Source organism: Oncorhynchus masou, chromosome 21 (genome assembly GCF_036934945.1).
Source record: "Oncorhynchus masou masou isolate Uvic2021 chromosome 21, UVic_Omas_1.1, whole genome shotgun sequence".
NCBI classification, from domain to species: Eukaryota; Metazoa; Chordata; class Actinopteri; order Salmoniformes; family Salmonidae; genus Oncorhynchus; species Oncorhynchus masou.
In genome coordinates, this window is record NC_088232.1 from 38,244,711 (window position 1) to 38,533,068 (window position 288,358).

Sequence of the window (288,358 nt, forward strand, 5' to 3'; positions counted from 1 at the left end):
CACAAAAACAATCTAAGCCATTGGGAACATCAGTTAATACAGACATTACATTCATATGTTTCGTAAAACCGACATGACCTTGTAGTACATGGTTCCGTCCTGCCTTTGCAGTATTTAATTTTTTTCCACGTCTCCTTTTTCCACTCTGTTCAAACTCATCATCAGCTCATCAGCTACTTGACAGTAATACAACACAAACAAGACTGTTTCTCAGTTAGAGAAGAGAAACACTATTTATAAATAGATATAAACTGGGAAAAGTAGGGAGAAATTTTGTTTCTCTTTCTTTGGAAAGAGTACATCATGAAAGCCCTCTCATTTCTCATGAACTCAATATCCCGTGCTGCAGCAGACACAGCGGTACCTGCATTCAAAACCCATTCGAGCTTATTCTGGAGCTGCTGACCTCTACTCCCAGAACTCGTGAGAAGTGGCAAGCGGGCTAGAACCAGTTTGATTTGGGTGCTTAGTACGACCGGGTCTATTTTCTAACTGGACTGCTGGTGGGAAAAGCGTCTGCCGTCCAAAATCAAGGTTCCCACAGATCGACCAAGAACGGTAAGGGCCTAGGGTTCTGGCCAGAGTCGTGATGCATCCCTTCTCACACTGAGGACCATGATTAACTCAATGACAAAGAGGGACAGAGTGAGAGAGGGGGGAAACAGATATCTAGGAGAGAAAAACAGGAAGAGAGAGAGAGAGATGGAAGAGAGAGATATGGAAGCGAGATGGGAAAAGAAAGATGTGATGGATAGAGAGAAAGAGAGTGAGAGAGGAAGGGAAGGGAAGAAGGAGAGGCAGAAGAAAAGTGAGTGAGAGTCTCCCAGTTAAGGTAGTTTCTCATACAGTGTAACTCTTCAGAGACTGTTCTCTGTTTCTCCACACACCATCCAGTTCCCACAGCGGAGGAACTCTCTGTGGAGCCAAACCTCTGTTACAACAGAGACCCATGAGGATCAGTGACGAAGGACCGACTCAGAAAATAATCACAGAAACACTCTATCAGATAACTATATAACTCTATCAGATATCTAGATATCTTTTTTGGGGGACAATATGTTTTTGATTGTTTTTCTACAGAACTCAGTCATGTTTAATCTCACACAGTGTCAATATACACCACAAATCCACATACATTCATTCTCACAGAGGGATCCACGAACAAAACACTAAGACAAAAAATCGATCCAAAACAAACTGACAGTCACAAACAAACAAAAATGATTGTAATTGATTGAATGACACTAGAGATCCATCCTAGTAGACATGGTCAAAATTCATGATGCCACTTTGTAACCATGACCTAAAGATGTTATCAAACGTTGGAGGTAAGGTGGGGCTATTCCTGGTGATATTGGTTCTTTCCACCTCATGAATTTAAAATACAAATGGAATTGAAAATCAGTGGATTGTCCGTTTTTGTCTTCAATGCCTTGGACCTGAAGTAGTGAATATATTGTAGATTATACGGTATTACATTTGTGGCTTCGATAGTCCTCCATGCAGTTGTGCAGCCCAGTAATACATCTTCATATGAGGTAGTCCAAGACCTCCAGCTCTATAGGGTAATCATCTAGACACATACACTTAATGCCCTTGTGCGAAGAGACCAAGTATAAGTGCTTAGTTTGAAACAAAATGCTTGGAATTGTATGGAAATCCTGCTCTCATCTTTGAACGGACAATCCAGTCCTTGTGGTATATTGTGAAGTGCAGGTGAATAATTATGTTTGGTAATTGCATGCACTTCTCAATTTTGAACTTTTATATTGAAGCACTCTACTTCACACTACGTGTGTCATCAACTGCACAACTGAGTCAGGATCACATAGGCTTAAATGAATTTGAGTTGAGGAGAAAAATAAATTAGTAATCCAAGAAAGATGTTAATAAGTTAATTAGAAGCAGCACTATTTTATGGACAAAAAAAGCTTCTCCCTTACCAGCAAGACTACTGCAGGACAGACAGTCAGACCGTAAGTTTCATAACCAAGACCATGGTCATGGGGTTTACTGACCAAGACCACAACAACATCTAAACTCTTCATTCTGACCATTAAATGGGTTGGAGTTGTTCTTTGTGGATTCTTTCGTTACATCATGTCCACATAGCTTCATATTTTCTTACCAAATTACCCTTAATTTGATTAGGCCACTTTCATTGAGAAATTTCAGAAAATAGAACACTTGAATCAGAGTGAAAAGCACATCTGTGTCAGTGCATTTCACAACACAACACTGACACACTGTATTAGGTTCTTGCATGAGTTTGATTTTTGATGTTTGATTCTTTATTTTTCAACTTGATATATTTGTGCATAATCGGTGACATGGGACATTAACTGAATAGAGAGGAAGAGAAAGAAGACGTTTCCCAGAAATGTATTGGAAAAAATAACGTCCACGCGGTGGAATAGTTTTTTTCCCTGAGAACCGATACACGACACTGTCCTCTTTCTCACACAGTAAACTCTGAATAACAATCACATGTCCATGATCACTGTCCATGATCACATGTCCATGCGAAAAACTAGTGCTTCCTTCATACTACAGGAAATGAACACACACTCCTAGTCTGTGCTAGGCTCTTCTCGGGCCTCCCTCCCTACATTACCCTGGAGTCTAGAGTAGAGTGGGGGCAAATGAGGCGAAAAGGGGAAACGGGGATCCCTACGGATCAGGTCTCTTTTCACTTCCTGCATGAGAATTGAACATGCTCACTCTTTAGTTCACATACACAATCTCTCTTTCTTTTTCTTTCTTTCTTATTTCTTTCTTTCTTTTTCACATCTGTGTGCACAGGCAGTGAGTACAATTATGATGTCTGTTTTGAGTCACATGGGAAGACAAAGGCTTGTTAAAACTGGAGCTTTCCTCCTTTCAATAATGCTTCCCAGTGGAACTGCTATACAGAGGCCATTTCAATTTCAAATATCGTACTGTATGTTTACTGTTTTTTGTGCATAACCTTTTCGTAGCTGTCTATTTACCACTAAAAAAACAATGCTGGTACAAAGACTGCACTCAACGAACTGTATAGGGCCATAAGCAAACAAGAAAATGCACATCCAGAGGCGGCGCTTCTTGTGTCCGGTGATTTTAATGCAAGGAAACTGAAATCCATTCAACATCATTTTTACCAGCATGTCACCTGTGCATTAGAAGTAACAAAACTCTAGGTTACCTTTACTCCACACACAGAAACGCAAGGCTCTCCCTCGCCCTTCCTTTGGCAAATCTGACAATAACTCTATCCTTCCACCGACTTCATTAATAAGTGCATTGACGACGTCGTCCCCACAGTGACCGTACGTACATATCCCAACCAGAAGCCACTGATTACAGACAATATCCACACTAAGCTAAAGGCTAGTGCTGCCGCTTTCAATCCAGATGTTTATAAGAAATCCCGTTACGACTTCTGACAAGCCATCAAACAAGCAAAGCGTCAATGCAGGACTAAAATCGAATCCTACTACGCAGGCTCTAAAACTATCCCGGATTATAAAGGGAAAACAGCTGTGAGCTACCCAGTGATGCAAGCCTACTAGGCGAGCTAAATGCCTTCTATGCTCGCTTCAACACTGAACCATACATGAGAGCACCAGCTGTTCCGGACAACTGTGTGATCTCGCTCTCTGTAGTTGTTATCAGACCTTTAAACAGGTAAACATTCAGAAGCCTGCGGGGCCAGAAGGATTAACATGACGCATACTCAGAGCTTGCGTTGACCAGCCGGCAAGTGTCTTAACAACTTCAACCTCTCTCTGACCCCGTCTGTATTTTACCTACCTGTTTCAAGCAGACCACCATAGTCCCTGTGTCCAAGAACGGCAAGATAGCCTGTGTAGCACTTTCCTGCAGTCAATGGCCAAAAGCAAATGTTATTAATATTTTTCATAATTTCATAACAGTTTTTTATATTTCAGTGGTGAGTAGTAGTGTAAAATTTGTGTAAAATTGGGATACAAACTGAATTTAATAAATGTCAACTCTATACCTGACATGTTTCAGATGTCTTCGTTTTTAAGCCCATAACCATGTGTGTGAGGTGTATACTTTTGTTTCAAAGTAGATTTGTTTAACACTACCAAGAATTACTTGACCCTTTGCACTCACATCTATAGCCGTGAAATGATTTGAAAGGCTGGTCCTTGCTCACATCAACACCATCATCCCAGACACCCTGGACCCACTCCAATTCACATACCGCCCCAACAGATCCACAGATGATGCACTCTCTATTGAACCCCACACTGCCCTCTCCCACCTGGACAAGAGGATAAATAGCTATGTGAGGATGCTGTTCATTGACTGTAGTTCAGTGTTCAACACCATTGTGCCCTCCAAGCTCATCACTAAGCTCAGGACCCTGGGACTGAACACATCCCTTTGCAACTGAACCATTGACTTTCTGAAGGACTGCCCCCAGGTGGTGAGGGTAGGCAACAACACATCTGCCACGCTGACACTCAACACAGGTGCCCCTCAGAGGTGGAACTCCAAGTTCCTCTGTGTCCATATCACTAAAGAATTAACATGGTCCACACACACCAACACAGTCGTGATGAAGGCACGACAACCCCTTTTCACCCTGAGAAGGCTGAAAAGATTTCCATGGGCCCTCAGATCCTCAAAAAGTTCTACAACTGCACCATTGAGAGCATCTTGACTGGCTGCATCATCGCTTGGTATGGCAACTGCATGGCATCCGACTGCAAGCTACTGACCACAACTACTGACCACAACTAATGACCAAAACTACTGACGTGATCCGTAGTTATATGGTTGTCGTCAGTAGTTTTGGTCATTAGTTGTGGTCAGTAGTTGTGTGGTTATTGTCATTAGTTGTGTGCTTGTAGTCAATAGTTGTGGTCTGTATTTGTGTGGTAGTGGTCAGTAGTTGTGTGACTCAGTAGTTTTGGGGTCAGTAGTTGTGGTCAGTCGTTGTGTGGTTGTGTTCAGTAGTCTTGGTCAGCAGTTTTGTGGTTTTCGTCAGTAGTTGTGTTCAGTAGTTGAGATCAGTAGTTGTGTGGTTGTGGTTAGTAGTTGTGGTCTGTATTTGGGTGGTTGGGGTCAGTAGTTGTGTTCAGTAGTTGTGTGGTTGTAGTCCATAGTTGTAGTCAATAGTTGTGGTCAGTAGTTTTGGTCAGTAATTGTGATCCGTAGTTATATGGTTGTCAACTACTGAACACAACTACTGACCAAAACAGCACAACCACTGACCAAAACTACTGATGACAACTACATAACTACTGATCACAACTACTGACCAAAACAACACAACCATGGACCAAAACTACTGACCCCAAATTTACTGAGCCACACAACTACTGACCACAACCACACAAATACAGACCACAGCTATTGGCCACAACCACACAACTACAACTACTAACCAAAACTACAGCCACACAACTATTGACCACAACTACTGAAGCACACAACCACTGACCACACCTACTGACCACACCATCTGACCACAACTACTAACCACAACCACACAACTACAACTACTAACCAAAACTACTGACCACAACTACTAACCACAACTACTGATCACAACTACTGAACACAACTACTGACCAAAACCACACAACCACCGACCAAAACTACTGAACACAACTACTGACCCAAAACTACTGAACCACAAAACTACTGACCAACACTACTGACCAACACTACTGAACACAACCAGACAGCTACTGACCACAACTACTGACCACAAATACTGACCACACAACTACTGAACCACACAATTACTGACCACAACCACATGACTACTGACCAACAATGCTGACACAACCACAAAACTACTGAAAACAAACATACACCTATTGACCACAACTACTGAACTACACAACTACTGATCACAATTATTGACCATAACTACTAACCACAACTACTGACCACACCTACGGACCACAACCAATGACTACAACTACTGACCACAAACACACAACTACTTACCACACAACTACTGCTACTACTTACCACACAACTACTGACCACAACAACACAATTACTTACCACACAATTACTGCCCACAACTACTGGCTACAACCACAACTACTGAACCACACAACTACTGACCTCAACTACTGTCTGCTGACCAACACTACTGACCACACAACTATTGACAACAACTACACAGCTACTGACTACAACCACACGATGACTGACCAAAAACTACTGACCACAATTACACAACAACTGACCACTACTACTCACCACAGCTATTGACAACAACTACTGAGCACAACCTCAAAACGACTTACCGGAACTACTGAACCACGCAACTACTGACCAGAACTACTGACCAACACTACTGCCCGGAACTACTGACCACAGCAACACACCTACTGACCAGAGCTACTGATGAACACTACTGACCACAACACAATAACTGAGCTTATCAACTGACCACAAAACGACTGACCACACCACTACCGAACCACACAACTACTGACCACAACCACTGAAAACAACCACTGACAACAACCACACAAACTGATATACAAAAAACTGCAGACCATAGCGACTTACCACAACTACTGACCACAACCACATGACCAATGATCACCACCACTTCTAACCACAACTGCTGACTACTACTGACCAAAACTACTGACCACAACTACCAATCACATCTACCGACCACAACTACACAACTACTGACCACAACAACCACACAACCGCTGACCACAACAACAGACCACAACTACCGACCACAACCACAACAACTGACCACAACTACTGATCACAACCACACAACTACTGACAGCAACTACTGACTACAACCACAGAGGCCTATAGTATTTTGATGTACGATTTCCTATTCATATGGGAAATACCTTTTCCCTTTTCGATGATTTCCACAACTAGTGACCAAAATTGCTGAACACAACCATCGGCCACAACCATACCACAACTACTGATCACAACCACACAACTACTGCCCACAACAACTGACCACAACTAATCCCCACACACCTACTGACAACTACTGACCACAACCACACAACTACTGACCATAACAGCTGACCACAACCACACAACTGCCGACCACACCACTACTAACCACAACTACTGACCAAATCTACTGACCACAACCACACAACTGCCGACCACAACTACTGACCACAACTACTGGCCACAACCACACAACTAGTGACCACAACAACTGACAACAACCACACAACATCTGACCACAACAGCTGACCACAACCACACAACAACTGACCACAACTACTGATCGCAACACACAACTACTGACCACAACTACTGACAGCAACTACTGACCATAACTTAGAGGCTTATAGTATTTTGATGTACGCTTTCATATTCAATGGGGAATACCTTTTCCCTTTTCAAAACTACAAGTGTAGTTTTGCAAAATCTGAACGGAACTTCAAGTGGAGGCTACCACGATACTTTACAATTCAAAGCCTGCATATTTCAGCTCCTGTCATCCTAATTGTACTTTTTGCAACCTGCAAAAAAAAGGTAGAATTGGACCACTGCAACACAAAGTTTTCTCAAATTGATGCGAGGAAGCGGCACCACTGTCAATAGTGACTGGTGCTTTGTTGTACGATGTATTAAATTACAAATTCCGATTTTGGATGTAGATCTAATGTTGATGATTTCTCACCGAAATACCGCACTGAGCACCTCAGAAACTGGATGGTCGTATTTTTGGGGGTAAATGTATTTTATATTATAAGAAAGTGAAATTTCCTCACTAAATTGCATTTTCTTGCACTATGAGCCTGTGCCTGGGTGGACACCCTATAAAAACAATACATTGCGTAATCATTGCGGAATGGATACACAAACGTGGTTGTTTGAACCTGTTAAGACAGCGATGTGCATGTTCCAATGATCTAATGATCCAACGTGACAGTCTTGACGGGATGAATGGAACAGTAGGAAAAATGTCTGGTGGTGGGCTTGGGAAAAACTTTTTTGTAGGCTATTCTTAGAATGACATGACACCTTTGGAGAGTTGTTCATTACCAATGCCACTGTCTGCTTTCCCAATGTGACAGTGCCATTGTAAAAATGGCCCGCTCTACTGTATAAAATATATGGTAGCCTGACAACATTGAGTTAAAGTAATGATTTTTGACCGTCCACTGGAGGGGCCACTGGTTTTTAGGATAGTCTACAGTATAGCCTGCAATGTGTAAGACATTATCCTATTTCATTTGATACCCTATCATGCACAGTTGCATGATTTCATTAGTAATTGACACAGAGAGCAGAGTCCATCGATATATGCAGCATTGGTCATTCAATGTTTTAGAGAATATCTCCGACCAATGGTGTGCTTGTTATGATCAAATAAGTAATAAGTAATAAGTTTTGCCTATTGTTAATTATTGAATGTGGAATGGCTAATTTGCCCACTCGCTTCGAATACTCCCATTTACTGTTCAGCTAAATATTGGTGCAAAGTTTGTGTTGGTCAGAGAAGACGCACCTTGGAGTGACACCAAATTACCAAAACGATATTTGGTCATGTTTTTAGTGCTGCGAATCACTGTTTAGAGGATCAAATTGGAGCCCAATGACATCTAGCTACAGAATTTTCTAAGGCGTGATCTCTACTGTTAACTGCATTTTACGGACAAGTTGTCAAGCTTGCATGTGTAGTTATGGTGACCTGCATGTGTAGTTATGGTGACACCAGGGGTGATAATAAGGCAGGTGTGTTCAAGACAAGGACGGTTAAACCTGTCGCTTTCCACTTTTAAGGTAGACATCCAAAACACACTTTTCTCTTACTTTAGCTGCTTCGGTGCAGCATTTTGATAACTGTTAAGCCAATTTGGACACAATTTCTGGTGCGGATGCAAGTTGAAAGTGAAATCATATCATGGAACTTTGCTGATACGCAAAGCAATTAAAATGCAATTGAAATATCATGCAACATCCAATCTTGTCCTACATCACATCATGGTTCCATAAATTATTTGTTCATTCAAACATTTGGTAATTGTAACAGAAAATTATGTCTGTACAATATAGCTAGCTAGCCAAAATGTTGCCTATTGCCAACCATGTTTTACTAAGCCAGCTAGCTAGCAAACCAAGCTAACGATGAGCTAAGCTAGCTAGCTGGCTAGATAGTGCAGTTCATATTGGACCATTTCTGTTGAAACTGGACAGAGAAAGGTTTGGGTTCACTTTTAAAATTACATTTGATGTGCCTTCAGAGAGTATTCACAACCCTTGAGTTTTTCCAAATTTTGAATGGATTACATTGAGATTTTCTCTCAGTGGCCTACACACAATATATAATGTCAAAGTAATTAATAAAAAATGAAAAGCTGAAATGGCTTTGGCCAATAAGTATTCAACCCCTTTTTTACAGAAAGCCTAAACAAGTTCAGGAGTAAAAATGAGCTTAACAAGTCAATTAACAAATAATAGTGTTTAACATGATTTTTGAATGACTACCTCATCTCTGTACCCCACACATTCAATTATCTGTAAGGTCCCCTAGTTTAGCAGTGAATTTGAAACACACATTCAACCACAAAGACCAGGGTGATTTTTCAATGCCTCACAAAAAAAGGGTACATATTGGAATATGGGTCAAAATAAAAAAGCAGACATTGAATATCCCTTTGAGCATGGTGACGTTATTAACACTTTGGATTGTGTATCAATACACCCAGTCACTGCAAAGATACAGGCGTCCTTACTAACTCAGTTGCCGGTGAGGAAAGAAACCGCTCAGGGATTTCATCATGAGGCCAATGGTGACTTTAAAACATTTAGAGAGTTTAATGGTTGTGATAGAAGAAAACTGAGGATGGATCAACAACATTGTAGTTACTCCACAATACTAAACTAATTCACAGAGTAAAAAGAAGGAAGCCTGTACAGAATAAAAAATATTCCAAAACATGCATCTTGTTTACAACAAGGCACTAAAGTAATACTGAAGGAAATGTGGTAAAGCAATTCACTTTTTGTCCACAAAGTGTTATGTTTGGAATAAATCCAATACTACACATTACTGAGTACCACTCTACATATTTTCAAGCCTAGCTGCATCACGTTATGGGTATGCTTGTAATAGTTAAGGACTGGGGAGTTTTTCAGGATAAAAAAAGAAAACAGAATGGAGCTAAGAACAGGCAAAATCCTAGAGGAAAATCTGATTCAGTCTGCTTTCCACCAGACACTGGGAGATTAATTCAACTTTCAGCATGACAATAACTTAAAACACAGGGCCAAATCTACACTGGAGTTGCTTACCAAGGAGACAGTGACTGTTTCTGAGTGTCCGAGCTATAGTTTTGACTTAAATCTGCTTGACAATCTATGGCAAGACCTGAAAATGGTTGTCTAGCAAATGATCAACAACCAATTTGACAGAGCTTGAATAATTTAGAAAATAATAACGGGCAAATGTTTCACAATCCAGGTGTGGAAATCTCTTTGAGACTTACCCAGAAAGATTCACAGCTGTAATCACTGCCAAAGGTGATTCTAACATGTACTGACTGAGGGACTCACTTATCTAATCAAGATGTTTAGTGTTTTATTTTTCATGATTTAGTTTTACCCTTAGAATCTTTCTTCCACATTGACACTACAGAGTATTTTGTGTAGATTGTTGACAAAATGTTTTTTTTTTATATAAATCTAAGCATTTAAAGTTGCATTAATCAACATTGGAAGATTTGTTTCAATGGTCACCAATATTTAGTGGAAGATATCTCAAAGATATATGCCTAACTATCTCACTATGTAAACTTCTTTCACAACCACAAATAATAATACTTTCAGCAAGCTGAGCAAGCACATAAAGTTTCTAATGTAACATCCTTTTCTAGTTACTATTATCATCATCATCTTTATCATCATCATGAGCAGCAGTATCACACAAACATCCCAGACAAGAATGGTAACCTTGAGCCTGCGTCTGCAGGTGTGAACATCAGACACTGCTGTGTGGCACTTCTAAACACAGCGGTGTTATTGCATTATAGAGTCCTATCTCATCATGTGGCCGGCGCGCGACTGTGCTCCACTCCCCCTCGTCTGGCAGCCACTGGGCTCAGAAGCAGTTCCCATGGTTCCTCTGTAGTGACGGGGCGCATCCTCAGGGGTCCCCACCCTCTCTTTGTTTTGTTTTCATCCTTAATGTGAGATCACATTACAACAACTCTCTTTCTGCAGCCGGGGAGAGAGCTCTTCAGACACCAGACACCTTTACTTTCCTCCATTTGTTTTGCCCATAAGGCAAAGGAGAGAAAGATGAAGGGAGAAAAAAAATACTTTTGAATAGCTGCGTCTGTTTGAAAGCATTCATATTTAGGGAATAATTGCTTTTAAGTGCTGAGATAAAAAAGCGAAACGGGAGAGGGAACAAAGCCTTCTTATGGGGGGAAAATAAAAATGGTGCATTTACACTCTGGGCTCAGTAATGAGGGGATTTTCCTGAGAGATGACAGCAATGAGGAAGATCAGAGAGAGAGAGAGTGCTAGAAATGTGCTAACGTCCCCGACCAAGGGGGGCAATTACTGCTGATCCCAGACAAGCTTTCTAGCTGTAAAGATCCCCCTCAGATCAACTCACACATATCACATACTCCTCCAAACACATTCATACAGACATACCGCTGGATCAGACACCACTATCACACTCCACATTCCCTCTCACTGCTTAGCCCCACAGGTGTCTGTGTTTTCACAGAGACCCCTCTTTTCCAACCAGGGGTTTAGATCGTGGCCCCTGGAGTGTCCTGGCTACACCCGATGCACTCATTATGAAGAGTGAATTTCTGTCTCTACTCGACACTGGTTCAAATCTCACAGTAGGCAGGGAACAGACAACCTGAGTGGAAAAGCAGCCACGCCTCCTGGTCAGAATCATTATTTAACATCCATCTCTCCCCGAACCTCTGTTTAAATAAAAAACACCTCTGACAAGAACAAATTCACATAATTAATAGCCAAAATAGCTAAACTTTCAATTGTCAAAAGCTAGAATTATGCGAGGCCGGGGAATGCTGTATTAGTAAAGAGTAAGATAAAAGTGCCTTCAACACCATCAACCACAAAGAGTGCCATTCCATATCAGTCCCGATGCCATTCCATATTTTGCCTAGGAGCAGCCCTGGAGTTTTTCTTTATGTGGTTTTTGGAAAAGACCCCACTTTTCCGACCCTGCTCCAATTTTCTTTAAATACGACCTTAATTGGTTTGATTTCCTACCTCCGGCCCTGTGGCGAAGGGGGTGCTGGGGGGTTCTGGTGGCAGGCAGGGTGGGGGTGGAGGGCGGTGGTGAAGGAGACCCAGCCCACTGCAGGCGATTGGCACGCTTGGGTGGCTCTACAGTCTGGGCCTCCATGGCAGCGCTACCAGTCCCCTGTTTAAATGCTGTTTATGAACAGACCTTGGAATCCCATCACTGGAAACTGACATAAATTTACACAGCAACCTCCTCATACACACACATACCCACAAGAACACACACACTTTTACTTTTCCAGTTCTAATTTTGCCAGTCTGGCTAAACCTGTCTGGATGAGACTGAATCACGAATGCAGACATCTTCCACTCTCCCCGCTAATCACTCACTCACACACACACAAAAGCAAACAGATGCACACACACAAACACAAGCAAACACACACATATCACACCCCCTGCCTCCAAAATCAAAACCAGTCACTGACAAAAATCCTTTTCTTTGTAATTTCTCTCACGGACAGACAGACAAGCCTATGAGTGCGCCTGCTGCTTGTGAGGCAGACATGAGTAATCAAAGAGGAAATAAGACGTAGCGTCTGGGCGAAGCCAAGCACAGCTCTACAGATCTGGAGCCAGGCCATTGTTCTGCCCAGCTATTGTTTCCACCACTGCTCTCAGACTGGATACCAGCCCACTGCCCAGCAAACATTATACAGTACTTGTACAGGTCTCAGATTCAGACAGGCTTGCAGTGTAGGCAGAGTACTTGGCTGGGAGGGAGGGAGGTGCTGGCACATCAAAATGACAGTGGAAAGACAGTAAATACTCAAATCAAGTAAAATCTAATTTTATTAGTCACATGCGCCGAATACACCAGATGTAGACCTTACAGTGAAATGCTTACTTATGAGCCCCTAACCAACAACACAGTTTTTTTTTATTATAAGAAGAAGAAATTTTAGTAACAAGTCATTAAAGAGCAGCAGTAAAATAACAATAGCGAGACTATATACAGAGTCAATGTCCGGGGGCAAATGTTAGTCGAGGTAATTGAGGTAATATGTACATGTAGGTAGAGTTATTAAAGTGACTATGCATAGATGATAACAACAGAGAGTAGCAGCGGTGTAAAAGAGTGGGTGGGGGGGTCTAATGCAAATAGTCTGGGTAGCCATTTGATTAGACGTTCAGGAGTCTTATGGCTTAAGCTGTTTAGAAGCCTCTTGGACCCAGACTTGGCATTCCGGTACCACTTGCCATGCGGTAACAGAGATGCGGTAACAGAGACAACAGTCTTTGACAATTTTTAGGGCCTTCCTCTGACACCGCCTGGTATAGACGTCCTAGATGGTAGGGAGCTTTGCCCCAGTGATGTACTGGGCCGACATGCTCAGCATCACGTTTACAGTGAAAACTACAGCCCCCTCTCTCACACACCCTCAGAGGCTGCCGTTACAGACCTTCAGAGGTAGAGGAGAGTTTTGGCAAAGACACTGGCCTTGCTGATGACTGAGCAGACACAGTGCGCGTGGGGAAACCGGATACACACACTGAAATGCCTCAGTCTGGGGCAGGCTAGGTGTTGATTTTACTGTAACCAGCAGCAACCAGGCCAATTGATCTGTTTAATATGGACTGGAGAGAACGGAGGGTGCTCTCCTTTTTATGAACTGTGGAAAAAAAAATAAACATTTCCAACTGATGCTCCATCCCAGGGCATGCGGTTGAGCCGCAGGAGAAATGGACCCGCGGGGCTTCCGTAGCTCTATGATTCTCCTGAGCGCTGGAGCAGAGAGAACACAGGGACTCTTCCAAAAATGGTACACACACACATCCCCGGCAGACGTCTCTGTGGAAAAATGTGGTCACAGAGTGAAAGCCCAGGAGCCAGAGGGAGAGCAGGCCAGAGCAAGAATAGCATGGTGAGTCTCTCTCTCAGGGACAGGCCAGGGTAGGAGACACCGTGCCCAGCTGGGACAGAACCTAGAGGGGCAAACTGGGGCAGGATATCCCAGTTCTCTGAACTCTCTATGGAGGATTTACTGGGCTGGTGAGAGAGGATCAAACCAATACACTGATTTTGTGAGGCTGTCTTTTAGTTCAACTCATATGCACTACATCAAGGAAGTATCATGAAATACATGTGGACTGGTGTGTGTGTGTGTGTGTGTGCACCGAAATGTGTTTCTCTGTGAGTATATGGCTGCGTTCACACATGCTGCCCAATTCTGATATTTTTTTCAGTAATTAGTCTTTTGACAAATCAGATCAGCTCTGAAAAATAACTGATGTGAAAAGATCTGATTTGATTGGTCAAAAGACTAATTAGTGGAAAAGAAAATCAGAATTAGGCACCATGTGTAAACAGCCTAAGTGTCTGAGGCATGGCTGTTGTACCATCAAAGCCACTTACCCAATAATCACTGTGATTTGAAACAGCGTCGGCTACAACATATTTCACTAAAACCGAGAGGGACCTCACTCCTAATAAACAACTTTAACAAAAACAAGATGTCCGCTTTGCCGTCCAGGAAAGCAGAACCAGACACAAGCGAACAACAAAATCGAGCAGGCTCCTCCAACCTACCCTACCTTTAAAGCTACGCCAGTCCTGCGGTCCTGCTCAAGATTCTGGTACCATATAACACTGACTCACTTCAGACCCTGTTACCCATATCGCCCCACCCTCCCTTCCATCATTAAAGGTACAGAACCACACCATTTTTCCACCTCCTATTTTTACTTCAAGAGGTCCCGGGCCCAGCCAAGGCATTTACTGTAACATGTCCGGTGAGATTATCAGCAGACAGGGTTGAGTCTGGCCACAGCTCCCTGCAACAAAGGAGCAGACTAATCTGGGCTTTGTCGAGGTCTTATGTTCAGAGCACGTCTCCTGGTGAACTGACATCCTTCAGGAGTAACACTTGCTGTCTTATTAATGGTTAAAGCATTCCGACAGGCCTTCTGTTACTTACTTAAACCCTGCACTGCCTAATGGATGGCTAAAAGCCATTAGGAGAGACAACCTGCCTCTATTGTCTACTATGGTAAAGCGGCAGGGCAATCGATAGGGCTTTTCCTTCTCCTCCTCCAGTGTTAATTTGAAATGTGATGGCAATATGGCTCCTGGTGAGTAAAGTAGACACCTTGGTTCAGATCAGTGGACTGAGAAACTGGGGGCCGGAGGAGCACCTGCGGTGAGAGGTAAGATCAGAGGTTCAGTTTGGAGAACATCGCACTGATGTCATGCTCCTGTCGTGCTCTACTCTACTAAACCATGTTCTATTGAACTCTATTCCATTCTGTTCTAGTGAACTATAGTCTTCTCCACTCTACTCTTTTCTATTGATCACACGACAACACTTTACTTGACACCCAACGTCATAACACGTTATGACACAGTCATAACCATGTCGCAATATTTCATAACAACTTACATAACTTGTTATAATATGGTGATAACACTGTCATGACACATATTTAGGCCTGCTGTGACATATACTGCATTATTTTATGGCTAGTTATGACACCTAGATAAGAGAGTAAAAACCCACAACACCTACCTCACGAGGCAAAACATTCCTTTACACCATAGCCTATGTGTCAACAGTATGTTTATACTATATCAAATGTTTTGAAATTGACCATATTACATGATCATTGTAATCGTGCACACTTTGATGTCGGACATGCACCTACCCCAATGCTCTGCTGCTGATGACTGGGATGAATGTGGAAGTAGATTTCGTAGCAGGACAAGACACCCTCTTTTTGACTGATGACTGATAAAAGGGCATGTTTGTGATAGGCCTATCTGGCTAATATGTTTATGATGGTCATAACGCTTCATAACAGTGTCAAAGAGTGTATTTTCTTAGTCCAAGTAAAGTGACACAGGGTTGTCATAATGCCTCATGACAGTGTCATTAAGTGTATTTCTACAAGTTATTTAAATTATGATGAAAAAAAAATATGACTGTAAAGAATGAATTCATTATGGGTCATGACCAATGTTCCCTCACATGTTTGGAGGCACTAAGCAAATTTCAGGCCTGCTGAGCACAAAGTTGTGAATGTAGTGAAAATTCTGTACAACGTCCAACACGCGTTGACTGTGAACACCGAGGCTGTACCTGCTTTAAGTTACAGTTTCAAAAGAGGCCAAGTAGGCTACTGTGGCTATTTTATCATATTGTAGGCCTACCAGAGTGGCCTACCATCAAAAACAATGGAAATAGCTGTTCAATAATTCAGCCTACAGTACAGAGGCAGCCAATATGTGGTGTTCAATGCAGGCCTACATACCATGAGACTTGAAGGGCTTGACATTAACCTGTTTATCCGCTTGTCCTTCAGACAAGGAGATAACTGAAAATATTTTTGTGTTGTTTGATGCAGTTTGATGCAAGAAACCAGTTAACAAAATAAAATGAATTATTATTCCCATACCATTATTATAGAGAATCAGACAAATTCTGCAACCCTCTGACTATTGGCTACTTAGTTTATTAAAGCCTGTCTCAAAATACAACACTGCCCATTCAAGACAAAAAAAAGCTCTTTACTTGACTCGCTTTTCAAAGATGTCTATAAATGTACACGTTTTGTGCTCTTGTAGGAAGCAATCACTCCCCTATCGCTGACTACAAATTATCTATAACTGGGCTAATAACTCACTAACTAGCTAAATATGAACAAAATGTGCACACGTGTCTACATGCATTTCTGGCTTTGATCTCAAAACAAAGGCATCTACTCATGACTACAGCTGTAAATACAGTCCAGTTCAATGTAAATGGCACATATCCATATATGGCAAAGGTCTATTTGCATATAGACTTACTGCAGCTCTGATTGGTTATGCTGCACTGGTCTGTGTAGAGTACGGGCTGAGTCTTGTGTGTCAATGCAATAGAATCCTACCTACTCCGACGAAAGAATCAGGAAACACCAGTATGTTGAACAAACAGATAATCCAACGTGTGTGTGTGTCTGGAAGTATGTGTCAGTGTGTGTGTGTGTGTGTGTGTGTCTTTGTACTAAAGTGAACTAGCAGGTTCCCATTTTAGACCCGTGGCACATACAGGGGGATAGAGGTCTTTGAAGTGCTGGGTCTGCCATCCATCTCCAGCTTGCGGGCTTTCATTTCATGCCAGCTTCTGTAGATGACAGGGATATTAAAGAGAAACGCTCACTTGGCCCCTGCCCCTCCCTACCACATCTCCATGGTGAAACTATAACTAGAGTCCGAGGCCACTGACTCAGAGACAGAGTACAGCACAACTGAATGATATGGTGAGGAAATTATTGTATTGTCAGAATGCTTTAGTGTCGGGCAGAACACAATTTAGAGAACTACAGTGAAGTAAATAGAGTATGGTGGAGCACAATATAGTGTGTTCGACAACACTTTACTTGATAAACACATGCAGACAGACTTAAACACACACACAGACACACACACACACACAGCAATATAGTCTGCCACATACCAGACAGATATGCCTTGAGGGCAACTACGACACACTAGCGTAATACATTGCAAGGCAATTCTCATTGTGGGTAGAAAAGGAAGGTGTTACAGAGAAAGTCTTTTATGTCTAATCATTTTTGGTCACAGACATAACAAAACAGACTGCTATTGAAGTCTCATAAAACAACCCACGCAACATGATCAGACATAATAAAACAGACTGCTATTGAAGTCTCATAAAACAACCCACGCAACATGATCAGACATAACAAAACAGACTGCTATTGAAGTCTCATAAAACAACCCACGCAACATGATCAGACATAACAAAACAGACTGCTATTGAAGTCTCATAAAACAACCCACGCAACATGATCAAACATAACAAAACAGACTGCTATTGAAGTCTCATAAAACAACCCACGCAACATGATCAGACATAACAAAACAGACTGCTATTGAAGTCTCATAAAACAACCCACGCAACATGATCAGACATAACAAAACAGACTGCTATTGAAGTCTCATAAAACAACCCACGCAACATGATCAGACAAAACAAAATAGACTGCTATTGAAGTCTCATAAAACAACCCACGCAACATGATCAGACAAAACAAAATAGACTGCTATTGAAGTCTCATAAAACAACCCACGCAACATGATCAGACATAACTGTAATGCTCCGGGTGTCGTGGGTGTGGAGTCAAAAGCAGGAGACAGAGAGTTCAATGCTGTGCGTCTTTAATAGCACCAACGCACCACAGGGTGCTCACAATAGGTACGTTCCCAAACACAGGGAATCAAAATGTACAACGAAAAATACACGACAAAGTACTAACACGTACCTCTACAACAGAGCCGAAGGTTACATTGAAATAATCCCGCACAACAACCAGGCGGGCCGGCTGTCTAATAAAGACAACATAATTAAACATACACAGGTGCTACCACTAAACATACAAGGAGGGGGAGGAAAGACAATCAGTGGCAGCTAATAGGCCGGTGACGACGACCGCCGAGTGCCACCCGCTCGGGAAAGGGAACCACCCTCGGTCAGACTCGTGACAGTACCCCCCCCTGACGCGCGGCTCCCGCAGCGCGCCGACACCGGCCTCGAGGTCGCCCCGGAGGACGAGGTGCAGGGCGATCCGGATGGAGGCGATGGAAATCCCTCAACATGGATGGATCCAAGATGTCCCCCACCACTACCCAGCACCTCTCCTCCGGACCGTACCCCTCCCAGTCCACGAGGTACTGCAGGCCCCTCACCCGGCGTCTTGAGTCCAGAATGGCTCGGATCGTGTACGCCGGGGACCCCTCGATGTCCAGAGGGGGGGGGAGGGACCTCCGGTACCTCACTGTCCTGCAGGGGACCAGCTACCACCGGCCTGAGGAGAGACACATGAAACGAGGGGTTAATACGATAATAGGAAGGGAGTTGTAATTGATAACACACCTTGTTTATTCTCCTCGGGACTTTAAAGGGCCCTACACACTGCGGACCCAGCTTCCGGGTGAAATGGAGGGCCGAATGTACCCCTGTCCCAGCGACTCCGTGACATATGTCTCCATTGCCAACGTCTCCTCCTGGGACAGCGGGTACACGTGACTCTTGGGGAGCGCAGGGTCTACCTGGAGATCTATCCTACAATCCCTCCCGGTCGATAAGGTGGTAATTTAGTCGCTTTCACTTTACTGAAAGCGATTGCCAAATCGGCATACTCGGGGGGAATGCACACCGTGGAACCCTGGTCTGGACTCTCCACCGACGTGGCACCGATGGAAACTCCCAAACACCTTCCAGAACACTCCTCTGACCACCCCTGGAGAACCCCCTGTCTCCACGAAATTTTAGGATTGTGCCGGGCCAGCCAGGGAATCCCTAGCACCACTGGAAACGCAGGCGAATCAATAATAAAGAAACTGATACGCTCCCTATGATTCCCCTGCGTCACCATGTCCAGCGGGACCGTGGTCTCCCTGACCATCCCTGACCCTAATGGCCGGCTATCTAGGGAGTGCACGGGGAAAGGAGAATCTATCGGCACCAGCGGAACCCCTAACTTAAGGGCGAGTCCGCGATCCATAAAGTTCCCAGCTGCGCCTGAATCGACTAGCGCCCCATGCTGGGAAGAGGGAAAAAAGTGAAGGAAAAAGTTAAGACAAACATGTGGCCAACAAGGGGTTCTGGGTGAGTTTGATGCTGACTCACCTGGGGTGACCGAGAAGCGTTCCGCCTGCCATCTCTACTCCCAGACGGATCCCCCCAGCACCGATCAGACGTGTGTCCTCTCCGACCACAGCTGGTGCAGAGGGAGCCTCCTTCTCCGGTACCCCTCGGTGCAGCCCCTCCCAACTCCATCGGAATGGGAGCGGAGGGGCTGGGTGGTGGAACGCACAGGACCCTCTCTGAACGCCCGCGAGCAGCCAGCAGATTATCCAGTCGAATGGACATGTCAATCAGCTGATCCAGTGACAGAGTGGTGTCCCGGCACGCTAACTCCCGGCGGACGTCCTCTCGGAGACTACACCGGTAGTGGTCAATAAGGGCCCTGTCGTTCCACCCGGATCCTGCTGCCATGGTCCGGAACTCCAGCACGTAATCCTGGGCGCTCCTCCTCTCCTGCCTGAGATGAAATAGTCGTTCTCCCACCGCACGGCCGTCTAGAGGGTGATCAAACACGGCACGGAAGCGGCGGGAAAACTCTGGGTAGTGCTCCCGCGCTGAGTCTGGGCCATTCCAGACTGCATTCGCCCACTCCAGAGCACGACCCGTGAGGCAGGAGATGAGGACACTCACCCTCTCTGCTCCTGAGGGAGTGGGTCTGATGGTGGCCAGGTAGAGCTCCAGCTGAAGCAGAAACCCTTGGCAACCCGCCGCCGCTCCATCATAAGCCCTCGGTAGCGTCAGACGGAGGGTGTTGGAGTCGGGAGATGGGGAGTCCAGAACAGTGGGTGCCGAAGGGGAGAGAGGAGACCACTCCTCTCCCATCGGTCCATTCTCTCCATCACTTGATCCATTGCGGATCCGATCCGATGGAGAACGGTGGTGTGGTGGAGAACCCGTTCCTCCATCGATGGGAGAGGGTTGGCTGCTGCTCCTGCTGACTCCATTCAATTTTTAGGTGCGGGATTCTGTAATGCTCCGGGTGTCGTGGGTGTGGAGTCAAAAGCAGGAGACAGAGAGTTCAATGCTGTGCGTCTTTAATAGCACCAACGCACCACAGGGTGCTCACAATAGGTACGTTCCAAAAAACACAGGGAATCAAAATGTACAACGAAAAATACACGACCAAGTACTAACACGTACCTCTACAACAGAGGCGAAGGTTACATTGAAATAATCCCGCACAACAACCAGGCGGGCCGGCTGTCTAATAAAGACAACCTAATTAAACATACACAGGTACTACCACTAAACATACAAGGAGGGGGAGGAAAGACAATCAGTGGCAGCTAATAGGCCGGTGACGACAACCGCCGAGCGCCACCCACTCGGGAAAGGGAACCACCCTCGGTCAGACTCGTGACAATAACAAAACAGACTGCTATTGAAGTCTCATAAAACAACCCACGCAACATGATCAGACAAAACAAAACAGACTGCTATTGAAGTCTCATAAAACAACCCATGCAACATGATCAGACATAACAGACTGCTATTGAAGTCTCATAAAACAACCCACGCAACATGATCAGACATAACAAAACAGACTGCTATTTAAGTCTCATAAAACAACCCACGCAACATGATCAGACAAAACAAAACAGACTGCTATTGAAGTCTCATAAAACAACCCAAGCAACATGATCAGACATAACAAAACAGACTGCTATTGAAGTCTCATAAAACAACCCAAGCAACATGATCAGACATAACAAAACAGACTGCTATTGAAGTCTCATAAAACAACCCACGCAACATGATCAGACATAACAAAACAGACTGCTATTGAAGTCTCATAAAACAACCCACGCAACATGATCAGACATAACAAAACAGACTGCTATTGAAGTCTCATAAAACAACCCACGCAACATGATCAGACATAACAAAACAAGAAGAAGATACTTAACTCAAGTATAAGCAACTTTGCACACACACGTACTTACACACACATACACACACTACCTGAACACATATACACACACTACCTGAAAAAGTGCTGACCATATAGAGGAGATAAGATAAAAGCAGAACAGTTTCTGCAAGGTCAGGAAAACCGATCCCTCCAGGCTGGCTGTGACAGAGTGTCCTCTAGTGGCCAATCTGTTGAATAATACCATAGTGGAGCCTGAGGTGCAGTCTCGCTGTCTCCCCTCCACAGACTGTAATAAGCCCTTCACTAGCAGGCCAGCGCAGAGCCCGCAGTCACCACAGCCCTGCCACGGTGTGTGAGTGAAGGGGCCAGAAGGGGGTGAGACCAGACCACCTCACTGGACAGCTCAAGGGGACCACCACACCGTCCTATCTCCCACCACAGTCTCCACCGAGCCCTCGGGAGAAACCTACCCACTCTCCCACATTTTAATTAACACTAAAACAAACAGTATGCACACAAACCCACCCTGGTTTACTGCAGACCATACGGAGAACGGTTGCTCTGAAAATAATAGAAAAGTCTGGTTTCCAGTTAGACCGCCCTGTTAAGATGGTGGAGGGGTGACACGGCGTCACCTTGTACAGTATGTACATACCCATACTGCTGTTGGCACCCTGTTGTGCCCCAGTTACATCCACTGTGTGTCACTGAGCCACTGGCACATTGTCATCAAAGAGAGACTGCAGGAAAGTCACTCACAGACACTGTCACATTGCCAGAAACTGTCAACCCCTCAGAAGAAACACAACCAATCAGTCAACTGCAGTTAACATCAGATAGTCCTATAATAAAACATTTACTTCTGATATAAACCAAAACACATACAAATCGAAACTTTAAAATACTTCATATTAGCAGAACAGCAGATACAAACAGTAAATAGCCTATACCCCCAACGGGGAACGACCTATATCTCTGTTCTTTATGGTGATTGTTGCTGTATTTAGAGCAGGCTAGGCCTATGCAGTTGATAACAGATAAGGCCTCCGTTAGGACTAACACAGCCCAAAACTAATATGCCTACATATAGGAGCATGATACGTGGTGCTTATGACTTTCATAAAGCCGGATAGAAAAACACACCTTGTTGGAGGATCAACATTTCAAACCCCCGGCGCTTTGGTTTTCGCTAACAAGTCGCAGACGCTGTTTTTTTCTTAAGGGACGTGTCGGATGCCAACGTATTTTCTGCATAAAGCCAACGCTGCTGAAGATGTAAAGCGTAGATAACGTGAATGGAAAGCATTAGGGGACTGCGAGATTTACAGAACTGGTGTCAGGGAGGAATGTTTCTGCCCCGACGCCTTCCAAGAACAACAACACATCGCGTGCCCGCCATGCCAGAAGCGGGCGCATTTTCGCGTCTCGGGTGGGTTGGTGCGTGTGAGGGGTGCGTTAACGTTTTTCAGCAGGGCTGCTTGGGCCTATACAGTGAAAGCTGAACACTGTGCTTTGTATCGTGGCCAGTGGCACAAATCAACGGTGAACAGCTCTTGGCAGCCAAAGTGGCAGAGCAAAAACGATCATGAAATTAATATTTGTCCATAAAAGTTCATTTAACACCCGTCTCCCGTGCCTCTAATATAAAGCGGTCCTTCATCAGGAGTAATGGGATGAGAAAGGCCAGATATTGAGTATGAATGGCATGATGTTACTTCAACACAACAGTTACAATCCACTTTAGACTGTCTGGCTCTATCAAACTAAATTGGACTCAACATAATACACCTCTAATGGGTCTGGAGAAGAGGATGGATTTTGAAGATTGCCTACTCTCCCCCAATGTTGAAAAGACTTAAATAAGATTAGGCCTGACTAAAGACAATCTTATGACAAAACTAAATATTTTACTCCAAGAAAGAGTGAAACAGGTCACATAATGAAGATAAACATGTTGTCCCTCACGAATGATGTGAAATGCTAATTAGCAACAGAAGCCCTCAGCAAGACTACAAATTCCTGCAGGAAGATCCTGAACGTCATCTCTAGCAACAGTGTCAGCTACCATGATGAATCCATGTGCTGTATTGAAATTAATTGAATAAAGTGTTGAACTTCTTACACACCCCTTCACTTTCTTAGCTAGCCACTGACTACACTTTAGCCAGCTAGTTAGAAGAGCAGTAGATACAACAACGTTTTTAGCCTAAATAATTGTTTGTACAGTATGTCGACTATTTGTCTAGTCCAGACCTTATGGCATTTTTCAAGGGTGAGTGTAAGAGCATTTAAAGGGGAGAAGACCACTATGAGTCTGTCAATGTGGAGAAGGGCAGCTACAGCGAGGGGCAACACCCCAGTTTTGTCAGGGCCATGAGGGATAAAGATTATCCCGTGCCGGTGGGTGTAGCTATTAAGTTAAGCTTGAGCATCTTAGAAATACAATGTTTTCTATACAGCGTTCAACATTCTACAAGGACCTTAATCAATTGTATAGTCATTAACCAGTTTACCCTGAATACCAGACTTAGATTAATGATAACTCGGTTCTAGAATGTTGTCATTGATGAGAGTGAATAAAAACATCTATGATATTCAGAATGATTGACTTTGTTAAGGCATCCAGTCTGTATTGTAGTCACATGACCAGAGACTAATCTCAAAGGCAGAGTATTTATTTATTTGGATTGGTACATGCATTCACAGTTTTGATTTATAGTATCCTTCCCACTGTATGATTGATAAAAGTTTGTTTACTTACAGTGCATTCGGAAAGACTTCAGACCCCTTGACTTTGTCCCCATTTTGTTATTTTACAGCCTTATTCTAAAATGGATTAAATAGTTTTTTCCCTCATCAATCTACACACAATAAATACCCCATTATAACAAAGCAAAAACAGGAAAAAAAACTGAAATATCACATTGATATAAGTATTCAGACCCTTTTACTCAGGACTTTGTTGAAGCACCTTCAGCGATTACAGCCTCGAGTCTTCTTGGGTACGACGCTATAAGCTTGGCAAACCTGCACTTGGGAAGTTTCTCCCATTCTTCTCTGCAGATCCTCTCAAGCTTGGTCAGGTTGGATGGGGAGCGTCGCCGCACAGCAATTTTCAGGTCTCTCCAGAGATGTTCAATCGGGTTCAAGTCCGGGCTCCAATCCTGCGTTGTCTTAGCTGTGTGCTTAGGGTAGTTGCCCTGTTGGAAGGTGAACCTTTGCACTAGTCTGAGGTCCTACGTGTTCTGGAGCAAGTTTTCATCAAGTTTCTCTCTGTACTTTGCTCCGTTCATCCTTCCCTCGATCCTGATTAATCTCCCAGTCCCTGCCCCTGAAAAACATCCCCACAGCATGATGCTGCCACCACAATGCTTCACCATAGGGATGGTGCTTGGTTTCCTCCAGACGTGACTCTTGGCATTCAGGCTAAAGAGTTCAAGCTTGGTTTCATCAGACCTGAGAGTCTTTTGGAAAACTCCAAGCGGGCTGTCATGTGCCCTTTACTGAGGCGTGTCTTCCGTCTGGCCACTCTACCAGAAAGGCCTGATTATATTGTCCCATGTCCGTTGGTCTTGTGAGTACCTGTGTTCTGTTGTATCGGCTTTCGTGCTACGTGTTTGTGCACTTGTTAGTACAGGTCTCGTCCCGTGTATTATTTAGAAGTTTACACCTCGCTCTTTTGCTTGGGTTACATCCCTATATATACAGTGGGGCAAAAAAGTATTTAGTCAGCCACCAATTGTGCAAGTTCTCCCACTTAAAAAGATGAGAGAGGCCTGTAATTTTCATCATAGGTACACTTCAACTATGACAGACAAAATGAGAAAAAAAATCCAGAAAATCACAGTAGGATTTTTAATGAATTTATTTGCAAATTATGGTGGAAAATAAGTATTTGGTCAATAACAAAAGTTTCTCAATACTTTGTTACATACCCTTTGTTGGCAATGACAGAGGTCAAACGTTTTCTGTAAGTCTTCACAAGGTTTTCACACACTGTTGCTGGTATTTTGGCCCATTCCTTCATGCAGATCTCTTCTAGAGCAGTGATGTTTTGGGGCTGTTGCTGGGCATCACAGACTTTCAACTCACTCACTTTTCTATGGAGGTGAGATCTGGAGACTGGCTAGGCCACTCCAGGACCTTGAAATGCTTCTTACAAGCCACTCCTTCGTTGCCCGGGCGGTGTGTTTGGGATCATTGTCATGCTGAAAGACCCAGCCACGTTTCATCTTCAATGCCCTTGCTGATGGAAGGAGGTTTTCACTCAAAATCTCACGATACATGGCCCCATTCATTCTTTCCTTTACACGGATCAGTTGTCCTGGTCCCCTTGCAGAAAAACATCCCCAAAGCATGATGTTTCCACCCCCATGCTTCACAGTAGGTATGGTGTTCTTCGGATGCAACTCAGCATTCTTTGTCCTCCAAATACGATGAGTTGAGTTTTTACCAAAAAGTTATATTTTGGTTTCATCTGACCATATGACATTCTCCCAATCTTCTTCTGATTCATCCAAATGCTCTCTAGCAAACTTCAGACGGGCCTGGACATGTACTGGCTTAAGCAGGGGGACACGTCTGGCACTGCACGATTTGAGTCCCTGGCGGCGTAGTGTGTTACTGATGGTAGGCTTTGTTACTTTGGTCCCAGCTCTCTGCAGGTCATTCACTAGGTCCCCCCGTGTGTTTCTGGGATTTTTGCTCACCGTTCTTGTGATCATTTTTACACCACGGGGTGAGATCTTGCGCGGAGCCCCAGATTGAGGGAGATTATCAGTGGTCTTGTATGTTTTCCATTTCCTAATAATTGCTCCCACAGTGGATTTCTTCAAACCAAGCTGCTTACCTATTGCAGAATCAGTCTTCCCAGCCTGGTGCAGGTCTACAATTTTGTTTCTGGTGTCCTTTGACAGCTCTTTGATCTTGGCCATAGTGGAGTTTGGTGTGTGACTGTTTGAGGTTGTGGACAGGTGTCTTTTATCCTGATAACAAGTTCAAACAGGTGCCATTAATACAGGTAACGAGTGGAGGACAGAGGAGCCTCTTAAAGAAGAAGTTACAGGTCTGTGAGAGCCAGAAATCTTGCTTGTTTGTAGATGACCAAATACTTCTTTTCCACCATAATTTGCAAATAAATTCATTAAAAATCCTACAATGTGATTTTCTGGATTTATTTTCCTCATTTTGTCTGTCATAGTTGAAGTGTACCTATGATGAAAGTTACAGGCCTCTCTCATCTTTTTAAGTGGGAGAACTTGCACAATTGGTAGCTGGCTAAATAATTTTTTAGCCCCACTGTGTGTGTGTATATATATATATATATATATAACATATATACATATTCATACACACACACACACACACTTGTTTGTTTTGGGCTTCGTCCCTGTCATGACGTACTTTATTCTGGGTGAAGAAATAAATACCACTATTACGTATTCCTGCGCCTGTCTCTTATCATTATACAGCGTGACAGGGTCTGAATACTTTCCGAATGCAATGTATCCTCGTGAAAATTGCAGTTCATTAAATATTCAACAGCTATAATGTCATCAATCAAATCAAACTATTTCTATAGCACATTTCTTACAATAAATGCATTTCAAGATCAGGCAAATTCAAAGTCAGGCATTGAAAGGCATGTGGCACTTAACATCCTATCTCTTTGTAGGTCACTGTAGGTGACCAGCAGTGGTGGAAAAAGTACCCAATTGTCATACTTGAGTAAAAGTATAGATATCTTAATAGAAAGTTACTCAAGTAAAAGTGAGTCAGTAAAATACTACTTGAGTAAAAGTCTACAATTATTTGGTTTTAAATATACTTAAGTATCACAAGTAAATGTAATTGCTAATTGTGTATTTGACCATTGTCCTGCTAAGCATTCAAAATATAATGAGTACTTATCAGGGAAAATGTGTGGAGTAAAAAGTACAATATTTTCTTTAGGAATGTAGTGAAGAAGTAAAAGTTGTCAAAAATATAAATAGTAAAGTAATGTACAAATACCCCCAAAAACAACTTTAGTTTGTAGTTGTCACGCCCCGAAGTTAGTATTCTTTGTTTTCTTTATTATTTTGGTTAGGTCAGGGTGTGACATGGGTAATGTATGTGTTATTGATCCTGTCTAGGGGTTTTGTATGTCTATGGGTGTTTACTAGTCTAGGTGTTATGTATGTCTGTAGTTGCCTAGATTGGTTCTCAATTAGAGGCAGCTGTTTATCATGTCTCTGATTGGGAACCATATTTAGGCAGCCATATTCCTTGGGTATTTCGTGGGTTATTATCTATGGTTAGTTGCCTGTGTCTGCACTTGTTTATATATAGCGTCACGTTCGTTTTGTTGTTTTGTATAGTTTGTTTAGTGTTTCTTCGTTAATGAATAGAAGAATGTATTCACATCACGCTGCGCTTTGGTCTCATCCATTCAACGAACGTGTCAGAATAACCCACCAAACAAGGACCAAGCAGTGTGAAAAAGAGGAGTGGACATCGTGGACTCGGGAGAAAGAGGAGTGGAGGACATCCTGGACCTGGGAGGAGGTAATGGCAGGGGACAAGACCCTGCCATGGAAGCAGGTAGAGAGAGCACAGGAGGAACGGCGACGATATATGAAGACACGACTAGCACGGAAGCCCGAAAGTCAGCCCCAATAAAAGAAATTGGGGGGGCCACACGAGGAGATTGGCTGAGTCAGGTAGGAGACCTGAGCCAACTCCTCTGCTTACCGTGGGGAGTGTGTAACTGGTCAGGCACGTGTTATGCAGAGATGTGCAAGGTGTCTCCAGTGGCATTTCTAGCCTGGTGCGCTCTATTCCAGCTCCTCGCATTGGCCGGGCTAGAATGAGCATCCAGCCAGGAAGGAGGGTGCCGGCTCAGCGCTCCTGGTCTCCAGTATACCTCCATGGACCAGGATATCCTGCGCCGGCTCTACGTACTGTGAGTCTGCACAAACATCCAACCAGGACAGGTTGTGTCAGCTCTACACTCCAGACCTCCAGTACGCCTCCACAGCCCAGTACGTCCTGTGCCTGCTCCCTGCACTCGCCCTGAGGTGCGTGTCCCCAGCCCAGTACCACCAGTGCCAACACCACGCACCAGGCTTCCTGTGCGTCTCCAGAGCCCTGTACGCCCTGTTCCTGCTCCTCACACTCGCCCTGAGGTGCATGTCCCTAGCCCGGTACCACCAGTGCCGGCACCACGCACCAGGCCTATAGTGCGCCTCGGCAGTCCAATACACCCTGTTCCTCCTCCCCGCATTCGCCCTGAGGTGCGTGTACCCCAGCCCGGTATCACCAGTGCCGGCATCATGCACCAGGCTTATAGTGTGCCTTTGGCAGTCCAGTACCCTGGACAGTACCCAGTCCAGAGCGTCCGGCAACAGTACCCAGTCCAGAGCATCCAGCGACAGTCTACAGACCGGAACCTCCTACGACAGGCCGCAGACCGGAATCTCCTATGATGGGCCGCAGACCGGAACCTCCTACCAGGTGCTGTGTCAGGCTAGTTTGGCACATCTACTAGCCCAGTCTGAAAAATACTAGCCTCGGGCTAGCTTAATTTACATCCCTGCTGACATGTCTAACTGGTTTCACAGGTCATTTGGTTAGACATGTACAACAGATGGACAGATGAACAAAATCGTTTGTGTTTTGTTTGAGGAAAACATTGAGCCCACAAGTCCTTTATGAGCTAACTTGCCAGCTAACTTTAGCTAATGTAGATAACTAGCCAACCAAGGTACCTAACTAGCTAACCCACCAGGCAATATTTAGTGAAATGTAGCTCACCGTTTGTGTAGTCAGACTTTTCTAAGTGGTGTCATGCGCGCTAACCAACTATCCTTGCCATGGTGCCAGCCTAACATTAATTAGCAAGTCTGACTACACGAACAGTGAATTAACGTTAACGAGCTAGCTAAATATCCCTTCTCTGGTGGGCTAACTCTAGCTAGCATGTCACCATGTGAAAAAGTATGACTACACAAACTGTGAGCTAACTTGAACTAGCTGGCTAGCTCTCTAAAGAGATCACAACAGTCATTATGCTGGTTTTCTTTTTACTTGTGAGGAATATGCGTTGTACATTTAACTATAGTCAGGGGTTATTTAGCATCTGTTCATAAGCACCTAGCTAACCACAGATTTTTTGACCTAATAAAAATAGCTTGTTAGCAGCTAGCAAACCTTATCACACGGCTCCAGCCACGCCTCTCGCTTACAGAGGTCGGAAAATGATAAAATGTACATATGCTTATTGGAGTAGTGGTTACAATCCGGTACATAGCACAGAACCATCCTTGCTGCTGATCGACAGAGAGACCTAAGGTTAGCTAGTCAGTTAAAAGGCCAGTGTAATTTAACAAAATCTTGTCATAAAATGCTACGGTAGGTAATTTGAAAGATGCTAAACAATAATACACACAAGAAATACAAAAATTAATTAATTTAAACAAGAAACTACAAAAAGGCTATAATAACCACTAGTTATTCTATTTGACTTTACTTGTTAAGTTCCTTGCAACACTGCCTTGAGTGATGTTAAAGCTTGTGACAGGATGTGTAGTTCTGCATATTAGACTGTAATTACAGTCAAATATATTGATAAGTTGCAGTACCTTGTCCGAGAGAGGTTTACTTGGTTATCAAAACATCAAACCAGGGTAAGCCTACACGAAACACAGACCTTACATGAACTCGTTCTAAAATCCCCTATGGAGAAATGTATTGTGGAAAAACGATTGGAACCATTTCCGTGTTTGACCACTAGGTTTTGTGGGTATTATGACTCATACTGTGGCACTCAATTGCCATCAGCCATTGAGGGAATGCTTCCTTGGAAATCAATGAAAGCTGCTATACGGCCCGCATTGGCTCACGTCCAATGGCAGCGTCCAAGCTCAGGAATCGCCGAGGTTCAATTCTGAAGTTCAAAGATAAACGCTCACGTTCATTCTATCTTATGAATGGAATTAATGAGAAAAAAGTTGATTTCAGTTTGTTTCTGGTGTAGCAGGTAGAAAGTCACATTGACACAATGTTGATGGCAACGCTTAACTTCCTTTCGTGGCCAACGATGCACCAGGCCAGCTAGTTAACATTGTCCTAATATTACTACATCGAGTTACATGTTGAACTTCCATCCTCTCAGGCCAGGGGCACAATGTAAGAACGTATGGTTGGATCAGAATCGCCGCTATAACCATTGGTCAGTGCGGAGAATTAAGTAAAACCACAAGTCCAAATCCCTATCCCCATCCACTGCTAATTTAGGAAAGGGACCATTTTAGCTAGCTAGCTAGCTAGCCACCGGAGGACAATGACACAACGGGATGCAGCAATTCAAGTTCTGTCAATGACCTTTGGCTTGTGATGTGATTGGATTAAGCTTCCGACAAACTGGCATCCCTTGAGACTTTTGTTTTGGTGCCCCAGGACCATTCACAGCTGAGTTTACTCAGCTTAGCTCAAAGCTGATTTGCTATTATTATTATTTATTTTTAAATTCAATGGAGGCCAAATGCTTGCTGACTTCCCTTGAATTCAATGCTACTGGGGGCAACAATGTCATACTATTTTTTACCAGACAGCATAGATGGGCTACACATACAGAGACAGCGGGGCGTTGTTCCATTCGCTTGGATAATCACTCCAGTGAGATACATTCAGCCTCTTGCAAATTGAAGGAAAATTCTGAAACACAAAGATGAAGAAATTATTTTTTTATGTTTTTCTTTTTTGTCTTTTTTGGGGGGAAGTCTGGCTTCCCATGGCATCCGTGAAAACACACGATAGGGTACCAGTTAGTCACTATGATACCAGTCAGTCACTATGATAACAGACATGAATTGGGAATATGGCAAAATATATTGTCTTTATTGGATTTTTATGTGACCACAGATACCAACAAATAAACAAAATATATATTCAGTTCTAAAGAACAAGGGTATTGGCTGAACAATTGTCATATTAGTGCATTTAATATTGTTTGGTTAAAAAATCCTTCCAACCACTTGCTCAAAAACATATTTTATGACCATATAGTAACCAGAGATACACTCATAACATGTCATTGTCTCTCAGGAGATAACATCACATTGACACAATGCTTATGGTTATGGTGACTAGCTCCCCCTGTTGGTGATCTGGCTCCTGCCTTCCTGTTCACGCCCAGAGCAGACTGAAACACAGAAAAGGCTATATGTACACTCCTGACCTGCAAAGCGATATTTAATTTCAGAATTTGTTAACATTAGGTTACAGTTCGGGTTAAGGTCAGTTTTAGAGTTTAGTTGGTCGTTTTACAGGTCAGGAGTGTCCTTATAGCCTCTCCCCTGGAACACAGAAAAGGCTTTACCATATCAGACACACAACCCCTCCTGGTTTCTCCCTCATTACACAATTACCATAATACACCACACTCACCTCACCCCTAATAACTGTGGTCTGACTGAATGATAGCCAGCCTTGTTTTGGTTACACACACACAGCTCCGATCCATCTGTTTATGTCTGGGTGGATTTCCTCTGTGTGGGTTATGAGGAAAGAGAGAGACAGTGTGAAAATGTTGTTTAGCCAGAAGAGAATGTCTGGGAGTGAAACGTGACACTTTAATGATCTGGAGGACACCCCTGCACCTCTTCCTGCTTGCCAGTAGAATTGACTTGTTTGTGCAGTGCAACACGGAAATAGTTCCAATTAGGAGCAGACAGGGTCCAAAACATGATGAAGCAGCTGAAGTCTGAATGTGAAGGCATCTTCAGTTGGAAGAAGGGTGGGCATTCATTCCACTTTAGTGAAAACTACGAGGAGGTCAGTTAATTAACAAACTGAGGGGTATCCACTGAAGCAAGCTAGATCTACTCAGGGTTTCCTAAAGCTAACCAGCATCAGTTAGCTTCACATTCCAGCTCAGGCTTCATCTATACTACAACGGTGGAGATTGCTCGTCAGCCTGCTAATAACTAGCAGGCGTGTAACTTCGCGTGCAAGTCGCACATGGCTAGTCGAACGCTCAACTCTTCATTGAGACAATGCTGAAACGTTATTCCATGGGCGAGTCAATTCCGCATTTAAATTTGTGCCGAAAGAAAAGTTATCGTGCAAATTCAGCAGGCTATAGTTTGAAATAGGCTTTTATTACATATCTTTAACACCGATTTTGGTGTGCTTCTCAATAAATCTTCTCCAACTTTTATCAGAAAAAAATGTCATCATACAAGTGTTTATACTGTGCGTGAAGTTTAAAATGCATTCTGTCATTACTAAATGTGTAATGTCATATTTTAAAAACTTTTTTTTACACAAACAATTGATTAATAAAATATTTAATAAGTAGTCTTCCTCAAATGAAAGGGATGATGACGCAATCTTTGCAAGAGGGAAGGAATCTGATTTCATTGGTCCTCAAATCGTGGCTCAGTCATTTAATTCAGGGTGAGTGAAGTTCAGTGGAGGCTGGTGGGATGAGCTATAGGAGGGCTGGCTTTTAGTAATAATTTGAACGTATCAAACATATGGAAACCATGTTTGACTCAGTTCCATTTATTACATTCCAATGACCCTGTCCTCCTATAGCTCCTCCCACCAGACTCCACTGGTGGAGTTAGCTGTGAGCAGGTTAGTTCTGAAGGATTCGTTGCCATATAAACTTACCTGGCTAAAAGGTGAGCCACTTTCATATGACCCGGTTATCCCGATCAGAGTTGACCAAAGATACCTCTCTAACTCATTAAGAAAGCTAAACTTAGATATGTATTTTTGGTTGTTGAAGCAGTTAACCTTGAAATGGGCATGGTCCATCTTTGTGAAAAAATATAAAGTGATTTCAGAATATTAAGGCAAGTTAGCTGGCTAATGCATTGATCTTGCTTTGGAGTATACTCCCCTCTGCTCTGTCTCCCCTCAATCACCCATAACATAATGACATGTACAGTGACTGTAGGCCCACTCGGTAACTGATTTTAGAACTTATTGATCCTGCGTTCTGGAACAGCCCCTAGCAATCACAGCTACAAACCATAGTGCCAATAAGAGGTTTATTTCAATAAAGTCAATATTGTTTAAAAAAACATCTGGATCTTTTCTTCTGACATTGACATACATGTCATTACAGTGATTTTGGAAAATCTTCTGCGCAGGAGAAAACAAAAAAGGCCAAAGGAGATGTCTTCTAGTATTAAAACCCAAGCAGGTAAAAAATGCCTATTTTCCCCAAAATCAAACCAATAAGTGTACAAAATGTACACATTGAATTCTGGATAATCAAAACAAATATTTACAATGCCTTTTATGAAATGTGTATTACAACAAATGTCTGAAAAGATGGCGGCAAAACACGAGGAGATAAAAAACAATATATATTTTTGCTTTAATCCACACTAAAGCATTTTGGAACTACGAAAGAATACATTCACTACCTTTTGAGAGCATTTGAAATAATGAGAAAATGAAATCCTACATGATATTCATTATATTACCATTCTCCTCTCCCCGATTCCTTTTCTCATAAATATCTTTAGTGTCATCTTCCCTGATGCCTGACTGGACATTACCGTTCCTTTGTATTCTATGTGAGAAAAAGAAAGTGTGTGGTTTTTATACTTCACTAGTTTAGATAGCAGGAGTCATTCAATCCACAGTGAGACCAGAATTAATGTGCCCTTTTTGGTGGCTGAAGTATAATATAAGCTACCACTGCTGCCAGAACAACACAAGCTAAAGACTTCCCTTCATGCTTTACAGGAGAAAATAAAAAACAGATGTTATTTCTGGTAAAATAGAGCTTCACTGCCCAGAGTGTCAGTGTCTATATGGAGCAGTGATGTGAGGCAATGCAGTGATGAAGTCTAAATGGTTGTTTTTTTCTGCTAGATATGATCTAATATTTCATTGCTACATATTTCATTCATCTCAGGTCCTGAGCTGAAAACATCTCATCCAAGCACCTGCTACAGGTACATCTCAGAAAGCCCTGACTGAGCTCAGCATAAGGTCAAGGCGGAAAATGGTATCAGAGCATGGAAAACATGTAGCCTTACTTCTATTATAGTTGTTGCAATTGACTTAAGCAACGCAACAGTAAAATGAAGCATATCGCACCAGTATGTCAAACTCGGTGGTTTGGCCTAGCGTCTGTCTACATGCAGTGAAACCTGCCTTCATTTATCCTCTAGAGCCAAAAACACTGAATCTTTCAACACTGCATAAATCAACTCTGTAGCCAAAACACAAAACACAATTTCAGCCTTGTAATTTTCACTTTCATAAGCAAGCCTAAAAAGCAAATTAATATTGAACAGCTGAACGGAAAAACACAGGTTGTGACCATATTCCCATGAGGATACAGAGGGTCTGATCTGAGAGATCGCCATTCAAATCATCATATCAAAGAGAGAACCTAAAAAAAGTTATAAACAATGGACCGTCAGTAAACTTTCTGAGCTGCTTCATGTACTCAAGAGATCTCCAAAAATAAAAGGGAAAAGTAAGAACAAAGGAGCTCATGCATTGTGTTTGCTCTAAATTAGGAGAAGGAAAGGTAGTCCATAGTTTTCTTTCTCGTGTCTAAACAGACCAGTCCCCGTGTTGGGTGTAAGGGGGGGGGCCTATTTGATCAGCCTCTTGGCCACGTCTTGGTAGGCGATCTCGATCTCTTTGTCACTGGGGCAGGTGTTGGTGAACTCCTCATGTGTGTAGGCATTCTGCAGGTACTGCCAGATACCTATCATGTCCTTGGGGATGTCAAAGCCTCTGTACTTCTTGGTCACCACCTGTGGATGGAGGGGGACATTGACTAATTAATGTAGTCTTAGATAAACTTCTAGAGAAGAGGTCCCTCTGTAGACCGAGGATGGTACAAAATGATTTGGGTAGCAGAATGCATAAATCACTAAGTGCTCTGGGCTTTGCTGTGTCAAGATGTACTCTATTTGTCCAAAATAAGCATTCCAATTTACAATAAGAATTCAACTGTGTGTGTACACTGAGTATACCAAACATTATGAACACCTTCAAAAAATGTGAGTTGCGCATGGACGGGGCATTCGTCGGGGCATGGACTCTACAAGGTATCGAAAGCGTTCCACAGGGATGCTGGCCCATGTTGACTCCAATGCTTTCCAAAGTTGTGTCAAGTTGGCTGGATGTCCTTTGGTCGGTAACCATTCTTGATACACACAAGAAACTGTTGAACATGAAACTCTGCAGCGTTGCAGTTTTTTGACGCAAACCAGAGCACCTGGCACCTACCATCATACTCCGTTCAAATGCACTTAAATCTTTTGTCTTGCTCATTCACCAACTGAATGACACAAATACACACCAATCCACGTCTCAATTGTCTTAAGGCTTCAAAATTATTCTTGTAGTGGATTTAACAGGTGACATCAATAAGGGATCATTGCTTTCACCTGGATTCACCTGGTCAGTCTATCTCATGGAAAGAGCAGTGAGTATGCAATGTTCTGTACACTCAGTGTATAATGTCATGTTTATTGGCCTCTGCTCTTACCTTGACGATGTGCAGCTTGGGAAGAAGGTTGCAGTCAGCCAGTGTCATGTTGTCACCATCAAGGAACTTGCGAGTGGAGGTCTTGACGTCCTCAATGCTGTTGTGGTCGATCTCGTCGGGCAGTGGGGAGCGCAGGTACTCATCCAGCTTCTGCAGGGTCTTCAACAGCCCACGCTCCAGACCTACAGCAAAAAAAGGAACATTTATCATCTCTAACATTTATCATCTCTAACATTTATCATCTCTAACTAAGTGTGTTGGAACCTCTCCAGCTTACTGATACTAAATAATGATTCATTTAAGATTGACTTCAGGTGTCCCTGGTGGTAATTACCACAACACTAGCACAACAACTATAAACTGCATATAGCAATCACAAACCAGCCTGCCTGCATTGTGTTGAGTATTCTAGACCACTTTTCAAACCGACACCACAGGATACACACAGCAGTTCTGTAGTCTGCCACACGAGGGCGGCATTTTATAGAAAGATGGCAGAACTTAAGCTACCTTGCTGAAGTATTTTGAGAGAGTACATTCCTTGATCCCAGTTTTTGGAATTATCTTGAGAGCCCAAATAAGGACTAGTTCATACAACCAAAATAGATAGCTGGGGTTGGACTTTGTGGTTCCCTGAGCAAATTCGACTTATTGGAATGTTATGTATTCAAGCCAGTTGGAGAGTGTGTGACTGGGCATATTGTGTTTTACATTTTACAGTGTGACTGTCCTATAAATAGGGCATGCCTATCATTCAGATATGACTTTCAGCAATAAAGTACTGTTGACATAGCCCTGAAGACATTCAAAGCCAACCATAACTATAGGTCAATATTTCCACAGGGTGGAGAATAGAAAGAAACCACACCATCCAAGATACCAGAGGACATGAACTGATACTGTGTCATAAACATCTTACCCCAGATTAACATGGCATACAGACAGAGAAACAATAGCCAATATGACTGAGGCAAAGCTACAGTATACTGTCATCTGTTGTCTTGTACAAAACATGTCTGTTGGCAATATATTTATAGCTGTGGCATGCCTGTTAAACAAAAGCCAGGGGAGACAAGAGAGTTGCTGTGAGCTCATTTCCAGACCATTACGCTCTGTTGTTTTTACCAGGCTGTTTGGTTGTTTCTTTAGAGAGCCCAGCCAGGTGACATGGGGTACAGGGGGACAGTGGCAGGAATGGTACTGGGGACAGAGAGGCCACTACAGAGAACAAAAGCTCTATGTTGACATGCTAGCCAGCCAGCCCCCCCCCCCCTGCGTTGTCACCCAGCCACCAATGACCTCAGGCTACTGCAGTCACCTAGCAACCACAAAACTGTTGAAGCACATAGGTTTATGTGTGTGCTTGTTAATTCTGTTATAGGGAGTGGAAGCTCACCTTCGTTGGCATTGGGTTTTGAGTTTTTGATGAAGGCTGAGAACTTGGCAAAGATGTCCATCCCAGCTGTGTTGGACTCAGGGTGTCTGGCACTAAGCTTGGTGAACCTAAACACACACACACACACACACGATACACCTGGTTAGATCTCAAACAAGCAGAGTGTATACTGTAACCTAGGTATCTACACTTGGAGGCAGTGTGATGTGCTTAGTGGGCGTGACAAGCTGTTACCACCCAGATGAGATGACTCACTTGGGTGGGCTGAGGACATCCTCCAAGAACTCCTCTATCTTGTTGACGTCTGTCTTGACCTCCCCGTTGAAGGTGATGAAGGGAGGGTGTGTGCCTGGGGCCAGGTTCTGGAGGTCTGCAGGCTTCCTGGGAAGAGGAGAAGACAGGGGATTTAGTGGGCATGTCACAACACACTGGTAAATACCCATATCAGCCAAATACAATGCATACCTTATACTATGTAAAGTCCTTAATGTTGTTGAAATGTCTGTCTCGTTTGTATGGATGACTTTGCCGCAAACCCAAGTTCCCCCTGGGGATAAAGTTGTATACTACTACTATACAACTGAGATGTCACTGATTACTCACTAACCTTTCACTTTATATCCCTATAATCCATCTGGTCTCGGTCTAGTCTTTGACAATCATCAGTGTTATTCTGTTTCTTCCCAGGGCCCAGTTCTATTGCTTTCCCAGGTCATTGGAGGTGGCTGTGGCCCATGGACAGGCCACAATTCCCTGTTCCAGTTCCATGCTGAACTGTTCCAGACTTTTCTAGCCCTCTCTAGCGCTCCCCTCACACACAGAGACCCTGGGATGGAATGTATTTTCAACAGGGTTGTGTACGTGTGTTTGTGCATGTGTGTGTATGCCAAGTTCATTCCTCTGTCCACAGTGCTCAGAGCAGGCTTGTTTTGTTCCAGGTGTCTGGGAGGTGAGATATGATGAGAACACACACAACATAATGAGGATGTGATGAAGGACCTGTCAACAGCACAAAGCCCTTTGTCATGTTTCATAATGACCCACACAAACCAAATCACTAAATTACAAAGCAAAATAAAAACCTTTTTAGGTCATACAGTGTAGAAGTATTAGCATTGCCATGACTGAGTTAATTGACAAAATAATGTGGAGCAAATTAACTTTGATGCAGAGAACAGCCTACCACTGACCTATCCATAGAGTGTTTCACATGCAAGCCAAGTCAAAATGCAGTGTGATGTGCATACGTACAGTGGTTAAGATGTCCCTATAAGGGGAGATGTGAAACACACTCATAGGACCAACAAGTCACAGGGGCACCAAAACAGGAAGTGACCTCAACCCTTTGGAATGAGCACAGGAAGCACACTTGCCCCATGGCAACATTAAGGGGGAGGAGGTAAAAGTGTTCACTCAAGAAGATAAATAAAAAGGCTTTAATCATAGACATGTTAGTCATAGAATTGGGCCAAAAATAGTTTTCCATACCAAGGTTGCAAAATATAAGATTAGAAAACGGAATTCTACATCTTTCCTTACTAAGTGGGCTACTCACAATCACATCAATGTGGAACGGTAGTAAATCAAATGTAATGTCTTTGAGTTCCATATAGTAATAAAAAGGGATAAAATAAGACAAATTATTTTGCAATACTTTGCCTTTCTGTCGACTGGAGAAAAAGTGAAGACTTTAACAGTCCTGGTCTGAACAGCTGAACAAAGACATGTTTGACAGAGGGGGAAACAGACACTGTTAAGTGGGCGGACATCCTCCACTGCCTTTTACAAGACCTCCAGAAGCTTGTTTCCCATTACACACCCTCACCACAGACATAGACGTACATGCGCAAATACATTCACAGACACCGAACAACAACATTCACAGACCCCCACAGACAACATTCACAGACAACTTTCCAGTACCTTCAAAAGTGAAAAGGTTGCTCTTGGTACTACTCAGTCTTGTCTTGTCTAGATTACCCTCAGGACCGACCCTGGCAGAGGTAGCAGTGTTTCTGAGCTCTCTCAGGAGAAGAGATGCAAAGCATCTACGTGGATGAGCTTTCCCCTCTAAAACACTTCATCAGAGAGCCTGCTTTATTCTGGACTGAGAGAGTTCATTTGACCATATCTGAAAATAATCACACATATGCCAGCAGCCTTGGCCTGGGAAGAGGAAAAATAATCAGGTTGACTCATAGAAGGACATAATGGCTGGGTAAGGAGCTGCCAGGCAGCATTACAGTGAACATGGGGAAGAAAGTTTGCTGTAGTTCCAGCCAAGGCTAAATAGTGTTCAAATGACTTTGGGAGGGGAAGATGATCATTTTAGATCCTGTTTTAGAGTAAGAAAAATAACATCTAGGGAGGAAGTGAGCACAACCTCAATAAGCCCCTCCAAAACGTAGCATGTTTATTTTCCAGATTTCTCGGGTTTGGAAAGGTCATGAGAAAACCAAATAAGCAATTAGGGCGGTGTGCCTGTTTGAGGTGTGGCTGGATCAAAGTGTTCTGCTAGGCTACTAAGGTCTTAGTGGAGAGCCCAGAAAAGCTCTGAGAGCCAATGAAAGAGGAGAGCAGAGAGAGAATATTCCCCTGGCTTTCCAGGAGCTAGTTGAGAGCTGGGGGACTGAGCTAGCTAGATAGTGTGACGTGTGTTGGAGGAGTGAACAAGCGAACTAGTGTGATGTCTGGTGGAAGAGTGAGCTAGCTTATGTGACGTGGTGGTCTGGTGTCTCCCTCACCTCTTCAGGTCCACTGTGGTGACGTTGAAGACCACTCCCTTCAGCCACAGGATCATGAAGAGTCTCTGGGAGAACGGGCAGTTCCCAATGCTCTCGCCATCACTTCCCGCCTGAGAGAGAGGGAAAGAGAGGGCGAGAGAGAGAGGAGAAGAAGGTTAGATTAGGTAAGACTACATCAGAATTATTCACGTGGCATTGTTTTCACACAACCACAAAGAAAATGCACCAAGGCTGGAAGGATAGGAGGCAGGGAATCCAACATGGCTGACAAAGATTTAAATGGCTCTTGTAAACTGATCACAATCAAGTTAAGGTTGAGCCTTAAAATGGATAAAAGTCTTGGAACACTGATATTATCAGACCTCTGTTCTACAATCCAATGACCAGTGGTGTTTTACTGCACTGACCTATTTTGAGCAGACTTTCACCCAGATTAGAGACTAACTCCCTGAGTCCCAGAGAGCAGGCTAACCTCTGTCTCAAACCCTTTAGCACACTTCCACAGCCGCCTCCATTCATCCACACTACCAGGCAGCCAAGTGGAACACAAACCCCTGAAGTGACTGTGAGGGACTCTGAGAGGGAGCTGGACAGCTTCTTGTTTCTTTAGACCTAAAGAAAGAGTCTGATGTATTTGACTGGGAGGGGGGATGATACAGTATGTCTGCCAGTGTCTAATCACTGTGCTCAACCATCACCATGACAACATCACTGAAGGTATTTTGATTTGTAACACATGCATATTGATGTGTATTGAATCATGTATACAGGGCCATTCTGTGAGACAATTGGTCTCAGCATGAGTCCCTGTTAAAATAAAGGTTAAATAAAATGTAATTTATAAAATGAACAATCGACTACATGCCATCCAAACAAGAGACATGGACAAACTAGGCAACTGTTCTCAGACAATCTCTGGACGTGGGGAAAAACAAGCAACTACCTACTAGTACAGGCCCACTTTCACGTTGGGGATTTTCCTTACCCAAAATAGATCTGCCACCTTCACCTCCCTTTCATGACAAACTACTACTGTGCATTATGATAGTGTACACAGGCCTCCAGCCCCAGCAGTAAAAACGAGGCAGTGAGAGAGATATTCTAAACACTCTGCAGGCAGACACACCGTCTTATAAACACACCAGAGATCTCTCTAACTACCACTGCCAGCACACTCTCCCTCTCTCACTCCCGCTCATCCTCCTCAAGCTGGTCCATATCAATGATGCTCAGAGTACAAGCAAATCCCAGTTTCCAGCTTAGGTTGTGTGTACAGAAATAGTTGTGGGAGTAAGGAAAAAAACGGTAGATCGAAGAGATGGAGTTTTTGATGCAACTATCCTCCTCTCATGTAACATTAATATGTTACACGTGTGTAGTAATTACTAAATAGGAAAGTGAAATTAAATATTCATGAGTAAAGATCTTGCTTGTGTAAACAAACATACTATAGCTGGAGGAGCCAATCGCCGTTGATTTGACTCCTACTAGTAATTAGTAGGAGATTGACACCCAAACTACACAACACAAATAATTTGACTCCAATGTCTTCTCTAGGCCGTCATTGTAAATAAGAATTTGTTCTTATCTGACTTGCCTAGTTAAATAAAGGTTCAATAAAACAAAACAAAAATGATCTGACATTGGCCCCAATGTCCCAGTTCCTTATGCCTCTTCCTCTTTTAAGAGGATCAACTCAAGCATGGTCTCAGCCCCTTTCACACTGTCAAAATCTTCCCCCGTTCGATTTACAGAACTGGTTATGGAGTGTTCCATAGACGGTGAGCACATAGAAGAAAGCCATTCTTCTCAGTGCCAGTTAATTCTGAAGAATGCCCCGTATTCATTAATTCCGAAGGACAGGGACTGAAGGTAAAAGGAGCATTAAGAAAAGGTATGTATCTTTTCTCACTGTCTATTACTTTAGCTTGGCTCACTGAAAGGTGGCATGCTCATCAATTTGTCTCTCCTTGTCAGTCACTTTGTAGCCTACCCTCCCTTCTACCTAGCCTCCTGTCCATCTCTTTCACTTTCTCATTCCATGTCTCTCCTTCTGGCCAGTGCAGAGGGCATCTTGAGGAAGAGAAAATTTCTCTCTGAGATTCAGGCCCATTCCAATGTCAAATACACTAATTAAAATGGCATACCACAGCCTTTTGAGTAATGGACTGGCGGACCTGTGCAAAGATAGGGCTGGGCTTCATGACACATTTATAAAACATTATTTTTATTCCCATGGAGCTAACGTCCCCCTCTACCACTAGAAATCCGATAAATAATACCTATCCAAAACTTTTTTCAAAAGAGGTACGGCCTGAAGTGATCTTGTGAATGAATAGGGAACTTTGTTTCCAGAATGTTCCTGGCAGTGTGTCCAGCTAACAGCACTCTGCTGGTGTGTACAGACAGTCTGTTTGTCTCTGTGGTGTGGAGGCCCAGTGTGTTCTCTCTGTTTGATCTGCCTGCTGGCTGTCCTACAGGCTGGAGTTGCTGTTCTGTTGTTAGAGCTCAATTCAATAAATCAAAAGGTTATATTAGATCACAGCCTTTGTTCAGTGTCCCCTCCTTATGATTTGATTCCTGTGTATGAAAGGCTTGCCATCAAATCGTATTGCTCTGTTTGGAACCTCAGGCAATTGTTATCTAACAAGAGACCAGTAGCTGATACTCGTGGGACTATAGAGACAACAATGTGTTATTTTCTGCTTTTATCCAGAGATTGTATTCTTGTTGGTTACTATGTGTCAGGGGTAGGAATGACAGCACAACATGGTGACTATTCCCATGATGATCGAGACCAGACTCATAATAAAGAACTGATTATCATTGCACAGAGGTAACCATGTGAATGGCATCTTTCAGAATAAAATGGTACGTAAACATAAAGGACATGGGCCGTGTCTGAAATCTGTCTTGCCTACTACTTACTTAAAGTGCATACTGTGTACTATCAGTACTACGTACTATTTATCACGTACTGTTTGGTAAAAAGTATGCCACAGGCGAAACAGATACTTTTGGTGCTTTCAAGACAACTGGGAACTCTAAAACAACGAGCTCAGACTGGGAAAAATCGGGACATCAGTGATCTTCAGCTCAGAGAAGTCAGAGCATGTTTTTTTCCCAGTTGTCTTGAACGCACCATCTGTTATGGCTTCACATATGAACCAGACAAGATCATTTATAGCCCCACCCAGTGACCTTTCTCCATTGCCTTTCACTAACACCGGAGTGTTGTTTTGGGCTAACATTAGCTAATTAGCTAGCATTTAGAACAACATATTTGGGGTAAAGTTCTGTACCGTAGGTCTATGCAAGTATCAATTGAAGAGTCAACTGAAGCTTAAAAGGAATGGGAGATGAAAAGTGCTATAGAAATATTATCAATTACTATACCAAAAATGGTTTATTTAGAACAAAAAATCTCTGACAAAGGCCAAGAGGCCGAAGCGTAAGCTTCAATAGAAAAAGTGATGCTAGCAAGAGCAGTGTGTAGGTTTATTTTTCATTTCAAGTTATCTAATCCTTACCAGTCACCTGCAACATGATAGCTCAGATGTACGAATGTATTATTGAATGTTGAAAGTAAAGCACACCAACAGTGGATGTACTGGTATCAAATGTTTTACAAACAAGAAACACATTTCAATGAAAAAAAACTGAAATCCCCCAAAAAACGACTTCACCAAAAACATTAGAAAATGAATAGCTAAATTAAATTACATACAAAATACATAACTACTTCATGACCTCTAAAATGGTCATAAGACGTGCTTCCCTGTCAGTCACCTCCTTCTCCAGACTGGGCCTTTCTGGGAGGGAGAGGAGCCCACAGCTGCACCTTGGGAGGATGAGGAGATGATGTTCATGACAGGTGGGGTGATGGAGTGGCAGCCACCCAGCGCCTCATCCATCACCACTTCTAGGATGCAGCTGTAGCCTCCCCTCCCTCAGTGCTGACTCCAGTGGGGGGAGCTTTCAACTCCTGAAAAATGATCACTTTCAGCATCAAACATACTACATGTAAAGCCCTGGTATTATGCCAATTACAGTACATTTATCTGGAATACGTGAACCTTTCTAACATGTTTCTCTTCACACTTATATACATGAATGTGCAGTTGAAGCATAGGAAATATTTTTGGAAAGTTTTGGTGCTCTCAGAGAAAAGTGTAACTTTATTAGCCAAGTACAGCACAGCAATAAATGTCAAGCTAACATACAGTAGCATACTGTGTATTTTTGCTTAAGGTTCTCCCACTTCTTTTTCACCCATGCAGGTAATAGTGGCCCCTCCAGCTCACACTCCTTCACGTAGATCCTGAAAAGACATAAGATCAAGTGCAACATTAACCAAAACATGAGCAAAGTAGAGTTGTGTGAACTTTCTGTAGATAGCCAGACTGCCACATACATTATCAAATTGGAGCGCCAAGGTGAAACAGTAACGAGTGCATGTTACCATTACTTACACCATAACAGGTTATGTGTGCAATGAAACTAGACCCATTCAGGCGGTAACCATTCAGGTATAAACTGATATTGCATGGCATGAACACTACAATCAGCTCAACGCAGATGAATCAACGTCAGGAGAACTAGAAGAGTTGTTGGGACCAGCACCGCTGTGGAAAATAGGAATGTAGCCTACCGCGTTACTAACGTTATAGCTAGTAGCAGCTAGCTAGCTAACATTAAATATGTTAAATAAATATAATATTAATATGTTAAATATCTATGTACGATGAAATAGTTGTGATCATTTTAAGGAGAACAAAAACTACTTACATTTGAACACCACCGTAGAAGCTTTGCTATTCGCCATCTTCCAAGTTATTTACTCAAAACTTGCAACCCCTCCACTTCCAATGCATTGTGTCTGTGAAATTCACAAAAAGTGTGCAGCGAATGCGTCATTGCGTTGTTCCCGCTATTCGTTCATTTCAGTTGAGCATCACCATATCTAATTGACAGCAGATTATCAACTGTCGTCAAATCCGGAATGAGTATGACATCCAGGCATTTCAAGTATATTTGATTTTCAAATTGTCACATACTCAAAAACAGCCTACTTTTTAGGACGAAAGTATTTGGTATTTGGACACCGCCGTGTATTTCAGCCATGTTTAGTATATGAATGGTAAGCAGCAGCTTTAGGAATGAGCTCATCTCCTCTCCTCGGGCTGCAGAGCCAGTGGTCAGAGATGGCCAGCCACAGTGCAGCAGCTGAGAAACCCTTTCTCTGTGTCAGAACATGGCAGGGATGCTGTCTACTGGAGCTACAGCAGCAAAGAACAGACACAGCCCTCTGACATGTGTTTCCGGCAAAGAACCTAGCCCTAGTCTGCTATTTCTACTGAGACTCCCTGCAGCCCTACCTTCTCTGAGACAGAGGAGAGGGGAGGGAGAATGGTGTAGGAGGAGGGAATACAGGAATAGAATAGACTGGTGGAATTAGCATAAACCTAGTTAAGGAGAAAGGGAGACAAAAAGGCTAGATTGAGTGGGTGAGAAGTGTCTAGGGGAAAGAAAGCAGAGCGCAAGCCACACCCTCCTCAGCACTGTGAGCTTCAGAAGCAGCATGCTGCTTGGCACTCCTCTCATCCTTCTTCCACAACCTCTTCAACAAACTCAAACTGTTTTTATGACATAGGAACAGAGTATGTGAGCGGAGTTGAGCGGTTGGAAATCCAGCTCATGAAGTCACTCCATGTCTTTTCCAACTGCTCACTCCACGCTCACAGGAAGAAAAAAAATACAGTTCAATAAAATCACAATTTAACCAACGTTTTTGTGCCTACCTGGACCTGCCATTTGGGTTTGAAGTATTGAAACCAAACCATATGATTTGAATGAAAAGTATTTGAATAAACATTAAGGTGAATGTAAGAAGCGCACATAATTTCAAATAGTCTACATGTCACATTAAATGTCACGCTGTATAAATGATTGGAGAAAGGAGCAGGAATATGTAAGAGGGGATTTTAATACTCGACCCAAAAATACAACATGCCATGAAAGGCACTGGGATGAAGCCCACAACTAACACGTACACAAAAACACAGGGCTGTAACCCAAACAAAAGAGCGAGGTAAAACCTCTAATAAATACACAGGATGAGACCCATAATAACGAGTACACAATACACTCAGCACGAAAACCAAAACCACAGGTACTGACAAGACCCACAAATATGGGAACAATAACCGACAAGACAATTGTGAAAAGAGAGCACATGTATACAATTACTAATCGGGGGAATAGGAATCAGGTGTGCGTAATGAGACAGTTCAGTGTCACTGTAACCCCTGTCTGAAGCCCTTAATTGTCAATGAATCATGGCTTAGTTCTGTCTCTCTGAGTGGTGAAACAGGCTATCTTAACACTGTTCTCTCTCAAGTTTCCATTGCTCTGAGCAGTGTCTCAGAACCATTACATTCACCAGTGTGAATACAGAGGTCCTTGTGGGGAATAACAAGCAGGAATATGGAGGAAAGGCACAGAGCTCTTTTGTTCGTGGACAGTTCTGTGGGTGTCAATGGATAAAAAACAGACCAATAAAATTTGAAGTGAGGCAAGAAATTATTTTGGGCCAGCACCTAATATGGTCATGAGATCACACAGTTTCCAGAAAACAAACCAGAATCTGGGATTCAACAGTAATCGTAATTTCACAAGTTATATGTGGTAAAAAAAAATATCAATCCCACAGTACTTATTTAGAAATATTACTGAACAAGTATCATTCACTACACGAAATAGCCTAGCACTATCCATTTATCTTCTTACTTTTCATGTTAAAATTAGTCAGGAGTTGCTGATGATTGCATCATATTCCACATAAACTTCTCAGAGATTACACATTGTCCCAATGTTCTTTTGGTTTGAATAGGCCCATTTCACTTACAGCAAGCAACACGTGCTTCAACAGCTAGCAATTACCAATGAACGTTAGGCTTTTGATATCAAAGTAATGAGAGAACCTGAATCAACAGAGACACGGATCGACACGTGTATGCACACACACACGCGCACACAAACAGTCACGTCACACACACACACACACACAGCTGTCTGTCCGTTGGAGAGGATGACTCATGCAGAAGTCACAGAATTTCCAGGGACGCCAACCAGCGCACAATGAGACCTCAGTCAGTCCCCCATCTACAGGAGACACACATACTGCCATGTCACCAGTGGAGAGGTCATAGATCATGTTATCATTTCCCCCCTGACACGGTCTGATGGTAGAGCTACTGGTGTAAAGACCATCTTGAGCCATGTCAAGACTGATGGTACAGTAGGTCACAACTATATTGAACAAAAATATAAATGCAACATGTAAAGTGTTGTTCCCATGTTTCATGAGCTGAAATAAAAAGTGCCATCATTTTTCTAATCGCACAAAAAAGCTTATTTCTCTCAAATTTGGTGGACAAATTTGGTTGCATTCCTGTAGTGAGGATTTCTCCTTTGCCAAGTTAATCCATCCACCTGACAGGTGATGCATATCAAGAAGCTGATTAAATAACATGATCATTACACAGGTGCACCTTGTGCTGAGGGCTTATGTTCCCTCTAAGCTGCTTGCGTGTGCAGGCACACAGTGGCCCAAGACTGAGAAAAGCACGAGATTGAACTCAACTCAACTTTCTTGAGTTTTCCCTGTTATTTAACACTATTCATGTTTCCCTTTCTGTGGCAATTGTGATCGAATCAACGCAATATTAGCCACTTTCAATGCAACATACCGAAACAAAGCAAACTACTCTAGTAGCCCGTACTCTACACAGACCAGTGCAGCATAACCAATCAGAGCTGCAGATAGACCTTTGCCATATATGGATATGTGCCATTTACATTGAACTGGACTGTATTTACAGCTGTAGTCATGAGTAGATGCCTTTGTTTTGAGATCAAAGCCAGAGATGCATGTAGACACGTGTGCACATTTTGTTCATATTTTGCTAGTTAGTGAGTTATTAGCCCAGTTATAATTTGTAGTCAGCAATAGGGGAGTGATTGCTTCCTACAAGAGCATAAAACGTGTACATTTATAGACATCTTTGAAAAGCGAGTAAAGTAAAGAGCTTTTTTTTGTCTTGAATGGGCAGTGTTGTATTTTGAGACAGGCTTTAATAAATTAAGTAGCCAATAGTCAGAGGGTAGCAGAATTTGTCTGATTCTCTGTAATAATGGTATGGGAATAATAATGCATTTTATTTTGTTAACTGGTTTCTTGCATCAAACAACACAAAAAAACATGTTCAGTCACCGCCTTGTCTGAAGGACAAGCGGATAAACAGGTTAATGTCAAGCCAAGCATGTTTTTTTCAAATGTTTTTTTATGTAGGCCGACATTGAACATCCCACATTGGCTGCTACTGTAGGCTGAATGACAGAACCGCTATTCCCATGTTAAAATGTTATGGGATACATTTTCTCCATAGTTTTTGATGGTAGGCCACTCTGGTAGGCCTACATTATGACCAAATAGCCACAGTAGCCCACTTGGCCACTGTTAAAACTGACTTAAAGCAGGTACAGCCTCAAGTGTTCACAGTAAATGCGCGTTGGAAGTTGCACAGAATTTTTATAATGTTCAAGTTTGCTCAGTGTTGAAAACAATTTGAGGGAACATTGTTGGGGACAATAAAAGGACACTCTAAAATGTGCAGTTTTGTCACACAGCACAATGCCACAGGTCTCAAGTTTTTAGGGAGCGTGCAATTGGCATGCTAACTGCAGGAATGTCCTCCAGAGCTGTTGCCAGAGAATTGTACCATAGTTTTAGAGAATTTGGCCGTATGTCCAAACGTCCTCATTACCGCAGACCATGTGTAACCACACCATCCCAGGACCTCCACGTCTGGCTTCTTCACATGTGGAATCGTCTGGAAGGGGCACTTAAGTGGGGAAAAACAGATTCTTATTGGCTGGGTCTAGCTACCAAGTGGGTGGGCCTATGCCCTCCCAGGCCCACCTATGGTGGCACCCCTGCCCAGTCATGTAAAATACATAGATTAGGGCCAAAGTATTTCATTTCAATTGACTGATTTCCTTGTTTTTTAGCGAGAATATAGACGACTTTCAAGTAGTAAGACATGTATAAAAACATCAGATACCATTAATAAGAAGGGGCTAGAAGTGTCTTATATGGTGAGCTACTGAGTGGCTAGGAAAGGCAAGCCCCAAACTATTGGAGGACTTAATTCTTCCTGCTGCGGATATGGCTGGGACAATGCTGGGAGAAGAGGCCCAAAAAACTATACAAACAATTTCTTCATCAAACAACACTGTTTCACGACGCATCTGTGACACGGCAGGAGATGTTTTAAAACAATAATTGTTTCGCACACAAGCCAGTGAATTCTATGCATTACAGCTGGATGAGTCAACAGACATGGAGGGCCTGGCACAAGCTCCTGGTATATGTCCATTACGTTTATTGTGGGTCAATTAAAGACGACATCCTCTTCTGCAAACCACTGGAAACCAGGACAAGATGAGAGGATACTTTTAAAGTACTGGACAGCTTTGTGATATAAAATGGACTTTGATGGTATCTGTACTGATGGCGCAAAATCCATTACAGGGAGACATAGTAGAGTGGTAACGCGCGTGCAAGCAGTTGCTCCCGACACAACTTGGGTCCACTGCAGCATACACCGAGAGGCTCTTGCTGCCAAGGGAAAGCCTGACAGCCTGAAAAACGTTTTGGACACGATGGTGAAAATGGCTAACTTTGCAAGGAACTCTCGTGTATTTTCTGCGCTGGTTATCAAGGGGCACGTTTTTTTTAAATTGAGAGACGAGCTTAAAGTTTTATTCATTGACCATAATTTTCACTTGTCTGACCGCTTGCATGATGACGAGTTTCCAACACAACTGGCCTATTTGGGTGACGTTTTTTCTCGCCTAAATGATATGAATCTAGGATTACAGGGACTCTTCTCAACTCTCCTCAAAATTGAGGCTATGATTAAGAAGTGATTTTTTTGTGTGAAAGTGAACGCAAGCTCAATGTCAAATGTAATATAGCAAAGCACCTGAGTGAGCTGGCTGCGTAATTACGTAGGTACATTCCTGAAAAGAATGACACAAACAACTTGATTCTTTATCTCTTTCAAGCCCTGCCTCCAGTCCACTTATCGATAACTGAACAAGAGAGCCTCATCGAAATTGCAACAAGCGGTTCTGTGAAAATTGAAATTAATCAGAAGCCACTGCCAGATTTCTGGATAGGGCTGTGCTCAGAGTTTCTTGCCTTGGCAAATCACGCTAAGACACTGATGCCCTTTGCAACCACGTACCTATGTGAGAGTGGATTCTCGGCACTCACTAGCATGAAAACTAAATACAGGCACAGACTGTGTGTGGAAAATTATTTAAGATATTTAAGATATACAACCAAACATTGCAGAGTTATGTGCATCAAGCACACCCTTCTCAATAACCTGTGGTGAATTATTAACAATTTATATGAACAAATAAGGTTGTATGTGTGTGGCAGGCTTACAATGATGGCAAAAAAACAACATTTGAGAGTGCGCTGACGCTGGGGCTAGAGGGGGTACGCAGCTGGGGGTTGAATGTTTGAAGGGGTATGGGACTATAAAATGTTTGGGAACCACTGCCATAGAGGAACTATGGAGCTCTGTCAGAGTTACCATCGGGTTCTTAGTCATCTCCCTGACCAATGCCGTTCTCCCCCAATTACTTAGTTTGGCCAGGCGGCCAGCTCTAGGAAGAGTCTTGGTGGTTCCAAACTTCTTCCATTTAAGAATGACGGAGGCCACTATGTTCTTGGGGAACGTCAATGCTGCAGACTTTTTTGGTACACTTCTCCAGATCTGTGCCCGACACAATCCTGTCTCAGAGCTCTACGGACAATTCCTTCGACCCCATGTCTTGTTTTTTTCTCTGTCATGCACTGTCAACTGTGGGGCCTTATATACACAGGTGTGTGTTTTTCCAAATCATGTCCAACCAATTGAATTGACCACAGGTGGACCCCAATCAAGTTGTAGAAACATCTCAAGGATGTCTCTGCTGTTTTCAATCAGGATCTCAGCGATCACTGCCTCATTGCCTGTATCCGCTATGGGTCCGCGGTCAAACGACCACCCCTCATCACTGTCAAACGCTCCCTAAAACACTTCTGTGAGCATGCCTTTCTCATCGACCTGGCCCGGGTATCCTGGAAGGATATTGACCTCATCCCATCATTCGAGGAAGCCTGGTCGTTCTTTAAAAGTAATTACCTCCCCATCTAAGATAAGCATGCCCCTTTCAAAAAATGCAGAACTAAGAACAGATATATCCCTTGGTTCACTCCAGACCTGACTGCCCTTGACCAGCACAAAAACATACTGTGGCGGACTGCAATAGCATCGAATAGTCCTCGCGATATGCCACTGTTCAGGGAAGTCAGGAACCAATACATGCAGTCAGTCAGGAAAGCAAAGGCTAGTTTTTCCAAGCAGAAATTTGCATCCTGTAGCTCTAACGCCAAACAATTGGGACACTGTAAAGTCCATGGAGAACAAGAGCACCTCCTCCCAGCTGCCCACTACACTGAGGCTAGGTAACACGGTCACCACCGATAAATCCATGATAATCGAACATTACAATAAGCATTTCTCTATGGCTGGCCATGCTTTCCTCCTGGCTACGCCAACCCCGGCCAACAGCTCCACCCCCCCCCGCAACTACTCGCTCGAGCCTCTCCAACTTCTCCTTCACCCAAATCCAGATAGCAGAGGTTCTGAAAGAGCTGCAAAACCTGGACCCGTACAAATCAGCTGGACTAGACAATCTGGACCCTCTCTTTCTAAAACTATCCGCCGCCATTGTTGCAATCCCTATTACCAGCCTGTTCAACCTCTCTTTCGTATTGTCTGAGATCCCTAAAGATTGTAAAGCTGCCGTGGTCATCCCCCTCTTCAAAGGGGGTAACACTCTAGACCCAAACTGCTATAGGTCTATATCTATCCTGCCCTGCCTCTCTAAAGTCTTCGAAAGCCAAGTTAATAAACAGATCACTGACCATTTTGAATCCCACCGTACCTTTCTGAGCCAGTCACAGGTGCACCTCAGCCACGCTCAAGGTACTAAACGATATCATAACCGCCATCGATAAAAGACAGTACAGTGCAGCCGTCTTCATTGACCTGGCCAAGGCTTTTGACTCTGTCAATCACCGTATTCTTATCGGCAGACTCAATAGCCTTGGTTTCCCTAATGACTGCCGCGCCTGGTTCACCAACTACTTTGCAGACAGAGTTCAGTGTGTCAAATCGGAGGGCCTGTTGTCCGGACCTCTGGCAGTCTCTATGGGGGTACCACAGGGTTCAATCCTCGGGCCGACTCTTTTCTCTGTATATATATCAATGATGTCGCTCTTGCTGCGGGTGATTCCCTGATCCACCTCTACGCAGGCGACACCATTCTGTATACTTCAGGCCCTTCCTTGGACACTGTGCTAACTAACCTTCAAATGATCTTCAATGCCATACAACACTCCTTCCGTGGCCTCTAACTGCTCTTAAACGCTAGTAAAACCAAATGCATGCTTTTCAACAGTTCGCTGCCCGCACCCGCCCGCCCGACTAATATCACCACCCTGGACGGTTCTGACCTAGAATATGTGGACAACTATAAATACCTCGGTGTCTGGCTAGACTGTAAACTCTCCTCCCAGATTCATATTAAATATCTCCAATCCAAAATCAAATCTAGAATCGGCTTTCTATTTTGCAACAAAGCCTCCTTCACTCACACCGCCAAGCTTACCCTCGTAAAACTGACTATCCTACCGATCCTCGACTTCAGCGATGTCATCTACAAAATAGCTTCCAATACTCTACTCAGGAAACGGGATGCAGTCTATCACAGTGCCATCCGTTTTGTTACCAAATCACCTTATACCACCCACCACTGCGACCTGTATGCTCTAGTCGGCTGGCCCTCGCTACATATTCGTCGCCAGACCCACTGTCTCCAGGTCATCTATAAGTCTATGCTAGGTAAAGCTCCGCCTTATCTCAGTTCACTGGTCACGATTATAACACCCACCCGTAGCGCACCTTCCAGCAGGTATATCTCACTGATCATCCCCAAAGCCAACACCTAATTTGGTTGCCTTTCCTTCCAGTTCTCTGCTGCCAGTGACTGGAACGAATTGCAAAAATCGCTGAAGCTGGAGACTTATATTTCCCTCACCAACTTTAAACACCAGCTACAGTATCTGAGCAACTAACCGAACGCTGCAGCTGTACATAGTCCATCTGTAAATAGCCCACCCAATCTACCTACCTCATCCCCATACTGTTTTTATTTACTTTTCTGCTCTTTTGTACACCAGTATCTCTACTTGCACATCATCATCTGCTCATTTATCACTCCAGTGTTAATCTGCTAAATTGCAATTCTTAGCTACTATGGCCTATTCATTGCCTACCTCCTCATGCCTTTTGCACACACTGTATATAGACTTTATATAGACTGTATATAGATCCCACTCCTTTTTTCTACTGTGTCATTGACTTGTTTTGTGTTATTGGCTTGTTTATTGTTTATTCCATGTGTAACTCTGTGTTGTTGTCTGTGTCACACTGCTTTGCTTTATCTTGGCCTGGTCGCAGTTGTAAATGAGAACTTGTTGTCAACTGGCCTGCCTGGTTAAATAAAGGTGAAATAAAAAATAAAAATAAATGATCAATGGAAACAGGATGCACTGGAGCTCAATTTCGAGTATCATAGCAAAAGTTGTGAATTCTTATGTAAATAAGGTATCTGTTTTTTATTTGTAATAAATTATATATTTTTTAAATGTACTAGTTTTGGCTTTGTCATTATGGGGTATTTTGTGTAGATTGATGAGGATTTTAAAAAATGTATAACATTTTAGAATAAGGCTGTAACGTAACAAAATTTGGAAAAAGGGAAGGGGTCTGAATAGTTTCTGAATGCACTGTAGTTAGCTTCAGGATATTTTAATAAACTGGCTACTCAGCCTTTTAACTGGTATACACAAACAGTCTATTTTTCTCACACCCCATAACATTTTATGGCTAGGAACATCAGCAAGAAAATCATGAGATGTCCCACTCCGCCTCCCTCTCTCTCAGCAGCTCACTTTAGGGATTGTATAAATTACCAGTCAGGTCCTTTTCATCAGTGCCTTTGTAATAACGATCATCCACCTAACTTTTTAAAAAGTCCTCATCATTGAGGCCAAAATACTCCACTCAACCAAAGTGGTGGAGATCAAAGCTTTCGACCGGGACTGTTGTTTTTCCTTTGGAGAGTTCTGCCCAGTCTGCTCCAGGCCTAATTTTAGCAAAATGATGGTCATATCCTCCCCTTCACTCACACTTAACATTCTAAATTGGGTGGGCTCAAATTCAAGCCACACTTTTACCAAATATGGAGCTGGCCGGCTGGCCAACAAGTGCTCCGCTGCTCTCCTCTCGTCTCTCTCCCAGTGACACAGGAGGAATTTCCTCTGGGAAGGGAAGGGCCACATCATGTTATGTCACGTCTACTCTGGGCTGGACAAGCATGCAGACTGGGCTGGGCTGGGAGGACTGGGCTGGCTGAAGTTGGGCTTGGTTTGGTGGACTGGTATCGGCAGAGTTGGCTGAGGTGGGCCTGTTACTTGGAAGGGAAGGGCTGGGACAAAGGCGGACTTGGCTATGGCTGGGTGGCTGTGGCTGGGTCTGTGGTCCAAAGGATGAGAGTGTGGAGGAGTCAGACCCTACGGGAAGGAAATGCAACACACCCTGGTGTGCCTCTGAATCATGTGGACGTCATGGAGTGGAAACCAAACATCTCCCAGACAGAACCTAACGTCTCCCAGACAGACAGGCCTACAGAGGTAGTGGAGGTTAGGCTTGCAACATGAAAGGTTAATTGGGACACTGACCGAGGGGTGGAGAGGGATCAAATTTAGCTGACCGAGTTATCAGTAACATGACCCATTACTCTCTCCAGGTTAAGAATAATAACACAGTATGAAATTATAACTGAAAGTCAGGGATGAAGTTGAGTGAAACATGACTCAAGTAAAGTAAGAAGCAAATAATAAGACAGAAACAGGGGAGGGAGAAAAAGAGAGACACGTGCAGGATACGTGAAGATGAAAGCTTTCTGCTCATCTCCCTGTGACTGTCATTTAAAGAGTTTGTTCCAACACAAACACTGAGGTCAGGCTGTGCTGTGACTCTCCACCGCCTTACAAAATAACAGACCCCAGACAGATGACTCAGAGACACACACTGTATTCCTCACCGACCATCCCAGTCCCACTCACTCTGTACACACACATCATTAAAACACTACATGTATTCTTCAACATTAGTGGAGGCTGGGGAGGGGAGGATGGTTCATAATAATGGCTGGAATGGCGTGGTATAAAACAGATGAAAACACTGTGTTTGATACCATTCCATTCCGGCCATTATTATGAGCCATCCTCCCATCAGCAGCCTCCACTGTTCAACATGCATATGATAGAGGCAACATCAATACAAAATATGGTGGTTCCCTGAAAAGATGACTAGTCTAGACTACTTTAAAGAACCACCCTTTGGCTCAAGCATTGTACTATGGGGGTTAGCCAGTTTGACATGGCAGCTAAGCCAGCACTATGGACACACAAACAAACACTAGCCTCATTGCTCATTTTAAGCATTTGGTCCAACTGGCCAGAACACCAGACAACCCACCTTTGACCTACTGTAGCGTTTCATTCTGATCCAGAGTCTGGCACACACACAAAGATGTCCCAAAGCTTATGAGCTCATTCTTACAGTAACAATGCCAAGTACTGTAAGTGGTTGACTTGAGTAGTCCATCCACACGATTGTAAAAGGTGTAGAAGTATAGATTAAATTGTATAATTAACATACTATGGACCTAGTAGCTAGAACAGTTCACCCACTGACACTGAAAACCAAACATGGCTTTAGATGACAGAGAAATTGATGTGGATAGAGTGAAGGAGGGAGTTGGAGGGATGGGTCCGGTTGGTCCCTTCATACTCTATTCTCTGTTTGGATAGCTCACTAAGGGTTATCTACACTAAGCATGGCTCACTGTCGCTCATTTTACTAGTGTGTTGCTGTGAGGATGCAGGCAGCATGTGAAACATGAGCAGAGGGGATCGGGTAGTGACAGATTGGGTTACACTGCCTGCCCCGAGGGTAGATTCCCCTCATTTCTGAGGTTGAGCACTCGAGCACCCTCTTAGCGAAGTTGATGTAACAGAGAGCTAAAAATGTCAGAGGCCATGTCTATTTGTAAACTTGTTTAAATCTGATCTATAAAGTTGTATTTCTGTCCGAATTGTTGCCTGCCCTTTCCCAACACATCCTAAACCCTTTGCTATGTTCCCCCTCTCTTCTCCATTTTCTCACTCCCTATCCATCAGTCTCCCTCATTTCTTGTTGTTCTAAGTCAATCTTGTTTCCTGTCATTGGTCTACAAGAGAAATGCCTCATTAGCAGAGGGCTTGCTTGGGACCAGAAGGATTAAAATGGCAACTTCCTCCCAACAGGCACCAAGCCTTTCCTCTGAACAGGATGGCATGAGCACACAGACACACAGTATCATAAGAAATCCCCCTGATCTTGTGTTGTGGTACATTGCTGGGTCCATTTGGCCAAGGCTCAGTCCTGACAGTTTCAATGATGAAGCATTTTGAAGCCCAGATGCTGGAGGAGCAAGTCCATAGTGCAGAGAAGAGCTACCGCTCACAGTTAACAGCAGCGCTACACAACAACAGACCATTAATCTTTGTCCCCTAACTCATGATGCTGACTGCAGCAGTACAATAGTGCTTGGGGAGAATAAACTGCTATATTGATTTGACTATAAAAACTGGCTACTCTCAATTGGCTTCAAATTGTCACCCCGGGGTAGAAAGAATGTCTTTACGCTGAAAGATTCAAGTAAATATGCAAACAAGGGGCAAATTAAGATTGACAGGCAGCAAAAAAGGTTGAGGGCAAGTTAATACTATAATATACTTGTGAGGCCAAAAAACAGTTCCGTTTATTGATGGTTAACCCAGAGTGTTTTAACTGGATCTTGCATTTTTTGACAATTACAACATAATAACATGAATAAGCAGAGGCAAAGGAGGGCAAAGATTAAACAAAACATATTCAAGCTATTCAAATATGTTCCTAATAATTCTCATGCCAAACTATTATTAACCTTTGATGGAAGATCTCACATTACATGGAGTCACATGTAATGTGCTATTTAACAGTAAACAAATTGACAACATAATTTCAGCATGCTTATAGGGAAGGACACTCAACAAGCACAGCACTTACACAAATGACTGATGATTAGCTGAGAGAAATTGATGACAAAATGATTGTGGGGGCTGTCTTGTTAGACTTCAGTGCAGCTTTTGACATTATCGATCATAGTCTGCTGCTGGGAAAAAATGTATGTGTAATGGCTTTACACCCCCTACTGTAATGTAGATAAAGATTTACTTGTCTAACAGAACACAGAGGGTGTTCTTTAATGGAAGCCTCTCAAATATAATCAAGTTAGAGTCAGGAATTCCCCAGGGTAGCTGTTCAGGCCCCTTGCTTTTATCAATTTTTACTAACGACATACCACTGACTTTGAGTAAAGCCATAGATAGTGTCTATGTATGAGAATGACTCTACACTATACACGTCAGCTACTACAGAGACTGAAATGACTGCAACACTCAACAAAGAGCTGCAGTTAGTTTCAGAGTGGGTGGCAAGGAACAAGTTAGCCCTAAATATTTATAAAACTAAAAACATTGTATTTGGAACAAAACACTCACCAAACCCTAAACCTCAACAAAATCTTGTAATAAATAATGTTGAAATTGAGCAAGTTGAGATGACTAAACTGCTTGGAGTAACCCTAGATTGTAAACTGTCATGGTCAAAACATATTGATGCATTAGTAGCTAAGATGGGGAGAAGTCTGTCTATAATAAAGCGATGATCTGCCTTCTTAACAACACCATCAACAAGGCAGGTCCTACAGGCCCTAGTTTTGTCACACCTTGACTACGGTTCAGTCGTGTGGTCAAGTGCCACAAAAAAGGACTTAAGAAAATTGCAATTGGCTCAGAACAGGGCAGCACGGCTGGCCCTTAGATGCACACAGAGAGCTAATATTAATAATATGCATGTCAATCTCTCCTGGCTGAAAGTGGAGGAGAGATTGACTTCATCACTACTTTTATTTATGAGAGGTACTGACATGTTGAATGCACCGAGCTGTCGGTCTAAACTACTGGCACACAGCTCGGACACCCATGCATACCCCCACAAGAGGTCTCTTCAGAGACCCCAAGTCCAGAACAGACTATGGGAGGCACACAGTACTACATAGAGCCATGACTACTGTAACTGTGTTCCACATCAAGTAACTGACGCGAGCAGTTAAATTCGATTTTTTTTTTAATATTTAAAAAACACCTTATGCTACTGCGGGAACTGTGAAGGAACACAAACATTGGCACAGACACATGAATACACACACACACACGATAACATACACACTATACATACACATGGATTTAGCACTGTAGATACGTTTTAGTGGTGGAGTAGGGGCCCGAGGGCACGCAGTGTGTTGTGAAATCTGTGAATGTATTGCAATGTTTTTAAAATTGTATAAACTGCCTTAATTTTGCTGGACCCCAGGAAGAGTATCTGCTGCTTTGGCAGCAGCTAATGGGAAACCATGAGAAATACAAATAAACTCAGCAAGAAAAGAAATGTCCTCTCACTGTCAACTGCGTTAATTTTCAGCAAACTTAACATGTGTAAATATTTGTATGAACATAACCAGATTCAACAACTGAGACATAAACTGAACAAGTTCCACAGACATGTGACTAACAGAAATTGAACAATGTGTCCCTTAACAAAGGGGGGGTCAAAATCAAAAGTAACAGTCGGTATCTGGTGTGGCCACCAGCTGCATTAAAGTACTGCAGTGCATCTGCTCCTCATGGACTGCACCAGATTTGCCAATTCTTGCTGTGAGATGTTACCGTTACTCTTCCACCAAGGTACCTGCAAGTTTCCGGACATTTCTGGGGGGAATGGCCCTAGCCCTCATCCTCTGATCCAACAGGTCCCAGACGTGCTCAATGGGATTAAAATCTGGGCTCTTTGCTGGCCATGGTAGAACACTGATATTCCTGTCTTGCATGAAATCACGCACAGAATGAGCAGTATGGCTGGTGGCATTGTCATGCTGGAGGGTCATGTCAGGATGAGCCTGCAGGAAGGGTACCACATAAGGGAGGAGGATGTCTTCCCTGTAACGCACAGCGTTGAGATTGCCTGCAATGACAACAAGATCAGTCCGATGATGCTGTGACACACCGCCCCAGACCATGACGGATCCTCCAAATCGATCCCGCTCCAGAGTACAGGCCTCGGTGTAACGCTCATTCCTTTGACGATAAACGAATCCGAGCATCATCCCTGATGAGACAAAACCGCGACTCGTCAGTGAAGAGCACTTTTTGCCAGTCCTGTCTGGTCCAGCGACGGTGGGTTTGTACCCATAGGCAACGTTGTTGCCGGTGATGTTTGGTGAGGACCTGCCTTACAACAAGCCTATAATCCCTCAGTCCTGCCTCTCTCAGCCTATTGCGTACAGTCTGAGCACTGATGGAGGGATTGTGCGTTCCTGGTGTAACTCGGGCAGTTGTTGTTGCCATTCTGTACCTGCCCCGCAGGTGTGATGTTCGGATGTACCGATCCTGTGCAGGTGATGTTACACGTGGTCTGTCACTGCGAGGACGATCAGCTGTCCGTCCTGTCTCCCTGTACGGACATTGCAATTTATTGCCCTGGCCACATCTGCAGTCCTCATGCCTCTTTGCAGCATGACTAAGGCACGTTCACGCGGATGAGCAGGAACCCTGGGCATCTTTCTTTTGGTGTTTTTCAGAGTCAGTAGAAAGGCCTCTTTAGTGTCCTAGGTTTTCATAACTGTGACCTTAATTGACTACCATCTGTAAGCTGTTAGTGTCTTAACGACCATTCCACAGGTGCATGTTCATTAATTGTTCATGGTTCATTGAACAAGCATGGGAAACAGTGTTTAAACCCTTTACAATTAAGATCGGTGAAGTTATTTAGATTTTTACTAATTATCTTTGAAAGACAGGGTCCTGAAAAAGGGACGTTTCTTTTTTTTCTGAGTTTACAAATACAGAGACATATAGACACGGAGACAGTACTGGGAGAGAAGTGCAGGACATGAGCAGCTCTTTCCGTGACATCTCTCTGGTCTGAGACTGAGGGAGAAGTGTGCTGACCTTCAGGATGTTATCCTGGGAAGACATCCCTGCAGGTGTTCTTTAAAAAGCAGTGAATGGTACATTATTGGGCTCTGTTCCCATGGTGTCCGTGTGACTCTCTCCAGGAGCACATAACACAGACAGGGACATAGTAAATTACTTCCGATGTTTATTGTCACTGTTGTCATTATTGATAGGCGGTGAAGTTGTGCCTTTATCCCAGCATGAAACAGCCTTGCCCTTGGCAAACTTGCTGGCAGAGAGACAGCATACAAAGGTAACATACAAACTAAAGATTGAAAGCATGTCATTTCTGGTTTCATCTGTGGAGTCATCTGTATTGCTTCATGTTTCATTCAGTAACTTAGGTATATGGGTGCTGGGTGATTGAGTGGCCATTGTGCATTTGTCTGCCTATAAATGGCCGATGCCCTGAGTCTCGAGATAATATGAGTCATCAAGGAAAAGTGACCACACTTCCCTAGAGGGTAGTCAGGTGGGATGATTCAGCTACCACTATGGTAGGGCTGGATGGGTACAGTAGGGGTCAGATGGGATTTGAGCCATCAAAATGACACCAATGGAGTCTTCAAGCCTTCATTAAAATCTCAGGCTGGGTATCATTCTGCATAACCACTTGCAGTTCAACTTTCTCTTGGCCAGATATCCCAATTACAGTTTGCAAACCAACTGTCTCATATGAGCAAACAGATGGCAGACATTACTAACTACCTATTTGACTGCTATGAGGAGGAATCAAGAGCCAACTGAGATGAACACCATTTACTTAGAATTCACACTCCTCAACATGCCAGCTAGTATTACTGCTCCTTGTATGTGTAGGCCTACTGTAAAACAATAATTCATCTGCAGGGGATCAAGGGTTAAATTGACGCTAGGTTAATTCTGCAATTCCGCATCTATAAAGCCTTGAGGTCTGAACTCACTTCTACAATCCAAACAACAGTAAACAGTGTGAGTAGAAAATCCCGGACACTCAAATTAGCATTTGGATTTTAGTTTACTATGTTTCACACACCTGGACAATGGGGAAAGATCTTGTGTACACAAGTGCAGCAGAGAAAGATCACACAACACAGTTACAGAGGGAGAGGTGCGGGAGAGTGGTTGTAGCCACATGTGTGGCGTCACCAGGGATGATGTAACTGCTCCTGAATGCGAGGGGTGGCTCACTCTGAGGTAGCTAGCTAGCCGTAGCTGGCTGTCGCGAACACCACCCTGTCTTCTGTTATGCAGTGAAAGCCCAGTGGCCAAAGGCAAACAGTCCAGCATTATCAATACAGAACACTCATCCTCCCTCAAGAAAGGCCTCTCTCCTGGACGCTGAAGATCACCTCTGTGTCAGTAGATGAGAACAAAGGAGGATAAAGAGAGAGAAATAGAGAGATTCCATCTGTCTACTGAACCCAAGCACCGAACAGAACTGGGCAAAGAGTTTTTGACCAATCTGTGATAACAATTAGGTCTAGAGTTGTCTCCGTCTCATTTCTCACACAGGCCGATGAAGGCAGACTGCCAGATCCTGTGTCCGCCATAACTGCAGTCATATTGCAAAACGTTAACGATCTGACAGATCGTGAGTCTGTCTATTGCCATTCACCCATTTCATACAGAAAAGAGACACATGTATTAAGTTCTCACTGTCAGCAGCATCATAACCAGTGATGATCATAATCACTAGTGAAACACTGCTTGGAGGGGGGCAGTGAGTTTACATCACCATTAAAGCTTGTTTGCAGGCAAAAGGCCTCTGACGTTTTTTCCCTAATTGAATTCAGGCCCCCAAACCCTCTCACCCCTCCATTCCCCCGGGGTCACACCCCCTCGTCCTGTTTTCCCTCTCCCGCTCGCTTCCCGCTCTGCCAAGCAACTGGCAGAAGAAAATGAAAAGCATTTACAGATCACAAACAGGGTTAATGGGAGTTTATAAAATATTTCAGTCCTATTCTAAGTCAGATATCAGTCTGATGTCCCAAACTTTCTAGTCTAGTTCATGTACCTTTTTTAAAATTAGTAACTTTAGATTGATCGAAATGCAAGTTCAAAGAGCTTCCTCACATACACTACAAGCTGTATTACTTCATCGCTAATGTATGCCAACTAAGTAGGGGGAGGTATCCTCATTCTGGCAGACTTGGTGAGGGAGAATATTGTGGGAGCCAAATGCTTCTTTCCCTTTCCTGTGTAAATTTCAGAAGTTTACTCTCCGACTTCTTATAAACTTGAGGAGGGGAAAGTCTGTTTTGTTGCATTTAATTGCACCACACCACCATCACTATCAGCCTAAGGAGGACCTAATAATAAACATATGACAGTAGTTGTATAGATATTCATTCTCTCTCCAATTGACAAATATCACAAGTTTCATCCCCCTTTCAAGTATGCCTCGACATGACAAAATAACAACTAAGCTCCCAGATATCCCACGACCGGAATCCTGTATTTAAGTCTAGGGCGGCAATTATTTTGACCACAATGCGACCAAACCGTGCTACAATGTATGGTTTATCGATTGATTGAATGCAACAATGTTCCGCTGATTTAAGGGCTATTGCTGAACTTTCAATTACATTTACAATTCAAGCTTATTAATTTAAAAAAATGTGTACCAAATCGAGACACACTTGAAAGGGGAGATGCTTTTTCCTTCCCTCTCCCTCTTATGATGGGAGAAGAGGGCCGTGGTATCCGCCCTACACGTCTGACATAAAACCACATGGCCACACATTGGGAAGTTTCTATAAAAAAATTAACCTACTGAAATTGTGACAAATCTTAAAACGCTTGGGCAAACTTATCACCGTGTTATTTGCAAGACTCGTTGACTTGTGTAGACCTATGTACAGTAAACAACGCTTCTCCAGGCAACCGTTTTTGCAAGCAAATGGCAGCAATATAACTAAAACCAAATGGTACATAAATAAGGACAGCCCACTTTTGTAACTGTCCTACGCACTCCAATAAATACAAGTATATATTTTTCTACTGATAAATCCACAAACTACTAAATATATTTGTCAATTTAGGCTTAATAATAATTATGCTAACTTATTATTCAGAAGAATATCGATCATTAACAAACTAAACTTTTCCCACTGCCGAATGAGACGGCCGAAAGAGAGCCTGCTACTGGACAATCAATTCAGGGACGTACCTTCACAAAGAGCTCGATAACGGGTTCGTTATCCGCCTTGATTCCATTATGGGGTACAGACAGAGACATTGTGAACTAAACTTAAAAATGTTACAAATGGAATATATATTATTTTCCAATAAACTTGTATCTTCGGCCTACTCGCTCTTCTTCGCCACCCTCTTTCCGCGCAGTATTCGGATAACAGCTTTTCCAAGGCTGGTGACCAGCTGGACAATCGCTACAATTCTCACACAAGAGTGCTGAGGTGCTGGGAGGAGAAAGTCGACCACGAATATAGCAATGTGCTATTGGTGCAGCCAGTCTACAAAACTGACCGCTTTCTTCGGTGTTCAGCGATCGTTGAACCCTTTGACTCTTCAGTCTTTTTGATTGCTTGAGTGCTGGAGTAGGATGAAGAGAGGAGGACGGGAGGGAAGAATATTTAAAGGCGTGATGTCCTCTGCAGAGCAAACAATACAAATGTGGGCAGGGTTTCAGAGAGGAGTCTTGATGGAGGAAGGATGCCTGCTGCGCTCTCTGTGCGGCATGCGCCTTTGGGCAAAGTGCGGAGCCTTGCATCCACAGCCGCGGGAAGCAGGGGTGCTGAGTGTGCTTGCATTAAACCAAAATATTTTTTAAATCACAAAAGTAGTGCACTGGGCCTTTACTAGTATTAGCAGACCAATCTAAACAACTGTAGCCAAGCAATTTTGTTCAGCATTTATGCTTTGGCAAGGGTGTGGTATATGGCCAATATACCACGGCTGGGGGTTGTTCTTATGGATGACGCAACACAGAGTGCCTGGATACAGCCTTTAGCTGTGGTATACTGGCCATATACCACAACCCCCTGAGGTGCCTTATTGCTATTCTAAACTGGTTACCAACATAATTAGAGCAGTAAAAATAAATGTGTTGTCATACCCGTGATATACAGTCTGATATACCACCACTGTCAGCCAATCAGCATTCAGGGCTCGACCCACCCAGTTTATAACAGACCGTATATCACGGGTATGACAAAATGTTTATTTTTACTGCTCTAATTACGTTGGAAACCTGTTCATAACAGCAATAAGGCACCTCGGTGATACCATGGCTAAGGGCTGTGTCCAGGCACTCTGTGTTGCGTCACGCATATGAAGAGTCTTTAGCCATTGTATATTGGCCATATACCACACCTCCTCGGGCGTTATTGCTTAAATATACCACTGCTGTCAGCCAATCAGCATTTAGGGCTTGAACCACCCAGTGTATAATTAAGAACAGTATCCTGCAAGAATCAATAGTTTGAATTGTAAGAGTTGTTGCCCTGTCCATTTCTCTGTGATTATCATTCCAATGGAATAACATGGAAAACAACCACTTTTTGTGAAGTATTCATTTACCATTCTTAAGAAACACTTCATGTAAATTACTGCATTGTACACAGGCTGGTCATCTAGGTTTTGTACCCGTAGACTTTCCATCACCATGAAGAAAAATAATGACCAATACAGTAATTGAGTACATTGAGACATTAAGTGGTTTGTGATGATGTGGCTCAGTTGGTAGAGCATGGTGTTTGCAATGCTTGGGTTGTGGGTTTGATTCCCATGGGGGACCAGTACGAAAAGGTATGCACTCACTGCTGTAAGTTGCTCTGGATAAGAGCATCTACTAAAATGGAAAAGAAATGAATAGACCATTTCAGTTTTCACATAGAAATAAGTTGCGTTTGCAAAGTATTATAAAAATAGATTTTTATATTCCACAAGTATTAACAGATTAACTGTTTTGTACAGATAATTATCAGACTCAAGGTACAAATGCTGGTAAACACACAAATGCATTTAATTACATTTTTTTCACAAAAGTAGTGCACTGGGCCTTTGCTAGTCCTTTATTTGCAGACCAATATAGAAATCTGCATCCCCTCAGCACCCCCACCCCAAAACTGCTTCCTGCAGCTATGCTTGCAGAACAAAACAGAATAAATTATAGCCTTCATAAAATGTTATTGCAATTACAATGTGCTGTCCATGATTCCCAAAAATGTTGATACAAAACATGTGAAGAAATAGTGAATGTCCCAGTGGCCTGCATACTCACCAGTGTCACCCATTGAGCATGTTTGGGATGCTCTGGTTCGACGTGTTCAACAGCGTATTCCAGTTCCTGCCAATATCCAGCATCTTCGCACAGCCATTGAAGAGGAGTAGGACAACATTCCGCAGGCCACAATCAACAACCTGACCAACTTAACGTGAAGGAGATGTGTCGTGCTTCATGAGGCAAATGGTGGTCACACCAGATACTGTTTGTTTGTGTGTTTTTTTAGGTATCTGTATTCCAAATCATGTGAAATCAATAGATTAGGGCCTAATTAATTTATTTCAATTGACTGATTTACTTTTAGGAACTGTAACTCAGTAAAATCTTTGAAATTGTTGCATGTTGTGTTCATATCTTTGTTCAGTATATTTATCTCATAATCTGTATAGTGCCTCCAAAACAGTTTGGTTAAGATAGCCTACGGAAAATTGACAGAGATACCCAAGCATATTCAAATCGTTCATATTCAACATTTTTCATACAGAAATCTCAACGAGACTGTGGATGGAGCTGGCTCAACTCCCCCTTTGAGACCTTGTTTTGACTGGCCTCTCTGCATGTTGCCCGTGGCAACAATGCTGATGTAGCAGCTTGTTCAGCAGACACACAGCCTGCGTCGGCCCGCCTCTGGAGCTGGTGTTACAACACCATTATTAACCATAAAGACAACAGGTTGTTGTTTAGTTCCTTTAAAACCTTCACAAGACCTTCACTAGTACATTATATATCAAAAACTTCAGGATAGACTATTTTCAGTCCATTTTTTTAATTCTTCTGACAGATGTTGTCATTAGTGATAGCTGGCAGATGAGATAAAAGGGCACTACAAAGTAATCTGTGTATCACAGCAAATATCTTTCAATTTTGTTTTAGCCAAACTATTAATTAACTGACTTTTTAAAATTATATGGCTGTGGAACAGACAATCAAACAAATAACATATCTATCTCATGGTCTGTACAGTGCCTTCAAATTAGTATGCTAGTTTGGATGGGATAGCCCATGGAAAATAGATAAAGAGCATATTCAAATCATTCATGAAAAGCAGGGATCATAAAGCAATCTCAACGACTGTGGAGCCGGCTCAACTCCCCATCCAGACCTTGTTTTGACTCGCCTCTGCATGTTGCCAATGGCAACGACGCTGATGTAGCACCCTGCTCAATGTGCACACACGGCTGGTGTTGGCCCGCCTCTGGAGCAGGTGTTACAACAAAAGCATTAACCGTAAAGACAATAGGTTGTTCTTCAGTAAATGTAAAACCCTCACAGGACGGATTGCCCTGTTGCTGTGTGAGTGGGACGCCTGTGGCCGGATGGAGAGGTGCCGAAGTGCCCCTGAGGACTAATGGACCAGTAGCCTTGAGGTTAGCACATTGGGTCGCTGGTTCGAATCCAGGAGCTGTGCACTTCAGCAAGGCACTTAACCCCAATGGTGAACCCTCTCCCTGTACGTGTCTAATGGGGAGTTGGGATATGCAAGAAAAACACACCCACCAAATTACTACATACTACCTCGTTATGTGCCCAATAATGTTTGTACCATGTTGTGCTGCTGCCATGTGTTTCCACCATGTTGTTTTCATGTGGTGTTGCTACCATGCTATGTTGTCTTAGGACTCTCTTTATGTAGTGTTGTGGTGTCGCTGTTGTCATGATGTGTTTTGTCCTATATTTTATACTCCCGTCCCTGCAAGAGCCCTTTGCCTTTTCGTAGGCCGTCATTGTAAATAAGAATTTGATCTTAACTGCCTTGCCTAATATAAATATGAATGTAAAGCCATTCAATGCATCTGCACGCTAGCCTTACTTGCAGGTGCTTTCCACCTAGTAATCAGTCATCTAGAGCAGCTGCTCCCATAGGCCCCAAATCTGGCATCCCGAACAACATCACCATACAAGACAATAAAGGACAGGTTGTCACTACTAACACAGTGCATTCTGAAGTTCTCAGACCCTTTGACTTTTTCCACAATTTCTTACATTTCAGCCTTATTCTAAACTTTATTAAATTGTTATTTTCCTCATTCATCTACACACAATACCTCATAATGACAAAGCAAAAACAAGTTTTTTTAGACACGTTTGCAAATATAACATTTACATGTATTCAGACCCTTTACTCAGTACTTAATTTTACAATTACAGCCTCGAGTCTTCTTGGGTACGATTGCTAAAAGCTTGGCACACCTTTATTTGGGAGTTTCTCCCATTCTTCTCTGAAGATCCTCTCAATTCTGTCAGGTTGAATGGGGAGCGTCTCTGCACAGCTATTTTCAGGTTTCTCCAAAGACTCTCGATCGGGTTCAAGTCTGGGCTCTGGCTGGGCTACTCAAGGACATTCAGAGACTTGTCCCAAAACCACTCCTGCATTGTCTTGGCTGTGTGCTTAGGGTCGTTGTCCTGTTGGGAGGTGAACCTTCGCCCCAGTCTGAGGTCCTGAGGGCTCTGGAGCAGATTTGTGTCAAGAATCTCTCTGTACTTGGCTCCGTTCATCTATTCCTCGATCCTGACTAGTCTCCCCCACAGCACAATCAGTCCTTTAAGTGCCTTTTCGCAAACTCCAAGCGGGCTGTCGTGTGCCTCTTACTGAGGAGTGGCTTCCGTCTGGCCACTCTACCATAAAGGCCTGAATGGTGGAGTACTGCAGAGATGGTTGTCCTTCTGGAAGGTTCTCCCATCACCACAGAGGAAATCTAGAGCTCCGTCAGTGACCATCGGGTTCTTGGTCACCTCCCTGACCAAGGCCTTTCTCCCCCAATTTCTCAATTTGGCCGGGCGGCCAGCTCTAGGAAGTTTTGGTGGTTCCAAACTTCTTACATTTATGAATGATGATGAGGTCCGTGGGGACCTGCAATATTTTTTTGGTACCCTTCCCCAGATCTGTGCCTCAAAACAATCATGTCTTGGAGCTGTATGGACAATTCCTTTGATGTCATGGCTTGGTTTTTGCTCTGTCAACTGTGGTACCTTATATAGACAGGTGTGTGCCTTTCCAAATCATGTCCAAACAATTGAATTTACCACAGGTGGACTCCAATCAAGTTGTAGAAATATAAATAATCAATGGAAAAAGGATGTACATGAGCACAATTTCAAATCTCATAGCAAAGGATCTGAATACGTAAGTAAATAAGGTATGTTAAACACTTAATTAGCAAATATTCCTAAAAACCTGATTTCACTTGGTCATTATAGGGTATAGTGTGTACAGTAGAAGTCAGAAGTTGACATACACTTAGGTTGGAATCATCAAAACTTGTTTTTCAACCATTCCACAAGTTTCTTGTTAACAAACTATAGTTTTGGCAAGTCGGTTAGGTTATCTACTTTGTGGATGACACGTAATTTTTCCAACAATTGTTTAGAGATTATTTCACAATTCCAGCGGGTCAGAAGTTTCCTTACACAAAGTTGACAGTGCCTTTAAACAGCTTGTAAAATTCCAGAAAATGTCATGGCTTTAGAAGCTTCTGATAGGCTAATTGACATCATTTGAGTCAATTGGAGGTGTATTTCAAGGCCTACCTTCAAACTCAGTGCCTCTTTGCGTGACATCATGGGAAAATCTAAATAAATCAGCAAAGACCTCCACAAGTCTGGTTCATTCTTGGGAGCAATTTCCAAAACAATAATGCGCAAGTATAAATACCATGGGACCACGCAGCCGTAATACCGGTCAGGAAGGAGACGTGCTGTCTCCTAGAGATAAACGTACTTTGGTGCAAAAAGTGCAAATCAATCCGAGAACAACAGCAAAGGACCATGTGAAGATGCTGGAGGAAACAGGTACAAAAGTATCTAAATCCACAGTAAAATGAGTCCTATATTGACAAACGGAAAGGCCGCTCAGCAAGGAAGAAGCCACTGCTCCAAAACCGCCATAAAAAAAGCCAGACTATGGTTTGCAACTGCACATGGGGACAAAAATTGTACTTTTTGGAGAAATAACCTCTGGTCTTATGAAACAAACAGTACTGTTTGACTAGAATGACCATCTTTATGTTTGGAGGAAAAAGGGGGAGGCTTGCAAGCCGAAGAACATCCCAACCATGAAGCACGGGGGTGGCAGCATCATGTTGTGGGGCTGCTTTGCTGCAGGAGGGACTCTTCACAAAAATAGATGGCATCATGAGGCAGGACAATTATGTGGATATATTGAAGCAACATGAAGACATCAGATAGGAAATTAAAGCTTGGTGGCAAATGGGTCTTCCAAATGGACAATGACCCAAAGCATACTTCCAATGTTGTGGCAAAATGGCTTAAGGAACAAAGTCAGGGTATTGGAGTGGCCATCACAAAAGGCCTGACCTCAATCCTATAGAAAATTTGTAGGCAGAACTGAAAAAGCGTGTGCGAGCAAGGAGGCCTACAAACCTGACAAAGTCACACCAGCTCTGTCAGGAGGAATGGGTCAAAATTCACCCAACTTATTGTGGGAAACTTGTGGAAGGCTAACCGAAACATTTAACCCAAGTTAAACTATTTAAAAGGCAATGCTACCAAATACTAATTGAGTATGTAAACTTGACCCACTGGGAACGTGATGAAAGAAATAAGAGCTGAAATAAATAATCCTCTACTATTATTGACATTCCACATTCTTACAAATAAAAGTGGTGATCTTAATTGACCTAAAACAGGGAATTGTTACCAGGATTAAATGTCAGTTTTTACAATTGAGTTTAAAATGTATTTTGGCTAGTGTATGGAAACCCCCGACTTCAACTGGAGACTGACAAGGAATTAAAATGTTTTTATCCATTTCAGAATAAGGCTGTGCTGTAACAAAAATGTGGAAAAAGTCGAGGGGTCTGAATACTTTCCGAAGGCACTGTACATAGGTGTGGTGCAGGACTATTTGCAATGGGCATCACTATGGTAGTGCCCTTTTTACAAGTTTGATGCTGCACAATTAACTTATGTTTACAAAATTCAGTTTTTATATAAAACATATTTTAATTTTGAAAGGATGACAAATGCAGGAGTTTTTAAATACAAGTCAAATAGCACTTCCACAGCAATGAACGGCTTAATGCAAAAGAGTGGACCAGCGTGAACTCAAAGTATGACTGCATATCAACCCATGTGGGAAATCAAACCCCTGCTCTCTGGTGAGGTCAGAAAAAAAAAAAAAAAAAAGTCTAGTTCTTATTAAATGTGACTTTTTCAAAGCCAGAATTTACTGCAACGTCAAACACCTCTATTACATAAAAAAAGGGAAAATCCGACTGTTATCCATTTTAGAGAGCAAACAGCATTCCCACACCATACAATGCCTGCTGACAAAAGGGACAGATTTAACTGCATTTGCTTTAGTTTACAGTCCATTTCATGCACATCAGAGGAGAGACTCGCTGGCTGCACATGCAAACCTAAATTACCACAGTTGAATATTTTGTATGTTGTAGAACGAGAGACGTAGAACCTTGTACAATACAAGCCTCATAATTAAAAGAATTCCCCTCTATGATCCTATCTTGAAAATTGAGGGATCAAACAAAGATACTTCTACAGTTTGGATATAAGCAATAACACATTTTGGGTCAAAGATATGGGAAAAAATTAAATTAAATTGGAAGATAGCGTGTGACAATTCAAGCGCTTGATAAAAATAGATTAATAGATGAGCAAAACTGTAAAAACAAAACTAAAGAATAAACAATTTGTACATTCTAAAGCTGAATCATGTTAAAGACAAATAAAATAAAGTGTATGGAAGATTGAGGGAGGGGTGTGGCCGGGCTTCAAGACAGTGGCGGGGACAGCTTTCCAGCTTTCCTCATGGAACGCAGTGCCTTCTCTCGCAGGTGCTTCTCCAGGTCGTCCAGACGCTCTTCTACTTCACTGTCTGATTCCTTAAAGAAAGGTAGCATTAATTATATCATATTTCGGTTACGTTGCAAGGTAGGTGTGGTCATGCAGCAGGACGCGTCATCAAAGTAATAGAATAAAGAAAAACATTAGCTGATGACATGCAATAAATGATAGCGGTGCACCATTCAACTTCTACAACCATGTCTAATTTGTTCATTTTGATTGAAATAAATGTGATGCTTAGATGTAGGGCTGGGCGGTAAACCTTATTTACTACAGTGCTAGTCAAAGGTTTTAGAACACCTTCTCATTCAAGGGTTCTTTATTTTGTACTATTTTCCACTGTAGAAAAATAGTGAAGACATCACAACTATAAAATAACACATGGAATCATGTAAACTCAGCAAAAAAAGAAACATCCCAAAATAACTTGAGATTCATTGTAAATGGTTTAAACATTGTTTCCCATGTTTGTTCAATGAACCATGAACAATTAATGATCATGCACCTGTGTAATGGTCGTTAAGACACTAACAGCTTAGAGATGGTAGTCAATTAAGGTCACAGTTATGAAAACCTAGGACACTAAAGAGGCCTTTCTACTGACTCTGAAAAACACCAAAAGAAAGATGCCCAGGGTCCCTGCTCATCCGCATTAACGTGCCTTAGGCATGCTGCAAAGAGGCATGAGGACTGCAGATGTGGCCAGAGCAATAAATTGCAATGTCCGTACTGAGACGCCTAAGACAGCGCTACAGGGAGAAAGGACGGACAGTTGATCGTGTAACAACGGCACAGGATCGGTACATTTGAAAATCACACCTGCTGGACAGGTACAAGATGGCAACAACTGCCCAAGTTCCACCAGGAACATACAATCCCTCTATCAGTGCTCAGACTGTCTGCAATAGGCTGAGAGAGGCTGGACTGTGGGCTTATAGGCTTGTCGTAAGGCAGGTCCTCACCAGACATCACCATCGCCTATGGGCACAAACCCACCGTCGCTGGAACAGACAGGACTGGCAAAAAGTAGTCTTCACTGAGGAGTTACGGTTTTGTCTCACCAGGGGTGATGGTCGGATTCACATTTAATCGCCAAAGGAATGAGCGTTACACCGAGGCGTGTACTCTGTAGTGGGATCGATTTGGAGGGTCCGTCATGGTCTGGGGCGGACTGAGTTCGGTGTCATTGCAAGCAATCAACGCTGTGCGTTACATGGAAGACATCCTCCTCCCTCATGTGGCACCCTGCCTGCAGGCCCATCCTGACATGACCCTCCAGCGTGACAATGCCACCAGCCATACTGCTCGTTCTGTGCAAGACAGGAATGTCTGTTCTGCCATGGCCAGTGAAGAGCCCAGATCTCAATCCCATTGAGCACATCTGGGACTTGTTGGATCAGAGGGTTAGGGCTAGGGCCATTCCCCCCAGAAACTTGCAGGTGCCTTGGTGGAAGAGTGGGGTAATATCTCAATCACCACCTTCCGGAGACACCTGAAACCCCACCTCTTCAAGGAATACCTAGGATAGGATAAAGCAATCCTTCTCACCCCCCCCCCTTAAATGATTTAGATGCACTATTGTAAAGTGGCTGTTCCACTGATGTCAGAAGGTGAATTCACCAATTTGTAAGTCGCTCTGGATAAGAGCGTCTGCTAAATGACTTAAATGTAAATGTAAATCTCACAGCAAGAACTGGCAAATCTGATGCACTCCATGAGGAGATGTACTGCAGTACTTAATGCAGCTGGTGGTAACACCAGATACTGACTTACTTTTGACTCCCCTTTGTTCAGGGACACACTCCATTTCTGCTAGTCACATGTCCGTGGAACTTGTTCAGTTAATGTGTCAGTTGTTGAATCTTATGTTCATACAAATATTTCCACATGTTAAGTTTGCTGAAAATAAACACAGTTGATAGTGAGAGGACATTTATTTTCTTGCTCAGTTTAGTAACCAAAAAGTGTTCAACAAATCAAAATATATTTGATACGAGATTCCTCAAAGCAGGGACACTTCGCCTTGACGACAGCTTTGCACACTCTTGGCATTTTCTCAACCAGCTCCATGAGGTAGTCACCTGGAATGCATTTCAATTAACAGGTGTGCCTTGTTAAAGAGTTCATTTGTGGAATGTTCTTCTTACTGCGTTTGAGCCAATCAGTTGTGTTGTGACAAGGTAGGGGTGGTATAAAGAAGAAAGCACTATTTGGTAAAATACCAAGTCCATGTCAAGAACAGCTCAAATAAGCAAAGAGAAACAGTCCATTACTTTAAGACATGAAGGTCAGTCAACACGGAAGATTCCCAGTATTTTGAAAGTTTCTTCAAGTGCAGTCGTAAAAACTATCAAGCGTTATGAAACTGGCCAACGAGGACCGCCACAGGAAAGGAAGACCCAGAGTTCCCTGCAGCACATAAGTTCATTAGAGTTACCAGCCTCAGAAATTTCAGCTGTTGGAATCGGCTAAACATTGAGATATTAAATAAATGATAGAGACAACGCCTTGAAAAGAAAGTTTGTAAATGGCCAGAAGGCTTTGGAATGTGTTTGATGGAGGAGAGGAGAGCGATGTGTTGATATAGGGAAGACAGATGGGTATCTGTGGATTAGGAGGTGAGGTCAGTTCCCCTTAAGGGAGTAATCAGGGTTGGTATCTGGTTACCTTTCCTGTGGAGCCATAAGACACTCCTCCTTACAGTTTAAGTAGGATGTATATAAACTGTGATGTCTGAAATGTTTTGCTGTCTGATTTCAGCTGTACAAAATCCTTGGGAAGAATCAACTTGGTTAAAGCTTCTCTAGTGTCCGTGGGTTATTTACTCTGAAAAATAAGAACCTAACACAGCCCAAATAAATGCTTCAAAGAGTTCAAGTAACAGACATCAACTGTTCAGAGACTTCGGAAAAAAAAAAAAAAAAAAAAAAGGCCTTTGTGGTCAAATTGCTGCAAAGAAACCACTACTAAAAGGACAACAATAATAAGACAAGACTTGCCTGGGCCAAGAAACACCAGCAATGGATATTAGACTGATGGAAATCTGTCCTTTGGTCTGATATATCCAAATGAGATTTTACATTCCAACCGCCATGTCTTTGTGAGACGCAGAGTAGGTGAAAGGATGATCTCTGCATGTGCGGTTCCCACGGTGAAGCATGAATGTGGTGTGATGGTGCTTAGCTGGTGACACTATCAGTGATTTATTTAGAATTCAAGGAACACTTAACTAGCATGGCTACCCCAGCATTCTGCAGCAATCGTCCCTCTAAGCGCAAACCAGATGGGATGGCATATAATTTTTTCCCCCAACAGGACAATGACCAAAAACACACCTCCAGGCTGTGTAAGGGATATTTGACCAAGGAGAGTGATGGTGCTGCATCAGATGACCTGGCCTCAACCTAATTGAGATGGTTTGTGATGAGTTGGACCGCAGAGTGAAGGAAAAGATGCCAATAAGTGCTCAGAATATGTGGGAACTCCTTTGAGACGGTTAGAAAAGCATTCCAGGTGAAGCTCGTTGAGAGAATGCCAAGAGTGTGCAAAGCTGTCAAGGTAATAGGCCTTGCTACCTTAAAGAATCTCAAATAACATTTTGATATGTAGTAACTTTTGGTTACTACATGATTACGTGTTATTTCATAGTTTGGATGTCTTCACTATTAATCTAATATGTAGAAAATAGTAAAAATAAAGCAAACCCTTGAATGAATAAGTGTCCAAACTTTTGACTGGTACTGTATACACACACACACACACACCGGTACTGATGGACGGACCAGTTTGTATTTTTACTTTACCTTTCTACAAATGGTATATTAATGTATGGTTTATTAAATTTAATAAACTGCTGCTCCAGTTTCAAATGTTCTGCCTTATTATTATTATTCAACCATGCTGGTCATTTATGAACATTTGAACATCTTGGTCATGTTCTGTTATAATCGCCACCCGGCACAGCCAGAAGAGGACTGGCCACCCCACATAACCTAGAGGAACCGGGCTTCTTCCTAGGTTTTGGCCTTTCTCTGGAGTTTTTCCTAGCCACCGTGCTTCTACACCTGCATTGCTTGCTGTTTGGGGTTTTAGGCTGAGTCTCTGTACAGCGCTTTGAGATATCAGCTGATGTACGAAGGGCTATATAAATACATTTGATTAAATGTAATAACCACAGATGAAACAGGTGAAAATATGAAAATTATGGCAATTATTACCGCCAGTAAGTTTAACAGCTGAGAACGGCCAACTTGCTAGCAAGAGCTTTAAATGCAGTCAGACGTTTCTATGAATGCTCGTTCCGTCTTTTTAGTCTAGTCTCTCTCACTCCTCTGTATGTGCACATTCCCACTAACTCACAAACCAAGCCCATGCCACCCACAACAGAGCCCTCTTCTGACAAGCAGTTCCAAATCAATATTTTGGTTTGCTCCAACAGAATCGGTTATATGGATATAAAAAAATAAACAAAAAACTTAGACATTGTATTACTGTAAGAAAATAACCATTATAACGATACCTTGTTTATGTCTCAACTCCAAATTGTGCGCAGAGAAGACACTACTGAAAACAGGAATATCAATGAACATTGATCCTGGAAGATTGCAACGTTTGTCAGCGCGCGGCATGAAGGTACCGCTAGCAGCATTTTAGCCAGTGTTGTGGTAGCTGTTTAGTAAATTTGAAATGAGCATAAAAGCAATTATATAAGGAATTACCAACTTGTTCTCCTTCTGTGAAATAAGCATCTTATCCAGCTATGCCACTTGATTTCAACATTAAAACAAAGGGAGCAGGTTAGAATGCTGTTCAAACAGGTGGAGATAGACAGGAAAGTGATTAGCAGTTCAACTGTTGATAGCTAGCTAATAGATCCAAGTTGGCTAGAATTGAAATATAAACATTATCTGGCTACTCATCAGCACATGGGCCTGTGCTTGGCAGATTGTTTATGAGACCTGTGTTAATTTTCTATAATGCATTCGCCTGCTACAAGAGCTTGGTCATTATTAGTGGCTGTGAATTGTTCTGGTTAAATAAGTAACAAAAGGGGAATTTTCATAGAAAGACTTAAAAGCCAGATCAGTGACTACTGCAAAATGGCAGGTTAAACTATTTTGATAAAATCGTTTATTCATGGGTCCTATGGTTGTGGAAGGCTGACTGCGTGAAATACACCTTATTGACCTTTAATTGTACAAAGGTAATTGAGAAAACATGTAAATTGTTAGGGAAACATTTTTAGGTCTTACTGCCCCGCCCTAATTCAAGTTTGATTTAACATCAAACAATCAGAATGAGACAGACATTAAAACCACTTACAATGTATTTGTTGCCGCTCTAGTGTCATTATTATAGGAAAAACTATACTGTCAAATTTGAAAAAATAAAATGTCCTCATTGCCCACCCCTACTTAGAAACAGTGGAGCTGATATGTGAAGCTGGCTAAACCACCTCAGTAAATCAGAAGAGTAGACTTCACCTTTTTAAGGTCGGAGTCTACATCCTCTTCCATCCCCAGGTTCTCCTGGCCATCCCCAGCAGCCACCAGGACTCCACTCTTCTCACCACTCTTCTCCTTCTTGTGTTTCTTGTGTTTCTTGTGCTTCTTGTCCTTCTTATGTTTCTTCTCCTTCTTATGTTTTTTGTTCTTCTTTCCTCCAGCCTCAGTGTCTGAATTCTGAGATGGAGGACAAAGCAGAATGACTAAGTATTTAATTGGCAGTTGGGCCAAGAAGAGGGTGTGATGACGCACGTCATTGGTTAAACTATTTTACCGTCGACCACCACGTCAAGTCATCATAGTATTAGTACACAAAAACACACCAGCTATTACTCACATGAGAACACTTCCCAAACTAGCCACTTAGTTGAGTCAAACATTTTTAAATCTCACATTGTACTATTAACAGACAGCAGCTTTAAACTCACCTTGTTTGGAGAAGGGCTGCCAGAGCCGCTGCTGGCCTTCTTGGCCAGAGGGGCTGATGGCGAGCCACTGGCCGAGCAGCCCGATGAGGGGAAGCCTGAGGCCGGCCGCTTCAAGGCTCCTGGTTTAGGAGAACCAGACGGTGACCTTGATGACGCTCTCCTCATAGGCTGGGGGCTTTGAGAGGCTCTGATAGGGACAGAAAAAGTGATATCTGGAAAATACATCTAAAAATAGTGGTATGAGTTGTTGCTATGCAGCACCTGCTTTGGCATCAATAAGAACAATTAGAAGCTGCTTACCTCTGGTTCTTGCGGGGCTCTGGTGTCCGGGACACCCTGCGGATTGCCCTGTTGCTGTGTGAGGGGGACACCTGGCGCCTCTGACCAGGTGGAGAGGTGCCCGAGGAGTCAAAGCGCCCCTGAGGACTAGCAGACCCACGCATGGCCCGACCACGGTTGGCAGGGGAGGGGGAGAGGCGGTTACTGTGAACAGCAGGGGGGGAGCGCGTACCCCGGCCTGGCCGGTTGGATGGGAGCATGGGGCTCCTCCTGTGTCGGGGGGGAGAGGTGGGGAGAGGAGGTGTGCGTCTCTTTTGGGGAGGGGGACTCCTGCGCTTCGGGGACCTGGAGGGACGGCGCTTGGGCATCGGGGAAAGGCATTTGGGAGGGGGAGACCCCGATAGCCTTCTCTTCTGTGGGCCCAGGGGAGTAGGGCTGTAGCGCCGCTGGATGGGGGGAGAGTACCGCCTGGGGGAGGGGGAGCGTCTGCGAGGAGGTGGAGAGGGAGACCTGGGGGAACAGAGGAGGACATACGAGCCAAGTTATTATTTGAATCTCAGGTGTGGTACAAAATTTTGGACAATGCTCAGTACTGAGGGAATCTGAGGAAAAAAAAGAAGAGTAGCAAAAGTATTTTTTACCTGCGTCTCGGAGGAGGAGAGGGAGATCTGCGACGGCGTGGGGGAGATCGGCGTCCTCCAGGAGAGAGGGAGCGTCTTTTTCTGTACAGGAAAGCAAACATTTAAATGAGGAACGCATGATGTGGGCAAAACCTCAACTTAAATCATGACATTGAGAGGGATAGGAGAAACAGTCTATAGCTGACCTGGGGGAGCCGTCCCTGTGTCGTCTCCTGGGGGAAGAGGGGGAGCGACTGCGCCTCCTCCTGACATTCCCATTCCTCGCCGCTGGCCCTCCGCCTTGCCTCTTGGACCCCTCGTCCTCTGATGAGGAGGATGATCCAGTATCTGTAACCAATCCAAAAGTAGACAGCACACGTCATTTCCCAGTAGCAACAAAAGGAAAAACACCCAGATGGGGATTTGGGCACAACTTCATGACCCACGAGATGAGGGTGCAAGAAGAAACGGCTAGCAAAAAAGATGGGGTGAGGGACAAATAAAAACAATTTAACCTGAAGATGTCTCACGATTCTGCCTGCGATACTGACGTCGCTGCTGCACAGGATCTGCGGTAGCCCCCTCTGAAAAGCAAAGCAGTGAGACTCCATTCACTGCTTGAGCAAACACAAAGACCCACCCACATCCATTGTGCATCACACCACACAGACAAACGCTAAAAGGCAGACTCACCTGATTCCGATGCCTCAGAATGCCTGGGTTTTGGAACAGGAGACAGTGAATCATTCCTTGATCCTGGTTTCTTCTTTGAACCTAAAAATCAATAAGACGTTTAAAGAGCACAAAGTCTTTCCAGAAAGATTCATTCACAAATACACATGCTTGTATAACACCAGTGGTAGGACTGATACATTCTGGTTTCAGCAGCCCGAAAAGAGGTTTATGATTCAGTAGTTTCCATTAGTCACGGCCTGCGATTAAGCCCCCGCCAAGGACTTCAAGTGTCATACTTCTGTAACCAGGCCTGCCTAGGAATCAAGTAATCCAGGGATTTGAGATAATGAAGAACTCAGTGACCTGGAAATGCATTTAACAGGCATCTTCTGGCTGTATAGACATAGCCACCCCTGGTTGATTTTTTTTTAGAAAAACAGTATATGTGTATCACACTCAGAGACTGATCATGTAACATGATGTCACTGGCAAGGTGAGGGAGTCCCACATCAGATGGTGAGGGAGTTCGATAGGGATGATGGGCCAAGTTCATTACAGCCCTTTGTAAACTCCGATAGTACTTAATGTACATTAGAGCAGGAATGAGAAGGTGGCATGTAGCTATATTTAGAATGGAGAGAAGCAAGAAAAAACAACATACCAGCTGATCTGGACGGGGAAGCTGAGGACCGGCCCTTTCTCGCCCGAGGGGAGGCAGAGCGTCGGGCCTTCCCAGGGGGGCTACCATTGGGGGCTCTTCTCCTGGAGGGGCTGAGGGAGGGATCAGCTGCGTGGCCACGGGGCTGTTTCCTAGGAGGTGTGGTTGACGTTCTCTTCATGGCCTTCTGAGGTGAGCGAGGCACGGAGGAGTTGCTCCCAGAGGATGATGGGGAGCGAGAGCGCCGCCTATTGGACAAGTTGGCTAGTTAATGACAGCTTCAGTAAAGGACACTTCTGCACTCTGCTACACTTGCATGGCCCTCTACTCACCTGCGGACAGGGGAGCGACTGCGCCTGTGTCTGGGGCCTGGGGGGCCACGTCTGGGGGGGCTCCTACGACGAGGGGACATCCGTCTCCTGGGGCTCGGCCTCCGGCGTGGGGAGTAAGATCTGGACCGCGATTTAGGTCGTCTGCGGGAATGGGAGCGAGAGCGGTGGCGGGGCCTGTCCCTCCTGCCCTCCTTCTCCCTGGGCTTGGGCCTCTCCTTTTTAGAAGCCTTACCTGGGGAGGGTTCTTTGACCTTCATCACAGAGTCAGGTACCACAACCACAGTGTGCGGCTTCACCAAGTCACTTGAAAATTAAAAACATACCACAAATTAGATTAAAATATTTTTAAAAATCTAGAACTACCAAATCAGGAAAAATCACATCCCTGAATATTGCCAGATAATAGTCGGTGCCCAAACCAGCATCTTACCTGGTGGAAGAGGCCTCCTGAATGACTGGCTCAGGTACGGCACTCTCAGAGGTGTCTGGCTCTGGCTGGGGCTCCTCAGTGCTCTGGGGCAATGTAACACTGACCAGGGTGACGGCTGGGGCTGTTGGTGGAGGGGAGCTGCTGGGACTGGGCTTACGCCTCGGGGAGCGGGAGTGACTCCGCTTTCTCTCTCTCTTCACTGGAGACCGTCGCCGTGGAGACTGTGATCTTGACTTCCTCCTGTACGACAACAAATGTGATAAGAACAAATGCTACATGAACCATCTTTAAATATTTTGATGGACATTGACTTCAAGGGATTTTACTTAATGTGATTTTCTCCCACCTTCTGGGGCTCTCCCTTTCTCTGTTATCTTTGTTTTCCTTCTCATCAATCTTCTTCTGAGAGGCAAGCTTCTCCTGCTCAATCTGCAACAAATAAATCTTATTGGTCGCATACACATATTTTTCAGATGATATTGCGGGTGAAGCGAAACTCTTGTGTTCCTAGCTCCAACAGTGCAATAGTACCTAAAACTCAAATCTAAAAGTAAAAGAATGGAGCAATGTTGTAGTGGCATCGAGTAAAACACAGTATATACACATTAAATTTGTAAAACAATCATATGTTAATATTATTAACGTGACTAGTGTTCCACAGACAACATGCTAGGCCAAAGCCATAAAACACATACGTGACACCAATGTGGTGATTGTGAGATTGTGTCTGGTTGCTTACCTGTCTCTGTTTGATCTCCTCTTTCTTCTGTTCCAGGAAGGCAGAGGGGATACCGGCAATGTTGTCCTGGGCACTGAGCAGCAGAGGCCACAGGTCCCTCATAAACTCTCTGGCATTCTTCCCATTCAGGAAGCCCGTCAGGTTGATCTGCATCATCTTACTGTCCGGGTGCTGCAACACACACCAAGGGGGAGAGAAAAACAACACACCAATTTAACATGGAGGGAGAACTCGCGAGAGCGAGAAGGGGGGGTCTCACTCAGACAACTGCCTTCCCCTTTGTTTCCTCACTAAGCTACACCTGCCTGCTAAATAATGGCAGCCATCTTCATAACAAAAGACAATAGCTACAGTATATGACCCCTGGGCCCCAAAGCAGACAGTCATTGCAACCTAACAAACTTTTGTTGACTTGAGGCTGTGATTCATTATCTCCACCCCATTAGTTCGGTAATTGAAACCCAAAACTGAGAATAGCTGAGGGGAGACATAAGTGCTACATCATCCATGTAAAGGACACCCACTGCATGCATCAAGGCTGACTTAACCTTCATAAAATATAATCTAATAAATATTTAACTATCCCACCCATCACCATTACTGTCAATACTCTTGATCACAAAATAACTAGCATTCCTGTCCTGTTGTTCTCGGCCTCCCCACAGTCTATTCTTTGAAAGATGAACAGATATCCACAAAACAGAGTGCATCAAAACCCAAAACTGCAAGTACAGTCCCGGTGTCTTCAGTGTGTCCCGCGGGATCAGTGGGTATGGAGCGCCCGTGTCTCCTGCAGAAAGAGACGCTCCCTTGGCTTGCTTCCGCCTCCCTACTGCTTGAGACTCAACCACCTTCAGTTTATTGTTATATCATTTATCTAAATTGCAAGAGACGAACAAGCAATAATGAGTGCACAAGACATTTAAAAAGGGGTTTTATTTCAACATCTAAGTCAAGAATGAAAGTTGGATACCCCTTTATCTAAATAATAATGACTAATAAGGCCTTTTATCAATACTGTGATGTTATAGCATTTAGCCTAATTTCTCTGAAAAAATAAATAAATTCAGAAACAAAAATTGGTAAGGCGTAGTTGAATGTATTTTCCCTCCCAGTATTAGGCTAAGTTCACTAAAACAGATAGTACCTTTACGAGATTCCAGCAACATATGTGTATGAATAAAAATCATCCGAGGATTGCTGTGAGTCATGCACCATTCATAAAAATAAGTTGTTGATTAATTATTAGAGTTAAACATGTCCTTTTTCTACATCCAATGTTTCATCCAGTGTATTATATCAAATTTCCCCTTGAAGTCATGTTTTATAGGCCAAATGCTACTTAAGTGGGAGAAAAATGAAGGCAATTATAATATACAAGTATAATTTCAACCATGCAATTGGACTTCCTAAATTGAGGGGCAATGAAATGTAACAAACTGGAGGGAAAACTTGAACAACAAGTACACTGATGCAACTTATAATTTATGCAGAATAGGGTCCATGTGAATTGCAATGGATAATTTTAAAAGCAACGTTTTCCGACAGCCCAGAAAGAAGATACTACAGATGTCATTATACTCTACACAAATAAAATGGGGATCAATGGCCTAACAATTTCACTGTATCCTCTCAACTTTAACACACTCCAAAGATAGGATACAGAGGAGATATAAAAGACAAACTAGGGGCGCAATTCAAAAGGTATATGGAGAAAATGGCATGGCATTGTCCAATTGTTTCTATCACTAGCATGTTGATCCCTGACCATAACTCACCTCAAACCACACACTGCATCAGGGAGTTGGGCTCAGTGACACTTTGGGCTCAGCAGAGAGCTAATAAGGTGTTGGTGCTATACTTCTGATGCAAGGTATAACATCCATATTGGTTCAGGCCTTTTGAATCATAAATCACATCATCATTAGAAAACTGTGGCACAAAGGCACTTTGTCACATATCACAGCAACAACTTTGTGTCATTCAAATTATGTATTTTTCCTTTACACTGGATACCGGTGGTAGCTCTTTCCCCATCTGCATTTATATTGCGTTTTTTCTAAGCAATACACTTTGTTACATCAATCTATCTTTTCCTCATTAAGTTTATATAACCAACATCTGATGTATGTACAAGAAAAGGAAGGAATTTGAGTCAATAGTATTACCTTTTCTTCTAGCTGGTTAAATATGAATTCTATGACGACGTCATCCTCGAACCCCAGGATCTCTGTCACTCGCTGAGTGATCCAAGGTTTGATGACTTCCAGGTTCACCTTGGTCATATCCACCTAGGGAAGGAAGAATTAATTACTAAAACTTAAACCCCTTCCACACTTAAACAAAAATCTGGCTATACAGAAGCTACTGCCAATACCATATAATTAGTTGTGGGAACACTGAGGATTCAATTAGAAGAGGTGCTAAAAGCAGTGTTGTTTATCATACCTTCTTTTCCAGACATTCTGCAAATTTCAGTTGCTTTAGAAGTTTCTTCTGCTTGTTGCTGAAGCGATTGTCCTGTTCTGCACTTGTGCCCTGTATGAGACAAGTAATAAACAAGTTTACATTACTAGCTATATTAACTATCAGTTATAAAATGTTGGTTCTTTATTATTTGTACTTGTCCCTTTAGCAGAAACTAGCTACCCATGTCACAACATGGTGAAACATAATGTAAGCTTGCTGCAACTTTTGAAACAAGACTTAATTGAATAGGTGTCAGACAAAGTGGAAAATAAGTACCAAGCTAATCAAACCCCTTGTTATGGAGATAAATGTGGGTTTATGTTGCTAGACCTGCCAACTACACTGAACAAAAATATAGGTCCCATGTTTCATGAGCTGAAATAAATAACAAAAATCCCAGAAATGGTCCATACACACCACCTGACAGGTGTGGCATAATCAAGATGATAAAACAGCATGATCATTAAATGCTGACGAGTATTTCTGTCTGTAATGAAGCCATTTTGTGTGTGTGTGTGGGGGGGGGACTCATTCTGATTGGCTGGGCCTATGCCCAACCATGGCTGCACCCCTGCCCAGTCATGTGAAACGGTTTATTTAATTTAAATTGGCTGATTTCCTTATAGGACCTGTAACTCAGTAAAATCTTCGAAATTGTTACATGTTACGTTTATATTTTTGTTCAGTATAGTTGCGCTAATCTCGATGTGAGCTGAGGCCCGAGTAGACATGCCCCGCCTCTTGTCTGGTTAGAATAAGCCAAACCAATTTTTCAACCAACAAGTCTAATACTAGGTAACACATGTAGCTTGTTATCACCTATAGTTACTGTACATCAGTAATTAACAGTTTGAAATTGAAAACCACAACCTACGCAAAATATAAATATATCTAGCTGGGCTAGTTTAATGCAGCCGCCATCTTTACATTAGCTTCTCATTGCAGCGGAATGGCGCACGAGCTCGTCTGTCTATAAAGGCACATATTTACAAACCCAAAAGAATGTGCTATACATTTGTAACACCATTCAACAATTAATAGTAACATTGTAAATATCTTACGCGGAAGAATCCCGCGTCCATGTTATTAGCCGAGAAAGATGTAAAAGCGGTTGATAGCGGAGTCTGGCGAAATACGTACTACCAAACCCCAGCATACAACACGCGACAGAACTCCTCCTTTACAGCAGAACGGAAGAAGTGAATGGACGATGACGAAATCGTTAATTTCTTTTTGCTGTCAAGAGTTTTACTTATCTATTTTTAGTTACTGTTGCCAACTTACATCGACCTATAATTTAAATATCATACATTTTGTCGTGAATAGTATATGTTGCAGCCTGATACCATAGATAGAACAATGAACCATATCTTTCACCGGATGTATAAATGTGAGGCATCCGGTTAGAGTTACCGCTCACTACCAAATATGTGGTTGAGAGGAAGCACGGTAGTGGAATAACGTGGAGCGAGATGAATGTTGGCCGACTTTCTGCAAATTTTCCCATCGATTAAACATTTCATCTCCATACAGTTTTGTTTCCAAAACTAAAATCTGTAACAAACTGAGTGGAATGCGTTTTGAAAAATTAACCTTTGCCAAAGTTTGCCAAAAAAATGGTGTTGTTTAGAAGGAGCGCCAGGGCGATTGGAGTTATTGCACACGCGCACTTCGCAGAGTAGGCGTTCCCCAACGGAAATATGCTAAAACGCGCCAATGTGATCACAGTAGCTCGTGCTTGGCTATGCCCACCCCTTGCTTGTTCTTCCCACTGTGATTCACTTGCTCCCATTGAAAACGACAGGCTCTGGTCTATCTTGAGTTAGTAATACAAATATTTGCTGATACTGTAGGCAACATTCGCTCTCAATCAACTGTAGGCCTATGTATCTTTTGCACAAATTATTTATTTGAATTTCAGTCCAACTTAATTGCTAGATTTATGAAACCCTAATATGTATTTCAGAATGATATAGGACTAGATCTGTTCCGTAACACACAGTAGGTTCACCAGTTAGCCTACTACCATAATAAATAACCTGAAAGCAAATAACAAAACAACAGAATGAGCAAATTAAGAGATTTATTCAATTTATGATCAAAAGTACACTGCAATTTTGTTCATTACACACAAATCTTTTTCTAATTAGTTGTCAATTAAAAAAAGGCTTCAATTCTGAATTTATTTGGTACCCAAAATCACACTGACTGTAAAGAAATGTGGAGATGTTTGAAAATGTACTGAAGTTGTGTTGTAAAGGCAGGCCTTTTGAACTTGTTCTCAACTAGCCTACCTGGTTAAATAAAGGTGAAATAAAAATAAAATAAAAATTGTAAACATTGTGGATTTTCTATTTCTTCTGATAGTTGTCTCTATATCTCTCACTGCTCCTGTGTCATTTCACTGTTCCCTCTATATTACCCTAACGCAGCAGGCCAGGAAGGAAATCACTGTGCCCTCTATACTACCCTAATACAGCAGGAAAGGAGGAACATTTCCTATTAGCACTAACTTTGCTGATAACTTCTTTATTAAGGAAAAATGTACTTACTATGACTGTGATATGTGGTTGTCTCCCCTAGCTATGTTAAGATGAATGCACTAACTGTAAATCGCTCTGGATAAGACTGTCTGCTAAATGACGTACTGTAAAAGTAAAATGTAAATGAAACCCCTTGAGATACTGGAAACTGAAGGTAGGGTTATGACTAACTATATGTAAAATAATTTGCCTGAAGCCTATTTCCCCCAGACGTTTAAGGCCTATGTTAAACCTGCTATGATATTAAAATTCTCTATCACATTTAAAACAGAAACTGAAGACAGTCACAACATAAGAGAATGGTTGACAGTATGGTTCCCTGAAAAGAGTAAAGCTGCTATTATGAGAAGGTGCTTGTTGCCTGTTACTATGTGTGGTGTGTGTGTGTCTGTGGTGTCAGTGTCCACTGTTGTGGAAAGTTGAGTGGTTCTGGCTGAAGATGACAGGTTTGAAATTAGTCCCTGGTTTATTGGTGTAATATTATCCTGGTTTACAGAAGAGTCCTGGTTTGGAGATGATGCTAAGGAAAGAGGGTCTGTTGTGATAGGCAGACCCAGGATGAAGCGGACTTAAGGGAATAGTGATTGGTAAGTCACTCTCTGTGGGCGGGACCTGCTAGCTGACTGGCAGTCCGGCGTTGGTCCTCTTGTCACGGATGGAGCTCAGCATGTCTGAGACGAGCTCCTCAAGCCCATATGTCGACTTCCAGCCCCAATCTCTCCGTGCGTTGGAGTCATCAAACCTCACCGGCCAGCTGTCCGCTGCACATCAGGGGACAATCAAGGTCAAGCGTTTTTACATATCACAACTTAAGACTGTATGATGACATCATTCATGACAGGTGACCGTGTGAAAAATGAACATGCAAGGCTTTCAATATTTAATAATAGTAGAAAAATACAATTTATTTATTTATATCTACTCTATACACTATGAAGGAGAAAACTTTCCATATACTTCCGCTATGGCTTATTTCAAATGATACATCTTGAAGTTCAATAACACTACACAGAACGTCAGACACACTATTAGGCTGAACAATGAACATACCAATTGTCTGGCGGACAGAGTCAGGGTTATAGGTGACCTTGAGGTGGGGCAGGTGCTTGCGGATTTCCGTGGCCACTTCCTCAGGGGTGAAGCTCATGGCATCGATGTTGTATGTGCGCAGCGACAGCTGGCATTCCGGGGCCTGCATGAACTCCACAGTCGCACGGTGGCAGTCACCAACATGCATCATCGGCAGACGTGTGTCAGCACGTAAATAGCACTCGTGGTGACCCGTGCTGAGGGCATCGTGAAAAATCTGGACAGCATAGTCTATTGGAGGGCAAAAATGTACACAATATATTGGAATATATCCCTATAATGGTAACATTAATACTTTAATAAATGATTCAATGATAAATATGGGTTACCTGTTGTTCCTCCCCCAGGCTGTGTGTTAGCTGAGATGACGCCAGGATAGCGTAGGCAGCGGAAGTCCAGTCCATACTTGTGATGAAGATACTAATAGAGAGATTTAACACAATCGAAGGTACAGCAAATAACCAGCAAACGCATACTTCACTTAATCTTAATCTGCCGTATCTGCTGTGTTAATGAATTTACTTACTCTCTCTGAAAAAGATAAATGGCAAACGATCTCGCTTTTCTTTCTAGATTCCTCTGTCTATAAGAGAGGACCAGCAGGTTGTGTGTGTGTGTGTGCATGCGTGCAGGAGTGTGCATTAGACAGCGATGCCGTTGCATTATGACTGCATCTACGATGCGTGGGCATGTACAGTATGTATGTTTGTATATGTGAAAATAACAGGTCACACCTCCCCCATCAGTTCGCCATGCACTTTGGACACCCCATAAATGGTGCGAGGCCTCTGGACACACAGGTCAGGTGCAGGGTCACGGGGAGAAGAAGGGCCAAAGGCTCCGATGGTGCTGGGGACAAAGAGACGTAAACAGCTCTCCAGAGCCAGGTCCAGCACATTATGAAGCCCTAGAAAGCACAGCAAAGAGAGAATCTTTAAACAAAAACATACAAAAAGGGTGGTGCCCTGGATACTGTGGTAGCGTGTGTGTGTGTGAAGCTGACCTGTGATATTGATCTTGCGTGCCAGGGCCACATTTGCCTCTCCCACAACACTGAGTAGAGCGCTGTAATGCACCAGCCAGGTGATGCGGTTATTCACCACCAACTCTCTGAGGTTCTTAAAGTCCAACACGTCAGCATACACAAACGGGCCTGAGGGAGAGGAGAAGAGAGACAAAGAGTTTGATAAGACTTTGAGACTTAAAATAGGATTAGTTATTTTGTAAAGGTGCTCACTAACAGAGAACAAACTGTATAAAAATAAAGACAGTTGTACACTATATTTTTTCCCAAAATTGTAATGGGTAAACCAAACCAACATTTCAGGTTTACCCATTGTTGGATATATATATCTCTATATATCTCTCTCTCTCTCTCTCTCTCTATATATATATATATATATATATATATATATATATATATATATATAGAGAGAGAGTGTACAACTTTATTTTTAATACAGTTTATTCTCCGTATTTTGAGCTGAAATGCTTAGGAAACCTAAGGTAGGAGACATGTTCTTTCATGAGGATTTGATAAGCACAGTATGGAGATGTGCATGGTATAGAGATTAAGAGAGAATTGTTGATCAGTCCAACAAAGAAAACGTACCACTTCTGCACACTTCTGGTGGAGGCTTCTTGATATCCGATAGGATAACGTTTTCTGTTCCGTACTGTTTCCTACACAATGATATTCAATTAATTTCTGCAATTTCAGTTCATTCCTGAATTTTACTGGAGTGAACCCCAGAATCCAAACGTTCTATTTGTAGATGTTAAATGAGAATTCTACAATCTGGGGAAGACTCAGGCTATCAACATCTCTTACCCTTTGAAGAAAAGATTGCTCTTTAGTTTTTTCTCACCTCAGGATTTCTGCAAGCCCCACACCTAACTGTCCAAGGCCACCTTTCCATGAAGAGAAAATAAATAATACAATGCAGAATTAATAAAACACACCATCTCAAATGTTAATTTGTATTTGCTCAAAAGGTCTCAAAATTGAGAATATATGGGTGAAAATGTGTTTCTTGTATACAATATCAGAAAAATTGGTCTGGATGTTTTTTCATATTCTGCTCCAACCAGGCTGTGACCTTTTTTTGTTTTCACCAAAGCTTTATGTAGCCTACAGACAAAAACTGTCCTCAAGCTATTATTCTCTCAGTGGTCACTCGTTGGGGCCTTTTTGTCCCTAGCACAGTCTGCTCACAGCCTATTGTAGTGAGGGAAAGTAGGATTGCCACTTACTAAACAGTGAACACAAATCTAAATGACAAAAACGAGATTGACAACATGCCATTACTGTTAAAACATTTAAACAAATGGTTATATTTTCATAAACAAATCAAATGTATTTATAAAGCCATTTTTACATCAGCAGATGTCACAAAGTGCTTAAACAGAAACCCAGGCTAAAACCCCAAACAGCAAGCTATGCAGATATAGAAGCACGGTGGATAGGAAAAACTCCATAAAAAAGCAGGAACATAGGAAGAAACCTAGAGAGGAACCAGGATCTGAGGGGTGGCCAGTCATCTTCTGGCTGTGTCGATTGGAGATTATGAACACATATAAAGCATATATAGCCTATAGTCCATAAAGTGTTATTTGAGATTTTTTTTTAAATACAATTTAAAAAATGGTTTAACCTGTGATGAGAATTCGTGGGTTCTCCGCAGGAGGTAGGTCAATGGAATCTTGACTGTTCCACCGGCTGATCTTTCGGGGCGACCAACTAAAACCCCGGAATGACAAACTACGTGCCCAGCTGCGACAGCCATGGCACAACGAGCCGAATAGTGCTGCAGCGGAGGGCACACAGACCCGCATACCCGATAGCATGTCGAGCTGCTGCCCCTGAGGAAAAAGTTCGATCAAAGACAAGAGTCTATGTTATCAATGTCATCCGTCAAATCAATCTTTCCCAGTAGGAAATTACACCACGTAGGTTATAGACACTATTCATTCTATGGATTTATGTAAATTGACCATGTTAGGTTTAGGCCAATAAGTTAGTTATGTATCATTGTTGTTTAATTTAAAACATAAACTTTATAGTGTTCGTATTGACTGGAACACCACGTGTTATGTATCAGAAGTATTAATAGAAAACATTTTACCTGTGTGCTGACAAAAACCTGGAATCTGTCTCTGTTGATCGTGCCAACCACTTGTTGACCAAAATGAAGCTTTACAGATCGCACAAGCGCTTCCCACACTAGGCTAATAAACTAATTGATGTAAATTGCGCTGATAAAACGTTTTTCGTGGTATTTAACTCTTAGAATTAAAAGATTAGGCTACCCCCCGATTGGTCACTGAATAAGCGCACCGAGCATCCATTGGGTAACTAAATGGCTGAAGAAAGTCATGCTGGGATACGTGGTTTTCCTCGTTATGATGTAAGAACGCGAGAGGTCACGACTCAATTGTAAATTACTACAATATCCAGCCTGCTACGCTATAGGGCCAACATGTGGGCAAACATGCTGACTACCTGCTCACAGAGGATTTGTATTGTTGCAATGTTGAACAGGGCTGCAGTGTAGAGGCTTACGTCAGAGTCAGAGAGGGGATTTAAAAAAAGTGACAAAACGCATAATGCTACTAGCAGGCAAAGGGGAGGGGGGTAGGCTACATTTAAAAGCACATCACACGAGTCCCAGGGTTCTTGGGGTAGATCATCACACTACAAATGTTGGCAATAAATAAGCTATGCAATAAATTACATTCCTTTTAATAAAACGTTTGCATATTGAGTACCTTGACATGTATCAAATTATTCAAAACAATGCTAAAATGTGAAGTGTTTGTAGGTCGAAAATAAAAATACACAATACATTATTAAATTAAAATGGACTTGCAGTGAAAATGCTATAAAAAGGGTAGATACAAAATATATGCATTTCACCATGAGAGAAAAGTATTTAAGAGTGACGAACTTTCACAGTATGCGATGCAATTTGATATTCTTTGGGATGGATGAATACCTAATACCTATTTTTCATGGCCATAGGAGCATAATTGTACCACAAAAAAAGTATTTATCTGTTCTCTTCCTCAACAGTCAATCAACCAGGATGAGTGTCACTGTGTGTTCCATCAGTCCAGTGTGTCACTGTATTTTTCGACCCCACTGTATCAGTGTTTTCAACTTGCCCCACGGCACTCAATGACAAGGTTCCGCAACTCCTCCTGAGCCTTCTCTAGGTGCACAGCATGTTGGGTCCAACGCAGGAACAGACCTGATACACATCCAGACAGAGGAATCTTGGTTGTAAATAAATGTATTTATTTACATGATCTATCATTTTATTGCTTATTACTCATCAATTAAGAAATGAATGTAATACCTATTAAAATTCACCATTTAGCATACTGTATGTCAGAGGGCTGCAGTAAGGGAGAGCAGACTCAGATCTGCTTGTGTTACTAACTCACCTCTCCAGAGCTGCAGGGACTGTGGCTGAATGGAGGGCCAGATGGCCAGCTCAGTGGGCTCATACAGGGGGTTAGAATAATGCTCCCTCTCACTGGGCTTTAGGAGGAACTGGAACAGACAGTGGGTTCTCTCCTTCACCCCTGCAGCACACCTGATGAGAGCGAAAGAAAGAGGGAGAGAGAGAGATGAAGAGTAAGTGGAAAGGTACAGACAGATTGACAGACAGATGTGGATTTAGTGCCGATACACTAAACTCTTGGACAATGACTGTAGATTTAAGGACAGTCTGGACAACGCATGAATGTCTCACCTCTCCTGGTCACTGTTGCAGAGGAATGTGCCATAGTCTGAGGCGTAGACCTCCATGGCCAGACGCAGCAGCAGAGACTCAGAAAAGCCCATGGCCAGAGGGAACTGTCGGGCCAGCTGCCACACACAGTCCAGCAGCAGCACGAACACTGGAGCCTCCAGCCTCAGACGGGCATGGGAGTAGGCTGAGTGGGCACAGCGCTGCTGGAACGGGTGACCTGCCTGTGGAAAGGGAGTACACACACACACACACACACACACACACACACACACACACACACACACACACACACACCTCAACAGATCAAATAACACACACACTGAGATAAAAACATACACACAGCTTCAGCTAGTATAGCTAGTTAGCCATTAAATGTACACAGGACTAATGTACACATTACCAGCTCTCAATCTACAGTATATGAGAGTTTGAAAATAGTTGTAACATAAGGAGGTAGCGTGTGACTATTTTAGGGGTCTCACCAGTAGCCACTCCCTCTCTAGGAGGCCCAGGAAGCCGGCCAGTGTGCGTGTGTTGGGGTCCAGGATGAGCTGGGCCAAAGAGCTCACCAGAAGGGTGGCATCTGTGCCCTCTGAGCCATGGACTAGAACAGAGTGGCCATCCCTGGCCAGAGCACCATAGAGGATTACATAACATAGAACAATGTTACACGTAAACAAGATATTACACAATACAGGAAACAAAACAGCACATCAGCAATAAAAACAAAAAGCAAAACAACACGCATTATGACTCAGTGTAACACTATGCAGCAGTGTTCAAATAAAATTTTCAAGAATTGTTTCAGAATGCAATGGCATCGGCATTTGATAGTGTGGTATACCAGATCAGGAGAACAAAATGACTTGAGTTCCTGTACGTTACCACAATCACACCACTAGTAGTTAATTATGAAACATACACAAGAGCCTTTCCTTTTCCCAGAGAGTTCTTTTTTCCTGTCCGCACGAGAACCCTGCTGGCTGTATGGACGGGGACAGTATATCCGGAAAGAGCAATGATTCCGTGAAAGAGTATGTTACAAGTCCCTGATGTCTCTCTGGGAGAAGATCCTTGCCCTGAGCATGTTTACTTTATTGTCCAGGGATTGAACATTAGTGAGTAATATACTCAGAAGCGCTGGATGGTATGCACATCTCCTGAGTCGGACTAAAAGCCCACTCCATATTCGTCTTCTAATTCGGCGGCATCTTGGAGCAGCCCGTTACACGATGATGTACGATTATTAAAATAAATAAATAATTAACTTAGCAAGTCAGTTAAGAACAAATTCTTATTTACAATGACGGCCTAGGAGCAGTGTGTTAACTGCCTTGTTCAGGGGCAAAAAGACAGCCTTTTACCTTGTCTGCTCGGGGATTCGATCTACCAACCTTTCGGTTACTGGCCCAACGCTCTAACCACTGGCCTACCTACCGCCCCAACCACTGGGCTACCTACTGTCCCATTCTGAAAACATTACATTTAGGGTTATGAGAGTAGAGTGCACATCTACCTCTCCACACACTCTGCCAGTAGGCCTGCTGTGGCCAGGGCAGTGTGGACGTGAGAGAGCCATTTGGAGTTCTCCAGCTTGCTGAGCCAGCGATCCACACTGTGGGAGTGATCCCCACAAGCCTCCACCAACTTTATCAGACTCTCCTGGAGCACCTTCCCCCTGGGGACACACACACAAACACACAAATATAACTATTCAGCCAACAGGCATAGAGCTCCAAAAAAGGGGTTGGTTAAAGCAGAAACACCCTGGGAACTAGGTTAGACATACGTAGCCACAAACAAATGAAAAAAACTCAGGCAAACACACAGACAGACACCTTTCCAGTTGACGATGCAGTCTCTTCCAGCAACTGTAGCTAGATTTAGATTCAAACCCGCCCCCTGTCATCCTGGCCTGCTGAGCCTGTTGGTTGGAGCGGGTATCAATGATGTAACCCAGCCCAGAGCCGTCAATCACCGCCTGGAGGAGGAGCTCGTCCTCTCTGCAGCGCTTCCTATTGGCTCCTGTCAGGGGTTGGCTGCTGCGCATGATGACCTGGGAAACACAATTTTGCTATTTGATAAAGAAGGGTTCCCGAGTGGCACAGCGTTCTAAGGCACTGCATCTCAGTGCTAGAAGCGTCACTACAGACCCTGGTCTGATCCCAGGCTGTATCACAACCGGCCGTGATCGGGAGTCCCTAAGGGTGGCGCACAATTGGGCCAGCGTCGTCCGGGTTAGGGGAGGGTTTGGCTGGGGTAGGCCATTATTGTAAAATAATAATTTGTTCTTAACTGAATTGCCTAGTTAAATAAATAAAACATTATTTAAAAAAACATCTAATGTCAAACAACATTAATTACTGTACATTGTAGTGACATAAAAGTATTTGTGTGTGTGACTAAGTGCATATGTGTGGATCCATGCGTATCTCACCATGCCATTTTTCCTGTGGTAATAACAGAGGACAGGGAAGCGGCCCCCTTGTCTGAACTTGGCCACCTTCACCAATGTCTCATCGTCTATGGAGTGAGGGACAATAACAGCAGGGGGGTAGGAGGGACACACAGAGTAGTCCTTGTTCACATGACTCAGTCTCCACCTGTCCTGCTGCAGAGAAGGAGAGAAGATAGGAAGACACAACACAGATCAATAGGTACATATTGGTCACTGTTAAAAATAAGGGTGATTTGCAGTTCTACAGTATAAAGAACCCTTTTGAGGGCCATATATGAAGCGAGCCATTGAACCCTTTTTGGTTTTAAATAGTATGATTTCTTATAACAGTGCCCACACCCACTATCTTGATTCTAATAGGGTCTCTTGACATAGCGATCCCCAGGTTATGTGTTTTAGAACTAGAGTAAATTCCCCATGACAAGAGCTCCACAGGAAGCTGACTAATATATATATATATATATATATATGAGCATGGATTCATGTTGTTTCTCACATGTATTGTTCACACAGTCATAATGCAATAAGTGGAACCACATGTAATCGGCTGCAGGGCTGGTATTGCGGCCCCAGCAGGATTGATTTATCTGAATCTTGACCCTTCCGTTTGGTATCCCCAGTGAAAAACCCAGCAGCGTTACAGTTCTTGACACAAACCGGTATGCCTGGCACCTGCTACCATAACCTGTTCAAACGCACTTAAATCTTTTGTCTTGCCCATTCACCCTCTTGAATGGCACACATACACAATCCATGTCTCAATTGTCTCAAGGCTTAAAAATCCTTCTTTAACCTGTCTCCTCCCCTTCATCTACACTGATTGAAGTGGATTTAATAAGTGTCATCAATAACGGATCATAGCGTTCATCTGGATTCACCTGGTCAGTCTATGTCATGGATGTTTTGTATACTCTTAATGTTTGTGACGATTAGCTCTGATTGTTGCATTTACTCTAAAACAACAGGACATCTGTGTGTGTTTGTGCTGCACTCACTAGCTCCTCCATTTGAGCGTAGTTCTGTTCAGGCGATGAGAGGCCCCACTGGTCCTGCAGACTGAGTTTAAGCGGTCTGTAGAAGAATGGATACATATCGGACACAATGTCCAGAGAAGAGAGATACTAGAGAGAGAGAGAGAGAGAGAAAGAGAAAGAGGCAAAAAGTTACTGACTAGTCAAAACAAAAAGCAAAACACTAATTGTAATGTTGTCTAACCTTTATGACTGTAATACTAGTTTTTACATGCTGGGTATGTATGTACAGCCTGTGTGTATTCTACCACCCTGCTACTGTACCTCAATGGAACGGGCAATGTTCAGGCACTCCTCCATGCCTGGAATGTCCAGCTGCAGAATACACAGGTCCTTACACTTGAGGGTGATTGTTCCAGAGGACACGGAAGGCCTTCATATGAAATACACACACATCATTATAGGGCTTCTGTCCAACCCCACATATTACCCTCAACACTCCCCCTCAGGGTTCCATGATCTTGGCTGCCTCCCCTCCAAAAAAACATTCAAAAAAGCAAGTCCAACCCAACCAGCTGGTGGGAGTGGAGATTCTCTCAGAGAAAGGATGTGAGGCCTGCATTTCCCCTCTATATCAAATCTTTGTCTGCACTACACCTCCAAATGTACTGTCTGAACCAAATTCATAACTGTAGTAAATGAGCACCGAAATTCCTGCATTTGGTTCTTCACAGTTCATGACACAAAGCATATGGAGATATTCAAAGAGATGGCATGTGAGACAGAGCTTGAGCGAAGGTGGGATTGGTTATTATTCCTGCAGCATCAGAATCCTGTTATTTTCGCACATTGCTGCACAGGATATGGATAGCAACACACTGCAAAACGCACAAACACACACAGACTCACACGCAAGGTGTCACACTTATGTCCAACCTTTGACTCTGGCCTGTACTAGAGAAGAGACTGGAATAGCCCAACAGGTTTTCCACACTGGGCAAGGAGGGAGAGAGACAGCGAGAAGGATGGAGGGAGAGAGACAGCAAGATGGGTTAGTGAGACATGTTTATTAACAGGCTACACAGGCACCCTGACCCAACATTCAGACTGATGTAGGCTGGGAAAATGTTAACATGATAAACACTTTATTAGTAACTATTAGTTTCCCCCAATGTGACAATTGGCTGTCAGCACATTGACATATGGGGTTCAGGCAATATGGCAGCAGTTCTCTATAAGGCTATATGGTCCATCATTACACCTTTGAATATGACATTTAAATACTTTAGTTGAAAAAGCGGCTACGTATTGCCCTCACTCCGTTTACCTTTTCTCTATGGCATCGATGTTTCTGAGAAGTAACAAGACCATCCGCGAGCTGTCTCCATCTCTGTTAGAGAAGAGCAGGTGGTGGCCAGTGACACATAACGTTCCTTGCATCGGTGGATGAAACGGCCGTCTCAGAACTACATCTTCAACGTTCGCCGTCTTTATGTGCTCTGAAAACTCCATCGCATCAGCGCAAGATGACAAGAAGCGGACGGGAGATCCAAGTCGCGCGCGCCAGAAAAAGTATTCCGTTTATTTTCCTCTTCTAGATTTTGTTTAGGCTACTTATCTGAATTATTGAAATTAAACCACTTATTCTTGTCCCATGGAAAAGGGGCGTGACACGGTCCAAATGTTGACTGTAGCTTGCTGTAACTACAGCTAGGTGAAGTGTTTGTTTGAAGTTAATAACATCTTCATAGCAGTTATTTCCTTTCGTTTTCTCATTAACCCACCCTTCCCGTGGGGACACCTCTTTAAACCATACTTGGCTGCTTTCCAACCAGCCCCTGAAATGTGAAAACATCTTGTGGTTACAAAAGAAGGAAGTGAGCGTTTCCTGAAAGCAGTGGTGAGAGAACACAAAGTCAAAGATCCTATCTATAAAGGGGCAATTCATTTCAAAATGCCTATTAGTGTGTAGCCTAATATTGGGTTTGCATTTTGTAGATAATCTTGCCTAAAAAAGGTCATACAATTCATACTCGGTTCATATTCATACCCAGTTCATGATAAGATAATGGTATCGTCTGCATCTAGTCAGTCATTATAGCGTATCCACAGGGCCCTGGTACCTGCTGGCGCCTGAAGAACTGACCATCTAAAGACAGCAAACCTCACCACTAGACCATTGGAGTTGAGTATGTATATAAATCACATGCTAGATTTTTTTGAGTGAAATCAGCTGCTGACTGATTTCTGTCTCTTTCAAACTGTTGTTGAACCGTACCAGACTAGTTAGTTTACATTACTCATTGATTTGATTTAGTAGCCTCTGCTTCCAACCAAGTAGATGCTACTCTAGTAACTTCAGGTCACTAACCTAAAGCAATACCCTTCTCATTTCCTGTGTGTGACCTGCATTTCCTGTGTGTGACCTAGTCTTTGATTTAAAAAAAATATATATATATATCATCTGGAGATCAAGTAATAGGTGAGTAAATGTTTACACTCACATATTGTCTAAAACATGCAGCATATTGCTATCCCATCCATCTTTCCAGCCCATTATTGGGCAATTGACCAGAAGTGTGTTCGAAAATTAACACTAGATGGAGGCATTGCCTCAAATTAAGACATTCCAATCCCTATTTCCAAGGAGTTTGTCTGTCAGGAAGACCATTAACTAATTACATGATGTTGTGTATAGCTACCTGTACCTGCCCTATTAAACATGGAATGGCCACACCACAGTATTATCTGATCAAATCTAATCAAATAACATATTTTAATCACAAACATTCCATATAAACCCTAAATGTATCGAGGAGCCATCTTATAATGATTCTCAGGTACTTTTGTATACTTTTTAACCAGTAGTTCTGAAAGTAGCACTCAGGATACAAAAGTAGTCCCGAAAATTGCATACTGTGTCACATATGTGCAGATATGTGCACCAGGTCATTGCTCTCACTCGCTTTCTCTCTATGCTGTTTCCACTGAGCCATTGGGCCCACACTGCTACCTTATTGGATAACACTGGACAGGCCTCTCACTAGCTTTCACTCAAATGTGAGGGGCTGAAGCTAATTTCCTAGAACTGGAATTGCTAGGGGCAGGCCCAGGTGGTGGGAAATGTAGGGAAAACAGCTTCAAGATAACAGTTGCTTTCAAACTAGGGATTTTGTGGCTAATTGAGGTAAGACAGTAAGTCTGCTCATAGATAATGCATTTATGAACTACACATCCTGCCCAAAGCGGGAGTTTTCAAAAATACTTTTTTAGTCACTAACGTACAGGAGCATGTCTTTAACATAAAAGGTTTAAGAGATATGGCTAAATCAATTTCATCCCATTGCAATTTAATGTTTAAGGAATTTAGAGGGGACATTATACAAAACCTTTGAACCTGCACCTGTGTGCTGCCATAAGTGGACACAGAAAACTATTTATTTCACCTTAGTGTGGTCAGGTGGATAACATGAGGGAGGCTACTTGCATGAACTACACCTCTTCTCCATAATGGATATGGGAGGCCACTTTTGCTTCTCCTTATCATTCTATAAATAAAGGATCACCAGTACACTCCAATCTACAACTGGCAAGCCCAGTGACAGTACACTTCATGTGCTTCTAGAGGCATCGTGCTCTGTGAATAACTCATTCCAACCTTTTTGCAGCCTCTGAAATGTCTTTTTACGGAGATCCTTTTTAAACATCTAGAGCACTTGCAATGGATTTTAAAGAGCTGGGAGGTGATGATTACCCCGACGGAGATACTGATGGAGAATCTGAGGATTTGAACAATGTGAAAGCACTTACCGAAAAACTAAAGCTACAAACCCGCAGACCATCATACTTTGAATGGCAGGAGCGCTTGCAGAGCCAACCATGGAAGGAGAAACCGAATGGTTCAAAAAATGGCCAAGAGACTGCAGAGAAATATGTGCTCTTGCCTGAAATTATTCGGGATGAGAACTCAGATCTAACCATCCGCAACATCTGTGGCTTCGATACCATTAATGACGCGTTGGAATTTCTTAGGAAAGAGTTGGTGAGCACACATTTTTTTGAATGCCGAAATTTTCTCCAACTCTGACACGGTTATTTGTACATGGACATGTTAGAAATTAATTAGGCTACACTATCTCTGCATTTCCTAGATATGTAGAATACAACGAAAATATTATAGTACATATGCTTAAGCAGTGGTGTGAAGTACTTAAGTAAAAATACTTTAAAGTACTACTTAAGTCGTTTTTGGGGGTATCTGTACTTTACTTTACTATTTATATTTTTGACAACTTTTACTTTTACTCCCCTACATTCCTAAAGAAAATAATGTACTTTTTACTCCATAAATTTCCCCTGACACCTAAAAGTACTTATTACATTTAGAATGCTCAACCAGGACAAAATTAGGACACTCTTATCAATATAACACTTTGTTATCCCTACTGCTGTCACGCCCTGGCCTTAGAGAAGCTTTTATTCTTTATTTTGGTTAGGCCAGGGTGTGACTAGTGTGGGCATTCTATGTTCTATGTTTTCTATGTTTTTGTATTTCTTTGACTTTGGCCGGGTATGGTTCTCAATCAGGGACAGCTGTCTATCGTTGCCTCTGATTGAGAACCATACTTAGGTAGTTCTTGCCCACATGGGTTTTGTGGGTAGTTGTTTTCTGTTTTGTGTCTGCACCAGACAGAACTGTTTTGGTTTCATTTAGTTCTTTTGTTGTTTTTGTCATTCAGTGTTCTGTTCTATTAAATAATCATGAACACTTACCACGCTGCACTTTGGTCCTCACCTTCTTTCACCAACAGCAGTTACAACTGCCTCTGATCTGGCGGACTCACTAAACACAAATACTGTGGTTGTAAATGATGTCTGAGTGTTGGTGTGCCCATGTCTGTCCGTAATTAAAAATTATAGTAAAATCGTGCCTCCTGGTTTTCTTAAAATAAGGAATTGGGTGTATAGCACTTACTTTTACTTTGTACTTTTACTTAAGTACTACGATTGAATACTTTTCCTACCACTGTACTTAAGTGCAAAAAAACAGATACTTTTAGACTTTTACTCAAGTATGACATTTTAGTACTTTTCCACCAGTGTGAATAAGACGCAGTGCAACTATTTGGCAAACGTAACTACCAGGTAGTTACACTGGTTTGGCTTCCTCATGACGCACACGTGCCAGAGCGTAGAGTCTCTGTGCTAGATGCCACTGTTGTGTGACGGAGAGATTTATGGGAAATAATCGTGCTTTCACTGTTTAATTTTGCTTGAATGCTTGTCTGACTCGAGCAGGACTTTGTGCTATCTTTGCATCCAAAATAATGCAAACATGCTTAAACAATAGGGACCTTGTGTTAATTTCAGAGTTGAAAAATCCCCAAATAGAAAGGCAAATATTTTTTCACATAGATCTTGTGTCAGTATCATTACACATCAATAGCACCCACTAAATGCAAAAACCTAATCCTGGGGTCCGATTGCTAGAATTTTATATTTGATGACTGATTTCTCCCCATTCTCTCTCATCTCTCTCCTTTCCGCCTGCCATCCTCAGAGGGAGATGCGGTTCCAGGACAACCGTCTGGCTCGGCAGCTGATCCACCTGCGTGTGGAGATCCACCGGCTGAAGGTGGAGCAGGTGTGTCACCGCCACAAGGAGATGCTGGACGACGCCACCTACGAGCTGAAGGAGTGTGGTGAGGAGTCTGACCTGCTCTGTGACATCCCCATGAAGGCTGCCTTCGCCCTCTCCACCCCCCTCAAACACCTTGGCCTCACCAAGATGAACATCAACTTCCGACGCTTCTCCCTCTGTTAAAACATATTCCACCCTGTGAGGATGGATTTGCTGAATTAACACCTCTGTCTAATCTACGCAGGGTAATCAGGGGTGTTTCACTGCAAAGGTTTCTATTATGACACGAGAGGGAAGACGAATGGCTGGAAGAGTGTGCAGACAGTAATTAGCCAAGTGGGAGGAAATGGAAATGACTCCTTTGATTTGTGCCCCAGCCCTGAATTGAGAGAGATAGATACAGGCCTCCATAGTAAAGCCCTGTAAGGGCAAAACACAAACCCATCCCATAGCAGCACCTTTCTACTGTACCTCAGGGAAGGTGCTGACTGATAGGTCAGAGTAGACAGGGAAGATAGTGATGAGGTGAGGTTCTGGGATGGAGCTGGTGCGAGTCTGGATCGCCATGGTGTCAGATATATTGCACTGTACAAAAGCAATAGTTAAGATGACCCTCTGATAGAATGAATAAGACTGCCATGATGGTGAACACAACTGTAACTAGAGATGTCTCTTGAGAGTTGCAAAGGGGAATTGTCTTTCTTCAGATGAAGAAAAATCTACCACAGCACTAACACACACTAACTTGATTTCCATACTGTAACCCCAGCCCAGGAGCAAGTATATATAAGACACTAGTCACATCACTAGGGACGTTCCCAAACTCTGTTGAAGGCCCCCCACCTCTGTGTTGGCAGAATCCCAGACTGCAGCCCACAGGAAGCTGGAGGTCACATTCCAGCATTCTTTAACCTCTTTAGGGAACAAAAATAAGGACCCCCATGGGGTCATGGCTTCAGTGATATGACATAATTGAATTTCTATGTCCTATGTACTCCATGCATTTTATTTTCCATTAGATGAAGACAGATCACAGTCCAATCTGACAATGTTGTGTCAGATTATCAGGGTTGAGTTTAGATGTGTTTAAAAATATTGTTCTCAGGAAGAGAGATAGGAGGAAAAACTGAAAGTATCTTGGGGAAATTAATAGGGAGTTAAATTTGGTGGGTTTTTATCGATGTTTGCTGAATATTACCCAACAAAGTTGTAATACATTAAAATGTAGATTTGTAAGTGCCTTATGTACAGAGTTTTCACCTATATAATGCAGGAATATGTTATAGTTATCATTTAATCTGGGAGGGAAATATAAATGATTGGAGACAGAGCTGTTCTTTCAAGATGCTTGTTAAAAGTTTTTTTGTTTGCTATAAACTCACATGTAAAAAGGCAACAAACTTGAAATTGAAAATAATGTTTTTTTTATTTGTCTGTCAGTCTGTCTATCCATTAGAGAACTGGTTAAATGACCTCTGTCATTACCTGTGACCTCACTGAGTGCTCATTTAGCTGTAACCTTTCACATCCTGAAATTCCATTAATGCCCAGTTTCATCTTTCAACTGCATCAGGCATTCATCTTTTTAAAAGTATGTGGTATAGGCTTAATTGATCAGAAAACCCCTTCAAGGTCCAATGCAGCCATTTTTTATCTCAATATCAAATCATTTTTGGTTAACAATTAAGTAACAACAATTGGTAGAGCCCCACCAGCCAAACCCTCCCCTAACCCGGACGATGCTGGGCCAATTGTGCGCCATCCTATGAGGCCACTCAGGAAGTCTTTTCAAACAGTTCTTACACCATGAGGGCAGTTGTCATCATTTTCACAATTTCACATTATTATACCAACCTCATAGTGTGAAAACATAACTAAAACACAGAAAATTCACATTTTTGACTGCACTGGGCCTTTAAGGGGTACAAGCATAAATTGATGAGTTCATAACCATGTCAAGTTGTTATCAATTATTGTACAAAATGGGTACATATACAAGCTGTGTGAAGTAGACGTGATATACTAGTTTAAGAGATGACCTCATGTATGACGTGAGAGAGAGGGAGAAAGAGAGAGAACCAGGCCAATTGGAACCATTGTAATGAATGACAGGATAAGTACAGGGTACACAGGGTCTCAGGTAGTACCTTGAGGCCTGGTCCTTCATTGAATATTCTCATGTCATTTCCTGTGTAATGTGGCTTCTATTTCTAGTGTCTCTCACCTATGCTGTTTCCATTTTTTCATAAAGACCAACTGAACTGCAGCTAAGATGGTTTTCTCTGTCCTCACTCCCCTCATATGCACTGTTAATCAACTAATAAACTGATAGCCCTAAGTACGTTATATCTTGACTGTTTCATCATTTTTTTTATCCTCCAGGCTAGGGTAGGCTTACACAAGTTCATTTCCTTTGTCTGCATTCAAATACATGCAGCTTTAACTCCCTCAAGTAACTATAGTGACACTGTATTGTGTGTCTGTAATGAAGACAAATGTCATTTCTGTCTATGTCTGTAGATTAGTTACGATACATAGAATAGTCTCACAGTGCAGCTTGTGAAATATTGTAGTGTTTACTGACTTTATTGTCCCCTTATTGTTCCCTTAGGGAAAATGGGTTTTACTGCACCTAGATAGTTATCACAATGAACCTGCGCAAGAGACGTGATTTCAAACCCACGTTACGAATAAGTGACAATAATCTGTAGTAGAAAAGCGAAGAGGAATCCCCTGACTTAGACAGATGCTAATTGCTGAATAGTTTTTTCATTTCCCGTCAATAGTTTTCACTCATTGTAGCTGCAGTCACTGTGAATGTCATGAGATTCCACATAATCACTTCACCAAGGTGAGGGCCTTACAATAGATTCTGTTCTGTGCCTGCAGAATTGTATTTATATGGGGCTAGTTGAGACATAAAGACAGAAATGTGTGGCATGTGCTTCTCCTAGAGAGTTTCAGGTTTGTGATGCCCGCTGTTTTGTGTGACGTAGACCCGGTGGTGAGTGTGGTGAAACAGAGAAGTCACTGTCAGTCCTTTTTGAGTTTTGAATCAGTCTTACCCGACAAAGTCATGTTAGGATTCAAAACTCAAAAAGGACTGACAGTGACTGCTCTGTTTCACCACCGGGTCTGCGTCACAACAAACAGCGGGCATCACAAACTCCAGGAATCTTCAACTTCAATTACTCCACCTCCACACTTAACTATACCCCAGAAATCACTCCTTTCAATGGTGCCCTTTTCCTAAGAGCAAAGCAGATAACAGATCTTGACCCAAGTTCCGTGACATGGAGCGCCTGCTCCCTCTGGTCAGAAGAAAAACAAACAAATATCTCAAGTCCACTATAGGTTACCTTCCCTGATTCAAGTACACACAACTCCTTCCCACCCACCATGAAACCACAAATGGATCCACCAAAAGGCAAGGATCCACTTTCTCCAAAAATGTCACTACTACTGGACCAGATTCTTCTTTATCATGTCCATTGCTGCCAGGCTCAGGCTCCGAGCTCTTCACCACACCTTTCACCTCACTTAACTCGCCCTCATTCACTTCCATTTCCCCTACAAAACTAGGTCGGATGCAGGGTTTACTCTGTTTTGCACTTGACACCAATCTTCTTCGATACCACATCTCCATTTTTATTGCCCTCTTCCTGAAATTCAAAGCCTCATTCTGTTAGACCTCTTCTTCCTCTTTTTTACCCTCCATTCCTTCTCAGAAATTGACCTTTCTGTGCCCGTGTCCCAATATTCCTCTTCATTGTGGACAAACTCTTTATTGATGGACAGCTATTCTGAGACAGCTCCATTACACCGTGGCTGTACTAAATTCTACAGGCACTTCAGGTTACGAAAAAAAAGAAGGTATGGGAACTGTAAAAAATATCTGAATATTATAAAATGGATATGAACACACACGTACTCAATTACATGCCTGCTTACACATACGGACTTATACATATACACACTGTCACGTTCTGACCTTAGTTCCTTTTTTATGTCTTTGTGTTAGTTTGGTCAGGGTGTGAGTTGGGGTGGGTAGTCTATGTTCTTTTTTCTATGTTGTATTTCTGTGTTTGGCCTGGTATGGTTCTCAATCAGAGGCAGCTGTCGATCGTTGTCTCTGATTGAGAATCATACTTAGGTAGCCTGTTTTCCCCATGTTGGTTGTGGGTGATTCTTTTCCATGTCAGTGTTTGCTCCATACGGGACTGTGTCAGTTTCCATTTATTCTCTTATTCTTTTCATTTCTGTGTTCAGTTATATTTCATTAAAATTATATTATGGACACTTACCATGCTGCGCATTGGTCCGATCCTTCCTACTCCTCCTCAGAAGAGGAAGACGAAAACCGTTACACACACACACCTGATCTAGCTCTCTTCTCTCACACTCTTTTCTCTTCTCTTCTCTCCCTCTATTGTCACGAACTGTTTTATAATTTAATGTGATTATTGTTTGTCTATCTTTTTTATGGATTTGTCTACAAGTTTATATACGTTTACAACAAGCAAGGGGAAGATATCAGAATAGGGGCATTGGGAATAATAACATATTGTACGGAATACATTTGTACTTTAGTGAAGCCGTCTCTAGAGTAATGCAATGTCTCTTTCGTGATCATGTGAAATGTCAATTGCTATGGAAATGCTGAGTTGTGTTTTTCAATTATGTTAAAGGTAATTATGATACAACTATGATGGTGATATGATATGGATTACAATTATCATCATGAATGTTAAGGCTATATGCACTACATGTTACACACAGAAACTCAACCATTAAAATTGTCAGAGTAATTATTTATTTGGATATCACACATTATAGTCTTACTCTTATACAGACATTGTACACCCTCTCACTATATCACATCCAATATCATACACATGAACCTACTCAGATTTGCTACACACATAATATCTTGTCTCAATTTTCTAACATCTGTGGCATTGACAGGCAAGGGAATAAAACAAATATTGCTAGAACCTATTTCTTGAATTCTAAATATCAGACATTTGAAAGCTCTAGTTTTGACCTTCATAATTCCTCTGATGGCAGTAACTTTACAAACACTAATAATGGTAAATTGACTGAAAATAGTATCTAGTTATGGTAAGGGGTGAAATAAGTATAGCCAGTTATAATTGTAACGGTTTAGCAGATCAACCTTTATTTATTTTACTAGGCAAGTCAGTTATGAACAAATTCTTATTTTCAAATGATGGCCTAGGAACAGTGGGTTGTTCAGGGGCAGAACGACAGATTTGTACCTTGTCAGCTCGGGGATTTAAACTTGCAACCTTTCGGTTACTAGTCCAACACTCTAACCACTAGGCTACACTGTACATGGCTTATTAGAAATGGAATATAACATATACTGTTTACAGGAAACTCATTCTACATCCTTAGATGAAGTTGCGTGGAAAAGGGAATGGGGTGGTGAAATAATTTTCTGTCGTGGACAAAGGAACTCAAATGGTGTGATGATATTAATGATCAAATATTTGTATCTGAATTTGCAAATAGTCAGGAATGATTCACAAGGAAGGTGGATCCTTTTAAATATAAAAATGGATGAAAAAGAGATTTGGCTCATTAATCTATATGGTCCAAATCAGGATGATCCACACTGCTTCGAAAACATTTAAACCAATTTGTTGAACTTACAGACAACAAATGATCTAATTGTTATGGTAGGAGACTATAACACAGTGTTAAGTACCTCAATGGACCGTAAAGGTAATCACTCTACCAACTATCATTACCGTGCCCTTAAGGAAATCACAAATATTATGGACACATTAGAAATAGTGGATATTCGGAGAGTGTAAAAAACCCTGACATCGTGAGATATACTTAATCAAGCTAGTTGTCTTGATTACTTTCGTGTCTATTTCTCTCTTGCATCAAAGGTTAAAAAAGTTTTAATAGGAGACAGAATGCGATCAGATCATCATCTAATTGGCATTCACATAACTCTTATTGATTTTCAACATGGACAGGGATATTTAGAAAGTTTACTTGAGGACAACTTATTTTTAACTAAGACAAAATAATTTATGACTGAATTTTTCCAGTAAAATAAAGGTTCAGCAAATTCCCCTATTGTTTGGGATAAATGTACCTTCAGGGGTCATTCAATTCAATATTCATCAATAATAAAAAAGCAGTTTATGGCTAAAGAGACTAGACTAACAAGGGAAATCAATGAACTAATAGTGCAGGTTGATCGCAATAAAAATGACACTACAGAGATACAAAATAAGTTAGAGGAAAAACAAAATGAACTTCAGGAACTAGTTAAAGAACGATCTAATGTAATCTATTACAAAAATAAAGCAAACTGGATGGAATATGGAGAAAAATGCACAAAATTCTTCCTGAATCTCCAATACATGGTGGACGCTAACAACGCTAACAAAAAGAGTTTGCAGAAACTCGTTACTGAAGACGGAGTCATCTATGATTCTCTGAATGATATTTTAAAAGATGAAGCTAATTATTTTAGGCAGATGTTCTCTTTTCCATCTCAACCTTTCCCACTGAATGAAGATTATGGTAAGGAATTATATTCAAATAATAGAAAAATAGAAAATTAACAAATGTACAGAAAGAACAGTGCAAAGGCCAAATTGCAGAGGAAGAACTTTTTGAGGCTATTAAATCCTTTCAGTTTGGAAATCTCCAGGGCTTAATAGCATAACGGTAGAGGTATATCAAGTATTATTTGATATACTAAAAGCTCCATTGTTAGATTGTTTTAACTACTATAGAAATGGTAGTCTGTCAGGTACGCAGCAGGAAGGTCTGATTTCTCTATTATTAAAACAAGACCCAGATGGCAAATATAAAGACCCAGTCTATCTAAAAAACTGGAGGCCCCTTACACTTCAATGTTGTGATGCAAAAATACGAGCAAAATGCATAGCAATCAGAATTAAAAGGGTTTTACCAGGTATTGTTCATCCTGAACAGACAGGTTTTTTACATGGATGATACATTAGAGATAAGGGGCGGCAGTGTAGCCTAGTGGTTAGAGCGTTGGACTAGTAACCGCAAAACGTGCCTATCTATATAATGAAAATGAATTGGGTGGGTTGAGATGATTAAATATGAAAGCACTAAACCTCTCTTAAAAGCTTCACTCATTCAAAAGTTTTATTTTAACCCTAAATTGTTCTCAAGTAGATTACTAAAAAAAGCTTACATTTTAAAATGGCCTTTTTGGCTTTGTGCAGATTGCCATGTCTCATTTTCGATTAATTGAAAATTATACTTTTTTCAAGGTATGCTTCTTTTTCAAACAAGCATTGCAGAGCTGGCCACAATTTCAATTTCATCCACCTGAAAAGATAGAACAAATATTATAACAAATAATTTGGCTGATCTCAAATGTGCTGGTTGATAAAATACTTGTATTTATGGGAAAGATGTTTGAAAAGGGTATTTTGTTCTTCAATGATATTGTAAATTGGAATGGTAGAGTTATGTCCTTCATGGAGTTATCAGAATTGTACAGGAATGTCTGCTCACTCCAAGAGTACAACCAATTGATTACAGCATTGCCCCAAAAATGGAGGAGGTAGGTGGCAGCAGGAGGAGGTAGGGAACTTGTCTTTCTGTCCAATATTAAGGATCAAAACTGGCAGAGGAATAAAAATAGCATAAATAGGAAAGTATACCAGTTTCATTTTAGGACCATTATGTTGACAACTGTGCCATACAGATAGTTGTGAAGAGATTTTTGATGTACCGATTCCATGGTACAGGGTGTATGAGTTGATATATAAAACAACGCAAGATTCAAGACTGCTTTTCAGCTAAAATGATTATATAGAATTCTTGCCACCAACAAAATGGTGAATATTTGGAGCATAAAATCATCAAAGATCTGCAGCTTTTGTTGTGAGGATACAGAATCAATAGACCATTTGTTTTGGTATTGACCTCAGGTAGCCTGTTTCTGGTCTCAGGTTCAGGAATGGCTGAAAATGCATAGCATTGAACTAAAATTGACCCTAGAAATAGTACTGTTAGGAGAGACCGGGTCAGTCAGTTACTAATATACTAATACTCTTAATAAAAGTATTTATCTTCAACTTGCAATCTGTGGATTCTATTCGATTAGACAGATTGAATTTGGAAGTTAAACATCACAGCATAGTTGAAAGATGTGTTGCGTAGAAACCCGAAGTGGGTGGCCAGCAGATAGATGGGATGGGCTGAGGGAAGCTGAGGGTTGGGATGTGGAAATGGAATTGGAGACAAGTGGGAGTGGAGTTGCTGTGTGAGATATAGAATGAAAAAATAAAAGTTGCAAAAAATAAATACTAAAAGTCTGAATAAAATATTATAAAAAGTACATTTGAATGACACTAAGTGGCAGTGTTTTCACAACTGATGCCGGTTTGTCTGAGGCTGATACCGTGCAGGTGTTTGTACACATGTATATACGCACACTCTCATTCAAATAAACACATACAAAAACACACACATACATGTATTAGTGCCAGACATGCACACAAACATATACAGTTGGCATTGCTGTTATGATTTTAGTTGTCCTTGACGTCCTTTGTTCTAAATGTATTATTTATTTATTTATTGGCCTCCCTGACCAGCCCTGACCCTAACGGTCGGCTATCTAAGGAGTGCACGGGGAAGGGTGGGTCTATCGGCACCAACAGAATCCCCAACCTACTGGCGAGTCCACGATCCATAAAACTCCCAGCTGCGCCTGAATCAACTAGCGCCTTATGCTGGAGAGAGGGAAAAAAAACAGGGAAATAAATACATAAAAACATGTGACCAACAGGGAGCTCTGGGTGAGTTTGGTGCCTACTCACCTGGGGTGGCCGAGCAGTGTTCCGCCTGCCATCTCGACTCCCAGACGGACTCCTCCAGCACCGGTCCGAAGTGTGTCCTCTCCGCCCACAGTAGGTGCAAGAGGAGCCTCCTCCTCCGGTCCCCCTCGATGCAGCTCCTCCCAACTCCATCGGAGTTGGAGCAGGAGGGCTGGGTGGTGGAACTGACAGGACCCCCTCTGAACGCCCGCGGGCTGCTAGCAGGTTGTCCAGCCGGATCGACAAGTCTATGAGCTTGTCGAGGGAGAGTGTGGTGTCCCGATAAGCTAGCTCCCTGCGGACGTCCTCCCGGAGGCTGCACCGGTAGTGGTCCATCAGGGCCCTGTCATTCCACCCCGCACCAGCGGCCAAGGCCCGGGACTCCAAGGCGAAGTCTTGCGCACTCCTCGTCTCCTGTCTGAGGTGAAACAGTCGCTCACCCGCCGCTCGGCCCTCAGGAGGGTGGTCCGAAAATGCCCGAAAATGGCGGGTGAACTGCGGGTAGTGGTCCCGAGCAGAGTCTGGGCCGTTCCAGGGCTCTACCCGTCAAGCAGGAGACGAGGAGGCTCACGCTCTCTTCACCCGAGGGAGTCGGACGAATAGTAGCCAGGAATAGCTCAAGCTGGAGCAAAAATCCCTGGCCCCTAGCCGCCGCTCCATCGTACTCCCTCGGGGGCGCGAGACGCAACGCGCTGGGATCAGACGCCACCGGAGGAGGAGTGGGTTGCGTCGTCTGTGGGGGAGCTGGGGTGGATGTCGGGAGACCACTCCTCTCCCATCGCTCCATCCTCTCCATCATAAGGTCCATCGCCGAACCGATCCGATGGAGGACGGCTGTGTGATGGAGGACGTGCTCCTCCATCGATGGAAGAGGGGTGGTCGCTGCTCCTGCTGACTCCATGGTGGGTGCGGGCTTCTGTAACGGCTTCTAGAAGTAGTGGGTGGAGGAGTCAGGCGCAGAGAGCAGGGTAGTTCAAAGGTGGATCTTTTATTTCCATAAACAGAGTGACTGTCAAGCCACACACACAAGGGAGCATAAAGACCCAGTCCAACAAACAGGATGAAACTGTTCGGAAAAATGGAATCCACATAATATTCACACACCATATACAGAAAAACAAGCCCACACAAAAGCTGGCAGGCCTACCAGGTTTAAATAGCCCAGAACAAAACCCAAACAAGAAACAGGTGAACTAATCAGACAAAACTAAATGAAACAGAAAATGGAATCGGTGGCAGCTAGATGACCGCCGAGCGCCGCCCGAACAGGAAGAGGCACCATCTTCGGTGGGATTCGTGACACATTTTAAGAGCATGAGAAGTGGCCTGTCACCAGAATTTTTATCCCAATGGTTGAACTCAACCATCACTATAGCTTTGACTAATTCCCAGAAGTTTGAAGACAAAGCCCCCAGTCTGCAATAGTGTAGTTCTTTATTCAGAGAACGTTCTGAAGTCAAAAATGCAAACACAGTCATTTTATAACCCCCCCCCCCCACACACACACACACACACACACACACACACACACACACACACACACACACACACACACACACACACACACACACACACACACACACACACCAGCCTTGGCAGTTTTTTGCCGTTCCTCTCCTCCCTAGATTAGAGAGACCTTGGATTATAGATTTATGATTCTAATACATTTCACATAGTCTTATAATTCTAATACATTTCACACCGTTAAATATGTTTCAGGGTGGAATTCTTTAGTCATTACTTTAAACATGTAAATTCCCCTATCATGGCCACACAGAAAAACAACCCCCAAACTCAACTCTGTTCTACTCTCTTTGTGCCAGAAAAACCTTCATCTCTTTCTTGGTATACAGCTCAACCTCAGCTCAACACCAGATCCCCAGGATTACTATGCAGGGATCCTGCATTTGGAGAAGTTCCATGGCAGAAATCAGCTGAAGTGGGGTCGGAACCCGGTGTAAATCAGTGACGCCTCACAACACGTCAAACCAATCACATGCCTTGCTTGACTTTTTCCACATTTTGTTAATTTACAGCCTTATTCTAATATTGATTAAATAAATGAAAATCCTCAGCAATCTACACACAATACCCCATAATGACAAATCGAAAACAGGTTTTTAGAAAACAAAATCATGGAAATACCTTATTTACGTAGGTATTCAGTCCCTTTGGTGATGGCAGCATCATGCTGTGGGGAAGTTTTTCAGCGACAGGGACTGGGAGAGTCATCAGGATCGAGAGAAAGATGAACGGAGCAAAGTACAGAGAGATCCTTGATGAAAACTTGCTCCAGAGCGCTCAGGACCTCAGACCGGGGTGAAGGTTTACCTTCCAATAGCTGTGCAGCAAAGCTTCCCATCCAACCTGACAGAGCTTGAGAGGATCTACAGAGAAGAATAGGAGAAACTCCCCATATACAGGTGTGCCAAGCTTGTAGCATCATACCCAAGAAGTCTCGAGGCTGAAATCACTGCCAAAGGTGCTTCAAAAAAGTACTGAGCAAAGGGTATGAATACTTATGTAAATATGATATTTCATTATTATTTTTTGATATATATTTTCAAAAATGTCTAAAAAACAGTTTTTGCTTTGTCATTTTGGGATATTGCATGTAATTTGATGAGGGATTTAAAAAACAAAACAATTTTAAGATAAGGCGTAATAAAATTTGGAAAAAGTCAAGGGGTCTGAATACTTTCCGAATGCACTGTATATAAACTCCCAGTAATGTATTGGGTAAAACACCAATGTTTCGGCATCACTGTGCTTTTTACAAAGTAAAACTATAAAACATTGTTTTCTGGATACATAATACGATTTCTGAGACAAGCTCATGCTTCTTATTAATAGAAAAGGTCTTCAATTAAGTGGTTTAATATGTGAGAATCACACGTGGCAGTCACAGTTGCACATATTTCAGTGCACTTCCTGTACATGTTTGGGCTGACTTCTGTACATGCTCTAGAGTCTAAAGTTGCAGCCTGCCACTGCAACAAAGAGCTATGTGGTCCACAGCGTTGACAACGTTCCCTCACAGAGGCACAGAAGTGAGACCAGAGAGAGGAACTGGGGACCAATGACTCATTTGGCAATTGCAACTAAATGTTGATGACACAAATTTTCCCATAATAACGGTCTCATTGCGATACACAGAAGATCTGAATCAAAATGTCTATCGACTGCCTGAGACTCTCATTTACCAAAATCTTACCCAATTCCCAAATGGCACCGCGGTCTAAAGGCACTGCATCTCAATGCTAGCGGAGTCACGTCAGACCCTGGTTTGATTCCAGGCTGTATCACAACAAACCGTAATTGGGAGTCCCATAGGGCGGCACACAATTGGCCCAGCGTCATCTGGGATCGGGGTTGGCCGAGGTAGGCCATCATTGTAAATAAGAATTTGTTCTTAACTGACTTGCCTAGTTAAATAAAGGTAAAATAAATAAATAATTGTGACTGATGGAACATTTACAAATATCTATTATGTACTTTTTAATATTATATTGGACCCATCCACCCCCCCTCTTCGGAGGACAAAAAAATAAAATAAATTAAAACAGTTTTTATTTAAACAGTTTTTTATTTTGTTGTTTCATGTAAATTATACACACATTTTACATACATGCCACTTCTTTTTTCCAGTAGTTACATAGCAAGAATAAAGTAATTTGATAACTTGATATACACTACATCTAGATAGATATTACTTATACATTATACATCATATTTTCAGTCATAAATATTATAGAGCATTCACAAGTATTCACACACTAGGAGAGAGGTACTGTCTTGACCCATTTCAGAGGAGACTAATGTTCCCTGTGTAACACACAGCTGCATGGGTAGCACCTGTCAGAGCCACTGCAGAACAACCCTCAACCTTTCAACGACAGGAAGCCCTTTGGGCTGCTATATCTCCACTGAGGTGTGTGTGCACGTGTGTGTATGTGTGTGTCTGTGTCTGTGTGTGTCTGTGTGGGTGAGCGAGTGTATGTTTGGATGGCAATGCATGAGTGAGTGATGAGATCTTCACATATAAAACTCCCTGCCTGAAAAACTCACTCAACATCCTATTGTTTCTTACGTTCTCTCCAAAAGTAGTGTTATATTCTTAGTTGCTGTTTTTGATAGGATTACTAAATCCTAGATATCTAGATATAGATATCTAAATCATGGATAAAGCTGCTCTGGCTGTAGACCAGTGAAATCGCTGACATCCTGTTGAAGAACACATTGGGGAAGTTTCATGAGGTACGTCTTCAACCTGATGTGCTATATAATGCACTCATCTATATTGGTGTGTTATCAGATTGAAAGCTTCATTTATCAGGATGATTGTACCACAATGTATAGACTTGTCTTCTACAGTAAATGAGCAGAGTCAGAAATGTTTAGGCTATATTCAATATTGAGAAGATTTTAACTGTACTGAAAAAACAACATTTGGCTTGGCTTAAAAGGTCATACAAAACAACAGGGGAAAAACTGGTCATTTAAGTTGAAACATCTGGTTTGGTGAACGCAATTCTTGTGGTTATTATGCTTTAATTACAAGTTGACACACAATTGTTTAGGGTTTTTGTTTGTCAGGGAGGGATCTGGTGACCAAGAATGACTTTGTGATATAGTATCCATCTTTATAGCAAATCATTACAGCTATAGAGTATCTAATATGCGTATGTAAAATGTGATAATTTCATGAAAGCAACAACATATTTTCAGAGCAGTCTGACAGATCAGTTGATGTACTTATGGAAGGCCATCTTGTCGATGTAATTCATGAATACTGCTCTGTGAAGAGCAATGCAGGTTAGTCATACCACTAGGTAGGCTAAAGAGCAGTGTGTCCAGTCTCCACTTCTGTGTGACCAATGTCCAACCTCCAGTATGACCTTCATCACACCACATAGCATCGCAGAGAGTGGAGGTGAAACAGCCAGAATCAAAAACAATGTCTTGACAAATGCAGCACAACATAATGATAATAAAGCCAACAAACCAAAGGCAGCGCACTGTGAGTCACACAAACCACTCTGGCCTTTGGCCTTGAGAGGAGGGCAGCCCATCAGCAGCTGAATATGATTAAAATACGAAACCAAGAGAGGAATCCCTTCAAATGGAACATTTTGTCTTTTTTTCGATTTATTTCTGTAAGAGGCTGCCAGACAGAAGCAGAAGAGATGTCATCCAAAAACAATCCCTCTCGTCCTCCACCATTCCGTCCCTGAGCATCCCAGTGTAGGGGTAGACTATCGCTACCGGGGTCAGGCATTTCCCAACCCGTCAGATTTTCTCACGGATTTGTGCCCTTGGGAAAGGCGGCGACTCCAACTAGCCCACTGACCCCGTTACATGAGCCGAACAATGGGATAGGAGTGTAGAACGGGCCTGAGAGCACAGGGTCATACTGTACTGCTGAGGGGTAGAGCACTCCATCCGCACTGAGAGCGTGCCACACATGGTTTACCACCGGATAAGTGTGATTTTACATATAATTACATTTTCTATCAAAGAATCCAAACTATGATTAATTCTGAAATGAAGTAAAATAATTATAACACAAAATGTACCTTGTGAAACACTTAGTAGTTTGGCGTCTCAACAAAAAAGGTTTCATTAAATTACACTAAAAAGTATGTGGACATCTGCTCCTCAAACTTCTCATTGCCAATTCATGAGCATTAAAATGGAGTTGGTCCCCCCATTGCTACAATAACAGCCTCCACTCTTCTGGGAAGGCTTTCCACTAGATGTTGGAACATTGCTGTGGGGACTTGCTTCCATTCAACCACAAGAGAATTAGTAAGGTCGGGCACTGATGTTGGGTATTAGGCCTGGCTCACAGTCAGCATTCCAATTCACCCCAAAGGTGTTCGATGGGGTTAAGGTCAGAGTTCTGTGCAAGCCATGGAAAGCCATTTCATGAAGCCCCCGACAAACAGTTATTGTGCTGACATTGCTTCCAGAGACAGTTTGAAACTCGGTAGTGAGTGTTCCACTGAAGACAGAAGTTTTTACGCTCTACGAGCTTCAGCGAATCTGTTCTGTCAGCTTGTTTGGCCTACCACTTCACGGCTCAGTCTTTGTTGCTCTTAGATGTTTCCACTTCACAAAAACAGCACTTACAGTTGATTGGGGCGGCTCTAGCTGGGCAGAAATTTGACAAACTGACTTGCTGGAAAGGTGGCATCCTATGACAGTGCCACGTTCAAAGACACTGAGCTCTTCAGTAAGGCCATTCTACTATGTTTGTCTATGGAGATTGCATGGTTGTGTGCTCGATTTTATAAACCTGTCAGCAACAGGTGTGGCTGAAATAGCCGAATCCACTAATTTGAAGGGGTGTCAACATACTTTTGTATATACAGTATAGTGTATATTATTGGCAAATCTCTTCATTTCATCTGTCACCATCTTAAGTCTATCATATTCCAGCAAACTACATAGTGTATGGATCAGTTTTCAGTTCCATGCAGTTCCTTATCACATTACTATTGGACAAGGCCTATACAGTTTACTAAAGGTGTACATGCCAATGTGTTGTAGTATTTGAAATTTCGATGGGGGATTTTTTAAAATCCTGCTACACTCTGGTTGTTGTGTATTGATGTGAAGCTACACAAAAACAAGAATGTATTTTTAATACCTCCTGATCCATTTCACCTTTTGGTCTGGCCAAGATTATTACTTAATTTTTTCATTCTGCTGATTTAGTCATATCAGGACATCCTGAGTTGTTTGTGCAGGGCTGGGGACTTAAGGGATATTAGATGCTTACATGAATGTTAAAATAAAATACATTCTGGGTAAAAAGTTTTTCTTATTAAAGATTTTGTTTATTTGAAATTTGAACAGCTCTTTACTTTTAAGAGGGTAATATAATAAGCTACAGCTATCTAGTTCACTAAGTCTCTTGGGAACCAAGTCTAACCATTAGGCACTAAGCAACTATATTGTTTAACTCAAGTATTCAAAAATTGTTATTGTACTTTGTCAATCAATCTCTTCTATTATGTGGTGATGTAAACTGACAGAAACACTTGACCATGTTCCAGGTAAAATGGGATGCAACTATAGTTCAGATTATGATGATGACTGGATAGAGAACCTAGACGAAGTGTGTGACCACTGCAACTGCCCAATTCCCCTCAAGTCAGCTAAATTGGTGAGTGTGTTTCGACGGCGGCATAGCGTCTGGACGTGGCTGGGTAACTGGAGTGTAATGTGAAAACACACAAACATCTCCAATATGCATTAAATTGAGGTATCAATGAATATTACCTATGCAACCATGGTCTACCTGAAAGGGTGTTGTGCATGTCAGTGCTTGGGAATTGACAACTTACATCATTTGGGGGGAAGTTGGCTTTTGTGTGGGCAATTCATTTGGACTGTAAACATTCACTAAATTAGATTTTTTTTGGTAACTGATTTTTTTTTGCCAAAACAATTCACTTTTTGTCCCAAATACAAAGTGTTATGTTTGGTGCAAATCCAATACAACATGTTACTGAGTACCACTCTCCATATTTTCAAGCATAGTGGTGGCTGCATCACGTTATGGGTATGCTTGTAATCGTTAAGTACTGGGGAGTTTTTCAGGAAAAAATTAACAGGATGGAGCTAAGCATAGGCAAAATCCTTGAGGAAAACCTGGTTCAATACACTTTCTTCCAGACACTGGGAGATTAATTCACCTTTCAGCAGGAAAATAACCTAAAACACAAGGCCAAATCTACACTGGAGTTGCTTACCAAGAAGACAGTGAATGTTCCTGAGTGGCTGAGTTATAGTTTTGACTTAAATCTGCTTTAAAATCTTTGACAAAACCTGAAAATGGTTGTCTAGCAATGATGAACAACCAATCTGACAGAGCATGAAGCATTTTGAAAAGAATAATGGGCAAATGTTGCACAATTCAGGTATCGAAAGGTCTTGCCCAGATAGATTTACAGCTGTAATCGCTACCAAAGGTGATTCTAGCATGTATTGACTCAGGGGGTTGAATACTTATCTAATCAAGATATGTTAGTGTTTTATGTTTTATGAATTCTTTACAAATGTTCACATTTTTCTTCCACTTCGACATTACAGAGTATTTTGTGTAGATTATTGACCAAAACAAAATGTGTAGAGTTTGTGTAGATTATGTAACACAACAAAATGTGGGAAAAATCAAGTGGTGTGAATACTTTCTGAAGGCACTATAGATTACAGATACAGAAGAAGAGAACATGTGAATGCCATTTTGTTGTGGGCCAGTTTGTTGACACAAAGTAAACATTACGTAAAACCTGTTTAATGAAATTTAATCTTAATCTGGTTAAAATTGAATTGTTTTTTACCATCAATTAAATTGTAAGTGAAAACCCCCCAGACTTTTCTATTTACTGTTCTCATGCAAATAACAACTTGAACTTCCATATTGTTAGTACACTGAATGACAATCTTTGAATTCTCAAGTGGAAACCTAGGTTATTTTACTGAACCTTAACCTGCTTTGCTCTTATCAGTACACAGATCAACTGATCCCATACCCCTCTCATCTCACGCGTCCCTCTTCCCCTCTACCAGGTATGTTCTTATACATGAATATGTGGGTAAATATGTGCCATCTTCTTGTGGGTCAAATCTGATCATTACTGTTTATGTTTTCCTAACCCATGCGGGTTTTTTGTTGTGCAGATAGCCTGGTGGTTGCCATATACAGCTATGAACCCAACCACAGTGATGACCTGGGATTTGAGAAGGGAGACAAGCTGAAGATCCTCAATAAGTAAGAATAGTGGAGGATGTGTGATGATGCCATTTACTTTTTAGAGGATGTGGTATATTTGTGTAGTTATGCAAAAGTGCGTAGTTGTTTGAAGGAGCATGACACATTGCCAAGGCTTGGAAAGTATGATATAGTGAGATGTTAGTTAGAACAGCTATACTACATGTAAGTGTTGTTGTTTTGTGTGCTGTCTAGGGATGACCCGGAGTGGTTCATGGCAGAGTCGCTCATCACAGGCCAGAAGGGCTTCATCCCATACAACTTTGTGGCCCCCCTGAACTCCATGGAGATGGAGACGTAAGTCAATTCAGAAACTCAAATAACTGTATTTAATTTCACTTTAAGTCACGTAGGAAGAACATACATCCCCCAGCAGTGTCTAACTCAACCATCTCCCCATACACAACAGTCAACACCCGTTAAGGGAAAGGGATGTGGTTTTGTTTGAAGTTCTATGCCTGTTTCATGTGTTTCAGATGGTTTTTCAAGAATCTCTCCAGAAATGATGCCATGAGGCTCCTGCTAGCTCCAGGGAACACACAGGGCTCCTTCATGGTCAGAGAGAGTGAGACCACCAAAGGCTCCTTCTCCTTGTCTGTCAGGGAATTTGATCCGAACACGGGAGACACGGTCAAGCACTACCGAATCCGCAACTTGGATACTGGTGGTTTCTACATCACCGCAAAGATATCCTTCAACTCCCTGAAAGAGCTGGTCCAGCATCACTCACGTACGTGCTATGACTCACATCCTGTCTGAACTCCTGGAGCGATGCCTCCAGTCAGAACATAATAATACATCAGCCAAACAATACATATAGCTTTGGTACCAAAAACCATTACCATACCATCCATAGTGCACATACTCATCTGTTTTAAAATGTGAACCGTATAAGGTGGCATTGTTTGACCTTTGACTCTGCCTGTGTTGTATGTGTCTGCAGGTGAGGCGGATGGCCTGTGCACCCGGTTGATGAAGCCCTGCCAGTCCCGCGTGCCCCAGAAACCCTGGTGGCAGGACGAATGGGAGATCCCCCGAGAGTCCCTCAAGATGGAGCGCAGGCTCGGGGCCGGGCAGTTTGGGGAAGTCTGGATGGGTGAGTAAATGAAATGTTGTACTTTTTACTCCATAAATTTTCCTTGACACCCAAAGGTACTCGTTACATTTTGAATGCTTAGCAGGACATGAATAGTCAAATTCACACACATATCAACAGAATATCCCTGGTCATCCATACTGCCTCTGATCTGGCAGACTCACTAAACACGTATGCTTTGTTTGTCAATTATGTCTGAATACTGGAGTGTGTCCCTGGCTTTCCGTAAATTTCAAAAACAAGAAAGTATATTTTAAACCAAATACTTTTAGACTTTTACTCAAGTAGTATTTTACTGGGTGACTTTTACTTGAGTCCTCTTTTCTTAAGGTATCTTTACTTTTACTCAAGTATGACAGTTGGGTACTTTTTCCACCACTGTTCAGGCTATATTCAACCACAGTGGACATTTTCAGAATACAAATGAGTGTGTTGGTTTACATCGATTCCCTAGATATAAAGCAACCAGTTGCTCAATCTGGCTTTGGGCCTGTCTCTCTCTGTGTCTGCCAGAGCAGCTTTAGTTTAGGCTTTAGTTCTGCATTGTGTGTAATTTCCTAAATACTGTCATGACTGCAGGGCTTGTTTGAGCTGGTATAAAGTCTCTTGGGATTGATGTCAGGTGTCAGTTGGATTACGCAAGAGCCAGTGAGCGTTCTAGGTTGAAGATCTAGTCAAAAACCAGTCTGTAGCTAAGTCTCTCTGAAGCTCTTCACATGCCTATATTAGTTCATACATGTGTGTCTATATTACAATATTTACTATTGCCCCTCCCATTGTGACGCTAAAATCAAACATTAGACAAAAAACTCCAATGTTTTGATGGTGAGAATATATTTGTATGTAATCTAAACCCTCCACACTACTTTTCCATTGAAGGTGGAGATTTCCCTATCGTCCATCTTCATGTATGTGAACACAATGCTATATTCAAAACAACCCCCTGTATCAGACCTCAAAATAGCCTGCCATGGAACTTTGTATTAACAACTTCCTCCTGCATGCAATCTTGGCAACATAATTGTTTTTCCTTTCCTCATCCGAACAGCAGCAACTGAATACACCCACATCATTGGGGTGATTGTTGTTTCAGATTAAATGTTTATCCATGCATGTCAGATTGGAAAAAACTTCATCACCATTTTTGTTTTAGATAAAATGTAGAGAAGAATGCTTTCAATAACAAAACAAGTTGATTCTCACCATTACAGCATAGGTTATATAACTCAACTAGTTGAGAGTGACCGATAGTGAACTTGCATGTCCTCAACTGACTCAACTGGCCTACACATCGTATACTACACTACTGAATAATAACACTGTAGTGTGATAGTAGTATTACTATATACTGAATATTTATTTACTGTATCACCAATGGCCTTCCTCTATGCTGCAGGTCTGTACAACAACCACAGACGGGTGGCCATTAAGAACCTGAAGGTGGGCACCATGTCCATGGCTGCTTTCCTGGCCGAGGCCAACCTGATGAAGGAGCTGCAGCACCCGCGCCTGGTCCGCCTCTTCGCCGTGGTTACCCAGGAGCCCATCTACATCATCACAGAGTTCATGGAGAACGGTGGGTGTCACTATCTAGGTTTACATTGTTATGGGGCGGCAGGGTAGCCTAGTGGTTAGCGCGTTAGACTAGTAACCGGAAGGTTGCAAGTTCAAACCCCCGAGCTGATAAGGTCGTTCTGCCCCTGAACAGGCAGTTAACCCACTGTTCCTAGGCCGTCATTGAAAATAAGAATTTGTTCTTAACTGACTTGCCTAGTAAAATAAAGGTAAAATGTAAAAAAAAATAGGCTAATGGTCAATGCTTGTCTTTCAGGGTAAGACTAACTCCCTATACAATAGGTAACCTTGATCCTATTCAGTTCTGTTCTTCTATTTTGATGAACCTGCGGCACTTGCCTTAACTAAAATAATCAAATCGACCAGCCGGGGCCTCTGATGTCTACACACCAAAGGGAAGTCTGTTCTGACTGGAAAAAAGTGATGTCAAATAGGAGAGTGGTGATTCACCGTCTCATTGTTCAGGGATGGGACCTGTGTCAACCCCCATGGGCGCGTGGCTCCATTCCTGTGTCAGTACACAGACCCCCCCCACCCCCTTCAACCCTCATAATCCCCCAGTCAGACGAGGCCTTTCAGCCACTGTCCAGTGACTACTCTCTTTCTCTCCTCACACAACAAAGAGAGAGGCTGCCTGTAAAAGGGTAGCAAACCCAGACCAACAAAAATGTCACCATGGTTACAGGTGCACTGCACCTCACACAGACTGACACTGAAAACGTAACTTCATAGAATAACAACATATTTTGATACCAATATGTTCTCTCCAGTAGCCTCGGTCTTAACCTCTGACTACTGTTAGTATATCACCTGCATGTTTTCACATTGCCCTCAAAGTTTGTTGTTGCCTTTTTGAAGGCCTTACATTGCGATAGACAATAACAACGCACATTGGAAGACACTGTTACTCGTGCATCAACATCTTCAGTATTCAAGTGCTCTGAGCTAGTGAATGTCGGGCCTTTGTATAGTCCTCTATAAACTGTCTCTTTGTTTGTGATTCACGTGTTCACAGACACAATTGTTGCCTCTTTTGTCACTAGAAAGGAAGGCTTGATGTTTCCATCCTCTCAATTTGTCCTTTTTCTAATCACTGAAGATAATACAACTGGGAAATTACAGGCGTGGCACCCTTAACACTTCTTAGGGCTGCAGTCCCGTTAATGGGATGATATGACAACAGCCAGTGAAAATGCAGGGCGCCAAATTCAAAACAACAGAAATCTCATAATTAAAATTCCTCAAAAATAAATGTATTTATACCGTTTTAAAAGGTAATCTTGTTGTTAATCCCACCACAGTGTCCGGTTCCAAATATGCTTTACAGCGAAAGCACCACAAACGATTATGTTAGGTCACCACCAAGCCACAGAAAAACACAGCCATTTTTCCAGCCAAAGAGAGGAGTCACAAAAAGCACAAATAGAGATAAAATGAATCACTAACCTTTGATGATCTTCATCAGATGACACTCATAGGACTTCATGTTACACAATACATGTATGTTTTGTTTGATAAAGTTCATATTTATATTTTAAAAATCTGAGTTTACATTGGCATGTTACATTCACTAGTTCCAAAAACATCCAGTGATTTTGCATAGCCACATCGATTCAACAGAAATACTCATCATAAATGTAGATGATAATACAAGTTATACACATGGAATTATAGATATACCTCTCCTTAATGCAACCGCTGTGTCAGATTTTTTAAAAACTTTACGGAAAAAGCAAACCATGCAATAAGACGGCGCTCAGAAAAATAATCAAATTAGCTGCCATGTTGGAGTCAACATAAACCAGAAATTACATGATAAATATTCCCTTACCTTTGATGATCTTCATCAGAATGCACTCCCAGGAATTGCAGTTCCACAATAAATGCTTGATTTGTTCGATAATGTCCGTTATTTATGTCCAAGTAGCTACTTTTGTTAGGGTTAGGTACACATATCTAAACGCTTGTGCATTACTTCGGACAAAAACTTCAAAAAGTTATATTACAGGTCGAAGAAACATTTCAAACTAAGTATAGAATCAATCATTAGGATGTTTTTATCATAAATCTTCAAAGTTCTAACCGGAGAATTCCTTTGTGTCTAGAGGAGCAACATGTGGATATCATGTGGAATGCGCATGACCAGGAAATGGCTCTCAGCCAGTATCCTGACTCATTCAGCTCTTATTCAGTCCCACAACACAGTAGAAGCCTCATTCAAGTTTCTAAAGACGGTTGACATCTAGTGGAGGCCCTAGGAAGTGCAACTTCCTTCATATCCCAATGTGAATTCAATAGAGCCTGAGTGGAAAATCGACCAACCTCAGATTTCTCACTTCCTGTTTGGATTTCTTCTCAGGTTTTTGACTGTCATATGAGTTCTGTTATACTCACAGACATCATTCAACCAGTTTTAGAAACGTCAGCGTGTTTCCTATCCAATACTAATAATAATATGCATATATTAGCAACTGAGACTGAGGAGCAGGCCGTTTACTCTGGGCTCCTCTGGGCACCTTTCATCCAAGCTACTCAATACTGCCCCTGCAGCCATAAGAAGTTTTAACATCCCCTGCAACCTTGGTTATACCGTGACCTTGGCTTATACTGGACCTTGGCTTATACAGCGACCTTGGCGCACATACATCAAAGGAGTCCCTCTGGACTGAAGCACAGAAGCCTGTTGCCTTTCTTTCCTGGAACAGTCATTCCTCTTTTCTTAAGGCATTTCCTGCTGCTAGCCTTGGCTGGCTGAGGTCCTGTGGCATCGTTCTGTTTTAATCAAACACAACTTAGAGATGGAGGAGCCATTTCCTGTCAAATAGAAGCCATGCATCACATCGACTGATGGTGAACGACCTTTCTGGAAATGTTAATTTTCTCATTTAAAAATCTGTCTGAGACATCTAAATGTAGTTTGAATGGCAGTGTTAAGTGTCATTGATCTTTCCCACAAGGAATTTCACTGAACATAGTTTGAGATAACATTATTTGTATCTTATAATAATTCCACCTACATTTTTTTAGGTCTTGCCAATTCATTGATATTAAAATTATTATTACATTCTAAAATATGTGAGAATAACATGGACATTGCCTGACTAAATAGATTGGATGCATGCATGCTGATTTGTCTGTAGCCTATGTGGCCGACACAGAGACACATAATAAACCCATGAATAGCGTTAGAATTCATCTCAACATTTGAATCTCATCATCACTTTTTATAATGACAGTGACCCAAAAACAGGGCATTTTTTAATGGATGGATTTGTATTGGACGCCAAGTTGAAACCAACATTTGGTGTCGTCCTCATAATAACCGCACTTGGTTTTACCGCAACAGAGTCGTACAACACCCTTTAAATGAAGTGACGGGAAACAAACGAAAGTAGCCACATCGCTCACAAAAACGGATATAAAATGTAATCACGGGTAATTATAAAGGGAGCAGGAGAACTTCTAAATTGTCTAGAATAATTACAATAACTTTTCAAGCACCAAGTAAGGAAATGTCTGATTTTCAAGGCTTGGCCTATTCCAGTACAAATTCACGTTCAATAGGCTAATTCAAGCCACTTGTATTGTTTAAAATTGCAGGTGTACCATGGAAAACAAAATGTATTTGTCATGTTATTTCCTTAACAGATCATGTTGTGAAAAACCCAATAGACGATGTCATTTGTTGTCATTTTATCCAGAATAATTCATATGAATAGCGTTGGGTGTTGCTCAATAGTCTGTCCTATACAAGTGTTCACAATAGACTCGGTGTCCAATCCAAGGTACAAAATCATAAGAAAACATGAACTCATTACCTTGATGATTTCTCTGTTAAACCAAACGAGACCCTGCTGTAAATGAAACAGACAACAACAGACGATTAACCTCAATTCACTCGGGATATTAGATTCAATGTGGATCCAGGCACAATATATATTCTGGACATTCCTCACAAACACCTTTTTTTCCAGCACTTGGGCTGTTGTTGCATCGCTTCCCATATCACAACAGCTGTTCGTCACTTGACTGTCAATCGGAAAATTCCTTCCTGGATCAGATGATGAAGTGTGAAAATATCACAGCCTAACTAACCAATTGGACACCAAATGGCATTCAACAAGTATTATGTATAATTACTGAAGAACCACATTAATGACAGTATCAATTTAGGTTTTAAGTATCAAGGTAAGGTAGCTATTTTGGTTAGATGCACTCGATTTTGCAATGCCTACATTATTTTGGATTTGTGTGCCCATGAAACCAGTTTTCACGCCATACCATAAGGAGACAGACACTAAATGTTATGTAGCTACACTACATTTCTGATATCTCTATACAACAAACTGTCCAACAGCTAGATCCATGATTCTTACAGGGTTCAAGTTCAATGTCTAATTTAACTGATTAATGCTTAATATATGTATAACGACAACTTACACTGCCATAAATGCAAGGATTTTGGACATATCCCTCAAGACACCAACCATGATAAAGGGTTAAACACACATTTTATTGACTATAGCTATGATCCCCTTATATCTTAATGTAATGACATGAAGAAAAAAAATCTGCTGATTATTATCAATGACTTATCAACAGCTGTAGCAAGTTGTCCGGTGTAGGAAATATTCACTTGTACCCTAGCTTATAGAAAGACCCATATCTGTCATTTGAATAACTTGATCACACTTTATTACAGGCGCTCTTGTAGATTTTCTCAAGACGTCTGAGGGATCCAGAATACCCATCAACACCCTCATAGATATGGCATCTCAGGCAAGTCCCCTGCTCTTTACTTCAATCTCAATAGCCCTCTATACACTGTCTCCCAAACTCTGTCTCACTATCCCTTCCATTCTCTCTTTCATTTTCTATTCTCTCTGTATGATCCTCGTCGACAGGAAACAGCCCTTGCTATTATGAGGCTTATACTAATCTCACTGTAACAATGGAGACCCCTGTGTAAGGTTTATTAACAGTAACACCATGACTAGACACATTGACACAAATGTGACTGTGTCACAACCACTGTGTTACTCACCCCTTGAACTTCATAAGATCAAGAAAGCAGCTGTATTGCTGCTTGAGCCTCTCGTATAAGGACAAATTACTTAGGAGTAGTTTGACGGCCAAATATCGGGCCAAAGATCGGAGAACATCTGCTTACACCGACATCTAATTTAATTGGGCTACACTAACATAATGTTATGGTTCAATTATATTAAAAAACACGAGCTGGCGCACACCCAGAATAATAGTTTGTGTGGAGGTGATGACTAACAGCGAATAAACTATAAACAATCAAAATAAAGAAAGTCGCACACTCCATGTATACTCCCAGCAATTTCATGGGTATTTACCAACGTTTCGGCATCACTGTTCATTCTTCAGGGTTCAATTATGTACCTCTCATTTACAATAATGGAAATTGAGCCACATGGAGGTGTAATGGGGTTACAGGGATGTCAACTAGCCAAGCTCAGAGTACTTTCAAAGCCGCCTGTTACAGAGGAAGAGCCTAATCTATGGAAGGTATTATGGAAAAAGACAACGTTCCTGAGCAATAGCTAGAACACTGATGGCATTCAGCATCATAAGTTGCTGTGAGCGCGTAGTGAGTAAGAACCCAACTGCCATGGAATTGGATTTAGAATTCAAATGAGTCCTGTAAGAAATGACTCTGGCCCAACAGTGTAAACTCTGTCTAGTGTATCGTGCTATTGAGAGCAAGGCTGCCTGTTTAGAGCCAGAATATCTTCACATCAACTGAAAGTGAGAGCAGAAGGGCATCTAAGATAGTTAGGGCTAAGGTTAGGGTTACTACCAGGTTAGGGTCGGGGCTTCTTGAAGATGAAGACTTTGTGTTATACTGTGTTTTTTGTGTGTTATGTGATAGACAGTGAAACAACATGAACCCTAGAGCTAGTGAGTGAAAATGTAGACATTTTTGGGCATGATGATGAGGTCAAGTTCATACAACACACGCACCTCTCTGTTTTCTCTCAAGGACCTCGGGCCCCATGACGCCTATCTGTGAGATTATTACGTCTGAAATATGCACCAATGTCTGCCTAAACACACACGTACATGGAGGGGGCGGTGTGAACACACTCCTTGCTACCACAGAAATACTTGCTCACTCAAACCATCATATGTTTCATACTAATTTTTCTCAAACAGGAAATGTTGTGGTTTTACTTGTATTAAATTCATTTAGGGTAAAGACAAATATGATTAGATCAGCCACAATTATAACCTGCCTGTGAAAACTGGGTGGAGCACCAAGGTGAGGAACAGAGATTTGACCTGGGGAAGTGGGAACCTCCCTGTCACAGGAATCTTCCTCTGCCCTGTCTGTCTCTAATACACACACACACACACACACACACACACACACACACACACACACACACACACACACACACACACACACACACACACACACACACACACACACACAGTGTATTCATAAGTCTTTGCCAGGTAAAGCCCTGCCTTATCTCAGCTCACTGGTCACCATAGCAGCACCCACTCATAGCACACGCTCCAGCAGGTATATTTCACTGATCACCCCCAAAGCCAATTCCTCCTTCGGCCGCCTTTCCTTACAGTTCTCTGCTGCCAATGACTGGAACGAACTGCAAAAATCACTGAAGCTGGAGATTCATATCTCCCTCACTAGCTTTAAGCCTCATCCCCATACTGTTATTTATTTTGCTCCTTGCACCCCAGTATCTCTACTTGCACATTTATCTCTCCAGTGTTTAATTGAATTGCTATATTGTAATTATTTAGCCACTACGGCCTATTCATTGCCTTACCTCCCTTATCCTACCTCATTTTCACACACTGTATATAACATTTTTCTATTGTATTATTGACTGTATGTTTGTTATTCCATGTGTAACTCTGTGTTGTTGTTTGGGTCCGCTGCTTTGCTTTATCTTGGCCAGGTCGCAGTTGTAAATGAGAACTTGTTCTCATCGAGCCTACGTGGTAAATTAAGGTGAAAAAATACACCCTTCCTTATGTTGTACTGCCTCCTGCAGGTGGCTGAGGGAATGGCCTACATTGAAGAACAGAACTACATCCATCGGGACCTCCGAGCAGCAAACATCCTGGTGTCTGATGAGCTCATCTGTAAGATTGCTGATTTTGGACTTGCAAGACTCATTGAGGACAACGAGTACACAGCCAGAGAGGGTAGAATGACTTTCCTTAGTTTACACTATAAAAATGGATGTGCTTGAATGTTCTAAGTGCTTTCTGCTATGCCAGAAACTCTCTCTGTACTATAGCCCCACCAAGTGTTCATGTAGAATGCATAGGGTGCTATTGAAATGAACATAACCATAAAGTAAACCTATTTCACTTTTCAGGTGCCAAATTCCCCATTAAATGGACAGCACCTGAAGCTATAAACTACGGAACCTTTTCCATCAAGTCAGATGTGTGGTCTTTTGGGATCCTCTTGACAGAGATAGTGACGTATGGTCGTATCCCATATCCAGGTATTTGACTGAGAATACTCCACACCATTCTCCAAATAGCACCTGTATACAGTAATCCTCAAAAATGACATATTTTGTTCACCAAAATACAACACTTTTCCCATATTATCAGCCAGACTGCATCCCCATCTCTTGTCTTCTCCCACTGTCAGGCATGAGTAACCCGGAGGTGATCCAGAACCTGGAGCGAGGCTACCGGATGCCCCGATCGGAGGACTGCCCTGAAGGTCTGTACAATATTATGAACCTGTGCTGGAATGAGAGCCCAGAGAACCGGCCAACCTTTGAGTACCTGAGGAGCGTTCTGGAGGACTTCTTCACAGCAACAGAGGGGCAGTACCAAGAACAGCCTTGCTAAGGCATACCGACATGGGATAGGAGAGGACATTAACTCCAACTGTTAAAACACAGAGATATAATCCCAGTTTATATGCTTTTGATACTGTCTGTCTGAGAACCTTGCTGGATCTCCTTTCAAAACACACTTTGTAATCTTAGGCTCTGTAGGCAGACAGATATACACCTAATACTTTGAAGAAGGATGCAATGAAAGCATATTTCGTGTAACATTTTAGAGAGCTCAAGGAAGATACCACAGTACTTTTGTATCCTCTAATTTCTTTGACATTTCATGTCATTTGTTCCATTTTGTACTATTTAGATATTGCTATAATCTATTTGTATATTTTGCTATGCGTTTGAAGACTATAAATGGAAGATGACAAGATGTATCTTACAAAAGCACAAATGTTAGGCCTACTCTGTTCATTTACCTGTTAATGCCATTGACAAGAAATTCATATGAAATGTCAATGGTGCTCATTCAATAAAAAGTCAAGTAAAACATAAAAAGGAATGTAAACATTAACAATAAGTGTCAAAAGTTTTTTAATTTTTTAACGATGCCTACCTGAAATCCAAAACCGTACTTGTTGTGGCGGGATGTGTAGCCAAGTGGTTAGAGCGTTGGGACTAGTAACCGGAATGTTGTAAGTTCAAACCCCCGAGCTGCCCCTGAATCGGCAGTTAACCCACTGTTCCTAGGCCGTCATTGAAATAAGAATTTGTTCTTAATTGACTTGCCTAGTTAAATAAATGTGTCTACATTGTAAACTACCACTTGATGCGTTCAAGTGACGTTCTACACAGTAACCGATTGTATACACCCCTTTTCTCAAGTACAGCTGCCGCTTTTCGCCTGTCTGTGATGTAAAATGGCGCTGAGTTCTCAAGGAACAAAGAAAAAAGTGTGCTACTATTACGATGGTAAGTACTACTTTTGTTATACATCGAGTACAATGTGCCATGTTAAAAGTGGTGCAAATGGTCAGATTTGTTGTGGTCAGATTAGCTAGTGCAAACGTGCAGCATCTCTAGCTAGCTAACGTTAGCTTTGTGAAAGAGCGAGGCATTTCCAAATTCTGTACGTTGGTCTTTGAGAAATGTTCACTATTATCAAATATTATTCTCCATTGTGTATTAACGTCAAGTTACCGTTACTTGTCCACAATGTATATTTTCGGTTAACTTGGTAGCTAGCTTGTACAAAGGTAGAACCGATTAGTTAGCCAACTAACGTTAATTAGCTTATGCGAGCATTGGACTCCACAAAAACACTAAGCTAGCGCTACATTAGCTAGCTATACTAGCTAACAACGTTAGCTACTAGCTACCCTATTTCACTCACTTCCTAGACGTAATAACCTTTCGATTTATAGGGATTTTCTGCAAAAAAAAAAATGCATCGTTTCGTTGCATTCGCCAGATTGCTTGCTTAGTGACCGTCCATTCTCCTCAAATGTGCATATGTTGGTCAGAATTGTTACATCTAAAGTGATACTAAGGGATTTTGGATAAAGGCCTCATTTCCAAAATGGTCATATCTAGAACTTTTGTCAGAATTGACTTTTCATAGCAGTTTTAGGAGAATACACGTAGCAGATGAAGGTTTGGAAAAGAGTTGAGGTTAGCTAAAACGCAACAACAAAAAATATTTCAATGTTTGAATGAATTTGACATGCTGGTTCCCGAGTAGATATGACTGCCGTAATTCCGGGTGGTATCTCTTCAATCAATGAAAAAATGGTTTGTTACTGCAAATCACTTTTGGTCCATACACCGTTTAGCAGGTGTTATGGCGGGTGCAGTGAAATGCTGATGTTTATCAATAAATACAGTAAATGTAAAACAAGTACACAGTACACACACAAAAAAATAAAAAATATGACCAGTCAAAGGTTTGGACACTTGTTTAAAAAAAAACTATTTTCTACATTGTAGTAAAATAGTGAAGACACAAACTATGAAATAACACACATGGAATCATGTAGTAACTAAAGTGTAAAACAATTCAAAATATATTTTAGATTCTTCAAAGTAGCCACCCGTTGCCTTGATAGCTTTGCACAGTCTTGGCATTCTCTCAACCAGCTTCACCTGGAATGCTTTTCTAACAGTCTTGAAGGAGTTCCCACAAATGCTGAGTCCCTGTTGGCTGCTTATCTTCCACTCTTTCACCCTGTGATCCAACTTATCCCAAACCATCTCAATTGGGTTGAGGCCAGGTCATCTAATGCAGCACTCCATCACTCTCCTTCTTGGTCAAATAGCCCTTACACAGCCTGGATGTGTGTTGGGTCATTGTCCTGTTGAAAAAAAAATGATAACCCCCACTAAGTGCAAACCAGATGGGAGGTGTTTTGCTGCAGAATGCTGTGGTAGCCATGCTGGTTAAGTGTGCCTTGAATATTAAATAAATCACTGACCGTATCACCAGCAAACACCATCACACCTCCATGCTTCACTGTGGGACCACACACGTGGAGATCATCCGTTTACCTACTCTGCGTCTCACAAAGACACAGCGGTTGGAACCAAAAATCTCAAATTTGGACTCATCAGACCAAAGGACAGATTTCCACCGGTCTAATGTCCATTGTTGTATTTCTTGGCCCAAGCTAGTCACTTCTTATTGGTGTCCTTTAGAAGTGGTTTCTTTGCAGCAATTTGACCATGGAGGCCTGATTCACACAGTCTCCTCTGAAAAGTTGATGTTGAGATGTCTGTTACTTGAACTCTTGTACGACTGCACATGAAGAAACTTTCAAAGTTCTAGAAATGTTCCAGATTGACTGACCTTCATGTCTTAACAAGGCATGCCTGTTAATTGAAATTCATTCCAGATGACTACCTCATGAAGCTGGTTGACAGAATGCCAATAGTGTGCAAAGCTGTCATCCAGGCAAAGGGTGGCTACTTTAAAGAATCTCAAATATAAAATATTTTTATTTGTTAAACTTTTTTTGGTTACCACATGATTCCATATGTGTTATTTAATACTGTTGTCTTCGCTATTATTCTACAATGTTGAAAATAGCAAGAAAGTATGAGCAGGTTTGTCCAAACTTGACTGGTACTGTATATATTTTTAATAATCAAATGAAGTACAACAGTAGATAAAAGGCTATGCTGTACAGAACAATTAGCTAAGATTAATTCATTCTTTCTTCAAAGGTGATGTTGGGAATTACTACTATGGCCAGGGGCATCCCATGAAGCCACACCGTATTCGCATGACACACAACCTCTTGCTGAACTATGGTCTCTACAGAAAGATGGAGATATACGTATGTTGAGAATCCTGGAACTATTCATAAGAGCAGCAGAAAGCCTGCAAACTCAATAGTTCTGAATTGAAAGGTTAATACCTAGGTAGTGAGGTCTCAGTAACTGATCTTCTCCCTGTCGGTCTCAGCGACCTCACAAAGCCAGTGGAGAGGAGATGACCAAGTACCACAGTGACGACTACATCAAGTTTCTGCGTTCCATCCGGCCTGACAACATGTCGGAGTACAGCAAACAGATGCAGAGATGTGAGTTTTAGGCATAGAAGATGTCATGCCTCAATATACCTATACAATTGAGCAGTAGCCCATGAAAAGTCAGAAATAAATACTTTGAAAAGCCTCTCGGCCAGTTTTATCCGGATGTTTTTGAGACTAACACATTTTCTGCAATTCTCACATAGTTAACGTTGGTGAGGATTGCCCTGTGTTTGATGGCCTGTTTGAGTTCTGCCAGCTCTCAACAGGAGGCTCTGTTGGTAAGTTAATATACAGGTGTAGGTCTACTCTTTTAGGTGAGACACATTTTGCCTGGATAGATGGAATATTCTCTGGCTTACTTGGCCTCTTCTGTGACTGTCCATTACAAGAATGTAGCCATAGTTTCATGCTCTCTGATTGGCTTCTCTTCCCCTGTGTTTTAGCTGGAGCTGTGAAGCTGAACAAACAGCAGACAGACATTGCTATTAACTGGGCTGGAGGTCTCCATCACGCCAAGAAGTCTGAGGCGTCAGGTTTCTGCTATGTGAATGACATTGTGCTCGCCATTTTAGAGTTACTGAAGTGAGTACAATCTCTCCATTGCAGTTCATCGAGTTTGTGAAATGTAGGGAATGATATACCCTAACGGATCTCAATAGTAACTTCACTTTGGTACGCCATATTTAGGAGATTTTTATTCAACCTGTTGATGGTAAATCTTCTCTTCCCCCAGATACCACCAGAGAGTTCTGTACATAGACATTGACATTCACCATGGAGATGGAGTGGAGGAAGCGTTCTACACCACAGACCGAGTCATGACCGTGTCCTTCCACAAGTACGGAGAGTACTTCCCCGGCACTGGAGACCTGAGGGTGAGGCTGTCATGTCATCATCGGGGGATTCAATTTGGTGGCATTGTTTATTAAATGATGTCCAAAGGATAGATTTAATTCATACTTAGAAAACTTCACGGCCTGGTGATTGTAGATTCATAATTGCTTTGGTGGTCAGAGCTTGTGTCCACATTTGTAGTTGACTGAGTCTGCTTTGTTATTTCTCAAGGATATTGGCGCAGGGAAAGGCAAGTACTATGCTGTGAATTACCCTCTGAGAGATGGGATAGACGACGAGTCTTACGAAGCCATATTCAAGCCTGTAAGTATACTAACTTCTTATCTTGGCTGTATTTAATCTCTCCTCCCTGTAACTCAAACAGACCCAAGTGTAGATAGACTACATTCTACTTTCCATTTAGCCAACCAAGCTCTTCTCTGTCCTGCTACCCCAATGGTGGAACCAGCTTCCAGAAGCATCTGAAAGGGGGATACCTAGTCAGTTGTACAACTGAATGCATTCAACTGTGTCGTTCTGGGTAAGTGTTTTGGCGAAATGACTAAAATGTTAATTTAATTTATGTCTGTGTGTGTGTGCAGATCATGACTAAAGTGATGGAGATGTACCAGCCTAGTGCAGTGGTTCTTCAGTGTGGAGCCGACTCCCTCTCGGGAGACAGGCTTGGCTGCTTTAACCTCACCATCAAAGGCCATGCTAAGTGTGTGGAGTACATGAAGAGCTTCAACCTGCCCCTGCTGATGCTGGGTGGTGGAGGCTACACCATCCGGAACGTGGCCCGCTGCTGGACCTATGAGACAGCCGTGGCCCTAGACAGCTCCATACCAAACGGTGAGCTGTCCTGCTGCAAGCTATAAAAAATAAATGGTTGCACACACAGTTTGGGGGTTTTACCCAATAAATTACTGGGAGTTTATATATAGTGTGAGACGTCTTAAGTTTTATAGCGTTATAGTTTATTTGCCATTAGCACCTCTACACTAAATACTTTTCTCTGGGTGTGCTCCAGCTCATGTTTTTTATTAGAGCCATCCTGCTGCACTGTTGATTTATGTACTTTTACTTTCTAACGTTACTATGTTTGACAGGTCCGAGAAGGGCATGAGTGTTTTAGGATAGATTCCACGACAGTAGCTGTATGTCACTGTGTTGATAAATTCATGTAATCTCCACAGAGCTTCCATACAATGATTACTTTGAGTACTTTGGGCCAGACTTCAAACTGCACATCAGTCCCTCCAACATGACCAACCAGAACACCAACGACTACCTGGAAAAGATCAAGTGAGTTGTTGACCACACTTTGTTGTGCTCTTTATACCTACTGTACATAATTAGAACAATATTTTTGTTCACAATCATACTATTAGTCATAATGAAGTAATGTTTTTAGATTTGGGTCATAAACAATAACTGTTATGTAAGCTAGTTATTGACAAGGTCATTTCAGATACCACATGTCATATTACGGCACTTGTTATACATATTATCCTTGACGCGTGTATATTTGATGGTATTTAGTTGACGTGATGTCACGTAGGTTAATGCATCTCACTTGTGTGTCCATTCAGGCAGCGTCTGTTTGAGAACCTTCGAATGCTGCCCCACGCCCCGGGGGTCCAGATGCAGGCCATCCCAGAAGACGCCGTGCAGGAGGACAGTGGAGACGAGGAGGAGGAAGACCCTAACAAACGGATATCCAGTAAGTCCTCTGTCCAAATGTTTAGACCCAACTGACAATGGGGGGTGTCAAATACAGTGCAATTGGAAAGTATTCAGACCCCTTAACCTTTTCCACATTTTGTTACATTACAGCCTTGTTCTAAAATTGATCACATTTCCCCCCCCCCTCAATCTACACACAATACCCCATAATGACACGGTGAAAACAGGTTTTTGGAAGTGTTTGAACATGTATAAAAAATAAACATGCCTTAATAACATATTCAGAACCTTGGCTATAAGACTCGAAATTGAGCTTAGGGTGCATCCTGTTTCCATTGATAATCTTTGATGTTTCTACAACTTGGAGTCCACCTATGGCAAATCCAATTGATTGTACATGGTTTAGGAAGGCACACACATGTATATAAGGCCCCACAGTTGACAGTGCATGTCAGAGCAAAAAAAAAGCCATGAGGTTAACGGAATTGTACGTAGAGCTCTGACAGAAGATAGTGTCGATGCACAGATCTGGGGAAGGGTACCAAAAAAATGTCTGCAGCATTGAAGGTCCCCAAGAACACAGTGGCCTCCATCATTCTTAAATGGAAGAAGTTTAGAACCACCAAGACACTTTCTAGAGCTGGCCACCTGACCAAATTAAGCAATCAGGGGAGAAGGACCTTGGTCAGGGAAGTGACCAAGAACCCGATGGTCACTCTGACATGGCTCCAGAGTTCCTCTATAAAGTTGGGATAAACTTCCAGAAGGACAACCATCTCTGCAGCACTCCACCAATCAGGCCTTTGTGGTAGTGGCCAGACAGAAGCTACTCCTCAGTAAAAGGCACAACAGCCCGCTCAAAGTTAGCCAAAAGGCACCTAAAGACTCTCAGACCATGAGAAACAATATTCTCTGGTCTGATGAAACCAAGATTGGCCTGAATGCCAAGTGTCACGTCTGGAGGAAACCTGGCACCATCCCTATTGTGAAGCATGGTTGTGGCAGCATCATGCTGTGGGGACGTTTTTCAGAGGCGGGGACTAGGAGACTAGTCATGATCGAGGGGAAAATGAATGGAGCAAAGTACAGAGAGATCCTTGATGAAAACCTGCTCCAGAGTACTCAGGACCTCAGACTGGGGTGAAAGGTTCACCTTCCAACAGGACAACGACCCAAAGCACACAGCCAAGACAACGCATGAGTGGTTTCGGGGCCAGTCTAAATGTCCTTGAGTGGCCCAGCCAGAGCCCCGACCTGTATCCGATCAAACATCTCTGGAGAGACCGGAAAATAGCTGTGCAGCAACGCTCCCCATCCAACCTTACAGCTTGAGAGGATGTGCAGAGAAGAATTGGAGAAACTCCCCAAATACAGTTGTGCCAAGCTTGTAGTGTCATATCCAAGACGACTCGAGGCTGTAATCACTGCCAAAAGTGCTTCAACAAAGTACTGAGTAAAGGGCCTGAATACTTAGTAAATGTGATACATTTGCTTAAAACCTGTTTTTACTTTACCCCTATAATGACAAACGATTTACTCCATTTTAGAATAAGGCTGTAACATAACAAAATGTGGAAAAGGTCCAGGGGTCTGCTTCCTGAATGCACAAAGTGCAGTGAAATGTTTTACATGGTCAGCAATAGTAGTAGTGCTCCTGGAGCAAATTAGGGTTAAGTGCCTTGCTCAAGGACACATTTTTGTTCACCTTTGTCTCGGGTATTCAAACCAGCAACCTTTCGGTTACTGGTACAACGCTCTATCCTCTAGGGTATCTGCTGCCACAAGCCTACAAGTTTTAAAACCTGACAAACACAGCCACAACACATGCGTCTCTTGGTAACACAAACTTTGCACCATTGGCATGCCTACTTTTTCTCAGAATTAACATATGAGAAATATATCTTCTATATGCCCCCGCCACGCAAATCTTTGTCTGAGATGCTCATGTCCTCTTGTGCAGTTCGCGCCCATGACAAGAGGATAGCGTGTGACGAGGAGTTCTCAGACTCTGAGGACGAGGCTGAGGGTCAAGGGGGCGGACGGAGAAATGCTGCCAGCTTCAAGAAAGCCAAGAGAACAAAGACTGAAGAAGACAAAGAAAAAGAGGGAGAAGAGAAGAAAGCAGGCGATGACAAGAAAGCTGATGACAAGAAAGGTATCTCAATCAATTCTCATTCGTGTGGAATACTCATGCTTTTTGTGTAATGCACAACTGCAGTCATCTAACATTTTGAAGCCTTATAGACATTAAGTTCTATACCATGTCCAGTTGTACATTGAGGATAATTGTTTGTTGCTTCTTTGTTATGATAGAAGTAAAAGAAGAAAAGCTGCCAGAGGAGGAGAAAATGGACACAACAAAGGGGTTAGCAAACATTCATTTGAAATGTTTAGGGAATATCTGATAGTCAATGTGTTTTAAGTAATTTTCCCTCTGTTCAACAGGCCAAAAGAGGAGTCCAAGACACCGTGAGGAGCTCCTAGCCATCTTTTTTAAAGCATCTGAAGGCTAAATTCATTAACTATATGGATTATTTCACTTTTGGGAAACCGGGCCCTGTTGAATAGTCCTGTTTGCCAGACCAGTCACCTTTACTGGCTGCTGCAAGGGAAAATCCCACCCCTCCAGATTGAAATGGGTTAAACATGTATTTTCTAGAACACTTAATGTTGCAATTTTTATAAGTACTGCTGTTTTTGTATGCTTTAAGCCCATTTAGCTTTATCCTATCAATACTGCTCCCCTTACCCAAACAAAATGTTGTCTACAGTATATTAAAGGCCTGGCACAAAATATTATGCATTTTATAAATTTCAGATTTAATTTAAATCATAAATATGTTGACATCTCTTGTGCCCCCTTTTGTATTTTGTCCCACTGTTGTCCTGTGTCTTTGGAAACATAGTTGAAGCATGACATGAAGTCCACTTCTTAAAGATGTATTCATTGTGTTAACGGCTAAAGCTACTCTGAGCAATATTGTCCAGAGGATAGACTTAACCTGAATACTACACCAGGCCTACAGTATGTGATAAAACAGAAATAATCCAATGACTTCCATGTATTGTAGTTTTTTTTTTTTTAACAGGTCATTGTTTAGTTCCAATGACTATTTCAGACCCAATTTCAATGAAATCAGCGTTCCCGGATTGATGTTCAGCAATGATATTTTGGTGAGGGCACATTCCTTTAAGCCAAGCAAAAATGTCATGACACATTTACTGATTTTATTCTGCAAACATGAAATTGAAGATGTCTTCCCAGTAGTGCTTACAAATATGAAGGGGCACACATTAAGAAACCAATGCTATGAGAATCTACAGCTATATACTACGAATGCATTGAGTTGTTTAGTCCAGAACATCTTCAGTTGCTCCTTGATTAACTTAGCGTATTCTTTCTTTGATTTACATCTGTCCATCATGTACATTAATTTCTAGTGGATAGAACATATGTTCAAGAGGAAATAGCCTAATTAATGGAGAACTAATCAACAACGGCATTATCTTCAATTAACTCTGCAACTGCTCCAATATGACTAAATGTTTTGGCACATGGAAAAAGTGATTTCATGTTGAAACCCTCAAATGGTGTTCACTAAGCTTGTTTTACAGCTTTAAAAAAAAAACTTTGGATTGTAATTTACCTGTGATAATCTGAAGTACCTAAAAGGCCACTAGATGTCATGTGATAAAGTTCTGGTAAACCTTGACAGTAATATACCCACCCTTTGCAACCCTACTCCTTTTCCATGGCAGGGGAAACAGGTTAAGTAGACAATATTTGCAGTGACATCGGGGTTAGTCTTGAACATGTTCCTTTCAAGAAACAGTAATCATGTGACAAGAACATCAAATTTGGCTAGTTATTCAATAGCACTACTTCCTCCAGTCAACATACAGGAACCATGGGTCCTGAACAGTCAGTGCAGATGGTGGATTAGTTCAGACCCATTCACTCCTCTCGGTCGGTGAGTCAGGCTTCAGCAGTTCATGTTGCTCTGCCGGCTCTGACTCAGGAGAAGGCGACACCGGTAACATTTCACCTGGAGTCTGAATGCGCACCTGCAACAAAGGGGTATAAAACATGATCCGCACACTCACACATTAGTTGTGAAACCTTAAGAGCAAAGTTTTTCTATTGGACAAATTCAGGTAGGTACCTCCTGTTTTGTTGGAGAAATGTAACATAACATGCATAATGAATAAGCACACGGGGTCAGTGAAATGTTTAGCATTGCCGTTTGTAAGTGAAGACAGGACTTTGCAACCTGGATTTGATCAAATGTCATCCAGGCGCCCCAAGGCTGCATTAGCCCACACCTAGGGTTCAGCGCTTTAGATCTGAGAGTTAATACAAATCTTCAGGTCTCAGACAAGCTAACTCATCGCAAGTGTAGTTAACTTACCCTTCTGCCATTGACAATCTTCCTTCGTCTTCTGCATGTACAGAGGCGGAGGAAGGAGGTGCAGACAGCAAAACAGCGGCCTGAGAACACCACTTCCACCACACACATTAGAATGAGAGGAACCCACAGAATAATAGTCGTTTCCTAGGGAGAACAAAGGTGTGTTATACTCCTACAAGCCCGTGCGAAGTCTATGTAAACAAACAACCTCAATTCTTAAAATCTTAATATTAAATACTGTTATGTGCATTTGAAGTTAAAAACAACTGAATGTCATTAATAGCTTTTGATAAATACTTACATAGATCCTTGTGGGGTCAAAGGGGCACTCATTGACACTGGAGTAGCCAATCGCGTCAGGGAACTTGCAATTCTTCAGCAGGCCCCGACCTCCACTCATAATGGCCTTAACCATGGAAATGGTTAACCCCACAGTGGAGGCGATTGCCAGAAGGCCTGACACTAAACTGACCACCAACAGCGCCCACATCTGCAAGGGGCAATAACCAAAAAAAGCTTGTGAGGGTTTGAATGGAGATGAAGGGTGGGACTAAAAACATGTAAAATAGTCTCCGTAAAATGTAAAAACTGGAAGTATTAGCTTAAGTGTTGAAGTCTATTAGTTTACTCCAATTAGGGGCGGTAGGGTTTGGGGAATACATACAGTGCCTTGCAAAAGGTATTCATCCCCCTTGGTGTTTTTCCTAATTTGTTGCATTACTACCTGTAATTTAAAAGGATTTGGGGGGGGGGGGGATTTCATGTAAATGAGCATACAAAATGTTCTAAATTGGTGAAGTGAACTTCAAAAATGGAAAAGTAGTGTGTGCATATGTATTAGATGTCGACCGATGATGATTTAACGCCGATACAGATTATTGGAGGACCAAAAAAAGTAACAGGCAGTCTCCTTGTGGAGTGCAACGAGAGGCAGGTCGTTAGTGTTGGACTAGTTAACTGTAAGTTTGCAAGATTGAATCCCTCGAGTTGACAAGGTGAAAATCTGTTGTTCTGCCCCTGAACGAGGCAGTTAACCCACCGTTCCTAGGCAGTCATTGAAAATAAGAACGTGTTCTTAACTGACTTGCCTAGTTAAAAAAAAAAAAAAAAAAGTATAAAACATTTTAATAAAATATTTTTTTAAATTATAATTTTTTATATCGGCGACCAAAAATAGATTGTTATGAAACTTGAAATCGGCCCCAATTTAAAAAAAAAAAAAAAAAAAAAAGCCATTCCAATTAAATCGGTCGAACTCTAATATGTATTCACCCCTCTTTGCTATGAAAGCCCCTAAATAAGATCTGTTGCAACAAATTACCTTCAGAAGTCACATAAGTTAAATAAAGTCATTGCAGATCCTTCAGGTTTCGGGGCTGTCGCTGGGCAATACTGATGTTCAGCTCCCTCCAAAGATTTTCTATTGGGTTCAGGTCTGGAGACTGGCTAGGTCACTCCAGGACCTTGAGATGCTTCTTACGGAGCCACTCCTTAGTTGCCCTGGCTGTATGTTTCAGGTCATTGTCATGCTGGAAGACCCAGCCACGACCCATCTTCAATGCTCTTACTGAGGGAAGGAGGTTGTTGGACAAGATCGAGATACATGGCCCCATCCATCCTCCCCTCAATACGCTACAGTCGTCCTGTCCCCCTTGCAGAAAAGCATCAAAGAATGATGTTTCCACCCCCATGCTTCACGGTTGGGATGGTGTTGTACTCATCCTTCTTCCTCCAAACACAGCGAGTGGAGTTTAGACCAAAAAGCTCTATTTTTGTCTCATCAGACCACATGACCATCTCCCATTCCTCCTCTGGATCATCCAGATGGTCATTGGCCAACTTCAGACGTGCCTGAACATGTGCTGGCTTGAGCAGGGGGACCTTGCGTTCGCTGCAGGATTTTAATCAATGACGGCGTTGTGTGTTACGAATGGTTCTTTCAGACTGTGGTCACTGCTCTCTTCGGGTCATTGACCAGGTCCTGCTGTGTATTTCTGGGCTGATCCCTCACCTTCCTCATGATCATTGATGCCCCACAAGGTGAGATCTTGCATGGAGCCCCAGACCGAGGGTGGTTGATCGTCATCTTGAACTTCTTCCATTTTCTAATAATTGCGCCAACAGTTGTTGCCTTCTCACCAAGCTGCTTGCCTATTGCCCTGTAGCCCATCCCAACCTTGTGCAGGTCTACAATTTTATCCCTGATGTCCTTACACAGCTCTCTGGTCTTGGCCATTGTGGAGAGGTTGGAGTCTGTTTGATTGAGTGTGTGGACAGGTGTCTTTTATACAGGTAACGAGTGGAGAACAGGCAGGATTCTTAAAGAAAAACTAACAAGTCTGTCTGTGAGAGCCGGAATTCTTACTGGTTGGTAGGTGATAAAATACTTATCAATTTGCATTTTATTGCATTGACTACTTAAAAATGATACAATGTGATTCTGGATTTTTGTTTTAGTTACCGTCTCTCACAGTTGAAGTGTACCTATGATAAAAATTACAGACCTCTAGATGCTTTGTAAGTAGGAAACCTGCAAAATCGACAGTGTATCTCATACTTGTTCTCCCCACTGTGTGCACACACACACAGTGGGGAGAACAAGTATGATATATATATATATATCAATAGCTCAAAAATAAAGGGAACACTAAAATAACATCCTAGATCTGAATGAATTAAAAATTCTTAAATACTTTTTTCTTTACATAGTTGAATGTGCGGACAACAAATCACACAAAAATGATCAATGGAAATCAAATTTATCAACCCATAGAGGTCTGGATTTGGAGTCACACTCAAAATTAAAGTGGAAAACCACACTACAGGCTGATCCAAATTTGATGTAATTAAAACAAGTCAAAATGAGACTCCGTAGTGTGTGTGGCCTCCACGTGCCTCCTACAACGCCTGGGCATGCTCCTGATGAGGTGGCGGATGGTCTCCTGAGGGATCTCCTCCCAGACCTGGACTAAAGCAGCCGCCAACTCTTGGACAGTCTGTGGTGCAATGTAGAGTTGGTGGATGGAGCGAGACATGATGTCCCAGATGTGCTCAATTGGATTCAGGTCTGGGGAACGGGCGGGCCAGACCATAGCATCAATGCCTTCCTCTTGCAGGAACTGCTGACACACTCCAGCCACGAGGACTAGCATTGTCTTGCATTAGGAGGAACCCAGGGCCAACCGCACCAGCATATGGTCTCACAAGGGGTCTGAGGATCTCATCTCGGTACCTAATGGCAGTCAGGCTACCTCTGGCGAGCACATGAAGGGCTGTGCGGCGCCCCAAAGAAATTCCACCCCACGACTGACCCACCGCCAAACCGGTCATGCTGGAGGATGTTGCAGGCAGCAGAACGTTCTCCACGGTGTCTCCAGATGGTCATATGTACTCAGTGTGAACCTGCTTTCATCTGTGAAGAGCACAATCTTGGTGTTCTCTGGCAAATGCCGAACGTCCTGCACGGTGTTGGGCTGTAAGCACTATGCTGACAGACACAGCAAACCTTCTTGCCACAGCTCGCATTGATGTGCCATCCTGGATGAGCAGCACTACCTGAGTCACTTGTGTGGGTTGTAGACTCAGTCTCATGCTACCACTAGAGTAAAAGCACCACCAGCATTCAAAAGTGACCAAAACGTCAGCCAGGAAGCATAGGAACTGGTCTGTGGTTATCACCTGCAGAACCATTCCTTTATTGGGGGTGTCTTGCTAATTGCCTAAAATTTCCACCTGTTGTCTATTCCATTTGCACAACAGCATGTGAAATGTATTGTCAGTGTTGCGTCCTAAGTGGACAGTTTGATTTCACAGAAGTGTGATTGACTTGGAGTTACACTGTGTTGTTTAAGTGTTCCCTTTATTTTTTTGAGCAGTGTATATATACACAAACAAAAGCACATGGACACCCCTTCAAAATTAGTTGATTCTGCTATTTAAGCAACACCCGCTGCAACATTCACTACACAGTTCCAAACTGCCTCTGGAAGAAACGTCAGCACAGGAACTGTTCGTCGGGAGCTTCATAAAATGGGGTTCCAATGCAGAGAAGCCGCACACAAGTCTAAGATTATGCGCAATGCCAAATATCGGCTGGAGTGGTGTAAAGCTCGCCGCCATTTAACTCTGGATCAGTGGAAACACGTTCTCTGATGTGATTAATCATGCTTCACCATCTAGCAGTCCGACAGACAAATGTGGGTTTGGCGGATGCCAGGAGAACGGTACCTGCCCGACTGCGTAGTGCCAACTATAAAGTTTGGTGGAGGAGGAATAATGATGTGGCGATGTTTTTCATGGTTTGGGCTAGACCCCTTAGTTCCAGTGAAAGGAAATCTTAATGCTACAGCATACAATGACATTCTAGACGATTCTGTGCTTCCAACTTTGTGGCAGCATGACAATGCCCCCATGCACAAAGCGAGTTCTATATAGAAATGGTTTGTCAAGATCGGTGCGGAAGAACTTGACTGGCCTGCACAGAGCCCTGACCGCAACCCCATCGAAAACCTTTGAACGCCCAATATCAATGCGTGTGGCTGAATAGAAGCAAGTCCCAACAGTAATCTTCCAACATCTAGTGGAATACCTTCCCAGAAGAATGGAGGTTGTTATAGCCGCAAGGGGGGGGGGGGGGCAACTCCATATTAATGCCCATGAGATGTTCGATGAGCAGGTGTCCATATACTTTGTCACATAACGTATTTACCAACATCAAAAAAGCTCACGTGACAGGTAGACTAGGATGTACTAGGTATATATACCAATATATTTGGATAGTAAAATAAGTGGCTACATGGTGCAGTTCGGCACAATTGTATATATATATATACATATATATAGACACACTGTACAGTGCATATACTGTAAAGTCTACACCCCCTTGGATTTCCTTACATCTTATTGTGTTACAATTGTCCTTTGTCTATGATCTATACAAAATACTGTCAAAGTGGAAGAATAAGTATTATATTTAAAGATTAATGAAAAAGAAACCACTAATATACCTTGATTAGATAATTATTCACTTCAAAACATGTTAGAAACACCTTTGGCAGCAATTACAGCTGTGTCTTATTCTCTATAATATTTGGCCATAAAAAAGATACAGTATATTTAATGTCTGATTTGTTATTGTTACCCATCTACTCGTCACTGCCCTTCTTTATGAGGCTTTCAAAAAAGCTCCCTGGTCTGTCGTCGAAGCTGTGCTTACAAATGAATGTATGGGGGACAGAGGAAGGGGTAATCATTAAAAAATCATGTCAACCCCTATTATTTCACAGAGTGAGTCCATATAACTTGTGATTTGTTAAGCCAAAGTTTAGTTCTGAACTAATTTAGACTTGCCTAAACAAAGGGGGTGAATACTATATATTTTAGTTATTGAATTTATCACATTTGTAGATTTTTTTCACTTTGATATTATGGAGCATTTTCTGTAGATCAATGATAAAAGTATAGTTAAATCCCACTTTGTAATGCAACAAAACAGTGTAAATGTGTATATTATGCCTATACAGTATATATTGTTTGACTTGGCTGACAAGTTACAAATGATGTATGTGTATGGAGGGTGGGTTCCATTTTTGCATGTGTATTGATAATGCCTGCCTTTATTTGAATGTACATGGCACCCAATACATTTTTTGAATATGGGTTTAACTCGCCCACACACATAGATAAAGAACCAGAGGATACTAAAACGTGCCCAGACACAAGGGCAAGTTCTGACAAATACAAACAAAACAGTATTTTGCCTTGTCCCTGATAGGTGGAGAAAGAAACTACTGTAGGAAAGAATGAAGCAATATTTACCAGAATCCTGTTTTTCAGGTTTTTGGATAGGACAATGGCTACTATTCCAGCTATGATTCCCTGAAGACACAGAAGTCAAGTCACATGTTAGTTAATACACTGTTCCTATTGGCCCACAGGCTAGAATGGTACAACCAACAATTCACTAACTAAAATGGCTCCAGTCTACCAAAGGACCACAAATGGAGATACTACTACTACTACTATCAGGTCACATGATAAAGTTACCAGAATGTCACCAAAAGGTCACAACCTTTACAAAATTATGTTTGGGCTCTTTGTTACTACAGGATGATACTGTATTCCAAACAAGAATCATAACTTTATTAAAGAAAACCCAAAACACAATATACTGCACAAATGAGCAATACACAATGTAAGGACAACACAGGGAATAGTTTGGCTGCTGATGATCAGTGCTTTTATTATCTGTGCCAGCCTCCAGTCACTCACCACGAGCCCTGCCACCAGGGCGATGATGATGTAGATGGCGTACCCCATGACCCTGGCTTGAACATGCACGTTGATGTGCCTGAGCACAACGCCATGTACCAGCGCTCCCAGCAAGAAGTTGACGTGTCCCACCAGCACCAGTCCTAGGCCCATTTTCATAAGGGTCTTGTTGTCCTTCAGGTCTGCACAGCACACACCTGGAGCAGAGGATAGAAACATTGCTTCAATATTTTCCATCACTGTAGATAATCTGTGGGTAAATAGTAAACACTGACTTCAATGTACACTACATTACCCAAAGTATGTGGACACCTGCTTGTCGAACATCTCGTTGCAAAACCATGTGCATCAATATAGAGTTGTACCCCCTTTGCTGCTATAACAGCCTCCACTCTTCTGGGAAGGCTTTCCACTAGATGTTGGAACATCGCTGCGGGGGACTTGCTTCCATTCAGCCACAAGAGCATTAGTGAGGTCGGCACTGATGTTAGGGGATTAGGGCTGGCTCGCAGTCAGCGTTCCAATTCATCTCAAAGGTGTTTGATGGAGTTCAGGTCAGGGCTCTGTGCATGCTCGTCAAGTTCTTTCACACCGATCTCGACAAGCCATTTCTGTATGGACCTCGCTTTGTGCATGGGGGTATTGTCATGCGCTAACAGGAAAGGGCCTTCCAAACTGTTGCCACAAAGTTGGAAGCACAGAATCGTCTAGAATGTCATTGTATAATGTAGTGTTAAGACTGTTTCACTGGAACTAAGGGCCCTAGCCCAAACCATTATTCCAATAGAGGTGAGCTTTACACCACTCCATCCGACGCTTGCCGTTGCGCATGGTGATCTTAGGCTTGTGTGCAGCTTCACTGTCGTGGAAACCCATTTCATGAAGCTCCCGGCGAACAGTTCTTGTGCTGACGTTGCTTCCAGAGGCAGTGAGTGAGTGTTGCAACCAAGGACAGAATTTTTACACGGTTTAGCACTTGGCAGTCCCGTTGCGTGATCTTGTGTGGCATACCACTTTGTGGCTGAGTCGTTGTTGCTCCTAGATGTTTCCACTTCACAATAACAGCACTTACAGTTGACCGGGGCAGCTCTAGCAGGGCAGAAATTAGACGAACTGACTTGTTGGAAAGATGGCATCCTATGACGGTGCCATGTTGAAAGTCACAAAGCTTTTCAATAAGGCCATTCTACTGCCAATGTTTGTCTATGGAGATAGCATGGCTGTGTGCTCAATTTTATACATATGTCAACGGGTGTGGCTGAAATAACCAAATCCACAAATTTTAAGAGGTGTCCACATACTTTTGAATACACTGCTGTTCAAAAGTTTAAGGTCACTTAGAAATGTCCTTGTTTTTGAAAGAAAAGCTAATTTTTTGTCTATTAAAATAACATACAATTGATCAGAAATTTAGTGTAGACATTGTTAATGTTGTAAATCACTAATGTAGCTGCAAACAGCTGATTTTTAATGGAATATCTACATAGGTGTACAGAGGCCCATTATCAGCAACCATCACTCCTGTGTTCCAATGGCCCGTTGTGTTAGCTAATCCAACTGTATCATTTTAAAAGGCTAATTGTCCATTAGAAAAACCTTTTGCATTCATGTTAGCACAACTGAAAACAGATGTTCTAATTAAAGAAGCAATAAAACTGCCTTCTTTAGACTAGTTGAGTATCTGGAGCATCAGCACTAGTGGTTTCGATTACAGGCTCAAAATGGCCAGAAACAAAGTACTTGATTCTGAAACTCAGTCTATTCTTGTTCTGATAAGTGAAGGCTATTCCATGTGAGAAATTACCAAGAAACTGAAGACCTCGTACAACGCTGTGTACTACTCCCTTCACAGAACAGCACAAACTGTCTCGAACCAGAATAGAGAGAGTGGGAGGCCCCGGTGCACAACTGAGCAAGAGGAAAAGTACATTAGTGTCTAGTTTGAGAAACAGATGCCTCACAAGTCCTCAACTGTCAGCTGCATTAAATAGTGCCGGCAAAACACCAGTCTCAAAGTCAACAGTGAAGAGATGACTCCGGGATGCTGGCCTTCTAGGCAGAGTTGCAAAGAAAAAGCCATCTCTCAGACTGGCCAATAAAAATAAAAGATTAAGATGGGCAAAAGAACACACTGGAGAGAGGAACTCTGCCTAGAATGCCAGCATCCCGGAGTCATCGGTTTCTCAAACTAGACACTAATGTACTTGTCCTCTTGCTCAGTTGTGCACCGGGGCCTCCCACTCCAATTTCTAGTCTGGTTACAGACAGTTTGAAAACAAGGCAATGTATAGTGTAATTACAACTGAATCAACATATCTGACCCTGGGCAACACCAGAAATGGTAACTGTTGTGAGTATAAAGACCAATTGCCAGTCTCTGCAAGTTAATTATGCATTTGTTGAGAAGAAAATACAGTATGCTAAACAATGCACAAAATAAAAGACTATTAGGCTACCAGCCCGTCTATGAAAATAAAAGAGAGGGGCCTAGATAATTTATGCCACCTTCTCTGAAGCAAATTGAACCAGGTAGTTAAAGTTTAGCCTCCTCTCACCCAGCTAAACCGAAATACAATTGGTCAATTCAGGCCTGCACCTTAGTGTAAGTGATGACATTGCGATCCGCTACTATTCCACATCTACTAATCCATCAATTGTTTACGAATAGGCATACACAACCAATATTATTACTTTAGGCCCGCCTAATGAGCAATCATTGTCCAAACTGGGAAAATGACGTTATTGACCCACGTTCTGTTATTCATACTGTTTAATGTTACTATATTAAATCAGATAGCCAGATAGTTAGACCAATGCATTATACTGGAAACGACATTGCTAGAAACGACGACATCCCATGGTAGTTCCTTTAATGACAGACACTCTACAAACAAACAAAAAACCGTCGGCATGCCGACCCCACCCAGAAAATAATGCTCAGATTAGAAACTCACACTTCTGAAGTAGCCTACGTATCTTCATTTTCATTTAAACTACACATCCGTACAATGAATACAAGTAAACTCACCTAAATTCCCCATGTTGAATTCCGTTCGCACTCAAGTCATTTTAAAGGTATTTCTGTATCGCCATTTGGCTCATGAAACAGCGAACGCCGCTTCTGCTTTGTTCGTTCTCTTCTCTTTCCGCACACCTGCATGGAATCCAACCCGTGCTTCAATTTGAGGACGCTACGCTCCGCCTCGAGTTGGCTATTACCTGTGAAATAATAGTTCTCTGTCAAAACTGATCAGAAATGAATTTATACTGTATTTCCAATGACGTAGCCTACCTACACATATTTGGGTAAACAAGTAATGTGAGGCTGCGTCGTCAGGCAGTCCATTTTTTTTAAAACTTATCTGTTATTATTATTATTGTTATTTTTTATTAACTTCTTAAAGCGTTATTGGTTAAGAGCTTGTAAGTCCGCATTTCACTGTACGGTGTACGAAATACACTGTATGAAATACAATTCGATTTGATATTTTTTCACTAATTGGTCTTTTGACCAATTTATTTAACCTTCATTTAACTTGGCAAGTCAGTTAACAAGTCAGTTAACATAAGGACACATTCTTATTTACAATGACGGCCTACCAAAAGGCAAAAGGCTGGGATTAAAAATAAAAATAAAAAAACAAGTATTTATCCGTTATTTTACCAGGTAAATTGACTGAGAACACGTTCTCATTTGCAGCAATGACCTGGGGAATATTTTTGTAATTTTTTAAATTTATTTATTTAACCTTTATTTAACCATGTAGGCTAGTTGAGAACAAGTTCTCATTTGCAACTGCAACCTGGCCAAGATAAAGCATAGCAGTGTGAACAGACAACAACAGTTACACATGGAGTAAACAATTAACAAGTCAATAACATAGTAGAAAAAAATAATCTATATACATTGTGTGCAAAAGGCATGAGGAGGTAGGCAATAAATAGGCTATAGGAGTGAATAATTACAATTTAGCAGATTAAAACTGGAGTGATAAATGATCAGATGATGATGTGCAGGTAGAGATACTGGTGTGCAAAAGAGCAGAAAAGTAAATAAAATAAAAACAGTATGGGGATGAGGTAGGTAAATTGGGTGGGCTATATACCGATGGACTGTGTACAGCTGCAGCGATCGGTTAGCTGCTGTGATAGCAGATGTTCAAAGTTGGTGAGGGAGATAAAAGTCTCCAACTTCAGGGATTTTTGCAATTCGTTCCAGTCGCAGGCAGCAGAGAACTGGAAGGAAAGGCAGCCAAATGAGGTTTTGGCTTTAGGGATGATCAGTGAGATACACCTGCTGGAGCGCGTGCTACGGGTGGGTATTGCCATCGTGACCAGTCAACTGAGATAAGGCGGAGCTTTACCTAGCATAGACTTGTAGATGACCTGGAGCCAGTGGGTCTGGCGATGAACATGTAGCAAGGGCCAGCCGACTAGAGCATACAGGTCGCAGTGGTGGGTGGTATAAGGTCCTTTAGTAACAAAACGGATGGCACTGTGATAAACTGCATCCAGTTTGCTGAGTAGAGTATTGGAAGCTATTTTGTAGATGACATCGCCGAAGTTGAGGATCGGTAGGATAGTCATTTTTACTAGGGTAAGTTTTGCGGCGTGAGTAAAGGAGGCTTTGATCTGAAATAGAAAGCCGACTCTAGATTTGATTTTGGATTGGAGATGTTTGATATGAGTCTGGAAGGAGAGTTTGCAGTCAAGCCAGACAACTAGGTTACAGGGGAGAGGAGGGGGATGAATGAGCCAATTGTAAACTGGGGATTATTAGGTGACCGTGATGGTTTGAGGGCCAGATTGGGAATTTAACCAGGACACCGGGGTTAACACCCCTACTCTTACGATAAGTGCCATGGGATCTTTAATGTCCTCAGAGAGTCAGGACACCCGTTTAACGTCCCATCCAAAAGACGGCACCCTACACAGGGCAGTGTCCTCAATCACTGCCCTGGGGCATTGGGATCCTACTGGCCCTCCAACACCACTTCCAGCAGCATCTGGTCTCCCATCCAGGAACTGACCAGGACCAACCCTGCTTAGCTTCAGAAGCAAGCCAGCAGTGGTATGCAGGGTGGTATGCAGCTGGAATGCTGCCGTTTACAGTATATACAAATATAGGACAAAACATATATCATGATAAGAGAGACAACACTACATAAAGAGAGACTTAAGACAACACAGCATGGTAGCAACACAACATGACATCAACGTGGTAGCAACACAAAACAGGGTACACACATTATTGGGCACAGACAACAGCACAAAGGGCAAGAAATTAGAGACAACAATACATCACTCAAAGCAGCCACAACTGTCAGTAAGAGTGTCCATGATTGAGTCTTTGAATGAAGAGATTGAGAAAAAACAGTTTAGTTTGATTTTTTTTTGCTGAAAAAGAGCTGATGTGAAAATATCTAATGTGATTGGTCAAAAGACGAATTTTGTGGAATAAATAATTGAGCTGCCTGTGTAATAATAGCCTAATAACACGCCAAACAATAAGGCTAGCTATTAAAAAATAAAAGATTGGTCAGAAGTCAGTGATATACTGGTTGACAATGACATTGGTAGAAGTTTATGCATTGTTACAGTTTTTCACAGATGGATCCAAGGACCCAGATTGTGGGCGCACAGGAGCAGGCTTTTACATTCCTGAATTTTATGTGCAGATATGTAGAAGACTAACAGATTAACTGTCTGTACTCTGTTGAAATGTTGGCAATAGTGGTTGCCCTCCAGTAGGTGGAGGATGTTCAACCTGTCAGAATTGTATTATGCTCAGATTCTCTTTCTGTATTGTGTAGTTTATCCTCTGGAAAATCTAATCGGAGTGATCTACTATTGCAAGCATTAACGCTATTAAGGAGAATCGAGAGACTGGGTGTGGAAGGGAGTGAAATTGTAGACCAGATAGGCAAAGGGGCTTTAAAACTAGATATAATTGATATTCATGCTCCACTGTGTGGAGCTGAGGCCAAATGTAAGATCAGAGCAATTTTGATAGATGTGTGGCAGAAGAGATGGGACTGAGACCAAGGGCAGGTATTTATATGCCCTCCAGAGAAATGTCGGTGGACCAAGATTCAAAGGTCAGAATAGGAAGGAAGAGGTGTTGTTTGCTCGGTTGCACCTAGGACATTGAACTCGTCATTACATCTGGTTGGCAAGCAGTATGTGTCTGAATTGCAGGGTAGATTAAACGGTGGAGCATGTGTTATATTGGTGTAAGTATGTTGTAGAGAGAGAAATATAGAAGTGCAGGGTTATTGATGTTGGAAGGGGATGGGGTAGGGTTTTTTAGGAGTTAGTAGGGCTCTTTTTTATTATCTCCCTCAAAGCCCTCCTGAAGGATTAGCATACGTTTGTATAATGCATACATCTATATTTTAGGTAACTAATGAGTGGATACAATATATATATAGGGGTGACAGGAAGCCTAGTGGGGTCGGCAGATAGCCTAGTGGTTAGAGCGTTGGGCCAGTAACTGAAAGGTTGCTGGAACGAATCCCTGAGCTGACAAGGTAAAAATCTGTCGTTCTGCCCCTGAACAAGGCAGTTAACCCACTGTTCCTAGGCCATCATTGTAAGTAAGAATCTTAACTGACAAGACTGCTTCAAAACCTCAAAAGGACAAACAGTGTCTTCTCAGTTTCACCATGCTCAGCACCGGGTCTGCGTTGCATTTAACAGTACTCAAATTATTTTCTACCCAGCCTGATACTACATATGGGTCAGCCAAAAGGCAGAGATCCACTTTCTCCAAGAACTTCACTTCCACTGAGCCAGAATCATCCTTTGCATGACCATAGGGGGCGAGGTTTGGACTCAGAGGTCTTCACCGCACCTGCCACCGCAGGTAATTCATTCTCATCAGGTTACATTTCCGAACCATCAGAGACAGCAGAGTACAGTTTGTACTTGGTGCCATTCTTCCTCAACACGCATCTTCCTTCTGCACTCGGCTCTTCACCTTCTTCCTCACTGCTCTTCACCTTCTTCCTCACTGCTCATAACCACGTCTATCCATTCACCAAGTTCATGCACCTTCATCAGCTGTATTGTCTGGTAGAACTGATGGCCTTTCTCCAATACCCAGCTTCTGTTCCTTAGCACACTTTACTAGTCTGACTATCTCTACCCTCTCCATGCTCGCAAAACGTGGGCTACTCTGCATCTGAGAGCAGCGTCCTCCTCAGCTCAATCTTCAGATTCCTGGATCTTGGTGCATTTCCAATGGTGTCTCCAGGGCGGTCGGTCCGCCTGACAGTCGAAACGTTCACTATCTCACCCCTCTCTCATACTCCCAAAAAGACGTTCGCTTGAAAAATTAGAACAAAGTGGAAATATTACTGTTGTATGTCTCTCTTGACCCACAGTAGCAACAACATAGAAACACTTGCTAAATCAAGTAATCTGTCATTCATTTATACATTTTCCACAGGTCATAGTCGCACAAACTTACATCAAGCTAAGATGTTTGGTGCAGTATTTCTCAAGTTTAAAAAATCTACATGAAAACTAGTCTTCTCTTGTTGAATGACAACGAACACTTCGGGCCGGTTTCACAGATAGGGTTTAGATTAAGTCAGGAGTAGGCCTTAATGTGTACTAGTTAAACTAGGGCATTTAAGTCGTTTTCATGAACGTGGCTTAAATTTGGCTTAGTTAGTCTGAGACTATGGAGTCCTGGAGTAAGGTAAGTAAGCCTAAATGAGAACACCGGGTTAATTCTGTGTAACCGATGTGAAATGGCTAGCTAGTTAGCGGGGTGCGAGCTAATAGCGTTTCAATCGGTGACGTCACTCGCTCTGAGACCATGAAGTAGTTGTTCACCTTGCTCTGCAAGGGCCGTGGATTTTGTGGAGCGGTGGGTAACGATGCTTCGAGGGTGGCTGTTGTCGATGTGTGTAGAGGGTTCCTGGTTCAAGCCCAGGTAAGGGCGAGGAGAGGGACGGAAGCTATACTGTTACACCTGATTAGGTTATGTATGAGCACATGCTGTTCATGCTGTTATGTATGAGCACATGCAAACGTTTGTTTGCAGACCACCATGATATCATAGAAGTTACCCATGAAGGCCGAATATTCTCATGAATATATTGGTTACGGTTTACATGCCCTCACACCAATCTGTGTCATGTATCAGATCGCCTATAGCCTGAGAAAGCCAGCCTGTAGCCTATAGAGTTCTATAATTGACATATTATAATAATTCTCATGTCCCAATGTATGCAGTCTGTGCCATGGTGAAACTTGCACTCCTGTAGGCTAGATCTGAAATAATTGGATGGTGAAACTTGCTAGCCAACCAGAAAAGCAAAGCGAAGCACTTCAGGCATTCTAAGTCTTTGTCCTGCAAATAAAAAAATTTCACAGTTGAAAAACATTGCAAGCAGCAAGCCTAGCCATTTAGAATGAAATGTATAGTGAGCATTATGGTTACATAAACCATAGTCCAAAGACACTGATGCAATAGTCTAGTATCCCATTGTAGCTACATGGCACTGAGACCACCATCTGCAGGGTACAAACAGCCTAAACCAGCACCTCCCCACAATTTCCAACCAATGCATCTACCGGTACGCATCCTCTATTCATTTTAATGTGTTGACAGTTGGAGAAATTGCTTGATCTGCTCTGAAAATGTGAAAAGTATGAAAGCCAACAGTCCAATATTCTAGAACACTGCTGTGCATATAGGTACAGTGCATTCGGATCGTATTCCGACCCCTCGACTTCCTCCACATTTTGTTACATTACAGCCTTATTCTAAAATTTACTCATTTCTTCCCCTCATCAATCTACACACAATACGCCATAATGACAAAGCAAAAACAGGTTGACATTTTTGCTAATTTATTAAAAATAAAACTGAAATAACACATTTACATAATTATTTAGACCCTTTAATCAGTACTTTGTTGAAGCACCTTTGTCAATGATTACAGCCTCGAGTCTTCTTGGGTATGACGCTTCAAGCTTGGCACACCTGTATTTGGTGAGTTTCTCCCATTCTCTCAAACTCTATCAGGTTCGATGGGGAGCATAGCTGCACAGCTATTTTCAGGTCTCTCCAGAGATGCCACTCCTGCATTGTCATGGCTGAGTGCTAGGGGTCATTGTCCTGTTGGAAGGTGAACCTTCACCCCAGACTGAGATCCTGAGGGCTCTGGAGCAGGTTTTCATCAAGGATCTCTCTGTACTTTGCTCCGTTCATCTTTCCCTCAATCCTGACTGGTCTCCCAGTCCCTGCCGCTGAAAAACATCCACACAGCCAGGGTTGGGGTGTAACGGATTACATGTATTACATTACATGTAAGGGATTGCAAATAATGGTAACTAATCTTATATTACCAGCAAAAATATTGTAATCAGATTAGACACCTTTGAAAAACTAGATTACTTCAAGGATTACTTTGAAATTCAGAAAGGATGTTAGATTTGTTTTAACACTTCTCTGTTCTCAATGACATTCAAATCATAATTGAAAACAGGCGAAAGTTTAAGTTCGTTCCACCTGATCGAGTCTGACCACAAGTCAGAGAGCACTATGATGACACACCAAATGTGTTTGATGGATTGCGGGAAAAGCGTAGGAGTGGGCTTTTGTAGGCTACAGTCCAAACTATGTCTTCCAATGATGCGACTGCTGTAGGCAACCTAAGATGATCCAACTTGAATAAACACTCGGAGGTAAGGATGACAGGTGTCGTCTACGGCGATACAGATATAATTTATTGATATCTACATAGCGCATTGATGTGAATCAGCATTATGCTGCCACCATAATGCTTCACTGTAGGGATGGTGCCAGGTTTCCTCCAGACGTGACACTTGGCATTCCTGGCCAGAGTTCAATCTTAGTTTCATCAGACCAGATGATCTTGTTTATAATTGTCAGAGTCCTTTAGGTTCCTTTTGGCAAACTCCAAGTGGGCTGTCATGTGCCTTTTTCATGGTCTGGCCACTCTACCATATAGGCCTGATTGGTGTTGTGCTGCAGAGATGGGAGAACCTTCCAGAAGGACAACCATCTCCACAGAGGAACTCTGGAGCTTTGTCCGAGTGATCATTGGACTCTTGGTCACCACCCTGACCAAGGCTCTTCTCCCCCGATTTCTCAGTTTAGCCGGGCAGCCAGCTCTAGGAAGAGTCTTGGTGGTTCTAAACGTCTTCCATTTAAAAATTATGGAGGTCACTATGTTCTTGGGGACCTGCAATGCTACAGGCATTTTTTAGTACCCTTCCCCAGCTCTGTGTCTCAGCGCTCTACGGACAATTCCTTCGACCTCATGGCTTGGTTTTTGTTCTGACATGCGCTGTCAACTGTGGGACCTTATATAGACATGCATGCGCCCTTCCAAATAACATCCAATCAATTGAATTGACCACAGGTGGACTCCAATCAAGTTGTGTAAACATCTTCAAGGATAATCAATGGAAACCGGATGCACCTGAGCTCAATTTCGAGTCCCATAGCAAAGGATCTGAATACCTACGTAAATAAGGTATTTCTGTTTGTTTTTTTACATTTCCAAGCACTTCTAAAAACCTGTTTTCGCTTTGTCATTATTGGGTATTGTGTGTAGATTGAGGATTTTTATTTATTTAATCCATTTTTGAATAAGGATGTAACTTAACAAAATGTGGAAAAAGTCAAGGTGTCGGAATCCTTTCTGAATGCACTAAGTATATTTTAAACCAAATACTTTTAGACTTTAACTCAAGTAGAATTATGAAAATTGAGTACTTTTTCCACCACTAATGGGGTGAGACGCCCTCTGTGTGATAATACCGGTAATTCCGTTTTTTCATCAGTTTGAAGTCATTCCATCAAAACAATGAGGTATATATATATATATATATATATATAGTTATTTTTTTGTCGTTTAGAAAAAGTTGTAGATATAATCACACTTGACCAAATAAATCGTCCTCAACTAATCAAATGCTCCTTACATAAAAATTACATTTTATTTAAAAAATGTTTTGTCAACTGCAGCCATTTTCCATCATAGTTTGTTACCATAAGCATGACCATCATCCACCTAAAAATAAAATGTAAAAAATATCCTAACTTTTTTTCAGCAATTAGACATTGATCTTAGGTGAGTAGTTTTACCTCATGTTACCCCACACATGTCGTACTGATTTTTTTGGGGGGGTTTAATAAACCTGGTCAATGGCAAAAAGCTGTGGTTACTCCCAGATGTCGCTGTAGGGATTTGTGTTGAGTAGTTGTGACGGAACACCCGCCGCGCTCCCTTTTACAACGCATGCTCAGTTTTTTTTCCTATCAGAAGTTTGACCCTGTCTATTTCTTCTGCGCACTGCACTGTCTATATAGTGCCCATGCTTTGCCCACGCAGTCTCTTTCCCCAGCCACAAAACAACCGTGAGTGTAACTCACCGTTCTTTAAAAATATAAAAAAAACATAAAATTCATAAAATCTCAAAAATAAGTAGCTGTCGTAATCTAAAAAACATTTTAAATCGCAAAACATTATTTGGGGGGTTAATAATAGACCTCGGGCTTAAACCGACGTTTAGGACAAATCGAATTTTCAGGAGAATACGCCGAAATTCCATTCTGTTTTAGCTGTTTCTTTTCTTTTCTCGTCAGCGAGTCGTGGAATACTTTTAGGTCAAGTCACATTTTGGTGGAAAGAGCGTTTTAGGCTCATTACGCACAGATTCTGCCCCGGCGATTCTGCCACGAGGCTAACGCGAGGGAATAATTCATACATTTTGTGCACTTCAAGAAATGAACACAGCGAATGAGGGGAGTTATCCAATGGCTTCTCTATATGTTGGCGACCTGCACCCTGATATCACTGAAGCTATGCTGTATGAGAAATTCAGCCCAGCTGGACCAGTGCTGTCTATTCGAGTATGTCGTGATATGATCACCCGACGCTCTCTGGGTTATGCCTATGTGAATTTCTCGCAACCCACGGACGGTAAGAAAAAAAGCATGCCTCAAAATCGGTGTTTGTTTACATTACGGTGAAGATTTGATCTTTGATTTGAGCATGTTGTCCGTGTTACTCTGTACATCTGTTTAAGAGGATACAATGTAAAGCACATCTTGCTTTTAATGAGTATCAATTGTTATGATTTCCCGTTAGAAAGTACACAATATATACCAAAGTTTAGAAACCCCATCAAATTAGTGGATTCGGCTATTTGAGCCATACCCGTTGCAGAAAGGTGTATAAAATCAAACACACTGCCATGCAATGTCCATAGACAAACATGGTCAGTAGAGACTGACCTTACTGAAGAGCTCAGTGACTTTCAACATGGCACCGTCATAGGATGCCACCTTTTCAACAAGTTAGTGCATTTCTGCCCTGCGAGAGCTGCCCCAGTGAACTTAAGTGCTGTTATTGTGAAGTGGATAGTCTAGGAACATCAACGTCTCATACGCGAAGTGGTAGGCTACACAAGCTCACAACAGGTCCCCGGTTGTAACACTCACTACAGAGTTCCAAACTGCCTCTGGAAGCAACGTCAGCACAATAATTGTTTGTCGGAAGCTTCATGAAATGGGTTTCCTTTGCCGAGCAACAGCACACAAGCCTAAGATCCCCATGTGCAATGCCAAGTGTCGTTCAAGGAGAACGCTACCTGCCCTAATGCATAGTGCCAACTGTAAAGTTTGGTGGAGGAAGAATAATGGCCTGGGGCTGTTTATGGTTCAGGCTAGGCCCCTTAGTTCCAGTGAGGGGAAATCTTAAAGCTTCCAACTTTGTGGCAACAGTTTGGGGAAGGCCCTTTCCTGTTTAAGCATGACAATGCTCCCGTGCACAAAATGAGGTCCATACAGAAATGGTTTGTTGAGATCGGCGTGGAAGAACTTAACTGGCCTACACAGAGCCCGGACCTCAACCCCATCGAACAGCTTTGGGGTGAATTGAAACGCACACTGCGAGCCAGGCCTAATCCTCTAACATCAGTACCCAACCTCACTAATGCTCTTGTGGCTGAATGGAAGCAAGTCCCCGCAGCAATGTTCCAACATATTGTGGATAGCCTTCCCAGAAGAGTGGAGGCTGTTATAGCGGCAAAGCGGGGACCAACTCTGTATTGATGCCCATGATTTTGGAATAAGATTTTCAATGAGCAGGTGTCCACATACGTCTGATCATATCTACATAATTCACACCTATTTTTGATCATATCTCCATCATTCACACCTATGTTACCTATATAGAGCTCTGTTGTTACCTCCCGACTCCACTACCCAGTGCAAACATAACAATACAAAGGCAATCTAAGAGGTGTAGGCTAAGCCCCAACTCTGCAATTAACAAAATTAATGGGAGAGGATAAATGTTTTCCCTCACTTTGGACTCAAGTAAACTTGCTCAGAACCATGCATGGCACAGTCAGTCTACTAAAGCATACTGTACAGACTCTCAAAACGACTTTTTGCCTTGCATGGACCAACTCCGTTGAGTGGAGAGGGACACATTTGGAATAGTATCTCTTGACCCATTAAGCAATGATGGTCCACTTCTTCCATCTGACAGTGTTGGAGGATTGACCATAATCTCCAAGACTCCTGCTTTGTACACGTTGTAGCCAGGCTACTGTCTGTGTTCTGCATTTATCTTTGAATAAGTGGCGCTACAGTTTTGCTCCAGAGTACTGCTCCACACTACCTAACCCAGGGTTTCACAAACTCTGTCCTCAGGATCTCTGTCCTTTTGGCTTTTGCCCTAGCACGACACAGCTGATTCAAATCAACTAATCATCAAGTTTTGATAATTTGAATCAGCTGTGTAGTGCTGGGGCAGAAACCAAAATGTGCACCCCTTGGGGTCTCGAGGACTGAGTTTGGGAAACGCTGGAACCCAAAGTGACCCAGTTCAGCTTCTATTTAAAGGGCCATCAGGAAACTGTTCTGCAGTGAAATTAATTCCCATTGCCTCCCCTGCTGCCTTACACACACAGAGAGGAAGAAAAGGCATTTCTGAACATTAACTTGTGCATTTCTCTGCTTTCTTTGGATCATGTTATGTCATGCAATTGTGTGTCATCTGATCTGAAAATAATACGTCTGAATAGATAGCAGGAATGTATTTGTAGAAGCAGAAACTTTTCTCTGGGATGTAACACCTATTTATGGTTAGATTTCTTGAGTAATTGTTGAAGGGTCGTGTAATTCACCTCTCCATGTTCTTCTCTACATGTGGATCTGTAATGTTTTACTCATGTTTTAGGGGCTTACAATTTCTTTCCCAAATCCACTCCCAATTTACGCCATACAAGGGTACACACTTGAGGAATTTCCAGCATTTGCATTGGGAGTCAGTCAGTCCTGTGGCTATTGTAAGAAGTCTGAAATACAACAGAATTTCATGCTTTGATATACCACTTGATTCAACAATCACTCTTCTCATTATCCAATGTAGAGTTATCATCTACAGTAGAATGCTGTATTTGTTGGTGAGTGTGACCTGGCAGGATTGAGCTATAAGTTGTGTTCTATGAAGGTGTCGGTCTGCCAACTGTTTATGCCGTTTGGGATGTTTTCATTTTGCACCTGCCATCACTTGTCTGAGCCAGTGTAGAGAGAACCCCATGGCAATTTTACCTGGAGGTTGTATTTTGATCACAAACACAATATAACGTCATGTCTAGGTCGTGAATATGCAGGTTTAGACAACATCACAAACCTGTTACCAGCGCCATTGCTAACTAGCATAGCTAGTCCCATTGTTGCAAAGAGTTATGGGATATTAGAATCCCGTTGTTTTAAAGGCATGGTCAATTTGATGTCTGAAGTGGCCGTACAGCGTTTACTGCGATGCATACAGCAGGGCTTTCATACTACTTGCGCTGAGCCGAGCTATTGTGAAGTAAGTTGTCAAGGAAGTGAGTTTATGTTTATACAAGACCACCCGCCCCCACCTGAGATCAACAAATCATGTCAATACGGTGCTCTCCGTATTGTTTGAACATTTGAGAGGGGCAAGGCGATGCGATACGGCGCATGATTTGGCCTCTGCATGCCTCCCGGGGCTTCGTTATGCTGTCACACACTCCAGACGAAGTCTCCAACTACATTGTTGGGTCAAGCATGAGTTGGCTTTTAATCTTTGTCATCTTCAACCTAGCATCATGTCAGGAAGTAAAAGTCTAGTACAACTACTACCACATACATTGAACAAAAATATAAACGCCACATGTAAAGTGTTGGTCCCATGTTCCATGAGCTGAAATAAAAGATCCCAAAAATGTTCCATACGCACAAAAAGCTTATTTCTTTAAGATTTTGTGCACAAGTTTGTTTATGACCGTTAGTGAGAATTTCTCATTTGCTAAGATAATCCATCCACAGTAAAGGCCACTCTACAATTTGCTGATTAGTCACACAACACATTGCCACAGACGTCTCAAGATGTAAAGGGAGCGTGCAATTGGCATGCTCACTGCAGGAATGTCCACCAGAGCTGTTGCCAGAGAATTTAATGTTAATTGCTCTACCATAAGCTGTCTTTAATGTCGTTTTGGAAAATTCGGCAGTACGTCCAACAGGCCTCACCACGCCAGCCCAGGACCTCCACATCTGGCTTCTTCACCTGCGGGATCGTCTGAGACCAGTCACTCGGGCATCTGATGAAACTGTGGGTTTGCACAACTGAAGAATTTCTGCAGAAACTGTCAGAAACCGTCTCAGGGAAGCTCATCTACGTGTTCGTCATCCTTACCAGGGTCTTGACCTGACTGCTGTTTGGCATTGTAACTGACTTCAGTGGGCAAATGCTCACCTTCGGTGGCTACTGGCATGCTGAAGAAGTGTGTTCTTCATGGATTAATCCTGGTTTCAACTGTACTGGGCAGATGTCAGACAGCATGTGTGGGCGAGTGGTTTGCTGATGTCAACGTTGTGAACAGAGAAACACACCTCCACCATGGGGCAATGACATGGGCAGGCATAAGCTATGGACAACGAACACAATTGCATTTTATCGATGGCAATTTGAATGCACAGAGATACCATGACGAAATGCTGAGGCCTATTGTCGTGCCATTCATTCACCTCCATCACCTCATGTTTCAGCATGATAATGCATGGCCCCATGTCGCAAGGATCTGTACACAATTCCTGGGAGCTTAAAATGTCCCAGTTCTTCCATGGCCTGCATGTTTGGGATGCTCTGGATTGACGAGTAAGACAATCTTCCAGTTCTCGCCAATATCCAGGAACTTCACACATTGAAAAGGAGAGTGTGACAACATTCCACAGGCCACAATCAACAGCCTGATCAACTCTATGCGAAGGAGATGTGTGGGATGCAAATGGTGCTCACACCAGATACTGACTGGTTTTTGGATCCACACCCCATAACTTTTTCATTTTTAAGGTATCTGTGACCAACAGATGCATATCTGTATTCCCAGTCAAGTGAAATCCATAGCTTTAGGGCCTAGTAAATTTATTTCAATTAATTCAGTTCAGGTATTTCCTTTTATATGAAATGTAACTCAGTAAAATCTTTGAAATGGTTGTGTTTTCATATTTTTGTTCAGTGCATTTGAGAAGAGTAGTCTTCATGTGTCTGAAGTTGCTTTGGCTGACCATCTCCACTTTCGGCATGTCACCGCTGCATTTATGTCTCAAGACCTGGTGTTGATCATCTGAACATTCTTGTTGAATGTGTCTCCCATCAATGGCAGGCAGATAATGCTCAACTCACATTCCACACCAGCACATACTCTCAGGACCCCTCTCTAAATATCTCTCAGGCAGCCTAAATCTTCCCTGCCTATAATATCTAAAACCCTATAAAGTCTCCATTTAAGGGTAATGTTTGACAGAATATATTAGGGTTGCTACCTGCCTCACCTAGAATAAAATATCCAGTTTTCAGTTTTATGACAAAATATATTTCTAGTATATCACATTGACCTGTGAAGTTCACTTCAAGGGTTTTTTTGTGTGTTACATTCAGTTCACCTCTTGTTTGATGTGTTTATCTATTTCTGCTATTCATCCATTCAGCAATCCCTGCTCCACATGGTGCTAATGTTTTTTCATCAAGGTTGGCCATGGGAACCTTCCAGAACTAGACGGACAACGAGAAACCATCACACACCATCTCTGAGCTGGTTTGTGTGAAGTACAATTGCACAGCTAACTGCTGATGCCAGCAGACGCAAGGGAGCTCTGTTTTGTTTGCCAGACATGTTTAGCTCTAAAGCCCGGGTGTGTGTTGCTGTGGAGTGACGGGAACAAAGGGGAGGTCTCTGGTTGGCACGTGTGCCCAGATGGACATGAGAGAGGCAGCAGGAAAATGCGAACTGCACAACATAAATATACAACGTAAATAACGTTCGGCAGATCCAGAAATGTAAATCGACGTGACAGCACACTGGCAGCAAATGTAGTTTGGACAAATAAAATGAATAGTGGCTGGTATTAATTAGAACCTCTAAAAGAGAACCTTTAAAGAATGTCACGTTTTCAAGAGCCATTTGCCCCATTTGAATTATAACCGTACATGTACAGTATGTATCCCATTGTTTATATTCATTATGAGAGTGTGCATAAATTATGACTTAGGACCAGAAGTGCCTTGCAGGCCACATGTGTCTGTGAGCGCCGTGTGCCCTCCCCTAACAGCTGGTCAGTGTGGTGGCGGGCGGGGGTCAGACTACATAGTCACATGGTCTAGTTAGTAGTTAGGACACTCCAATAGTAGCGTGGGTTCTTTAAAACAATGTGCCTTAAACTGGGGCCAGTAGTTTTTTCTGACCACATGACCAGGAATAACTTCTAGTTTTGTCCACTAGGGCACAATTTGGTGGAGTGAATGATTGGGAGGCGTACATTTGGTGTAGCATGCAGAGTGGTGTGGTGTCCATGATTTGAAGTGGGCACTAAATAGCATAAACAACATGGTGTAGTGGACCCAGTGGTTGAGATGTTTTTAATGTTGTAAGTTAACACCCTGACTCTACCCTCTGACCTGTCCCCTTGCCCTCTAGCTGAGAGAGCCCTGGACACCATGAACTTTGATGTGGTGAAAGGGAAGCCAATCAGAATCATGTGGTCACAGCGAGATCCCTCACTCAGGAAGTCTGGGGTGGGCAACGTGTTCATCAAGAACCTGGACAAGACCATTGATAACAAGGCCCTCTATGACACCTTCTCTGCCTTTGGGAACATCCTGTCTTGCAAAGTAAGATGGAAGTGTTTCCGGCCAGACATCTGTATGACCATGTATACACATTATGTGTATACATACTATGTAATATATTTTTTAAACGGCATACATTTTTTTTCTCAAACAGGTTGTATGTGATGAGAATGGATCCAAGGGATACGCGTTTGTGCACTTTGAAACGCAGGACGCAGCTGACCGCGCCATCGAGAAGATGAACGGCATGCTTCTGAACGATCGCAAGGTGTGAGTGTCTGATTAACTAGGAAAGGGTGGGGAATGTTGGTTTTAAGTTTTGGCTGACTTTTCTTGGCGAATTGAATTATGGGAAATTTCAGGCCCGGAGTGACCATAAATGTACACTTGCTAACTCGATCAAAAACGAGGGCTGAGGGGCTTACGTTCCCAACTTCCCTTGCTTGGTTAATCATTGGGACCAATGACAAAGATGGCTGCGGGGATTCCCCCAAGGGCATAAGGCGAGGGTAAGTGGAGGAGGGTATGTCTTTAATGAGTTTGAAATGCAGCCCCTGTTCCTGGAGATCTACCCTCTTGTAGGTTTTCACTCCAATCCCAGTTGTAACTAACCTGATTCATTTTATCAATCATCTAATAATTAGAATCAGGTACACTAGATTAGGGTTGGAGTGAAAACTTACAGGACGGTAGCTCTCCAGGAATAGGGTTGGAGACTCCTGGTTAAGATCAATCAAGGGCAGTTGGGATGTTGATAAGGATTGTAGTAGCTCATCTGTTTACCTATACTGTGACAAGGCAAAAGACAATTCAACTTGTTAAGGGGGAAATAAAACATTTCTGGTGATAATGAAGGTGAATGAGAGAACTCAAAAAGGGTTCTTTGGCCATCCCCATAGGTATAGAAGAACCCTTTTTTCAGTTCCATGTAGAACCCTCTGGAAAGGGTTACACATGGAACCCAAAGGGGTTCTACCTGGAACCAAAAAGGCCTGTAGATGGATATAACGAGCCCTATAACACCCCACACTCAGTCCCCATAAACCATGGCTTTCTGTGTGGTTTGTTGAACTTCACAACTAACAGTGAATGTTTTTTTGCAGCGCTTACTGGAGTGCTTACTTTACCACCTCGCTTACTTTTTGAAACCTACAAAACATGTCCACACTCTGGTCACCTCACACCCCGTGTCAGCTGAATGTCCGTCTGTACGTTTGTCCACCCTGCCTGCCTGGCGTGTGTATGTGTGTCTAACCACGCTTGTGTGTTTTAGTGATGGAGCGAGTGCAAGAATGCAATACTGGAGCACGGATTGGGAGAGGTCTGCATAGCAAGGTAAAGTCAGAGGTGAGGAAGATGATCCAACAAGCTCGTTTGATCCTCAGCTTTCCTCTTTATGAACCTCTGTCCCTCCATCCTTCAGGTCTTGGACCAGGAAATGTCATTGTTTGTGTGCTGTGTTCTGGGTATATAGCATGAATGCTCTGTTTTCCTGATTGTGGTGCCATAAACCGTGCAAGAAGGTTGATCAATGTTGTTCCTGAGAGGTCCTTGAATGACTCCATGTGGTCTTGTCTTATACGAAGTGCTTCCTTCTATTTAGTAGTCATGTCTGGGCATCCTCAATGTCAGTGCTGGGAACACCAGCTTGAAGCCAGAAAACATGTATCTCAGATGAAAAACATGAGAGATGGATCACAGTCCCTTTCTCCCTCCTGCTCAGGACTGTTTTACAAGAGTTGTCGCTGCTCTCGCTGTGTTTAGGTTCGTTGGACGATTCAAGTCTCGGAAGGAGAGGGAGGCAGACCTGGGGGCCAAAGCAAAGGAGTTCACCAACGTCTACATCAAGAACTTTGGAGACGACATGAATGATGACAAGCTAAAGGAAATGTTTGACCAATACGGTAAGCTGCGACACAGATTCATACTGAGTTTTCTCATTAGTGGAGCCATTTACTTTTTCACATTAGTCTTGAAATCCACCCAAGGAACCTAGACATGAACTTGCCTTTCTCCAAACTCATATACCGGAGTCCCAATTATTCCCTTCTCCTCCCTGCAGGTAAAACTCTCAGTGTGAGGGTTATGGCTGACCCCAGTGGCAAATCCAGAGGTTTTGGCTTTGTGAGTTACGAGAAACACGAGGACGCTAACAAGGTAGGTATATTATACCCACATGACAACAGTTGTCAATACAAGTCGGTGGGATTTCATGGTTGGTGGAAAAATACTGAAACAATCACTCATCACATTGTTAACTTATGGGTTTACTACATATACACTGGTTCTAAGAATGAATCTCTACTCAGGCATGTGAGGAGATGAACGGTCTAGAGTTCAACGGGAAGACCGTCTTCGTGGGGCGTGCTCAGAAGAAGATGGAACGGCAGGCGGAGCTAAGGAGAAAGTTTGAGATGTTGAAACAGGAGAGGATCAGCCGTTACCAGGTCAGTCACCACCTCTGGCACCACTATGTCTAATAGAACACTGATAAGAAACAAATGCCATCATTCAACCTGACATATTGTTTCATAGTACCCACCCATTAGACAACAAGCCAGGCTGAGTATGTGTGTGGGTCATGACTGTATTTCTGGTTTCAGGGCGTTAACCTTTACATTAAAAACTTGGACGACACCATTGACGACGAGAAACTGCGAAAGGAGTTTACCCCATTCGGGTCCATCACCAGTGCCAAGGTGAGGGAGTTTAGCAGAGGTCAATGTGGTACAACAACAATGACCCCTTTTTAGTTTTGTATTTGGAGTATGTTATCCAGAAAAACACAACTGACTTCTCTCAATGCAGGTGATGCTGGATGAGGGGCGGTCCAAGGGCTTTGGGTTCGTCTGCTTCTCCTCTCCTGAGGAGGCCACCAAGGCTGTGACTGAGATGAATGGGCGCATCGTGGGCTCCAAGCCAATCTACGTGGCCTTGGCTCAGCGCAAAGAAGAGCGCAAAGCCCACCTCACTAACCAGTATGTGCAGCGCATCGCTGGCATGAGGGCCATGCCAGCCAACGCCATCATCAACCAGTTCCAGCCCGCCAGCGGATACTTCATGCCTGCAGTGCCACAGGTTAGTGTTGAAAGGAGAGCGGGTTCAAATAGGTTTGAAAGTTGTGTGCTTTACTGGAAATGCCCTTCACAACAGCCATGTCAGGGTTCTGCCAGTTGATATGATAGACTGCTGTGCAAATGCCAGTAAGAATCAATATTTTTTTTATGTAGAGTAAGATTGAGAACTAATGTTGTGCAACATTGTGTGTGTGTGTGTGCACGTCAGGCCCAGAACAGGACCACCTACTATGCACCCAATCAGCTGGCCCAGATGAGGCACAACCCCCGCTGGCATCAGCAGGGTAGCAGAGGCCAAGGTGAGGGTTAGAGATGACATACACAATCAAATCAAATTTATTTATATAGCCCTTCGTACATCAGCTGATATCTTAAAGTGCTGTACAGAAACCCAGCCTAAAACCCCAAACAGCAAGCAATGCAGGTGTAGAAGCACGGTGGTTAGGAAAAACTCCCTAGAAAGGCCAAAACCTAGGAAGAAACCTAGAGAGGAACCAGGCTATGTGAGGTGGCCAGTCCTCTTCTGGCTGTGCCGGGTAGAGATTATAACAGAACATGGCCAAGATGTTCAAATGTTCATAAATGACCAGCATGGTCGAATAATAATAAGGCAGAACAGTTGAAACTGGAGCAGCAGCACGGCCAGGTGGACTGGGGACAGCAAGGAGTCATCATGTCAGGTAGTCCTGGGGCATGGTCCTAGGGCTCAGGTCCTCCGAGAGAGAGAAAGAAAGAGAATTAGAGAGAGCATATGTGGGGTGGCCAGTCCTCTTCCGGCTGTGCCGGGTGGAGATTATAACAGAACATGACCAAGATGTTCAAATGTTCATAAATGACCAGCATGGTCGAATAATAATAAGGCAGAACAGTTGAAACTGGAGCAGCAGCACGGCCAGGTGGACTGGGGACAGCAAGGAGTCATCATGTCAGGTAGTCCTGGGGCATGGTCCTAGGGCTCAGGTCCTCAGAGAGAGAGAAGGAGAGAATTAGAGAATGCACACTTAGATTCACACAGGACACCGAATTGGACAGGAGAAGTACTCCAGATATAACAAACTGACCCCAGCCCCCCGACACATAAACTACTGCAGCATAAATACTGGAGGCTGAGACAGGAGGGGTCAGGAGACACTGTGGCCCCATCCGAGGACACCCCTGGACAGGGCCAAACAGGAAGGATATAACCCCACCCACTTTGCCAAAGCACAGCCCCCACACCACTAGAGGGATATCTTCAACCACCAACTTACCATCCTGAGACAAAGCTGAGCCCACAAAGATCTCCGCCATGGCACAACCAAGGGGGGGCGCCAACCCAGACAGGATGACCACATCAGTGAATCAACCCACTCAGGTGACGCACCCCTTCCAGGGACGGCATGAGAGAGCCCCAGTAAGCCAGTGACTCAGCCCCTGTAATAGGGTTAGAGGCAGAGAATCCCAGTGGAAAGAGGGGAACCGGCCAGGCAGAGACAGCAAGGGTGGTTCGTTGCTCCAGAGCCTTTCCGTTCGCCTTCCCACTCCTGGGCCAGACTACACTCAATCATATGACCCACTGAAGAGATGAGTCTTCAGTAAAGACTTAAAGGTTGAGACCGAGTTTGCGTCTCTGACATGGGTAGGCAGACCGTTCCATAAAAATGGAGCTCTATAGGAGGAAGCCCTGCCTCCAGCTGTTTGCTTAGAAATTCTAGGGACAATTAGGAGGCCTGCGTCTTGTGACCGTAGCGTACATGTAGGTATGTACGGCAGGACCAAATCAGAGAGATAGGTAGGAGCAAGCCCATGTAATGCTTTGTAGGTTAGCAGTAAAACCTTGAAATCAGTCCTTGCTTGGACAGGAAGCCAGTGTAGGGAGGCTAGCACTGGAGTAATATGATCAAATTTTTTGGTTCTAGTCAGGATTCTAGCAGCCGTATTTAGAGCTAACTGAAGTTTATTTAGTGCTTTATCCGGGTAGCCGGAAAGTAGAGCATTGCAGTAGTCTAACTTAGAAGTGACAAAAGCATGGATTAATTTTTCTGCATTATTTTTGGACAGAAAGTTTCTGATTTTTGCAATGTTACGTAGATGGAAAAAAGCTGTCCTTGAAATGGTCTTGATATGTTCTTCAAAAGAGAGATCAGGGTCCAGAGTAACGCCGAGGTCCTCCAGTTTTATTTGAGACGACTGTACAACCATTAAGATTAATTGTCAGATTCAACAGAAGATCTCTTTGTTTCTTGGGACCTAGAACAAGCATCTCTGTTTTGTCCGAGTTTAAAAGTAGAAAGTTTGCAGCCATCCACTTCCTTATGTCTGAAACACATGCTTCTAGCAAGGGCAATTTTGGAGCTTCACCATGTTTCATTGAAATGTACAGCTGTGTGTCATCTGCATAGCAGTGAAAGTTAACATTATGTTTTCGAATAACATCCCCAAGAGGTAAAATATATATATAGTGAAAACAATAGTGGTCCTAAAACGGAACCTTGAGGAACACCGACATTTACAGTTGATTTGTCAGAGGACAAACCATTCACAGAGACAAACTGATATCTTTCCGACAGATAAGATCTAAAACAGGCCAGAACTTGTCCGTGTAGACCAATTTGGGTTTCCAATCTCTCCAAAAGAATGTGGTGATCGATGGTATCAAAAGCAGCACTAAGGTCTAGGAGCACGAGGACAGATGCAGAGCCTTGGTCTGATGCCACTAAAGGGTCATTTACCACCTTCACAAGTGCAGTCTCAGTGCTATGATGGGTCTAAAACCAGACTGAAGCATTTCGTATACATTGTTTGTCCTCAGGAAGGCAGTGAGTTGCTGTGCAACAGCTTTTTCAAAATTTTTGAGAGGAATGGGAGATTCGATATAGGCCGCTAGTTTTTAAAATATTTTCTGGGTCAAGGTTTGGCTTCTTCAAGAGAGGCTTTATTACTGCCACTTTTAGTGAGTTTGGTATACATCCGGTGGATAGAGAGCCGTTTATTATGTTCAACATAGGAGGGCCAAGCACAGGAAGCAGCTCTTTCAGTAGTTTAGTTGGAATAGGGTCCAGTATGCAGCTTGAAGGTTTAGAGGCCATGATTATTTTCATCATTGTGTCAAGAGATATAGTACTAAAACACTTGAGCGTCTCTCTTGATCCTAGGTCCTGGCAGAGTTGTGCAGACTCAGGACAACTGAGCTTTGAAGGAATACGCAGATTTAAGGAGGAGTCTGTAATTTGCTTTCTAATAATCATAATTTTTTCCTCAAAGAAGTTCATGAATTTATCACTGCTAAAGTGAAAGTCATCCTCTCTCAATGACAATCTATCATGAGTTGTATATCCAGGCGATGTTTATTTAAGTACTACATGTCCTGGTGACATACTGTATTATGGGGACTTTAACTTCTGTCTATTAATAACCCTGCATCCACCTTCCTTCCTAGGTGGGTTCCAGGGAATGCCCAACTCCCTGCGCCAGCCTGGTCCACGTGCCAACCCGAGACACCTGACTCCCAATGCTAGCGCCCAGGGCCCCCGAAGCATGGGGCCTTCTGGAGCTCAGAGAATTGGTAAGTCTGGATTGCCTCAGTACTTCTGTTTACAATTTACATTGTGGAAATAATACCTCATCAAACTTCATATGCTTGGCTCATACATACTTTATTTAATCCCTACCATTAGGAATTGCTGGCCAGGCCATAGGTCCTCATCCCTCCATGGGAGTCCCTGCCCCTCGGGCCATGACGTTCTACAAGTACACCACAAACGTACGCAACACTAACCCCCAGGTGGCCCACCCCATCGCCTCACAGCAGGTAAAACTCACTAACCTGGCGATAGGTAGCTTAGCGGTTAGAGCGTAAGGCCAGTAACCGAAAGGATGCTGGTTCAAATACCCGAGCCAACAAGGTGAAAAGTCTCCTTGAGCAAGGCACTTAACCCTAATTTTCTCCAGAGGCGCCGTATTACCATGGCTGACCCTGTAAAACAACACATTTAACTGCACCTATCTGGTGTAGGTAACCATGAAACTCGTATACAGTTGAAGTCGGAAGTTTACATGCCACTTAGGTTGGAGTCATTAAAACTAGTTTTTCAACCACTCCACAAATGTCTTAACAAACAATAGTTTTGGCAAGTCGGCTAGGACATCTACTTTGTGCATGACACAAGTAATTTTTCCAACAATTGTTTAGACAGATTATTTCACTTATAATTCACTGTATCACAATTCCAGTGGGTCAGAAATGTACATGCACTAAGTTGACTGTGGCTTTAAACATCTTGGAAAATTCCAGGAAATTATGTCATGGCTTTAGATGCTTCTTTGCTTGACATCACGGGAAACTCAAAAGAAATCAGCCAAGACCTCAGGAAAAAGATTTGTCTGGTTCATCCTTGGCAGCAATTTCCAAACACCTGAAGGTACCGCGCTCATCTGTACAAACAATGGTACACAAGTATAAACACCATAGGACCACACAGCCGTCATACCGCTCAGGAAGGAGACTCGTTCTGTCTCCTAGAAGATTAACGTACTTTGATCCGAAAAGTGCAAATCAATCCCAGAACAACAGCAAAGGACCTTGTGAAGATGCTGGAGGAAACAGGTACAAAGTATCTATATCCTCAAAGAAAAAAAACGAGTTCTATATCGACAACCTGAAAGGCCGATCCTTCAAGGAAGAAGCCACTGCTCCAAAACCGCCATAAAACAGCCAGACTACTGTTTTCAACTGCACATGGGGATGAATATCGTACTTTTTGGAGAAATGTTCTCTGGTCTGATGTAACAAAAATAGAACTGTTTGGCCATAATGACCATTGTTATGTTTGGAGGAAAAAGGGAGAGGCTTGCAAGCCAGAGCACATCATCCCAACCGTGAAGTATGGGGGTGGCAGCATTATGTTGTGGGGGTGCTTCACAAAATAGATGGCAGAACTGCAAAAGCGTGTACAAGCAAGGAGGCCTACAAACCCGACTCCGTTACACCAGCTCTATCAATTGGACTGGGCCAATATTCACCCAATTTATTGTGGGAGGCTATCAGAAACGTTTGACCCAAGATTAACAAAGGCAATGCTACCAAATACTAATTGAGTGTATGTAAACTTCTGACTCACTGGGAATGTGATGAAAGCTGAAATCATTCTCTACTATTATTCTGATTTTTCACATTCTTAAAATAAAGTGGTGATCCTAACTGACCCAAGATGGAGTTTTTACTAGGATTAAATGTCAGGAATTGTGAAAAACTGCGTTTAAATGTATTTGGCTACGGTGTATGTAAACTTCTGACTTTAACTGTATACATACATACATGCATACGTAATACAAGTCAAAAGTTTGGACACCTACTCATTCAAGGGTTTTTCTATATTTTTACTATTTTCTACATTGTAGAATAATAGAAGACAAACTATTAAATAACACATGTAATCATGTAGTAACAGAAGTGTTCAACAAATCTAAATATATTTTATGTCTGAGATTCTTCAAAGTAGCCACCCTTTGCCTTTGATGACAGCTTTGCGCACTCTTGGCATTCTGTCAACCAGCTTCATGAGGTAGTCACCTGGAATGCATTTCAATTAACAGGTGTGCCTTGTTAAGTTCATTTGGAATTTCTTTCCCTAATGCATTTGAGCCAGTTGTGTTGTGACAAGGTAGGGGTGGTATAAAGAAAGCCCTATTGGGTAAAATACCAAGTCCATATGTCAAGAACTGCTCAAATAAGTAAAGAGAAATGAGTCCATCATTACTTGAAGACATGAAGGTCAGTCAATCCGGAAAATGTCAAGAACTTTGAACGTTTCTTCAAGTGCAGTCGCAAAAACCATCAAGTGCTATGATGTTAAACTGGCTCATGAGGACCGCCACAGGAAAGGAAGAACCAGAGTTACCTCTGCTGCATAGGATAAGTTCATTAGCGTTATTAGCCTCAGAAATTGTAGCCCAAACACATGCTCCACGGATTTCAAGTAACAGACACATCTCAATATCAACTGTTCAGAGGAGATCGCATGAATCAGGCCTTCATGGTTGAATTTCTGCAAAGAAACCACTACTGGACACCAATAAGAAGAAGAGTTGCTTGGGCCAGGAATCACGGACATGGACATTAGTTCCAACCTCCGTGTCTTTTGTGAGATGCAGAGTAGATGAAAGGATGATCTTCGCATGTGTAGTTCTCACCGGGAAGCATGGAGGGGGAGGTGTGGGGATGCTTTGCTGGTGACACTGTCTGTGCTTTATTTAGAATTCAAGGCACACTTAACCAGCATGGCGACCACAGCATTCTGCAGCGATATGCCATCCCATCTGGTTTGCGCTTAGTGGGGGCTATCATTTGTTTTTCAAGAGGACAATAACCCAACAAACCCCCAGGCTGTGTAAGGGCTAATTGACCAAGAAGGGGCGTGCTGCATCAGATGACCTGGCCTCCACAATCTCCGACCTCAACCCAATTGAGATGGTTTGGGATGAGTTGGACCGCAGAGTGAAGGAAAAGCAGCCACCAAGTGCTCAGCATATATGGGAACTCCTTCAAGACCGTTGGAAAAGCATTCCAGGTGAAGCTAGTTTGGGAGAATGCCAAGAGTGTGCAAAGCTGTCATCAAGGCAAAGGGTGGCTACTTTGAAGAATCTCAAATATAAAATGTTTTTTTTAACAATTTCTTGGGTACTACATGATTCCATGTGTTATTTCATAGTTTTGATGTCTTCACTATTATTCTACATTGTAAAAATAAAGAAAAATACTTGAATGAGTAGGCGTGTCCAAACTTTTGACTGGTACTGTATATTCATCACTGCCCTGTTTTTAAACTCTTTGTTGCCTGTCTTTCTATTCTCAGTCTCAACAAGCTGTAGATGTGCAGGGTCAGGAGCCTCTCACAGCCTCTGTGCTGGCTGCTGCACCACCTCAGGAGCAGAAGCAGATGCTTGGTGAGTGAGTGCTGGAACAGATTGGCGGTGTGTCATATTGTTCCTTGGAAGTTCTAGAGTCTAGACCCTTTGGAGGGATTTTGAACATCAATGCAACAAGGTGCAATTATACAGTATAATTTTACCTGTGAGAACCATTCTTAACCTTCCATCTCGCTCGCTCTCTCTCTCTCAGGGGAGCGCCTGTTCCCCCTGATCCAACCCATGCACCCCAGCTTGGCAGGGAAGATCACTGGAATGCTGCTTGAGATCGACAACTCTGAGCTGCTGCACATGCTGGAGTCCAACGAATCCTTGTGCTCCAAGGTACCAGCAACAGGATAATATCAGAATAAGATCATAAGGGATCTTAGAAGGGATCTAAGAGTCATAGTTTTGTCCAAATCTCTGACTGTCTCCTATTTCACTGTGTGTTTGTGTAGGTGGAGGAGGCTGTTGCCGTGCTCCAGGCCCACCAGGCAAAGAAGGATGCCACACAGAAAGTGGGAGACATCACTACAACCACTGCTGCCACTACCTCCTGATGTGTAAAGACCGCTTACTAAATGTTTAAAAATAATAATAATATTTCTCATCCTATGCTTGTTTTGCTTTTTTTGCTTTTTTACACAGGCAACTGGGAAAAGACGGGTAGAGATTACTACATTGGTGGCAAATTCCTGGGTCTTCTACAAAATCCTATGCAAAAAATGTACAAAAACAAGGTTATAAAGAATACATTTTAACGTACTTGAGCATTAATAAACTAAATATAATACTTAATTTTTCTAGTTGTGTAACAATTTTAAACTTTACCAAAAGCAAAAATTCTTCTAACTAAGTCCTTTTATTTTGTGGCCAGGACAGAACCTTTTTCTATAAGGAAAATGAGCTTTTCTCTTAGTTCTTTGTTTGAAAGTTTTGTTTAATGATTTGAAAAATTGGATTCCTCTCCCATCATGTTATGGGTGGTTTGGTATATGTTATTCTCAATAAAGGGATTAATATCAAGTTTAGCACATTGTCTGTTTTTTCTTTTCCACTATAGTTCGCATACTACTGTAGCCCCATAGTGCGTACACATTGCATTGCTCAAGTGAAGCATTGAAGAAATATTCAATTTTGGTCAAATTATTAATTCATTTCACAAAACCAAAGGATTATGGTACATTAAACTTACTACCTTCGCAGACTGGGGAGCATAAAGTAAATATAATTTGTGAATTGAGGACTGAGACCACTATTATACACACTAGCCAACAACGGTGACAAAAAAAATGACAATTTTGATGAGTTGACGAGGCCATATGATTCCAGCTTGGTGGAGTGTCACTGGGGTGTAATCATGCTAAACAGTACATTTTGCAATGAATACTAGCATTTCTATTGGCTAGGTTCAGCAGACAGGGAGGGACCTACAGTACCTGAATCTGTCCAATAGAAAAGTTTGTTTTAGTTGCAAAAAAGAACGTTTTACAACTATTTAGAATAATGATTACACCCCTGGTTATGCCTAAGCCAGCATTTTTAAATGGCAAAACTGGGTGGTGCCAGAGCTCAAAAGTGGATCACCAGAGTGGCAGGCTTTGGTATCCCACCTTGGTTTCTCCCTCAGCCAATGTTAGACCTAGGGTTGCTTGAAAGGGTAAGAGCTGGTGAGGAAAGAGCAGATTCAGTAAACATTTAAGAACTCTAAGGACCCTAAAACGGGGTGCACAGTTGCAGCTTTTAGTGTTCCTGATGGCTGTGACAAAAAGAGCAACGGATAATTTATCTGTATACACAAAGGTGTTCCTGGCCATACTCATGGCTACAGAGTGGGTGGGGGAGGTGAGGCCAGACAAGGGGTAGTCAGTCTCATGTTCAGCACTGATGAGCTTAAATTAATTGTATCACAGAGCAGACAATGTATTTTATGAGATTTTTCAGTGCCGGGTTTAGGTTGAGACAGATGGGGGTATTGGTGAGGTTCCTCTGGATACCCGCTCATGTAGAGGATAATGAGGTGAACGTTCTCGCCAAGCGTCCTCGGGTCAAGCGATAAGGGAGGAAAGTGTAATCACAAGGCTGAGACTGACATGCAAAGCTCAACAGCACATTGAAATTGTTAGGAAATCATCCAACTGTGAAGTGTGATCACTGTCAAGAGGAGATGGAAACTGTGGAACATGTCATATTTCAGTGCCAGCACTATTCAATGGGAGGGAAAGGGAGAGATTGTAATTCGATTTAATAAGGAGTAATGGTATTCGAGCTAAGTTTAAGTGAATTGTGTAGTTCGTTTTTAATGAGACTAGAATTAATGGGTTATTAGACCTTCCCTGTCTCTGGTTAACAGTCCAGTCGGTGGCGGTGATGTACCTTTAAAGTTGGTTGCCTACCGCCATGTAAAATCCACAGAAGAAAGTGGGCTTTGGTTGTAATGGACCAATCACTAGTTTTGCAGGGTTCAATGGTTCGTGATTTTCCCGAAACGCGGGTGGCTACTGCTAAATTACACTAAGGCTGACATGGCATTTCTCTTGAAAAATATACATTTCACTGTGAAACGCTGACTATCAGACAGTGGGCAGGTAGCTTAGAGTGGTTCGAGCGTTGGGCCAGTAACCGAAAGGTTTGCTAGATCGAATCCCTTTACGTTTAGCAACTTATTGGTTGTTGTAGCTAAAGCCCCATTCATTGTTTTAATACGAAGTCAAAGACACTTAAGAAACCGTTTAGTTCAGCTGATCATTTACTACTTTGATTGACTAGCTAGCTAACGTGACTGTATATGTGTTGACACAGGTGGACGAAAAAGTGCTGCTTGCGGGATATCACTGATATTCAGATTCCAATAGACTATGAAACGGGTGAGAGGAAATACCTTCACCATTCAGTGTTTTGCATAAACGTAAAGCGCAACAGTGAAGAGAAATGCATCCATCCTGCCTGGCTACTTAGCCAGAGTTAGCTGCTACTGAAGATGAAAACCTTAACGTTAGAGCAGAAGTTTATGAATTTATGAACACACTCATGAGACAATCAGGGGGGCGCTCTGGGTGTATATAAATCTAGAGCGATGTCAGATTGTCCGTTCGTATATTCAGAGCGTTTCGCTCTCTAAACTTTCAGAGTGCACACTGGACGCTCTGGCCTAGGAGTAGGGTTGATCCGGGCGTTCAGACCTCACAACGGCATCCAGCTAACGTTGGATAGTTTACTTAGCTACTTAGATACTTACAGACACAAATAAGAACACCTCACCCACCATTTTACCGCCCAAGCAGAGCTGGTTAGGCAGTTTTCATGTTATCCAGAGCGTTGATGACTAACTGCTGCTGGCAACAATTTAATTGTGTGTTTTGCCAACGTTTACTGACACCGGCCATACTCAATGGGTGTTGAACGTTGTTTTTAATTTCATCAGTTATTCTGTGCTCAGGCACGCTCAGACGAGTGTTCTGAAATCGGAGTAGATGGCCAGAGTTAATTTACGAATGCTATATTGTTTGCTTTGCAGAGAAGCACAGAGGATTCGCCTTCATTGAATTTGAATTGGCTGAAGTAATGCAAATATGCCATATTATGTTGGATATGGCCAGCAAACAAATGTGTGTTTATTGTAATGGCTCTGGGTTCAGCATGGACCGCCATCTAGTGGTTGTGGTGGATGGTCATTGGCTATCAAATCAAATGTTATTTGTCACTTGCACCGAATACAACAGGTGTAGACCTTACAGTGAAATGCTCACAATAATGATTGTGTTGTGATGTTTTGCTCCAGCCACCCTAGTCAGACTGTCCTCTCTGCTACCGCACAGCAAGCGGTACCGGAGTGCCAAGTCTAGGTCCAAGAGGCTTCTAAACGGCTTCTACCCACAAGCCATAAGACTCCTGAACATCTAGTCAAATGGCTACCCAGACTATTTGCATTGCCCTCTCCCCCTCTTTTTTTTTACACTGCTGCTACTCTGTTGTTATCATCTATGCATAGTCACTTTAACTCTACCTACACGTACATATTACCTCCACTAACCGGTGCCCCCGCACATTGATTCTGTATATAGTCTTGCTATTGTTATTTTACTGCTGCTCTTTAATTACTTGTTACTTTTATTTCTTATTCTTATCTGTATTTTCTTTTAACTGCATCGTTGGTCAGGGGCTCGATAGTAATCATTTCACTGTAAGGTCTACACCGGTTGTATTCGGCGCATGTGACTAATACAATTTGATTTGCTGTGATTCTTTCATCCCCCTCTTCATCTTCCACAGGATGTTGCTGCTGCTTTTGATAACATGGCGAGTGAAACACTGTCTGCTCCTAAAGTCAGTTTGGTTGAACTAATATACCTTTGCATTATCCCCTGTTTTGGTACTATGTACTCTGAGACAGTGACTCTCATATTTCCAAGGTGTGGTTTGAACCATTCTCTTTCATGCAGGTTCTCCCTCTGTTTTATTGACAGAATGAGTCAGAGTTCTTTTGAAGAGCCATCCGGGTCAACATCGCCAAACCTATGAGGATCAAAGAAGGCTCTTTTCGTCCAGGTAAGTGATATGCATTAGTCTCTCTATAAATACTTCAACTGCCCCATGGCTTTGACCTATAATGAAACTCCATAGATGTGATAAAACTACTAACTTTATGCCATTTCCTCAGTTTGGTCAGATGATGATTGGCTGAAAAAGTTCTTGGGAACGACTGCCGAAGAGGCTGAGGTGATGGAGTCCACTGGAGAATCAGCCAAATAAACAACAGCAGATGCAAGTTGTGTGTGTGTTCCTGTCTGTCTCTGTGAGTGTAGTACATTGTGTAATAGCATCTTATATTGTAAAAAGCCTGTCACAATAATATATTATCATTGATTGCAGAGCGAGCCCCCAGCCAAGAAGGGCAGAACAAACCCCCAGGTTTACATGGACATCAAGATTGGCAATAAGCCAGCAGGGAGACTGCGCTTCCTGCTCCAAGCAGACATTGCTCCTATGACCGCAGGTATCCATGTTCCTCCTTGTTATAATGTATCAGGGACATTTCTGAAAATAGAACCCTGTCATTAGAGGAATATTTGGACTGTATCAAAAGTGATCATATGTAAAGCTGGAAAGATTCATCCAATTAAGTTTCTCTAGTCTGCAGTTTTTCATGCCTGTTAAATAGAAGCAGCATCCCTTAAAATCTACTACTCCTCTGCCCTGACATCTCCCGTAGAGAACTTCCTCTGCTTGTGCACACATGAGAAGGGCATTGGCTTCAAAGGCAGCTGTTTCCACCGTGTCATCCCACAGTTCATGTGTCAGGGAGGAGACTTCACCAACCACAATGGCACTGGGTGCAAGTCTATCTACGGGCGAAAGTTTGAAGATGAGAACTTTGTCCTCAAACACACTGCTGCAGGTGAGACATGTCCCTGTACAGCTGTAAATATGTCTGTCTGTGAATGAATGTGTAGAGTGGTGAGGAAGTGCATGATGCATTGCCATATTGCTCTTAAATGCAAGTAAAACTAAATGCATGCTCTTTAACCGATCGCTGCCCGCACCTACCCACCCGTCCAACATCACTACTCTGGACAGTTCTGACTTAGAATATGTGGACAACTACAAATAACTGGTTAGACTGTAAACTCACATTAAGCATCTCCAATCCAAAATTAAATCTAGAATTGGTTTCCTATTTCACAACAAAGCATCCTTCACTCATGCTGCCTAACATACCCTCGTAAAACTGACCATCCTACCGATCCTCGACCTCGGCGATGTCATTTATAAATAACCTCCAACACTCTACTCAACAAATTGGATGCAGTCTATCACAGTGCCACCCGTTTTGTCACCAAAGCCCCATATACTACCCACCACTGCAACCGGTACGCTCTCGTTGGCTGGCCCTCGCTTCATACTCGTTGCCAAACCCACTGGCTCCAGGTCATCTGCAAGTCTCTGCTAGGTAAAGCCCCGCCTTATCTCAGCTCACTGGTCACCATAGCAGCACCCACCCATAGCACGCGCTCCAGCAGGTATATCTCACTGGTCACCCCCAAAGCCAATTCTTCCTTTGGCCGTCTTTACTTCCAGTTCTCTGCTGCCAATGACTGGAACGAACTGCAAAAATCACTGAAGCTGGAGACTCATATCTCCCTCACTAGCTTTAAGCACCAGCTGTCAGAGCAGCTCACAGATCACTGCACCTGTACATAGCCTATCTGTAAATAGCCCACCCACTACCTCATCCCCATACTGTATTTATTTATCTTGCTCGTTTGCACCCCAGTATCTCTACTTGCGCATTCACATATATATATATATATATATATATATATATATATATATATATATATATATATATATATATATATATATATATATATATATATATATATACTGCACATCTACCATTCCAGTGTTTAATTGCTATATTGTAATTACTTTGCCACCAAGGCCTATTTATTGCCTTACCTCCCTTATTCTACCTCAGTGCACATACTGTTTATAGACTTTTTCTACTGTATTATTGACTGTATGTTTGTTAATTCCATGTGTAACTCTGTTGTATGTGTCGAACTGCTTTGCTTTATCTTGGCCAGGTCGCAGTTGCAAATGAGAACTTGTTCTCAACTAGCCTACCTGGTTAAAAAAAGGTGAAATAAAAATAAAATATGCAGATTTGAATGAGTATAGTTTCTGATCACATGAGGATAAATGCACCTCTCTCTCGTGTGTAATAGGTCAAATCTCCACGGCTAACTCTGGAGCAAACAGCAACGGCTCTCAGTTCTTCATCACCTGTGACAAAACGGATTGGCTGGATAACAAACATGTGGTGTTTGGAGGGTTGATGGAGGGCATGGAGGTGGCAAAAGCCATGGAGGTAAGAGGGGAGGGACATGCTGGGGAAGATCTCAAATGCATACTCTTCGTGTCCTCTTCTCGTCTCCTTCTCAAACCCATTGGATGAGAAAGCCAGAGGTCCCTACCCTTTTAACTTTCTCCTCCAATGGGTTTTGAGAAGGAGACTATGAGAGGGGATGCGAGGAGTAGGCAATTGAGATTCTCCCATGGAGGGGGAAGTAGGGTCCTATAGGTTGTTACAGATGGTGAAGAAGTTGTGTACCAAGACTCATGTCATGTTGTCTTTCACCACACGCACAAGGAACAAAAGAAGGCAAGACCAAGCAGAAAGTGATCATTTCAGACTGTGGAGACAATGTTTAACTTGAAGCACAGAAGAGTGACTGTTGTAGCTGAGTGTGTTACTGTATGTGTAAAAAAAATATGCAGTGTCAGACTGAAGAATGGTAAACTGCTCAGTTTTTATTATGTACTACACATGTTCATGACTCATCTGCTGTACATGGATTCTCCCTGTTCTTCCCACCTTCTCTGTGATGTAAATATTACAATAAACACTTGTTTTATAATAAACATAAACAACTGCTGTATCAATGTTACATTTTCCAAATTGTAAATAAAACGGGATACAGTATAGGATACAGTATAGGACTGTATATTGAATACAAATACTTACATTTCCTCTAGAAATCTGTCTTTTAGGATTTTTCATTCAAAATGTACCCCAACATTTCTAAGAGGTTGCATTATATATTCGATAATTTAAGTTTATGGGTCTTCAATGAAAAAAAACACGATATTTTTGACTAACGGTCTGAAATAAAGCCTATGACCAGCCGCTCCACTCTGAATAACATTTAAATGACCGGCGAAAACACTCCGCTCGATGGTTCGTTCACGAGCCCCACCTGGATAAATGGAACGTTGTACGGTAACGTCGTTATGTAAATTCCCTTGGGAAATCTTCATAGATTTTCATCTGTGGGGCGCAGTAAAACCATGTTTCTCCATTACGATACGAACTGCAACTTTCCCGACGGAGTTTATGGTCCTTTCTATATAAAGTCATTTTGAAGTGTAAGTACATTTATTTGTTTAGATTCCCACCTGCGAATCAATAGCTGTACAATGAGGTTATTATATAAAGATTGCGAGAGATCAAGTTTGGGTTCTTTTTCGATGATTGCAGTGATTGCATTTGAGACAATTTTTCTCAGCAGAGCACTGACTAGAATCAACAAGTAGAAAATAAACTAGTTTCCACAGCCTAACTGTGTTATAAAAACTATACATGTGTCCGGTATTAATGTTTAGGCCTAATATGAATGCAATAGTTAGTGTCTTCAGAAAGTATTCAAACCCCTAGACTTTTTCCACATTTTGTGTCACAGCCTGAATTTAACATTTAATCAATTGATGTTTTGTCAGTGGCTTACACACAATACCCCATAATGTCAAAGTGGAATTATGTTTTTTGGATAGTTCACAAATTACAAAAAAATGAAAAGCTGAAATGTCTTGAGTTGATAAAAGTATTCAACCCCTTTCTTATGGCAAGCCTCAAATAAGTTCACAAGTAAAAATTTGCTAAAGTCAGATAAGTAACATGGACTCTGTGTGCAATAATAGTTTGTAAACATGATTTTTGAATGACTACCTCGTCTCTGTACCCCACACACACACAAGTATCTGTAAAGTCCCTCAGTTGAGCAGTGGATTTCAAACACAGATTCAACCACAAATGCCTCTCAAAGGGCAACTATTGGCATATGGGTAAAAATGAAAAAATCCATTGAATATCCTTTTGAGCATGGTGAAGTTATTAATTACACTTTGGATGGTGTATCAATACACCCAGTCACTACAAAGACACAGGTGTCCTTCCTAACTCAGTTGTCAGAGATGAAGGAAACCGTTCAGAGAATTCACCATGAGTTTGGCTGTGAAAACTGAGGATGGATCAAAAAAACATTATAGTTACTGCACAATACTAACTTAATTGACAGATTGAAAGGAAGGAAGTATCTACAGAATAAAAAAAATAAAAAATATGCATTATGTTTGCAACAAGACACTAAAGTAATAATGCCAAATCTACACTTGAGTTGCTTACCAAAAATACAGTGATTGTTTGTGAGTGGCCGAGTTACAGTTTGGACTTAAATATGCTTGAAAATCTATGGCAAGACCTGAACATGTTTGTTTAGGGCAAATGTTGCACAATCCAGGTATGGAAAAGTCTTAGAGACTTACCCAGAATCTCACAGTTGTAATCGCTGCTAAAAATGATTCTAACATGTATTGACTCTGTTTTGTTTACAAATGACATTATTGCATATTTTGTGTAGATCGTTGACAAAAAATGACAAATCCATTTTATTCCCACTTTGTAACACAACACATTTTGAAAAGGTCAAGGGATGTAAATACTTTCTGAAGGCACTGTAACTTGCTACTCAACAGAAATCCTGTCATGTGTTTTTAGGACATGGGGGCTTTTATCATCCTTAATATATTAACTTTATCATTCAATTTAATTTTAAAAGAAGACCGCAAGTGTGAAAATAGCTACCAGTTATTTGGTTGGGAATGACTTTTTACACGTGGGAAAACAGGTGACACCAGTTGTTTAAGTCCTTTTGTTCACTCATACTCAAAGGCCTAATCTTTTCCTCACTTCCTCTCTCTTTTTCTAAAGATCGCTGAAAGTGAAGAACACTCCAGAATTTTACCTGAGATCTCAACCAACAGTTTAAATAGTTTCTCGCATTAATTATTCCGTAATAACTTTCGTCAGGGAGGTAGATTGTGAGTCAGTCTCACAATGAACTGGGCATTCCTCCAGAGCCTCCTCAGTGGGGTGAACAAGTACTCCACGGCGTTCGGCCGCGTGTGGCTGTCCTTTGTCTTCCTCTTCAGGGTCATGGTGTTTGTCGTGGCAGCTGAGAATGTGTGGGGCGATGAGCAAAAAGACTTCACGTGCAACACGGCCCAGCCTGGCTGCCACAACGTCTGTTACGACCACTTCTTCCCTGTGTCCCACGTCCGCCTGTGGGCCCTGCAGCTCATCTTCGTCACATGTCCCTCTCTCCTGGTGGTAATGCACGTAGCCTACAGAGATGAACGTGAGCGTAAACACACACTAAAATATGGTGAGGGCTGCCAGAAAATCTACATGAACACCGGTAAGAAGCGTGGAGGGCTGTGGTGGACCTACGTCCTGACCCTGGTCTTCAAGATGGCTGTGGACGCCACCTTTGTGTATTTAATCTACCATATCTACGAGGGCTATAACTTCCCCTCCCTCATCAAGTGTGAGCAGAAGCCCTGTCCCAACAAGGTGGACTGCTTCATTGCTCGCCCCACTGAGAAGCGGATCTTCACCATCTTCATGGTGGTCACCAGTCTGGCTTGTATCCTGCTCTCCTTCTTGGAGATCCTGTACCTGGTCGGGAAACGCTGTAAAGAGCTCTTCACCCGTATTATGCACAAGAACTCACCCTCCTCCACCATCCAGCCATGCCAGATGGCCATGGCTACCTCCCTGGTGGTTGGTGGCAAGAATGGAATGCAGTCCAACTCATTAAAGCTGCCCTCAATAAAGCTACCCAGCAAGGATACCTCAGCCCCATCTTATAGCGTTGTCGTGTATGCCTGAGGTAAAGACTGGACAAAGACATTAGAGACTGAATGAGAGAATGCAAAGAAGACTGTATGGAGGCAATGGGAAATATCTTCCATTTCTCTTCAGGCCCTCACTGGGCTAGAGAGTACCTCACTGCCATTCAAGACTGTCTTCTCATTGCCTGAGCTACAATGGACTTGGATGGCTCTTGACATTCCTGGATAAATTGTTTACCTACCATTCTGTCATTGACCGGGTAATTAAACAAATCAATTAGTCACTTGAAATAAAATATCCATCATTTACAGAGGAAAGTTTCACGCTAGGGCTGGGAAATGTAATTTATTCTTATGTTATTTGTTCGCTGTCTACTACACCTCACAACTTTACCAGTGCTATTTTTATGAAAGGACTCAACCATTGCCACACTGTGCCCATACCACTGCTGTTCTTATGCCCTCGAGAAGTTGTTTTCCCTGTCTCATCCTTCATTACGAATGGCAGAGACTGCATCAGGCTTTGTTGTGAAAAAGATGAAGCAAAGAGCAATGTATTTTCAGACAATTAAAAATATGTCATTTCTTCTATGGACTTTGAGAGTATTTTTCTGGTCATACTGATGTTAGTCCATTAGATATGCACAAACATGGCTTGAAAAATGAGTATGGTTATTCTGTGTTTATGTTTATTACATTGTATATTCTAAAACACTTACACTTTGCATAAAGCCAGTAGAGATGATGATTTTAGTGGGTTTCTGTAAGCTGTTGATGAAACTGTGTATCTCAAAATACATGGATGTAAACATATTTGGGGATATTTACAGTGTCTTCAAAAAGAGTTCATACACTTTTACTTGGTTCATATTTTGTTGTGTTACAATCTGAATTCAAAATGTATTAAATATTTTTCTCTCTCACCCATCTACACATAATACCCCATAATGACAAAGTGAAAACATGTTTTAAGAAATTTTAGCAAAATCATTGACAATTAAATACAGAAATATTCAATTTACAGAAGTATTCACACCCCTGATTCAATACTTTGTAGAAGCAGCTATGGCAGCAAGTCTTTCTGGATAAGTCTCTAAGAGCTTTCCACACCTTGATTGTGCAACATTTGTCCATTATTCTTTTCAAAATTCTTCAAGCTCTGTCAAATTAGTCATTGATCATTGCTAAACAAACCATATTCAGGTCTTGTCACAGATTTTCAAGTATATTTAGGTAAAAACTGTAACTAGGCAACTCAGGACCATTCACTGTCTTCTTGGTAAGCAACTCAAGTGTAGATCTGGTCTTGTGTTTTAAGTTATTGTCCTGCTGAAAGGTGAATTCATCTCTCAGTGTCTGGTGGAAAGCAGACTGAACCAGGTTTTCCTCTAGGATTTTGCCTGTGCTTAATTCCATTCCATTTATTTTTTATCCTGAAAAACTCCCCAGTTCTTAACGATTACAAGCATAACCATAACATGATGCAGATCCCAATATGATTGAAAAAATGGAGAGTGGTACTCAGTAATGTGTTGCATTGGATTTGCCCCAAACATAATACTTTGTATTCAGGACAAAAAGTGAATTGATTGGCTCCATTTTTTTCAATATTACTTTAGTACCTGGTTGGAAACAGGATGCATGTTTTGGAATATTTTTAACATACAAACAAGAGACCATACTCACTGTGAGAGAAATGCCCCTATACAGTACATTTTTCTATGATGGCACCTGTGTTAATTCATTACAGACAGTATTCAAATGCCTTTTCTTGGTTCAGAGACTTAGATAAGGATCAAGACCATGAAAAGTCCCTTCGCATTGAATTTCCCATTCAGAAGGAAACAGTCCCATTTTACTCTCGTGTAGAAGATTTCAAATCAAATCAAATTTTATTTATCACATGCACCGAATACAACAGTGAAATGCTTACTTACGAGATACTAAACCAACAATGCAGTTAAAAAAATTTCATTAAATAAAAATCCAGGTAAGAATAAGAAATAAGTAATTAAAAAGCAGCAGTAAAATAACAATAGCGAGACTATACACAGTGGGGTACCGGTACAGAGTCAATGTGCGGGTGCACTGGTTAGTTGAGGTAATTTGTACATGTAGAGTTATTAAAGTTGTAGCGGTGTAAAAGAGGAGAGGGGCAATGCAAATAGCCTCTGTAGCCATTTGATTAGATGTTCAGGAGTCTTATGGCTTGGGGGGTAAAAGCTGTTTAGAAGCCTCTTGGACCTAGACTTGGCGCTCCGGGACCGCTTGCCGTGCGGTAGCAGAGAGAACAGTCTATGACTAGGGTGACTGGAGTCTTTGACAATTTAAGGCCTTCCTCTGACATCGCCTGGTGCAGAGGTCCTGGATGGCAGGAAGTTTTTCCACACTGATGTACTGGGCCGTACGCACTACCCTCTGTAGTGCTTTGCGGTCGGAGGCCGAGCAGTTGCCATACCATGCAGTGATGCAACCAGTCAGGATGCTCTCGATGGTGCAGCTATAGAACCTTTTGAGGATCTGAGGACCCATGCCAAATCTTTTCAGTCTCCTGAGGGGGAATAGGTTTTGTCGTGCCCTATTTATGACTGTCTGGGTGTGCTTGGACCATGTTAGTTTGTTGGTGATGTGGACACCAAGGAACTTGAAGCTCTCAACCTGCTCCACTACAGCCTCGTCGATGAGAATGGGGGCGTGCTCGGTCCTCTTTTTCGGTGTTGTCCACAATCATCTCCTTTGTCTTGATCATGTTGAGGGAGAGGTTGTTGTCCTGGCACCACATGGCCAGGTCTCTGACCTCCTCCATATAGGCTGTCTCGCCATTGTCGGTGATCAGACCTACCACTGTTGTGTCATCTGCAAACTTAATGATGGTGTTGGAGTCGTGCCTGGCCGTACACGGGGGTGGCGGCATCATGTTGTGGGGGTGCTTTGCTGCAGGAGAGACTGGTGCACTTCACAAAATAGATGGCATCATGAGGCAGGACAATTATGCGGATATATTGAAGCAACATCTCAAGACATCAGTCAGGAAGTTACAGCTTGGTCGCAAATGGGTCTTCCAAATGGACAATGACGCCAAGCAAACTTCCAAAGTTGTGGCAAAATGGCTTAAGGACAACAAAGTCAAGGTATTGGAGTGGCCATCACAAAGCCCTGACCTCAATCCTATAGAAAATTTGTGGGCAGAACTGAAAAGGTGTGTGCGAGAAAGGAGGCCTACAAACCTGACTCAGTTACACCAGCTCTGTCAGGAGGAATGGGCCAAAATTCACCCAACTTATTGTGGGAAGCTTGTGGAAGGCTACACAAAACGTTTGACCCAAGTTAAACAATTTAAAGGCAATGCTACCAAATACTAATTGAGTGTATGTACATTTTTGACCCACTGGGAATGTGATGAAATAAATAAAAGCTTAAATAAATAATTCTCTTGTAACGGTTTTCTGTAGGCGAAGGAGAGTCGGACCAAAATGCAGCGTGTAGATTGCGATCCATGTTTAATCAAAAAACGTAAAACACGAATCAATACAAATACTACAAAACAAAAGAACGTAACGAAAACCGAAACAGCCTATACTAGTGTGAACTAACATAGAGACAGGAACAAGGACACTAAGGACAATCACCCAAACACACAAAGAATATGGCTACCTAAATATGGTTCCCAATCAGAGACAACGATAATCACCTGACTGATTGAGAACCGCCTCAGGCAGCCATAGACTATGCTATACACCCCACACAACCCCAAGACGAAACACACCACAAATAAACCCATGTCACACCCTGGCCTGACACAATAAATGAAGATAAACATAATAAATATAGACCAGGGCGTGACAGAACCCCTCCCCCCCTAAGGTGCGGACTCCCGGACGCACATCAAAACAATAGGGAGGGTCCGGGTGGGCGTCTGTCCATGGTGGCGGCTCCGGCTCCGGCGCGGGACGTGGAACCCACTCTATAAATGTCTTTGTCCCCCGTCCTCGCGTCCTAGGATAGTCCACCTTCGCCGCCGACCATGGCCTAGTAGTCCTCACCCAGAATCCCACTGGACTGAGGGGCAGCTCGGAACTGAGGGGCAGCTCGGGACAGAGGGGCAGCTCGGGACAGAGGGGCAGCTCGGGACAGAGGGGCAGCTCAGGACAGAGGGGCAGCTCGGGACAGAGGGGCAGCTCGGGACTGAGGGGAAGCTCGGGACTGAGGGGAAGCTCGGGACTGAGGGGAAGCCCAGCACTGAGAGGAAGCCCAGCACTGAGAGGAAGCTCAGCCAGGTATTTGGATCCGGCAGAGTCTGGCTGACTGGCAGATCCGGAAGAATCTGGCTGACTGGCAGATCCGGCAGAGTCTGGCTGACTGGCAGATCCGGAAGAGTCTGGCTGACTGGCAGATCCGGAAGAGTCTGGCTGACTGGCAGATCCGGAAGAGTTTGGCTGACTGGCAGATCTGGAAGAATCTGGTTGACTGGCAGATCTGGAAGAATCTGGTTGACTGGCACATCTGGAAGAGTCTGGCTGACTGGCAGATCTGGAAGAGTCTGGCTGACTGGCAGATCTGGAAGAGTCTGGCTGACTGGCAGATCTGGAAGAGTCTGACTGACTGGCAGATCTGGAAGCTCCATGCAGACTGGAAGCTCCTTGCAGACTGACAGCTCCTTGCAGACTGACAGCTCCTTGCAGACTGGCAGTTCCTTGCAGACTGGCAGTTCCTTGCAGACTGACAGCTCCATGCAGACTGACAGCTCCGGCTGCTCCATGCAGACTGACAGCTCCATGCAGACTGGCAGCTCCGGCTGTTCCATGAAGACTGAGAGCTCTGGCTGCACCATGTAGACTGACAGCTCTGGCTGCTCCATGTAGACTGACAGCTCTGGCTGCTCCATGCAGACTGACAGCTCTGGTTGCTCCATACAGACTGACAGCTCTGGCTGCTCCATGCAGACTGACAGCTCTGGCTGCTCCATGCAGACTGACAGCTCTGGCTGCTCCATATAGACTGACAGCTCTGGCTGCTCCATGCAGACTGACAGCTCAGGCTGCGCTAAACAGACGGGAGACTCCAGCAGCGCTGTAGAGGAGGAAGGCTCTGGCTGCGCTAAACAGGCGGGAGACTCCAGCAGCGCAGGAGAGGAGAAAGGCTCCGACAGCGCTGAACAGGCGGGAGGCTCCGGCAGCGCAGGAGAGGAGGAAGGCTCTGGCTGCGCTAAACAGACGGGAGACTCCGGCAGCGCAGGAGAGGAGAAAGGCTCCGGTAGCGCTGGAGAGGCGAGGTGCACTGTAGGCCTGATGCGTGGTGCTGGCACTGGTGGTACTGGGCCGAGGACACGCACAGGAATCCTGGTGCGGGGAGCTGCCACCGGAGGGCTGGTGTGTGGAGGTGGTACAGGATGGGCTAGACCGTGAAGGCGTACTGGAGATCTTGAGAGCAGTGTTGGTACAGGACGTGCAAGGCTAGAGATGTGCACAGGAGGCCTGGTGCGTGAGGCTGGCACCAACTTCACCAGCCGACTAACACGCACCTCAGGACGAGAATGGAGCGCTGACCCAGGTGCCATCAAATCCCTGACACGTTCCGTCGGGCGAATTCCATGCAAAAAGCACCAACACAGCAACTCCCTCATTTCTCTCTCCTCCAATTTCCCCATTAACTCCTTCACAGTCTCTGCTTCGCTCACCTCCAACACCGGTTCTGGTCTTCTCCTTGGCTCCTCACGATAAACAGGGAGAGTGGGCTCAGGTCTGACTCCTGACTCTGCCACACTCTCCCTGAGCCCCCCCCCAAGAATGTTTTGGGGCTGACTCTCGGGCTTCCATCCGCGTCGCCGCGCTGCCTCCTCATACCAGCACCTCTCAGCTCTGGGGCGGCGATATTCTCCAGGCTGTTCCCAGGGTCCTTCTCCGAACAATTCGTCCTCCCATGTCCATTCCTCTCTTTGCTGCACCTGCCTGTTGACACAATGCTTGGTCCGTTTGTGGTGGGTGATTCTGTAACGGATTTCTGTAGGCGAAGGAGAGTCGGACCAAAATGCAGCGTGTAGATTGTGATCCATGTTTAACCTCTTGATTCTACCCATCCCGGATCCGGGATCGTGAATACAGCCTCAGGCTCATTAGCATAATGCAACGTTAACGATTTCTGAAAATCGCAAATGAAATAAAAATAATATGCCTGCTCTCAAGCTTAGCCTTTTCTTAACAACACTGTCATCTCAGATTTTCAAAATATGCTTTTGAACCATAGCAAATCAAGCATTTGTGTAAGAGTATTGCAAACTAGCTTAGCATTTTGCGTAGCATTTAGCACGCAACATTTTCACAAAAACCAGATAACCAAATAAATAAAATCATTTACCTTTGAAGAACTTCGGATGTTTTCAATGAGGAGACTCTCAGTTACATAGCAAATGTTCAGTTTTTCCTGAAAGAATCTTTGTGTAGGAGAAATCGCTCCGTTTTGCACATCACATTTGGCTACCGAAACAAACCGAAAATTCAGTCACCAAAACGTCAAACTTTTTCCGAATTAACTCCATAATATTGACCGAAACATGGCAAACGTTGTTTAGAATCAATCCTCAAGGTGTTTTTTTCACATATCTCTTCATTGATATGCAGTTCGTGGAAGCCTGCTTTCGTCTCAGAATCCCATGGAAAAATACCAGCAGCTGAAAATGACGCACCAATTTCGACGGAGGACACCGGGCGGACACCTGGAAAATGTAGTCTCTTATGGTCAATCTTCCAATGATATGCCTACAAATACGTCACAATGCTGCAGACACCTTGGGGAAACGATAGATAGGGCAGGCTCATTCCTGTCGCATTCACAGCCATATAAGGAGACAATGGAAAACAGATCCTCAAAAATCCTGCTCATTTCCTGGTTGCCGTTTCATCTTGGTTTTGCCTGTAGCTCCTGTTCTGGGGCACTCACAGACAATATCTTTGCAGTTCTGGAAAATTCAGAGTGTTTTCTTTCCAAAGCTATCAATTATATGCATAGTCGAGCATCTCATCATCTGACCCAATAAATGAAGATAAACATAATAAATATAGACCAGGGCGTGACATCTCTCTACTATTATTCTGACATTTCACATTCTTAAAATAAAGCGGTGATCCTAACTGACCTAAGACAGGGAATTTTTACTCTTATTAAATGTCAGGAATTGTGAAAAACTGAGTTTAAATGTACTTGGCTAAGGTGTATGTAAACTTCCGACTTCAACTGTAGGTGTTCCTTTTGTCCAGGTGGGAAAGGGCAGTGTGGAGTGCAAAAGAGATTGCATTATTTGTGGATCTGTTAGGGCGGTAAGCAAATTGGAGTGGGTCTAGGGTTTCTGGGATAATGGTGTGATGTGATCCATGATCAGCCTTTCAAAGCATTTCATGGCTACAGCCCGTGAGTGCTACATGTCAGTAGTCATATAGGCAGGTTACCCAAATGTTCTTGGGCATAGATACTATGGTGGTCTGCTTAAAACATGTTGGTATTACAGACTCTGACAGGGAGAGGTTGAAAATGTCACTGAAGACACTTTCCAGTTGGTGAGCGCATGCTCGCAGTACACGTCCTGGTAATCCGTCTGGCCCTGCGGCCTTGTGAATGTTGACCTGTTTAAAGGTCTTACTCACATCGGCTGCAGAGAGTGGGATCACACAATTTTCCAGATCAGCTGTTGCTGTCATGCATATTTCAGTGCTGGATATGAGTGCTGAGATTAGTCCCATATCAGCACTAGTGCATTTGTCACATATTAATGACAATCGTTTTATATGGGGATCAGAACATACAGTATGAGCAACACTCTAATTGTATAAGAGGACCGGTCCAATCACCAGTTTTATACGTTAGCCAGGGTGGTAGACGACCCTCCCAGTAGAGGAAATGTACCTGTCAGTCTCTGGGACAGGTGACTCCTCTGTTTACATGGAAATTAGAGATCATAAAAGGGATGATATGTGTAGTAAAGGTGAACACAGGGCTGTGAAGTGAAATCGAACAAGTTAGTCTCACTTTGTATTCCAGAAAGGGGAGTTTCAGCTGTTCAATGAAGTGTATGTTTTTGTGTTCTGTAAAAATGTATTCTGTAATAATCAACCAGGAATCAAGGTTGGACTTGGTCTGTTGACGCAGAATGTTATTTCTCTCTATTCAGCCTCTTGAGTCAAGACTTGTGGGTCTTTCACTGTGTAGACAAAGAAAATAACACACGTTGGCAGCAGGTAAACTGTACAGGATTCTCTTTTAGTTCTGCCCTAACTCCTCATTTTCCCTGTTAGCACTTGCCCCTGCTGTTTCCACTGTCTAATAGAGCGGTGTACTGACAGACACAGAACATTGTAGTCGTTTTCCTGTTCTCTCAGCGTGTGGAGACATGGTGTGCATTCTGTCAGGTGCACCCAGCAAACTGCCTGGACCAGTTCTCGAACTGGAGCAAAAAAAGGAACTCCCTGTCTCCTAAAGTGCATAAAATACAGGAAGTGTTGCCAAGGCAGATGTCTTATACACTGAACAAAAATATAAACGCAACATGCAACAATTTCAAAGATTTTACAGAGTTACAGTAAGGAAATCAATCAATTTAAATACATTCACTAGGCTCTAATCTATGGATTTCACATAACTGGGAATACAGATATACATCTGACCTTTTATTCCTTTTTTTGTACTCCCTGACGAAGGCCATGCAGCCGAAACGCGTCGGTTTAAAAAAAACTTTGTTTCTATTTAACATGCCATACTAATAAAGGCATTTGAATCAATTACATGAAGAGTGCCCTGGTCCTCCTTTCTTTTTGATGACAGATATACATCTGGTGGTCACAGACCCCTTTAAAAAAAGGAAGTCAGTACCTGGTGTGACCACCATTTGCCTCATATAGCGCAACACATCTCCTTCGCATAGAGTTGATCATGCTGTTGATTGTGGCCTGTGGAATGCTGTCCTACTCCTCTTCAATGGCTGTGCGAAGATGCTGGATATTGGCAGGAACTGGAACACGCTGTCGTGCACGTTGATCCAGAGCATCTCCAACCTGCTCAATGGGTGACATGTCTGGTGAGTATGCAGGCCATGGAAGAACTGGGATATTTTCAACTTCTAGGAATTGTGTACATATCCTTGCGACATGGAGCCGTGTATTATAGTGCTGTAACATGAGGTGATGGCGGAGGATGAATGGCATGACAATTGGGCTCAGGATCTTATCACTTCATCTCTGTGCATTGTAATTGCTATCGATATAATGCAATTGTGCTGGTTGTTCGTAGCTTATGCCTTCCCATACCATAACCCCTCCGCCAACATGGGGCACTCTGTTCACAATGTTGAAATCAGCAAACAGCTTGCCCACACGATGCTATACATGGTGTCTGCCATCTGTCATGTACAGTTGAAAGAGTGAAGAGCACACTTCTCCAGCGTGCTAGTGGCCATTAAAGGTGAGCATTTGCCCACTGAAGTCAGTCACGACACCGAACTGCAATCAGGTCAAGACCCTGGTGAGGACGACGAACACGCAAATGAGCTTTCCTGAGGTGGTTTATAACAGCTTGTGTAGAAATTCTTCTCTTGTGCAAACCCACTGTTTCATCAGCTGTCCTGGTTGCTGGCCTCAGACTATCCCGCAGAGGAAGAAGCCAGATGTGGAGGTCCTGGGTTGGTGTGGTTGCACGTGGTCTTTGGTTGTGAGGCCGGTTGGATGTACTGCTAGATTCTCTAAAACGATGTTGAAGGTGGCTTATGGTAGAGAAATTTACATTAAATTCTCTGCCAACAGCTCTGGTGGACATTCCTGCAGTCAGCATGCCAATTGCACACTCACTCAAAACTTGAGACATCTGTGCCATTGTGTTGTGTGACAAAACTGCACATTTCATAGTGGCCTTTTATTGAACCCAACACAAGGTGCACCTGTGTAATTATCATGCTGTTTAATTAGCTTCTTGTTGTGCCACACCTATGGAACACCTCCCTCTGCAACTGGATCCTGGATTTCCTGATGGTCCGCACCCAGGTGGTAAGGGTAGGTAACAACACATCCACCACACTGAACCTCAACACAGGGGCCCCTCAGGGGTGCGTACTCAGGTCCCCTCCTGTACTCCTTGTTCACTTATGACAGCATTGCCAGGCACAACTTCAACACCATCATTAAGTTTGCAGATGACACAGTGGTAGGCCTGATCACCGACAACAATGAGACAGACTATAGGGAGGTCAGAGACCTAACCATGTTGTGCAAGGACAACAACCTCTCCCTCAACATGATCAAGACAAAGGAGATAATTGTGGACTACAGGAAAAGGAGGACAGAGCACACCCCCATTCTCATCGACAGGGCTGGAGTAGAGCAGGTTGAGAGCTTCAAGTTCCTTGGTGTCCACATCCCCAACAAACTAACATGGTCCAAGCACACCAAGATATTTGTGAAGAAGGCACGACAAAACCTATTCCCCCTCAGGAGACTGAAAAGATTTGGCATGGGTCCTCAGATCCTCAAAAGGTTCTACAGCTGCACCATCCAAAGCATCCTGACTGGTTGCATCACTGCCTGGTATGGCAACTGCTTGGCCTCCGGTGGCAAAGCACTACAGAGGGTAGTGCGTATGGCCCAGTACATCACCGGGGCTAAGCTCCCTGCCTTCCAGGACCTCTGGACCGGTGTCAGAGGAAGTCCCTAAAAATTGTCAAAAACTCCAGCCACCCTAGCCATAGACTGTTCTCTTTGCTACCACATGGCAAGCGGTACCGGAGCACCAAGTCTAGGTCCAAGAGGCTTCTAAACAGATTTTACAAACACCACTAATTTCTTGTTAACAAACTATCGTTTTGGCAAGTCGGTTAGGACATCTACTTTGTGCAAGACACAAGGAATCTTTCCAACAATTGTTTACAGACAGATTATTTCACTTATAATTCACTGTATCACAATTCCAGTGGGTCAGAAGTTTACTTACAGCAAGTTGACTGTGCCCTTCAACAGCTTGAAAAATTCCAGAAAATGATGTCATGGCTTTAAAAACTTCTGATCGGCTAATTGACATCATTTGAGTCAATTGGAGGTGTACCTGTGATGTATTTCAAGGCCTATCTTCAACCTCAGTGCCTCTCTGCTTGACATGGATAAAATCAAAAGAAATCAGCCAAGACCTCAGAAAAAATTGTAGACCTCCACAAGTCTGGTTCATCCTTGGAGGCAATTTCCAAACGCCTGAAGGTACCACGTTCATCTGTACAAACAATAGTACACAAGTATAAATAGCATGGGACCAAGCAGCCGTCATATCGCTCATAAAGGAGACGTGTTCTGTCTCCTAGAGAATAACTCAATCCCAGAACAACAGCAAAGGACCTTGTGAATATGCTGGAGGAAACAGGTACAAAAGTATCTATATCCAAAGTAAAACGACTCCTATATTGGCATAACTTGACAGGCCGCTCAGCAAGGAAGAAGCCACTGCTCCAAAACCTCCATAATAAAGCCAGACTACAGCTTGCAACTGCACATGGGGACAAAGATCATACTTTTTGGAGAAATATCCTCTGGTCTGATGAAACAAACATATAACTGTTTGGCCATAATGACCATCGTTATGTTTGGAGGAAAAAGGGGGAGGCTTGCAAGCTGAAGAACACCATCCCAACCGTGAAGCATGGGGTTGGTGGCATCATGTTGTGGGGGTGCTTTGCTGCAGGAGGGACTGGTGCACTTCACAAAATAGATGGCTTCATGAGGCAGGACAATTATGTGGATATATTGAAGAAACATCTCTAGTCATCAGTCAGGAAGTTAAAGCTTGGTCGCAAATGGGTCTTCAAATGGACAATGACCCCAAGCATACTTTCAAAGTTGTGGCAAAATAGCTTAAGGACAACAAAGTCACGGTATTGGAGTGGCCATCACAAAGCCCTGACCTCAATCCTATAGAAAATTTGTGGGCAGAACTGAAAAGGTGTGTGTGAGCAAAGAGGCCTACAAACCTGACTCATTTACACCAGTTCTCTCAGGAGGAATGGGCCAAAGTTCACCCAACTTAATGTGAGAACTTGTGGAAGGCTACCCGAAACGTTTGACCCAAGTTAAACAATTTAAAGGCAATACTAACAAATACTAATTGAGTGTATGTAAACTTCTGACCCACTGGGAATGTGATAAATGAAATAAAAGCTGAAATAAATCATTCTCTCTACTATTATTCTGACATTTCACATTCTTAAAATAAAGTGGTGATCCTAACTGTCCTAAGACAGGGAATCTTTACTCTGATTAAATGTCAGGAATTGTGAAAAACTGAGTTTAAATGTATTTGGCTAAGGTGTATGTAAACTTCAACTGTACAGTAACGTAATTGCGTTGAATAGAAGCAAATCTCCAAACAGAGCTAACATGTTCTGACATGGATTGGGCATTAGCACAAGCAGACAGATGTTCTTTTCCATTCACCAATGGCAATGTTTGTGGTTGCCCACAAATATTATCCCAACAAAGATGCTCTTATGGCCACCTAAAAAGATACTGAGACACTTTGTCCTACGAACATCAGCCCAGCAATACAGTAAAAGTTATTGTGAACACTCTATATGAAAGCTTGTCTCTGAAGTCTTCTCATAAAATTGTGGTGGTATCAAAGAGATTAGCCACATCCCATTTTCTTGGAGATTTGGATTTGAATTGATCTCCATTTTCCATAGTAAGCCACCCCTGGCCTCTCAATGTCCATGAATAATAAGAATAAGGGAAGGGAATAAAGAGACCACATAGGACAGATGATACTTCATTTCTGGGTCACAATGAAGTACCTTACTGTGATTTTCAATTCAAATTATTAAAAGAAACAAATATAGCTTTTTAGCAAAGAGACATTTCTCAAGCAAGAATATTGCTTGGACTGTCTGGAAGTGGGAAGGGGAAAACTGAAAACTAGCTGTTATTGGCATGGAGATTTTGAACTCTCTAAACTAACTAAAAACAAAAAACTACGTTTTAAGTGAAGTTGTCTGAAGCCGAAAAATAAAGGATATTCACATGAGCACCACAATGCCTACTCCAACCTTTGACCTACTACAGCTATGTTGCTTTATTGTTCTTCAAACAATGTGTATGCAGGTTGCTTAGGATTCAAACCTTCACAAACAGCTTCATTTATACTCTTAGAGGAGGTGCTCCCACAATCGTCACGCCTACTCCTGCTCCCTTGCCGGTCACTAATCACCCTTCCTGGCAAGCATCATTGCACAAACCTGCTCCCCATCGTTAAGCATTACATTACATTACATTTAAGTCATTTAGCAGACGCTCTTATCCAGAGCGACACACCTGGACTTCATCACCACCCTGATTACTCTCCCTTCATATAGCACTCACCACCCTCAGTCATCAGGCAGTACTGGTTCACACATGTCCAGACGCTTCTCTTGTTTTGTAACTTGCCATGCTTGTTATTATTAAACTCATCATCGGCACCTGCTTCCTGTGTCTTCGTTACAGAATACTGCCTCAAAAATACTGGAAGCAGCAGATGATTTCACCATCTTCCAGACGGTCGAAGAACAGTGTCATCGACTACAGCAACACCACGCCCAGCTGGCTCTACTGGGTACAACCATGAAGGAGGTCCTCCGCGTTCTCCACTGCCTTGACACCACCAGCGAGGTTCTCCATACCTCTGACGGAGGGCCTCCTGCAATGGGTCGTCACAGTGAGCCAGTCCCCCAGCCTACCCAGCCGTCCACCTAGTTCAGCGATGCCCAACTGTCCCTTCCGGAGAAGATTGATGGCACTCCATTGAAATGCTGTGGCTTCCTACTCCAGTGTTCCCTCTATTTTGCCTATTAGATGGGAGCCCCCACCTCCAAGAGGGCCAAGTTTGCCACAGTCATTTCCTTGCTGACCAGATTGGCATTGGAGTGGGCTAATGCCATCTGAGAGAGAAGAGAGGAGGAGCTCTCCTATGAGAGGTTCAGGGCGGTCTTTGACCATCCTTCAGAGAGGGGAGGTGAGCAACTTTTCCAACTCCAGCAGGGTGCCCAGACCACTGCGGAGTACTCCCTCACCTTTCGGACTGTGGCAGCCTCCAGAGGATGGAATGAGCCGGTGCTCTGCACTCTATTCCGCAGTGGACTGCACGAAGAGGTCCAAACAGAGTTGGCATGTCGAGATGACAACATATCCTTGGATGCTCTCATCGCGATGGCCATCCGTCTGGATAACCTTCTTCGGAGCGTTGGTGTCCACCTCGCCACTTACCTCCCTGCTTTGGCTGTCCTGATGCAGAGCCTGAACCCATGGAGGTAGGGGCCACACACCTCTCCACGGCAGAGCGGCATTGCCGGAGACAGCTGGGGCTCTATCCCTATTGCAACCAGAAGAGGCACCAGCTTCAGTGGTGTCCGGTGCGCCCTAACCCAGGTTCCACAAGAGCAGAGCTGTATAGGCGTGAGTCTTCCATTATCGTTAACACCAAACCCTTTCTGGTTCCCATTTCACTGGCGGGCTGTCCCTCAGGTGTTGTCTCTACAGCTTTAGTGGACTCCGGTGACGCAGGGAACTTTATCAACCAGGCCCTTGCCTCCTCCCTGAAGTTAACCTCATACCCTCTCTCCTCTTCTTTTCCTGTCCAAGCCCTGGATATGCAACCATTGGGATCTGGCACAATTACTCAGGTCACAGCACCACTCAACCCTCACGTGGGACCCAAGCACCAGGAAAGCCTTCCCTTCTTCATCACCGTACCCACACACAAAGTCACCCTTGGCCTCCGTGGCTCGAACTCCATAACCTCTTGGTCAAAGATGAGAATCTCCGCCTGGGGACCAGGATCCCGGAAGACCTTCTTTCCTGCACCCTGTGGTTCCACGTTAGTGGAGGGTCCTGTGAGTGTCCTCCAGCCCATCAAGCGGTCCTCCTGTATCGTTGGCCTCATGTTTTGGGATGTAAATGTGGACATCGTCCAGGCTCTGGAGAGGGAACCCGCTCCTGCCATCTGCCCTCCAGAGATCAGCTGTTGACCTGGGCACACATCTCTCGCCACTGAACACCCAGGTATCACCCGCACCATCCAATCCCTCTCAGATAAATACTGGTGGCCCACCTTGGCGCAGGACATCACCAACTATGTCTACTTATGTTCTGTATGTACTCAATGTCAAAACCTGTCTTTCAAAGATAATTTGTACAAATCCAAATAACTTCACAGATCTTCACTGCAAAGGGTTTAAACACTGTTTATAATTGCTTGTTCAATGAACCATAAACAATTAATGAACATGGACCTGTGGAATGGTCGTTAAGACACAGTTTACAGATGATAGGCAATTAAGTCACAGTTATGAAAACCTAGGACACTAAAGAGGCCTTTCTACAGACTCTGAAAAACACCAAAGGAAAGATGCCCAGGTCCCTGCTCATCTGTGTGAACGTGCCTTAGGCATGCTGCAAGGAGGCAGGAGGACTGCAGCTGTGGCCAGGGCAATAAATTGCAATGTTTGTACTGTGAGACGCCTAAGACAGCGCTACAGGGAGACAGGATGGACATCACACCTACGGGACAGGTACAGGATGGCAACAACAACTGCCCGAGTTACAACAGGAACGCACAATCCCTCCATCAGTGCTCAGACTGTCCTCAATAGGCTGAGGGAGGCTGGCTTGAGGGCATGTAGGCCTGTCGTAAGGCAGGTCCTCACCAGACATCACTGGCAACAACGTTGCCTATGGGGAAAAACTCACAGTCTCTGGACCAGACAGGACTGGCAAAAAGTGCTCTTCACTGACGAGTCGCGGTTTTGTCTCACCAGGGGTGATGGTCGGATTCGCGTTTATCGTCAAAGGAATGAGTGTTACTCTGGAGCGGGATCGATTTGGAGGTGGAGGGTCCGTCATGGTCTGCGGCGGTGTATCACAGCATCATCGGACTGAGCTTTTTGGCATTGCAGGGAAGACATCCTCCTCCCTCATGTGGTACCCTTCCTGCAGGCTCATCCTGCTCGTTCTGTGCGTGATTTCCTGCAAGACACGAATGTCAGTGTTCTGCCATGGTCAGCGAAGAGCCCGGATCTCAATCCCATTAAGCACGTCTGGGACCTGTTGGGTCAGAAGGTGAGGGCTAGGGCCATTCCCCCCAGAAATGTCCGGGAACTTGCAGGTGCCTTGGTGGAAGAGTGGGGTAACATCTCACAGCAAGTCTGGTGCAGTCCATGAGGAGGAGATGCACTGCAGTACTTAATGCAGCTGGTGGCCACACCAGATACTCACTGTTACTTTTGATTTTGACCCCCCCCCCCCTTTGTTTAGGGACACATTATTCAAGTTCAGGTTATGTCTCAGATGTTTGAATCTTGTTATGTTCATACAAATATTTACACAGTTTGCTGAAAAGTTTGCTGAAAATAAACGCAGTTGACAGTGAGAGGATGTTTCTTTTTTTACTGAGTTTAATTTCCGACCGTGGTCCCCAATTCAAGTCACGGGTCTGGAAAGCCTTCATGGAGAAGCTGGGGGCCATGGTCAGCCTCACATCCTGGTACTGGCCTCAGTGTATGAACCTCCACCAGGAGCGGTGGAGGTTCATAAGGAGTCACTGCCAGGACTGGCAGGGGAGTGGCCCGGTTCCTTCCCTGGGTGGAATAGGCTCAACTCAACGTCACTCCTACAGCGGGCTTACTCCCTTCCAGTGTGTCCTGGAATATCAGCCGTGTGGAACATCGCCCACGGGAGGCTCCAACCTCCGTCGTCAGAAAGATCAGGCGGACCGCCACTGCAGTGAGGCTCCCGTGTTCCATCCTGGTGATCCCTTCTGGCTCTCCACCAGGAATCTTCCGCTCCCTCTGCCCTGCCGGAAGTTGAGCGTCCGATTTGTGGGGCCTTCAAGGTCCTCCGGAGGGTCAATGAGCTAACCTATCGGATAGAACTCCCTGTCAACTACCGGATCTCACCCTCCTCACTCTCATGTTTCCCTTCTCAGGCCGGTGGTTTCTGGTCCCCTGGCTGATGCCCCCCCTACCTATGCTGGGGACCCCTACCTATGCTGTTTGGCTTCCGTCTGGCCACTCTACCATAAAGGCCTGATTGGTGGAGCACTGCAGAGATGGTTGACCTTCTGGAAGGTTCTCCCATCTACACAGAGGAACTCTGAAGCTCCCCCCCGATTTCTCAGTTTGGCCGGGCGGCCAGCTCTAGGAAGAGTTTTGGTGGTTCCCAACTTCTTCTATTTAAGAATGATGGAGGCCACTGTGTTCTTGGGGACCTTCAATGCTCCCCAGAAACAATCCTGTCTCGGAGCTCTACGGACAATTCCTTTGACCTCATGACATGGTTTTTGATCTGACATGCACTGTCAACTGTGGGATCTCATATAGACAGGTGTGTGCCTTTCCAAATCATGTCCAATCAATTGAATTTACCACCAGTGGACTCCAAGTTGTAGAAACATCTCAAGGATGTTCAATGGAAACAGGATGCACCTGATCTCAATTTCAAGTCTAATAGCAAAGGGTCTGCATACTTATGTAAATAAGGTATTTCTGTTTTTTTTATTTGTAATAAATTTGCAAACATTTCTTAACCTGTTTTTGCTTTGTCATTATGGGGTATTGTTGTAAATTGATGAGTAAAAATGTGTATTTAATACATTTTACAATAAGGATGTAACATAACTACATTTGGAAAAAGGGAAGGGAGCTGAATACTTCCGAATGCACTGTATTTCCTATTTAACAAAACTGTATGAATATAAATATTGATTTTTTTCTAAATAAAGTATAATCAATTTATAAAATGACTAACTATAAGATTTCACCTTCCTTATAACTGTAAAATATGTATTTGTATATTTAGTGTTAGAAAACATGTCTGTAAATCGATATCTGAATGTGCTACAGATTTATGCTGCGTTATGATGTAATGATTCCAGGCATATGCGTTGTTAGTGGCTGTGATGTAGGGTTCAGCCAGGAGTTGATGGACTGTCAGAAGAGTGAATGTAATGGAATGAGGGACATCCTAGCTTCAAGTGGTGTTAGATTTCCCATCCTGCTTCACACAGGCGGAAGACACCGTAAGTAACAGGTAACATGATAAGTCATTGTTTTGCCTTTATGGAAAAAACTGAAAGGGTTAATTCCCTTGATGATTTGAGAGTGCCCCTGCCATGCCCCACCTCTTCATCCCACAATAGAGAGCTACCTTGCACCAGGTAAACCTTTGATACTTTCCACCAATCGGGTGTGAGGAACAGCAGAAGAACAACAACTGTTATTCACCTCTGGGTGTGGTGGTCTCTTACTTTAGTGGAGGGCTGGAGGCCTTCTGGAACATGTTTTAACTGGAAGAAAGGACAGTGCATTGAAACTATTTATTGTGTTAGTAATTTTTTTACATTTGGTTTGAGTATGTAATATTGTAGTTAGTAGTTCTTTCATCAACACATTATTAGGCTAATCCATTGTTGTCACTAAGAATCACCTGACATTAACCATAATATCTGAGCTCTAATTGATGGATACAGTAAACTATATAAAATGGGTCTATTTGCTTTTGTGCTAGTAAGGGAATAACACAGGATAGTTTAATAATTAGCCAAACCAGATGTGTTTTTATTGTATTTTACATATAATATGCCACGTGAAGGACAAATTCACAATTTCTTTATCATTGTAAAAGTGCAGTCTGGACTGTCAGGAGGCAGATATCTATCGAACGAGTGTGATTCGTGGATGCATCAGACCGATCATAAAAGAGCGAAGAGAAAAAAATCTGTAAATCCTAAAGCTACAAGAATTTTTTCCCCCCACCCACAGGCATACTCCAAAGACCCATTACTCAAGACAACGACGTTCTACCTGTAGAGCGGTCTAAATCTCCGCGTAAAACGAATTAACCCAAGATATATCTACAGAAAAAGAAGTGATTTATGAACAAAAGCACAAACAATGGATTAACATTTGTTAAGTAAGTGGAATGTAGGCTATCTATTTTTTTTTAAAGTAATCTGTTACTTACTTTTGGTGCGTGAATGAGTTGAGCATGGGGTGTAGGCATTTGTATTGTTTTATTGCGTTGATGTTTGATTATAGCCTACGTTTTGACATGCGTCACCTATTCAATTGACGTTGTTTGACAACATTCGGATATTTGCCGTACATTGTACCAACGTATCATAAAAGTTTATACAGACACCTGAAAATGCGCAATAGAAGAGGCTATGAGTAAAAGCTAGTTTGATGAAGAACCATGGTGTCTGTACGTTGAACTGTATCCATTCCTTTTTTGGGGATAATGTTGGAAGAGTTCACATTGGCTTTATACCAACATGTTACATTTTTAAGCAGGCATGAGCAATGAGGGGAACAAAGAAAAAAATAGAGAAAGATGATGGGCACTGATGTCCTTCCCTGTACAGCCAAACAGTAAACATCTGATTTATTAGGAAAATCATACTTATCCAATATCACAGACATCCCAACTGTTATAGCTCGGTCGTGTGTGGTAAAGTAAGTTAAACCAAGACCTACTATAGCAGCATATGCCTTCATTTGCATTCCCACCTTGCTCAATTGTAATTTCCCCCCAAAATTCGAATTGATCAATTGCCACATTTACAGGTCATTCGGAAAGTATTCAGACACCTTGACTTTTTCCACATTTTGTTACGTTACAGCCTTATTCTAAAATGTATTAAATTAAATACCCCATAATGACAAAACAGGTTTTTAGAAATGTTTGCAAATGTATTACAAACAAATACCTTATTTACAAACAGTACCAGTCAAAAGTTTGGACACACCTACTCATTCCAGAGGTTTTCTTTATTTTTACTAATTTCTACATAAAGTCACCGAAAGACTCTCAGACCATGAGCAACAAGATTCTCTGGTCTAATGAAACCAAGCTTAAACTCTTTGGCCTGAATGCCAAGCAGCATGCCTGGAAGAAACCTGGCACCATCCCTACAGTGAAGCATGGTGGTGGCAGTTTTTCAGCGGCAGGGACTGGGAGACTATTCAGGATCAAGGGAAAGATGAATGGAGCAAAGTACAGAGAGATCCTTGATGAAAACCTGCTCCAGAGTGCTCAGGACCTCAGTCTGGGGCGAAGGTTCACCTTCCAACAGGACAACGTCCCTAAGCACACAGCCAAGACAACGCAGGAGTGACTTCAGGACAAGTCTCAATGTCCTTGAGTGGGCCAGCCAGAGCCCAGTCTTGAACCCGATCAAACATCTCTGGAAAGACCTGAAAATAGCCCCATCCAACCTGACAGAACTTGAGAAGATCTGCAGAGAAGAATGGGAGAAACTCCCCAAATACAGGTGTGCAGAGATGCGTCAGAGGTGCTTCAACAAAGTACTGAGTAAAGGGTCTGAATACTTATCTAAATGTGATATTATTATTTATTTTTTTGTAAATGTGCAAACATTTCTAAAAACCTGTTTTTGCTTTGTCATTATGGGGTATTGTGTGTAGATTGAGGAGGGGGGGGGACGGTTTGATCAATTTTAGAATAAGGCTGTAACGTAACAAAATGTGGAAAAATTCAAAAGGTCTGAATACTTTCCGAATGCACTGTACCTGTGTGTAAACCTTTTGGTTGTGTAAACCTTCTCAGGTAAATATTACAAGGATAAAAGGTGATCTTTGTTGACAAAGTTCACTTAATATACATGTCAACATGTGGGATATGTGGAAATATACTAATGACAAATAAATTGAAAAGGGGAAACAAAATGCCAGTGCATTCAAGTTAATTTCTCAAAAAAGAGATATTATACTTCTGGTTTCTATAAAAGGAACATCAAAGTAATAGCCCTACACCCAACAATCTTTAAGTGTTTGTGAAATTAATTCATACCATACCATATATTGATGCCTCTCTCCCCCATCGTCTCTTTTATCTACTCAGGTTGCTCCAGTAATCCATAGTAATCAAACTAAAGAAAGCTCATTCTAAAAAGGTGGGCTGTCAACATCCAGCCCCAATCATGGATTGGAAGACCTTCCAAGCCCTCCTGAGTGGGGTGAATAAGTACTCCACTGCATTCGGCCGTATCTGGCTCTCTGTGGTGTTTGTGTTCAGGGTAATGGTGTACGTGGTGGCGGCAGAACGCGTGTGGGGCGATGAGCAGAAGGACTTTGACTGCAACACCAAGCAGCCCGGCTGTGCTAACGTCTGCTACGACCACTACTTCCCTATCTCCCACATCCGCCTGTGGGCCCTGCAGCTCATCTTCGTCACCTGCCCCTCCTTGATGGTGGTGATGCATGTGGCGTATCGCGATGAACGTGAGCGGAAGTACCACGCCAAGCATGGCAACAAGGCCAAGCTGTACGAGAACACAGGCAAAAAGCACGGCGGCCTCTGGTGGACCTACCTGCTCAGCCTCTTCGTCAAGACAGGCATCGAGATCTCCTTCCTCTACATCCTCCACAAAATCTATGACAGCTTCTACCTGCCCAGGCTGGTCAAGTGTGAGGTCAGCCCCTGCCCCAATCAGGTGGACTGCTACATCGGCCACCCCACAGAGAAGAAGGTCTTCACCTACTTCATGGTTGGCGCCTCGGCCCTCTGCATCGTGCTCAACGTCTGTGAGATCATCTACCTCGTCTCCAAGGGCATCGCTCGCAAAGCACAAAATATGAAGAGAAGAGAGCGCACCTTGGCCTTGCATGAACGGTACAACAAGGAGAATTCCTGCAGTGACTGCAGCACTCTACCTATGTCTCGGCTGGAGAAACAATCCTTAAATCCCCAGTTTCCAGGCCACCTACAAGCCACCTTACCGGCTCATATGCATGCTTCTGCCCCTAACCTGTCCTAGAGTGGATGTCCACTCTATCCCAAGACTGAACCAAACATGAAGGCCTATGGAGCCAGGCCTCACCTTATTGGTCAAGCCTGTATGAGAGACAGACTTTTCTCAAAGTCTCTACTGCCCTAGCTTTTACTGCCCTATACTGCCATTGAGCAAGGCTTTGTATTGATGTACATGACCCTGGGGCTAGACAAGCCTGTCGTGAGCCACATTCCATTTTATACAACTAAACTCTTACTGCCAGACTGAATAACCAACCATTCCAACCCATTTCCCTTTACTATCAACGTTTCCCTTTCAATGCAACATAGCGAAACAAAATGAACTATGCAAGAGTTAGCATGCAAAACTACTGTTTCTATGCAATACATTTTTTGTAGGAAAAACGCATCGGAGTAGGATTCTATTGCATTGACACGCATGACTCAGACCATACTCTACACAGACCGGTGTGGCATAACCAATCAGAGCTGCAGTAGGCCTATTCAAGAAATTAGGCCTGCGGGGGTGTGGTTTATGGCCAATATACATCGTGCATAAGAAGGGCTGTTCTTACGCACGACGCAATGCTGAGTGCCTGGACACAGTCCTTTGCCGTGATATATTTGCCATATACCACAAACCTCCGAAGTGCCTTATTGCTATTATAAACTGGTTACCAATGTAATTAGAACAGTCTGATATACCACAGCTTTCAGCCAGTCAGCATTCAGAGCTCGAACCACCCAGTTTATAAATGCAAATTGATCATTGCCATGTATGGATCTGTGCCATTCGCTTTGAACTTGACTGTGTTTACAGCATGAGCGGTCGTGAGTAGATGCGCTTTTTTATTTATCAAAGCGAGAGCTGCTTGTAGACACGTACACATTTTGTTCATATCCTTTGCTAGTTAGTAAGTTATTAGCCCAGTTATAAATCATTTGTAGTCAGCAATGGGGGAGTGATTGCTTCATACAAGAGCACAAAACGTGTATATTTCTTTGAAAATACGAATGGAGTATGAGCTTTTTTTTTGTCTTAAAGGGGCAGTGTTGTATTTTGAGACAGGTTTGACTAAGCTAAGTAGACAATAGGCAGCAGACGGTAACATCATTTTTCTGATTCTCTGAAATAATGTTATGGGAATAATACTGCATGTTATTTGGTAAAGTGGTTTCTTACATCAAACAATACAAGAACCTTTTCAGTCACCTCATTGTCTGAAGGACAAGGTAATGTCAAGCCCTGCATGTTTTCTTTTAAGTCTCATGGAATGTAGGGCTACATTGAACATCACACATTGGCTGCTACTGTAGGGTGAATGATAGAACAGCTATTTCAATGTTATGAGACGCACTTTCTCCATAGTGTTTGATGGTAGGCCACTCTGGTAGGCCTACATTATGATCAGATAGCCACAGTAGCCTTCTTGACCACCGTCTGAACCTGTAACTTAAAGTGGGTACAGCCTCAGCGTTAACATTAAACGCGCGCTGGAAGTTGCACAGAATTTTCACAACGGTCAAGTTTGCTCTCAGCAGACATGAAATTTGCTCTGTGCCAAAAAATATTTGAGGGAACAGGTGGGAGGGCGAAGAGTGAAATGCTCATAGGGAACTGTTTTGTCAGAGTGACAAGCATGTATTCAAGACACACCTGGCGGAGATATTCACCCACATCACCGATACTTTGGAGGTGTGCTAAGGCGCTCTAGAAACAGAGACTACTAGAAAGAAAATGCATTTCAGAGATTTGCTTATTAATTACTGAAATGTGTTGTTTCTTGCCTCAAAGACATTTGTATACTCTCTATTTTATGACTTCAATATGAGACAACAGAATGATAACAAATATCTTTGCTTTGACAGTGTTGGTGCAAGATTAGTCTAAACTGGACAATGGCTTACCACTACTTGGCGATGGTGCACCAACATAATTAATCATTTATTTTGTTTTATTTAAAGCATGCATTCTAATAGAAGCTCCTCTATCATTTAATCACTTTTTAAATTGTTTTACTCTATTACAAGACTACATCTGCATGGTTCCTCTCATATTTATGTTGTAATGCCACAACAGATTGTCTGTGTTTGTACATGTTTGTACACAAATGTTCCTCATCCAAGGCCTATGTTGATTCAAATGAGAGACAAGGAATGCTGCTGTTTAATTTATCAAGTCCACGTATGCAAGTAAATGCTGGCATCTTGTAAAGCTGGAGCACAAACTCCGACTACAGAGAGAAGTGGATAAAACAGTGTTTCTCAGTGAACAATGCTGGACACCTGATAGCCTCACATTGTCAGGAACAGAACCTTCACAATCAGCTTCAAACTTCTGTTTTGTACATTATTTTTTATAAATAAAATGTGAACATTTATTTTACTTTGGTATCATTCTTATTACAGTAGTGGACTTCATTCCTGTTCCTGTTTCACTTTATCTGGAAAGTTACTCTTCAGGTAACTCGGTACTCAGTAATATTCGATATTTGGCCCCATTTCTGTCTGACTTAGCCTGAGTGACTAGATCAGAACATATCTAATTAGGACCTTAAAACAGCCCAACGTGACATACAGGACCAAGCCAGCAGCACAGGGCAATAAAGTCCTGTTATACAGGATGTTTCATTCATTAATGTACACACATTCACAGAGAGTGAATAGATGTTCCCAACACAGTCTTGGTTTTTGGCATACCATTGCTTTAGGGTACACTTTCATTTAGAAGTCAGAATTTCTCTGATGTTTATGTCCAAGTCATTGTTGGCTCATACGTATCAACCAGGTAAGGACAACATTTTATTTTAATGTTTTTCTGGGACTCTGAAGTGTAAGCAAGCTAAAGCAATCTCAGTATAGCAGGTCCAGCTTCTCCGTCAGGTTCTCTGTCGCCTACTACTACTAGGTGTGGAAGACAAACACTGCCTGTTTGTTCTGTATCACTTGCTTTACATTAAGTGCAAAATCCCAACCTCTCAGAACATGACTCAACCATTACCTCCCACAACTGAGATGACGGTTAGGGTTCCATTCAATCAGTATAGCTTAAGCGTTACAGATTGCGCAATCTAAATTTTCGACTGAGCAGACATATGCAGCGTTTACTGTGAATGCAGTCTCCGCTAACATGGGAACATTGCCTTCACATTTCTATCACGCTGTAACACTGAACTTCAGCGATACAGATAACACCCAGCCCTTAGTCCATAGAAGACTCCGATTCGATTCCTGTACAGTACGTCCTATGGTTTACAAGTATCTCAATGGTACTGCCTTTGATTGGTTTTGGAGTGCCATGAATTAATTATTATATACAGTGGGGCAAAAAAGTATTTAGTCAACCACCAATTGTGCAAGTTCTCCCACTTAAAAAGATGAGAGAGGCCTGTAAATATCTTCATAGGAACACTTCAACTATGACAGACAAAATGAGAAAAAACATTACAGAAAATCACATTGTAGGATTTTTAATGAATTTATTTGCAAATGATTGTGGAAAATAAGTATTTGGTCAATAACAAAAGTTTATCTCAATACTTTGTTATATACCCTTTGTTGGCAATGACAGAGGTCAAACATTTTCTGTCAGTCTTCACAAGGTTTTCACACACTGTTGCTGGTATTTTGGCCCATTCCTCCATACAGATCTCCTCTAGAGCAGTGATGTTTTGGGGCTGTTGCTGGGCAACATGGACTTTCAACTCCCTCCGAAGATTTTCTATGGGGTTGAGATCTGGAGACTGGCTAGGCCACTCCAGGACCTTGAAATGCTTCTTACGAATTACTCCGTTGCCCGGGCGGTGTGTTTGGGATCATTGTCATGCTGAAAGACCCAGCCACGTTTCATCTTCAATGCCCTTGCTGATGGAAGGAGGTTTTCACTCAAAATCTTACGATACATGGCCCCATTCATGCTTTCCTTTACACGGATCGGTCCCTTTGCAGAAAAACAGCCCCAAAGCATTATGTTTCCACCCCCATGCTTCACTGTAGGTATGGTGGTCTTTGAATGCAACTCAGCATTCTTTGTCCTCCAAACACGACGAGTTGAGTTTTTACCAAAAGGTTATATTTTGGTTTCATCTGACCATATGACATTCTCCCAATCTTCTTCTGGATCATCCAAATGCTCTCTAGCAAACTTCAGACGGGCCTGGACATGTACTGGCTTAAGCAGGGGGACACGTCTGGCACTGCAGGATTTGAGTCCCTGGCGGCGTAGTGTGTTACTGATGGTAGGCTTCGTTGCAGGTCATTCACTAGGTCCCCCCGTGTGGTTCTGGGATTTTTGCTCACCGTTCTTGTGATCTTTTTGACCCAACGGGGTGAGATCTTGCGTGGAGCCCCAGATCGAGAGAGATTATCAGTGGTCCTGTATGTCTTCCATTTCCTAATAATTGCTCCCACAGTTGATTTCTTCAAACCAAGCTGCTTACCTATTGCAGATTCAGTCTTCCCAGCCTGGTGCAGGTCTACAATTTTGTTTCTGGTGTCCTTTGACAGCTCTTTGGTCTTGGCCATAGTGGAGTTTGGAGTGTGACTGTTTAAGGTTGTGGACAGGTGTCTTTTATACTGATAACAAGTTCAAACAGGTGCCATTAATACAGGTAACGAGTGGAGGACAGAGGAGCCTCTTAAAGAAGTTACAGGTCTGTGAGAGACAGAAATCTTGCTTGTTTGTAGGTGACCAAATACTTATTTTCCACCATAATTTGCAAATAAATTCATTAAAAAATGCTACAATGTGATTTTCTGGATTTTTCCCCCTCATTTTATCTGTCATGGTTGAAGTGTACCTATGGAAATTACATGTCTCTCATCTTTTTAAGTGGGAGAACTTGCTCAATTGGTGGCTGACTAAATACATTTTTGCCCCACTGTATTTTTTTACCTTTATTTAACTAGGCAAGTCAGTTAAGAACAAATTCGTATTTACAATGACAGCCTAGGAACAGTGGGTTGTTCAGGGGTAGAACGGCAGCTTTTTACCTTGTCAGCTCAGGGATTTGATCTAGCAACCTTTTGGTTACTGGCCCAACGCTCTAACCACTAGGCTACCTGCCTCCCCAATGTGGATTCCTCAACTAGTCTAGTGTTATAAACTCACCAGAACTCTAGGTGATTCATCTCTATATCCTGGTTGGGTAGGCAGTGTCATGCTTCATCATGTGTCATATTTTGGCTACACTTCCGTAGCTGTGTCACAGACACTGGCTTTGTAAATGCACAATACCATTTGTTTGATTAAATATGCATAACACATTCATTAAAGAGTAATTATTTTTTTTATTTAAATACAGCAAAGAATTTAGCTTCCTTAGATTATGATAAACCTGTCTAACAGTGTCATTTCAGAAGTGCAACCTTTTACAATAAATATTTACATTCACAATGAGACACACCAAAACCAAGAATTAAACAGACGAAAACATTAAAATTCTATTCCAACTGCTGGAATGACGGACTTTACTGCCCTAATATGGTAGGTTTGCAAATCCCAAGTGGTTTTCAAGGAAGGATAGTCGGAAGATTTGAAAGATGACAATAACAAACATGACAACACAATGGCTAAATCCTGTGACTCCCTGTCCCATAATATAAATCAATTTGTTGATTCTCATCAATAGATCTGTTTTCTATTCCACTCTGCGAACATCAAGGTCTGTTTTAGATACCTACTGCAATATACTGGCATTACTCATCCCTTAGCCACAGTTCGAACAGCTGGCTGAACATGAAGATTGACAAATAAGGACAAGGCTGTTTGTACACCAAAATGGTCAATACAACAATAACTGTCAATAAAACCTTCATTTAACTTTCTGTTGATTCAAGTTTGGTATGAGATACATATTCAACAGCATAATTTACTCTGAATAAACAATTTGTGCATTTGCAATGATCATGTAACACACAGAGGGAGAGGACAACAAGGCACCAGGTGTATGGAAGACATGAGAAGAATGAGAAGGCACCACTTGAGCAAGGCTTTCCAACTATTTGGATGTTTTCATTTATAAAAAAGGTACTTGACTTATATCAAATAACAGAACACACAGTTCTTACAACCGTTTTTATCTACAGCTAAATCAAAGTATATTACATCTAAGTGGCACAGGTGTGTGTGTGCCTTGCCTTGGTAATGCCTTCTGGCCATGTCTGTAGGTAGCATTTGTGACATCCCTCTAATAGGTCTTCGTGGAGCCAGGTTCAGAGTTTGCAGGTTGCCTGAGCCACTTTAGAGCTAGTCTTTCTGTTCAGGGAACGACAGATGAACGCTCCAGCATCCATCAGCTTGGGCAGGTCCACTCCCTGAGACAGAGGGAGAAGGAGGACAACAGAGTCACACACTGAAACAGGGAACTTTACATGTGTACTGACCAGTTTAAAAAGGGAACTGGGACTCCTCCAGGTCAAACATGTTGTGTTAAAAGTAAACACTGAAGACAATTCATTTTTCAATACACAGGAAATAGAACATTTTCTCGTTACAGATTGCCAGACTGTTGGACTGAGGGAGGAAGTGAAAGAGGGAGACTGATAAAGAAAGAGTGGGAAGAGGTGAATTCTCACCGTCTGAATGCCGAGTCCATGTAGCATGTACACCACATCCTCTGTGGCCACATTCCCAGAAGCCCCTTGTGCATATGGACACCCGCCCAGGCCAGCCACAGATGAGTCCACAACACTGATGCCCATCTGCAAAAACAAACAACATCTTCATGCCAAAAGTATTGCAGTACTTTTTATACACCAAATCAGAGGAGTCCTCGATATTGCACTCAGTTTCAGGTCTTACTGTGCAGTACCTGCAGGGCGATGAGGATGTTGGCCAGAGCCTGACCATAGGTGTCATGGCAGTGGACTGCCAAGGCGTCAACAGGCACCTCCCTGCTCACTGCCTCCAGCAACTCAGCCATGCCGCCCGGTGTACCCACACCTATGGTGTCGCCCAGAGAGATCTCATAGCAACCCATGGAATAAAGACGCTTGGCTACCTGCATTAGAGAAAGCAACAGGTGAAATATTCAAGCACGTTTAAACCTCTATGACACTGTTAATAAAATCTATTTGGAGTATAATTATATTTATATGGGAAGATGAAGAGACAGTTCTCAGTGCCAAGTAATAGAATGCTGGGCTTGGTCTGAGTCAGAGGAACTCACCTGAGCCACTTTGTCTGGTGACACCTGGCCCTCATATGGGCATCCCAGCACACATGACACATACCTGAGGGAACAGAGCAAGGAGGTGAGACTGATGCCCTGGAGTCAAACAACATGACTTCTTAGAGAACTGTAAACAACCCTACAGCATTTGACAGACTTTCCCATTGAAAATCACGACCGCTCCCATTTTCTTCCTCTGCCTCTCCCTATGTCTGTCTGTCAATCTTACCCTCTGACTCGCACACCGGCCTCTTTGGCTGCTTTGGTGACCTTCTCAAAGCGCTGCAGGCTCTCATCCACAGAGCAGTTGATGTTCTTCTTACTAAACAGCTCAGAAGCAGCCCCAAATATGGCCACCTCTGCTGCTCCTGCCTTCACCTGAGAAAATAACCAGCAACATACTTGCTCAATACCTACAGTCTAAAAATACCACAGTGCTTACAATGGTTTAATAATTAGCTTTGATGGAATTATTAAGTTACTGAGTTACATGAGTTACTCAAACATCTCTGTGTTTCTGTTATGTGTCTATTTGATGTTGAGGTGACACAGTAAGCACAGTAACGGGTGCATGGAGCCAATCAGAGATATGTACAGCTGCCTGGAAGCCCTTGAGGTTGGGGGTCAGTACGGGATAGGACACACCAGGCCGTCTGTTGATCCCCTTCATCACCTCTACCTGGTCGGCCATCTGTCAATCAGGAGGGACAGGACACATCACAAATGATACAACTGCAACTATTTTCATAGTTGAATGAATACAGTATCCATAATACACATCTGTAAAGTAAACTATGGCCGTCACATGGACACCGATATTCAGTGATGATCTGGAATATACAATGTGAACGGACATGTTGAGTAAACAAAACACTCTAGTAAACTCACCTGTGGGACCCATTCTGGAGAGACAAAGCTTGTGGCTTCAATGACAGGAAGGCCTGCCTCTGAGAGCATGTCAATCAGGTGAATCTTAACTTCAGTAGGGACAAGAGTCTAACAGGGACAGCAGGAGAGAGACATGAGTTATGACAATAACATCTGCAACAGGTGACTTTTGACACAGTTCCCCAGAACTGTAAAAATACTTCCTGGTTCCTCATGAGTTTGAGCGACGCCCACCCAGCCACATCTGCTCTATTCAATGGACCACAAAAAAATATGTAATTCACCGGTGGACTCAGCAAAAAAAGTATAAAATCCTAATAATGTGGAATACTACCACACCTTTTCATTCTGAAGACCATCTCTGGGTCCAACCTCCACTATCTTTACCCTCTGTGGGAGAGCCTTCCCTGCAGATGCACCAACCTGAACCTGTCAACAACAGAGGTAAGTGTGAGACAGTACACGTAGCTAACGACAAGTAAACACGCACACGCACACGCACACGCACACGCACACACACACACACACACACACACACACACACACACACACACACACACATTATGGCTATGACATTGCTCGTTATACCAAAATAGAGTATTTCACACACATTTTAAAAGCAGTCTTTATCATTAATTTTAACCAACAGTTAGCTAGTACTGTAGTAATCTTAGCTAGCTAAATTAGGGTAATAACAGGCACTTGTGTTTATCAAATAAAAAATGGATTTAAAAAGCAAGCCACTGCACTGGAGAGACGTTGAAGAAAGAAATCACACGGACTTACTGATTTCGCCACTGCTGCTGAACAACTGAAGGATAAACATTGATGACCCATTCTCGAACCAAAGTTGCTTCTGTTGACAAATCTCATGACAGCCGCCATGTTCGTTCAGCCTTAGCAGTGACGTAAATTTCTTCTTTGGGATTGGGTTGGCAGATAGCATCCAACTTTAAGGTGCATACACCGCCACCTACTGTACTGAAGTGTGAGGCCAGCCCCGGCCTACCTACGTTAAATTATCATTATTCCTATTCTTAGGAAAAAAATGCACCACCAACTAACCCTACACCTATATACCACTATTTCCTCAAAATTCTAATCACCACCCCATTAAGTCTTCTGCAGTAATGTCTCATACACCCAGGTTATTCTCTGCAGTTAACTCATCCCCATTCCACTACTTTGACCCTATCTGCTCCTGCACCATGCCAATGGCCTGGGAGGACGGGACACCACCACTCAACACACCCTGTAACTCTTCTGAAGTCAAATCTCGTATACTCTCAGGATTTCTCACCTTTTGACCCATCCTACTGTACTTTCTTCATTGCATCAGCATACAACAATTTCTTCTGCTGGTCCTCTACTCCACAAAAAAGTAGTACATTACTGCCACCTACTGACCAGCCCAGATATAGCCTTCATTTGCACCAGGTGTAAAGTTGACTTGAAACACCTCAAATTGTTTTGAAAAGGATATTGGAAAGCGAAGTTACATCATGAACGGGAGTGACTGTAGTGTCTTTAACTTTAATGTTTTATTCTATCTCGTAACCTTTATTTTGACTTTGGTTCAAATGGTTTACAACATTATAAAACATTTGTGAGCAAAGAACAGCCGAAATATGGCCCTAGACCCCACCATAGATAATCAAACTCAAATTGAAAGACATTTCCTGATGAATCAATAAAACAAAGTCAACTTGGAATTCTTATAAAAATATAAATTTTATGTGTGTAAAATAAGTATAAAAGATAATAAATAAACATGAATGATACATCAACAATATCTTGGTCAAAATAATGTGTAGTAATTCATTTGTAAATAAAAACAAACAATTAATAGTAAACAATTAAAAGAGTAAAATATTCTCTACACAAAAACGTGCAAACACTGTCCACTGTAGTTGACTTAACATGAAAGGCATTGGCAAACATATATAAACACCACTGACTTCCCTTTGACGTCTCTTAAAATCCTCACTAACATCAAAGGTGTGAGGAGTATTTGGCTGGAAATAATATTGATAATATTAATGTTAATATTCTTGATGCAAAGAAAGATAAAAGCTGACAAACAAAATGGTAACATTGTACATTGAATATCAAACACTTTTTCTTTTCATATTAAACTGAAAATAGAAGCTTGAAAACATCTTGTTCAGGATAAAAGCAGTCTATTATATTACAAATTCTAATATTTACAGTTATAAACAATTATTATTCAACATAACTTTCTCCAATGAATAGTCATTAAAAATGTGGATGCTTATTTATATATAATCACTGACAATAAACGTTGAGAAATATAGCAGACACTCATACACAAAAGTGCCCAAGCAAGCAAGCAAGCACACAAGCATACACACACACACTTTCACTGAAGCTCCTCATCGCTGTCTTCCACTTCCTGGATGATAAGGTCAGCTCCTGAGTCTTCTGCCAGGTCGTCATCATCGGTTACCAGCCAACTCCTCTGTGTGTCTCCATCCTCCTCCTCCCCGTCCACCCCCAGCAACAGGGCAGGCTCCTCGCTAGCCCCCTCCAGGCCATCGATAGGCAGATCCTCACAGCCCGTCTCCTGGATGCACTCAGTACACATTCGGTAGCGCCGCAAGCCCTCACACACTACCCGTCCACTTTGCTCTGTCACCTGACGCTTACACTTCCTGCACACCAGCTTCCTGGCCTGATGGATCTGTAGAGCATCAATCAGGGAAACAAATTGAGAAATTATACAGGAAAAACACTAATAGAATGTCTACACCTGTAAATCTGCCCACCGTGTTTTAGCCCTAGATGACTCACCGTCTCGAAGTGGCTGCGAAGGTGCTCCAGGCGGGTGAAGCGTTTGTTGCAGGCCTGGCAGGGATATGGCCGCTCGCCCGTGTGACAGCGCAGGTGCCTCTTCAGGTCTGCCTTCCTCTTGACCGTGTGAGTGCAGAACGGGCACTTGAAGCGCATGGAGGGGTTAGGGTCTGAAGTGAGATTAGGGGGACATTAATTAGAACCTGTTTTAACCCTAAGAACCTAATCATTAGTAAGGGTCAATAATAATATCACCGCGCTCACCTTTGTTAAAGAGTCCCACAACACCCACAATGGTAGGTAGAGTGGCATACAGTTCGTCTGCCTTCTGTGCCGTTTGTGACCGGGCCTCTTGTATGGCCAGGGCCTCATCTGTTGAGGAGTGCATGCAGTAGGGTTTCCTCTTGCCAGCCCCTTTCCGTCTGCGCTCTGCACGAGGCCGGGCAAACTGGGGCTCCTCTGCATCCGGCAGCACCTCCACCTCAGGGCTGTGCTGCTGGCTGGGCTGAGGGGAGCTGAGATCCTGCTTCAGGACTGCAGCATCCAGGTCCAACTCCTTCACCAGGTACCTGGAGGACTGGGGCCTGGAGCTGTCGTGGGTCCAGAGGGCAGAGGGAGGGCTGGTGGAGGTGGCTGCTTGGTGGTCTATGGTGTTGTCCTCCCTACCCGCCTGAGGATAGCTGTTCTCAGACAAGCTGAGGTAGCGGACATCATCCTCTTTGGCACTGATCTCCAGGGAGGACTTGATGAAGTCCTTGCAGTAGCTGATGACGTTGTTCATCTGCAGGTAGCTGGCAGCGGACATCACCTCGATCACATTGTGGCTGGAGAGGTCCAGCTGTCCAGAGTAGATGAAGTCCAGGATGACGGTGAACGTGTCGGGGCTAAAGACCTCGAAGGAGGTGCTGACTGGCTCAGCGTTGTCATCGGCCCCATGGGAAAGCAGCATACGGAAGTAGCCGCTGCTGCCGAAAAGGACATTGCGGTGGGCCTTGAAAAGCTGTCCCTCCACCAGAACGTTGCAGTCACAGAACAGCTCCTGACGCCTCTGATTATCCAACTGCTTCAGCAGATAGCTCTGGTGATCGGCTGTGATGTCCGTATGGTACCACCGCTGGGCCTGTCTGCAACACACAACAGACATATGTGACAGGTGAATATAATGTCACACAAAAATTATAATAAAGAGGAAAATTGTTGAGACTGATCACATGATCTGGATTGTAAAATCATTCAACATACAAATATGAATTCACACCATCAGGATAAACCGAAATAAAAGTGAATTCAATTAATTATTTATGAAAACAATTATACACCCCAAAATTTGCAACTCTCATCCTCTTGTGTAACCATCACTGACTGCCTTTTGTTTTCTAGGTGGAGCCAATCCAACTCAATGATTTATATACACACTAGATGACTAGTGGGGCTCTGTGTTGAAGCCACTGTGCCTCTATCTTGGCACTCCCCCACTTTGTAAAAAATATTTGAAAGCTATAGTAATTACTTTATTAATGTCTACATTCATTTTTGCAACATTAATTTTAATCCATACTTTTAAACTATATTATGTGAGTTAAACATACAAATAAAATAACTGTAAACAATATTTTTTTAAATTCCTTTAAGTATTATATTTTTTTAGATGACTAATGTTACTGTCCCTACCACAGCAAAAAAAAGATGGACAAAAGTACATGTATTTAAGTCTTTGAAACATTTAATTAAAATACTGCAGTATTCCATTCATTCCTATGGAGGACTAGGCCTACTAGGGAGTGCCAATATGGCCGACTCGTGGCTTCAAAGCCTCTCAATGGCCAATACATAAATATACAATCCAGGTTTTATATACGCCATTGATCCAACTCTTCAGAGTCAGCCTACTAGTCCCCAACATGCACCGTGAGTGGTTGCCTCAGCCGTCAATCAAGCGCTTTATTATCTGAGGGGCTACACCCGACTCACTGACACCATCGGGTAACGAAACCCTACAATCATCCCACAGGAGAATATAAACCCTCACCAGAAAACTCTTCACAAATAGAAAATGACAGTAATGAGACATTATGAATGTGCACAGTGGGTATATTTGCTTTGTGGATTTATTGTAGGTTATGGTTGTTTAAAACCATGTCAACATGTTCTCGTTTAGCCATGTATTTATCCCTAATTACTTATATCTAATTAGCTGATAACGTTTTTTTTTAAATCAGCATTTCGTAATAAGTATATGGAATACACGAAGAGCTGCATGCAGCACTGCGCCCACTTAACGCCCGGTTGGTGTGGATACCCTAGAAATGAAAACAACGAACTAATTCCCTCCAATATATATAAATCAATATACCATTTAATTCAAAAGCATTTACGCATCCATATCTTAAAATTAATGTGAACAATAATAGGCTACTACAGCGCATCGAAATAAAATCGGGTAGCTTCAGTGCCTGTGCGCGAGCGCAGGAGAGACGCCCACTTACAGCTCCGGCACAATGGAATTACAGTAAAACAAAGATATTATGGTAGACTTCAATCGATCATGCACAAACAAATACGAATCATAGTTATATCCCAGGTGCCAACGGACCGCATCACCTTCACACCCGATTTTGGTTCCATTGATCACCCCTTTCATGCCCAAACTCCAGAGCTCAGTAGGCTATGAGCAGCGAAGAGAATTTCCGTGCTGCGGAACCTAGTGCATTTTCCTCAGGCGAGCGATGTCCGCAGGACCCGCTTACGCCCTATAGGCTAGACTGCTTACCCGCGCTCTCTGTTTCTGCCAATGCTCTACCCACGACAAAGGTATCGATACTCACAGGTGATTTGGTTCGCCCGTTGCCCGATATGCCAAATTCGCCCCCATCTCTGTCACCATTGCCATTTTTTATTTATTTTTAGTTGGCAATTTTACTCCTTCTTTTACTGGTTCGGGGTACACATTCGCTCCACTTCCTGCTCAGCCCTAAAGACCGAAACCCGTTTATAGACCGAGAAAAAACGGCAGTGCTGACGTGGGTGTTTAACTGAGCGCCCGAGGGCCAAGGAGCCACTTAAAGTACAAGTGCCCCTTTTAGAGACTATACTCGCCTTTTTCGGCCTTGAAATGGGAAAGTATTGAAATAGTAACATTCCTAAAATACCTGATCCTCCTAATTTTTGTTTAAAACACAATTTGAACAGATTATCTGTTTCAAAAACATAGCCTATCCCATAGCCACAGGAAGCATGGTGCTGAGGGTGCTGCAGCGCCCCCTGATAAATCAAAATTTAAAACAAATAATCAATAAAAAATAACAGAAATATTGTTCAACAAAATAAACTTGAACTTACTCCTGTATTTATACTCCTTTATTACCGGGGGTGGCAGGGTAGCTAGTGGTTAGAGCGTTGGACTAGTACCCGGAAGGTTGCAAGTTCAAATCCCCGAGCTGACAAGATACAAATCTGTTGTTCTGCCCCTGAACATGCAGTTAACCCACTCGGCCATCATTAAAAATAAGAATGTGCTCTTAACTGACTTCCCTAGTTAAATAAATAAATGTATTAGCAAGAAATATTCCTCAATTTTTTTTATTTTACTAGGCAAGTCAGTTAAGAACAAATCCTTATTTTCAATGACAGCCTAGGAACAGTGGGTTAACTGCCTGTTCAGGGTCAGACCGACAGATTTTGTACCTTGTCAGCTCGGGGATTTGAACTTGCAATTTGAACTTTTTTTTCAGTAACTAGTCCAATGCTCTAACCACTAGGCTACACTGCCACCCCAACACACAAACGCTTACCAGGGTCACCAATGAAATCAAAACACAATACAATTTCTTTTATTTCCCCATTTTATGGCTCTAGACTCAACTATTAAATAATTACAGAACATGTCTATGACAATATAAATGTATATAAATGACAAGACAAACAGAGATAAGACATGGTATTTTTTGTCTAAGCATTAGATAGTCGTCTTAGTGTAAGTAGCTATAAGGAATCAACAACATAATATTAAATCATTATGAAATATAAATCATTCATTTTGTCTTGAGGTCTCTTCATGTGTGAATGTGATATATTTTTTGCTTTGGCCCAGTAATTTAGGAGGAAGTGAAGAAGGTACTCAATGAGATTAACATCTCATGAAGGCGGGCCGTTATTGGTGAATCCGGTTGGGTTTTTGGACTGCCAGCGCCACAGGTCCTTACCTTGGAAGACATTACCAGAGGCATGACATTATTACATTTGAGTCATTTAGCAGAAGATAATTGATCTTATCCAGAGTAATTTACAGGAGCAATTAGGGTTAAGTGCCTTGCTCAAGGACACATTGACAGTTTTTCACCTAATTGGCTCGGAGATTAGAACCAGCAACTTTTCGGTTACTGGCCCAACTCTCTAAACAGCTAGGCTACCTGCCACCCCGTATTATTATACATTATACATTATGCTCTATAGAATCAGGATTGTGCTGAGGACTGGGGCTGTCGTGGTGTGATGACAAATGATGTATAAACTCAGGGTAACAGTTACAGCAAGTGGTAGGGAGTTCAATAAAGGTTTACGTACACATTCTCTCCAGGTTGAAGTCAGCTTTCCAGCCCAGCTCCTTCTCAGCCAGACGGGGGTCAGCATAGCAGGACGCTACATCTCCTCCTCGTCGGGGGGCAATCAGGTACATGATCTGTGGCAAAGACAATCATAACAGTACAACCACCCCCACGTGAAATTGTTTGGTCTGAAATTAGCGGTCAGACAGGTATCGCTTGAAGTAGCTGCTTTCTACACATGAAGACCTAAAAAAGATTCCATTCCCTGTAATTAAGAAGTAATACATATAAAATACAGGAATACTGATGGATGAAGGCTCTGAAGTTTAAAAAAAGGGTTAAGTCACTCACCTCTATCCCTGAGGCCTTCTCCATAGCCTTTACCATCTGGAGCACAGAGTAACCCGTTCCTGTTCCTAAGTTATACACCTAGAGGGAGATGAGGGGAAAATGTCACGTTTCTATAAGACAATGGATGAGACAAGAGCAATTGTGAATGAATGAGGAAAGACAGGACACATGAAACATGTAACAGTGGGGTCAGGTAAGCCAGCCTGTATACTGTACTTTGCATCCACAATTGTCCTTCAGTTTCTTGAGAGCAGCTATGTGTCCTTTGGCCAAATCCACAACATGGATGTAATCTCGCACTCCTAAAGAGAAGAAGGATTATTCTCAATTGGATGCATTTCTGTAAAATAAATATGATTTGACATTTACCATCAGACAAGGTTATGACTGATTGATTGAAAACACAATTGAATATCAATCAACCCTCTTTTTTCTTTAAGCATAAAGTCAGTCATCATTACCTGTTCCATCAATAGTGTCGTAGTCATTCCCAAACACATTGAGGTGTTTTCTTCTACCAATGGCAACCTGGGTTAAAGTCAATTATACTCAACAAAAATATAAAAATGAAACAATTTCAAAGATTTTACCGAGTTACAGTTCATAAGGAAATCAGTCAATTTAATTCAATTCATTAGCCCCTAATCTATGGATTTCACATGACTGAGAATACAGATATGCATCTGTTGGTCACCGATACCTTAAAAGAAAATGGGCCTCACAATAGGCCTCAGGATCTCGTAATGGTATTTCTGTGCATTCAAATTGCCATTGATAAAATGCAATTTCGTTTGTTGTCTGTAGCTTATGCCTGCCCATACCATAACTCCCCTGATACCATGGGGGCACTCTGTTCACAACCTTGACATCAGCAAACCACTCGCAAAACACCACGCCATATACGTGGTCTGCGGTTGTGAGGCCGGTTGGATGTGCTGCCAAATTCTCTAAAACAAGTTTGTAGGTGGCATATGGTAGAGAAATTCACATTAAATCATCTGGCAACAGCTCTGGTGGACATTCCTGAAGTCTCAAAACTTGAGACATCTGTGGCATTGCGTACACATGTGTATTGATCATGCTGTTTAATCAGCTTCTTGATATGCCTCACCTGCCAGGTGGATGGATTTTCTTGGCAATAGAGAAAAGCTCACTAACAGGGATGTAAACAAATTTGTGCACAACATTTGAGAGAAACAAGGTTTTTGTGCTTATGGAACATTTCTGGGATATTTCAGCTCATGAAACATGGGACCAACACTTTACATGTTGCGTTTATATTTCTTGTTCAGAGTACAAAACTACATCCCGGTGAAAATAACAGAAATTAGAAAACCAATAGTTCAAAGTGGGATACCACATCATTCATGGTGGATAAACATTATTTGTGGTTACCTGGGCGACATAGGGCAGCAGGTTGTTGGGGATGCCCTGAGGGTCTTCTCCGATGAGCCCAGAGGAGTGAGCCCCAATGGGGTTGAAATACCGCAGCAGCACCGAGTTCCAGTCCTGGGAATACATGAAGTAGTATGGGCATTATTATCATTATACACATTGTTATACAAACTGTTATTCAGGACATCTATCATGCATGGGATGTATGTGACAGATGGTCAGGGTGTGTGTTGAAGAATAGAGAGCCTGGGGTAGGTACAGTACCTTCTCTGCCTTACACTGGTCCATAATCATCTCCTCTATGAAGTACTTGGTCTTGCCATAGGGGTTGGTGCACCCCCCAACAGGGTGCTGTTCATCTATGGGAAGCCGCTGGGGGTCTCCATACACCGTGGCCGAGCTGCTGAAGACCAGATTGCGCACGCCATGAGTCTGCATCACCTGGGAGACATGCAGATGCACACACGACACACACACACGGACAGCAGCCGTTGAGACAGCAATCTAAAGCACACACGCTTAAGCATACAGACTAACATCCCGAGGTTGGTTGAGATTATTGCAAGCATCGCGTAAACATTAGTAGCTGCTCATAAAGTAAAAGACAATCAATACACACCGGCACTCATGCAATTAGGTGGCAGTTCTCGGAAAGCAGCCATTACAGAATAGGTCACTTCAAATGATGCAAGGCAAGTTGATATTGGGGTGTTCTAACTTACCTCAAGCAGGTTCATGGTTGCAGTGAGGTTAACCTGATAGTACCTCAATGGCTGCTCAACTGACTCACCCACCGCTTTCAGACCAGCAAAATGCATTACAGCACTGAATGAATGCTGTTAAGACATTAAGACAGAGACAAACAAGTAAACACTTAATAAAGACAAAGGTGAGTGATGTCTTGAGCAAAACTAATAATAGGGCCAGGAGCTGTCCCGGAACACATGACCTGAAGAGTAAAACTCTGGTGCCTAATTAAAGCAAATGCATTGGAACACTGTTCAGCAGGGATGAGTGTAGTTTCTAACCTGTTTGAAAAGCTTCTCCAAGCCTGGGCGGTCCAGCAGGTCCAGCTCATGGAACTCAATGCTGGTGTCCAGGATCTTCTCTATCCTCCGCAGGCTCTCAGGGACATCTCCTTCTCCTCCATAAAACACCAGGATGTAGAACAATGATCAACACACATGCATGTGCACACACACACACACACACACACACACACACACACACACACACACACACACACACACACACACACCTTTACTGTAACTGTTCTCACCCAAAACAAGCAGTAACTGTCAAACAGATAAAGTGCGTTACATCACTATCACTCTCAAAGTTACACCGGGCAAACTAAGGACACTTACCTCGGACAGCATTGCTGAAATTATCTATGACCACGGGGCAGAATCCTGCCTCAATCAGTTCCACCACACAGTGGCTGCCGATGTAGCCTCCTCCCCCAGTCACCAGGACCTTCTGTGCCATCCTGAATGCCTGCCTTACAAAGACAGAACACATCACACGACAGCAACACACATGACAACAACATTAGCGGACACAGCAACATACTAGAGACGTGTTCAGATCGACCTTATTGAAATCCTAAAGATAAATGTCTGACTAGAGCTTTGCAGGAAAAACAAATGCGGAGGAGCATGTTTTGTGATGAACAACTCATGGTGTGATTATAGGAATGCACTAACCCTTAAGAGAGTTTATGTTCCCTGCTCATCTTGTGTAATTTCTCCCAGTGTACATACATATAGATTGCATTTGATTACTGCTACAGTGCTATTTGGCTTATTAAATCAGATTTGCCCCACCATTCTTAATTTCTTGTATTTTTTCCCATACATTTGAATTGTTTGACATTTTACTGCATTGTTAGGAGCTACACAGAACAAAAATATAAACCCAACGTAAAGTGTTGGTATTACAGACTGAGGAGTATTTCTGTCTGTAACAAAGCCGTTTCATGGAAAAAACTCATGATTGGCTGGGCCTGGCTCCCAAGTGCTGGGCCTATGCCCTCCAAGGCCCACCTATGGCAGAACCCCTGCCCAGTCATGTGAAATCCATAGATTAGGGTCTAATGAATTTATTTCAATTGACTGATTTCCTTATATGAACTGTAACTCAGTCAAATCTTTGAAATTGTTGCATGTTGCGTTTATATTTTTGTTTGTGATGTAACACAAACTGTGTACACAACCAATAAACTTTGATTTCATCTGACTTTCATTAGACTGTAATAATATTTCAGGAACAGCCCAGGTTACCTTTTGTCTAAGAGAGCAACCCATAAAACCTGGAGGGCTTGTCAAGCTAGAATTTTTTTAAGAGGTATGCGGTTCGGCTATTCAATTTCAGTCCCCCACCCCACCCAGTCCCACGTCACCATTCAGTGCACCTGTTCGACCAGGATATAGAGGATGAAAAGATAACATTGGTGCAGTAAAGAGAGGCTGTGTTCGAGAGGATAAAAACCATAATGTATCATGAGTAAATTGTGACTGACTGACCGATCTACAAACCTATTTATAACTTTACATCATAAATAACTACTCATTATTATTTGTAGATCAGTCAGTCACAATTTACCCATGAGACATTACGGTTTTGATCCTCTTGAACATTGCCAGTGTCCCTAATATCAGATTACACTGTAGATGCATTGAACATGATCTGGAATATGACTGATTCCTGGCCTTTTTTGTGCATTTCCTGACATCAAGGAGACACATCAGCATAATCAGTCAGTTATAAAATGTCATTGGACTGCTATGTTATGCTTGACTCTCTCCTGTCTGTCATAAGTCATCCGCCACTAAAGTCTTAAATCCATTATACAGTTTATAGCGGCAGTAAACAAGTAAACATTCATTCAACTCTTCTGATTTTAGTTATTGCTAAACTGTCATCACTGGATAAATCCTAACAGTATCATTCACCCAGAAAATCATTAATGAATGAAAATACTTACTTGTACGTCCTTTACACCAAATTAATTGTATTCCCGGGAAGGAAGACGTCCGAAGAATATAGGAGTGTGTAAAGGACTGCTTTGACAGAATTAAGCTATCACCTGAAACAAGGGACGTCTCTCCCTGTCCTGTTTTGACATATTTCTTGCTTCCTGTTCAGAGAGAGACGTGGAGCTGTGTTAAGTCAGAACAATCAGATACTACATCCGGTAGCGTATAGCTGTTTTTTTTTCAAAATAAAAGCCATGTTTACTGGATTGAATAATATTCACTTTTTTGTGCCTCCTCATGACTATTTAAACATATATTCCTGCAGTAGAGCTTTCTCTTCGTGGAGACTTAAGATGTTATAATTGTATTATCAGAATTATAATATTTGACTTACAGAAATACGGTCTATTTTCTATTTATCAGAGAGGACTTTTATTTTTGTAAAGTCACCCGGTTCAGTTAGAAAATCTACGGACCACTTGCGCTAACTTCCTGGCACTGATACGTGAATTGCGTCAAACAAGGAAGCCTCACATGCTCCGACGTCAGAAATCACTCGATGGAAACCACGCCTTTGACTATTAGACAGTACAGTGACTGTGGTGGCAGAGAGCTTGGGACACTATTGGCCAGAGGCCAGATGTACCTATCTATGCCCACATTTAAGGCATGGAAACTTCAGAAAAAAGTCTAACAATTCAACCCTTCCTCTCTCTCGCTCCCTCTCTATCAATTCAATTTCAATTTAAGGGGCTTTATTGGCATTGCCAAAGCAAGTGAAGTAAAGAATAAACAAAAGTGAAATAAACAATACAAAATGAACTGTAAACATCACACTCATAAAGTTCCAAAAGAATAAAGACATTTCAAATGTCATAATATGTCGATAAACAGTGTTGTAACGATGTGCAAATACTTAAAGTATAAAATGGAAAATAAATAAAAATACAAATATGGGTTGTTCTTCACTTGTTGCCGTTTTCTTGTGGCAAAAGCTCACAAATCTTGCTGCTGTGATTGCACACTGTGGTATTTCACCCAATAGATATGGGAGTTTATCCACAAGGTAAGAAGGGCCTTCGATGCCATCAAAAGGAACATCAAATTTGACATACCAATTAAGATCTGGCTAGGAATACTTGAATCAGTTGTAGAACCCATGGTCTTTATGGTTGTGAGGTCTGGGGTCCGCTCACCAAACAAGAATTAACTAAATGGGACAAACACCAAATTGAAACTCTGCATGCAGAATTCTGCAAAAATATCCTCAGTGTACAACGTAGAACATGCAGAGCAGATTAAGGCCGATACCCGCTAATTATAAAAATCCATCGAAGAACACACACACACACACACACACACACACACACACACACACACACACACACACACACACACACACACACACACACACACACACACACACACACACACACACACACACACACACACACACACACACACACACCACAATACATTTATAAGCTTGTTGATACTCTCCCCAATGGGTACACACTGATAGAATCAATGTTGTTTCCACGTAATTTCCATAAAATTACACTGAACCAATGTGGAATAGACATTATTAAATTGACATCTGTGCCCAGTGGGTCTTCGCTAATGAAACACGAACCCTCAAGGCAGAACAATGCCTCTTTGTTTGTAGGCCTAAAACAATTTCTTTAACAAATAAGAAGAAAAAAAACATGTTTCAAAATTGCACAGTACAACTGATATTAAATAACACTCTTTCCCATCTATTCCCAAAATGCAGACAGATTCACTGACGTACACGAAAAGTTGCCAGACCCAGCAATGTCCCACTGCCCCATTAGAGAGTGTGGCTCTGAGACAAGGGGAGAGAGAGGGATGATACAACCGAAAGGATTTCATCATAAAATCTACATTTAGATGTCATATTATTGTATATGTGTGTTTCAGTGTGTCATCTGTAAGGTCCTTATGGTCTGTGCAGTTGACAGATATAAAGGAGTGGAGGCATCCCCACATGAATGCCTATATGAAATAATATGTTGTGCCATTTTTGAAACCCTTGCGGCAGTCCTGCCTTGCCAAGGAACACTGGCAGACACTGTGACGGAGGCAGACACTGTGACGGAGGCAGACACTGTGACGGAGGCAGACACTGTGACGGAGGAGAGAAGAGGGAGGAAAGAAGAGATGAGAATTTGGGGGGTACAATTTCCTCACACCTCAACTGCTTTCTCTAAAACTGGGGGAACATGAGGGGAAATATTTGAGAAAGGTCAACAAAATACTTTTGGAACAAGCACAGATAAAAATCCAACAATCCAGGAGGCCCAAACAAAGCGTGGCACTAAATACAAAAGGGAACATTATTATTCAGCTCAGAGAAGAACAACACATGTTTTTATTTATTTAACTAGGCAAGTCAGTTAAGAACAAATTCTTATTTACAATGATGGCCTACTGGGGAACAATGGGTTAACTGCCTTGTTCAGGGGCAGAATGACACATTTTTACCTTGTCAGCTCAGGCATTCAATCCAGCAACCTTTCAGTTACTGGCCCAACCCTCTAACCACTAGGCTACCTGCCGCCCCATGAACCACAGGCTTTCACAGATTAACAGCCGGACCAACTTCCTCGAGCTTTGGACTGAGTCAGGGGATTTGACTCTACAGAAGCAAAACCCTTCTGCAGTTTGGTGCTGGATATACGTTGGTGTCTCCTCTCTCTGTAAGTTTCTATTAAGAAATTGCTCTGTCTGTGTTTGACTCGGAGAGCATTTGTGTGTGTGTGTGTGCTTGCTGTAGGACGCAGGTGCTATGGCCTGGGCTGGGGTGTGGTTGTGTGTGTCTGTGTGAGTGTGTGTGTTAGTCCGATCCTTGGGGTGCCCCTCCAGCACCGTAGCTGGCTGCGTCTAGAGGAGAACCAGGAGAGGACGGAGGGGGAGTGGCCGTGGGAGGGGAGAACCAGAACTTAAGTGTGTGTGTGAGGCACATGGTTCTGTGTGTGGCTCTGATGGATGTACCTACCCCAACCTGTGTCAGCTGAGAGAGGCAGCCAGCCGGAAAGGGACCACTCTGAGGCTGACTGGACAGGGACCATGCTACTCTGGTGACTATAATCAATTATTATTATAGCATCAGTCTGGTAGAAGCTATTGGACCATGAATACAGTATAGAAATTGTTGCTGTTACATGGTTTATAGGTTTATAACTTAGCGCTTAGCTATAGATCATATTTTTAAAATTCACTACATTATTACATTTCTGAAAAGCCATGTGGATATGTTGTGTCAAAACAGCCCGAATGTAAGCTCACATGTCTATATGCCGTTCCTCTCCTGCACAGCCCCTCGCATCTCCAGAGCCCCCAGAGCCCTGTCCAACTATACAGGGATCTACTTCTGCATCTCCCACAATGCACCGTGGGAGACATCTGCGTTCACCCGTCTCACAACGCTCAGACAGGGTGAGTCAGAGCTGCAGATACTAACCATAAGGGACTCAATATGTAAGAAAGGATGTTTTTCCAGTCAAACACTGACCTTTGACATGTTTTGATATGTATCTCCATCAGAGCTGAGGGTTCTGAAAGGCCGTCTGGACGAGGAGGAGGATGAGGGGAATTACTATGATGGTACTGAGGAAGGCAGCGATGACAGGCGGACAGAAATTGGAGACTAGCTGGTGAGTTGTGGGTCTATACAACAACAACAGTGCTTAACTTACAGAAAAATTTAACAAACTGACCAAAGGGGAAGTGTTAATGCGGAGCATGTCGTCTAGTGCATGACATTTCTTAACAAAATGTTATCATACTTAGAAGAATACCACATATCAATGGACTAGTTTGTATTTTAGTGCATCATACGTATCATGGCACAAAGAGAATAAAACACTGTCGCTAACTTTTTGTATGTTTTTATGTCATTATTTGCAACATGCCATTGAATTGCAACATTTTCAATTTGCTTGCACTCTGCATGTTGTTCCAAATCACAGCAGTAGAGGGTGCAATGCCCACTGGGAGTCTGTAAATACTTCCATGGTCCAAAAGACATCACTGGTCCCTTCACGTAGAGAGAGAATAAGAGAGTGAGAGAGAGTCTATCTGAAAGACTGAAATATGTGACCTTCCAGAGGGCATGTCTGTGTGTATGTGTATGTGTGTGTGTGTGTGTGTGTGTGTGTGTGTGTGTGTGTGTGTGTGTGTGTGTGTGTGTGTGTGTGTGTGTGTGTGTGTGTGTGTGTGTGTATGTGTGTGTGTGTGTGTGTGTGTGTGTGCGTGTGTGTGTATGTGTGCCTCTCCCTGCCCGAGTGCTTGTTAATCCTCTCCTCTCTTCAGCTCATCCACTGGTCCCTGCTGGATATAGAGGCTCCATATGAATGGCAGCCTGCATTAGCACTGAGAACCTTTCACAGCAGTCTGTGTTAGTCAATGCTGATTAGAGATTAGAAACCTGTGGGGAGACACAGTCTATCCAATCTTAACTCTCTCTCTTCCCTCCATCTCTCCTTTCTTTCTCTCCCTCGCCCCCTCTATTTCTCACACATGTATTCCTTCCCTCTCTTTGTCTTCCCATTACTGCCTCCATTCTCCTAACCTTTATTGACACTCATCTCTGAAGGAACCAACCGGAACTAAAAGTTCCTTTCATTTGGCATGCTAATTGATGATGTCATGAGACGTGAGAGAGAGAGAGAGAGAGAGAGAGAGAGAGAGAGAGAGAGAGAGAGAGAGAGAGAGAGAGAGAGAGAGAGAGAGAGAGAGAGAGAGAGAGAGAGAGAGAGAGAGAGAGAGAGAGAGAGAGAGAGAGAGAGAGAGAGAGAGAGAGAGCATTTCACGGTAAGGTCTACACCTGTTGTATACGGCGCATGTGACAAATAACATTTTACTTGAAGATAGTTGTCAATTTACTGTAATTCATTCAAAGCAGGACAAAACTTACACACGTGCACACACACACACGCACGCACGCACACACACACACACAAACACGTACGCATGCACGCATGCACACACACACACACACACACACACACACACACACACACACACACACACACACACACACACACACACACACACACACACACACACACACACACACACACACACTCCATTCCCTCAGATACGGTAATGTCAGTACTGTGGTAATTATCCTCATTAGTGGCAGCAGCAGTAGAGACCTCAGTGTGGCTAGTCCTTCAGACTCCACCCCAACCATCTCTCTCATTAGATCTTCCTTGACTGATGTACAATAATACTCATCTGTGCCATATAACTTATAGTAATACACTCATAGAGCTACTTGGCCAGCAGAATTGCATATTATGGGATGAATATCTTTGAATTGAACTAATATATATACACCCAACAACTGTAATGTTATCGATGCCTTTAACCATCGGCCTGAATGCCCATCTGTTTAATGAAGCTTGGTGTGGAACAGGAGTAGTCTGAGAGGAAACAGTGGTAGCAGAAGGGGATGTGGTGTAGTGGGTACTGTTGTTACAGTTTGTTTTAATAGCTGTGGTACTATTTTCACAAGTTTTCACAACTCTTAGTACAAAACTCCAAACTGGTCACACTTGTAAGTCTTGGTTTCATCAGACCAGAGAATCTTGTTTCTCGTGGTCTGAGTCCTTTAGGTGCCTTTTGGCAAACTCCAAGCGGGCTGTCATGTGCCTTTTACTGAGGTGTGTCTTCCATCATCACAGAGAAACTTTGGAGCTCTGTCAGAGTAACCACTGGGTTCTTGGTCACCTCCCTGATCAAGGCCCTTCTCCCCCGAATGCTCATTTTGGCCGGGCGGCCAGCTCTAGAAAGAGTGGTTCCAAACTTCTTCCATTTAAGATTGATGGAGACCACTGTGTTCTTGGGGACCTTCAACGCTGCAGAAATGTTTCCAATTCCTTTGACCTCATGGCTTGGTTTTTGCTCTGACATTCACTGTCAACTGTGGGACCTTATACAGACAGGTGTGTGCCTTTCCAAATCATCTCCAATAAATTGAATGTATTTTTTATACATTTGCTATAAAAAAATTTTTTTTAAATACATTTGCTAAAAAGTCTAAAAACCTGTTTTTGCTTTGTCATTATGGGGTATTTGTCACGACTTCTGCCAAAGTCGGTCCCTCTCCTTGTTCAGGCGGTGTTCGGGGATCGACGTCACCGACCTTCTAGCCATCTTCTAGCCATCCATTTTTCATTTTCCATTGGTTTTGTCTTGTCTTCCTTCACACCTGGTTCCAATCCCATCAATTACATGTTGTGTATTTAACCCTCTGTTTCCCCTCATGTCCTTGTCGGTGATTGTTTGATTGTATGTTATGTGTAAGTTATGTTCTGGTGTGCGACGGGTTTTGTGCCCACTGTTATTATTTTGTATATTTTGGTCTTCGGAGTTTTGTGAGCACTTATTAAACGACTCCGTTTATACCAAGTTCATTCTCCTGCGCCTGACTTCCCTTCCACCAGCACGCACCCATTACAGTATTGTGTGTAGATTGATGAGGAAATGTTTTTATATAATCAATTTTAGAATAAGGCTGTGACCTAACAAAATGTGGAAAAAGTCAAGGGGTCTGAATACTTTCCGAATGCACTGCATATCTTTGTTGATGAAGATGAATACTCGGCGCCGTGTGCGGAACCTCATTGGCCAACGGGCGATTGTCCAAGTGCCTGGACAAAGTTCAAGTGCCTGGACACATATCCATGCTATCTCTGAAGATGGTGTGGTTGTACGTAGGCCATTACTTGTATCCTACAAAGCTGCACACCTCATTGTGTTTCTCTTTGAAATTGAGCAGGCCTAACAAGGGGAAGGATTAACTTATGTCATTGTGTGGTAGAATGTCAGGTTCAGGCATGGTTACGGGCCCATCCTCAATTCGTGACCCTATACAGTACATGCCCCAAAACTCGCCTTGAAGGTGTACGATCACCATCCCCATGAGCGTGCCACCCTTTCTATTGACAATGGATAAGGCATGCGACAACATCAATGCAGACCAATGTCAAGCTTGGATTCACCATGCCAAAATATTTTTCCCGAGGTGCATGAACAATTCACTGTGATTTGGATGAGAATTTATGGCCAAATGCACAACACCCTGTTTGATGCAAATTAACGCTTGCTAAACGTTATGTTTAATTTTCATTCATTTGATTTGTTGCATTTAATTTCTTCCATTTGATTACAGACAGTACACCTATGTTTTTTTGCATGACTGATTGTTGAGGATGTCTTCATTGACCACACCCTTGACTACACATTTCTGTCAATTTTGTTGGGGAAATGTAAGTGTATTGCCTAATGTGAAAACTGTGTAATCTACTGTAATTTACAGAACTGTAGCATATTACTATCAGCACTTCTAAGGTCCATTTGAAACACGTATCTTGCATTGCTTGCTATTGCATTAACTAGTAGTTAAAACGACTCAATTAAAAGGATACCCTATCATTATGTTGTGATCTGGTGATTAAACCAATGTTCTCATTACATTTCACAATAAATATATATGTTGAATCAATGGTTATGTGGTGAGAGATGTTTACAATCCAAATGAATGCACAATGAGAGGTTTTTAATGAAAGACAGGCTCCGTTACAAGTGTGACCAGTTTGGAGTTTTGTACTGAGTTATGGAAATGTACCACATACCACAGTGAATTGAATCCAGTAACGGCTAATAACAGTAAAGCAAATACTTAAAATGCCAAATAACATTTGTAATTAATATATTATAAACAAGAAACAAGAATACATGTAAAAAAAAAAAAGCTATCTCTAAGGGTGTGTATAAATTTTTACCTCCTAAAAAGTCAAAGCTGTGTGAGTGAGTGCGTGGTGTGTAGTGTGTGTGTCTGTCTGTCTCCCTGCATGTGTGTATTTACAGAATCTGAGTGTCTGTTTGTCTGTGGATCAGTCATTTACAATCTCACAGATCCACATCGATTCTGTGTTGCATGCTAGGTCATTCCAGTTCTTCAATACAGACTGGGTATGGTAATAAAGACTGACACAGTCCTCTCCATTCACAGCTCCATCATTAGGCTCTTCAGTAGACCAAAACCTACAAACCATACTGATGTTACATTTCAACTCATTCCAAATCATGTGTTATAAATACTTTGACCGTGCCGGAGTCAAGCGATGGTTTAATAATACATTTAAAAAATGATGTTATGAGAAACCGTTACGATCTCTTACGCTGTGGTCAGTGGGGTTCCGTCCACCCATTTCCAGGTCCCCTCAGAATCCTTGTCAGTCAGACCTATCCAGGGCTTGGTGTTCAGTTGACTGATAAACACCTTGGAAGAAAGAAAGCAACAGTTACGTCATGATACAACTTCACTGAATGCAGGGAAGTTTTGATGAGATCTGTAGCCTGATGATCATTGGTTTGAACCTTGAAGGTCTGAACTGTCTCACTGTCTCTCTCTCTCTCTCTCTCACTCACTCACTCACTCACTCACTCACTCACTCACTCACTCACTCACTCACTCACTCACTCACTCACTCACTCACTCACTCAGTCACTCACTCACTCACTCACTCACTCACTCACTCACTCACTCACTCACTCACTCACTCACTCACTCACTCTCACTCACTCACTCACTCACCTGTTCCTCTTCACTGTTTATGACTGCCAGGTCTGCTCCTCTCTTCAGACAGTCCTGTCTGCTGTCTTCCCAAGTTTTATAGTTGTTGGAGATGTAGTACAAGCTGGTGTTAAACGTCCTCCATTCTTTCACACAGAGATCAGGAGAAAATATGAAAACATGAAAGTGCTTTCGACCAGCTGAAGTGTGCATGAGCTATTAGCTGATCCAACACACACCAGTGTTAATTTTAGCACTCTCTTTTTTATATTTAGTCAAATCTTACTAATTTTGACTAAAATATAATTCAGTGTTAGTCACTTTTTTTGTCATTTGAATAATGATTTAGTCTAGTTATTATCAAAATTATGAAAACAGTGGGCCATTTTAGCTTAATGCCCTTTAGTTTTAGTCATATTTTAGTCACATCACATGTTGATTGCTTCATTAGCCTATAGTAAACATAAATCACTGATTTCTATTTGCACAAACATACAGTACATACAGTACACAGTACATAGCCTTTTACTACCAACATATTTTTCTGCGTAACATTCTATCGCCTAATTTTCTTCCCAACAGCCAAATTAGTTGTTATTCTAGATTAAAAATCACACCCCTTGACAGGTCTCTAACATTTTCACCAGTGCCACCAACTTTTTCAGTTGGCGTCACTCAATAGAAAATATATTTAGACCAGGGGCTCCCAAACCTTTTCACTCGAGGCCCCCCTTCCAGCATTGGGGAACATCCCGCGTTCTGCTTTAGACTGTGTAATGGACTACTGAGATGGTAGGCTATTCAATAAATATGTTGTTTCTAACATCTAACATGTTCAAGCAGGAATGCATGATTCAAGATATTTTGATGTACAACCTAATCCAGCGACTGTCATGAATTGTGAGTTGACAATAGGTTATTGTTGTTATATTTCACTGTTAAAATAGAGCTCCATAATTTTCTGAATTTCATTGTTCAAGAGAGATTTATTTGTCTACATCTTTATGTGTACGTACTAATATCATAGGCACATTTATTTTGGGGCTTGTTCACCAAATGAGGAAACAAAAACTCAAACACTAACACTAAATATAACACCTACTGCTAGTAGTCATGCATTAACATATAAAATATAAACCGTTGAAGTTGTAGCCATAGCCGCGGGAAGTAGGGGTGCACCCTTGCTACAGCACCCCCTGATAAATGGCCGTTGCGCAATTGTGCATTTCACGTGCTTGATATCTTAAAGCCACTTCAAATATTTTGGTTGTGAAATAGTTGCTATTGGGCCTCCCAAGCAGCGCAGCAATCTAAGGCACTGCATTGCTGTGCTTGAGGTGTCACTACAGACCCAGATTCGATCCCAGGCTGTGCTGCAGCCTCCCGCGACCGGGAGCTTAATAAGGCGGCGCAAAATTGGCCCAGCGTCGTCCAGGTTAGGGGTGGGTTTGGCCAGCCGGGATGTCCTCGTCCCATCGCGCTCTAGTGACTCCCTGTGGCGGGCCTGGCACATGCACGCTGACTTCGGTCGCAAGTTGTACAATGTTTGCTCCAACACATTGGTGCAGCTGGCTTCCGGGTTAAGCGAGCAGTGTGTCAAGAAGCAGTGCGGCTTGGCAGGGTTGTGTTTCCGAGGAGGCATGGCTCTCAACCATCGCCTATCCCAAGTCCGTATGGGAGTTGCAACAATAGGACAGACTGTAACTACCAATTGGGGAGAAAAATGGGTAAAAAGAAAAACATATATATATATACAGTTGAAGTAGGAAGTTAACATGCACCTTAGCCAAATACATATGAACTCAGTTTTTCACAATTCCTGACATTTAATCAGACTAAAAATTCCCTGTCTTAGGTCAGTTATTTCAGCTTTTACTTCTTTCATCACATTCCCAGTGGGTCAGAAGTTTACATACACTCAATTAGTATTTGGTAGCAAAGCCTTTAAATTGTTTAACTTGGGTCAAACATTTCGGGTAGGCTTCCATAAGCTTCCCACAATAAGTTGGGTGAATTTTGACGCATTCCTCCTGACAGAGCTGGTGTACCTGAGTCAGGTTTGTTGGCCTCCTTGCTCGCACACGCTTTTCAGTTCTGCCAACAAATGTTCAATAGGATTGAGGTCAGGGCTTTGTGATGGCCACTCCAATACCTTGACTTTGTTGTCCTTAAGCCATTTTGCCACAACTTTGGAAGTACGCTTGGGGTCATTGTCCATTTGGAAGACCCGTTTGCAACCAAGCTTTAACTTCCTGACTGATGTCTTGAGATTTTGCTTCAATATATCCACATAATTGTCCTGCCTCATGATGCCATCTATTTTGTGAAGTGCACCAGTCCCTCCTGCAGCAAAGCACCTGTCAATATAGGACTCATTTTACTGTGGATATAGATACTTTTGTACCTGTTTCCTCCAGCATCTTCACAAGGTCCTTTGCTGTTGTTCTGGCATTGATTTGCACTTTTTGCACCAAAGTACATTCATCTCTAGGAGACAGAACGCATCTCCTTCCTGAGCGGTATGACGGCTGCGTGGTCCCATGGTGTTTATACTTGCGTACTATTGTTTGTACAGATTAACATGGTACCTTCAGGCGTTTGGAAATTGCTCCCAATGGTGAACCAGACTTGTGGAGGTCTACAATTCATTTGCTGTGGTCTTCGCTAATTTCTTTTGATTTTTCCATGATGTCAAGCAAAGAGGCACTGAGTTTGAAGGTCGGCCTTGAAATGCATCCACAGGTACACCTCCAATTGACTCAAATGATGTCAATTAGCCTATCCGAAGCTTCTAAAGCCATAACATAATTTTCTGGAATATTCCAAGCTGTTTAAAGGCACAGTCAATTTGGTGTATGTAAACTTCTGACCCACTGGAATTGTGAATTATAAGTGAAATAATCTGTCAGTAAACAATTGTTCGAAAAATTCCTTGTGTCATGCACAAAGTTGATGTCCTAACCGACTTGTCAAAACTATAGTTTGTTAACAAGACATTTGTGTAGTTGAAAAATTATTTTTAATGAATTCAACCTAAGTGTACAACCTAAGTGTAGGTTACACAACCTAAGTGTAATATACTTCAACTGTATATTAAAAAAATAAATCCTATTGACTTCAATATTAACAGGTGACAAATAAAAAGCAAGCACACAGAAAGTTGAGAACAATAGTAGTTGTGTCCAATGTATTCATACCCATTGACTTGTTCCCCATTTTGTTGCCTGAATAAAAAAATACCAATATACCCCATAATGACAAAGATATGACTTTTTCTTTGCAACTCTGCCTAGAAGGCCAGTATCCTGGAGTCGCCTCTTCACTGTTGACGTTGAGACTGGTGTTTATGTGGGTACATTTTAATGAGGCTGCCAGTTGAGGACTTGTGAGGTGTCTGTTTCTCAAACTAGACACTCTAATGTACTTGTTCTCTTGCTCAGTTGTGCACTGGGGCCTCCAATCCTCCTTCTATTCTGGTTAGAGACAGTTTTTGCTGTTCTGTGATGGGAGTAGTACCCAGCGTTGTACGAGATCTTCAGTTTCTTGGCAATTTCTCGCATGGAATAGCATTAATTTCTCTGAACATGAATAGACTGACAAGTTTCAGAAGAAAGGTCTTTAACACTGACACGCACACACTTGACACTTTATTACTCACCCAGCTCAGTGAACTTGTCTCTCTCTTTAGTCAGGTTGTTGTAACTGATCTGTAGCTGTTTTTTCTCTTCAGTAAGGTTGTTGTAACTGGTCTCTAACCATTTTATCTGTTCCTCCAAGAAGTTAGCTGGAATAAGACAGAGAAGCTGTGGTTGAGTTTGCTGAAAGAAGCTGTGTGTTTCTTATTTCATCAGTGGACAGAACATATGCTTTTTATTTAAGAACTTCAGAAAGGTTACATTCCACATGACTGTCCTGCTTAATGAATCTGCATATTTTAATGTCTTAATTTTGCTATCTAGCTATAGAGTGTATCATTCTAAAAGCGCACTATAAACAGAAGTCCTTAAACTCACAGTGGGCAAGACGCAGGGAGATGTTCAGAGTGACTTGCAGAACACACATCAGCCCAAAGCTGACACCAACCAGTATATAGAGCATTTTACCTGCAGGACCTGAGGACCAACACACATTTAACCTGGCTGCGCCCCAAACTGCACCCTATTCTCTATGTAGTACACTACTTTTTTACCAGGGCACATAGGGCTTGGGTCAAAAGTAATGCACCACATATGGGATATGGTGGCATTTGGGGACACAGCCCCTGTATCAGTGAACATGGTTGGAGTGGAGTTACTGACTTCAAAAACTCATAGGTCCGGTTTCCCAGACCCAGATTATACCTAGTATTTCACCTAAAAAACAAAGTATATTCACATTTTTATTCCAGGTCTCTGTGTCTGGGCAACCAGCCCATGATTTTTAGTCTTCATTTATTTTTTGACAATGAAATCAAAACTGACACAAATACAAGGAAAAGAAGAAAGAACAGCGATGTATTGGAAAATATTACAACGCACATCCATTTTACAATGCTAGCGAATCTGGACCTTCTATAGCAAGAAAGCTTTGGGGATGCAAGGACTGTGGTTCAAATGTTTCACCTTCCCATCTTAGCAGCCAACAAACACAATTGTGTAGGCTAAAGTGCAATTGCTCTCTTACCCGATTTTTGGACTGCCTCAGTTTTTTTTGCTCTGTTTATCTTCATATTGAAGTAGTTTGCCGAATCCTCAGAAAGGTTTGTTTCAACCTCAATGATTTCAGAATCCCCTGCACTGACAGACACGGCCATCTTTGTTATCTTGGTTTGTGTGTATCTGAATGTTACAGTGTGTTTCTCTACACTGAAATGTACAGCTCGGTGTGTGTGAGTTTTAACCCATCTAAATGCAGGAAGCTGACATATCAGACCGAACTCAGTGCACGTGGGCTTAGCCTACAAGGTTTAGGATTAGATTTACCATGAGATGATGCTGAAATGAGTTGTGTGATATTTAACTTTAGAATTTGATTGTACAACGTATACTGCCTGAACAGTCATCATTAGTGTGTCCAACATCTACACACATTGAACTTATTCTGAAAAAACAATCTAACACAAGAGGACACAGTTCTACAATGACAAGTCTTTGGTACTGTCACTCCCTTGCCATAGAGAGGTTTTTATTCTCTATTTTGGTTAGCCCAGGATGTGACTAGGGTGGGAATTCTATGTTCATTTTCTATGTTTTGGATTTCTTTGTTGTTTGGCCGTGTGGTTCTCAATCAGAGGCAGCCTCTGGCCTCTATCGTTGTCTCTGATTGAGAACCATACATAGGTAGCCTTTTCCCACCTGAGTTTTGCGGGTAGTTCATTTCTGTTTAGTGTGTTTTGCACCTGATGGAACTGTTTCGTTGTTCTTTTGTTGCTTGTTGTATAGTGTTCAGCTTTACCATTAAAATGATGAGCATGTACCATGCTGTACCTTGGTCCTCACCTTCTTCCACCAACGGCCATTACAGGTACAATTCCACAGTCTATTTGACAAGTGCTCGATTTTCGGCTTTTAAAGTACTCTATTTTCGACTGGTGTTACTCCAGCGCAATTGTCAAATGCATGCTAGTTTTCAATCTCGAACTGTTAGCTGCATTATGTAACTTTTTGGGTGACAGGACCAAATTCACATTGAAATGTGAGTCTATCATTCTATTTGAAAGCAAGCCTAAGAAGTGGTAGATCTGTTCTATGGCTGCTATTTTTATGTTTCATGTTCTTTACGAACTGCCTCTGCCTGGCTGGTTCCCCTCTCTCCACTGGGATTCTCTGCATCTGACCCTATTACAGGGGCTGAGACACTGGCTTACTGGTGCTCTTCCATGCCGTCCCTAGGAGGGGTGTGTCACTGATGTTGTCTCCCTGTCTGGATTGACGCCACCCCTTGGGTTTTGCTGTGGCAGAGATCTTTGTGGGCTATACTCAGCCTTGTCTCAGGATGGTAAGTTGGTGGTTGAAGATATCCCTCCAGTAGTGTGGGGGCTGTGCTTTGGCAAAGTGGGTGGGGTTATATCCTTCCTGTTTGACCCTGTCCGGAGGTATTATTGGATGGGGCCACAGTGTCTCCTGACCCCTCCTGTCTCAGCCGCCAGTATTTATGCTGCAGTAGTTTGTGTCGGGGGGCTAGGGTCAGTTAGTTATATCTGGAGTATTTCTCCTGTCTTGTCCTGTGTGAATTTAAGTATGCTCTCTCTAATTCTCTTTCTCTCTCTCAGAGGACCTGAGCCCTAGGACCATGCCTCAGGACTACCTGGCATGATGACTAATTGCTGTCCCCAGTCCACCTGGCTGTGCCACTGCTCCAGTTTCAACTGTTCTGCCTGCGGCTATGGAACCCTGACCTGTTCACCAGACGTGCTACCTGTCCCAGACCTGCTGTTTTCAATTCTCTAGAGACACTCTCAATGATCGGCTATGAAAAGCCAACTGACATTTACTCCTGAGGTGCTGACCTGTTGCACCCTTGACAACTACTGTGATTATTATTTGACCATGCTGGTCATTTATGAACATTTGAACATCTTGGCCATGTTCTGTTATCAACTCCACCCGGCACAGCCAGAAGAGGACTGGCCATCCCTCATAGCCTGGTTCCTCTCTAGGTTTCTTCCTAGGTTTTGGCCTTTTCTAGGGAGTTTTTCCTAGCCACTGTGCTTCAACACCTGCATTGCTTGCTGTTTGGGGTTTTAGGCTGGGTTTCTGTACAGCACTTTGAGATATCAGCTGATGTAAGAAGGGCTATATAAATTAATTAGATTTTGATTTAAGTTTGGTTTTTACGTCTTTTACTTTCGGGTTTTGTACACCAGCTTCAAACAACATTTTCACAGCGGTGTAGATGGTACAATGATTCTTCTCTACACTATCGCTTGCTAATTTTGTCATGTAAACTGAAATTAGGCAAACTACTAGAATTTTAGCAACCAGGAAAGGGCAGAGCAATTTCTGCTTATTGCACCTTTAAAGCCGGCACTCTTTTATTCTCCAACCTTAGCATCAGGATTGGTCATTTACTTGTCTTTAATGAGCTCACTTATGCAGGTGGGCAATATCTGAGGTTTGTTCTTAAAACATGTGCAAATTTCAGTAAGCACTAGAGTGGATATTTAAGACCATCAGAAAGCTGGTCTTATGGTTGGTTATGGCATGGATTTTGACAATGGAAGTTCAGTCTATCCAGCTGTGATGCACAGTGCCCATATGCACTCAACTTCCGGCGCCGACAGAGATGGCCGCCTCACTTCGCGTTCCTAGGAAACTATGCAGTATTTATTTTTTTCTTAGGTTTTATTACCTACAGTCGGGAGGAACTACTGGATATAAGAGCAACGTCAACTCGCCATCATTACGACCAGGAATATGACATTCCCGAAGCGGATCCTATGTTTTGCCCAGGACAATGGATCGGATCCCAGCCAGCAAACCAAACGACGTCGAAAAGGGGCAGACGAAGTGGTCTTCTGGTCAGGCTTCGGAGACGGTCACATCGTGCACCACTCCCGAGCATACTACTCGCCAATGTCCAGTCTCTTGACAAGGTTGATGAAATCCGAGCAAGGGTAGCATTCCAGAGAGACTTAAGAGACTGTAACGTTCTTTGCTCCACGGAAACATGGCTCAATCGGAGTCTGTACAGCCACCTGGTTTCTTCACGCATCGCGCGGACAGAAACAAGCATCTTTCTGGTAAGAAGAGGGGAGGAGGGGTATGCCTTATGATTAACGAGACGTGGTGTGATCATAACAACATACAGGAACTCAAGTCCTTCTGTTCACCTGACTTAGAATTCCTCACAATCAAATGCCGACTGCATTATCTATTAAGAGAATTCTCTTCTCACAGCCGCATACATTTCCCCCCCCCCCCAAGCAGACACATCGATGGCCCTGAACAAACTTTATTTGACTCTATGTAAACTGGAAACCACATATCCTGAGGCTGCATTCATTGTAGCTGGGGATTTTAACAAGGCTAATCTGAAAACAAGACTCCCTAAATTCTATCAGCATATCGATTGTGCTACCAGGGTTGGTAAAACCCTGCATCATTGTTATTCTAACTTCCGCGACGCATATAAGGCCCTCCCCCGCCCTCCTTTCGGAAAAGCTGACCACGACTCCATTTTGTTGCTCCCTGCCTATAGATAGACTAAAACAGGAAGCTCCCGCGCTCAGGTCTATTCAACGCTGGTCCGACCAATCTGATTCCACGCTTCAAGATTGCTTCGATCACGTGGATTGGGATATGTTCCGCATTGCGTCAAACAACAACATTGATGAATACGCTGATTCGGTGATCGAGTTTATTAGCAAGTGCATCGGCGACGTCGTACCCACAGCAACTATTAAAACATTCCCAAACCAGAAACAGTGGATTGATGACAGCATTCACGCGAAACTGAAAGCGCGAACCACTACTTTTAACCAGGGCAAGGTGACCGGAAACATGACCGAATACAAACAGGGTAGCTGCAAGGCAATCAAACAAGCTAAGCGTCAGTATAGAGACAAAGTAGAGTCGCAATTCAATGGCTCAGACACAAGAGGTATGTGGCAGGGTCTACAGTCAATCACGGGATTACAAAAAGAAAACCAGCCCCGTCGCGGACCAGGATGTCTTGCTCCCAGACAGACTAAACAACTTCTTTGCTCGCTTTGAGGACAAAACAGTGCCACTGACACTGCCCGCTACCAAAACCTGCGGACTCTCATTCACTGCAGCCGACGTGAGTAAAACATTTAAACGTGTTAACCGTCACAAGGCTGCAGGCCCAGACGGCATCCCCAGCCGTGCCCTCAGAGCATGCGCAGACCAGCTGACTGGTGTGTTTATGGACATATTCAATCAATCCTTATCCCAGTCTACTGTTCCCACATGCTTCAAGAGGGCCACCATTGTTCCTGTTCCCAGGAAAGCTAAGGTAACTGAGCTAAATGACTACCGCCCCGCAGTACTCACTTCCATCATCATGAAGTGCTTTGAGAGACTAGTCAAGGACCATATAACCTCCACCCTACCTGACACGCTAGACCCACTCCAATTTGCTTACTGCCCCAATAGGTCCACAGACAACGCAATCGCAACCACACTGCACACTGCACTAACCCATCTGGATAAGAGGAATACCTATGCGAGAATGCTGTTCATCGACTACAGCTCAGTATTTAACACCATAATACCCTCCAAACTCGTCATCAAGCTCGAGACCCTGAGTCTCGACCCCGCCCTGTGCAACTGGGTATGGGACTTCCTGACGGGCCGCCCCCAGGTGGTGAGGGTAGGTAACAACATCTCCACCCCGCTGATCCTCAACACTGGGGTCCCACAAGGGTATGTTCTGAGCCCTCTCCTGTACTCCCTGTTTACCCACGACTGCGTGGCCATGCACGCCTCCAACTCAATCATCAAGTTTGCGACACTACAGTAGTAGGATTGATTACCAACAACGACGAGACGGCCTAAAGGGAGGAGGTGAGGGCCCTCGGAGTGTGGTGTCAGGAAAATAACCTCACACGCAATGTCAACAAAACAAAGGAGATGATTGTGGACTTCAGGAAACAGCAGAGGGAGCACTCCCCTATCCACATCAACGGGACAGTGGTGGAGAGTATAGTAAGTTTTAAATTCCTCGGCGTACACATCACGGACAAACTGAATTGGTCCACCCACACAGACAGCATGGTGAATGAGGCGCAGCAGCACCTCTTCAACCTCAGGAGGCTGAAGAAATTTGTCTTGTCACCAAAAGCACTCACAAACCTTTACAGATGCACAATCGAGAGCATCCTGTATCACCGCCTGGTATGGCAACTGCTCCGCCCACAACCGTAAAGCTATCCAGAGGGTAGTGAGGTCTGCACAACGCATCACCAGGGGCAAACTACCTGCCCTCCAGGACACCTACACCACCCGATGTCACAGGAAGGCCATTAAGATCATCAAGGACAACAACCACCCGAGCCACTGCCTGTTCACCCCGCTATCATCCAGAAGGCGAGGTTAGTACAGATGCATCAAAGCAGGGACCGAGAGGCTGAAAAACAGCTTCTATCTCGAGACCATCAGACTGTAAAACAGCCACCACTAACATTGAGTGGCTGCTGCCGTCATACTGACTCAACTCCAGCCACTTTAATAATGGAAAAACGGATGTAAAAAATGCATCACTTGCCACTTTAAACAATGCCACTTTATATAATGTTCACATACCCTACATTACTCATCTCATATGTATATACCATACTCTATACCATCTACTGCATCTTGCCTATGCCGTTCTGTACCATCACTCATTCATATATCTTTATGTACATATTCTTCATCCCTTTACACTTGTGTGTGTATAAGGTAGTTGTTGTGAAATTGTTAGGTTAGATTACTCGTTGGTTATTACTGCATTGCCCGAACTAGAAGCACAAGCATTTTGCTACACTCGCATTAACATCTGCTAACCATGTGTATGTGACAAATAAAATTTGATTTGGTTTGATTGGCACATGCAACAAGAGAGATGTGGTTTTTGTGCCCGTAAACCTCGTATTTAGAAACATATAAAACAAATGTGTTTTCCCACTTCTTTTAATTTGATTAACAACCAAGCATGGCCTCTCAATGAATATAACACAAACGTCTAGTAACCCAAAAGTTGAATGATTCGAATCTCATCTCAAATAACTTTAGCATTTTAACTAATTAGCTCCTTTGCAACTACAGTGCATTTGGAAAGTATTCAGAACTCTTGACTTTTCCCACATGTTGTTACGTTACAGCCTTATTCTAAAATGGATTAAATTGTTTTTTTCCCTCATCAATCTACACACAATACCCCATGATGACAAAGCAAAAATAAATGTTTGCAAATGTATTCAAAAACTGATATCACATTTACATAATTATTCAGACCATTTACTCAGTACTTTGTTGAAGTACCTTTAGCAGCGATTACACCTGTATTTGGGGAGTTTCTCCCATTCTTCTCTGCAGATCCTCACAAGCTCTGTCAGGTTGGATGGGGAGCGTCGTTGCACAGCTATTTTCAGGTCTCTCCAGAGATGTTCAATTGGGTTCAAGTCCGGTTTCTGGCTGGGCCACTCAAGGACATTCAGAGACTTGTCCCAAAGACACTACTGCGTTGCCTTGGCTGTGTGCTTAGGGTTGTTGTCCTGTAGGAAGGTTAACCTTCACCCTAGTCTGAGGTCCTGATTAATACATATCATATGAAATGTAACATATCACACTAATTGGAGTGTACCGGATTTACATTTACTATGTTATGTCTACCTCTGAGTCCAGGTTGCAATATTCCTGCCCCCAGTGCCCCCAGCTGAATTGGAGTTGATGGCAACGCAAAGACTGTCAATAACCTAAAGAACTTGGGACAAACGCTTGCAGGCGGTAGTATGGTACTCAAATCATTCAAAGCTATTTTCCCAGTCCGAGCATGTTTTTTTTCCACAAGTTCCCAGTTGTCTTGAACATACTGAAGTCTTTCCGACTTCCCAGTTATTTTGAAAGTGGCACTAAGCCATGGAATGCCTTGATTGGTCAGTGTGTGGCCAAGCCTTCCTCACACCTACAAATTGTTTATTCATCAAAACTCGTCCTTTTCACACCACTGCCAATTATTGCGCTCATAATAACCGCTGTGAAAATAGCACACCCCTGTCCCAAAAGCGCTGCCGCCAGCACTTAGATATGCATTGGATTTGGTAAAATATAGCCCACATTCAGCCTATAGAACCACATTAATTACAATTCAGTTGTCAACAAAACACACACTGTGCACCTGGGTAAATGCCCATCCTTACACCCTTAAAAGTAATATTTGACTTTATTGTACCGTAAGATTTTCTGAATGGGTCAACTTTAAATGAAGAATAGGATGATATTCTCCTTCTTGTAACAAAGGCTATTGGCTATTAGTTCACATGAAGTTTATTTGACAGCAACATGAGAATCATCCCCTTCAAAGCCTTTAATGATATAATCTTCCCCCATCCCCACAAAGACAAATATGATATCCATGCCTAAAACAGACTGTTTTACACAAAGTAATCCACAGTCTTTGAAATTGCCAGTCTTTTATTGGCAAAGGGCAGTGTACAGGGAGGAGCTACAGTCCTGCATTAGAAGCGAAATGTCATGCATAGCCTGTTTTTATTGGGCATTGTGGCACAATCTGCCCTTTTCCCTTCCCAGATGCCATTGTTAAAAAGGTGGTTTTAATGCGCTGCAACAGATGGGCTCTCCTACAGGTCGGACTGGGAGTGTTTACCATGCACTGGTGTGTGGATAACAGGTGAGCATATCGCATCCCCATCAGCCAATCAGGACTCAGCAGATGTCACGTCTCTGCCTGTTAACCTTTATTTGGCACGGGGCTGTTAATGGAAGGAGAGGGAAGCACATTTGATCAGGACAATTGTCAAGGTTTATCCCATCAACTATTTATGCCATCACGACTAAATCTTTTTTTGCAACCTGGTCTCAGAGCATTTCGGACTATTCTTTACGTAAATCCGAGACACTCTATTTAATATGATATGTTCCGTTTCGCATAGCATGTTATAATTTCTGGATGTCCATCGGCCATTTTATATGATATGTTTTACGAATTACAATTTGTATTATATGTTACAAATTTTCAAAACGAACAATATGCTATGAATTTGCAAACCATAAGGTATGCTGCGAATTCTAGTTAACTTCTTGAAACTCCCCATCCCGGATCCGGGATTGTGACAAAGCCTCAGGCTCATTAGCATAACGCAACGTTAACGATTTCTGAAAATCGCAAATAAAATTAAAATAATGCGTTTGCTCTCAAGCTTAGCCTTTTCTTAACAACACTGTCATCTCAGATTTTCAAAATATGCTTTTGAACCATAGAAATTGACTAATTTGTGTAAGAGTATGCTAAGCTAGCATAGCATTTTGTGTAGCATGTAGCACGCAACATTTTCACAAAAGCCAGATAACCAAATAAATAAAATCATTTACCTTTGAAGAGCTTCTGATGTTTTCAATGAGGAGACTCCCAGCCACATACCAGATGCGCAGTGTTTCCTGAAAGCGTCTGTGTGTAGGAGAAATCGTTCCGTTTTCTACATTGCGCCTGGCTACCGAAACGGAAAATGCAGTCACCTACAACGTGAAACTTTTTCCGGATTAACTACATAATATCGACCGAAACATGGCAAACGTTGTTTGGAATCAATCCTCAAGGTGTTTTTTCACATATCTCTTCATTGACATGCAGTTCGTGGAAGCTTGCTTCTCTCTCTGTGCCCCATGGAAAAATACTGGCAGGTGACTTTTGCGCACCAATTTCGGCGCAGGACACCGGGCGGACACCTGGTAAATGTGGTCTCTTATGGTCAATCTTCCAATGATCTGCCTACAAATACGTCACAATGCTGCAGACACCTTGGGGAAACGACAGAAAGGGCAGACTCATTCCTCTTGCGTTCACAGCCATATAAGGAGATCATGAAAGACAGAGCCTCAAAAATCCTTGTCATTTCCTGGATGCCAAGTCATCTTGGTTTTGCCTGAAGCTCACGTTAAAGGGCACGCACAGAGAAGATATTTGTATTTCTGGACACGTCAGAGTGTTTTCTTTCGAACAGTAGCAATTATATGCATAGTCGAGCATCTTTTTGTGACAAAATATCTTGTTTAAAACGGGAACGTTTTTCTTCCAAAAATGAAATAGCGCCACCATAGGTGTAAGAGGTTAAGTAACCATCTGTCTAATGTAACCATACCAAACGTAACATATCATATAGTAAATGGCGTGTTTAGGTTTTATGTACAGAATAATACGAAATTCTCTGAGACCAGGTTGCTTTTTTGATGGCTCTGAATATGATTGGATGATGATGATAAATGATTTGTCGGCCTATTGAGCTGCAAACAAAACATATTAAAATGCTGGGAAGTTGTCCCTTTAACTGTCCCAAAATAAGTGAATCAAGTTAATTCAATAGTTATTAGAAACAAGAGACTAAGAAGCCATTTTCAGTTTCAACCTATGTTGTTGTTCCTGTCTAGTCCAATCGTTCTGCTTATTCATGTTTCAGGGAACTCTCCACTGTGAACATAAGGTAAATAAACATGGAGCTTTCCTTTTTAAACCAGGCCATCTTGCATTACTGTAATGTGGTATCATGGCAACCAGACTGGTAAGGGAGGGCAGAGGGGAGAGGGGAGAGGTCTGAATTAGTTGCCTAATGGCTGACCTGTGTCTAATAGCAGCATATATGAATTGGGTTCAGTCAGACTCAGAGCACCTGTCCACTCTGTGTCAACATCAGATCAGGTTACCTGCTACATCCTGATCTTGGAGCTCCTAAACTCACCCTTCTCTCACCTGGCTGGCTGGGTAGCCACTCAAAAGGTTACACCATTTCCTGTTATTACAATAGACCCGTGCTTGACTTGGACTGAAATAGGTGCCAGTACTCATTTTGAGTTATGGTACTATTTATATTTGGCTGCAATACGTTTTAGGTAATATTCTATAAGAGGTGTAGGAATTAAAGCAGTAGAAAATTGGTGGTGCCGGTACTCAGTTCCGGTGAGCTCCTTCCCAAGTCAAGCACTGCAATAGACTGTCCCTGTTTGGTAGTGCCTTCATACCAGAATTGCATTCACTGACTAATTGTTTACCTGTACTAGCATCAATTTAATACATCATTGACTGTGATATAATTACATATACTGAAAGATATTAACTTGTGTGTTTATTATATAATAATAATATCACAACTATAGACAGATTAATCACACTTGATTTGTGACTAGAGCCCAGAGTTTGTTTTGGTCAGGTAAGTCATGTTGTACTGAAAAACTCCTAGCCCAAAGGTCATCTCACTACATCCTTCCAGCAACACCATATTCCCGACCAGCAACACCATATTCCAACCAGCCACACCATGTATCGACCAGCCATACCATATTCCGAACAGCCACACCATATTCCGACCAGGCACACCATGTTCCGACCAGGCACACCATGTTCCGACCAGGCACACCATGTTCCGACCAGGCACACCATGTTCCGTCCAGGCACACCATGTTCCGACCAGGCACACCATATTCCGACCAGCCACACCATATTCCGACCAGCAACACCATATTCCGACCAGCCACACCATATTCCGACCAGCCACACCATATTCCGACCAGCCACACCATATTCCGACCAGCAATACCATATTCCGACCAGCCACACCATATTCCGACCAGCCACACCATGTTCCGACCAGCCACACCATATTCCGACCAGCAATACCATATTCCGACCAGCCACACCATGTTCCGACCAGCCACACTATATTCCAACCAGCCACACCCTATTCCGACCAGCAACACCATATACCGTGTGGAGCACCAGAGCTGGTTATAATGAGGCCTCTCAGGCTGATTAGGGTGCTAAGCTGCTGGAGGAGGCCGGTGGGTTTAACAACTTTTCAGGGGCAGCCTCTCTCCTCCGGTTAACACTAATGTCATACTCTCACTGACAGACTCTTGGAGCACTGGAGGACGAGGAGACAAACTGGATCACTGACATGTGTAATGAGATTTAGAGATCTTCTTTATATCATTTTCTTAAAATCCTCTAAAGTTGTGTCTGGCAATATATGTTCAATGAAAAATGTATTTTTGTGAAACACAAAAACACCATTGCAATGCAGTGATTACATGGACTGGGCAAGGCAGCTGTTCGTTTCAGAATACCCAAACTCAATAGACCTCTTCCTTGTGTGACCGTTAACCACTGTTCAAACACAAATATTACCTAGCATCTGGCCATGCATGCACCGTCAGACTCTCAGGAGTCAGGAACCCCAGGCAGAAAGCACACAGGGGCACATACGCTATACAGCTGGCATACGGCTCACTGCTGGCACTTAGCCCCGTGGGCTGACACTCCTAGCAGGACCTCACAGTCAGCCTGCATACATTGTCACAACCATTATATCCCTCTGATGATGAAATGATTAGCGGACGCTAGGCTAATCACAAGGCAAGCGGGTGATGGATAGGGTAGCTGATAGACTCAGGGGTCGGTTGGGGCGCTTTGTCCAGGCACCCCTCAATCTTGTGATACTGGCAACCCCCCCATCCAACCCCTGTTACCCCCACCAGCTGCCCTGACCCCTCATCATACCACTGCCTATGCTCATCATGTGCTGACAGTCAAAGGGGTCCGCTCCATCAGTCATAAGAATGGAATCTCTCCTACCCCAAGTCAAAATCAATCGGCCCCCAGACAGAGATGGATGGGGGACATCCTCGACCCTGCATTCTCTTGGTAATGTCACTCTAACAATGGGCTTCTGTCATTGGTAGATAATAGAGGTGGTCCCAGGCATGGTGCTCAGGTTAAGTTGGCTGGCCCTGGAAGGAAGTATCAGAAGGCACTGCACGGAACCCAACTTCTCTGTTGGGATAGCTATCTGTCCTCCTGGAAACCACAGGCTGTCCTGAACACCAGGGGAACACACCAATACAACAGCCTTAACAGGATTGGCCTTAGCTGAGTACTGGGCTGGACTATTGTCTCAGTCTTTCACTCTATTCTATTCTATGTTTCTAGAATGACACTATTATTGTCATCACATACATTTGAAGAGTGGCTTTCTAGTAAACTAGGTTTTATTTTACCATTGAGTTAGGGTCAGAGGACACAATCACTATCTAATACTAGCAGAATCCCAACTAACTGAACCGGTAAGCTCCCTGGTATTACCAGAGTAGGCACACAACACAAGTTCCAGCTCCCTGACAGGTATCTCTACAAGGTCTCTACAAGGTCTCTACAGAGTCTCTATGGGGTCTCTACAGAGTCTCTATAGGGTCTCTACCTCTACAGAGTCTCTATGGGGACTCAACAGGGTCTCTATAGAGTCTCAACAGGGTCTCTGCAGAGTCTCTACAGGGTCTCTACAGTCTCAACAGGGTCTCTACAGGGTCTCTACAGAGTCTCTCTCAACAGGGTCTCTATCTCTACGGGTCTCTACAGGGGTCTCTACAGAGTCTCTACAGGGTCTCTACAGAGTCTCTACGGGGTCTCTACAGAGTCTCAACAGTCTCTACAGGGTCTCTACGGGGTCTCAACAGGGTCTCTATAGGGTCTCTACAGTCTCTACAGAGTCTCAACAGGGTCTCTATCTCAGGGGGTCTCTACTCAACAGGGTCTCTAGGGGTCTCTACAGAGTCTCTACAGAGTCTCAACAGGGTCTCTACAGAGTCTCTACAAGGTCTCTCTCTACAGAGTCTCTACAGAGTCTCTACAGGGTCTCTACAGAGTCTCTACAGGGTCTCTACAGAGTCTCTAGAGGGTCTCTACAGGGTCTCTACAGGGTCTCTACAGTCTCTACACTCTACAGAGTCTCTATCTCTACAGGGTCTCTACAGACAGGGTCTCTAGGGTCTCTATCTCTACAGTCTCTACAGAGTCTCTCAGGGTCTCAGGGTCTCTACAGAGTCTCTACAGAGTCTCTACAGGTCTCAACAGGGTCTCTAACAGGTCTCTATACAGGGGGTCTCTACAGGGTCTCAACAGGGTCTCTACTCTAGAGTCTCTACACAGAGTCTCTACAGGGTCTCTATAGGTCTCTACAGAGTCTCTACAGGGTCTCTATAGGGTCTCTACAGAGTCTCTAGGGTCTCTATAGAGTCTCTACAGTCTCTACTCTAGTCTCTACAAGGTCTCTACAGAGTCTCTATGAGGTCTCTACAGAGTCTCTACAGGGTCTCTATAGGGTCTCTATAGAGAGTCTCTACAGAGTCTCTACAGAGTCTCTACAGGGTCTCTACAGGTCTCTAGGGTCTCTACTCTACAGGGTCTCTAGTCTCTACACTCTACAGAGTCTCTCTCTATCAACAGGGTCTCTACAGGGTCTCAACAGGGTCTCTACGGGGTCTCTACAGAGTCTCTACAGGGTCTCTACAGAGTCTCACAGGGTCTCTACAGGGTCTCTACAGAGTCTCTACGGGGTCTCTACAGGTCTCTACAGGTCTCTACAGGGTCTCTACAGAGTCTCTACAGGGTCTCTACAGAGTCTCTACAGGGTCTCTACAGAGTCTCTACGGGGTCTCTACAGAGTCTCTCAGGGTCTCTACAGGGTCTCAACTCTAGGGTCTCTATAGGGTCTCTACAGGGTCTCTACAGGGTCTCTACGGGGTCTCAACAGGGTCTCTACAGAGTCTCTACAGAGTCTCAAGGGTCTCTATAGAGTCTCTACAGGGTCTCTATAGGGTCTCAACAGGGTCTCTATAGAGTCTCTACGGGGTCTCAACAGGGTCAGGGTCTCTATCTCTACAGGGTCTCTACAGAGTCTCTACAGAGTCTCTACGGGGTCTCTACAGAGTCTCTAGAGGGTCTCTAGGGTCTCTACAGGGGGGGTCTCTACAGGGTCTCTACAGAGTCTCTACGGGGTCTCTACAGGGTCTCTACAGAGTCTCTACGGGGTCTCTACAGAGTCTCAACAGGGTCTCTATCTCTAGGGTCTCTACAGAGTCTCTACGGGGTCTCTACAGAGTCTCTAGGGTCTCTACAGAGTCTCTACGGGGTCTCTACAGGGTCTCTACAGGTCTCTACAGAGTCTCTACAGAGTCTCTACGGAGTCTCTACAGAGTCTCAACTCTAGGGTCTCTACAGGGTCTCTACAGGGGTCTCAAGGGTCTCTAGGGTCTCTATAGAGTCTCTACGTCTCTACAGAGTCTCTACAGGGTCTCTACAGGGTCTCAACAGGGTCTCTATCAGGGTCTCTACAGAGTCTCTACGGAGTCTCAACAGGGTCTCTATCTCTAGGGTCTCTACAGAGTCTCTACAGGGTCTCTACAGAGTCTCTACGGGTCTCTACAGAGTCTCAACAGGGTCTCTCTACAGGGTCAGGGTCTCTACGGGGTCTCAAGAGTCAGGGTCTCTATAGGGTCTCTACAGAGTCTCTACGGGGTCTCTACAGAGTCTCAACAGGGTCTCTACAGAGGGTCTCTCTCTACGGGGGGTCTCAACAGGGTCTCTATAGGGTCTCTACAGAGTCTCTACAGGGTCTCTACAGAGTCTCTACGGGTCTCTAGTCTCTACAGAGTCTCAACAGGGTCTCTACAGGGTCTCTACGGGGTCTCAACAGGGTCTCTATAGGGTCTCTACAGAGTCTCTACAGGGTCTCTACAGAGGGGGTCTCTACAGTCTCTACAGGTCTCAACAGGGTCTCTCTCTACAGAGTCTCTACGGGGTCTCTACAGAGTCAGGGTCTCTACAGGGTCTCTACGGGGTCTCAAGGGTCTCTATAGGGTCTCTACAGAGGGGGTCTCTACAGAGTCTCTACAGGGTCTCTACAGGGTCTCTACGGGGTCTCTACAGAGTCTCTACGGGTCTCTACAGGGTCTCTACAGGGTCTCTACAGTCTCAAGGGTCTCTACAGGGTCTCTAGGGTCTCTACAGGGTCTCTACAGAGTCTCTACGGGGTCTCTACAGAGTCTCTACAGGGGGTCTCTACAGAGTCTCTACTCTAGGGTCTCTACAGAGTCTCTACGGTGTCTCTACAGAGTCTCAAGGGTCAGGGTCTCTACAGGGTCTCTACAGAGTCTCTACGGGGTCTCTACAGAGTCTCTACAGGGTCTCTACAGAGTCTCTACAGGGTCTCTACAGAGTCTCTCTCTACAGGGTCTCTACAGGGTCTCTACAGGGTCTCTACAGGGTCTCTACAGAGTCTCTACGGGGGGTCTCTACAGAGACTCAACAGGGTCTCTACGTGGTCTCTATAGATTCTCTACGGGGTCTCTACAGAGTCTCAACAGGGTCTCTACAGGGTCTCTACGGGGTCTCAACAGGGTCTCTATAGGGTCTCTACAGAGTCTCTATGGGGTCTCTACAGAGTCTCAACAGGGTCTCTACAGGGTCTCTACAGAGTCTCAACAGGGTCTCTCCAGGGTCTCTACGGGGTCTCTACTGAGTCTCTACAGGGTCTCTACAGGGTCACAGAGTACATGCAGAGGAATCTAGTGGTGGAGACGGTAGGGGTAGAAGGGTAGAGGGGCCTCAGAGCATCCGGAGGGTGAGTCTGCGTGGCAACTCCACCAGCCGCTCCATGACTGATCTCATTTGATCTAGCTTATTATGCAAACGACTCCCAACTCCCACTGCATAATTAAGACTTAATTAATTTGTCTGGGTCCGGCCTGCTCCTTACTTCCATTTACAACATGATAATCATTTGGAAGGGAGGTATGGTACCCTCGCTGATGAAAAGACTGATATAATTAATTAACCATTTTTCCCCCCTTTTTTTTCTGAGAGAAAATAATAAGTGTGATGAGCAGAGTCTGATTAACCCTATTATAGTGACTAATTAGGGGGATCGTTTAATAACCAAGGAAGCAGCACAATTATGACAGAATGACAGAATGCTAATTATGCCATTCAATGAGGAGTGTTTCAATTTTGGAAAAGCTTTGTTAGGGAACTGTGACATTGCAAACTCTTCACACATAGTCATTTGTTTTTGTGTGCATGTGTGAGGATTGGCTTACATGTCTCACTCTCAAATTATTGAATCTATTGTTGCATTTCTCATTAATTCAAGAACATCTTACTGGGAAAATCAATTAATTTAAAAAGTATTACAAGTTTGGAACAGATTTAAAAATTATTCATAACAAAACCACTAAATAAACAGTCACATGAATACAATAGTACAAACTTTAAATAACATAAAACATTCATACTTTTCTCAGCTCCAAAAGTAATTTAGGCTCATTTGATAATGGGTTTTCCCCTGTAAATCATAATGAGAAATAAATGCTAAGTATTTAGATGAGAAGAAAGGTAAGTATAGTAACCATCTCAGGGTAAATTACATGGATAGGACTGACTATCAGGCTATCCTACTAGGGTTGCAAAGTTCTGGGGAATTTTACATAAAGTTTTCCAGAAATCCTGATTGGAGGATTCCGGATTTCCTGCTTATTCCCTCTTGATTCCGTGAATCCTCTAACCGTGTGCCCTTGATCAAGGCACTTAACCCTAATTGCTCCTATAAGTTGCTCTGGATAAGAGTGTCTGCTAAATTACTAAAATGTTTATGTAAATGTATATTGTATCAAGCTGTGAGCTGATTCTCTTGCATGCTATAAAATGGGCTGATGGTGGATGTTTTTTTTATATGGACACCTGGATCACTGGAGAAAAGAGAAATAGGATGAAGAGCTGAGTGGATTCTGAGGCTCCATTTGTCAATCGAGGGAGGATGTGGCCCATTAGGTTTCTGAGCGACCATCTTGTTTTTATTCAACAGTTACACCAAAATAAGGGTAACCTCATAAAATAATAAATTTGAGCAATGTTTCTGGTTTAATTTCTGTACGTTGAGTCACTACTGTCATTATGGTTGGTTGTTTATGACATGGGATGTAAGTCACCTTAAATTCTTTTCTTAGCGGAAAATAAATCCAGTCTTAAAAAATGAATCCAGTCTTTAAAAAACAAAATCCAGTCTTCAAAAGTAAATCCAGTCTTTAAAAAACAACATCCAGTAGTTCCCCATGTCGGTCATCATGTTCTTACACAAGAACATCCACAGTCATGGGAAAAGGGAGAGCATCTGTGTGTGTCTCTATGTCTGTGTGCACGTCAACGTATGTGCGCCTCCGCGTGTGTACCTCAATTTCCCTCTCTGCACCTCCATAGTGCAGCTGTGTCTCAAACTCTTGTCAGGTAATTGAATGAGCAGGGGGAAACCTGCAGTGGGAATCTTGGCGCCTGCTGTCCTTATTATCTGTAATACAGCAGCTGCACTGCCTGCTCTTTGTTGTTCGACTCATGAATAGAGAAATGAATGTGGGGAATGACAGAGGTGAACACTGAGGGGAGAGACAGGGCAGCACATTTTAATCAGCCCAGATAGAACAATCACTTTTTCCACCTCTGTGGCTCAGAGGTGAATTAGCATTTAACATTCCAGGGCATGCTTGGTGACAAGGCTCTGGCGGGAAATACAACCAATAGACTGGAGTGATTTCTGAGCTGCTCTCTGATGCTTTAGATCAGTGAATGTAATATGCCCCAGGGCTTGAAGACATCATGTTTCAGGGAACCATTTTTATATGGTAGCTACTATTGTGCTGTAAGGAGTGCCAACACAAAAATGTTGGCCATACAGACGGTTGCATTCTGTGAGTGACATACCATTCAGATTGATGGTATTGTAATATATTGTTGAAAATACTTTAGAATTATTGTTCCAGGATATAATAGGTCAAATGTTGGCAGACATGTTGTCCATCTGCAAGGAGACAAAAGCAAGAAGCCTTGCTGCATTGGTTCTTAGAAACCCCAGCCTCTGATTAAATCTAGATTCCTCAATAGCTCTGTCCATGGTGCTGAATGGAACCTCCCTCTTATCAGATTACACACAGGCACCAGCGCCCAACAGCTCATCCATTACAATCATTGATTGACAATGCCATTCATGAAGCCCATGTCATGATGAGTGCAAATTAAAGTCACATCATTGGAGCATTCGAGAAAGATGGGTTTGTGTAAGATTCAGACACTGGGCTAATGGACAAATTTGAAATGGATATCTGTGGGATAATCTGAAGAGAAATATGGTTTGATAGAGATTTTGAGACCTTTTTATATTCTGTTTCATATCTGGCAACCCAAAATGATTTGAAGAGAAAGGGAACCAACAGTTATTCTGGGTGAGCCCCCTTTCTTCAAGATCTGCAATCTTACTTCACCTGTAGGTGGTGCAATAAAATAGGCAGACTGTGAGCTGAGTCTGAGATGAATGAAATCAGAAAGAGGTTACTTCTGAGTAAATGTTTAGGCCCATATCATCATGCTGTAAAAAAAATGACAATGTCTGACATTTTATTTTTGTCTGTGATTTATTCAAAGTTGCCACTTGCAGCACATTAAGGAATGATGCTTTGTTAAATAGGCCTACACCAGCTACTCATAAGAATATCACTAACATTGCAGAAACTCTGGACATGAATGATTCCCCACAACACTGAACGTCATTTTACAATTAAGAGAGAAGATCACCTTTCCAACTTTAAATCAGTCTGGGTGCTGTTGGGCGTAGGGCACCGGGTTCTGACGATGGTCTATTTAGGGGCGGATGAAGTTTACATTATGGAAGGAAGGATGGAATGGCAGCTGTATGCTAATGATGCTCCGATCCTTCAGTGTTTTCCCTCGCGCAGGGCAGGGCGCGCCACTGAGCAAACAAGCACATGCGTCCGCCGAAACCAAGGCCACCACACCGGCCCACGCGCTCCAGAAATGATCACGGGGAAAGAGGAACTTGTTAAAAATGCCATCAAAGCGTCTAGCCCCACGAACCACAACTAATACAACTGCCAGTTGAAACGTTCTCGAAAAAACACGGACTATAGCCAAAAGACATGACCTGTAAACGGGCCTATAATGTGATTGTGACTGTCCTGTAGCATAGACCTAACATATATTTTGTAGTGTTATTTGTAGTGTTTATAACAATACGGCCTGATAAGGGGACAAAAACTCTCTTTAAACTATTTAATGTTCAATGTACAAAAACATTGCCGTGTATAATTTCAGAGAGACAAAATTTGAATTGCACAAAGCTAACGGTTTGTACTCAAGCAAGTGAAAACGCATCAGACCAGAGCCAACCATTCAAAAGGCGCATGTCTCAGCTAAGGATTGTGTAATTATTTGACTTGGTCATACGGCAGCTTTATGCAAATGAGGAGACCAATACCCGATGATGGAGATGTATTATTCTCTGCAAAGAAAAAGAACGCACGCTCTGCCAAGTGGCGCATGCTCATTCATTTGAAGATATTATGATGAAACGCAGGCAAGCATATTAGACAAAAATATTCACATAGGCCTATAGTAGGCTACTGTGGATTATCGGCCTTGTAAGCATACTCTCTAAACCTGATGGCTGTAAAATTCTATAGGCCTACATTTACATTTAATGTATACACAAAACTGACAATAAGTTATCTGAAAAAAACTGAATTTGACTTTGTAGGCTACAAAACACAACACAACGTTTGCTTAATTTACATTGCCTTTTGAAATCAATGTCCAAAGAATTCAAACTTGCAAGACGTATTCTGATTCACTGAAAAAGTGTTTTATCATAGCCTCCTACATGAAACTAAAAGCGACTTCATTAAATCCATTTAACCAATATTGATTTAAAGACAGGAGACAAGAGACAATCATTTATTCCAAATGTAGCCCAAAGTTTAGAATAAACGTTTTAAAGCCAACTGATATTTCAAAAATGAAGAATACTGGGAAAATGATGCTTCAAGTGATTTCAACAAGAATGGGACAATATCAAGCAAAAACAGTTGGCAAACAGTGATTGTTAGAGACATTTTTTTATATATATATATCGTTGCACATGACGTCCATATCACATGCCATACATGGACAGAAGAGGTGTTCTGGAAAAGGGGTGCAGATTTAATAACCCGAGAAGCGCTGGGTGCGCGCGGGCTGACATTCGGGCTGCGGCCCTCTTTGTTTGGAGCGCTGATTACACACAGCACGCGCCTATCCCTGGGCCAGATTGTCCGTGAGTCCTATTTTACAGGTCAAATTGCTTTTCAAACGAAAACTGCATATGCAGCGTGGGCAGACGTGGCTATTATGTACCAAGACCAGAGGCCCTTCTTATTACTTATGTATGCAGTGAGATGTCTGATGTATAACTCCAGTTAAACTGCCGAGACAGACGCGTGCCCAAATAAATACACTCGTACCTTAGTCCTACCTTATTTGTGTAAAATACTAACTCTCTTATCAAATATCCATAGGCAATGCCAATGTCACACACAGTTGGCACATATGTTGTCCCTTGGTCCCCATAAGCCACAATACAACAATATGTGTGTCACATTGCTTTACTATTGACACTGACATCATTTGCCCAAGTTTTAGATGTTCATGTTTTTGCCTTTTATTCTATAAATGCAAATAACACCTTGCAACTTATTTCTTGTCTTCTCAACCAGACCTCCACCCCCACCCTCTTCAGTCCCCATCCTAATTGTAAACTCTGATGATTGTGTTAGTGAAGGACATTTCCTTTTGGCAGCTCAGTGGCCCCCAAAGGAGAACCACAAAGCCGTGGCACGTGTGCATTTGTATAGAGAACCATCAGACCTTAAAAAGAGGAGGGCCCGGCGTGTGCCTCTCTTGGGGAGGGACCGAGCGCCCACATTAACGTAATAAACCGCAACTACATCTGCTAAGCTATCTGCACATCCTCCAACGAAATCCATCAAACCCAAGCTTTGAACCCTCCCACTCCCACATCCAAATCCACTGGGATCTTCGTTTCGTCTGATTGGTTGAAGATGCGGCAACAAGGGGCGAGAACAATAGCATTATTCCGGCATAAAAAGAGTGCAGCTATGCCTTAGAGACGAAAACATTTCAGCAACACAGAGATCAATAGCTTAGCGAAAATATAAAATAGCAACCGAGGCTCCCGGTGTGACTGTAATTCCACAAACCTGGATATCATCCGAGACTTCGACCACCTCTCCAAAGTGCTTTTCTGCCATTCGCAAAGATGCCCAAAGGATTCCTGGTAAAAAGAAACAAGAAATCAGCGCATGTTTCCTATAGGACTCGTACCGATGAGTATGAGCAGGAGCATCACATCCTAAACGTTCAGAGTCAGGTGGACTCATCTCCGCCTGTCTATGTTGCGTCCTGTTTGGACCGTGCAGCCCCATCGCCGGATATCGCAGCAGACGCCCCGATCACCAGGCTGGATGCTGAAGCGGTTCAGTTTGGCAACCCCGAGGCGATGTACCAAGCCCTCTACAGCCCCACCCGGCCCATTAGCAAGGACCATGAGAGAATATATTACGGGAGAAGTTTCAATCTAGGCTCGCCAATATCTGCCGAGTCATTCCCGACATCTTCCTCCAACAGCAGCTTTGATAATCTCCTGTTCGCCCCCGTGGATTTGAAAATAGGCACCAGCAACAGCAACCGCAGCGGCATCACCAGCAGCATCCCGGCCACAGTCATCAGGGGCGGTACCAAGAGGCCCGCATCCGACACTGAGCGCAAGAGCAAACCTGCATCCAAGAAACCCAAAGCCATCAGAAAACTGCATTTTGAAGACGAAATGACAACGTCTCCGGTACTTGGTCTTAAAATCAAAGAGGCTCCTGTCGACTTTAAACCCAGAACGCAGACATCGGCAGGCGGGAAGCCTTTAGGAGAGTTTGTCTGCCAATTGTGTAAGGAAGCTTACGCGGACACATTTTCTTTAGCCCAGCACAAGTGCTCTAGGATCGTGAGAGTTGAGTACAGGTGTCCTGAGTGTGATAAGATGTTCAGCTGCCCGGCTAACCTCGCCTCTCACCGGCGCTGGCACAAACCGAGAGCGCAGAGCGCAGCAGGGATACCATCTACCCAGAGAATCAAATCTGAAATGGCCAAAATGCACCCCGCTGTCAAGACCATCCCGGAGGAAGCCAAAGACTCAAGAGCCGAGCTAATGAGTGACAGAGACACCCCAAGCCCAGGTGTGTCTGAATCGGGCTCGGAAGATGGTTTATACGACTGTCAATATTGTGGGAAAAGATTTAAGCGTCAAGCATACCTAAGAAAACATATTCTGGGACACCAAGCCTTGCAGAATAAAATGTTCAAGGACCACGCGTTTCAAAACAGCGACAGAGTGGAAGAGCAGGTGCCAGTGTCCACCTCATCCCCAGAGGAAAACCCAAACCAAAGTCCCCTGAATCTGAGCCCCGTGGACTGCCTTCTCTGCCCCGTTTGCGGGGAGAATTTCCCCAACAGGGCCAGCCAGGAGAGACACCTGCGTCTCATGCACTGCTCCCAGGTGTATCCCTGCAAGTATTGCCCTGCCACTTTCTACAGCTCACCCGGACTCACGAGGCACATCAACAAATGCCACCCGTCGGAAAATAGGCAGGTGATCCTGCTTCAAATGCCCGTGCGCCCGGCTTGCTGAACACAAGAAAACGCGTGCCTTGGACTGGAGCGTTGAAAAAAAGTTATTTACCTAGATTACTGAAAGACAGGGCAACTTGATGTTTAGATTTGTGTGTTTGATGAGAGGTATTCTATCAATGCCAATCAGCTGGTTGTTGAATGCTTATCCATTCCTTGAATATAAAAATAGGCATATATTTTGCGATTTTTCTCAAATTAGTTTGTCGAAAGAAAACAAAGCGTTAGTTTGACTGTTAAATGTATTTTTCTAGGACAGCTGCAGAGGTGCTCAAGTAATAGCTTCTAGACCTAAGAACTGTTTAATTTGATATGGGTATTTTCTCCCATAAAAGCCTTTTAATTCACCGACTGTGAATTTCTGTATATCATTAAACTTTGTTAACTTATGAATTACAGGACAGACTTATCAACTTTGTCTTAAAAACCTAAAACTATCGAAACCTTTCCCTTTAGTAGAACCACAAATGCCTTTAGAATATAAGCACACCAAAACTCTGCTGTATAACTGCCTTAAAAAACTCAACATAATAATGGTTGTTTTCGTTTAGAATGCGGGCACATATTGTATTATTAATTGTTGCAATATTGTTTAATCATATTAGTTGTATTTATGTATGTATTTATTTATTTATTTATTCTATTTGCAATTATCTTATGTAATGTATTGTTGTGTTGTGTGATTATTCTGTGGTTGTTCTGGCAGTTCACATATTGTAGCCAAATGTAATGTCAAAATTATGAGTTGTGATAATTGTCGTGGACCGGTCTAAATCTTCAATCTCCACAGCTCTTGTAAAACGTAAAGCTCTTAGATGCAATCTTTTTCTATGAACAGGTTATTTTCTTAAATGTTGGCTTTTATAGCGCTTTGATTGTATGTGTACACTGTTGTCTCCAATTATCCACCGAAATAAAAACGATATTTTCAAAATGAAACAATTTATTTAGCTCTAGTTTGACATTGACTGTCTGAAAGATACCAAGCCTACATCACCCATGTTTGCCAGCCCTGACTTCCAGTGATATACCTACAATAAGAAAATAAAGTGCCAGGCTATAGGGAAGTATCAATTAAACTTGTCTGAAAGAATTTTCTGATCTTTACAAGAGAAAACAATGACATTTTGAAATATGTAAATTATATATAATGGACATCCATCTGGGTAAAAACTCAAAAGACACAATGTTAATCTGAATTATTCTGGATACACTTTGAGGGAAAAGGGAAAAGTGGTCTTGAAAATCATTCCTATTCTTTCCATTTCCCCCCTTACACAACAAAATATCACACATTATTTCCCTCAGCTTCTCAACATTCATTCACTAGCCTATTTAATCAAATCTTTAGGTTAAAACTCAAAATCAAACTTAGGTGTGGCCTACACAAGTGGCTAATTAGTAAAGGATGAGTAATAGCATAATTACCATGGACACTCAAGCCAGGATGCAGGCCTACTCCCTGTGGATGCATCATTTCTACAATGAGTGTCTGGACGAGGGACTAAAACGGGTACACACTGACATCAAGTACAGAGACATTCCAAGTTGGTCTGCTCTGAACATTATGATCTACTTCCTCATCTACCCTTTTGAGGTTTCATTGAACTATAGACAACAATCCTGATGCCTGCAATGTCCTGTAGGAAACTGAAAATATGCCTTATTTATTGTCGATTTACCATTGCTATGATTTGCTATGATGATTCATGCCACACATGACCATAAAGTAGTCTCAGAAGACCTGGTTTGGTTACCATGAAGAAGAGACAGAGAGCACTTAGCTTCCAGTCACACAGTATATTGCCATAATGCCTGGTCAGAACATGGCAGCAGGACAGAGGTGATGGCCACCCAACTCACCCATAGATCAGAAGGACATTTGTCTTCTCTAAAGGAGACTCCCAAGAGTTCGATTTTCCCTTTTAAATGGCTGTCTGACAGTGTAGGCTAAGCCTCTGAACAGCCAGGTCCACATTCACTCCCCATGACAAGAGAGAAAGAACTTACAGAATAATTTGTGTGGCTTCAGCCAGCCCACGAGGGGTTAATGATCATTTTTGGGTCATGACTGTGGATGCTGTCATGTAGTTCACTGTTGAGGCCAGGCTTCTAGGGAAGAGTCAGTCTACTCTACTTGACTATGGTGTAAAACACACTTCCTGCTAATGAGAAGAAACAGACAGGACACATAGTGTATGCGGAACCTTTGACATGTGACGATGTCAAAATAGACTTCTCACATAACACATATCATAATTCTTCTGCTTTCATAACTTGCAAATATTTAATCACATAATGTAGACAAATGCAGAAATTTTATGTGACCCAAAGGAACAGGTTCAGGCCAGATAGGCAGGTGCACGCGGCTCCAATTATCTCCAAGTGCTCGTGTTCAGTCTTTAGCCGTCCTACCAGCCAGGGCAGAAGTAATGTAGGTGCTGTAGATTTGCACTTGTACCTTCCGGTGAGTTTCCATTATCCTAGACTCCTCCCCTCCTGGAGTAGCAGGGGGGCAGATGGGAAGGGGTCAGGTTACCCCTGCTGCTGCTGGGCCAGGGTAAAATATCAACAGCACCATTATGTCATCCCCCAACCCCATCAAATCCCCCGAAAAACAGTAGTGAGAACTCCGCTAGGTGTCTTTCTAGGCCTGCTTTTTAGGCTAGCGTTACTATAACATGGTTCGGTAAGTGCCCATCTGTAATGACAGTTTAAGGAAATCTACTTCTGCTCCACTGCTATTCAAATCAATAGACCCAAACAAACAACACACAAAGAATATGGAGAATTTCAAATTGATTTAATGAAATATTTTCGATTTTCACATTTCTAATAAAGATAGCATGACTTCTGCCATTAAAAACAGTTTGATATGTTAACAAGTAATGATGAAATCATCCTCTTCCTCTTATACAAAGATTATATTACAGGCATTAATATATGTATATTCATAAGGACTGGAGCCCTCAATTTGACACAATGTACAGGATTCCTAAACCAAAATCTAGAATTGACACTAAATCTGTTGCTTTACATGAGTTGAACCAGTCTGAGTAAGACACAATCCTTACCCTGGTCCAAACAACACCTTAGGCCCATATTCTCCCATATATAACAGGGATTCCATCCACAACATTAAATCTACAATCTAAACTCCATAAGAAGATCAGTAAAATTATCTGGGTAGTTCTTTACAGTGGCTATTGGGAAAGTGAGAGCATTGATCTGACTCAGGTCAGTATTTGCATACATTCTTCAAATGCACAAAACAGACTTCAATCTCACTGAACAAACTCAACATTCGTGCCTCCTATGTTATTAATCAGTGCTTGGGAAAGAAAGACAAAAAAACGAGAGAACAAAATGAAAGAAAATGGAGATGTACAGGTAAGGTAAAGTAGTGCAACAGACGGACAGTGTTGCAGCTCGGGTAGAGCCCTCCATCATGTGTATGCAACACCTGGCTTCCATGGCAACCTAAAGCGGCAGGTTTGGGTGGGAGGAGGAGGGGGCTTGGGTAGCACAGAGTCAACCTGCCTATTGCTAGGAGGGTCGCCAGAGCTCAGCGCTGGTATGCCTTCTAACTCCCCAACCCCCACTGGCCTCATGAGGTTACTTATGGTGCATCATGGGAAAGAGGAGGTGGCATTTGTTTCCAATTCCGAGAGAAAAGAGCACCTCCTCAAATAAACAAAGTGGGCCAAACCCTAATGAATCTGCTCATATAAAACGCTTGTGAGGACTAGGACAAGACACTGACCTTTACAGTCAAATAGGGGGGAAAAAAGACTCTCCCTCTAGTTAACAGAGATGTGAGACAGGAAGGCAAAGCTCGCTGTCCACGTTTTGCTTCTTGGAATGAAAACCCCCCAAAATAAATCAAATTATGTCTAACAGTGGTAGGGTCTAGGAATGGATATTGGTGGACATATTACACAGGCACTGCAATAAGCTCCTTCAGAAATACACACACACACACACACACACACACACACACACACACACACACAGTGCATGGAGTTAAGATTCACCTGAGGCTCCGGCTACTTCTTCCTCTAAACAGCACATGTATACATTATACAACACAACAGCAAAATAAGTCTTCAAATATGACTTTGCATGCTCTCACACACTGAAACAAACACATCAAATAAAATGTAAAGCAATTAACATCAAGAATAAAGAGAAAAAAACATTCAATGCTAGTTTTCAATGACAGTGAGTGCAAAAGATCATCTGTAGGGACATTGGAATGTCATATTTGTAGCTTTACAAGACAACAAGAAAATTATAGCAGAGGAAGAGATAGATGGAACATATTGGATTACAGATTATGAACCCAGGTTAAACAATCCTACATAGGGTAACATCACTAAACAATTACAAATGCAGTATTTTCTCATTTCCAGCAGAGTTGCATAAATCAAAGCATGACAAAATCCATCAGAATCCATTTAAAAGGGACATTAGAGAGATAGAAAAACAAAAACAAGCTTTGATTCACCTCAGGTTGGAAAGACATCATTGATTGTCCACTCCAGGTTCATAACTATTAAAAACAGACTCCTACTGCACACACTCACAGCACTCCGTAAACAGGAAGTGTGTGGTACGGTGCAGCATTACGCTAGAGCAGCACCTCCTATGACGCAGTCCTTCCTCCTCTCCACAACAAGAGGATGAGTATCACCCAGGCAGACAGACAGGCTTCCATGGCTCAAGACTCAGGACAAAACAACATCACCCTTAAAAATCATCCTATCCTGTCAACAGCATTGCAAGACTACCATCAGTGTTTCACACAGCAGGATCACAAGGGGGGGGGGGGGGGTCAATGAGAAAAATCAAAAAGGCAGACATATCAAAATGCATATGGACGATGAGAAATGTTTTATTACAGTATATATTAACTATATATGCGTAGCTGCTTCTCTTCACAAGAATACAATCTAAGACAGTCTCCCATTTCTCTAGCATTTCAGCCTCTTAGAGTTTTCCTCTACAGCAGTGTCAACTACCAGCTCAACAGCTATGGCATGAAAAAACAATATTGAAATGTTCATGATAGGTGGACTTCAAGTCTCCTAACATGACCTTTCACTCCAGTCCCTGGCTATACATACCTCGTTTTATCACTGTACTGAGTAGTGCTATTTATCAGTTAGAAATGAAAAAGAAGCTTTGATTCTTCCAAAACAAGGTGCAGCCACATTGGAAAAAACGCCAATAGCTTCATCTCAAATATGCAGTTCAACAGCAAAACAACTGGAAGTGTATCAAATAATCAATAATTGCCACAGATTAAAATGTGCAATATGCTCCAGTTAAATGTTTAAACGACACACACAAAACAAAACAAACAAAGCACACCCCCAAACTGTAGTCATTAGGGGTCGGTATGACGGTTTAAAACAGGACCAGTAGTGAAGGCCAAACGGGAGGTTTTGGGGGTGGGTTGGGCGAGAGCTCAGTTGGAGGATTTGCTTATGGCGCTGGCTGATCGGCGGAGTTTTCCGGAAACTCTGTTTTTTGTGGCACGGGGCATCGTGGGAGAGACCTGGTCCACATGGTCCGTTCCTACGGAAACACTGAGCTCAGCACTCGTGCTGCCACTGAGGGAGCCTGGAGAGAGAGAGAGAGAGAATGAAAGCGAGGGTGGGATAAAGAGGGGATAGAGGGGGAGAGATAGAGAGAAGTGGTGAGACGTGGCAGGCATACATGGAGATGTTAAGACATGGCATACTCCAACATGCTCTGACTGCCATGCACGTGAACGTACCCCCGGCACCCCAAACCGCTTATTCACTCTGGGGGTCGAATTTATAATACCAAAAACAGAACAGGTGTACAGATTGATCCACTTGACCCTTGAGTTCATCACAGTTTTACAAGTGACACGTGTGGGACTAGATCAAGCAGCATACACATTCAGATTCAATGTGAACATGTCTTCATCACATGCATTGGCTGACTAGAGGCTGCTAAGTGAGAGATGCTGAATATGTATTTGGGAGGGCACATGCTTGCATGAGTAGGAAAAAGAGAACATATATTTTAAGCCATGTGGTTCTAAGAATAAAATTGTCTTTGTTGTTCAACATAAAGAGGATAGATTTTTCAACACTTGAAATGTACTGTAACAGAAAAAAACAATAACATGATAACCTAGACAGGCATGTCATGATCATGTGGAGGGTGTCCTTTGTTAAACATTGTGGATCCCAAAGAAACAATCAAAGAGGTTGCTAGCAGTGATAAGTGAGGGTGAAAAGCCAGAAAGAGCAACTATATTTTGTGTACACCCCCTCCTCTCTCCTCCCCAACTCCCCATCCCATCTTTGCGATGCATCGAGTTAAAAAAAAACTTTCCTACTATGTTAAGATGGCACCTGGTTGCTTATTTTCAAGATGGCACCTGGTTGCTTATTTTCAAGATGGCACCTGGTTGCTTATTTTCAAGATGGCACCTGGTTGCTTATTTTCAAGATGACACCTGGTTGCTTATTTTCAAGATGACACCTGGTTGCTTATTTTCAAGATGGCACCTGGTTGCTTATTTTCAAGATGGCACCTGGTTGCTTATTTTCAAGATGGCCCCTGGTTGCTTATTTTCAAGATGGCCCCTGGTTGCTTATTTTCAAGATGGCACCGAGTTGCTTATTTTCAAGATGGCACCTGGTTGCTTATTTTCAAGATGGCACCTGGTTGCTTATTTTCTTTCTCTGAAGCATCTCAAGTTCCTATAGCTAAAAGGGACAGCAGATGGCTGCAGTAACACACACCCAGCCCAGTGGACACAAGCATCACTGACTTCCACTCATTCAGAGGGAGAGGGGTAGGGTTAAGGCTGTGTGTTTGTTTATCTTCATTATGCATATGAATAGAACAGAGGAGTGCTGTGAGTAAACGTGTGGGCAGGCCTAACCCAAGTCCAGCCCTACAAGCACAGTCAAACTCCATAATTCCACTACTTTGCACTTCGACTATTCCACCACTAGAACAAACAACTTCCCCACTGGCCCTGACAAGCCCCACCCTCTCCTATAGTAGTGGCGTGATGGAGAGGGGCAGGGCAGGGTAGCTGGGGAGTGGGCCGCTGGGCCACAGATAACCTTCTCAGATAAAGGCCCATACAGACCTTATATTTACTAACTCCCCCAGTATGCTGCCTAGCACCCACCCATGCAGCAGACACGTCTATCGACAGAGGGCTCGGTACAATACCCACTAAACAATGACAATAAACGTGTTTTAAATTGCAACACTTTGGGTTGCATATATGATATCATATGTGGAAATGACACAAATTTAAGTTGAATATTAAAAATAAACATTCACAATTAGTTACTAGGGTGAAACAAAATCTCCCAAAACTTGAATTGGCCGTGCCTGGCTGGTAAATCATAACGCAAGTTCATTCCACTCTGAGCTCCCCCTAAACAGCTAGACTGACAGAGGCCATGGTGTGTCAGAGACCTGCACACCCTGCCTCTCATTTGAGATCCTTTCATACTCAGAGTGTGAGGTGAGAGAATGAAAGAGAGAAAGAGAAGGACGAGAGAGGGGAGAAAGAGAGAGAGAAGGGAGAGGAGACAGAGGGGAGGGGAGACAGAGGGGATAGAGAGAGAGTTCTAGAAGGTGAAAAAAACAAAAGGGAGTAAATGGGCCTCATCCCCATTGGTCCCCTGCAGCAATTCAAACAAAGCTTCAATGACAAAGCCGTTTTCTTCCAGTACGGCAGGTGTTAATGTCACACTCTGCCCCAGGCCAACAGCCACACTCGGACAGGAGTGAAGAGGAGAAAAAAGGACAAAGATAAAGGAAGATACCGCTGGGGAGATAAAGACAAAGGCGTGTGGCGTGACATGCAGAAGCACAAGCAGAAAGAAGTGTGTCCATATTGCTCATGCTGCTACTTAGTCGGGTGCTAATTGTCCGAACCGTGCAGCATCACTCGCAATTACCAGCCTGGCTAAACAGAGAATACATCCCCCGTACAGCGTTATATCACCACCCCATACAGCGTTATATCACCACCCCATACAGCGTCATATCACCACCCCATACAGCGTCATATCACCACCCCATACAGCGTCATATCACCACCCCATACAGCGTCATACCACCACCCCATACAGCGTCATATCATCACCCCATACAGCGTTATACCACCACCCCACACAGCGTCATATCATCACCCCATACAGCGTCATATCATCACCCCATACAGCGTCATATCATCACCCCATACAGCGTCCATCACCCCATACAGCGTCATATCACCACCCCATACAGCGTTATATCACCACCCCATACAGCGTTATGCCATCACCCCATACAGCGTTATACCATCACCCCATACAGCGTTATACCACCACCCCATACAGCGTTATACCACCACCCCATACAGCGTTATATCATCACCCCATACAGCGTTATACCACCACCCCATACAGCGTCATATCATCACCCCATACAGCGTTATACAACCACCCCATACAGCGTCATATCACCACCCCATACAGCGTCATATCACCACCCCAAACAGCGTCATATCACCACCCCATACAGCTTATATCACCACCCCACACAGCGACATACCACCACCCCATACAGCGTTATACCACCACCCCACACAGCGTCATACCACCACCCCACACAGCGTCATACCACCACCCCATACAGCGTCATACCACCACCCCATACAGCGTCATATCACCACCCCGTACAGCGTCATATCAACCATCCTTCATAAATCGTCATATCACCACCCCGTACAGCGTCATATCACCACCCCATACAGCGTCATATCACCACCCCATACAGCGTCATACCACCACCCCACACAGCGTCATACCACCACCCCATACAGCGTCATATCACCACCCCATACAGCGTCATACCACCACCCCACACAGCGTCATATCACCACCCCACACAGCGTCATATCACCACCCCACACAGCATCATATCACCACCCCACACAGCGTTATACCACCACCCCATACAGCGTTATATCATCACCCCATACAGCGTTATACCACCACCCCATACAGCGTCATATCATCACCCCATACAGCGTTATACAACCACCCCATACAGCGTCATATCACCACCACATACAGCGTTATACCACCACCCCCGCACAGCGTCATACCACCACCCCACACAGCGTCATACCACCACCCCATACAGCGTCATATCAACCATCCTTCATAAATCGTCACCACCCCAGCGTCATATCACCACCCCGTACAGCGTCATATCACCACCCCGTACAGCGTCATATCACCACCCCGTACAGCGTCATATCACCACCCCACACAGCGTCATATCAACCATCCTTCATAAAGCATCATATCACCACCCCGTACAGCGTCATATCACCACCCCGTACAGCGTCATATCACCACCCCACACAGCGTCATATCACCACCCCGTACAGCGTCATACCACCACCCCACACAGCGTCATACCACCACCCCACACAGCGTCATATCACCACCCCACACAGCGTCATACCACCACCCCACACAGCGTTATACCACCACCCCACACAGCGTCATACCACCACCCCACACAGCGTCATACCACCACCCCACACAGCGTCATACCACCACCCCACACAGCGTCATATCACCACCCCACACAGCGTCATATCACCACCCCATACAGCGTTATATCACCACCCCACACAGCGTCATATCACCACCCCACACAGCGTCATATCACCACCCCATACAGCGCCATATCACCACCCCACACAGCGTCATATCACCACCCCACACAGCGTCATATCACCACCCCATACAGCGTTATACCACCACCCCGTACAGCGTCATATCACCACCCCGTACAGCGTCATATCACCACCCCACACAGCGTCATATCACCACCCCACACAGCGTCATATCACCACCCCGTACAGCGTCATATCACCACCCCGTACAGCATCATATCAACCATCCTTCATAAATCGTCATATCACCATCCCGTACAGCGTCATATCACCACCCCATACAGCGTTATACCACCACCCCATAAAGCGTTATACCACCACCCCATACAGCGCCATATCACCACCCCACACAGCGTCATATCACCACCCCACACAGCGTCATATCAACCATCCTTCATAAAGCATCATATCACCACCCCGTACAGCGTCATATCACCACCCCGTACAGCGTCATATCACCACCCCGTACAGCGTCATATCACCACCCCGTACAGCGTCATATCAACCATCCTTCATAAATCGTCATATCACCACCCCGTACAGCGTCATATCACCACCCCATACAGCGTCATATCACCACCCCATACAGCGTCATATCAACACCCCATACAGCGTCATATCAACACCCCATACAGCGTCATATCAACACCCCATACAGCGTCATACCACCACCCCACACAGTGTCATACCACCACCCCACACAGCGTCATATCACCACCCCACACAGCGTCATATCACCACCCCACACAGCGTCATACCACCACCCCACACAGCGTCATACCACCACCCCACACAGCGTCATACCACCACCCCACACAGCGTCATACCACCACCCCACACAGCGTCATACCACCACCCCACACAGCGTCATATCACCACCCCACACAGCGTCATATCACCACCCCACACAGCGTCATATCACCACCCCACACAGCGTCACATCACCACCCCACACAGCGTCATATCCCCACCCCACACAGCGTCATACCACCACCCCACACAGCGTCATACCACCACCCCACACAGCGTCATATCAACCATCCTTCATAAAGCATCATATCACCACCCCATACAGCGTCATATCACCACCCCATACAGCGTCATACCACCACCCCATACAGCGTCATATCACCACCCCATACAGCGTCATACCACCACCCCACACAGCGTCATATCACCACCCCACACAGCGTCATATCACCACCCCATACAGCGTCATATCACCACCCCACACAGCGTCATATCACCACCCCATACAGCGTCATATCACCACCCCATACAGCGTCATATCACCACCCCATACAGCGTCATATCACCACCCCATACAGCGTCATATCACCACCCCATACAGCGTCATATCACCACCCCATACAGCATTATACCACCACCCCACACAGCGTCTTATCACCACCACATACAGCGTCATATCAACCATCCATCATAAAGCGGTAGGTAGGTGGGTAAATAAAGTGTGTTAGTACCAAATAAAGGAGAAACCAGAGAGGATGAGTAAACGGGAGAGCGAGGCCTTTGGGTGACACACGAGCTTCTGGTCGGCGCTCGGGGCTTACCTTCTTCAATTACCGCAATGACACCTTTAACATTGTTTCATCTAAAAGAAAAACAGACAGTAGAGCGTCACATTAAGACAAAGTCACACAACACAGCCCTGCTGTAGACAGTCAGTCAGGGAGGGTACTAGGGAAGGGAGATGACGGCGACATTCAGAAAGCCTGTGTGGTGTTATGTTGTTGGTTATTATCACTGTGAGGATCAAAGTCATACAAGGCATAAAGCATTTAATATGTTAAGAGACAGGGACAGTTTTCAGAAATATAGAGGGCCTCTTGAAAGTTGGTTTGAGTTTGTTCCATGCCCTTAAAAATCTGTCCAGCCAATATTCAAAAGGGGTAAATGATTTCTGTAACTTGACATCACATAGGTTGGTATAACTCTTATTATAAAATGTGTATATGTTGGACAGATCATAGAGCAGGAACAGACTGGATTACCAGAAACGCTTCTCAACCAGTTCAACACCATGAGATAAAGAGACCAGTAAAATGTAACAAAACATGATAGACAAAATTGTGTGCAACACCAATACAGGCACAGGTTTCTCCAGAGTTGTGGCAACAGTCTGCTCCACAGTAGAGTAGACATCAACAGTCATTTAAACCAGTGTGCCTGGCAGCTCCTTGACTAGTTGACACTCTCTGACACATAGTAAAAGTTAGAGGGTCTTCTGTTGCCATCAGATGAAGCTGTAGAGTTATGAGAAGAGCTGTTGTCTCTAGACAGAGTGGTTTAGGGTCAGAGAAGGAGGCCTGTCTGGGGAGGGGGTTGAGAGCTCTTCAGTCCCACGGACTGTCTGGATCCATTGAAATATTTGAAGAGCGAGAATCTCCCTCATTGTTGACTCTTGTAGCTATGTTCATTTAACCCAGGGATGGGCATCTTTGATGGAGTGGGGGCCACAAAAAAACTGAACTCATGGAGGGGACGCAGTTGCTCGCGGGTCTGTGTACCAATGTGTGCAGTGGTGTAAAGTACTTAGGTAAAAATACTTTAAAGTACTACTTAAGTAGTGTTTTTAGGCATCTGTACTTTACAATTTTACTTTTACATTTACTAAACTACATTCCTAAAGAAAATGTACTTTTTACTCCATACATTTTCCCAGACACCCAAAAGTACTCATCACATTTTGAATGCTAAGCAGGACAAGAAAATGGTCCCATTCACGCACTTATCAAGATGGTCCCATTCATGCACTTATCAAGGTCATCCCTACTTCCTCTGATATGGTGGACTTATTACTAAACACAAATGCTTTGTTTGTAAATTATGTCTGAGTGTTGGAGTGTGCCCCTGGCTATCCGTAAATTAAGAAAAGAAGATCTTTCTGTGTGATTGGCTTAATATAAGGAATTTGATATGATTCATACTTTTACTTTTGATACTTAAGTATCAAAAATACATTTTAATTGGTAAAATATATACATTAAAGAAAAGTATATTTAAAACCAAATACTTTTACTCAAGTAGTATTTTACTGGCTGACTTTCACTTGTCATTTTCTGGTGTCTTTACATTTACTCAAGTATGACATTTGGGTACCCCCCCTCCACCAAATTACAAGCAAAGTGGAAAGAACATTTCTACCTTTTAGAGTTAAATCGTGCAATTCTACACATTTTCCCATGGTGAGTAGAGAAATGGTTACAATATTAGAACTAATTTCCTGCAATTCTACTCATTCCATGGGGCGGACAGGACAATTTGCAGTTTTACAGCTAATTTCCTGCAATTCTACACATTTTTCCATAGGGTGGAGAGAAATGTTTGCAGGTTTTAATATGATATCTGAGTGAGACCGACCAACAAAATTGAAAATGGGGGCCCTAAGTTTACTAAGCCACAATAAGAACTTACAAATCTAAACATTTTTTACTGACATGGGCTAATTGAGTGACTGACAAACTGCTGATGCACAACCACATTTCCAAACCTTGTGTATTCTGCTATTCTTACTCTCTACAGTAATTTGAGACCCTGACTGAGTCCAACCCCCTGGCCCAAAAAAAGAAACTTCAACATGTCAGTGTGAACAAACACTCAAACCACATAAACAACTCAGACAGTAGACACACAGTCACACTGCAGGGCCACAGCGGGGAGGATGGGGGTAATCTACTGTAGGTTAGAGATGACTCATGCAGGAGGAAGTGGGAGTGGGGTATTAGAACTGTCCGGGGTCAGGGTGCAGGTTAGTATGATTGATGGTCTCTGAGATGGTGTAGCTGTGGTGTCAAAGGTGAAGGTCAGGTTAAGGTGAAGGGTGGGCAATGGGCATCATGCCTAGTAGAGGAAACAGGCAGAAGTCTTACAGTCCAGCTTGGCCCAAGGGTACTCCATGTCCCAAACCATCCCCGGCCAACGCCGGCACGCTGCACGTCATGGATGACATATTAGTGGAGCAATGAACCTAAGCAGGGGTATTGACAAGCACACACACTCACACTGCAGCAGCATATGAAACATGAGACACAGGCACGACAAAGACACATGAGAGGGCAACGGCCAATCACTGTATTACTAGACACCAGCACATCTGAGAAGGGTGACAATGAGAGCAGCTTTTTAAGTCTGAGGTCACAGACACAACAAAGGGACAAAACTAAGCAGCCTTCTGTGATTATATATCAGTGGCCATGTGTTGATGCATAGAACCATACACAGGATATAAACAGACTAAATATTAGAGAACATAAATGTATTGTACACTATCAACTCGGCCGCTGTAAATACAGGAAAACACGTTGACAAAAAGTACATAAAAAAAAATATGAAGAACCACTTCTCAGAAAAATGCCTGGTTTATCACTGGAAGAAGCTGTGAGCACCTGTATCCGTGTGTACTAGGATTTAACCTCCCCCTTGTTTAGAAGATTGCCAGGTGAAGTCTGCATGCAGACCTAGAGTGATTCTTGAAATTGCCCTGCATCTCTGTGGTGTGGTGCTGTGGCTAGAAACAGTTGATGTAGAGGACCAGCTGATTCCAAACCCACAGTGGACAAAATAACACGTCCTCGGTCACTCGGTCACGACAGACAGACGCGCAATAGCCCAGAAATAACACGTCCTCGGTCACTCGGTCACGACAGACAGAGACGCAATAGCCCAGAAATAATGTTTGCCCATCTATTTGTATATTCGTCAATTTGTATAGATGTTCCAAATGAATTTCCACAGGATTAAAGAGGGTGATTAAAGTAAGTCTTGTTGTTATATCTGCTCTCATCAGACACAGCTGATGCACCACGCTGTGAAACCAATGCTCATTTAACAATACGAGAAAATAATCATGTATTGTCTGGTCAGACTAACCTATGATCCCATAATCACAAAGAGGACTCAATCAGCCCAACCAGCTATCCTTCTCCTGCTCCACTACAAATAACACACACCAGCAGAGAACAGATGAATGCCCCACACACAAGATTCTCTCTCCCATTTCCTCTTGCTCTCCCCTTTCTCTCATCCCCTCTCTCCCCGTTCCCCTCTCCCTACAGAATACTCCCTGTTTAGTATTATGGTTGATGATAGGTCAATAGAGGTCAGTTTTGTTTTTTTACACCTCTGCAGTAAAGGGAGTTGACTGTAATTACATTAATAGATCAGGCTGCCTCCTGCCTCTGCCAGTCTGCCTATCAGACTACCTACTGCCTCTGCCAGTCTGCCTATCAGACTACCTCCTGCCTCTGCCAGTCTGCCTATCAGACTACCTCCTGCCTCTGCCAGTCTGCCTATCAGACTACCTCCTGCCTCTGCCAGTCTGCCTATCAGACTACCTCCAGCCTCTGCCAGTCTGCCTATCAGACTACCTCCAGCCTCTGCCAGTCTGCCTATCAGACTACCTCCTGCCTCTGCCAGTCTGCCTATCAGACTACCTCCTGCCTCTGCCAGTCTGCCTATCAGACTACCTCCTGCCTCTGCCAGTCTGCCTATCAGACTACCTCCAGCCTCTGCCAGTCTGCCTATCAGACTACCTCCAGCCTCTGCCAGTCTGCCTATCAGACTACCTCCTGCCTCTGCCAGTCTGCCTATCAGACTACCTCCTGCCTCTGCCAGTCTGCCTATCAGACTACCTCCTGCCTCTGCCAGTCTGCCTATCAGACTGCCTCCTGCCACTGCCAGTCTGCCTATCAGACTACCTCCAGCCTCTGCCAGTCTGCCTATCAGACTACCTCCAGCCTCTGCCAGTCTGCCTATCAGACTACCTCCTGCCTCTGCCAGTCTGCCTATCAGACTACCTCCTGCCTCTGCCAGTCTGCCTATCAGACTACCTCCTGCCTCTGCCAGTCTGCCTATCAGACTACCTCCTGCCTCTGCCAGTCTGCCTATCAGACTACCTCCAGCCTCTGCCAGTCTGCCTATCAGACTACCTCCAGCCTCTGCCAGTCTGCTTATCAGACTACCTCCTGCCTCTGCCAGTCTGCCTATCAGACTACCTCCAGCCTCTGCCAGTCTGCCTATCAGACTACCTCCAGCCTCTGCCAGTCTGCCTATCAGACTACCTCCAGCCTCTGCCAGTCTGCCTATCAGACTACCTCCAGCCTCTGCCAGTCTGCCTATCAGACTACCTCCTGCCTCTGCCAGTCTGCCTATCAGACTACCTCCTGCCTCTGCCAGTCTGCCTATCAGACTACCTCCTGCCTCTGCCAGTCTGCCTATCAGACTGCCTCCTGCCACTGCCAGTCTGCCTATCAGACTACCTCCAGCCTCTGCCAGTCTGCCTATCAGACTACCTCCAGCCTCTGCCAGTCTGCCTATCAGACTACCTCCTGCCTCTGCCAGTCTGCCTATCAGACTACCTCCTGCCTCTGCCAGTCTGCCTATCAGACTACCTCCTGCCTCTGCCAGTCTGCCTATCAGACTACCTCCTGCCTCTGCCAGTCTGCCTATCAGACTACCTCCAGCCTCTGCCAGTCTGCCTATCAGACTACCTCCAGCCTCTGCCAGTCTGCCTATCAGACTACCTCCAGCCTCTGCCAGTCTGCCTATCAGACTGCCTCCTGCCTCTGCCAGTCTGCTTATCAGACTACCTCCTGCCTCTGCCAGTCTGCTTATCAGACTACCTCCAGCCTCTGCCAGTCTGCCTATCAGACTACCTCCAGCCTCTGCCAGTCTGCTTATCAGACTACCTCCTGCCTCTGCCAGTCTGCCTATCAGACTGCCTCCTGCCTCTGCCAGTCTGCTTATCAGACTACCTCCTGCCTCTGCCAGTCTGCTTATCAGACTACCTCCTGCCTCTGCCAGTCTGCTTATCAGACTACCTCCTGCCTCTGCCAGTCTGCTTATCAGACTACCTCCTGCCTCTGCCAGTCTGCTTATCAGACTACCTCCTGCCTCTGCCAGTCTGCTTATCAGACTACCTCCTGCCTCTGCCAGTCTGCTTATCAGACTACCTCCTGCCACTGCATGTTCGTACGCACGTAGCCAAGACACACACACAATAACAGATTAAGTTTCCAGTCATGACAATAAAAGAACACAGGTTTCCAATTGTATCAGTGCATGAGAGCATTGCTGTACTGATTGGATGTTAGCGGTGTTGTTGTTGTTATAGACCCATCAGATCTAGGCCAAGCCAGGGCAGGAAGAGGAGACATTGTTTAATGAAGTCCCCCTAAGTCTCCCCTCTTCCTGACCTCTGGGAGACAGCAGTGTGAACCCAGTGTTTAGCAGACTGCATATCTCTGGTACAGGTATGAACGCTCTGATAAGAGGACTGATCACATACACTGGGTTTAACCCACATTCAATCATGTCACATCATGTATATTTCTGTCGGGCTAATTAAATGAGAGGGGGAGATAAAAACAGAGGAGGGGGTGAGATGAAACAGAACCCGGAGAGACAAGGAGCAGGGCCTGACTAAGTTGCTGAGCCACGGTAAAGTCTTTGATGCTGCTGCTCAGACAGTGTGGAGAGAGCTTGGCCCTGCTGCCTTTGATATTCATCAGAGTGTGGGTGTGAGGAGACAAGGACCAGGACATAGAGATGGAGGGGTCTGAAGAGGAGGGCTAACAGGTGTGCTGCTGTGGAGTAGAGGAGGAAGTAGAGGAGCAGAGTAGGATTCTGACCTGTCCCACTCATTGGGTAGTAGCTGGTTGAAGGGGAGAAGACCTGCGAGGCAAAGTCCTCAAAGGTCATGACCTCCCGGTGGTTCTGCACGATGGCCTCCAGGTAAAGCGCACGCTCCTCATAGCTGGGGTCAGGGTTAAGGAAAACCACAGAGGAAGAGACATTGAAAAGGGCTGACTTACAGCCCAATGAAACTAATAAAAACTCAATGGAAAAAGTAAATTGAGACAAAACATCAACACAACACATTAAGAAGCTACATAAGAAAGACAGAGACAAAGGCAGCATCAGTGGACAGAGGAGTAGTAATAACCAGACCACTGTAGCAGGCAGAGGACAATCAGACTGGCCACACAGCCACAAATGGGAAAGCAGTCAACAAATAAACACACACTACAGGCATGACGCTCCCCTTGCCGGCCCCCATTCCTGGGTGCTAGAACAGAACCCCTGCTGGAGGCATTCATAAGCTCTCAGACATCCCTCCCTCCCTCCATGCTACCCGACAGGGGGAAAATTGGAGACATTTGAAATTCAGAGTGCCAAGCAGGTAGAACCACCTGGGAGCCTGGTGCTGGATGGATAGTCAGTCAGGTTAGAGCATTGGGAATAACAGAAAGGGATCAAAATGCCTGCCACACTATAACTATGCTAGCTGTCTCTTTCTGCCTTCTTGATGACTGCACCTAACAAATTGCCAGTCAAGAATGGACCCAAACAGGCCTTTACTATAGCCCCCGCTCGAGCCCCCACTCTAGGAACTCACGGGGCCATTCCCCTCTCATTAAGGCACTGCTGCCTGTGGTGAGGTTGTTGCTAAGGCCCCTCTGGTAGAACAGTGGACAGAAGATGGGTTGGGGCTGGAACTGGGCTTTACTGGGAATGTGTATGCGCTGTGCTGGACTAAGTTTGGTTGGCTAAAATGGACTGGATGCGCTAAGATGGAACGGACTGGGCACATGCTGGCACAGCAGGGGTTGAGGCAGGCATGACGAATAGCTGAAAGGGAGCCGTTTCAAACTGAGGCTGACAGGCACCTGAGCCTAGGGCCTAGGGCAGCCTGAGGACAGGCAAGCTGCTCACCACACAGAAGGAGGGAGGAAGACCGAAAGAGCGGGAGAGAGAACAGTCTGGCTGAAACCATGAAGCTTAAACCCATGGAATACAGGCAACACAAAAACATGAGTTAAGATCACCTGAGCTGTGGGTGAGGATGCCAGTGAGGTTGCACTGTCATCTTCTCCCTGCCCCCAGATGCAGCTGACCAGGAGAGAGGACATCACAGGCTGGGTTGCCATGGCAACTGAGGTCACAGCACAACATGCAGGTCATATGAATGTACATTGAACAAAAATATAAACGCAACATGTAAAGTGTTGATCCCATGTTTCATGAGCTGAAATATCCCAGAAATGTTCCATAAGCACAAAAACCTTGTTTCTCTCAAATGTTGTACACAAATTTGTTTACATCCCTGTTAGTGAGCTTTTCTCTATTGCCAAGAAAATCCATCTACCTGGCAGGTGAGGCATATCAAGAAGCTGACTAAACAGCATGATAATTACACAGGTACACCTTGGCCACTCTAAAATGTGCAATTTTGTCAACACAATGCTAAAGATGTCTCAAGTTTTGAGGGAGCGTTCAATTGGCATGCTGACTGCGGGAATGTCCACCAGAGCTGTTGCCAGAGAACCTTATGTTCATTTCTCTACCATAAACTCCCTCCTTGAATGCACAAAAATACCATGAGGAGATCCTGAGGCCCATTGCGAGTCCTAAAAATATATATTTGACCAACAGATGCATATCTGTATTCCCAGTCATGTGAAATCCATAGATTAGGGCCTAATGAATTTATTTTAATTAACCGATTCCCTCATATGAACTGTAACTAAGTAAAAAGTTGTTGCATGTTGTGTTTATAGTAGAGAGAGAGAGATGGGGAGGACAACGAGAGAGAGGAGAGAGAAAGAGACAGAAGAGAGGCGAGAGAAAAGGAAAGAGAGAGGGGGGAAAGAGAGAGCGAGAGAGAACCCTAGTCCACTGGGTCAACAGAGACATATGGTTGTCCATTATCAGAGATGCAGATGACTGTGGCCTGTCATTGAGATTCCTAAAGCAAATATTGACTCCAGCTGGGGTGGCCGTCCACTCTCCTCTGACACACGCCTCTCCTCCACCTTGGACACTGACGCTTCCTCTACCCACGCCATCCAACAGAGAGAGGGAGCAAGGGAAAGAGATCAGGAGAGAGATGGAGGAAGAACCGATTGACTGCAATCAGTAAATGCGTGGCTTCTGTTGATTTTAAAATTGTAGCAGAGTATTCCCGAGCACAGCTCATACACAATGTGAGTGGTAACGTTGTCCCCATAGAAATGAAATGAGTGATTCTATTTTTATGGTTGTCCCCTCCCTCTATCTTCGGGTTTGTCTGTAATGACTAAGCTAGTTACAGAATGTTCCCCTGCTGCATATACATCAAGCCTGCTCCTGCCTGCCTGGCACCAAGTAATTCAATCAAGGGACATGTCCAGGACAATGATGCAAAAAGCATATCCATGTCAAGTTCGCCAAACCCAAAGACTTCTCACTGGGTGGCAAAACTCTCTCCCTCCACATATCCGTTTGGGAATTATGCTCTCAGGTCGCTCTAAAGTGCGACCAATTTGGTTGCATCTGCAACAAAATATTATTTGCAACCTGGAGTTTTATTTTGAGTGCACCAGTGCGACTAAAAGACAATTCAAGATAAAATGTACAGAGTAACAATATTTCGCCGCGACACACTGCTTGTTTCCAGTTCCCTGGCAACGCACACCAAGCCCAGACCCTTTCACTCAAGCAGGCAGCACACAGTTCCTCCACGTTGTTTATTCCCTCAGCATGCAGTCAATTCATAAGGAGGTCCACTGTACGGAAGTCGAGAGAGGACATATGAATTTAAATAAATAGTTCCCTCTTTATGGCAAGATCACAACTTATTTATCTCATGATCACTACATAACAAAAGTTGTTTTGTCGAGATCACAAGATAATCAAAAGTATCATGCATCATCCATTAATTTGTTCAGATACCCGATAACCACTTCATCAAGGAGCCCTGTGGCTGAGTTGATTGCAATGCGGGGCCATTTAAGCCCAGAACGATGCCTGACAGGCATCCGTGGTCTCCCAGGCAGCCGTGGTCTCCCAGGCTGCAGTGGTCTCCCAGGCTGCAGTGGTCTCCCAGGCTGCAGTGGTCTCCCAGGCTGCATGCCGCCCCCAAGACCACAGCCAATCGCATGCAGGGAACAACACAGCTAATTTGGCTAGTCTTGTGAGCTAGCTAGTTAGCTAGGTAGTCTTGTTAGCTAGATATCTAGCATGTTATCTATGCTGGTTGTTAGCTTCCATAACTGATATGTAATTATGAGGGACACGTCATGTTTTGTGGATAATATTACAATTTACAGTTGGTAAGCTCCATTCCTGACAGGCTGATCAGATTCAAGAGGCTGTTTAAATCAGGATGTTTCATATGTAAGGCACCTTGCAGACAGCCTACAGGCAGCATCCTGACTTGATAGTATCTGAGGTTGCTATAAATGTGATCAAACTCTGAGGCTGGAATTGAATGATCAACATGTCTGGAATGGAGCTCACCCACTCTGTAAATCTAAACATTATGCATAAAACATGAAGTGTCCCTTACAATTATACACATATTAGCTATGCAAGCTAACAACCAGCACAGATAACAAGTTAGCTAGCTAACAAGACTACCTAGTATGGCTAGCTCACTCTCTCGACTAGCTGCATTGGTTCTTGCATGCGATTGGCTGTGGTTTTAATGGTGGCACACAGCCGTGGAGACAGTGCTGCCTATCAGGCATCGTTCAAGGTTTAAATGCCCCATGAGGACTTTTATGCCCCATGAGCTTTAAGCTCAAGGTAAGGGACATTTAGCTTGCTAACATTCTAACTTGTAAACTGGTAATGAGCTCCAACCACAAATTAAAGCATGATGTTAGCATGAAATGTATCATCCCTTAGTGTAGCAATGAATAAAAACGTATGCACTGATCCACCGTGGGCTCTGCTGCCTCAGCCATACTATCAATCTGTCATCAATATATCCACACTCCTATATATATAGTTTATCTTGTGATCTTGACAAAACAACTTTTGTTATGTCGTGATATTGAGATAAATAAGTTGTGATCTTGACATAACAAAGGAATTTATTCACATTCCGTACTGGACTTCCCAATAAAATAATGCTATTGCTAATGCTAAACGCTAACTTGCTAGCTAAATGACATAGCTCTAATGCAAGCATTAGCTCATTGCTTCCAGTGGTGGTGTAGATAAGCATGTTTTTTTGTGCAACGGCATGTTCTGTAACATTAATCAAATGTGATTATGCTGCCCTGAAAAACACTGACTAACACTTCGGTTTCTACCCTGTCAAAACTCCTACCTGGCTTTTTAATTTGTTTTCATGCCAAACAACACTATTCCATTGATATGATTCCAACAGTTCACCCAAGCATTTTGTTCTATATCGCAAGTCAAATCGCAATATTTGGTTGAAAAATAGCAATTAGATGTTTTGCGCATATTGTACAGCTCTACTAATAATCTGGTAACTTTACCAGTATATGCAAACATTTGGCGGCACAGAAAGGAAGGAAAAGTGATATCTTGATTAGGAGATGTGCTTCAAAAGTAATTATAGGATTCACATAGGACATATCTCACTCAATAAGACATTTTTTGTTTTGTTATTTTTGTTACCAATTATTATTATTTTTATTTAGAGCCTTCCTTATGTATGACTCTGCTTATGTGTCTCTGGCTAACAACTTTGGCACTCAAAATAATTAGGCTAAATTACAAGAAGCTTGGCAGGATGGAAACACTGATATGTTTCCTCTGTATCAACGCAATACAAGTCATCCGTAGAATAACTGTCCTTTTACATTTGAACTGTAAAGTAAAAAGCGCGGTGGGGGGGCTTCCAGTGAAGCATGTTCCACCACTTTAGAAATCTCACAATATTCCCCCAAGTTCCAATGGCTGCACATTCCCTCCCATTAGAGAGAGGAGAGGAGTGGGAATGTCATTTCCATGAAGCGTGTCAGAACGCTGTGTGAGCAACTGAAAAACCTCTTCAGTCAGACGAGATTGGAAACAACCTGCAATGTAAAATAATGCTCTGACCTCAATCAACAACAGGTCAGCTTTAAAAAAAGAAACAGAGAGAAGTAATCACAAAGAATTCTTGGTTATGACAAAAAAAACACACAAAAAAAACACGTATTTAAGTAGATAATAGTCCTCCTCCAGCCCCTCCCTCTGAATCCATGGTGCTCTGGGACAAAAAACAGTGAGTGATGGTTCAGATAAATCCGGCGTGTGGCTGTTGGGTGAGGTGTGAGTGTGTATATGCAACACAGAGCCTCCACACATTAACAACACTGCCACTCTTATTAACAAATCTGTGTGTGTTCCATGAAACAGCAAACAATTCCTGTGTGTGTCTGCACATGTGCATGCAGTGTGTGTGTGTGTGTGTGTGTGTGTGTGTGTGTGTGTGTGTGTGTGTGTGTGTGTGTGTGTGTGTGTGTGTGTGTGTGTGTGTGTGTGTGTGTGTGTGTGTGTGTCTACTGTCTAGATGGAAGGGTGGTCAAGGGGGAATCAGGGGACAAGCGTCATTGTGGATCAAAGCCAAACTCAGGCAGCAGCAGTAGTGGCAGTAGCAGCAGCAGTAGCAGGACAGTGAGCAGCAGTAGCAGAAGTAGCAGTACAGTGAGCAGCAGTAGCAGCAGTAGAACCAGTAGCAGCTGTAGCAGTGAGCAGCAGCAGTAGCAGAAGCAACAGCACAGTGAGCAGCAGGAGCATTAGCAGCAGTAGTAGCAGCACAATGAGCAGTAGCAGCAGTAATAGCAGTAGCAGCAGTAGTAGTCGCAGCAGCAGCACAGTGAACAGCAGCAGTAGTAGCAGCACAGTGAACAGCAGCATTAGTAGCAGCACAGTGAACAGCAGCAGTAGTAGCAGCACAGTGAACAGCAGCAGTAGTAGCAGCACAGTAAACAGCAGCAGTAGTAGCAGCACAGTGAACAGCAGCAGTAGTACAGCACAGTAAACAGCAGCAGTAGTAGCAGCACAGTGAACAGCAGCAGTAGTACAGCACAGTAAACAGCAGCAGTAGTAGCAGCACAGTGAACAGCAGCAGTAGTAGCAGCACAGTGAACAGCAGCACTAGTAGCAGTAGTAGTAGCAGCAGCAGTAGCAGTAGCACAGTGAACAGCTACAGTAGTAGCAGCACAGTGAACAGCAGCAGCAGCACAGTGAACAGCAGCAGTAGTAGCAGCACAGTGAACAGCAGCAGCAGGAGTAGCAGCACAGTGAACAGCAGCAGTAGTAGCAGCACAGTGAACAGCAGCAGTAGTAGCAGCACAGTGAACAGCAGCAGTAGTAGCAGCACAGTGAACAGCAGCAGTAGTAGCAGCACAGTGAACAGCAGTAGCAGCAGTGAATCATGTTCAAGGTGAATAGGCCCTCAGATGGCTCTTCATTAGCAGACTGCTCTGACTAAGGACCCCTACACCCATTCTCTCTCCCGCTCTCTCAGTCCAGAGGGACCCATCCTAAACCCCTGATCACCCCTACCACCACCATTTCTCACTCATTCTCTCTCCAGAGGGACCCATTCTGAAACTATGTATCTCTCTCTCTCTGCAGTCTAGGTCCAGTGGGACCTATATTGAACCCCAGTGCCCCCCCCTCCCCGCCCTCTCTCTATCCATAGGGACCCATTTACCCCCCCTATCGCTCCAGAGAGGCATTCTGAGCAGGTCTGCCTGCCTCTGTCTCCCCCTGTACCCTGCTGACAAAAGGCCTCACTGCCCCCTGACCCTTGCACAACATCACTTACACATACAGCTCCACACACACAGAGCAGGGAGGGACATACTAGCCAAAGGACTAGGATTATTAATCCACCAGAACAATACAAAGACAGTGTCTCTCAATTACATTAACTCTAAGTGAAAACAAGTATTTCCTCATCTTCTGTCCACCACAATTTTCAGTGGACTGGAAAGTAGTCTGCTCATCCTCTGAGAATTGAAACCATCACTTTAGGCTGTGGGACGGGAGCTGGGAGTGTTAATCTGTTGAGAGGGCCTCACAGCAGGGGTCTCCACACCACCAGATTAGAGTCTAGAGGAGAGAAGGGCTTTAAATCTCCATCCTGAGGTCTCCCTCTCACAGCCTGGAGACGAGCCATACAGGTCAATTAGCTCCACTCAGAGCCTGTGGTGGGGAGCCTAAGCAGTGGCCAGTGCCCCCCTCACCCTAACTGACTCAGAGCCAAGAGAGAGATATTAGACAACAGGGTTCCAGGGCAGCAGCCTGAGGGGAGATCAAGATCTTGGTGGCCAGAAATTTTGCCCTAGCCTAGGCTCTAGTCTCTCTCTATGGGGAGGAGACGCTGTCTTTGCTCTGAGTGGAAGTACGCACATCACACTCAGCTCTGAGCTGCTACCCCACTGAGATGCTATGATACATGCGAAGGAGTGCCCCAAAGGATCCTCAAATAGCCTCCATTTAAGCAGTCTCTAGCCAGTAGTTTTGTACCTTTTCATCATACATCTATCTCTTATTCAGTCTGCAACTCTGCAGTGTCTCCTCATTATTTTAACTCATTTATTACAGTGCACCAACACAAGGCGATCACAAAAACAGAGAATTCTGTCTCTCCTACGACAATAGGGAGTAAGTAACTACCCTAGGATGAAGAGCCAATGTCAATACTGCTGGTAGAAAAGTCCTCTTTCTAAATGGCATCTCAGAGTTTGGAGGCGAAGTGGTAGAGTGCTTGTGGGTGCTTGACCCGCTCTCTCACCCAGACCTACCTATAACTTGTGCCAATCAGCTTGACCTTCCGGAGGAGAAGCGAGGAGAGGGTATGAGTGTGGAGGAAGCTACTGCATTGACTCCCAGAGCCGTAGGCTTCAGGGATGTTAGTGGAGTAGGAACAGACATACCACAGAAGAGTGCTTCCTCCTAAATAAAAGGCACCAGCACCACCCTATCCCCCCCACTCCCAGTCATCCTGCACACACACTATCCGTCAGTCAATATGGATGCAGTACATATCTCATTAATTTGGTCCAGGATGGTTTGTGTGACGTTGCATGAACACATTCAAATGAATCAAGTGTCAACGTGTCAAATCCTGGAATAAATGGTGTAGAGAAATGGAGCAGTGGAGAAGAGGAGAGGCGCCACCAGCCATTACACAGGTAGAGAGTGCAGTAGAGAGATGATTGAGAGGGTGGGAGGGAGAGAAAGAGAAGGAGACAGTGAGTGAGAAAGGGAGAGGGAGAGAGCAGGTGTTGATTGGAGAAGGGCTGGGCGGTGTGTGCCAGGCAGGCCAGCGGTACCTGTTGTCACAGTGTGTGCCAAAGTGTGAAGCTCATCCCAGCGGAAAGCTCCAGATGTGTGAAGTGATTATAGGAAAGACAAGAGAGGGACAGAGAG

The 288,358-nt window shown here is 43.1% G+C and overlaps 18 protein-coding genes across 31 annotated transcripts in view; 8 read left to right on the forward strand and 10 right to left on the reverse strand.

The window, feature by feature from the left end:
- Positions 1–33,762: 33,762 nt before the first annotated feature.
- On the reverse strand, positions 33,763–64,394 carry LOC135508306 (chloride intracellular channel protein 4-like). Its single transcript, XM_064928396.1, has 6 exons — positions 63,895–64,394; positions 40,391–40,500; positions 37,902–38,027; positions 37,647–37,753; positions 36,251–36,432; positions 33,763–35,510 (listed from the first exon to the last, which is right to left on the reverse strand). The coding sequence occupies exons 1-6, from the start codon at positions 63,961–63,963 to the stop codon at positions 35,346–35,348; spliced, it is 759 nt and encodes a 252-aa protein (XP_064784468.1). The 5' UTR covers positions 63,964–64,394; the 3' UTR covers positions 33,763–35,345.
- A 6,513-nt stretch (positions 64,395–70,907) lies between these two features.
- LOC135508307 (serine/arginine repetitive matrix protein 1-like) lies at positions 70,908–85,282 on the reverse strand. Of its 5 annotated transcripts, none has more exons than XM_064928398.1 (16): positions 84,989–85,282; positions 83,907–83,996; positions 83,627–83,749; positions 81,459–81,629; positions 81,066–81,148; positions 80,720–80,959; positions 80,290–80,592; positions 79,961–80,205; positions 79,318–79,398; positions 79,140–79,208; positions 78,831–78,972; positions 78,646–78,726; positions 78,026–78,514; positions 77,726–77,912; positions 77,277–77,474; positions 70,908–71,824 (listed from the first exon to the last, which is right to left on the reverse strand). In XM_064928398.1, exons 1-16 carry the CDS (start codon positions 85,007–85,009, stop codon positions 71,813–71,815), a joined length of 2,535 nt encoding a protein of 844 aa, XP_064784470.1. In that variant the 5' UTR covers positions 85,010–85,282; the 3' UTR covers positions 70,908–71,812. The 5 variants fall into 5 exon arrangements, with proteins under 5 accessions (XP_064784470.1, XP_064784469.1, XP_064784473.1 ...); XM_064928397.1 differs by having other exon boundaries at positions 70,908–71,831; positions 84,989–85,281; XM_064928401.1 differs by lacking the exons at positions 83,907–83,996; positions 84,989–85,282 and adding an exon at positions 83,237–83,356 and having other exon boundaries at positions 70,908–71,831.
- A 711-nt stretch (positions 85,283–85,993) lies between these two features.
- LOC135508310 (L-threonine 3-dehydrogenase, mitochondrial-like) lies at positions 85,994–91,176 on the reverse strand. Its single transcript, XM_064928408.1, has 9 exons — positions 90,685–91,176; positions 90,214–90,421; positions 89,428–89,470; positions 89,172–89,242; positions 88,563–88,712; positions 88,294–88,466; positions 87,889–87,979; positions 87,521–87,790; positions 85,994–87,231 (listed from the first exon to the last, which is right to left on the reverse strand). Exons 2-9 carry the CDS (start codon positions 90,404–90,406, stop codon positions 87,086–87,088), a joined length of 1,137 nt encoding a protein of 378 aa, XP_064784480.1. The 5' UTR covers positions 90,407–90,421; positions 90,685–91,176; the 3' UTR covers positions 85,994–87,085.
- A 104-nt stretch (positions 91,177–91,280) lies between these two features.
- zgc:154055 (uncharacterized protein LOC556036 homolog) lies at positions 91,281–97,804 on the reverse strand. Of its 5 annotated transcripts, none has more exons than XM_064928404.1 (11): positions 97,073–97,804; positions 96,655–96,738; positions 96,070–96,178; positions 95,770–95,895; positions 94,754–94,924; positions 94,155–94,372; positions 93,833–93,994; positions 92,799–92,940; positions 92,317–92,537; positions 92,006–92,157; positions 91,281–91,809 (listed from the first exon to the last, which is right to left on the reverse strand). In XM_064928404.1, exons 1-11 carry the CDS (start codon positions 97,255–97,257, stop codon positions 91,715–91,717), a joined length of 1,665 nt encoding a protein of 554 aa, XP_064784476.1. In that variant the 5' UTR covers positions 97,258–97,804; the 3' UTR covers positions 91,281–91,714. The 5 variants fall into 5 exon arrangements, with proteins under 5 accessions (XP_064784476.1, XP_064784477.1, XP_064784474.1 ...); XM_064928405.1 differs by having other exon boundaries at positions 94,754–94,927; positions 96,682–96,738; positions 97,073–97,656; XM_064928402.1 differs by having other exon boundaries at positions 94,754–94,927; positions 97,073–97,656.
- A 1,152-nt stretch (positions 97,805–98,956) lies between these two features.
- Positions 98,957–103,732, forward strand: LOC135508311 (protein FAM167A-like). The gene is made up of 2 exons (XM_064928409.1): positions 98,957–99,787; positions 101,306–103,732. The coding sequence occupies exons 1-2, from the start codon at positions 99,467–99,469 to the stop codon at positions 101,567–101,569; spliced, it is 585 nt and encodes a 194-aa protein (XP_064784481.1). The 5' UTR covers positions 98,957–99,466; the 3' UTR covers positions 101,570–103,732.
- A 1,436-nt stretch (positions 103,733–105,168) lies between these two features.
- Positions 105,169–130,061, forward strand: LOC135508312 (proto-oncogene tyrosine-protein kinase LCK-like). Of its 2 annotated transcripts, none has more exons than XM_064928411.1 (12): positions 105,169–105,259; positions 117,300–117,409; positions 118,758–118,818; positions 118,930–119,020; positions 119,216–119,317; positions 119,497–119,750; positions 119,964–120,116; positions 121,513–121,692; positions 126,394–126,470; positions 128,744–128,897; positions 129,074–129,205; positions 129,358–130,061. In XM_064928411.1, exons 2-12 carry the CDS (start codon positions 117,305–117,307, stop codon positions 129,561–129,563), a joined length of 1,515 nt encoding a protein of 504 aa, XP_064784483.1. In that variant the 5' UTR covers positions 105,169–105,259; positions 117,300–117,304; the 3' UTR covers positions 129,564–130,061. The 2 variants fall into 2 exon arrangements, with proteins under 2 accessions (XP_064784483.1, XP_064784482.1); XM_064928410.1 differs by lacking the exon at positions 105,169–105,259 and adding an exon at positions 114,206–114,495.
- A 298-nt stretch (positions 130,062–130,359) lies between these two features.
- Positions 130,360–138,399, forward strand: LOC135508313 (probable histone deacetylase 1-B). Its single transcript, XM_064928412.1, has 13 exons — positions 130,360–130,471; positions 132,719–132,831; positions 132,960–133,077; positions 133,233–133,307; positions 133,473–133,611; positions 133,763–133,904; positions 134,095–134,187; positions 134,466–134,715; positions 135,060–135,168; positions 135,456–135,586; positions 137,510–137,704; positions 137,863–137,914; positions 137,995–138,399. Exons 1-13 carry the CDS (start codon positions 130,420–130,422, stop codon positions 138,020–138,022), a joined length of 1,497 nt encoding a protein of 498 aa, XP_064784484.1. The 5' UTR covers positions 130,360–130,419; the 3' UTR covers positions 138,023–138,399.
- A 358-nt stretch (positions 138,400–138,757) lies between these two features.
- Positions 138,758–149,468, reverse strand: tmem54a (transmembrane protein 54a). Its single transcript, XM_064928413.1, has 6 exons — positions 149,257–149,468; positions 146,229–146,425; positions 145,776–145,835; positions 140,260–140,448; positions 139,959–140,102; positions 138,758–139,614 (listed from the first exon to the last, which is right to left on the reverse strand). The coding sequence occupies exons 1-6, from the start codon at positions 149,267–149,269 to the stop codon at positions 139,495–139,497; spliced, it is 723 nt and encodes a 240-aa protein (XP_064784485.1). The 5' UTR covers positions 149,270–149,468; the 3' UTR covers positions 138,758–139,494.
- An 8,117-nt stretch (positions 149,469–157,585) lies between these two features.
- Positions 157,586–175,385, forward strand: LOC135508315 (polyadenylate-binding protein 4-like). The gene is made up of 14 exons (XM_064928414.1): positions 157,586–158,197; positions 164,238–164,431; positions 164,544–164,659; positions 166,154–166,293; positions 166,452–166,546; positions 166,699–166,836; positions 166,993–167,088; positions 167,198–167,467; positions 167,675–167,765; positions 170,885–171,010; positions 171,123–171,256; positions 174,300–174,390; positions 174,566–174,696; positions 174,813–175,385. The coding sequence occupies exons 1-14, from the start codon at positions 158,002–158,004 to the stop codon at positions 174,912–174,914; spliced, it is 1,920 nt and encodes a 639-aa protein (XP_064784486.1). The 5' UTR covers positions 157,586–158,001; the 3' UTR covers positions 174,915–175,385.
- Positions 175,386–179,232: 3,847 nt separating this feature from the next.
- Positions 179,233–181,797, forward strand: LOC135507405 (peptidyl-prolyl cis-trans isomerase E-like). Its single transcript, XM_064926951.1, has 4 exons — positions 179,233–179,350; positions 179,567–179,752; positions 181,083–181,225; positions 181,508–181,797. The coding sequence occupies exons 1-4, from the start codon at positions 179,272–179,274 to the stop codon at positions 181,538–181,540; spliced, it is 441 nt and encodes a 146-aa protein (XP_064783023.1). The 5' UTR covers positions 179,233–179,271; the 3' UTR covers positions 181,541–181,797.
- Positions 181,798–182,193: 396 nt separating this feature from the next.
- On the forward strand, positions 182,194–185,418 carry LOC135508318 (gap junction beta-4 protein-like). The gene is made up of 2 exons (XM_064928418.1): positions 182,194–182,283; positions 183,905–185,418. Exon 2 carries the CDS (start codon positions 184,031–184,033, stop codon positions 184,862–184,864), a length of 834 nt encoding a protein of 277 aa, XP_064784490.1. The 5' UTR covers positions 182,194–182,283; positions 183,905–184,030; the 3' UTR covers positions 184,865–185,418.
- On the forward strand, positions 182,229–209,010 carry LOC135508317 (gap junction beta-3 protein-like). Of its 2 annotated transcripts, XM_064928416.1 has the most exons (4): positions 182,229–182,283; positions 202,763–202,901; positions 203,633–203,783; positions 205,734–209,010. In XM_064928416.1, exon 4 carries the CDS (start codon positions 205,813–205,815, stop codon positions 206,647–206,649), a length of 837 nt encoding a protein of 278 aa, XP_064784488.1. In that variant the 5' UTR covers positions 182,229–182,283; positions 202,763–202,901; positions 203,633–203,783; positions 205,734–205,812; the 3' UTR covers positions 206,650–209,010. The 2 variants fall into 2 exon arrangements, with proteins under 2 accessions (XP_064784488.1, XP_064784489.1); XM_064928417.1 differs by lacking the exons at positions 182,229–182,283; positions 202,763–202,901 and having other exon boundaries at positions 203,075–203,783.
- A 2,883-nt stretch (positions 209,011–211,893) lies between these two features.
- On the reverse strand, positions 211,894–215,612 carry LOC135508316 (hydroxymethylglutaryl-CoA lyase, mitochondrial-like). The gene is made up of 9 exons (XM_064928415.1): positions 215,471–215,612; positions 215,024–215,113; positions 214,685–214,792; positions 214,392–214,487; positions 214,026–214,174; positions 213,794–213,857; positions 213,437–213,625; positions 213,201–213,326; positions 211,894–212,939 (listed from the first exon to the last, which is right to left on the reverse strand). Exons 1-9 carry the CDS (start codon positions 215,567–215,569, stop codon positions 212,838–212,840), a joined length of 1,023 nt encoding a protein of 340 aa, XP_064784487.1. The 5' UTR covers positions 215,570–215,612; the 3' UTR covers positions 211,894–212,837.
- A 611-nt stretch (positions 215,613–216,223) lies between these two features.
- Positions 216,224–220,632, reverse strand: zbtb8a (zinc finger and BTB domain containing 8A). Its single transcript, XM_064928419.1, has 4 exons — positions 220,321–220,632; positions 217,760–218,619; positions 217,496–217,665; positions 216,224–217,385 (listed from the first exon to the last, which is right to left on the reverse strand). The coding sequence occupies exons 1-4, from the start codon at positions 220,383–220,385 to the stop codon at positions 217,065–217,067; spliced, it is 1,416 nt and encodes a 471-aa protein (XP_064784491.1). The 5' UTR covers positions 220,386–220,632; the 3' UTR covers positions 216,224–217,064.
- Positions 220,633–221,309: 677 nt separating this feature from the next.
- LOC135508320 (UDP-glucose 4-epimerase-like) lies at positions 221,310–226,943 on the reverse strand. The gene is made up of 11 exons (XM_064928420.1): positions 226,772–226,943; positions 225,153–225,286; positions 224,814–224,929; positions 224,508–224,621; positions 224,050–224,226; positions 223,786–223,899; positions 222,852–222,918; positions 222,607–222,692; positions 222,391–222,468; positions 222,059–222,173; positions 221,310–221,697 (listed from the first exon to the last, which is right to left on the reverse strand). The coding sequence occupies exons 2-11, from the start codon at positions 225,271–225,273 to the stop codon at positions 221,630–221,632; spliced, it is 1,056 nt and encodes a 351-aa protein (XP_064784492.1). The 5' UTR covers positions 225,274–225,286; positions 226,772–226,943; the 3' UTR covers positions 221,310–221,629.
- Positions 226,944–234,334: 7,391 nt separating this feature from the next.
- Positions 234,335–240,177, reverse strand: LOC135507406 (C-type lectin domain family 4 member M-like). 2 transcript variants are annotated; one of them, XM_064926952.1, is made up of 6 exons: positions 240,034–240,177; positions 239,385–239,483; positions 239,030–239,155; positions 235,393–235,517; positions 234,977–235,077; positions 234,335–234,839 (listed from the first exon to the last, which is right to left on the reverse strand). In XM_064926952.1, exons 1-6 carry the CDS (start codon positions 240,161–240,163, stop codon positions 234,689–234,691), a joined length of 732 nt encoding a protein of 243 aa, XP_064783024.1. In that variant the 5' UTR covers positions 240,164–240,177; the 3' UTR covers positions 234,335–234,688. The 2 variants fall into 2 exon arrangements, with proteins under 2 accessions (XP_064783024.1, XP_064783025.1); XM_064926953.1 differs by lacking the exon at positions 239,385–239,483.
- A 20,495-nt stretch (positions 240,178–260,672) lies between these two features.
- Positions 260,673–263,469, forward strand: LOC135508321 (insulinoma-associated protein 1a-like). Its single transcript, XM_064928421.1, has one exon. It carries the CDS (start codon positions 261,011–261,013, stop codon positions 262,430–262,432), a length of 1,422 nt encoding a protein of 473 aa, XP_064784493.1. The 5' UTR covers positions 260,673–261,010; the 3' UTR covers positions 262,433–263,469.
- A 1,748-nt stretch (positions 263,470–265,217) lies between these two features.
- The window catches only part of LOC135508322 (ral GTPase-activating protein subunit alpha-2-like), a 227,279-nt gene continuing 204,138 nt past the window's right edge, over positions 265,218–288,358 (reverse strand). For all 3 annotated transcript variants that reach the window (XM_064928424.1, XM_064928422.1, XM_064928423.1), the window contains 2 exons: positions 279,823–279,947; positions 265,218–268,056 (listed from right to left, as the gene is read on the reverse strand). In XM_064928424.1, coding sequence (XP_064784496.1) covers positions 267,902–268,056; positions 279,823–279,947 — 280 coding nt within the window. In that variant the 3' untranslated portion in view covers positions 265,218–267,901. The remainder of the gene's footprint in view (positions 268,057–279,822; positions 279,948–288,358) is intronic.

Coding starts and splice junctions, on each gene's coding strand:
- LOC135508306 (XM_064928396.1), bottom strand. CDS start 63,963: ATGTCTCTGTCTGTACCCCATAATGGAATCAAGGCGGATAACGAACCC. Junction 40,501..63,894: donor TTATCGAGCTCTTTGTGAAG/GTACGTCCCTGA, acceptor CCTCTCTCTCAG/GCGGGAAGTGATGGCGAGAG. Junction 38,028..40,390: donor ACCACAGTGGACCTGAAGAG/GTGAGGGAGACA, acceptor TCCTCTTCCCAG/GAAGCCTGCAGACCTCCAGA.
- LOC135508307 (XM_064928397.1), bottom strand. CDS start 85,009: ATGGACGCGGGATTCTTCCGC. Junction 81,630..83,626: donor TTAACCAGCTAGAAGAAAAG/GTAATACTATTG, acceptor TGTGTGTTGCAG/CACCCGGACAGTAAGATGAT. Junction 79,209..79,317: donor TTCTGAGGCATCGGAATCAG/GTGAGTCTGCCT, acceptor TTTGCTTTTCAG/AGGGGGCTACCGCAGATCCT.
- LOC135508310 (XM_064928408.1), bottom strand. CDS start 90,406: ATGCTATCGGGTATGCGGGTCTGTGTGCCCTCCGCTGCAGCACTATTC. Junction 89,471..90,213: donor CCCACGAATTCTCATCACAG/GTTAAACCATTT, acceptor CTTCATGGAAAG/GTGGCCTTGGACAGTTAGGT. Junction 88,713..89,171: donor ACCAGAAGTGTGCAGAAGTG/GTACGTTTTCTT, acceptor CCTCTCCCTCAG/GCCCGTTTGTGTATGCTGAC.
- zgc:154055 (XM_064928402.1), bottom strand. CDS start 97,257: ATGGAGTTTTCAGAGCACATAAAGACGGCGAACGTTGAAGATGTAGTT. Junction 94,373..94,753: donor ACCACAGGAAAAATGGCATG/GTGAGATACGCA, acceptor TGTGTTTCCCAG/GTCATCATGCGCAGCAGCCA. Junction 93,995..94,154: donor CTGCATCGTCAACTGGAAAG/GTGTCTGTCTGT, acceptor GTGTGTCCCCAG/GGGGAAGGTGCTCCAGGAGA.
- LOC135508311 (XM_064928409.1), top strand. CDS start 99,467: ATGGATTTTAAAGAGCTGGGAGGTGATGATTACCCCGACGGAGATACT. Junction 99,788..101,305: donor AATTTCTTAGGAAAGAGTTG/GTGAGCACACAT, acceptor TGCCATCCTCAG/AGGGAGATGCGGTTCCAGGA.
- LOC135508312 (XM_064928411.1), top strand. CDS start 117,305: ATGGGATGCAACTATAGTTCAGATTATGATGATGACTGGATAGAGAAC. Junction 119,751..119,963: donor GCTGGTCCAGCATCACTCAC/GTACGTGCTATG, acceptor ATGTGTCTGCAG/GTGAGGCGGATGGCCTGTGC. Junction 121,693..126,393: donor CACAGAGTTCATGGAGAACG/GTGGGTGTCACT, acceptor ACTTTATTACAG/GCGCTCTTGTAGATTTTCTC.
- LOC135508313 (XM_064928412.1), top strand. CDS start 130,420: ATGGCGCTGAGTTCTCAAGGAACAAAGAAAAAAGTGTGCTACTATTAC. Junction 135,169..135,455: donor GACTACCTGGAAAAGATCAA/GTGAGTTGTTGA, acceptor GTGTCCATTCAG/GCAGCGTCTGTTTGAGAACC. Junction 137,915..137,994: donor AAAATGGACACAACAAAGGG/GTTAGCAAACAT, acceptor TCTGTTCAACAG/GCCAAAAGAGGAGTCCAAGA.
- tmem54a (XM_064928413.1), bottom strand. Junction 140,449..145,775: donor ACCTGAAAAACAGGATTCTG/GTAAATATTGCT, acceptor TGCCCCTTGCAG/ATGTGGGCGCTGTTGGTGGT. Junction 139,615..139,958: donor AGATTGTCAATGGCAGAAGG/GTAAGTTAACTA, acceptor CCTTTGTTGCAG/GTGCGCATTCAGACTCCAGG.
- LOC135508315 (XM_064928414.1), top strand. CDS start 158,002: ATGAACACAGCGAATGAGGGGAGTTATCCAATGGCTTCTCTATATGTT. Junction 166,547..166,698: donor AACACGAGGACGCTAACAAG/GTAGGTATATTA, acceptor ATCTCTACTCAG/GCATGTGAGGAGATGAACGG. Junction 167,468..167,674: donor TCATGCCTGCAGTGCCACAG/GTTAGTGTTGAA, acceptor TGTGCACGTCAG/GCCCAGAACAGGACCACCTA.
- LOC135507405 (XM_064926951.1), top strand. CDS start 179,272: ATGGACATCAAGATTGGCAATAAGCCAGCAGGGAGACTGCGCTTCCTG. Junction 179,351..179,566: donor CATTGCTCCTATGACCGCAG/GTATCCATGTTC, acceptor CATCTCCCGTAG/AGAACTTCCTCTGCTTGTGC. Junction 181,226..181,507: donor AGGTGGCAAAAGCCATGGAG/GTAAGAGGGGAG, acceptor CACACGCACAAG/GAACAAAAGAAGGCAAGACC.
- LOC135508318 (XM_064928418.1), top strand. CDS start 184,031: ATGAACTGGGCATTCCTCCAGAGCCTCCTCAGTGGGGTGAACAAGTAC.
- LOC135508317 (XM_064928416.1), top strand. CDS start 205,813: ATGGATTGGAAGACCTTCCAAGCCCTCCTGAGTGGGGTGAATAAGTAC.
- LOC135508316 (XM_064928415.1), bottom strand. CDS start 215,569: ATGGCGGCTGTCATGAGATTTGTCAACAGAAGCAACTTTGGTTCGAGA. Junction 213,858..214,025: donor GCCGGTGTGCGAGTCAGAGG/GTAAGATTGACA, acceptor CTGTTCCCTCAG/GTATGTGTCATGTGTGCTGG. Junction 213,626..213,793: donor CACCAGACAAAGTGGCTCAG/GTGAGTTCCTCT, acceptor TCTCTAATGCAG/GTAGCCAAGCGTCTTTATTC.
- zbtb8a (XM_064928419.1), bottom strand. CDS start 220,385: ATGGCAATGGTGACAGAGATGGGGGCGAATTTGGCATATCGGGCAACG. Junction 218,620..220,320: donor ACGGGCGAACCAAATCACCT/GTGAGTATCGAT, acceptor TGTGTGTTGCAG/ACAGGCCCAGCGGTGGTACC. Junction 217,666..217,759: donor TGTGGGACTCTTTAACAAAG/GTGAGCGCGGTG, acceptor ATCTCACTTCAG/ACCCTAACCCCTCCATGCGC.
- LOC135508320 (XM_064928420.1), bottom strand. CDS start 225,273: ATGGCACAGAAGGTCCTGGTGACTGGGGGAGGAGGCTACATCGGCAGC. Junction 224,622..224,813: donor TGGAGAAGCTTTTCAAACAG/GTTAGAAACTAC, acceptor ATGTCTTAACAG/CATTCATTCAGTGCTGTAAT. Junction 222,469..222,606: donor AGGACAATTGTGGATGCAAA/GTACAGTATACA, acceptor ATCTCCCTCTAG/GTGTATAACTTAGGAACAGG.
- LOC135507406 (XM_064926952.1), bottom strand. CDS start 240,163: ATGGCCGTGTCTGTCAGTGCAGGGGATTCTGAAATCATTGAGGTTGAA. Junction 239,484..240,033: donor TGAGGCAGTCCAAAAATCGG/GTAAGAGAGCAA, acceptor GTTGGTCCTCAG/GTCCTGCAGGTAAAATGCTC. Junction 239,156..239,384: donor CTCCCTGCGTCTTGCCCACT/GTGAGTTTAAGG, acceptor GTCTTATTCCAG/CTAACTTCTTGGAGGAACAG.
- LOC135508321 (XM_064928421.1), top strand. CDS start 261,011: ATGCCCAAAGGATTCCTGGTAAAAAGAAACAAGAAATCAGCGCATGTT.